Here is a 288358-nt window from a genome sequence, read left to right as displayed (position 1 = left end):
GATTTTAAATGTACAGTTTGATGAGCTTTGACAAAGGTATGCACTCATGTAATCACTATTCCAATCAAGATACCAACATTCTAGCCCTTTGTAAACTGATTCACAGTAAGATTTCTTTAAGTACTAACCTGTTAATTCATTTAAAATGCTTAAAAACATTAAATTTGTAATAATTTTGTTGACAGCTTTGGTTGTCTCTAGATGAAGATGTTAATGAACTTTTCCTAAGAAGATCTCACATCATTAATAGGCATATAATTATTTCTGTGGAGAGACTGAATGATTTTTTTTTTACTTATTAGAAATCTTTTAAAAATGAGATGTTCTATGTAGTTTTCAGTTATATATTTTATATTCTTAAATACTTTAAGTTGGCTTTGTTGATGTCTTCCTATCTTAAAATATAAAGTTCTGTATTTATAGTTCTGATAATATGGAGTACTTAGTGTAGGTGCTTAACAAGTGATGTTTACCTTCCCTTCCCTGTTGATACACTTTGGCTTATAAGTGTGTGATGCAAAGGATAGTACCTAGACAGCTTTCTGCAAATGAGGAATTCATTCCCATATTTATTTAGTTAACTTAAACATTGGGTACCTCCTGTGTGCCAGGTAATACGTATAGTGCAATGACTATAATTAATGAAGTGCCCCATACAGTACAGTAGGGGAGCGTATATTACCAATTTAAAAAAGAATATATAATTACAAATTGTGAATAGTGCTGTGAAGGATGGACACAGTGATAGAGAATGACCCTGGAGGGCTAAAAAAGAGGAGGACTTAGAATGAGCAAAGATCTGGGGTCTCTGGAGTGGTGACATCTAGGATGAGACTTGATGAGAAAGGGATGTCAAGCAAGAAGCATTGGGGATAGAATGAAGGAATTGTTTACATAAACAATATAAATAAGTTTTAACTGCTTTTTATTACTTGATGAGTGATAGTTTTGATGAATTGTTATAATTTGACTAACATTGTGTCTTGCTTTTTCCTCAGTGTTGTGATAGTTACTTTTTATTACTTTTAATAATATGAATTTAGATAGTATACATTATTAATACTATATTTCAGAAAAGTCAACCTAATATCCACTTAATAAGTTTGAACAAGTATAGCTGAGATATGATGCCCTATAACTTCTTAGTTAATAGAAGATAATATGGATATGGTTTTTTTTCCCTCTGGGGAAAAAAAATTCAATTTCTCAACACTATTTAGGCCCTCTTAAGAAAATAAATATTAGTCTTGGTTTGAATGACAACCTGGGTAGATTTAGGATTACTAGATAGTCACAAGTTGTACTAGGCATCGCTAGAGCACGTTAGTATTATTTAATGTAAATTTTAAAGTCTACTTTTTCTTGGGTTAACATAGAAAGTAAATTAGCACTCATAACGGGAGTCCATTATATTTCAGAATTGTCATGAGCTGGCAATGTACAAAAGTCTATTAAAATTTATACCTTACTTAAAAAAATTTTTTTTTGAGAGGGCAGAATTAGGTTTACTTTATTTATTTGTTTATTTTAATGGAGTACTGGGGATTGAACACAAGACCTTGTGCATACTAAGCACCCACTCTACCACTGAGCTACATTTCCCTCCCCGCCCCTCCTTACACCTTACTTTGAAGTAAGAAAATGCCTGAAATTCTAATATGAGAGCAGCAATCCCAGGGGTTCTTGGTATCCTATTAGGGTGTCCATGAGGTCAAAACTGTTTGCATAGTATCATCAAGACTTTTTTTTTTTTTAATCTTTTTCACTGTGTTGACATTTGCACTGACAGTGGTGCAAAAGGAACTTTGGGTAAAAAACTTCCAGTACTTCAGTATGTGTGAATCAGGCTAGTAGTAACACCAAGCTGTTGTATTCTTTCCCATCATATACTTGAGGTAAAAAGAAAAAAAAATACCGGTTTCACTTAAGAATGTCCATGGTGAAGTGAGGGGAAAAAATGTTGTTAAAACTCTCAACCTTTTTGTACACATTTTAAAAATATACTGTATGATGAAAGGGGAAGTACATATAAAACATTTTCATTGTGTTGTAAAATCTGATGGCTGTTTTGAAGAAAAGCACTTGTGCAGCCTTTTGAGTAGTGAACTGACTGAGGTACTTTTTTTTCATGTAATAACATGTTTTTAATAACTGAGAGACAAACTGACTTCATATTTGGCAGATATTTTCTCATAAATGAATGAGAATAATTTGTTGTTTAAAGAAGACAATTGACAGTATTTGTTGCTGGTGATAAAATTAGAGTTTTTAAGATAAAATTAGAATTTTGGAAGACTTGTATCACCTTGAACTTACAGCATCCCAGTACTTAGTCTTTAAATAAGTTAACTGATATTAACAAACATGATATTTTAAATCAGTACAAGGAAATGTGTCAGTCTTTGGAAGATATACACAGCTCCATGACTTAATTTTTTAAATGACCAGTGCATTGATGATAAATGAATGCATGCATAAAAGATTCAAAGAGCAAAAGAGCAATGAATTTTCCTGTAACAGTTGGCAATGCTCATTGATACTGTTTAAGATTTCACATGGCAACTAACCTTTGAAAAACTACCAGTTGTCAAGTTTTGGTGTAGTATCAGAGAAAATCCACGATTATCTGAAAAGGCTGTTAAAATACTCTCCTGTCTTCCAACTATGTGTATGTGTGAAGTTGAACTTTTCATCTACTCAACCAAAATAACAAATTATAAAAAATTCAGTACAGTAGCATATCTGAGAATACAGTTTTCTTCTATCAAGGCAGACATTACAGAAATTTGGCAAAATATAACATAATGCTACTCTTTTCAGTTATTGGGCTTTGAAATATAGTTATTTTTATTAGAAACTTAATTATAACAGGTAATGGTTTTATAATTGTTAGTTTTTTTGTACATTTTTTAATTGAAGTATAGTCAGTTTACAATGTGCCAGTTTCTGGTGTTCAGCATAATGCTTCAACCATACATGCACATACATACATTTATTTTCATATTCTTTTTCACCATAAATTACCACAACATATTGAATATAGTTCCCTGTTCTATACAGTATGAACTTGTTGTTTATTTTATATATATGTTAGTATAATTGTTAGTTTTAAATGAATTATTAAAATGAATATTTGAAAGTCTCAGCTTTAATTTTTAGTATGTTAAATATCAATAGAAATAATTGACGTAAAAAGAGCTCTTTTATACATGATGCTATACACAGAAAATCCTAAAGGCACCATCAGAAAACTACTAGAGCTCATCAATGAATTTAGTAAAGTTGCAGGATACAAAGTTAATATATAGAAATATGTTGCATTTCTATATGCTAGCACTGAACTGTCAGAAATAGAAATTAAGAAAACAATCCCATTTACCATCACATCAAAAAGAATAAAATATCTAAGAATAAACAAGCTAAAGCGGTAAAAGATCTATACTCAGAAAACTATGAGACACTGATGAAAGAAATTGAAGACACAAACAGATGGAAAGATACATTGTGTTCTTGGATTGGAAGAATTAGTATTGTTAAAACGACCATACTACCCAAGGCAGTCTACAGATTTAATACAATCCCTGTCAAAATACCAAGGGGATTTTTCACAGAACTAGAACAAATAATTTTAAAATTTGTATGCAAACACAAAAGACCCTGAATAGACCAAAAATCTTGAGAAAGAAGAACAGATCTGGAAGAATGATGCTCCTTGACTTCAGACTACACTACAAAGTTACAGTAATCAAAACGGGTACTGGCACAAAAATAGACTTATAGACCATTGGAACAAGATAGAGAGCCCAGAACTAAACCCATGCACTTATGGTTGATTAATCTATGACAAAGGAGGCAGAATATACAATGGAAAAAAGACAGTCTCTTCAATAAGTGTTGCTGGGAAAACTGGACAGCTACATGTAAAAGAATGAAATTAGAATATTCTCTAACACCATATACAAAAGTAAACTCAAAATGAATTAAAGACCTAAATGTAAGACTGGATATTATAAAACTCCCAGAGGAAAACATAGGCAGAACACTCTTGGACATAAATCGCAGCAGTATTTTTCAAACCAGCTCCTAGAATAATGGCAATAAAAGCAAAAATAAGCAAATAGGACCTAATTAAACTTAAAAGCTTTTGCACATCCAAGGATACCATAAACAAAATTAAAAGACAACCTACAGAATGGGAGAAAATATTTGCTAATGATATGAGCAATAAAGGGTTAATAACCAAAATATATAAACATCTCATACAGCTCAACATCAGAAAAACAAACAATCTGATTAAAAAATGGGCAGAAGACCTGAATAGACATTTTTCCAAAGAGGACATGCAGATGGCACATGAAAAGAAGCTCAACATCATTAATCATCAGGGAAATGCAAATCAAAACCACAGTGAAGTATCACCTCATACCTGACAGAAGGGCTATCATCAAAAAGAACATAAATAACAAATAATGGCTGAGATGTGGAGAAAAGGGAACCCTTGTACACTGTTGGTGAGAATGTAAATTGATCCAGCCACTGTGGAAAACACTATCGAGGTTTCTCAAAAAAACCAAAAATAGAACTCTGATATAACCTAGCAATTCCAGTCCTGTCTGGAAAAACCAAAACACTAATTGGAAGAGATACATGCACTCCAATGTTCATAGCATTTTTTGCAGTTGCCAAGTTATGAAAGCAGCCTAAGTGTCCATCAACAGATGAATGGATAAAAAAGAGGTGGCATACATACACAATGAAATACTACTCAGCCCATAAAGAAGAATAAAATCTTACTGTTTGCCACAACATGGATGTACCTCAAGGGTATTATGCTAAATGAAATAAGTCAGACAGAGAAAGACAAATACTGTATATCACTTATATGTGGAATCTAAAAAATACAATAAACTAGTGAATAAAGCAAAAAAGAAACAGACTCACAGATATAGAGAACAAACTAGTGGTTATCCGTGGGAAGAAAGAACAGGGAAGGGACAACATAGCGGTAGGGGATTAGGAAGTACAAACTATTATATATAAAATAAGTTACAAGGATATATTGCATAACATAGGAAGTGTAGCCAATATTTTATAATAACTGTAAATGGAACATAACCTTTAAAAATTGTGAATCACTACATTGTACACTTGTAACTTATAGTGTACATCAACTGTACTTCAGTAAAAAAATTTTTAAAGAGCTCTTTGGTACTCTAGATAATTTTTAGTTGTGTAAAAAGATTTTAGCAATCTGTGGTCTGTAGGAATTCACATATAGTTTAGGAGGAGAGCATTGCTTTATAATCCAAAATGTACATGTTTTAGCTTAAAGCAGTACTTTGAAGTGTTTTTTAAATGGCAATGTTAAAACAGGTTTTGTCATCATCAAATTTTGTATTATTTTAAGTCATATTATTTTGAAACTTTTCTAAACCTTCATTTTCATTTTATGTATTTGAAATAAAACAGAGGAAGCCAAGAATGAAATAAAGTATTATTTGCAAAGCTGTGTAATTTTTTTGGGCTTTTAGTTTTTTTCAGTTAACCGTGGCTGGTTGCTGTACAAGCTAAATAAGGTATAAGAATGCTGAAAAAGATGTTCTGTGACAATCTGTGGAATATTCCTGGCATCTTACAGACACAGAATTAATATTTTGTATGAGTTAAATGGATAAACTTTTATTTTAAAAAATTCTAATTGTATAGTCCATTGTCATTTTAGAATGTATGTGGAAATTAACTCACTGTAATGGGAGCATCATGTTATCATATGATGGTTGTAAAATTAGTAAGGCTTCTGATTTCTCTTTTTTTCTCTAAGCAGATAATCTCAGTGATACCTTGAAGAAGCTGAAGATAACAGCTGTTGACAGAACTGATGATAGCTTAGAAGGATGCTTGGATTGTCTACTTCAAGCCTTGGCTCAAAGTAGTAAGTTTTATTATGTTTATTCAAGTGCCAAACAAACAAATCAAATCAACAATCATTCAGAAATTGGTCTATAGTTTAGCACATAACTTGAATTCTTTTGAATCCTATCCCTGAATACTGAGGTTGTTTTACATGTTCCACCCTCCTACTCCACCTCCCCACCCCAAGGTACTGAAAGCCAAATTGATAGGCAGAAGAAAGGAGGAATTGAGTGCTGGTGATGACATTAATACCAGTCCCAGAGAGAGGCCATTCTTAACGGATAAGCGTGGAAGTTGTTCTTCTTAATACCTACTTTGTGCTTTTTAAAAAAAGACTGTTTATATGTGGGGAGAAGAAACGGAGCATAAAACACTTGAAATTATTTTTCTGAGATCTTTTAAATTATTTTACTTTAAAATAATATGTATGCTTAGATTTAATTGGAAAGAGCAATCAGCAGTCATCCAAAAATCCCTTAAGATTGAGGTAAGGCTTAATCTTTGGTGGTGTGGTAAATAATACTAGAGATAAAAATTATACAACTCTTTATTGACTAATACATTGTATTGTTGCATTTGGTCCATCATGTTTCTGTTCACTAATTTCTGTGTTAGCACTGTGAATAGATAGATACAGAATGGTTTTCATTTGTTCCCTTAATTCTGCTTGGTTGTGCCATGGTTGTGCTGCACTTGTTTTTAATTATGACATTATCTTATCTTGGGACTAATTATGTAGCTGACAGATGATTCAGGAGAAAGTATAAAATATCTTGTTAAAGTTCAGTTTCAAGCACTAAGGTATACACTTTTTTTTCTTTTTAAGTAAACTGATTAGAAAATTTTAAATAATTGATTGTTGTACTCTTCATCGAAAAGCACATGTTAAGGCTAGCTTTTAAAAATCTGTTTCAGTAGTTCTCTTAGCCTTTGAGATCATAACTGTCAAGCTGTTTAATCTTAGAGATAAGTAAAGTGGTTTAAAACAAGAAGTTCAGTAAGAACATCTGGATAAGGGTCCCAGTGGTAAAGAAAAAGAACAATAAAAGAGAATGTCTAAGGCTGTGCTATCCATTATAGTAGGTATGAGTGGCTATTTAAATTTAATAACTAAATTTAATATAATTAAAAACTAAGTTTCTTAGTGTAACTCTTCAGTAGCCATAGTTGACTGGAATTACTCTTAGAGAGTATGACATCTGAACCACCTTGTAAGACAACTACTAGCATAAATTAAAGGCCCCCAAGTAAGCAAAATTAACAGTCTATTTGTTACCCAAAAGGGAAATGGAAAAGATCCCAGTTCTTGTCTTACCTGAAAGGTAAGATTTACAGGCGGGAGTTGGAAAGTGTTGTGTAGCTAAAAGATTTATTTAGGAAAAGAGCACGCCTCCAGTAGTGGGAGGTGGGCTGATTCAAGGGGGAATCGCAGTATCCTTTGTCTCCCATTTCTCTTATACCCTCGCTTAGAGGTGGTCTTTTGACTGATTGAGGGCTCTTGTCCCTGGAATGCTCAGTCATGTTTGGCCCCTTTGTGCATGTCCTTACCCATGGTATACATAGAAGAACCCATTGAGGGGGCCCCTAAATCACAGTGTTAATTATAATACAATGAACATTGGGTCGTGTCCAGTTTTTCTTGATGGCACTCATTTAGGAGAAGTAAAGTCCCTTTATGCTGGAGGCAGACATAATGCCATCTTCTGGACATTCCTCCCTCTCCTCCACCTGTCTGCCCCGTGCCCCCACTTATCTAACTACCTAATATATTCATAATAAAAATTTTATTCCATTGTAAGAGCATGGGGACCATGTTTTGTTGCTGCAGAAGCACTAAACAGTGATCACCAACACAGCTTAAAAAATTTTTTTTCCTAACAGATTAGGCTGTTTTCCTGTGTTTCATTGCCTTGCATACCTTTATGTTTTAACTTTGGTTAATTGCTTGATGACAATTCCTGTTTCATACACATTGTGACATAATTGTTTATTTTCTGTAGAAAACCCTATGAAAGAACACCAGTTTACTTGTCTTTAAAGAAAAAAAAGTACTATGTAGTGCCATATTCCTAACTTTACAATGCTTGTTGATCTGTTGATAGATTTCCTAAGGAACTTTTGAAACTTATCAACTTTTTCAATAGCCATGTTAAATCTGGTGTTACTAAACATGAAAGATTGTTGCTGTTTTAGTAGAAATGAGAATTTATTTTACTTTATTCTTTTATAGTAATATCTAGATTTCACTTTTTACCCTAAGTTATCAAGTGCATCAAAGCAATATGTTTCCTTTGCAAGCTGAATTCATTATGTTGTTCACCTCCTTTACATATTTTTGTATTATGTGGCTCTTTTAGTTACTGTGAACATCATTCATGAGGGCTTATGACTGGTGCTAATCGTAAATTACCAAAGGTTCAATTTTTACTAAATAAAGGTAATACTTGAAGAATAGAGAGACTAGAACTAGACTAAACTAGAGAACATGGTCAACTGAAGACACTGACAGTTCTTGATGAACTGAGACTCCTGGATGGCCATAGAATAGTGGTTGCCACCTAAATCTGAATTCTTCCACACAATCTCTAAAAAGCCATACAAATCAACAGAGAGATCAAATAAAACCAAATAACCTATGCCTTCAGCATAACTAGGAGACAGACTAAGAATTTCAGATATTAGGGAGAGAAATAAATATTCCAAATCTAGCCTACTCAGCTTCAGAGCCCATTATAGAGAGAGTTCGGTGACAACTGCAGAGACTACATGCAAAAGACAAGAGAGGTTGAATCAGGAGCCTAGGGGCGATAGTATACAATTAAAATTGCCTTTAGAAAGAAAAAGTCTTATGTTGGTGGGAAAATACTAAAATCTGGTCTTAGATTTGACTAGAGCATTGGCTATTGGGAAATTGAAAGGAGGAGACTTTAAAGTACACAGGACCCTAGGCAACAGATGAGGACAGTGCCCCTTGTGGGGATGAAATTATTCTCCCTTGTAGACTTTGTGGTGAAGGGAAAGAAGGATGCAAGATGGGGAAACGCTAAGTGTTCTGTAGAAATAAGAAAATCATACTGTTAGAAGACACACTAACAACCCCCTTTGGTTTAAGTTTAGAAGAGGGAGTTTTTGAACTAAGAAACCTAGGTATTCATCCCAAATCTTTACCCTTACTGCATACAACTTTTATTCCTAGTTAAGGAAAAGAAAAATTATACCACTGAGTAGGAAATTGCAGGTGATATACACACATTGGGGCTACAAAGAACAAAGCAGAAAATACAAATCAAAACATTTTTGCTATTAAATTTTTTCTCCAAAACCAACCATGAAGTGGTTATTAGTAATAGAACACCATGACCTCTATTAAACATCTTAAGCCTTTGCAGATATGAAAAGAAAAAAAAGTCTGAGTAAGAAATTCAGAAACTTGGAAACAAAGTGAATAAATACCAGGAAGATGTGAAGAAAGAGTTGACTAGAAGATATTGAAGAAAAAGTATCATTTTAGGAATTAAGACTACATTATAAGATACCAAGGAAGAGTAGAGGTGACTGAAAATTTAATAAGGAGCATTGAAGTAAATGGGCCAAATGGAGATAAAATAAAGGATCAGAGAGAAAATGATTAATACAGAAGATGGGCAAAAGATCCAACATGCATGCAATTGGAGTCTTTAAAGAGAAAAATATAACATTGAAACAGAGCTAATATTTAAAACTATGAACTTTCCTGAAGTTAAAAAAAAGACCAGAATCTACACGTTGAAGGGGGTCATCATGTACTTGTGAAAATTGACCTTGAAGAAGTCTAGCAAAACTTTTAAACTTTACAATTAAGAATAAGTACAAAGGAGAAATCCTCAGGGCCTGAATGCCAAAAGATCAAGTTATTTAAAATGAAAAGAAAATCAGATTGGCATCAGACTCTTCAACAACAATATGCAAAGCAATTCAATATTAGAGCAGTGGTTTCAGAAAACTCAAGGAATAAGACTTTTATATTGAGCCAAGGTAGTAAGTATCAAGGCTGTAGAAAAGTACTGTTAAACATGGAAGAACACAAGAAGTACTATACTCATTAGACTTCTAGAGGAATCTTCTAAACTCGTGCTGTTCAATACAATATCAGTTCTGTGACATGGCTATTGAGCATCTGAAATGAGGCTAGTCTGAATTTAGGTATGCAATAGGTATAAAATACATATTATATTTCAAAGACTTAGTATCCCCCCAAAAGTAAAATAGCTCACTAACAGTTTTTAAATTATTGATTACATATTAAATCTCATTTTTAAAATTCTATAAAATATTTATAAATATTTTATTTCTATTGGAGCTTTATAGGCCATCATTTCTTGAATGGGTGATGGCTGACCAAAGTAGGTTTAAGAGTTGGGCCAGCCAGTATGATATGATGCAAATGCAGCTTAGAAACAAAATCAATGTCACTGTTAACATCAACAAAAGAAAGATATAACATGATACTGGGTGTTGTCTGTATACCTTCTGTGTACTTGCTGCCTACCTTCTGATATGCTTTTAACCACTATGTTTCATAAAGGGCCAAAAAAAGCTCTCATTATGTACAGTCTCCAGGAGATAAGCCTCCATTGGTATTTGTAGATTGTGATTGAAGCATTGGCAGAGGATCTTGGTTTTTTAACATCAGCTAATTAATAAATGGTACCATTTTTGCTTCTTAGGTTTGCTAAATTTGAAAAGCTTCTTATGTTCCTAAAAGTAAAATATGTGAGAGATATGTGATTAGAAATGATGCTATATATGTATGCCAGATAAATACTGAAAAAGATCTGCCATCCTCAGTGTAATACTAGTACTATCACTAAGTTACTGAGAGACAAGCGATGGGTTTGTGCTGCTGTGTCTTCCTAACATTCTTCCCAACAGGGTCCTGTGTGACTCTGTATCTGCAGCTAGCTGTGGGTCTTCTGTGGCCATACTTGATTGATGTTAACTGGCTTGTCCAATTAAACAGTAACTCAGTATGTCCTGAACGTGTTAAAGAATATGCAAGCAATGCAAAGAATTTGAGGACTTTAACTGGTATAATGAATTAATAAGAATTATATATAAGGAAAATGGCTTAAACTAAGAGATTGATTAAATTAACCTATTTTCAGTGCCTCTGTTGTGATTATAGATGTTTGAACCTGGTATTAAAGATATGGGCAGTGGCATAACTTCTTTTTAGCTCCTTTAGTACTTAATAGTCCATGATGGTTGTTTCTAGAAAGCTTCCTTACATAGACTAAATCCTTTCACTTTTAGCTCTTGTAATTCATATTTCCTGAGTACACACTTGGCATTGTAAAACAAAGGTTAAAGTTTCACCATTAGGTAGACTTTGGAATTTATAATTGAGACATTTTGAGGAATTTTTTAAATGAATGAATCGTTTTTCCTCTTGGAATCCTCTATATAAAATACATACATTCTTAAAAAAATCAAGACCACCAGGTACCTTTAAACTATAAATCCTCAATGCAATCAATTAATATTAAAAACAGTAAATATCCACCATTTTTATTATTTTAAAGTTTGTTTATAATACAATTATTTGTTGAGAGCTTTAATACTAGAGGAAGGTTTTCATAAGAATAGAAAATACAACATGGTTTTACAATCTCAGATTCAAGGTTATTTTGTATAATAGTGAGGTTCAGTGTAATTTATATCTTCCTTTGTGTATTCAGGGACAAATATTTACTTAGTGAAATTTAGCACCTAAAGAATAATTAATATTAATAATATTAATGATATATTTTAGAATGAATGGTTGTTAAATTGTCTGATAAACACTATAGATAATTTCTCTGTTTAATAATTTATAACCCCAAAGGTTCAAAACTACAGTCAGTAAAGTGTTAGTTTTGTTAACAGAAAATTGTTTTTCTTAAAATTACAAGGTCATATCATATCAGCCTTTGAATTATGTCTTTAGCTGTAAATTTAGGTGTTCATTTTTTTCTGTTTTTATTACTTAACCCTGAAAATGTGAACTTGATTGCTTATTATTTTTCTTACTTTATCTTAATAGTTTTACATAAATGTAAATGTAATTCTACATGTAGGATTTTTAAAAATTATTGAAAAAATTTTTTTAAATTGAGGTACTGGGAATTCAACCCAGGACCTTTTGCATGCTAAGCATGTGCTCTACCACTGAGCTATTACCCACCTCTCTACATGTAGTTTTACATAATGTAGTTTTATATAGATTCCTCTTAGACATTTTTAATGTCATGTGAATTTTGGTATCTTAAGACTTAATGAAATATGAATATAAATAATTTTATAATTAAAAATTTTTTTTAATACTTGGCATTTAAAACCATTTTAAAGGTTTCTAACATTTCACTTAGAGGGAAAAAAAGAAACACATAGAAAAGTAGGTAACTGAATTAAGTTCTCCTTTTGGAGGTTTTATTTAATATGAATCTTAACCCACATTAACTTATAGTTTATTATGTGAAACTGGAAGAGATGTGGAACTGGAAGAGAAACTGTGGGAATATGTTTTATCATTTTTCATTGTTAATCATTTATTATTTACTGCAATTTTCATTTTTTGAGTTATGGATGTATTTGAATATTAATAACCAACTGTAAAAGTTGTTGAAATAGTCATAACATTAAAGACAAAATTGAGACTAAAAGATTAACTCTTTGCTTCAAGTATTCAAAGTAAGGGAACTGGAAAAGTTCCCAAATTAAGAAACACTTTTTAGAAACACTAAGAAGGAGTTGAAGAAATTTATACTAGGTCAGAAATATATCTTCTTAACTGAATTTAAGATACTATGTTATTTTCTCTTTGCTACACAATGAGATCTTGATGAAGAATACTATGGCCAAAAGTATTATATGCTATATTTTTAACCATATGTAGTTCATGGTCATTTTACTCCATTGTAACAGATCACAAGATAAATCATAGCAATATTTTTTTTGGATCTGACTCCTAAGGTGGCAAAAGAAATAAAAGTAAAAATAAGTAAATGAGACCTAATTAAACTAAAAGCTTTTACACAGCAAAGGAAGCCATCAACAAAATGAAAAGACAACCTACAGAATGGGAAACAATAGTTGCATATGATATGACTGATAAGGGGTTAATAGCCAAAATATATAAACAACTCAATATCAAAAAGAAACAAAGACCCGATTGAAAAATGGGCAGAAGACCTGAATAGACATATTTCCAAAGAAGATATACAGATAGCCAACAGGCATATGAAAAAATGCTCAACATCAGTGATCATCAGAGAAATGCAAATCAAAACCACCATGAGATATCATCTCATACCTGTCAAAATGACTGTTACCAAAAAGTCTACAGATAGCAAATGTTGGCTATGATGTAGAGAAAAGGGAACCCTAGTACACTGTTGTGGGATTGTAAATTGGTGCAGCTACTTTAGAAAACAGTATGTAGGTTCCTCAAAAAACCTAGAAACAAAACTACCATATTATCCAGCAATTCCCCTGCTGGGTATATATCCAGAGAAAACACTGGTTCCAAAAAGATACATGCACCCCAATATTCATAGCAGCATTATTTACAATAGCCAAGATATGGAAGAAGTTATATAAGTGCATTTTACCAGATGAATAGATAAAGAAGTGGTGTACACACACACACACACACACACACACACACACACACAATGGAATACTGCTCAGCCCTAAAAAAGAATGAAATTCTGCCATTTGCAGCAACATGGATGGACATAGAGAGTATTATGCTTAGTTAAGTAAGTCAGAGAGAGAGACAAATAGTCTATGTTATCACTTATATGTGGAATCTAAAAAAATAAAATGAATGAATGTAACAAAACAGACTCACAGATATAGAAAACAAACTAGTGGTTACCTGTGGAGAGAGGTAAGGGGTGGTCAATGAAGAATATGAGATTAAGATATATAAACTATGGTGTATAAAATAAGCAACAAGGATATATTGTACAGCACAGGGAAATACAACCATTGTTTTGTAATAATTTTAAATGGAGTATAATGTATAAAAACATTGAATCACTATGTTGTACACCTGAAGCTAACATAATATTATAAATAAAAAATACTTCAAAAATAAAGAGACCAATAAACAAATAAATAAATAAAAGCAAATACAACCTCTCTCCTCAAAAAAAAAAAAACACTATTAACTGAGAAAATGTGACTATTTCATGTTTTTAGTAAGATAGAGTTTAGTTGTAATTTTCTAGATAATATTCATCTAATGGGCAATAAAATATAGAGAATCTTTATTGTCTTAATTTTTTTTTTTTACTAGAAGCTAGTAGTATTCAGTATTCAGTGCCTTCTATTGTCAGATACATTCACTTGGAAATTTGGGCTGTTTTACCACCAGTTTAAAAAAAAAAAAACACATTGTGTGACTTCTTGAGATTGAAGAAAGCTAGCACATGTAGGTAGAGTCAAAGTAAGTTTTTTTCCCGTAACTCTAATTATACAGGGCTGTTGGAGCGGAGCTGTAGTGGAGAATACTGTGTGAAATTTCATGAGTTATTGTGCTGACAGAATTCCCTCTTGCTCCAGGGCATGTAGGGGGAAAGAGATTAGATAGTAAATCTTTTGTTCTAGTCAGGCTTCCACTGATTGGATTAGGTTCACCCACATTATGGAGGGCAATCTGCTTTGCTCAGAGTGTATGGTTTTAAGTGTTAATCTTATCCAAAAACTCCCTTACAAAAACATCCAGAATAATGTTTGACCATATACCTGGGTACCATGGCACAGGTGAGTTGACTTATAAAAATAAACATCACAAGTGGACTATGTATTTTACTGTCATAACAAAATGAATTGTGTGGCTTAATAGTTATGTGTTGTTGTAACTGCTAGTGGGGAATGATGCCATTAATATTAGAGCTTTCCACATATGAATCTATAATTGATTTTACTGAGGTTGATTTTGTGACATACTTTTTCCTATTCATTGTGATAAACCCCAAAATGAGACTCCAGAAGGCCGAGTAGTGGCTTTTTAAAGAGACATCTGGATTTAAATTCTAGGTTTTAGCACACAGTGTTCTCTGAGGTGAGTTCATTCAGATGCTGGTAATTTTCTCTTCCCATATTTAAGTATTACACATCTTTTCTCTTCCTTGTACTAAAGGAGCAAACAGAATGTTTTCATTTGGCTCATAATAACATAGTTATGGATTGATCATCTCTTCTTTCTGATGTGTGCATGTGGGAGGGATAAGATAAAGGCAAGGTAATTTTCTAAAATGATTTCTGAAGGTTTAAAGAACATTTTTGCATGTGTTTGCTTTTGAAAAATGTAGTCTGAGACCTGATTAGCTTAATGCAAAGTGAAAAGTTTAGTCTCTGCATGAGCTAGTGATTGGTAGTTCTACCAAAAATTTTCCATTCTTGATGAGAGAATTCTTAAAATATAAGAGTCTCCTTATAAGCTCAGTCCTCTTTTTCTGTTAAAAGTAATTATAACTTCTATAACATCAATAAATGTAGCTCAGCTGTTTCATCTTTAGTGTTCTATAACAGTTTATATGTCCCTCTAGTTGAACTTATTTTAGTGTATATTACTTATTTGTGTATGCCTTTTTTATTCAGTTATAAACTCCTTAAGGACAGGGCAGTTCTATTAAATGAGCATTACTTGGGTACCACTGTGCATTAGTTGGTACTTTGCCCTGGAGGGATCAGATAGACAAGTAACAGGTAAGTTTTAATACAGTATAATACATTATATAATAGAGCTGATTACAAAGTGTTCAGAGAACTGGATTCAGTTTGTAGTTGTAAAAATCTTTTAAAGTGTCACAGAAGGACTGACATTTCTCCTGGGTTCTGATGGGTAAATAGGTGTTTCATAGTATATTCTCTTATTATTCTTCTTTTACCTGCCTTTTCTTCAAACCTTAGATAATACCAGCCTTTTCCAGTTCTCAATTCTGGTAGCCTTCAGCTGCTGGCCAAAAAAAAAAAAAATTCTCCTTTTCTACTTAGAACATGCTTTATTGGCCTTCAGAAATCAGCTAAATAATTACCTTGTTTATGGAAATTTCCGTAATCTTCACGGAGCTGTGTGTGTGCTTCCCATTAGACATGGTACGTAACCTCCATGGTGGTATCATCACACTGAATTGTGGTAATTTATTTACCGCTCTCTTTCTTACTAGACAGCTCTCTGAGGATATGATTTGTATCCTCTTTAGGCTTATATTCCCAATATAGTAGGGACTCAGTAAAAATACATTTTCCATGGATAATGTCATCTACTCCTAAGTGTTCAACTACCAAACAGGTTCTAACAACTTGGAAAAAACTACAGCATTGTGTGTGAAGAGTGGGGAAGAGGGGTGAATTTGATAAGCAGGATCAGGGAGTGCTGGATCTTGAAAATATGGTGTAGTTTACCCAGGTAATGTGAGGGCACAAGGATTATGGGAAGAACATCCCAAGCAGAGGAAGCAACATATACAATGTCACAGTGATGGGGAAAATCCTAGTTCAATCAGAAACTGAAGTTTGGTATAGCTGGCAAAAAGGGTACATGCAGGGAAGGGACAAGAGAGGATAACAGGAAAGGGAGTAAATTGTCAGGCTATGAAAGGAGTTTTATGCTATGTATCTTAGTCCATGTGAGCTGCTATAACAAAATATCCTAGACTGGATAGAATTTCTCACAGTTCTGGTAGCAGGAAAGTCGAAGACCAAGGCACTAGCAGATTCAGTATCTGGTGAGGGCCCACTTCTGGTTGTCTTTTCACTGGAACCTCACACTGTGAAAGAAGCAAGGCATCTCTCTGGGGTCTCTTTTTGTAAGGTCACAGTGGGATGGAGATGGATCTTTTATTGAAAATACTCCTTCACTGTGTTTTACTGTATTCTCATTCTCTTAGTTTGAAGTGAGGAAATCCGTATTTACTATAGGGACAATGTTATCAATAATTACTTTGAACTTATAGTTGAACAATTCTAGTTATTTTTTTAATTGAAGTATAGTTAATTTACAGTGTTGTGTTAGTTTCTGATATACAGCAAAGTGATTCAGTTTTTTATGATACATTTTTTTTTACATTCTTTTCCATTATAGTTTATTACAAGGTATTAAATGTAGTTTCCTGTGCTATCCATTAGGACCTTGTTGTTTATCTACTTTATATATAGTAGTTTTTAACTGTTAATCCCAGATTCCTAATTTATCTCCCCCCTTTGGTAACCATAAGTTTATTTTCTATGTCTATGAGTCTGTTTCTGTTTTGTAAATAAGTTCATTTATGTTACTTTTTTAGATTCCACATATAAGCGATATATTTGTCTTTGTCTGGCTTACTTCACTTAGTATGATAGTCTCTAGGTTCATCCGTGTTGCTGCAAATGGCATTATTCCATTCTTTTTTATGGCTGAGTAGTATTCCATTGTGTGTATATATGCCACAACTTCTTTATTGAATCATTTACCAGTGGACATCTAGGTTGCTTCCGTGTCTTAGCTATTGTAAATATTGCTGCTGTGTACATTGGGATGCATGTGTCTTTTTGAATTAGAGTTTCCTCCAGATATATGCCCAGGAAGGGGACTGCTGGATCATATGGTAGCTCTATTTTTAGTTTTTTAAGGAATCCCCATGCTGCTTTCCATAGTGGCTGCACCAATTTACATTTCCACCAACAGTGTAGGAGGGTTCCCTTTTCTCCACACCCTCTCCAGCATTTATTATTTGTGGACTTTTTAATGATGGTCGTTATGATCGGTTTGACATGATTCCTCATTGCAGTTTTGATTTGCATTTCTTTGATGATTAGTGATGTTGAGCATCTTTTCACATGCCTGTTGGCCATCTCTATGTCTTCTTTGGAAGAATGTCTATTTAGGTCTTCTGCCCATTTTTGGATTGGGTTGTTTGTTTTTTTGTTATTGAGTTCTGTGAGCTGTTTGTATATTTTGGAAATTAAGCCCTTGTTCATCACATTGTTTCCAAATGTTTTCCCCCATTCTGTAGGTTGTCTTTTCATTTTGTTTATGGTTTCCCTGTTGTGCAAAACCTTTTAAGTTTGATTAGGTTCCTTTTTTTTTTTTAATTTTACTTTTATGTCTATTGCCTTGGGAGATTGACCTAAGAAAACATTGCTATGTTTATGTCAGAGAATGTTTTGCCTATGTTCTCTTCTAGGAAGTTTATGGTGTCCTGTTTTATGTTTAAGTCTTTAATCCACTTTGAGTTTATTTTTGTGTATGGTGTGAGGGAGTGTTCTAACTGCATTGATTTACATGTGGCTGTCCAGCTTTCCCGCCTCTACTTGTCTTTTCTCCATTACATGTTCTGGCCTCCTTTGTCAAAGATTAATTGACCAAGGATCTGTGGGTATATTTCTAGGCTCTCTATTCTCTTCCATTTATCCATATATCTGTTTTGGTGCCAAAACCACACTGGTTTGATTACTGTAGTTCTGTAGTATTGTCTGAAGTCTGGGAGGGTTATGCCTCCAGCTTTGTTCTTTTTCCTCAGTATTGCTGTGGCAGTTCTGGGTCTTTTGTGACTCCATATAAATTTTAGGATTCTTTGTTCTAGTTCTGTGAAAAATATCCTGGGTAATTTGATAGGTATCACATTAAATCTGTAGATTGCTTTGGGTAGCATGGCTCTTTTAATAATACTAATTTTTCCAATCCAAGAGCATGGGATATCTTTCCTTTTCTTTAAATCATCTTCAGTTTCCTTTATCAATATTTTGTAATTCTCAGCATATAAATCTTTCACCTCCATGGTTAAAAATATTTTACTTTGTTTTTTGATGTGATTTTAAAAGGGGTTGTTTTTTAACTTTCCCTTTCTGATATTTCATTGTCAATGTAAAGAAATGTGATAGATATCTGTATGTGAATCTTTTTTCTGCTATCTTGCTGAATTTATCAATTCTAGTAGTTTTTGTGTGAAGTCTTTAGGGTTTTCTATATATAGTATCATTTCATCTGCGTATGATGACAATTTACCTCTACCCTTCTAATTTGGATACCTTTTATTTCTTTTCCTTGTTTGATTGCTGTGGCTAGGACTTTCAGTACTGTGTTGAATAAAAGTGGTGAGAATGGGCATCCTTGTCTTGTTCCAGATTTTAGTGGGAAGGCTTTCAACTTTACACCATTGAGTATTATGTTGGCTCTGGGTTTCTCATAGTTTTTACTATGTTGAGATATGTTTCCTGTATACCCACTTTGGTAAGAGTTTTTATCATGAATGGATGTTGAATTTTACCACATGCTCTTTTGCAGCTGTTGAGATGAGCATGGGTTTCTGTCCTTTCTCTTGTTGATGTGATGTATTACATTGATTTGCATATGTTGAACCATCCTTGTGGCCCTGGAATCACTCCAACTTGATTATGGTGTATGATCTTTTTAATGTGTTGTTGATTCGGCATGCTGATATTTTATTGAGAACTTTTGCATCTATATTCATCAGAGATATTGGCCTGTAATTTTCTTTTTTTGGTAGTGTCTTTGTTTCGTATCAGGGTGATGGTGGCTTCATAGAATGACTTTGGGATTTGAACAATTTTAGTTATATATGTTTTTACCACAGTGATTAACACAATCCGTCCCGGTATTTATTTTCTCAGTCAGTATCTTTTATTTTTTAACCACACAACTCTTAATTTTTAGCAACTACTTTATGTGACCTAGTTAGTCATAATTTTAAAGAAAATAGTCAAACTAGCAGCTCTCCCTGCTTATTCAAGTGATGATTTCCAAACAGAAGACTTCTCTGACTCCCACAGCTTACATTATCCCTGGAATTGAAATGACTGCAAAACTGTCAAAATCATTTATTGTAATTTTATAGAATGACTCTCACAACTTAATCCTTTAGTAAGACCTGTTTCTGACGGTGAGTCATTTTGTAAATGGGTCTTTGTTCTTCCCTCTTTCTTTTCATGACTGTATATATCCTTTTCTTCTGTGCATCTTTTCCTTGTATTTGCTTAAAATCCTTATTGGGGAAAAAGTGAAAGAAAAAGTATTTTATAACTCCCCTTCATGTACTTCCATTTTCTTTTAGAAACAATAATTTCTTATTATTAGGCCCTTTAATCTACTTATATGCAGCATATTCCTCTTTTGTGTTTTAAATCTATTTTAAACCTGTTTCACTTTCTCTATACTCAGTTCCCTTTCTCTCCTTCAAATAACTGAGTCATTTTATCTCTCTCAAAATACTATACATTCCTTTCTCACTTACTTGTCTTATTTTAGTTCTTACTTCTGCAAAATATGTTAAATATACTTATAACATAATAACCTGGCAAACCTGATCAAGGTATTGTTATCACAATATATTTCATAAATAACAGTTGTGGTAGGAAGAGCACTGGACTGGGAATCAGAAGAACAAGGTTCCTGTTGCTTTTCCAATATAATCTTATATGGCCTTATTTGTAGTATGAGGAAAACATAACCAGTCATGCCCACATCACATGGCTGTTCTAAAAATAAGTTTTTATGGTAGTCAGGTATCTTTAAAAGAGTGAGTGGCTTTCAGTCAGGTACCTTTAGATGAAGACACTATGCGTGGGAATTAGCTAAAGTGGTAGAGTGGGTGTGGCATTTCAGAGCAGGAACAAGTGCAGTAAGAAGGTATGAAATAAAATGATTAATTTGGATTACTACAAGTAATTTAGTGTGGCTAGAGAGGAGGCTGTCATTGGAGGAGTATCAGGGGATATGGTTGGGATATATCATCGATGTTGCTTGACCATTTAATTAAAAGTTATGGAGGATCATGTAAAGGTTTAAAGTAGGGGACTGACATAAAATTTCTATTTACAGAAGCTTATTCTGCCATCCAATGTGGTTGGCAGATGAGGGGTGGAAGCTGGAGTTAGACTCTTGAGAAGGCTGTTTTATCTAATAAAGTTCAGAACCGAGAACTGGAAGTAACATGAATGTAACAAGGAAAAGATAGATGTAAAAGATGCTAATCAGGTAGAGTCTATGGAACCTACATCCTGATTAATGTGAGTGGTAGAAAAGCATTTACTGACAGAGAAAAATTTATAATCCTTCTAGGGCTTCTGCCTTAGATGGGTTCCCTGCCATTCACTGCAATATAGACTAGAATGAAAGGAAAGGAAAGAGGCTGTGTTTGATTTGGGGAATGTTAAATTTGAGGCATTTATGGTGTATCCAACTGCACATACTTTGTTTTCAGTAGGGTAAAAGGAGGATTAGGGACGTGTCTCTGTGGTAGTAAATGAAGCCTTGGATTTGGATCAGATCTCCCAGGCACAGGACTAGGACTCTTATTATACTATTCTAAAAATCTACCCCTTGAGAAATAAATGGTTCCCCAGAGACAAGGATATACATAGCCCTCGAGTCATGTTCTTGGTCCTTACAGTCAATCCCAAATCTGAGTCTTATCTTCACAATCTGTTGTAAATATCCTTGGACGTATAATATAAAAATAGCAGTTCTTTATTGTTTTCATAACTCAGAGTAAACAATACTATCAATCTTATCCAAATACATTTTTAATTGAATAGAGTCACAGTAATAGCAATTATTGTTTTTGTTTTTCTAACTTGGAGTTTACTGTAAATTGGTAATCAAATGCTTTTCATTAATTTATCCTCATGAAGCCTATATGCTCGCATAAGTTGTAAATTCACCTTATTATAGTAGCATACCTGAAAAACCCCTCTTGTTTTACAGTGAAGCCTATTATTTTAATGTATTTACCCGGCAGCATTTTTGGGAACTTGAGTCTTTCTCAAGCTGTATCTTAAATTATATGTGTTCCTTCCCATTCTACCTACTTCCTCCTTTGTACTGAGTTATTGGCCTTGAGAAATTCTTTGAGTTGTGCATTGTAGCCCAGCTCTTTGATTTACTCTTCTTTCAAGTTTCTCTGACTGGATTGCCCAGTTCTTTCTTCTTTCTGTCACTGGCAGTTTTATAACGAAGCTGCCTCCTTGCCATCGGGAGGTCAGGTGGAGTGTGGGCCAAGGACTGCCGAGACAGAATGAGTGCCTGCAGAACTGCAAGGGCTACTATCCTGGGTGGTGCCCACAGTTATTATTTTAGAGTAGCAGTCGCCCTTTATATGGGTCCTTCCAAATTCAAAGACTGCTAGCTGCCTGTAATTTTGTAGGCATACTTGAACATTTTTATGCCTGCACCTAAGTGTGAAGGGGGAGAAAGAACTTGAATTGATTCCTGGGTGTAGTTAAACATTTAAAGGGCTGTAGTTGAAAGGTCAGTACTAGTCTGGCTAAAGATAAATGAGAAGTCTGCCTTTTTTTTTTAGAACTCCTGATCACAGTGAGTGATTTTTTTTTTTTTTTACAAGCAGTCATTCATTTAGACCTGCAAACACCAACCATTGACTACTACTAAATCTTAAAATCATTTCAAGATATCTGAGAACATATTTAGTTCACAGATAAGCATTTTGAGATGCAGTAGAATGTCAGTGTAGAAGGTATACATGAAATGAGGCTGAAACTTTGTAATTATTTATTGGATGGTGGTGTTTTAACGGTAAGCAGTGTTTGGTTCTTTGTTTTTATGCTAAATGAAAGAAAGTAATTCCCAGCTATTTAATTTAAATTCTAAACCTATATAGAAATCCGCTTGCTAGCAAGTACATAGAATTCCTTTTAGATTTTTCTAAATTGTAAACCAGATTTATGTGAAGAAGTAGATTATATTTTTTCCTTTTATTTTCTGACAATAGCATTAAAAAAAATAACTATTCCCAAATCTTGAGTCATTTATTACAACTATTCTCCTGATTACTTGGATTATAATCCGTGGAAACTCATCAGAGAGCAAGAGTTTTATATTGTTTTCTTTTTTTTCTTTGCCCCTGACATTCAGCTCTGATGTTAAGCCATTCTCTTAGTTATAGTTAAAATGAGACATGCATGGGTGATTTGCAGTTAACTGCTCGCCTCCACATACACAAATGCCTCAGCTTCACATCTAATCATGATTCATGCCTTATGCCAGATTCTTGCTGTCATCCCAGCACCAACAGATGGTGGGACAAGACCCCTGGGGTAGTCTGCCCCAGTGCTCTAAGGTTGTACATCTTTTGGCAGCAGTGGTCAGAAAAAAGATTTTAACATGGCAAATTGGGTTCAGTTCTTTTTGGCTTCTTGCTAAAAATAAATAAATAAATAATAATTAATGGAAATTTGGTGTCAGATTCTCAGGTGGTACCTTAAAAACGTATTTTTTTTTTAACCCGAGAAGCAAAATAAAAGCAAAAAGGCACATTATATTTTATAAATGGGCTTACTGAACGAAAGGACAGCTGCTGTGTTTATATACCACTAGGTATACTTTACGTTTATAATAATCTGGATTGCGAGAAACTGGTGAGTAACAGCATACAAAAAGACAAGTTTTGTTTATGCTTAAGTAAGTTTTCTGTTCTAAAAATTAACACCAGTGTTACCAGCCAGGTGACACACATTGATTTGTTAGTGTAGTAGAATCTGAATTTGCTGTTTATGCTCTTGTGATTAGTATGATTGGTGACCTTTAGACAAGTTTGCTTCATCTTTCTGGGCTTCTGTTTCTTCACCTAATAAATAAGGTTGTTTTGAAGTATCTCCAAAACAGCCATTTTATTATAGTACATAAAATGTAAGAAACTGAAATATTATTAGCTGTAGTAAAGTGTACTAGGCTTATGGTAGGAAAAGGAAATGCATGGATGTTGTTTCAACACTGAATAATCTTCATACTGGATCTTTTGTACTAATGTCATAGGTAAACACGCAGGCACACACATAACTACAGTAATTGCGAATCAATGTTTTTAAGATAGTAAATCCCTGACATTTTTACAACTTTCAGTTTTTACAGATTTACAGTTTTAGACATAATTTTCTATTGCTTCGGCCATTCAGTTTTCCACATAATTTTCTATTGCTTCAGATATTCAACAGTTCTGATGATGATGTTAAGAGGATTATGGTTCTTTAACCCAAAATCCTGGGTAGTCAAGGGTTGCACAGAACATTGTGTTTTAACTTTTTTTTTTTTTTAACAGAACCTATGATTAGTAATACATTTTACATTCAGTAAGCATACATGTAATTTGAACTGAAGTTTCACTCAGTGTTTTACCTTACTATGTGTGAAATTCTTTTCTGTTTCTTTGTTGTTACAAATATTGTTAATTCTATTTCTCTTTTTAAGAAATTGCTGGTCCTTGTTCCCCCGATTGACTTCAGAATTCTTAATGGATTGGAACCTGTAGTTTGAAAAACACTGAACTGAACAGTCAGCATTTACTATAAAGAAATAGATTTTTTTTTTTAGACTTTCTCAAATTATTCTATTAAAAATTGTTTTCTTACTCTCAATTGATCACAGCAGGTGCCATTTACTTAACAAGAAATCATTAGAGTTCTCTTACTGGTATATCTGCCAAACGATGTAGAGGATATAGAGGAACAACACATAGAAACAAATTTAAGTGGAATGTTTTAATGAGCCTTATAACTCTCTATTTTTAAACACATGTCATTCCCCTTTATTGTTCAGAGTCAAATAGTAATTTTAAGTTTTATTTCCTTGAGCTTTTCTTTATTTCCATTATCATTCCAGGTGTTCCTGTTCTCTTTTATTTTAATAGGTCATACCTTTTACGTGAGGTGGGTTGGTTTCATACCCAGGCTCTTTAGTTGTATTTTAACAAAGATGGTGAGGAAAGGGAAGAAGCAGGGGCCTCTTGAATTTCTTTATCACCATATAGATCTCTGAATACCATGGTCTTATTGCTGATTACTGTATCCCATTTTCATTAGTGGTGGTTTTGAGTAGGTTGTGTGAGAAACATAGTAGTCCTATGTAGTTGCATATTCTCCTGTATCACTCCATATAAAATGATATAAGGTGAATTTTTTGTTCATTTAATTGCTGTTATTTTTAATTGCTGTAGCATTATAGGAAATCATAGAATTTGTGTGTATATATATATAAATATATATAAATAAAATAATGTGCTGTTAGAGAATTCAGAAGTGAAGTAGAAAAAAGAGCATTCTTGATTTGAATAGATGGGGTTGGAAATAACATTGAAAAGTAAGTTTGTTATGCAAATGGTATATTCAGAAAGGGTTCCTTTATAATCTGTTCTAGATAGACAAATGATTGTATTAAAAGTGTTTTGTGTAAATGAAAACTGGATAAAAGCAGGTTATGGAACTGAAGTAATTTTATATAAATGTATACATTTTAATATGTAATGAACTAACTTTCACTATGGATGGTGAAAATTCTTTAAAAGTTTATTTTAGATGAAGTTAGTGTTAATGTTGAAGATTTTCACTGAAGATCTTTGTATGTATCTCTTTCAGATATGGAAACAAGTGAAAAAATCCAAGGAAGTGGAATACTTCAACTGTTCGCCAGTCTGTTGATTCCACAGTCTTCCTGCACAGCCAAAGTAGCTAACATCATAGCAGAAATAGCCAAAAATGGTGAGGTTTTCCTCAAGAACTTTTCTGCTGGGAACATCTTCAGTTTTACACCCTACTTGTCAGTATGTTTTATTAATTTATGTTTTAATTTTATAGATTAGAAATTTTTTATTTCTATTTCTCTTTTCTTTGACTTTTTTCATGTGATTGTTTAAAATGACTATAGTTACAGTCATACATTTTCCATTTGCTATTCCATTCCTTCCGAGTAGAGTTAAAGAACAGCACTGCTAGTCCCTGCTGTACCTCTATCATTTATTACTTTGATTATAGGATCTTGAGCTGCCACTGAGTCATTCATCTTCACTGTCACAGGAGAGCTTGTCTTTTTCAATGTATACGTTGGTTTGTGTTATACCCAGATAAACTCACTATTCTTTTTTTTTTTTTTTTTTTTAGTTTGGCCTATCCTTCTGATATTGGCACTTGACTGCAACAGTACAGTTGGAATATACTGTTCTCTGAACTCACCTTCCTGGGGAATATTTATTTATTAGGTTTCCATGTGAATATACTCTGGAAAAACAAGTGACAGCAAAGCTTAGATTATATAATATCTAATCCACCTGATTGTATGTGGCTTACATCCAGTGAGAGGAGATTTCTTTGGGAAAATTATATTGTAGCAGAAATATTTGTACATGATTTTAGTTCATTCAGTTCGAGAGAAACACTGACTTCTTAAAGCAGTTTTTAAGCTTAAGGGAAGGCCAGTACTATACCTCTATTTGTCAAAATTTGATATGATTTTTAGTCCTTTTATTTTAGTAAATTGCATATATGTTATGTTATATTATATTATATTATATTATATTATATTATATTATATTATATTATATTATTACACTTTAAAGAGAAGATACTTAAAAATTCTGGCTTCAGTTTTACACAGTTTTATACATTATGTAATCACTGTGGCAGTTGGCATTGTAAGTACCAATATCTGTTGTTTTTGGCCTAGTAAAACAACTTGTTCATACGTGTATTACCAAAAAGAACATTGGCGTGAAATTTTTTCATTTGTTTAGAGGTGCTCCAAATATCTTTCAGGTTCCATTGAGGTTCTATATTGGTAAATCATCTTTTGGTTGTTAGTGAAAACTGACCATCTGTTGTTTGTTTGTACATCTAAGCTATTGTAATTATAATCACTGTGCTGTTATTCAGATTCAGGCTGGTCATAAAAGTTCAGAGATTCCTAGTGGTCTGGGAGTATTTAGTGTACTTGAAGTAGATTTGACCTGCTCTGAATAGATAGAAATTCCCTTGGGACCACAAAGAACTGAAGCAGATCTAGTTTGAACAATGGAACCCCTCCAGGCATTGTTTGTTAACCTAGACCAACCACTATTTAAATCTTCTTAGGTGCAAAGCAGCTTGATTTTTTTAAATCAAGTAGCTTACTTTCAACCTCATTAGAACCACAGTATGGATTTCCAGAAATCAATTTTTATCTTAAAACCTATTTTCTTAAGAATGAACACACACACTATAACATAGATTCAGAAATTTTGAACAGATTCTTTTGAAGTAGATTGCTAGTCCTGTATGATCTTACTTAATATCAGTCCTTATAATACTTTGTCACAGTTTCATGATAATTCTGCTGTTTGAGATTGCTTCAAATAACATTCTAGTAGATGAGAGCTGTGTTCTAAAGACATAATTTGTAACCTTTATACATTTAATCAGAGGCTTGTTAAGGGCATATCACTAATCTCTACTCATTAAAATAAATGGGATATGTTTAAATGGTTATTTATTGCTTAATCACCACATTGGTTTTTTTTTTTATATGACTGGCTGAGAAAGTGGATTAGAGTCTCCTTTTTAAAATAAGTATCTTCAGAAATGTGACATGACCCAAGAGAATTAATTAGGCTTATATTTCTTCTTGTTAGAAATTTAACAATGGAAAAAGATTACGTGAACCAGAAAAAAAAAAAAAGAAATTAGAAGTTGATGTGTTCATCGTCATGCTGCTCTGCACCTTATATAACAGTAGAGGAACGATATTAGCATATACTTGTTAGATTTGGATTAACTGTAAAACATAATTATGTTTAAATTTGCACGTACAAAAAAAATTCTCTAAAAATGAACAGATCTGTGTGCTGATGCTCAAAATTCGAGAGAATTAGTAAGAAATTTCATGAACAAGATGAATGTGGGAGCATAGCTATGACCATAAATTGCAGTAATTTGCAAGATTTTGATACCTTTAAATAAAGTAGTCCCCTATATAACAGATTTAAAACTGAGTTGAGGCAAAGGAAAAAATAAGACAGGAAGTATCTAGAAATGTTTTGTCCTTTTCAGATTGTACTCTCAAGGTATCTCATAGTAGTAATAATAGTAATGATGAATTTCTAAGTAATAGCTAAATGCTATTATGTGTCTCCAGCATAGCAGGTGTTATATACATTATTTCAGATTCTCATAACAGCTTCATATGAGATAGGGTTATTTTATACACATGAGAAATTTGATTGCATATCCTGCCAATCTTACACAACTAGTTGGTGATAAGCTGGGATTAAATCACTTGTGTGATAATAGTTGGAATTTATACTTCATCTTGTTTTCTCTCCTTTCATTTCTCTTCAGTAAATGAGATTTTATGATAGCCTTGGAAAGTGTACCAATGGTCTGAGTGTATGGTTTGAAAGATTAGGCTGATAACTGAAGTTGAAAACGTGTAAAAGCAAACACAACTTTACATCTTATTCTTCTAGTCTTCCTCCTAATTGTTGTTGTTGTAGTCATTACTGTTATTCTTATTCTTCTATTACTCCAAAATACTGATTTCCTGTCTTGGACCAGCAGTATCAGAATTACTAGGAACTTGTTAGATGCAAATTCTTGGACCCTCTCACCCATACGTACTGGAAATGGAACTCTAGGAGCTGGGTTCAGCCATTTAGTTTAACAAGTCCTCCAGGTGATTCGGATGCCTATAAAGCTTGAGAACCAAACTCAGTCTAACGTAATATGGAATTAGTGGGCTGGATCAATATCATGCTTTTCCCTCCCTATCTGTACTTAATCATACTGCAAAAGTGTTTATCAGACTTTTCCACTTGAATGCTCTTAACAACAAAAGAAAGTATATACACAGGATGGACTAGTGAGGGCACCACCAAAAACATAAAATCTCCTGTTTTGTTGTATAAGTTTATTTTAACTTTACCCTCTGCTCCATAGCAAGTATATGTTTATTTCAGTATAAAACATGTGTATACCTAGAAAAATCACTGAGTAAAATTGATAGTCAAAAAAATGCACCATGTTGTCAGGTTGCTTAAATATACATTGCCACTTTAGTGTTGGAAATTAACCTCATTTTGTAAGAATCTATTACAGTTATCAGTATTATCGTTTTTCAAAGGCAATACAAAGTATGAATGAGAAATGTGAAGTCAACAACCCACATATAAAAGTCACTCATTCTTTTATATTCATGCCTCATAGTTTTTTCTTGTTCTTCTAAAGAAAAATGTAAAAAGCTAAGAATTAATTATAGAAAAGTATTAGAGAAAATTTGAAACTCAATGTATATTACTGTTTAGCCTAACAAACATTAAGGTAGAATCTAGCTCTGTGTTTTTATTTGGCTTACAGAGTTTAAAAAGTTTTAATAAAAGACTTATTTCCTTCAGGTAGTTAAAAATGGGGAAGTACATAAAATCAGTTTTTAAATATTTGAGAAGTAGATATATAAAAAGATTTTATGAATCTCAGTCTATATAAAAAGAAAACACTTTTTGTGGTTTTCATCATAGCTTACACTTTATGAAAATGCTAAATGAATGTATACTTCAAGTAAGTTTAGGAAAGTAAAAGTAAAAAATAAAAGAATTACTACTAGATTTAGAAAGAATAGAAATAATCAAATAAGAAGCATTTATTTATTGCTACAATCAAATTAAAAAACTTACTCTTACATATAAGTCAACTTTATATTACTAAGTCTGGGTTGCTATTGAGGTATTGAATGTTTTCACTGAAGTCCACACATTATCCAGAAAACAAATAGATTTTATCTCGTGCAGACATGCATATACACATACAGCTACTTTATGTTTCTGCCTTCTATTACCTAATGGCTTCCACTGACTTTGGTTTCTATTCACTTTCATTCTGTATGTATCTTTGTTTTAACCCCTCTCTGACTGTCCTTCCCTCCACCTCCCAAGAACTTTTCAGTTGTCTGTCTGAATTTAAAATTGCTGAGCAAGAACCTGATTTTTTTTTTTTTTTTTTTTTTAGTTCATTATCATGTTTAGCCTGAGCTTTCAAACTAGACCATCTGATAGACTGTTGGCCAGCCTGTATACAGGCTGGACTTGAGTCAGAGTCTAGCCGGCTGTAATCGGGTAATAGATTCATGTGGTGTGAACTAGAGGTATGTGTACTGGAAGCCCCTTTGAACGAGGATGACTGTTACAGTTGTTCTCCAGTATTATATTATATATTACTTTAAACATATCCTGATAAATTTTGGGTATATTTTTACATATATTCCTCTAAAGTGTGTAACTCCATGTCTTTAAAACTAGCTAAGGAGGATTGTACTCCTCAGTTAAAAAGCAAATTGGCTGAAAAGCAAAAGGTTTTAGAAGGGGTTTACTTTCCCCAGGGACTGGCAGTGTTGCTTTTACATTGACTGAAAGCTGAGGAATATGCTAGTTTTGTTTTACTTTTGTATTTTAAAAAAAACCACGACATAATTGGCATATAACATTGTGCATGTTTAAGATGTTCTTTATATGCTTTTGAATAAAAAAACATTCAAAACATTTTTATTTGATTCTACAGTTTTCCTATAATTACTTACCCTTTATCATTTCAAGAATACATGAAGCTATTGATTGTAGCATCAAAAGCTTGAAAGATAAATTGGTGTCATATAGACAATTAGAACATAAAAAGCGAAGAAAAATAGTAATTCATTAATGTCGCCATTGCCTGAAGAACAGCAAGAAGAAAACGAACATACAAAGCAATAAGATGTAATAGCAGATTCCATTTTTGGAAGAAGAGTGCAACAGACTATTCCTAAATTTCTTACTTTAGTAGTCATTTAAATGATCCCACTGTTGGAAACTAAGTTTAGGGACAGGTGGAAAGGGTAATGAATATGTCTTTGATTTCATTAATTTAAGTTGGTGACAGTTAATTTAAGATTTGAAATCTATAAAGATTCTCAAGTAACCATTCATTTAAGAGGTAGACAAGTAGATTAATGTGTCATCTCCTGTGGATGGTCATTGAACTCATGAAAGTATGTAACATAATTTGTTTTCCTAATAGGTGATGGGATACCTCATGCTACTGAGTTAAAAAATGAATAAATAAATAAACTTAAAGGTTAGCTTTAAAAGTAGGAAGTACTCTTAGTCTTGGAAGTTTGAATTATAGAGGATTTTCAGTAATATAGTGGTAAGTAAGAGAGATGATAGGAATGCAGTCTTTTATTTAGGTAGAGAGGAATACCTCTATGACTTATAGCTATACTGGGGAAAAGAAGTTGTTTCAGAGGTTAACAGCTCACATAACAACCCTGTAGGATATGCTCTAAAAATTTGAAAGTGAAGAAGAGAGAGGGAGGATTGCTTATGAGGCCACTTGTGAAACAGAATGAGAAGTGGAACCCTCCCCCATTAAAAGTGAGAATGAAAAGATAGTGATTTTTAAGTAAGATGGCTTCTAGGCTGAGAAATTAGATCTTTGTTAATAAGAGACCAGAACATCCTTACAGTAAGTCATGAACTCCAAAATGATAATTCTAATGTTGGCTATTGAAGAATTTTCATCAATTAGATACCTTCGTTATCCTTAGATTTTGTAGTAGTCTCTTATGAGACACTGTAAAAAAGTTTGTCTAAGCATGACTGTAATGGAATCATTGGGAATCAATAAACTGAGAGTGGTTTACTATAAAGCTAAGGAGAAAAAATGGGTTTGAAGTATAAGAAAGCGTAGCATTTGATTTGGTGCTTTAGACTCGTGAATGCGTGGTTGCAGCAGCTGATGTGAGTGATGCATAACATGAATTTTAATAAAGAGTAGGAATGAAGATAAGGAATAGATAGTTCCACTAGTCTTACCAATTGAAAAGGACATATTCTTAATCATTAACTAGAACCATTTAAAATGTTTTGTATTTTGGCTCTTTAGAGAACAGATAGTGAAAAAATGACACAAATTGATGGCCTCGTATGTAACTGCAGTACTTCAATGATCAGGCTCGTGGAAAGAACATTGCTGGTGTTTCTGTCATCAACTGTTGCTTTCCAGGCACATCCAGTTTTAAGAAGATAGTGATAAATTAGGTATAATGAAAGTTAATGAAAACTTCTTTTGGTTTATGGAGAGATGGTCAGCAAAGAAAAAAGTATGACCCCCACTTATTTTTGTGTACTTATTTTATGAAGTATTTAGTAGGGTTGTAATGGTTCTTTTGAACATAAATATACACCTCAGATAGTAACCATCTTAAACATTTAATACTAAGTTTATTTTATTTAAGGGAGGTTATTTGTGTAATTGCAAATCTGTAGATTTTTAATTCAATATGTCTCTTATTTTCAGAATTTATGCGAATTCCATGTGTGGATGCTGGATTGATTTCACCACTGGTGCAGCTGCTAAATAGCAAAGACCAGGAAGTGCTGCTTCAAACGGGCAGGGCTCTAGGAAACATATGTTACGATAGCCGTAAGTGTTGAAATGTCAAGATACACTTATAAACTTTTGTTTAAGAATTATGATTTTCATAATAATTCCACTTTTAGTGCTAGAACTGTCTTTTGTAGGCTAAGACACTAACACGGGCCAATTATGACTTAGCTCTGCTTATGCAGTAGAACCGAGGGAAATTTAGGCCATAGTGTTCTTAACTATGACTTAATTGGAAAGGCATTCCTTTTCCCTACTATCACAGATGATACTTTCAGAGGGAAGTAAGTCAATTTCTAAGGATTGGGACTTTTAATTTTAGGGAAAAATGTATCTTTTCAGTTAGGTTTTATCGAAGTACCATCTCTAACTGATAATGCTTAATAACACATTTTTTTAGTTTCTAAGTCTGTCCAGCTACATTTTTAATTACTTGCAATTTAGTAAAACCATTCATAAAAACCATTATGTTCTCAAGAGCTGGACTGGCCTATTGCATCTTGCATTGACTCCATTCCTATTTATCATAATGCCATTGTCATCCTCACCACTTTCTATAATACACCGTTTCTAGTAGGCAAAGAGAAAGCAAGAACTTGGGAATGGGTATAGACAGTGCAAAAATTTTACATTTTCTACTTTTGCTTCCCACATATATGTAAACAAGATACGGAAAAATCTTGAGTATATTCAACTTATTAGGCATATCCTGATTTTCCTTACTTTTCTATTTTCTGAGCTAAAACACCTTTTTAATATTCACCTTTAAAATCTCCTAGGAATTTAGTTCTGTTTATATAAGTAGGATAACTTTTGTTTATTTTCCCCATTGAGTTTATATATAAAAGGCATAGATAGCTCTTTTATAACATGCAATGCTTCAAAAAGTGATTTGTGCATTTAAGCCAGATAGAAAATAAGGTTATAAACACATTCATTTATTATGAAAGAAAGAAGTAGAAGAAAAGAAGATTAAAACTACAGCTTTTAATTATAACTTGTCTGTACCAGTAGGGGTAAGGCTGGCCTCATTTCTCCTTTCCCTACTTTTTCTGGAATATTTTATATTATGTCTGAGGGCATGAATGATTTTTAATATGAATTTTAATTGGAGAATTTCTGTCCCCAGTGCTGCTTAGAAATTTTCCTATCTGCGCCTTCATTCTAGTTCTTATCATCTTGGGTATTAGCTTTGTTTACAAAATACTAGTGCTTTATGTTTATAATTTTGTGTTTTCATATTTAGGATTTTTATTAAATACTATACTTTTTATTACATACTATAGTTATAATGTTAGCTTTCAAGAATGAATGTATATTTTATATAATTAATTTTAACAATGTATATTAAAAAGATCTGTGCAGAATGATAGTCAAAGATTGATGGCGTGTATTTGGAGAGCATTAATCATTATTGTTTTTATTCTTATCCTTCTGTGTTTATTACTAGAATTTAAGACTATAAGAAGTATTCTTTAATCTTTATTCAGTTTAGATATTCTTGAATTATGCATTGTTTGAACAGAGGAATTATTATCTATTTTGAGTACTTTTGTCCTAGAGTTTCACTTTATGTTGGCACAATGAAGAAATACCCATAGTGATCTATTATCTCATCATGCTCTGATTTTCATGGGCACAGAATAATTTTATTTCCTGTGTACTCTAAAGAACTTTGAAGTTAGGGTGATAAATGTCTAGTTAATAAGATTATAGTTTTGATGAAAATGAAGTCCATTATAGTGTTTATCATATCCATTTATTCTGTTCTTATAAGCTATACAGGATAAAGTCTGTGGATATGCTTTAGGCTATGAGATTAATTTTTTGTTGTTGTTTCGTTTATTTTTGAATATTTATAACCACTTCATTCTCATTTAATTCAGTGGAAATTATAGTGAAGTGGAGAACTAAGCATAGTGAATACAGACTATTTTTTATACTTTTAACCTTTTAGGAAGATAAAATTAGTAATCTTAAAAGTGAGTAAATGTAAGAGATGATTTATTACTGTAAATCATGTGGTGAAATGTGTTCATTGTGCCATGGTGTCTAATGCATATAATTTCCATAAGACTATATGCTTCCTTATCCTTTTATTTGAAGTTAAATCTCTTGTGAACGTCTCAGTGATTTCTCCAGAATAATTGTAGGAAAAAGTACAGCACCTTTATTTGAATGACGAGAATGATATCAAAATCTATAAATGTAATGCTATGTGGTTGATTTTCAAATTTACCTGAGACACGTTTCTCATTACATTTTCATGTCTCAAACTCTTGTTTTATAAATGTACTCCAAATGAATAATTTTTTATTGTTGGTTTATTCAGAATGATGTTAGGCTTACAATAGATAGTAAAGCCAATGTATGCAGAAAGTACCATAAAAAATTAAGTATTAGAGATAAAAATTTAAGAAATGTGTGCATATTTTATAGATTTTAATTTTGACACTTAGAAAGTAAGGCATTTGCTAGCGTTTTTCACTTAACATGGTTTGTTTGAAAGGAGAGCTCCAACTGTGCAAAGAATTACACTTACCACAAAATTCATGGACATCTTTTGAAAAAAGTAGGTCAGATTTCAGTTTTACCAGCTTTAACAGTGCCCATTTTAGGAACTCTTCCTAATGGAAGGAAACTGTCTTATATAATCCTAACATCAGGTAATAGACTGATGTAACTGCTAAATGGGACGGACAGAGTGAGGCTTTGTTGCTGATGAACTTTTTGAATCCCGGTCTCTCTTGCATATAGAGATGAAAGGATCACCTAGTGGGGACATTTTTCATTTAAAATGCCTGGTCTGCTTTCTGTTCTTCCAGAGAGCCTCCGAGGTGCTTATAGATTTCACTTTACAAGTATCCAACAAACTTCTGATAGAAGCAATATTTTAAAGCTCTTTTGCCCTTTAACTTTGTCAAAATAACTTTTTATAAGAAGTTTGACATCTTTTAGATTAAAGAAGAGAGAAAACTTATATTTCAATTTGAAAAGGAGTCAGCAGAGCTGTGATGGGATATGTTAGGGAAAGTGACTTTAAATAAAGAGAAATAGTATTAAATCTCAGAAATGCATACTCTGGCCTGTTTGATTGCTCATTTCTCTCAAAGATGATATGGGAAAAAAATGAGGGGTTTTTTTCCCCTCTTATGTGGCCATCTTTATGGTAGTCTCTTCTATGATTAGTTTGTTTATATAGCTGTGCACGTTTAAAATTGCTCTTATATATGTATGTATATGGTTCTATGGTATTGAAGACCTTCGTGTTAAATTCCCACCCTGTACTTAATGCTTTTTTGTAAGGATAAATTGGTGACTGAAGACCGATTCTCTGTTTGCAGATGTTACTGCTTGAGGTTAGGAAATAGTTGATATTGGAAATGCTGGTTTAAAGTTATTTAGTGTAAGCTAAAATAAAATGATTACATGAGAGTAAGTATTTGTGCATTTTTGCATTACCAGAGAAAGAAGAATATACGATTCAAATTAATACATATTAAAATTAAACAAATACGATTCTTTACAGAAATGAAATTAATGCTTATGATTATATAATTAATCCTATTATTAAAAAGATGCACACTTAATCTTACATGATATGCCATCCTACATGATATAAGGAAAATTGAATTCTTGCTCATTGAGTAATAAATAAATATTCAAAATGAGGTGGTAATCAGGCTTGCCAAAGCCATTGTTGGTGAGGTGAACTAAATGTAGTTTATTTCATTGACTTAAAGAAGGGTAAATGGAAAGGATGCCCAAATACATACATGGATCTATTTGTATGTTAGTGATTCTAACTATGCTACACTATTTTTATGTAAGGGATGAAGAATGAATTTATTATTCTGACTGCAAATGCTGAAAAATAATCAACAATAATTCTACAGTATTTCATAACATAAGTTTGTTAGACAAGTGTATATTAATAACACAGATATGCTTTGAAATTGCCTAAGTAACCAAATATATTGCAGCAGTTATATTCAACATGGAACTGTTTATGCCTGGCATTTAAAATAAGTGTTTATTTCAGTGATATAAATTAGGTTAAGTATCAGGTTGCATTATTAAAGGATTTGCTGGTCTATATACTACTTTTTTACTGTTTTTCAGTATTCAGTTTTAGAGTAGAATAGAATTATCAGCCAGTAAGTATAAAACAAGATTCTTCAGCTTTCATCAAGTAAGCTCTTATATTTTATTAATGGATTTATTGTCAAAGTACATCATGTATATAAGTATAAACAACTATATGCTACTGCTATTTTTACAGACAGTAACTATGGCTTTTATCATATGAAAATACTCCATTGTAAAGGTGTCCTAAATATATAGTAGTTGGAAATAGATGTTGTTTTGTAACACTATCATAAGCTCTGAAAAAAGTTCATGCCATTAAAGAGCTTTTAATATGGTGGAGAAAATTAAATGCACAAAAGAACACAACTTGTGGACAGTTACACTACCTATGTGGTTTCTGATCAGAATGAAAATAAATGGATGATAGGAGTAGTAATTCAAACCACTTTTTAGAAATTAAGCAAATAGTGCATATTTGCTTATAAAATAATTTATTTTTAAATTAATAAAATTATAAATAAATGAAATTTTAATATGCCCTCTAGAAGGCAAATATTGTGTTTAAACAAATTTTTTTTAATGGAGATAACTGGGAATTGATGCATGCTAAGCATGCTAAGCATGTGCTCTATTACTTAGCTATTACCTTCTCCAAATATTATAGATGAATAAGATTTCCAGTTCTACCATTTACAAAGTTGTCATTTAATCTTTCTCAGTTTTAGTTTCCTCATTGGTAAAGTGGACTGTTGTGTGGATTAAATAAGGTTTATATATAAATTTACAGTATAAATTATGAACATCTATGCAAAGGAAATACATAGCATTTATGTCTGATCATTTTTCTTAGTCAATTTGGGCTGCTATAACCAAATACTACAGACCGAGTGGCTTAAAAAAAAACAATTTGTTTCTCACCATTCTGGAGGCTGGAAAATCCAACCAAGATCAAGTCACCAGCAGATTCAGTATCTGGTGAGGACACTCCTGGTTTGCCCACGGCCACCTTCTCATTGTATCTTCACATGGCAGCGAGAGAAGAGACAAAGGAAGCAGGCTGTCCTGTCTCTTCATGAGGGTTCTACCTGCATGATCTCATTATCTCCTGATATCGTCATATCAGGAGTTAGAATATCAACATATGAATTTATGGGGGAACACAAACATTCAGTCCATAATATTATTGTTTCTAAAAAGTGTGCTGTGACATAATGTAACACATATACTAATGTACACAAAATATTCAAAATAAAGATCTAAAGGCCAGAAGCCTTAAAAGGAGAGGAAAAGAGAAACCTAGTAAGAAGTGAGGGTAATATACTTACTATAATGAGCACTAATTTAATTTGAGCTGCTCAGTTGCCAAGGTGGGAAGAAAAAAAAAAACTTGGTATGCTATCTAGTTTTTATTTAATGCTAAGGAGAAATTTTCTGTTTCTTCAATCAAACAAAAAACTGTTGAGACAAATGCTGGAAGAGATTTATCATCAGGTATCGTTAGCTCCCTAAGTAATTCTGCATACATTCTTAAAATACGCAAAAGATACTGACTGGCATTACAGACAGAGTCTTCAATAGTGGTTCTACTAAAATTGCTCAAATATTCTCCATATAATTGTTTCTTGTACCAAATCTTTAACAGAATCCAAGAAATAATACATAATACTTTAGCAAAGGGTGGTTCTATTTGGGTAGTATATCCCAAATGTGTAGGTTTTGGTAGTCAATCTTGATTGAAGCATACAACTTAGAAATTTCAAGAAATTTTGTCTTGAATATATTTCCTAGTTTATTTTAAACCAAAATACAATTCTACTTCGCATTCATTATACCTGCTCAATTTTATGTTGTATAATGTATCCAAGTTCTGTCTTCTGAGACTGAAAAATATACTTACCTTTGATTTTTAAGTCTCATTGATTTGATAAAATTCTGATGTATATGAAAATGAATATTTAAAAATACCATATATTGGTGGTGGTTGCATGAATCTCTACATGTGATAAAATTGCTTAGAACCATACATGCTCATACACATATGCATATAAAAACTGATGAAATCTGAAGAAGATCTGTAGATTGTCAGTTTCCTAGTTGGGATATTGTATCAGAGTTATGTAAATGTTACCATTGGAGCAAAATGGATGGGAGGGTACATGGGACCTGTCTGTACTATTTTTTCTTGCTACTTCCTGTGAGCCTCTAATGATTTCAAAATGAAAAGTTTAAAAAACTTTGTTTCCAAGAGGCATACATATTCTCTCTTCTTTGGGAAATGACCTTATTTCATTCAGCCCTACTTGAGGGAGTAGGGGAGAAAATTATATATACATATATATATATACACATATATATATATATCACACACAAATTTATATACATATACACATACATATAAAAATTTCAAGCATGAAAATTACTGTTTTACTGGGTTTGTGTAATCAAAGTAGAGGACAAAATTCCTTCTGATTTTTTCTCCCTCCAAATTTGACTTTCAGAAAAAAGAATCAACAAAAAATTGATAGCCCCAAAATAAAGTTTAGAGAGGAGCAGTTCATACTTTTGGGACCTTGATCAGAATAGGTAATCATCAGGTTCTGTTTCTATGCAACCTATAGGGATAGGTTATACATTAACGTTCCTAGTTCAAGGGAATTTCTGTGTTGGGCCACAAGCCTCTACTTCAGATGAGACTTCTGGTAAGTCAGGATCAGCCTATAAGTAGTTTATAATTTACCTTTGTTCTAGAAAAACCAATGCAAATAATGTGAGGGGAAAAATATTTTTACTGATAGTCACTTCTGTTTAGTTGTCCAAGTGTGTGTGCCTCCTGTGTTTAAAGACATTATAGTGCATTCAGGGTAATGAAGCATGTATATCAACAAGTAAAAATAGGACTCTATGTGTTAAATGCTGTAAGAAGATACACAGCAGGGTTCTAGAAGGGAGCTCATTTGTGTTTGAGCTCTTCCAATGGTATTAGTAGAGGAGGAAGCAGTTAATCTGCATAGGATTTGGACATGTGGAGAAGAGAGTTAAAAGATTTTTCAGGAGCACAGAAAAGCATCTTCAAAGGTATATAATATAATATAAAGAGAGATATGCCTGGGACCCAGATTGCAGAAGGCCTTGTACAATGGGGAGCCATTGAAGGTATTTGAGCAAAAGAGTTAAATATTCAAGTTGATACCATGGAAAAAGTTAATTTGAAAGAGATGTACATTATAAGATTGGCAGTCATGCTTAACAAGAAGTATGCATCTGAAACAGGGAACTTTTTCCAAGTACATTTTCTTGGCCACAGCCTAGAACCAGAAATCAGAATCTCTGAGGCTAGAATCTAACCTATCATCTATCTTCTGCAAAAACCCCAAAAAACTCTGATGCACATTTTTACTTTAAAAGCCATTGGACAGTGGACTTGATGCACATTCTTACTTAAAAGCCATTGGACAGTGGACTAAATGAAGAATAACCAGTTAGAAGCTTATTGTTTCTTCTGAAACTTGAAAAATAAAGAGAACAGGAAGGAAGAGGTGTGTGTGTGTGAGAGAGAGAGAGAGAAAAGAGAAAAAAGAGAAAAAGACAAGAAAGAGAAAAAAGAGAGAATTCAAGAAGGACTCAAGTAAAAGTAAGAAATCTTGGAGTCCAAAATTTGGGTCTGGATAACACTAACAGCAGAAATAGATCTCAACCAGATGGGTATGTTTGGAGATTTGTTGAAGTGCTGTTGTCATATTCAGGTGACAGAGCTTTGGGATTCATGCACTTGAAAGTGATAGTTGACCCGTAGGCATAGAAGGAATAGATAAAGGAAAGCATGAGGTAAACAGCCATATTTAGGATATATAACTGAAGGAGCTTGTGAAGAAGCACTGAAAGATTGGAGGAAAACAAGTTTCTTGTCATGGATTCCAAAGAGTTGGATAGTCAACAGTGTCAGGTACTGCCAAGAAAAAAAAGTACTAAATTTTGATGATTTTGACTAACAGACATTCAGGTTTTAAAAAACATCTTTAAGTTGAGTCTTGTGGAGAAAGAAATCAAATCTCAGGGGCGATGGTGAGTAATGAGGAAATGAAGGGAAAGTATCGACTTTCTAAAAGTTTAATGAGAAAAGAGACAGTAGTGGTTTGTGGAAAGGGCTGCATTTTGAGTGTAATTAGAGTAGTGTAAACAGTAACATATTTGTTGGGCTAGAACCCTATGGACAAGGACAGAGTAAATTTCCTAGAAGGGATAATTAATGGTGAAGGATCATAGATGAAAAAAGAAGAAATGAAATCTTGAACCCGAGTAAACAGGATTGGTGTTTGAATGAGAAAGAACACTTCTGCCTTAGAGAAAAATGGCAGAATATATGTTAAAGTATTAAAAAAAAAATTTAAGGTAGTACAGAGGGCATTCAAAAGAATGTTTCTTGCATGGCTTTCATCTTTGCAGTAAAGTAGAAGTCAGGCCCATTATTAATAAAATTCAGCAGCAAGGTGATGGTAGGAAACTTGTGGTGTGGGGGAAGAGTTCGGAACTTGCACGGTGGGGCATGTTATAAACAGTCATGAAGATATGGCTTTTTAAATAACAAAATGGTAATGAAGTTTTACTGTAGTTAGAGGTCTTGATTTGGCATTCATTTATTGGTGTGTGTTGTGCACTTAGAGTGTGTGCAGGCTAAGGAGTTATTTTGTACTTGAATGAGTTGACAGGAAAGAGCCACTGAAAATAACTTGAATTGGTATTTTCAGTTTCACAGAAGGATATAGTTTATATTGAAATGAAAAGAGAAGGGAGGCAGAGATATCAAGACGCCATTATAGTAGGCCAGGTATGCTGTGGCAAATAATGACTGCAGCAGGAAGAGTGAAATTAAATTTTAAAGTAAGATTGGATTGTTTATCGTCAGTTTGGTTGGTTCTTGCAAAGTACTTCACCAGATTTAAACAGTGTTAAATATTTAACTAATAACCCTTCAAATAGTTTATACTTTGAGGAACTATGATCTTTCCAGTTTTGTGTTTGATATTACATTCAGATCCCTTTTGTTTATTAAAATGATTTAAAAATCTAAGAATCTGTAAATTTTTACCTTAATAAAACTTGTGCAAAGAACACATTATATAGCTGCTTTTTTCCAATGCTTAGTTAGCTATTAAGTATCATGTTTTAAAAAAGCTAATGCTTTGTTAAAGAGATGGAATTACACTTTTCAGGTAGTTGTGATCAATTTTATAGGTAAGGAAAGTGGAGGCAACATGTGAGGGAGCCTTGCACATGGCAAAAGTATTAATGATTTTTCTTTAGTTCAATAAGAAGTCATATATATTTTTTCCCCTTACTTTTACTTACCTTTGTTACCCTAATTGATCTGTTAAAGATAAACTCAAAGTATAGACACTTTAAACATAAAATTTCTAGTCTGCTTAGTAAAACTTGGTTAATACATATTATCCTCTGCTATTCTTAATTGTGTTCTGTCTGGTTTTATTTTTCTATTTTTCTTTGTAAACAACCTGAAGTACTGAAAACTTTCTCTGCTTTTAATCAGAGTTATCAATGCTATAAGTTTGGGATATTTTCCTTGGCTGGGAAGGAATATAAAAGATGAATACTATTTATAGGTGAATAATCACATTCTTCTTGGTGAGTGGAACAGCACTTTTGAAAAATTGTGCTGTTACCAGTGTTCTAAATCGTAACTATATATATGTGTACACAATACATGTACATAATCTAGCATAGTTTATAAGTATGAAATAGTTTGATACAAAAGCATCTCATATTTAAAATAATTAGAATAAAATTTAATTTTGATCATGAGCAATTAGACTAATAAATTGGAGCAATAAATTATTTATGTTGTTAACTGAATAATGTTCAGAAGTCACTTAAGGTAATTTTATGATATAGTTGATGTTGATTAATAATTTGTTTATAGAAATACAGATATTCAATCTTTTGCTGATAATATAAAAATATAGGGAATAGTGTAGCTTCAGTGATTTCTTTAGCAAATGTATTGTGACTTATAGATGCTCTATTATTATATAAAGACTTTTCTGAAAAAATTAGAATTGTCAACAATTTTTACTGATGTGAGAAATTTATGGTCTATAAAATTTAATACTAACATCAGTAGGCACATCAAAGCTGTGTCCATTAAATGCTGCACTGTGACCTATTTTTAAGCTGCATCTGTGGATCTAGTGCTTTCCTCTCCTGATCCTGCTTTATAGATGTAAATATTTAAATATATTTGAAAATTGTCTGCTTTAAATAAAGGCAAAATTTAAACCTGAATGTAATACACAAAATTACAAGCTTTATACTTCTTTTTTGATATATGGGTCTTTAACAGTCATGGTGTTTATTTCATGACTCATCTTTATGATTTCACTGATGTAACATTTATAGCTTTTGCATTTATATCTGGTCTTTCATGCATTTTACATGCACCTGGATGGTGAATAAGTTGTTTTCTGAATTTCAGAAAAGACGTTGATGGGTTTAAATTTTTCATTTGAATGCTTAAAACATATTTGAATATGTCTGTGGTACATAATAGAAATTCTCTATTTTGACAAAATTAGATGGGGAAATATATGTACCAGAAGTTAATTTTCTTCCCTAGTATACTTCATAAATGTCTTTTGACTTTATCTTGAAAAACAATATAGGTGTGTCTATTAAGCAGCACCCTGCTCCAGGAAAGTAAAATAGCACCAGGCCAAATTAAAAGGCAATATATTTAAGAAGACTACAAAAAGTCCTTTATAATCATGCATATCAGAATAGCCAATATGTCTGACTTACAAAAATATGACACCACATCTAATGATTTAGATCATTGACTACCAACTTGTTATCGGTAACAAATAGGATTATAGTTTTTGCAGGCTACCAACTTTCTTGAATATGAAGACCCTCTTTTTAGCACCAGAAATAATTGTTCCCCCCACCTTTGAGGATACAGCTCACATACAGTAATGACTGTACTTCCAAAATTTGTTTATTAGGAAAATACATTTATACCATGTAGATTCAAAGGCTAGAATTTTTATACTGGAGGATAATCTTTGGTCATTTGCAAAACGCTTATTTTAAATCCAGTATTATGATGCCAAAGATTGCAAATCAAAAGAGACATGCCACCATAGTAGAATAATAAACTAGCAAAGATTTAACCTGTTTCCTCTTCTTTTTTAATCAGCCTTCCATACGACATGGAAAAAATTATCTCTACTCAGTGAGATTAGAAATAGAAACATGACCTTATGTCATTGAAGATACGTATTTATGTTCCTGCTTATAGAAAGTCTCAGTGCCTACACCTTGGGTCATATGATTTGAATGTTTTTATTCCAGTAGTGATTATGAGTAAATCCCAGGGACTTCTCACTCTGTGCCTTTGTATTCTTTCATGTATGCATATGCAACAGATATTTTAATCAACAAATATTGATTGAGGCCACTGTGTTCAGGGCATTGTGCCAGGTAATAGGGACTCCTAGATCTTATTTCTAAGATTCCTATCTTTGTGGGTCTTGTACAGGAGGGAATAGATAATAAACAAGTAAATACTACAAATAGGAGATATTTACAGATTATAATAACTGATATCAAGGAAATAAATATGATGATGTAATGGAGAGTATCTGAAGGTGAAGAAAGTTCTCTCTGAGGGTGTTATTTGAGCTGTGGTCTAAGAAATGGAATAAACTAGCTATTTAGAGAGAAGGGGAAGAATATTCCTTAGAGAAGTGTAGCAGTTGCAAAGCCCTGAGTGAGGAAAGAACTTGGTGTGTTCAAAGAACAGGAAGGAGACCAAGGTATACCTGAGATGCAGTGAACAGGGAGGGTGTTGTACAGTAAAGTGGAAGGAATAAATGAGACCTAGATCATAGAGAACCTTGTGGGCCATCCCAGATAATGACAAGCTATTAGAGGGGATCTGACATAGATTTTGAGAACATTACTCTTGGAGCTGCAAGAAAAGTGGTCTGAGAAGGATGCAAGAGTTAAGAATGGAACTTGGACACCAGTTGTAAGACTTGTCCAGGAAATAGATAACGACTTGGATTAGGTCTGTGATGGTGAGGATAAGGGGCATCAGAAGAACTGGGGAAATGTTTAGAGTTGTGGATGTATCAGGAATGAGGGGAAGGGAGAAGTCAAGATTGATTCTTAGATTTGGGGCTTGAGCAGCTGCACAGAGGATGAGGCAGTCTACGGATAAAGGAAAGAACAGAGGGTTATTTTGTTGTGTTTTTCTGAGTTTTGTGATTGCTGCTTAGTTTTATTTTATTTTATTTTGCTGGTGACAGTAGTAAATCTGAGTTTCTTAATAGAGATATGCAGTATAAAAATGGCAGGCGAGCAATTTCTGTATCTTCATATTCTTACACGCTTTGGGGATAAACATTCAACAATTTTAAATAATTTCTCATGTTAGCAAAATGTTCAGATGTTACTTGGATAGAATATGTAGATTCAAGGAACTATGAAAAATGAGAAAGCTTAAGAGAAATAAGCCACCTAGACTTTATAAAATTTTTAAATAGAATGGACTTTCAGAAGTCATCTAATCCACCCCTTCCAAATTTTACAGATAAGGAAACTGAGGCCTGAGAGTTCAAATGACTTTTCAGGATCAACAACTAAATTGGTGATAGTTTGAACTATAATTCATGTCTCTAATTCATTTTCTCTAAGTACTATAACTGAAGAAGTTATCACTTTGATAAATATGTCAGTACTTCATCCAGTACCTTTATGGTTCAATATTCATTGTTCAGCTCTTAGAATTGCAGATACAGGAATATATTGTAATAATCTTACTAAAAGCTAATCCTAAACCTATATTTTGTTTAATCTGTTATTAGTCACAAAAGTAAAATTTACCTCATTTGCAAGAAGGTGGAGCAGAACCAAGTGATTAAGGAAAAGCTTTTCACATTTTTCCAAATTTGAGAACTTCATGTAAAAAAGTATGTGTGTGTACATGCTTTATCATGCTTGAGCCTTTGTTCTTGTCACTTCCACTAAATGTAGAGTGTGTGAAATACTGACTTCTCTTTTTATTTATTGGGAAATAAAGAACATTTGGACTTGATCAGGATTTTTAGTAAAACTAAGGAAATACAGTTAAAAATCTGAGAGTTTTACTATTCTTGATAAATCAGCTAGAAAACCATAGGTAAACTCTTCAAGTTTTCAGACAAATATCTACTGCTTTATACTATTTTTTCTGCACACAAGGCATATAGATAATAAAAATTAAAATTATACTGTTCTTACTAATTTGCTTGAATAAATTCTTTTCTTACATATCTTAATAAATATTTTAAATTCAGTTTTATTCAACTGTTGCTGATTGATACACACTTTTAAATTTCTCTAATTTATTGCTATAGCAAAGTGAGCTTTTCTATTTAGTAGCTCTCTAACATAGAATTATTTCTCATACTGTGCTCCAAAATAAATAAATCTGAGTTTAAAGCAGCAAAACCATAATAACATGTCAAATTAGCAGCAAAAAAAGCTCCTGAGTAACCTGAAAAACCTTCCTAAAATAAGCAGTGATAAAAGAACACGTTCTTTTCTTTGGACAGCTTGTTATTTAAGTGAAAACCAGGTGATGGTTGTTTTTTTTCTCTCTCTTTCTTCCACATAATATATGGCTCAGTTAAGTATTTAATATATGTTATTTGTATCACCTAATCTTTATTAGACCAGATCAGTATTGTATAGTGCTTTATAATAAAAGGAAGAAATGAAGATATACCAAATTATTTTTCAGATTGATATATATTTCATGAAGCCAAAACTGAATGAAAATCAGGCAATTTTTTAAAAGTAATTTGATGTTAAAATTGACTGACTAACAACCAAGCCGCTAGGTGAAAATATTTAATGATTTCTGAGCATGGAATCAATTGTCTCATTCTTGCATGAAGGTCTACTACATATTGTAAAATTAATTAGGAGAGTTATACATTAAAAGCTAATGAGGCTAATGCTTTTCTATAGTGTATACATTGATTTTGGAGGAGAAGCCCTATGCTTACCTAGATCTGAGGCTAAGGTTTCACTTCAATTTAATATACATTTATTTAAGTACCTCTTATGCTCAGGAATACATACGTTGTCCTTTCTTTTGAGAATTTCTGATTTTTACAGTATTTGAGAACTTAAAAAAATATTTTATTGAAGTACAGTCAGTTACAATGTATCAATTTCTGGTATACAGGATAATGTCTCAATCATACATATACATACATATATTCATTTTCATATTCTTTTTCATTAAAGGTTATTATAAAATATTGAATATTAGTTCCGTGTACTATACATAAGAAATTTTTTAAAATCTGTTTTTATATATAGTGGCTAACATTTTTCAAACTCCCAGATTTATCCCTTCCCACCCTCTTTCCCCCGGTAACCATAAGATTGTTTACTATATTGGGATCTGTTTCTGTTTTGTAGATGAGATCATTAGTGTCCTCATTTTCCTTTTTCTTTTTTTTTTTTTTTTTTTTAGATTCCATATATGAGTGATATCATATGGTATTTTTCTTTGTCTTTCTGGCTTACTTCACTTAGAATGACCACTTAGAATGACAATCTCTAGGTCCATCGATGTTGCTGCAAATGGCATTGTTTGTTTCCTTTTTATGACTGAGTAGTACTCCATTGTATAAATATACCTCAACTTCTTTATCCAGTCATCTGTTGATGGACATTTAGATTGCTTCCATGTCTTGGCTATTGTATATGGTGCTGCTGTGAACATTGGGGTGCGTGTATCTTTTTGAATTAGAGTTCCCTCCAGATATATACCAAGCAGTGGGATTGCTGGATCACATGGTAATTTTTTTAGTCTATTTTTAGTTTTTTGAGGAATCTCCATACCATTTTCCATAATGGCTGCACCAAACTACATTCCCACCAGCAGTGTAGCTGGGTCCCCTTTTCTGCGCACTCTCTCCAGCATTTATTGTTTGTGGACTTTTTTATGTTGGCCATTCTGAGTGGTGTGAGGTGATACCTCATTGTAGTTTTGATTTGCATTTCTCTGAGAACTTCTTAAATATAACTTTTCAGTGGCACATCACATTCTTTTAACTGTAATATTGCTCAATAACCATATACTCATAAACATACATCTACTATAAGATCCAGCTATTCAATTTCCAGATATTTAACCAAAAACTTGTACATCAACATTCAGTGCAGCCATATTCACAGTAGGTCCAAACTAGAACCATCCCAAATGTCTTACCAATGTAGGTGAACAGATTTTTAAAAAATTGAGACACACAGTGGAATATTGTTCAGCAGTAAAGAATAAACCACTTGCATTCCTGAAACTGTGTATGAATCTCAAAAGCATTAGGCTGAGATAAAGAACCTAGACATAAAAGAATACATACTATATCCATACTATATGAATATATGTCTAATGCAAACTAATTTAAAGTGACAGAAAACAGTGGTTGTTTGGGCCAGGGTGGAGGGAAAGATGGCCTGCAAAGGGACATGAGGAATCTTTTGATTGTGATGAAATGCTTTGTATCTTGATGGTATTGGTAGTTTCTAGGGTGGACAGAGTTGTCAAAACTCATTGATTATATATTTTAAATCTATGTAGTTTATTTTACATAAATTTTTCCTCAATAGAGTTGGTAAGGAAGGGAATCCAGTCAGAATCTAAACAAAACAGTACATAGTTTTTTTGTTTTTAATACACATAATAAATGCCAGTAAGGACTTGAAAGACATTCTGGGAACAATGAGCATGAATCTTTTTCTAACCCTTCTGGGTAAAATTTATTTATTTGTGCTTTCATTGTACTCTGAAAACTTAATTGTTTTTACTGCTTAAATATTTTTATTCATGCTTTTCTCTCCTGAACTGTGAATTATTTATCTTTGTATTGTCCAAACCTACCTCAGTATGTGAAGCATCATAGATATCCCTGAAATAGTCAGAATCGATGCTATTTTGGCCCCAGGTCTTAAAATACTTTAGTTAAACTGAGTATGTAATTTATATCATTAATCAGTAGTTTAAGGAACTATTACTCCTATTAAATAAGATTTAATTTAGATTACAGATGAGCAAAAGAAAACTTTAATTTTACTGTATAAATCTACCTGTTATTATGGATTCATAATTTATAGATCTTAGGTGAATATGCTTATGTTTATCATGAACAATTTAATTTCTGTGAAGTTTTATTTAAACCTACTTTCTCATTTTTCCTCCATCTGTTTCTCTAGAGAGGTATATATTCTCTTCTCTGTGCTTCCATAACACCCTATAAAAAAAAAACTGTATTGAAGCTTTTATTTTGTTTACTGTTCTATCTTCCTCACTGAAATAGAAACTCTGTAAAAGTAAGGCCTTCTTGTACTCCTGTTTATATCCACTTTGCCTGACATAAAGGCTAAGTTAATATTAATAAGTGTCTGTTCTTTAATTGAATGTGTCATTTTTCCTTGGGTAAATTGAGTAATTTTTATTTCTCGCATTTATCTTCATTATTGGCTTTTTATACATTTAAAAAAATTTTTAGTGGTAACCCATATATATCTTTAACTTATCAGAGTTTACCATCAAATATTATATCACATATGGTTTAATAATCTTTATAACTGTGTACTTCCAATTCCACTGTCCCATCCTTTGTGCTATTATAGTCATATATTTCGTTTTTACATATGTTAGAAACCCTGCAATATATTGTTGTTATTTATACTTTAGACAGTCAGTTATTTTTAAAAACAGGAGAAAAACTTTTTATATTTACTTTGATTTTTATCATTTTTACTCTCCCTCATTTCTTTGGGTAGATTCAAATTTTTGTCTAGTATTGTACACTTTCTGCCTGAAAAAAATTTGTTTAACAGGCTTTTTTTTTTCTTTTAATACTTAAGAGGTGTTTTTACATTGTTTTCTAGCTTGCATAGTTTTAGATGAGAATTCTGCTGTATTTTAGTTTTGCTATTCCAAATATAAATTTTCCCCCACTCTGGCTGCCTGTAAAAGATTCTCTCTCTTTTTTTTTTTTTTTTTTTTTTAATTTTTCAGCAGCTTGGCTTTTTGGTCTGTTTTTGTTTTGTTTTCTTTGCTGGGGGGTAAAGGTGGCCCCTAAACTTTTTAGATTTGTAGCATGATGTCTTTCATTATTTTTGGAAAATTCTCAGCTGTTAACTCTTTAAATATCTCTTCTACGCTGTTCTCAATTGCTTCTCTTTCTGAGATTCCAATTACACCTATGTTAGATCATTTGCTATTTTCTCTCAGTTCTTAGGTTCTTTGGGGTTTCCCCCCTCTTTTTGTCTTTTTTTGTTTTAATTTTTATTGTTTCTATTGATCTACAAGTTCACTGAGTCTCTGGTTTTATTGAGTCTACTGTTCAGCCTTTTGAAATAATTCATCTTTGATATTATCTTTCATTTGTGGCATCTCCATTTAACTCTTATAGTTGCCATTTCTCTGCAAAATTCCACATCTGTTCATGGATTTTAAAGTCTCTGTTAATTCTAACATCTGGGTCACCTGTGAGTCTCATTCTAATGATTGATTTACCTCTTGACTGTGGTTTTTTGTTTTTGTTTTTTTTTTCCTCTTTCAAAAATGCATCTCTTAATTTTTTATCAAATGCTGGACATTGTGGAAAAAATGGTAGAGATTAACAATATTTAATCACTATAAATAAGCACACTTCCTTTTATTTCAGGCAGTTAGTAAGGGATGTACTTCCAGCCAATCTAGTCATAAGTTGAGCTGGGTTCATGTTTTGCTTTTGATAACTTTATTTCAGTGCTGTAGTTTTCAAAACTTTAATAGTGGGCTGTTCTTATTCTGTGCTTAGAGTAAGGGTGCTGGAGGACTCTTTATGGTGTTCCTGCTTTCTCTTCAGCCTTTAGCCATTCATGCATGCCTGTACCACAAGGAGATTCTCTCCATCTCTGGTTCCTTTCCCCAAAATAGAGTGCTATTGACAAGCACTATGCAGAACATCCATCACTATTGTTTTTTAGTCTATAAAGGAAAAGCCCATTTCTAAAAATTTTGGTGCTAAGTAGAAAAAAAATTCAGAGATAGATTAATTAGGAAAGAAGCTGTAATTTTCCTTTGGTTATACCCATATCATAGTTGCTACAGTGACTAGATAATTAAATAAATAAACAAATAATTAAAACCATATATTGATTAAATAATTAAATGTCTTATATTATTGATTAAGTAATTAATGTCCTATATTAATCATACTTGAGATATGTTATTATTAGTAAACTGAAAACTGTAAAAGTTCTGTGAGATGTATAAAATCTGAATATATATTTAAGGCTTACTTAATGTCAAATATTCTTTTTTTTTTTTTAGTAGGAATATATTTCACGTTGTTTATGTAGAGGAGTGTGTTAGTTTCCTAGTGCTCCTGTAACAAAGTACCACAAACCTAAAGCAACAGAATGTATTAAGACAACAGAGTGGCTTAAAACAATAGAAATTTATTATTTTACGGTTGTGGAGGCTGTATCCAAAATCAAGTATCAGTAGGACCATGCTCCCTTTAAACCTGTAAGCAAAGAGGCATCCCCCCCCTTTTTTTTCCCTGGCTCTTCCAAGCTCCTGGTGGCATCAGAAATTCCTTATAGCAGCAAATTCCAGTGTCTGCTGCCTTCATTCACATGGCTGTCTTCCCCTTTTGTGTTTTCATATCTTCACATGGCATTCTCTCTGCATCTCTCTTTTCTTTTTATAAGAATACCAGTTACATTGGACCCTACTCCATACTCATCTTAACTGATCTCTCTGCAGTGATCCTATTTCCAAATAAAGTCTAAAGTACTGGAAGTTAGAATTTGAACATATATTTTTGGGAGACACAGTTCAGTAAACAGGAATGATCATGTCTGTGCCTCAAAAGCATACTCCTATATCACTAGCATTATTTCAAACAGGTAAAGATACTAAACTAATGAGCCTAAAAGGCAGGCTAAGAATGTACTCACGAGTAAACCTCTGTGTCATACATTTGTGTTTTAAATTTATAGGAAGAATTTTGATATTTGATTCCTTTTCAATTCAGGCAAATTTAAAGATAGCCAGTAATGTTTCTAAAAATCACATTTTAATGAAAATGTTTACAAACTCCATCCTGTTTACTCCTCATTTGGAGCATTATTCTTGCAAAATTCTGGTAAACTAAGAAATTAAATCATTTCCTTAACTCAGCAATGGTATAGTTTGGGGATTTTCGATAATATTTTTCATTTAGCTTTCTAAGACATCTGAATTTCACATGTGACTGGCATTCAGTGAAAACTTAATGGGCTTTTTGAAGATTCAAATCTAGGATTCTATTCTCAGTTATAGCTTAGTATTGACTAAAAAGTCTCAGAATAGTTTTCGTGTCCCTGCATTTAAAATGAATCTAATTTATGTTGCCTATTGTTTTTAAATCCTTGCTTGGTATATGTTACACATTTTCAAATCTTATTATAATAAAGTATTTATTTTTAGAGGTTAAAAAGTGGCATAATAGTGGAGTTTGAAGGGGAAAAAATGATGAATGTGATTAAAATAAATTTTATTGTGGCATCTTTGTAATGCTATCACTTTTTTCCAAGCTAACACTAGTAAGGACTTAAGTTATAATTGTTTTGACTTTAAACATCTATTCTGAATCACCTTTCTGTTCACTAAGAAAAAGCACATCAAAAATTATTATTTCTAGACAGTATAATCTTTCAGAGCTCAGCTTTCCAGCTTAGCTTGTAAAAAGAATTTTTATTTGCCATCAGTCTTTGTAGTTTCTAGTAATATTTACTTGGGAAAAATAAAGATAGTACCTGAATTATATAGAAAGCTGAAGCAGCAGAATTTAACATATTAAAAAACCCTACACAGCATATAAGTACTCCTGTGTGCACAACATGGACAAAGTAGAAATTGAAGTCATGTCAAGCTAAAAAGAAGTTCAGCAGTATTGTGCTCCTGCTCCCCCCTCCCCCCTTTTCCAGATTGGAATTTGACATCAACAGAGGTTAAGAGGCTTTCTTATGGTCAAACTTTACAAAACTCCAAATTTAAAGACCTTATTATAGTTACTTCATAAGTCATTACCTCAATGATAATTAGTTTTTAAATATTATAAAGCTTCTACTTTACCTACTTGAAATTCTTAAGTTTAACATGTCAAATTTTAGGTAACAAAGAAATCTAATTCCTGCTCCAACCACCAGGACTAGTCCTAGTATTTCATTGTTAAATGTTTTTTCCATTTGGGTTTGCATCTTTGGTGTGTCTACAACTTTGTTTACTCAAAGAAGAAAGTCTTACCTTCTGTTGAAAATAAATCTTCTCATTTTCTTTTCTTTAGCCTTAATTAGCTATATTGAGTTTTAATTACAGTATGAGATACTGAAAGTGATTGGGGAAAAATGCATCTGATACTAGGTCTGACAGTGAAGAGGGTGAAAAAGTGAGGAAGATTGTATCTGATGTCATCTTTTTTCTCTGTAAAGTAGGAAGCATGGTTTCTGTTAAGAGTACAGAAATTGGAAAAGGGAGGGGCTTTAAAAGTTTTGACTATTTGGATGGGTCATGGTGGGTAGTGTGACAGGAATGTGTGAAAAGATGTGCAGCATAGTTTAAAGGCTTGTCTTTGCTTATAAGGCCTATAATTTTTACAAAGTTAAAGATTGTACAATTTGTTCATTCTTTGCTGTGGTTCTAATTATTGTTAGTTAAAGCACATTTTCTCAAAGATTTGGAAATTTCTCACTATCAAAATGGATCTCAGTGAACGGATGTGTGACTCTTCATGAGTTTTGATATGGATATGAAAATTGTGTTATTGTACTGTGCCTTTTTAATCTCTTAACCAGTTATATGTGTAATAGGTTTTGTCTAAAAACTTCTATTTAGCAGGCATTTTGGACAGCTGCTGTTTAATGTAGATTGGTCTTAGTATTTAAATTCATGGATACCCTAAAAAGATATTTGGGGAGTAAGATACCAAAGGACTTTTCAGAAATGAATCTTTAAAAAAGATTCTTGATTGACACCAAGACAGTGTTACTGTCTTTTTGAACAAAATGGCAAAGGTATTTCAATATACCTTTTTTGTATTTAATGAGGGAACATTGAATTAGAATTCAGATTTCCCAAGTTTTAGTTCTGAACGCTAGTATTTAATCATCATGATTTCTTTAAGCAAAGTCTGAGTTGAAACATGAGGAAAAAGAAATATGATTTAAAATTTATCTTCTTAATTTACTTATTATTTCTTAAGTACATTTACAGTGAAAGTCATTTGTATCTATCTGCTCAGTGCCGTAGCTTTAATTTTGGCTATTGGTAACCCTGGAAAACCTTTGTAGCTCTGTGCTGCATACCATCTTATTAATGCCAAACACTCTAGCACTTACTGTAATGTGTGTGTGCAGCCTGTGCAGAGCCAGCATCATTAATTAACAATTGCAGCGTGTTTGTGCAGGATGCTCTTACACAAAACACAGTGAAGCAGTGCACAAATCCATGACAGTGTAACATGTTAAAGATGAACTCTTTAAGTCACTAAAACTTCTTTGAAAACACAAAAGGTATTCGTTCAATAGTATCTCCACAACATGTAATTTTCTCATGTTTCTCAGTGTTAATTTTTAACAAAATTTAGATGAAAGCTTATTAGTGTGATCAGCTCCTGCAGTTTATTCCTCTTGTATAGATACAATTTTCTAAGGTGCTACCTCATAATCATCACCACAGAAACCACTCCTGATGTCACAAAGGATTATTACTTCTGGTGGGAAATAAGTAGTTTGAGCAGATGGATGCATAAGGAATGAAGATCTTATTATTACACAAACAATTAGAGGGTGAGAGGAAAATATATAAAGTATATATGTAGGCATAATTCTTTTAAAATAGGTTTCTAGAATTTGTGTTTGCTACTGAGAATTTCTGAGAAGAAATATGAAAAAGGTGATATTTAAACTGCAAAAGTAGAAGGTAGCATGAAAATTGTAGATTTTAGATTGTAAAAATAGATTAGTATTAAAAAAATTAATTTTAGATAAAATTTGCTATTGCAGATTGTGGGCAATAGCATCCATCATCAAGCTGCTTCCCCAAGTTTCCTCCTTAGTCATGTCAAAGATTTAAGCCTTCTAAATTCTCTTTTTTGTGGAAAGCTGGCAATGATAAAAAGATATTTAAAAAATAATGTGTTTGCTGATATAATTATATAATATTATTATATAATATCAGCATGAATATTAAAAAGTTCCAAATTGTGCCTATCCAGTCATATTATTACATAGGCTTGATAGTCATTTTCTACTAGCTATTTGGCTCTTTTTCCATTTTTTTTTTCAAATTCTAGTATCTATGTATGCATCCATTTATCTCTCTTTCTCTCTCCCCATCCTTAACTTCAACTGTTATTTTTTCCCTGTAAATGCTGTATACTCTTGATACTAAATTAACTGTCATTGAGAGTACAGAAAAATCAACTGTCAGCAAAGACCTGCTCCTGTATTTTCTGGAATAGGTTAAACCTCACTCATCAGATTTAAAAATCTAATATGCCAGTGGTAGTGAAGAGGTGAAGCCATAGGAACTCACACCTGCTGGAGGGAATGTACACTGGCTTTGGACACCTGTTTATCATTATCTAAAAAAGTGGAAGATGTACAGATTCTATGAACCAACAATATCATTTATGTGGTATAAATAATAGCCCAAACCTAAAAACAACCCAAGTAATAGCAAAAGGATAGACAAATAATTATGATGTGTTCATACAGGGAATATTAGACAGCATTTTAAACATCTCCTTTTTCATATTTCTTCTCAAATTCTCAGTAGCAAATACAAATTTTAGAAACCTATTTTAAAAGAATTATGCTTACCTATTTTAAAAAAATATATAAAATATACTTTATATATTTTCCTCTCACCCTCTAATTATTTGTATAATAATAAGACCTTCCTTATGCATCCATCTGCTCAAACTACTTATTTCCCACCAGAAGTAATAATCCTTTGTGACATCTGCTTCCTGCTTTTGGCTATTGAAGAGTAATATCTCATTAGATTTAAAGTTCTGCTCTTAGTGTGAAAAAAGATCATACTTGTACTGGAAACTACTTTTTGTGACAGGCCATCATTAAAGAATGTATGTAGCAGGGCTTAAAGTGTTGGTGGGGCTGCACTTTCTCCAGTGGTTGCATACCTCATAATTATGGAAAATAAAGGTATAAATTATATTTCTAGAGGGGACAACTCAGTATTCTTTACAAGTTAGAAGTTACTTATTATGAGAAGTGTTAAAAATGAGCCTACATTTAGAGGTATGAAAGTTTAGGATAAGGAAGCTTTTAGAAATTATTTTTAAGTAAACAGTGTTATTTTACTATCATAAACATAAAGCTATAAAGAGCTACCTTTACTGTGAAAAAACATTTCATATGGACTTGTGCATTAACAGATATTCTAATATGTATTTTAAATAATTTGTAAGATGTCTTTAAAAACTTACTGGTTTTAGTAGAGTAAAAGAACACAGCATCATTTATTTCTTTGCACCTTCAGATTATTTAAAATATTTTAATAAAATTCTCTTCAACTCAGGTATCTATTGCTATATGTGCTTTGCTTTTCTTCTCAGATTCGGTAATAATGTAATTTCCAATGTAGAGATTGAGTTTATGCTCAGCAGCCAACTCTTGGTAACACATAGCATTGTGGTAGACAGTCTAAACAGGGCAGGGCAGGAGGGGGGAACAGAAGAAAGAAAGGAAGCAAAGAAAGGGAAGAAAAATACTGTGGCTCTGAAACACAAATAGGAAATTTGCCTTTCAATTTTAGTTATGTTCTTATTTATTGCATTAATAAATTTGGTGAACATAGTTTTTGAATAAGTTTTTATTAAATTTATTGAATTATTTAATTTTTTGAATATTGAATAGCTGTGTGTTGACAGGAAACCAACTTAGCTTTCTAAGCATACACAATTTATATTTTAAAGGCCTGTATTTACTCAGCAGTTAGAATAAGAAACTATTTGAGCTTTACAATTTAGGGATGGGATATACTATAAATGTATAGTATTGAAGGTCTGAACATTCAGATTTGTAATACCAGTATTTAGTTTTATCTGACATCATCCGCATGCAAATTGCCAACAGTTTACATTTATGTTATAGGAAAAGAAAACCTTAGAAATTAGGTTTTTAAATGAGATCTGACCAGTGTACTTGCTGGCTCATTTGACTAGCTACCCTGGACTTAAGAATTTTCTGTCATCTCATTAGCTATTTAGCATAGGGTCCTCTTCTGCATCTATGTAACAGTATAAAAAAGCTAAGTGGACATGGTGCAAAACTTCAGTGAACAAAACTATTTTGTTTCATTTTAGTACGAATTTCCTTAAAATTTTTCAAAATTATGAAGCTCGTATTTACGAGGCCTTGCTACATAAGTGGTGTGTGTGTGTGGGTGTGTGTGTGTGTATCTAACACAAGAAATGATGTCTGTTGTTTCATTTGCTAATATGATTTGGCAACAATGATAAGGATAGGACCTTAGTTTCACTTCTTTTATTAGAAAAATGAAAATCTTTCATTACTAACTAACTACATGGCTGTAATTCCTTTGTCAGCCATTTCTTTTACTGACCCTTTTGTTAGGCTTCTGTAGCTGCACTGTCCAGTATGGCAGCCACTAGCCAGATTTGGCGGTTGAGCAGCTGAGTGTGGCTAGTCCAAACGGACATGTAACTTGGAATTCAAAGATTGATTAAAAAGAAGGGAATGTAGAATGTTTCATTAATAGTTTGTGTATTGATTGTGTGTTGGGATGATCATATTTTTGTTTTATTGGGCTGAGTAAAATATATTACTAAAGTTAATTTATTATCTTTTTAATGTTTTTAATGTGGCTACTAGTAAATTTAAATTACATATATGGCTCACATTTGTGGCTCTCATATTTCTTTTGGACAGCACTTGTACTTTTATGTAAGGAAGTCAGAGTTAGAAAGATATATTCTTTCTTTCATCTCTTTCCAGTCCTATATCTAAGGGTTAGAAAGTATTTTCAAGCTATTTATATGTTGCAACAGTTAAATGACTGTTCTATTTAACGTAGATGTGTATGTAACAGAAAGTATGTTTGACTATCATTTGACCACTGATTGTGATGTTGAAGTGTATTGATGTACTCTTGAATGGAAAGGATAAGGAGAGATAAAACACAAACTACTCAGAATTGAAAAAGAAGAACATTATGTACTATAGGAAATACCGTTAAAGAGACCCTGGTACTAATCTTTAGGACTTATACATTGTGACCAAGAGTTATACTGTCCTGCAGATGCTTGTCTTTGATAATAGTTGACTTTGAAACCATTGACAGAATGATATATTTACTTGCTTCAAACTGAGAAAATTCCGATAGAATATTATTTCCTATTTTTCTTCTCTTACACAGAGTTGTCATTTGTGAAAGAGAAGGCAAAAAATTTCATGTCATAGTCATAAACTTTAGGACACAGAGAAGTTCTTTAAGCTTCTATTTGATACCAATGAGAATAATCTTTTTTCTCCTAAAAAATGATTGTCTCTTTTCCCCATCCCACCCCCATTTCCATGTTTGTTTGTTTTGTTTTGTTTTTTCCAAAAAGACATTTAATGCCCTGCTTAGATTTATTTTCTACTTACTCACTAAATAAGAAATAACTCTGTTATGTTTTGTATTGAAATTGTAAGGTACATTTCTTTTTTCTTTTATTTTTAATTTAACTCTTTGTTTTACAGATGAGGGCAGAAGTGCAGTTGACCAAGCAGGTGGTGCACAGATTGTAATTGACCATTTAAGGTCACTGTGCAGTATAACAGATCCCGCCAATGAGAAGCTCTTGACTGTCTTTTGTGGCATGCTGATGAACTATAGCAATGAGAATGGTAAACAAAATTGAAAACTTGCTTTATCTCTGGGGGAAAAATTAAAAATCATCATTATAATAGTACAAAAAATTTAGAAAAATTATGAACAAAGCATTCATAAGTAGCACATAAAATTAGTAATTAGCCAACATTAAATTACAATGTTTCAAAAATACAGAATGGTCTAATTTAAATGGAACTAATTGTTGAAAGATTGTCCATGTTAATACCAAAAACAAGAAACAGCATAATGGTATGGTTTAAGATTTCTTGCTACGAATATTTTTAAAATAAACAGTGTTAAAATATCTTATGTTTATTACTTTCTATTAATACCAGGAGCAGCTTTAAAACATAAATACTGTCTATATTATTAAAATTATTTTATTTAGATACTAGATTTACTTGTAACAATAAAAAAATTTTAATGAAATCTGGCCTTAGAAAAGTAAAGTTCAAAGCAATTGCAGATACCTGATTTTAGAATTTTAATAAATACATGTAACAGAAGTTTCTTTTTTCTGTAAAACATTCTTAGAGCCCAGCAACAAATGACATGTCAATTTCAGATAGTCTATATGGTTGTTAATTAAATGAACATAAAAACAGTGATCTGAAGACTTCACTGTACTTTTAAATGTCACAAAAAATTCATCCATTTATCATCTTACATGAATTACTGAATGATTCAAACACTCAAATTCTGGTAGGTTCCTAGAATGTAACATTAATGAGGTCTTTCTGTGGTTTGTTTCATAATGGCATTTTAAGTTGTAATCTTTGACAGAGATAACTTTATTTGTATACTGAACATGTAATAGTATTGTTCCATGTATTCTAGAAACGCATGGCCCTTTAGGTATATTTTTATTTTTTCATGGGTCCAAAGAAATTATTCTCAATAGTTAAAAATAAGTAAATAAAAATTGGTGACAAATGGCTACTGGCATTTGGCCTTGGTGTTAGTTACTGTAACAGCAGATGGTAGGGACTTTAGCCCTGCCCCATTGAAAGGGGAGAGCTGCTACTCTCCTCTAGCCAGTTGTTTCTGTGTGGCAATTTGACCAAATACTGCCAGATCTTTAACTTTGGGGATAGGAGGAAGCTAGAAATCTAGCTTTTCATGTGACATCTGTTTTTTAAATGTTTGATTACATTTGCTTTTTTAGCACTGTAAAAGCTAGACAGAATGTGTACTCAGGTCACATCCTTTCCAAAAAATACCAGTTTTAAACCTCTGAATTAAAATTATCAGTTATAATAATAAAAAAAAGTATTCTTATTTATCAAATGGCTTACCTGTTAAACTTGAGCAAATAACAACTGGTAGTTTTTATAGGATCAGTTACCTCTATTTTTCTTGCCCTCTGGTGGAATCATTTTTGAAGAGAAGGTGTCCTAAATATAAATAGGAGGAACAGAAACACAATATCTGGGTAACCTACAAAATGAATAGCTAGTTCCTAAATAATTGAAACTTGAACATGATATATGGGTATTTGAATTGCATTCAGAAATCATTGGCCAGTTGTTCATGTCACTTCCTTTCCCTTCAACTACATTTTGGCTTGGACACCTGAGAAAGTGGGACAAGAGTTGAGTGGGAAGAAGGTTTAGAATGATAAATGAAAGAAACTAGTCATGCAGTTATTATAGCAGCTTTGGATATAAAAGAATTAGTCTCGTTATGCATCTATACCATTTCTTTATCCTTTGAGGAAGCTGTTGTTCAAAAATCTGTACGAAAACATATCAAATGGCAAAATGATCTTCAAAACCATTACTAATTCTAATCCAAAAGAGTTTGTGATTGACTCTCTATAATAGGATATCACACTGTGTAGGGAAGTGTTCTGAGAAGGTAATGTTAACAATGTGCAGAGTGCACAGTCTAAATGCATAATACATTTCTTTTGTAAGATTAGGTTTTTCCCCTGGTGTGCAAGTATTCACAAGAAATAACTTAGATACTTTAGAAAGCTATATTAACTTTTCTCAGAACATTACTGGAGCAGTGGTCATTTTGTTCCATTATTCTAAAAGCTGCAATTTAATACAGCTTTCAAAACTTTTTAGATAAAATAGAAGTGAAGTTATGTTTAGTATTTTAAGGAAGAAATGCCAAACTTGTAACTATCTTCTTTCCTTTGCTTCCGTTTATGTTTGTCTATCATGGGGATCATAGTTTGTGAAGTGGTTCTTTTTGTCAATGATGCTCTTTAACTTAGATTGTATCCTCTTTTGTTTTGCATAATTATTAAGTATCTTTGTTGTTGTGTCGGTTATTTACTTACTCTTTTCTTTAAAATAAGTGTTTACAGACTTTCCAACTTAATTTTAGATCTCCTTGGCTAACTTCAGATATTTGGTATTGATCCTATCCACCCAGATGAGTCACTGAAGACAAGAAAACAGCAGAGCTTTTGAAACTCAGGAGGCACTTTTTGTTAGCACTGATAAATGAAAATTCCTTTTCATGTGTATTTACTATTGAATTTCAATATACAGGTCTCTGCTAGTTTCTGAGTAGAGCAGTTGAGTGATAACTACCTCCCTGTTACTCTAGCCAAGAAATTAACTCTCCCCTTGGGCCCAATAGCTTAAGCCTCATTCATAGTTAAGGGATTACTTTATAGCTTCATAGATAAAAATTTTTTAAATATAAAGATAAGAAAGTACTGAAAATAGTCACCAAGACTCACCAACATGGTTTCTCTAGTAAGAACTTTTGCACATTGTTTATTAGTCCTAAAAGTGGATTCACACCAGACTGAGACTTTGGATACCTTGATTCCTGTCCATATAATGGACAACTCTGAGCATATCCAATTTTGAATCCATTAAATAAGAAATCTGGTTTCCTAAACAGAAGCAAGACAAGTATATAATGAAAACACTCAGTAAAGGCATATTTCTATCCTTTGATAAAACTATATATAACTCAAGGTTCATGAGTTTTGAAATTTTAAAACCAGCTCAGAATTTTTAAGCTATGAGCTGGGTATATTCTTTTGTTTCCCCATTGGTAAAGCAATTAAAACTTTTTATACTCAGACAAGTAAGAGTGGAATATTTGAATAGAAAAAGTTATAATTGCTTAACTAGAAAAGTTGTATCAATTATATTGCTAAATAAAATCATGTTTAAATAGAATAAGATAAAACTTTTTGTTTAGTAAAGGTCATTTCATATTTATCCTTTTGGGGAAAATCATACCTGTTTTTCCCATGGAAAAAGAGAACTCTTCAGTTCTGTGGCCCTCCAAAATAGTCCAAGTATTTGACAGTTGTGGTTAGAGAAAAGTGTGTTGACAGTTTGACATTCAGTTTGAGGAAATGTGAAGTTCCTATATTTTTTTTATGTAGTTACTACTTTAAAGTTTTAGTTATTCTGTAAACAAGGAACTCAAACATTACTGTAGATATTTTTATCTCATTAGTTTCTTGGGTATTCTTTTTCTTAGCTTTGGTTACCTAGTGCCAAAACATTGCAGTGAAGACTGAAAATTTTGTTCAGATATTCAACTGTTTTCAAATATAACACCATTTTAGCATATAATAGGAGTTTGGAAAATATTAATTGACTTTTCTGGATGCTTAGTATTGTCTAAAAATGTTTTATTAACAAAATCTATACTTGGAAGAAAAATATGTTCCTGGAATGCATTTTCTTCATTAAACAAGTTAGAAGCATTATAAACTCTTGCCCTCTGTATTAGTTTATATTTGCTGTTCACATACATGGCGGTAGGAGAAAGTGGTATTGAAAACACAATGATAGTAATAGTACCAAATCTGTGGTTAAAAATTTACCATAGGTAATCTACAGACTTGATAAATCTGTGTATGTATACTTGTAAGTTGATTGCAGTTTGAATAGAAACAAACCAGTAATCTAAAGTAAAGCACTGGAATAATTTAATACCTTGTTGAGGAATCTATTGATGGTCACCGTTTTTACTATATTATAAGTAACCATGATTAATCAGTATGTATCTCCTGGAAAACTCTGTAATTGAGAGTTTAATTCTTTCTTAATATACCTGTGCTAGAGGCAGAAAATACAGGGGAAAATCTATTACAATTCTAAAGAAAATTATTAATGAATGATGATAAGCATTAAAGCAGGCTAAAATTACTTGTTTTACATAAGCTATGCCATGAGAGGAAAAAGTGAAGGAAACAGAAATGCCATCAGGAAAGGAAAAATTCATTTCCTTCTAAAATGACTAATGTAATATACACAGTCTATGGCTGGTTTCTTCATGTGACCTATATAATATATACATATATTTGTATATGTATATATGATTTTTATAAATAGAGCTGATTCTTCTGTGATATTTTAATACCGCCTTGTTATTGAAAGACTAATTTCTCTTTTTTTGTGGTTCCTGAAATCTCTCTGGGATACTCTCATGATAATTCTTACTATGTGGCCTCATGGGCCTACGCTAACTAAACTATGGTTGAAGGAAGGCCATCCATGCTACTTAGGAAGTGCAACACACAGAGCATGTTATTGGAGCATAACAATTGAATTTAAGTATTAAGCCAAGTGCTTAAATTCAGTTGTTTAAAAAAAGCCTGTAAAATATTTTCTCTAATTTAAAGGTCACTTAGTATGCAATTCATTTTAGCTGCTACTTTCATTTCAACCATGGCAACAGTTTCACAATTCTCATAATACTGTTCATTTTCCCAGCTAACTCAGCCTGATAACTTGGCTTACTTGAATTTTCTTTATACTTAAAATAGGAATAGTAGAAATTAATAAGGAATAATCCTGATTAAAAACTAAAAAAGCACTTTGGCCTGAGCTACTTGTTTATGTGTTGGCATTACTTTATTATAGGTAAGGAAGAATACTTCCTAGATGTGGAATGTGTAGAAAATGATTTGGTTTGCATGAGTGAAGAACTGTTTCCAAAGTTTACTTACTCTGAGTATAAGCTAATTAATAATTCCATATATTTCCTAAATACTAAAAGCTTTTCCCCTAACTTTAAGGGGAGAAAACAAAACAAAATTAAAAATGTAAAATTTTATCTTTGCAATTTATTGTCTTTTTTCAGTGATAATATTAATTTTCCTATATAGTATTTTCATTGTATTTTCTGTTCACTTTTTCTGTTTATAAAAGCATAGAAGATGTACTTTTACGATTGTATCTTTTGAAGCCTGGTTTGTCAAATTAAAGTACTCTATAGTATGTCGAACAAAGTGTGTTGAAGATTTATTGTGCCACTGAAAAGCTTTTAGGCTTTAAAAAAAATAACATTGGAATTCTTTATTTATTAACTGTTGTTCTCTTTGTAAAAAATTTCTAAATTTTTACTGCTTGTCCAGCAGAGCTTTGTAATCAATCTGAAGCAGGTTGCATTCATGAAGTTCTGCTACAAATGTCATTTTAAACAAATTGTTTTACTGATGAACAGAGCAGTTAATTATTCTTGTGCCTCCTGCTAATTCTGCCTATTAAATTTGACCAATTATTGAGGTTAGCTTTTCATCATAATCCTTCTAAACAATTACTATAATAATGCTGTTATTTAATGGACAGGCTAAGAACTTGGTTTTTAGTAGAGGTTTACCAAATGCACATTTTGGTTTAATTCCATATGGTCCAGTATTGGCATTGATATTCAGCTTTGGCCATTATGGACTGAACTTCTGAATCCAAGAATCAGAAATTTTATCACACACAAAAAATGGAATTGTTCTTACAGTTTTTTGTCAATGATTTAAAGTTTGGCATTATAATACAAAAATAATACTTTTTGCAGCATTTTCAGCTTTTAGATTGCTTTCATAATAGTGCATTTAGCATTGTGATACTAAATAGATAACAAATTTTAACTGCAGGCAGTGGAGTAACAAAGTATGTTTGGGGTTCCTCATTCTCTAACATGTTTTTCTTTATTTGCTTTATGTCTGGATTGACGGTAACTATCATAGATGTTATTGAATATTATTTTTGAGATTTTCCTTATAGTGAAAATTTGAGGTGGCAGAGTTGGCTTTCTGATTTTAACTCATCCTCACAAGATGTAAAGAATTCTTAAATTGGACTTTTTGTTGAACCAGTCATGGCCTGAATGGAATGAAATAACTAAAAATCAACAACAGCTTCTAACATTTATTTTATTTTTTATTGTAAATTCTAAAGAGAATAGATAATCTAATCTCTATTATTCTGCCTTGATTTAATTTTTACATTTGTATAGCTTTCATCATTAGTTATTGCCACATTTTAATATTGCAATATAAATATTCATTTATATTTCAGCTGATATAATTTCAACATATGAAACACATCAGGAGACTTTGTACGTGGAATGCTTACCTATATTTGAAAATGAGTATTTATATAGTGACAGTAAAACTGAAAGACCAGACCTTGTTTTTATTATTGATGTTACTATAACAGTTGAAATATGATGGTATCAAACACCTGATTATTGCCTATGCACAAGTTTGTAGGTACCAGAAATGACATTGAAGTGAGCAGTCAGGTGTTGTTTGGCCTTTAAGAGCTAAGGCCAAAGCCATAGATAAATAATGGATTTTGGACAAATATCAATGTATCTTTAATTTAGGCCACTTAAAATACTCATTCAGAGAGAAATTCAGGGCAGAAAACTATGATGTGTAATCAACTTGTATAAAAATTAGTAACCCAGTTTTCTAACTTCCAGTAAAATTCTGTTAACAAACTGCCTATATTTTATTTACTGAAAAAAAATTTAATTAAATAATGTTTTAAGAATTGTTACTGGCTAGAAATCAGAAATCTTTGGGTTATGTAGATATTTCCTGTTAACACAGTCTGTGTGTTGCAAATAACTTCCATGTAATTATAAAGTATAAAAACTTGATCATAGAAATGTTCCCAGGTAACTAGTAATGCTTGTTTTTGGTTTTGTGGGGTTTTTTGGTTGTTGTTAAAGCCAGTAAATCCTTTTGCAAAGCAAAAAATTTTTATGTTTTTAAACACATGTTTGTAAGATAGACATGTTATCATGTAAATTAACCTGGTATTTAGCTTAATTTACTATACAAAAATACAGGCCTTAAATTTATACTTAGATGTATATGTAGATGTGGCCTTTCTCTCAGCAATGGCACATGACTGGGTTTATTTCTCCCAACAAGAGCTACTTAAGCAACAGCTGGCAGTAGTTCTCTTCTAAAAAAACACAAAAAACAAAAGGCCACAAAAAACCAATTTTAACCTGTAAGAGACCAGTTTCTTTCTGCGATGAAAGCCTAGAGTTTTCTTTAATCAGAGTTGATGTATCTGTGAAATCTTTGTAGCAGTATTTATTATAACAAGAGTTGATCTATAATAAATAATTTAACCTGGAGCGAGTCTAGGGAAAAAGTTATCTACTAGATTAGGACATAATCATTCTGGATGTCATTGGATTGAGAATAGTAAATGGATAAGCTTCTTATGAATAATAAGAGTTTTCTCTTGTGACTTGCTTTAGGGGGTTTTGGTTGTTGCTGTTTTTACATTATACTCACTCGTGTAATTTTGTCATTTAACTCTAGAACTTTTACAGAAGGGAAATTTTGCTCTGCAGAGACTCTCTTATTTTCAGAACCCAGAAAAGCTTTTGAACTCTCTTTTCCATTTTTTGTTAACTTTTAGAAAGAAAAAAAAAGTATTGTTTTTAGACCTCCAATATTTTCGATACTAATGAATCTTGATTCTCTTTATTTTCCTTTGAAATTGCTATTTGTCACTGAAATGTATAACCTGGGGTGTCAATTATAGGGGTAATCTGGGTGCAAAACATCTAATGCACATTTTGTGTAAAGAGGGCTTTCAAAGTAAATTCATTTTAAACAACTGTAAATATTTTTAGTTTCTTATGTTCAGCACTAGATTTAGAATAAAAATTCTTCACTTTCCTGATGAGTCAACAAAAAGGTACTAAGTAACTGAAAAGGAAGTCTTGTATCTGCAGTGTGAATGTATAGAGTTTTTAAACACAAACCATCCTCTTGGTTGCTGTATTTAAGTCAGTTTGCTATTCAACATTATAATAGAGTTGTAACTTGCTTCAACTTGCAAGTTCTACTTCACTGTTACATCCTTTCTAATTTTTAATTTTTATATAGTTTTTTGAAATATAGATGTTCTATTAGACAAGGGTAATTTTCTTCAGTCTTCATTATGCCCAGATGATCCTTATACAGTTTGTATTAAAACTTCTCATCAAGATTTATATCTGCTTGTTTTTATTGTTTCAACTGTACATAGTTTATTTGACTGTAGATGGGGTTTTTATGCAAGTCTGTTAGTAGAAATATTGTGCTCTTTATAGTATGAATAATATACACACCGTATATACATTACTGCTGTAGAGACTGTGTTGTGAATTGTTTTGACACAGTTTCATCATTAAGTCCTATTTACCAATAAGCTTAATAATCTTATAGCATTGTGTATGAGGGCCTTTTCTTAGGAATAAGATAAACATGTTATAATCTTAAGAAACCTATTCTTTTTAGTAGTTGATCAACATAACTTCAATTGAGTTACTGGAATTCTTGGCATATTTTTCTGGACCTGTGATCTATCTGTACCAATGTTTTAAACATTAAACTTGAAACTCAGGGGGAAAAAGGTTCTTCAACTTGAGATCTTCTCTCCAGATCTCCATTCTTTGGAGTTTCCATGAGTGGGACCTGAAGAACTTGGAACCATTGAAATTCAAATGTAGGTAGGTAAGTGTTCACACCAGCGCATGCGTTGATTGCCTTATATCTCTTTGTATATGCATCTGTATTGCACCCCCTCAGTGCCTTTCTTCCTCTTCCTCCCCATAGATCATGCAGGGCCTGTGTCATCTTGATATGTAATTTTGTAATTCTGTATTTTGGTCAGTATTTGTCTGTGATGTGCATCAGGAGCAGTTTTTCAAAGTCTTCAGATGTTTATGACATTGTGCTGTCTCAAGACTGTCTTTCTCACATAAGTGTTTGCTCTGTATGGGCCTGGGTTGCATTTTTTGTGGATTGTGTTTGTTGAGCTCTGATAAACATTCCCTTGGAGTTGCTGGTACTTGCTGAAGGATGCAAAAGTCTCAGTCTTGCATTATGTCACTTACTCTCTCAAATGTATCTAGAGAATGTGAACTCTTCCTGATTCTAAGAATTTCTTCCAGTTAGTCTTTGATTTTAAAGTCATGTTCCTGATAACATTCATAATAGCATGAGTGTCAGCTACTACCCTTTGAAGTCCATTCAGTTTTCTTTGGGCATTAAGAAAAAGTGATTAAACTTAATCATTTGCTTCCAGCAATAAGAATTAATGCTAATTTATTCCACACAAACAAGACCCCTACTTAACCCCTGAAAAAACTATTTGTTGATAACATACTAAGTTGTAACGAAATAAGCAACAGATTTAATCATGGAATATTCTCCTAAGCTTAAGTAGAATTTTTACTCAAATAAGCAAAATGAAATGTTTAGGTGCTTAAATTTGCTTGAAATATCTGAGAACCAAAATCTAGGATTCCTACCATGCTTTTTGATTTTAGTTTTTTCTGTTATCACATCTGCCAAGCATATCATTGATTTTCAGAATCTCTTTTCTATGTTTTGTTTTGTTTTTTTCCAATTCCTATAAAAGTTAGGTAATCCATTGGCAGTGGTTCTTAAACTTTTGCTCTTTTAGATGCTTAAAAATTACTGAAGATCTCAAAGAACATTTGTTTATATATATAGATTATATCTATCAGTATTTACTGTATTAGAAATTAAAATGGAGACAATTTTAAAAATTATTTAGTCTTGCATTTTAAAATAATAAAAACCCATAAATAACATATTTTTATGAAAAATAACTTCTCAAAGTTAAAAAAAATTGCTGAGGAGAATAGCATTTATTGTACTGTGGGTGTGTGATGGTGAGGAATATAAACAACTAATAAAGTTGGGTGCCACTGACTGGTTTAATGCTAAAGCTCCAGCAGTTTTACCCACTGATGTTTTTTGTACCATCAGTGCAAGTGTCAATACAAATCGAATCGTGGTATTTTTATGAAAGTAGTTTTGACCTAGTGATCCTCTGACTGCACTTTGGGAACCACGTTCTAGGATGCCTGTTTATCTTGAAATGAAAACTTGTATCAACCTGTTCAGGTTTTTTCCCTCTTCTGGGCCTTCATTATCAAAGGAGAATGACTTGCTTTGCAGTTGGTATGAGCAGATTTTAGAGTTATCAGAGTATAATTTTTGTTTTAGTTAGCCTCATAGAAATGGATATAAAAGAAAGCACCCATGTGGTCCAAAATGATTTCTGTCCATTGGATAACTATATATTTTTCTCTTTACTTGTGTGTGGTATGTGTGTTGTATGTGAGTATACAAATAATTTGGCTCCTGGGTAGCTTGATAACACATTTTCATGAAGCAATGTGATTTTCATGAATTAGGACAATTCACACCATATTCCATGGAGCTATGCTACTTTTTCTCCTGATCTACCACAATTTCAAATATTGCTGCTTCAATTTGTAAGCCAAAGATTTTATGAAACTCTGCAATATTTCTTAACTTTTTTGTCCCTCTTTTCCCTGGAACCAAAATTCATAATATTGTAAAAGTGGTCCAAGAAAGTAGTAGAGATGCCAAGTTAAGAGAACATGAAGAACGTCACCTTCTACGTGGCATTCTCCTGTTGAGTTATCTCCTTCAGAAAAGTTGTTATTCCTCTGATGTCCCTGGACTGTTGGGTTTTTATTGTTTGCACCAACAGTACTGAGGGGGTGTGTGATGCTTACATATATGCAGACATATAGTGGAGTTTGACTCACACTCAATGCATGCGCTAGTGCTCACGCTTACGTACCTGAAATTTAATGATTCAACAGCTCTGCAGCATTTGAAGAGGTAGTCAAAATGAATAAATTTAAAAAATGAAAGTTAAAAATACTACTAAAGAACAAGGATCTGCAGAGGTGATTCAATAATAAGGAACTCTACTGGTAAGTAATCAAAATAATTTTTCACTTGGAAAGCTTCTTGGTGCATGATCATTAAAAATACTATAACCATAATACAAATATTCTGCCAATATAACACATAGGTATAATACTATAACAGGTATAATGCTATAGGTCTAACGAGTAATTTGCCTCTAAGTATAGCAAATCATTCATTAATGACTGAAGGGTATAGTTTGAAAAAGATGTTTAACATCAAAAGCATAAAAACAAATCATTTAGTTGAATATATTATATTCTTTGATTTCTCTCACTTTTTAGGACAGACTTCATAATTCCATTGCAAAATTTGAAATTGTTTTAGACTATTTGAACTCTAAATGTAAACTTTACTTTTTCTCCAACCTGTTTTCTATTCTTGTTTTGGTAATAGACCCCTTTCTAGTATAGATGGGCCCCCACAACTGAACCAGATAATATCTGTAATTATCAGTTTTCAGGGCCAATAAGCCTCTGTTGTCTATCTTTTTATACTTCACTCTAAAAGCAGGAAAAATTAACAAGGACCACCAGGCAAGTAATCAGTTGGCATGTGAGACAGCTTAACCTTGCCTTTATGTTCTTTCTGATAATCATCCAGCCACCTCCTTATCTATAGGTTAAGAACTATGAAGAGTGGTAAAGAGATTAGTAGGCAGCTCTGTCAAGGGAAGCATGCCATGAGGAAAATGTGTTTTATAAGAAACAGATTTTTATCTTTAGATTCCCAATAAGTAACTTAAAAGAACTTGGAGAAAATTATTAGCTTGAAAACTGCATAAATTTTAAAAGAAAAGTTTTGAAAGCATTCCTACATCTTTGGATGACTCAGTTATTAATAGTGATAGTGTTTTGCATAGACATGTATTTCTGTCTTCTTAGCTTTTTCTGAGAGGCAATACTTTTGGTTTTAGTTTAGGTTTGCTTACCTTCAACTCTGCTATGGGTATTCAGTTATCGTTCATGAAGAGCCATTTTGGAGGCCAAAGCATACTGAGTAGTTTAAAACCAATTAGTTTCTTAGAATATGAAGGCAGGCGATGATAACAAAGCCATGTTGACCTCGTTTGCTTCACCTCTGAAGTCAAATTTTCCTTTCTTTACTAAGATGAGTGTCATTTTAAATAGAACTTTGCAAAGAAAAATATTGTAAATAACCCATTTTTTTCCTTGTTAAAGCTACTTTCTGTCCTAGCAGCCATCGAAGAACCCTCTGCTACAAGTAAACAGTAATTTGTGTGTATTGCGCACTTTTCCATTATGATGAGGCAGCTGGATTTTAGGGATTCTAAGATTCTTATCTTCTCTCTTGGTCTTTATTAAACTTGCTTTTTTTCCTTATGCTTTTCATATACTCTGTGATTTCCTGTAATGTAAATGTTACTTTGTCTAACCTCTAAACTTAAAAACCAGTGCTAACATTTAATTATTTATACATTTTAAAGCCTACTGTATATAGTTATAAGACCTTATTTAAAAAAAATGTTTTGACATATTATTTGAATTATTTTCATTTCTAAATTTTTTTCATCATTGAAAAGGTTTAAAATTCAACTCTTCTAAACTAATGTCTTAAAACATTTTCAAGATAATTATATGACTGGATTTAATCTTGCTTTATTGTAATTGAAATAGTATTGAGTTTGCAATAGGGAAAATAAGAGGTATTTTCTTCTTACTAACGTCCATTTAATACATAAACACTTTTGTTGTTGTTGTTTTTACAGATTCCCTTCAAGCTCAGCTTATCAACATGGGTGTTATTCCTACCTTAGTTAAATTACTGGGCATCCACTGCCAAAATGCAGCTCTTACAGAAATGTGTCTTGTTGCATTTGGCAATTTAGCAGAACTTGGTAAGTCCTTGTTGTGAATCAAACATATAATTAACTTACTACTGTGCGTATAATAAATTTTCCTTTAGATGTTAACAACCTGGAAATCCATTTAGATTATATTAGTTTATTTTTTTTTTAAGCATTGTAGATACTTGCTTCAATGTTTAAAAAAAATGTAGTATTGTTTACAGTTGGAGCTACTTTGCTTCCCTGATTATTTTATGTATTAACATTTAAGGTTTAAACTTGTGTACTATTTTATAGAATTGAATGTTTTAAATGATCTCCACTTTAGTATTCTTATATGAGGGTTAGGGCTGGTCTTAAAATCAAATATTGTATTTCTGGGGCAAAAATAAAGGACTTCATAATTTATTACATTCTGTATAAATTATTGGCTTCTCATTTGAAAAGAATCTAGCAGACTACAGTTCTTCCCCTTCGTTTTACAAAATCCCTAAAAATGATAGAAGAATTTTTCATAGGAATATATTTGTTAAGGATTTTTTTTTAATATGAGAAATTCTTGAAAATCAGAAGGCAGACAAAAACAGACCAGAGCTGGTAACGCAGCCCAGTCCTAACAGAGAAGGGGACTGATGACCCCAGCACCCCCATCTCTTTTTCCCTGTTTCTTTTTTCTCTATGTCATGTATATCGCTCTTTCTTCTTTTTCTCCTCCCTCCCCATGATTCTTGATAGAACATTACAACTCCTCGTCTGAATCCACCCTGCAACCATGTTCATAAATTGTTCATTATGAGGATAGTCAAATCAAATGATATTTCATCATTGCTAAAATAACTATAACAAACAAGTAAATCAATTCTATTAATTACCCCCATTTTATAAATAAATAAACAGAAGCACCAGGATTCTAACTTTCGTTTTCCCAACTGAAAGCTCTTGTCCTTACACACTCGTTAAAATCTTGATTTCAGTACCTAACTTGAAGTCAAAGCAGAAGTAAAGGGAATAGGGATTATTTATCAAAGTTAATTTTTAAAATTCATTTTTATTCAGTGGGTCATCTCCTGGTATTTGTGAATGTTTCTTATCGTCTCTCCTCTTCTGCTTTTCTTCTTTTTCATACTGTCATTATTTCTATCATTCAAGTAACACCAAGAGTAGAAGAACATTCAGTTACTGTTTCACAAGTTATTTTCCATTATTAAAATGGAATGTAGGAGTTTGTGCTTAGGATAGTTTGTAGAAATAAAACAAATCATGTTATACTCCCTGGTAATGTTATAACCTTTGTAACAGAAACAAACACCATTTAATATAAGTTTACTGTATTAAGGAATCAGGATTTGTTTGGGAGATTACATAGACCACCTCATTACAATTCAGCCCTGTCTCCATGGGCTATAATAAAAGCTGAATATGCACCTAGTTTAGTTTAGCCCAATTTGATACTCTTTTCCCAGCTGTTTCTGCCCTTATCCCATATGGAGGGGGGAAAAAGGATGAAAGAGAAATATTTCTTTATTGCTAAGATTTTTAGAGTATAAGTCATGAATCTGTTATGCTCATATAATAGCTAGGTTATACATCAACACTGAAATAGAATATGTATGCCCCAAAATACTTTTTCTCTTTTCAGTGTGGGCTTTATTGCCCATGAGTTAATAAATCACCTAGTATTATTTTATTGACACAGGTAAAGATCAGGATCATATCACATACTTCTTAGTATGGCATATCACTAAATGCTAGAGTTATTACTTTTTGTCAAAAATTTTTAATAAAATTTGTGTGGTTTTGCTCACTAAAGATACATAATAGCTTAAAGACAAAATATAAGATAATTTAACAAGTATAATCTGTTTCAGAATTGGGGCCAGAAAAGGAATGTGCAGCTCTACCTTTTATTGTTCTCTTTGAATCCTAGTAATATATGCATACATAATTTTTCTATATTCACAATTGTAGCATAAATACAATTTTAGTTAAACTTGGCATTCTTATTTAACATTATAGATTAAACAGATTGGGATTTTTACCCTTTTTGTTTGGCTTCAAAATCTTTTATAAATAAAATTGCCTGCTTAAAATACTAGTATTTTGGGGGTAGAGATGTTAGAATGAAAATGTACACTTAATTTCACTCCCTTCTGGAACCAACTAAAACTACAGTAAAGAGATTCTTTTTAAAGTACTAAGCCCTCAAAGAAAGGGAGAAATAAAAAACAAGTAGAGGGGGTAACACAAAAACATTTTAGAACCTGTGAAGAAAAACAAGCAGTAACTCACTTAGCAAAATTTTGAAATCTAAATCCAGAATTGGAAAGACAAGAATTAACCAGTTTGCTCTTTGGGATCTTCAAAATGTTTAGGATTTGTTGTCATCAGGATTTCTAACCCTCTTTCCCATCCCACATTATGGTAACTACCCCTTCCCATCTAAGCAGAAGACTGTATTTATTCTCTGGAGAGACTGAAAATACAGGGTTGGTAGACTAAGGACATCAGACTAAGATGAAGTAAGAGGTACCAGAGTACTATTCTGAAAATAGATAAAGTGAAAGTAAATATGCCAAATTACCCCATTTGTCCTCCAGAACATAAAGAAACTGGGGTTTCTCTACAAAAGAGGCATCTTCAGGGACTCCTGCAGTCAGCAAGACCACTCATACTTATAGCTCCTAATTAATTTTTAAACCTCAATTCTTAATCAATGGCAGACAACTAGAGAGGTGAAGACAGCCTCTGAAATGGAAGATGCTGAAATGAACAGGAAAAAGTAACTTGGAGGAAACAGAAACTATGCAGGGTGGGGGAAATAAACTAATATCCTCAGATAAATGAGAAAAATTCTGTAAGCATGAGACTAATAGTTTAGAAAACTAAAGTTTCCTATTAGTTTAGAAAACCAAAGAAGCTGGAACATTAAAAATACAATAGCTAAAATGAAAGACAGTAAAATGAGTGAAAGAAGTATTTACAGAAGTAAAGCAAAAAACAGATGGAAATAGAAGAGAAAATGTAGATAGAAGATCAAAGCAAGAGTTCTAGAAAGAGGTAAACAGGAGGAAATTGCCAAATAACTCAGATATCACAGAACTGAAGTATGCATTTCTCCAGATTGGAAGAGTCTGTCAAATGCTTAGTCTAGTGGATGAAGATAATTCCCCAGACCACTGCACATCGATACGAAACTTTTGTGTAATGCGGACAAAGAGTACCTTTTACAGACTTCCAGAGAGAGGGGAAAAAACTTGAATACAAAAGAGTGGGAATCAGTAGACATCAGATGTCTCAAAACAACACTGGTAGAAGATGGAGTATTGCCTTCAAAAATTTGAGGAAAGATTATTTCCAATATAGAATTCTATACCCAAACTATCAATCAAGTGTGAGGTTATAATAATGACACTGTCAAACATGAATGTCTCAGAAAACTGGTACCCTACATACCTTTCCTCTGGAAGCCACTGGAAGATAGATGTATTGCACCAAAACAAGGGATATAAATAAGACTATATAAATAAGATTATGTAGGAATCAGGAAGAGTGTCTAACATAGGAAGAAGATAGGATTCATCAAGATAATGATAAAAATTCCAGGCTGTTAATTGTGTCCCACAAACATTGAGAGCAACCAATCTAGATTGGATTTGGTCAGAATTCTTTGAGAAAAACTTGTAAGTAAATTGACAGGATATCTGATGTAGCAAAAGAAGTTGAGAAAAGAATTGGAGAAAATGAAATGGATTCTGGTTGTATTTTGGAGGTAGATTGGTAGACCTTGGTAATTGGATGTATTGTTGAGTGAGAAGAAGTGAGCAGTCATTCCCAGGTTTCTGCCTGCATGGCAGGTAGATAGATGGTACACATATTTACCAAATTAAGGAAGTCTGGAGGAAGAAGATTTCAGGGTAGTATCAAAAGTCCATTTTAGACATAGAGTTTGGATGCTAGGCAGATACTCCAATGGAAATGTTAAATGGCCAGTTAAATAAGTAGTGTGGAGTCCAGAAGAGGGTAGAGATGTGATTGTATAAGCACCAAAACATACGGGTGCTGTTTTGATGTTGTGGGAGAGAACTAGATTGTTTAGTGTGAGCATAGGGACCAAAAAGGTGAGAGAACAAAGGATCAAGTCTCAAGGAACAAGAATTTATAGAGGTCTGGGGGAAAAGAGGAGCAAGCAAAGGAGAGTACAGAGTGTAGAGGTGACCAAAACTAATTTGAGGTGGGTTTAGAAATGCATGTGAGTTGAGAAACTAGAGAGAGTGTGTGTAGACAATGCTGTCAAGAAACTTGTTTGTGAAAGTGAACAGATTAGATGGTAGTTGAATAAAAGTAGAGAGAAGGTGTTTATTTTTAATATTGCTTTTTTATGTGAGAAATATTAAAGCATATTTAAATGCTAATGATGAGGCCCTAGAGTGAAGAGGAGAGGTTGGAGATAGTAAAGAGGCAGGAGGGAATGAGACCCCAAATACACATGAGAAATTGGCCTTTGATAGAGCAAAACAGGAACAGAGCGAAAGCATACCACTTTGATGGCATAAAGATAAGTCACCAGTAATTCAGCCATGTAAAATGTAGTCTGTTATGAGTAATTTTTCTTCTTTGACTAAAAGCCTTGAAACTATGAATTTATAACAGTAATTTTATTGTTGCTATGGTTACCTATATGTCATGCTACTGAACATTTATTTTTATAGCCTCAAATATAATTGGGTCAGAACATTTTCTTTAAAGCCTTAGACATTTTTCCCCTTCAGGGGCATTTTTAAAAAACAGATTTGATTGTTCCTGTATTTGAAGAGTGTTTGTATTTATGAGTAATGGTACAAAATGACCAAGTATTGAAAGTAGTCGAAAACAAATTCTGGACTTAATTTTGTTTGCTTACTCTAAATTTTCCTCCAATTTTTTTGCAGAGTCAAGTAAAGAGCAGTTTGCCAGTACAAACATTGCTGAAGAGCTGGTAAAACTCTTCAAGAAACAAATAGAACATGATAAGAGGGAAATGGTTTTTGAAGTTCTTGCTCCGTTGGCAGAAAATGGTGAGAAAATAAATATACCTCTTGATTTTTGATAATGTAGGCGCCTTCCATTTTTTTCTAATATTATTTAATTGCCATCTCTTAATATCAAAATTCTTCTTTGTTTTATTAATGATGTGATAAGTTTTATTTTGTTTATCTCTAACTTCAGCTGCATTATTACTTCATAACTATATCTATGTTGGCCAAAGCTACTTCCCAAGTTTTTTGATTTTTAAATCCTGGCAAAGTTGGTTTTGCAGCTTACACATTCTCATGCCAATCTGGAAAAGGCAGCTGAGAGGCTAAACTCCACTTATGTATCCTCGCAGGGCAGAGGGGATAAAAGTTGGAGTACCAGACCTGCTAACCCTTGTGGACACTGGTAAATTACTCCTGTCTTTGGGCAAAAAAATCTTAGGGGATACATCCTAGGAATAAGAGAGACCAGCTTAAACAAACCATCCCATATAAATAATTTTTGAAATACAGTGTCTAGCACATAATCAAAGAGGACCAGACACGTGAGGAGACAAGACATTGTAAACAAGAATCAGCACAAAGAACAGGCAACATCAGCAAATCTCCAGATACTAGAATTATTAGACATTGATTTGAAACAGGTATGCTTATTATGTTCAAAGAATTTTAAGCAACCTTCAAAATTTTAGAAAGAAACTATAAAAAGTGACAAAGTAGATATGAAAAAGAAACAATTAGAAATTCCTGAATTGAAAAATACCACAAAAGTTAAGAACCTAATGGATGAGTTTAACAATGGGTAAAATATAGTTGAGTTTGAGAACCAGTGAGCTGGAAAATAGATTGGAAGGAAATCCAGAAAGAAATATAGAGAAAAAAAGAACCAGTATACATAAAAGAGCATCAGGGGTACAGAGCATAAAGTGAAAAGGCCTCATATACATTTTTTGGAGTCCCAGAAAACGGGGAGGTCGGAGGGCAGAAGCAATGATTGAAGAAATTTTGGCAGAGCATTACCAGAAATTATGAAAGCTATCAAAGGTTCAAGAAACCCAATGAATTTAAAATATGATGAAAAGAAATATACATTTAGATACATACTGAAATTACCAAAAAAAAAAAACAAAACAAAAAAACCAAAAAAAAACCAATGACAAAAATCTTAAAAGAGCCAGGAGAAAAATAGATTACCTTAAAAGAGGCAAAAGTTTGACAGCTGATTTCTCAACAGCAACAGTGGAAGCCAGATGGCCAACATTTTGTATGTGCTGAAAGAAAATAAATACCACCTAAAATTCTAAACCCAGTGAAAATACCCTTCAAGACTGAAAGCAAAATATATTTTCAGATTAAAAACTGAGAAAGTTCACCACTAATATACCCTCAGTAAAAGGAATTATAAAAGATGTTTGTTAGATAAAAGAAAAATGATACCCTCCCCTTGCCCCCCTTTAAAAAAAGGAAACAGATTCCAGAGGGAAGGTTATAGATGCAAGGGAGGAGAAAGAGCAAAAAACGAGTAAATATATAGGTAAATCTCATGGGCATTGAATGGATAAAATAATAAAAATAATTCGTGTTAAGTTTAAAGTATATAGGTATATAATTTAAAATATACCACAAAATGAGTATATAAATCTGGAGGGAAGTAAGAGTATGATCTGGAAGAAAGTACTATTAGGCTCTGATTAATAAGTGATTTTAATTTTTAAGGTGAACCAAAATAATTTTTAAAACCAATGTGTAACTACCAAAATAATAGAAGGATTTCTGGGAAGATTTTTTTTTACTGCTCCATCAATCCAAAATAATAGAATAATGGAGAGATAAGGGGACATGGAGTAAGAGGTACAAATAGGACAGAAAAAATGTACTAGATTTATGGTACAGTATTTCAATAAGTACAATAAATGTATATGGCCTAAATGCTTTAATTAAAAGACCAATTATCCACTGAATATTTAAAAACCAACTATACTTCAAACAAGCAACACTTCTTAAATACAAGGAGATTCAAAAGGTTGAGATTAAAAAGACTAAAAACATAATACTATTCAAACCTAAAAAAGGCTGAGGTAGTCATCTTAATGTCAGATAAAGTAGACTTTAATGTTAAAAGACTTGCTAGAGATAAAAAAAAAAAGGTGACTTTATTGTGATGAAAAGTTCAATTCACCTGGAAGGTATAAAAAATTATTCATTATCCTAAAATATATAAAGCAAAAATATTCAGAACTATGAGGAGAAACAGACAAATTCACAAAAATCATGGGTGATTTTAATACCTTTCAGTAATTTGTAGAACAAACATAAAAAAACAGGGATATAGAAAATGTGAGCAACGTGTAAGAAAATTGATTTAATGGACATTTTAGAACACTGCACCCAGCTTCAGAGCCCCTTCTTCTCAAGTAAATATGAAGCATTTAGAAGATGTATACTCATTGTGGGAAAAGTTTCAACAAATTTCACAGGATTGCAGTCTTAGAGTATGAATTACGTAGTAACTAAACTAAAATCCATGTATGTATGTATGTATGTATGTATTAAGAAATATGCTTCAGATGCCTCAGAGGTCAAAGAAGAATCATGGTGGAAATTAGAAGTTTTTTTTAAACAAATGAAAATACTATCTCAAACCTTATGTGATGCAGGTAAAGTCATTTAGAAGGTTTCTGTTTTGTTTTGTTTTGCTTTGCTTTAAATGAATATATTAGAAAAGGAAAAAAGCTAAAATCAATGAACTCTATTAATTGCTGGAATTGAAGGGGGAAAAACATAAATTAAACCCAAAGAAAGTAGAAGGAAGGAAATATAAAGAACTGAAATTAATAAAATAGAAAATACATAGTGCAGTATAAGCCTATATTTGCTAATGTTGAATCTGAAAAGATGTCATACAACTAGTAAATCCCTAGTAAGATTAATCAGGAAAAAAAGAGAAGGCACAAATAACCAAAATCAAGAAAGCAGAAGTGAGCTGGAAAGAGAAAGAAAAATGCCATATGACATCTTTTATATGAAGAATCTAAAAAATAATAACAATAAAATAATGACACAAATGAACTAATAATTATTTTGATTTCTTGAATATGTGTAAGCACATTGACTGTCCTTTATGATTGGATTACCACATTCTGTTGATTCTTATTTTGCATTCGGCTTTATTCCTTTGATAACTATGTAAGTTTAAAAAGCTAAATATCTGATCTCTCCTGAGAAATAATAACTAGTACATATATGAAAACTAAAAAAAGTGCTGTATACTGAATATATGTATTTACATGCAATATAATGTGTATGTGCAGTTGAACTGTAGTAATTCTACATAATAAAACTGGGGAAAAAAAAGGAAAAAAAATGAAAGCAGAGATCTCACTACAAATCTTACAGATGTTAGGAGAATATTATGAAAAATTGATGCCAATACATTTTAAAGCAAGAAATAGAAAAGCTGAGTAATCTTAAATTGTTTCAGGGAATAGGAAAAGCAAATATGCTCACCAATTTGTTGTATGAGGCTAATAAAATACCAACAAAGACAACACAAGAATAAAAATTAAAGGTCAGTCTCACCATGAACATAGATCCAAAATTCCCATAAACTTTTAGCAAACAAAATCCAATAATATATTTAAAAATTAACTATCATACCAAATTGGATTTATTTTGGAAAAGTAAAGCAGTTCCAAATGCAATGAATATAGTTTATCACATTAAGACTTAGTAAAAGGAATCATGTAATCTTGTCATATTCAGAAAAAACATTTATTAAGGTTAACCATCCATCATGATTTAAAAACTTTGCAAACCAGCACTGGAAGAAAATGAAAAGTATACATAACTAGAAGCCTGTAGAAAATGTCATACTCAGTAGTAATACAAAAAGCACTTCCTTATAAGATTTGGACATAAGAAGGGTCATCCCCATTTTCATTCCTTATTGTATTGTAGGAACTATCTGATGCAGTAAAGTAAAAAAGAAAGATAGACGAGATATAGGAAAGAAATAAATATAACTAACATTATTCATAGGTGATATGATTATGTTAAAAATCCAAAAGAATATAGGTAAGTTTTTTAAAATTAGAACTTGGTTGGGTTGCTAGCCAAAACAAATAAAAAATTTACAAACTCAAAGCATTGTATTTTTACATACAATCAAAAAAGTTAAAAAATACATTTTAAAAAATACTTGTTTACCATAGTATAAAAAATGGAATACTTAAGAATGGACTAATAAGACATGTATAAGATCTCTGGCAGAAAACTGTAGAAAATCATCAAGGGAAATTAAGGTCTAAATAAATTGAAAGCTGTATCACTTTCATAGATTGGAAATCTCAGTTTTGTAATGATGTTATATCTCACCATACTCATCTGTAGACTCATTGCCGTTCTCACCAAAAGACCAAGAATAGCGAAGATATTATGAAAGAGAACAAGATAGCAGAACTGGTTTTACGGCATAACAATAATAAAATTGTATTCTGATAGAAGTGTAGTATTTAAATGACACTGTGGTATTGGTTCAAAGATGGACAATAAGGCTAGTGGAACCGGATGGCCCAGAAACAAGTAGGTGTATTAATAAAGATGTTTATTTTATTAGAAAAAAAAGATGTCACTGCAAAACTGTAGGGAAAGAACAGTCTTTAATAAGCAGTGCGGGGAATGGAAAAAAATACTATTGGACACACATACAAAGTCCCACTTTATACTATATTAAAAATCTCATTTCAGATAGATTATTGACCTAAATGTGAAAGTTAAAACCAGAAAGATTATCTTAAAACATGAGATCATTATGGCCTTGGAGTACAGAAAGTTTTCTTAAGTCATAGAAAGCTCTAACAATAAAGGGAAAATGGATAATTTGGTTATTTTAAAAGTAAAAACGTCCGTTCCTCAAGGGATACCATTAAGAGTGAAAAGCATGACGGTAGGTGAGAAGATACAACACGTGACCATCAGAGGGCTCATGTGTACAATATAGTTTTTAAAAATCCCACAAATTATTAAGAAAAATGTAGAAAACCCAGTGGGAAAATGTGCAAATGATTTGAGAAGGCACTTCTCAAATGGCTAATAAGCACATACAAATATGCTTAGCTTATTAAAAATCAGGGAATGCAAAATAAGACCACAAAAAAATACCACTGTATATTCATCAGAAATTGATAATACCAATTGTTGATGAAGGCGTGGAACAGTGGAAACTCTTTAGCTGCCGGTGGGAGTATAAATTGGCACAGTTTGGAGGACAGTACTGAGCTGGAGACAGCCTGTTCCTGTGATCCAACAATTTCACTGTTAGGTGTGTACCCAGAAACAAGCACATGTGCACCAGGAGCCATTACAAGAACGCTCATAACAGCATTATTTATAATAACGAAAAATTGGAAACAACTCATACCCATTTACAGTAAGATAAATAAATCATAGTATATTCATATCATGGAAAAAATAATACAGTTATGAGAAGGGATGAAGACAGCCATAACCCAAGAGTGTAGATGAATCTTAGAAACGTATTAAAAGGAAAAAGTCAGCACTGAAAAATACATATTATAAGATTCCATTTGTGTAAAATTCAAGAAAAGCTAAAATTACACTGTAGTTTTTAGGGATGGTTGGTTGATGAAACAGTGAAAGTATGGATGTGATTACCATAAAAGTCAGGGTAGAGATTTGAAAGGGGTGAGGGAGGGATTTGTGATAGGAAAAATGAATGTATGAAGGGGCTTCCTTGTTGGCAATGAATTTCTTGATCTAAGTGGCAGTTACATGGTTATTTGCTTAATAATAATTGATTAAGTGTAATGTATACTTAATGTACTTGTCTGCTTTTGTGGGATTTTTTTCATCATTTAGAAAAGTTTTTAAAATACGTATACATACACAATCATATACACATATATCTATATATGCAAACAGTGGTGATAAAGATAGATGTCCTTTGGCAGAATGGTATAGATAAATGTGTGCTGGGCTGTCTGCCTTGCTAATCCTTTTTAATATGGCAATTTAAGCCTCCCACAAATATGTGTGATTATAGTCCAAGTGTGAGAGGAGAGATCTGTAAACTTTAATTTTGACACATTTAAATTTTCTAAATGCCTTGGATCTTATTCTTTAGGGAGAAATTTATTTTTCATCTCATTTGGCGATTTGGCCAAATGGGAAATTTTTATTGTGACCTTGAGTCAGTTTTATGCCAGAGAATGACCTGTAACCTTCCTTGCAGTATTTTATAATAACAGGGTTTTTATTTTTTTATTTCTGTTTTCACCTTCACCACCTTCACTTCTGTTTTATAACTGTGCAGTGGATTGAATGATACCTGTAAAACTTTGTTTCTGAACTATCCTTAGCATATCATCCTTGGTTTTCCTTATATGCAATGGAGAGTGATTCCAACATTTAAATTGGGATTTGTATAATTCAAGGTTTTTTGTATTTTTAAGGCTGTTTCATCATGGCTTTCAATTCTAGTCGCCACACATTTCTAGTTCTATCATTCTGTAACCAAGGAAACGCCCTACTTTCAGCATGGCAGAGTGCAAGTGTACCTTTTAAAAAAATATTCCAGGTTGAATATTCTGTGTATTCTGAAATAATATTCTAAAGAAGATCAGTAGTCCTGGTGATAGAAAAAAAAGCTGAATTTTTACACATTAAAATTGTCCAAAAGAAAAAGTCTCAGGAATGAGATAACAAGCCTAAATTGTCATTGCTGTAGATGTGTGCATATACAGCTTAGGGAAACCAAAGACTAAAATAAAATCCAGCTTAAAAATAAAATTTAAATTAGAAATACATTGGCTACACAGAAATTTTTTAAGGTCAGTTGATCAGCATTTATCTTAAGCAGTATCAAATACACCCAAAACATTTAAGTAGGCCAATTTAGATTAAAATACAAAAGTGAATGAGGTAGAATATTTGCTGTAATAGGGGAGACAGATACAGATGTGAATATAAAATCTGCAATGAAGTAAGTTCTATAATGAAAGAATATTTAAGATATTGAAGTGTAAACAATATTGATTTGATAGACGAGTAGAGTTTGCTATGAAGATAATGTTTTTAAATGTAATTGGGGTTTAAATTCTGTCTTTAAAATTCCTTAGTTATCCATCAGAAAACTTGGAAGTTATTTTTTCTTTCAACATTTATTATGGGAATTTTAAAACCTGTTCAGATGTAGAAAGAATAATAGTATAATGAACCACCATGTACCCATCACCAAAGAAAGCTGCAAATTAATGAAAAACTGAAGCCCTTTTTTAAGACATGACTTTTCAGTTTCAGAAAGTTACAGATTAATTAACTGCCCTTAAAAAAATAACATTCATGCAAATATGAATGTACATACTTGTGATATACTTTGAAATTTACTCAAAGCTCTTTTCAGCAACTTTGTATTCAACAAGTTTCTATAACTTTGTAAACTCTGTTAACTGGATATATTTTAACTTTATGTAACAGGTATGTGTGTTTTATTTTAAACAGTTTCAGATATTTTATATATTGTTTTTTAAACATAAGGGTACTATCTAGAAAAACATCAGAGTGATGTTACTCGCCTTCAGAGCTGAGAATCAGTTTGTTTAGGTGCTGCCAGACATTGTGAAAGGTGACATAATTTCAAATGGAAAAATGAAGTAAAGCTTTGTGTATTTAAGCTGCAGTGTCAGATATTTCCTTTTGAAACTCAAATCTTCAAAGGTGTGTTATCTAAATCATGCACTTTCTTGGTGTTTTATAATTCTTCACTATGAATCATTTGTTTATACTAAAACTCCTGTTTCATCTCAAATTCTGTTTATTTTATTCACCTTATTCTTTAGATGCTATTAAACTGCAGCTAGTTGAAGCAGGCCTGGTAGAATGTCTACTAGAGATTGTTCAGCAGAAAGTGGATAGTGACAAAGAAGAAGATATTGCTGAGCTCAAAACAGCTTCAGATCTAATGGTTTTATTACTTCTTGGAGGTGAGTTGTAATTTATGCTGACCAAAGAACATAGTTGTCAGATTTTTTTTTAATTTATTGTCTCTTTTATAAATACGGTATTAGGCATTTTCTCATTTTACTATGACATTTAATCCCGTTGATGTGATGATTTTGAAGTCTTAAACACATCAGGAAGAGAACTAGGGATAATGAACCTGGAAAAGAGTAAATCTTCCAATATTTAAAGAGTTGTCATATAGAAGAGGACTTTGGCACCAAAGGACTATAAGCTAGCTAGATGGCTACTTGGGGCTTAGACTAAACTCTTTTGTCCAGTCTCTTCTAAAAGTTTATTATAAAAAGAGTAATTACTTTTCCCTCTATGAATTATAGATTATACAGTATGTAATTTCCCAATTGGATCTTCAGTTAGGAATATGGATGTGTTACCCCTAATGATTTTCCTTATATCTGTTTCATTTACCTCCAGATGAATCCATGCAGAAATTATTTGAAGGAGGAAAAGGTAATGTGTTTCAAAAGGTACTGTCTTGGATTCCATCAAACAACCACCAGCTACAGCTTGCTGGAGCACTGGCAATTGCAAATTTTGCCAGAAATGGTAAGCATATCAGTTCAACCTTATTAAATCAGACATTCTATATTTTTAATTTTTGCTTTGCTGTAACCTGGAACAGTTCAGAAGTGTACATAGTATTTGTGTGTGCTGCTAGCTTGATTTTTCAGTAATCTGGAGTACTTTTAGTAACTTTCCACACAAATTACTTACTTAATGCAGTTCAACTAAGTTCTGATAGTTTAAAGGTCATGAACAGTGATCATGAATTCAGGCCTTCTGAGTGCTCTATCTTCAGAGATTAGTAAACTTGGGTCTCATTCTAACATACATCTGATCTGGGAGGATATGCTCTTTTGCTTGATGATTTTATTTTGGATTTAATAATCTGAGTAGTCTTTGTACCGTTACTGTGCCTCAATTTATACTTTTATGCCTACAAAATTTAAGTGTGGGTTATCCTCTGATTTAGGACCACATATTTACTTAAATAATATTTCAGAGTCACCAGGCCTCCGTGTATATTTCTTAAGTCTGACACTTCTGCTATTCATTCTAGAAACTTAACACTGTGTCTAGGAAATATGGGTTGTTTTTGGTTTTTATTTGATTTTATTTGAATATGAACTGCTGTTAAAGCATGTTATTCCATTATTCCTTCCTTCCTTTTGGGGACCATCATTAACCCCTCAATGATGAAATAAAGACTGGCAAAATATTGATAATTATTGAAGCTAAATGTAAGGTAAATAGTAGTTCATTATAATAATCTCTCGTTTTATAAATGTTTAAAAAATTCTGTCTTTAAAAAACAACTTAAATATCAGCCATGATAACAAAACGTAGAGTACTGTCACTGTAACGTTGGCAGAACGCTGGCACACTTCACTATAAATGGAAACCGTTGCAGGATGTGTTAAGCATGTGGTTTCTACTTACTTATCTTCTGATATATTATCAGGATCTCAGCTAGAGACGTTTTTGGCCAATTTTCAGATTTTTAAAAAAATGTTATCTGTATTAAGAATCTTATAATCAGACTTCTTACTCAGTAAACAAACAAAACAAATCTATAAATCTGACGGGAGAAAGAGATAGAATTCATTTTATTTCCCTAATGTAGTTAATGGGCAGGCATCCATTTAAAAAAATATATAGAGAGATTTGTAAAGAGGGAAAAAAGTATTTTTTGTTGTTGTTGTTCAGATGGAAATTGTATCCATATGGTAGACAATGGAATTGTAGAAAAACTTATGGATTTACTGGACAGACATGTAGAAGATGGAAACGTAACTGTACAGCATGCAGCACTAAGTGCCCTCAGGAACCTAGCCATTCCAGGTAAGAGTTAAGAATGGGAGGCAGCTATGTAAGAAAAAAATCTGTTGTTCTGGGAAGTTATTTACTTTATGTTTGTGGACCTGCCCTGAACAAGAAAAGAAGAATCAGATGGAGATCTTTTGTTAAATAATGGAGATCTTTTGTTAAATAAATTTTCTGAGACTATACAGGCATAATCTTTGTTCAGATCATTCAAATATTTTATTACCTTTTGTGAATGCCTAGATTTTCATCATATTGTATATTTAAGCTTTTTTAAGCATCTTCAGTTGAGGTAGGATAATGGTATCAGTTAACACAGTCCCCTAAAGAATGACTTTTAAAGATTTTTTTCCCCCCACCAGCAGACGTACACTGTTTTAAAATAGCCCCAATGTGTCCTTTTGGATTACAAGGCTTTTCAATCATATCATCATGGGGAATAACACAGGATATAGTTAAAACTATTCATTGTTCTACTTTCTAAAGATAAATTTCTGATTAGGTGAAATAGTGTATACTATATGAAAATGAAATCTATAGGAAATCAGTTTGGTTCATGTAGCAGATTAGTATTATTTATTAACATCTATAGTATCTGTTAACACAGTTGGGTCAAGGACAGAGGTAAAAAAAGTTTATTTAAGTTGAGGAATTGTGCTTTTTGTAAATAAGAAGGCAACATTGTCAGATTTCCTTACTTGTTTTATGATTAGATTTAAAAGCCAGTAAGTGTAATTTTGTATGTAGTGCTCCTGTAGACAAACAGGATACTTACCTCTGGTCCTCCCACCCCAATCCCATTCTTAAAATTTACAGAAAAGTAACAAGATTGGTTTTTAAATAGAAAAATACAACATTAGGCCTTGATGATAATAAGACATTCAGTAAATGTGTATTAAATTGAATGATTATATCAATATAATTATATATTATATCAATTGTATTAGAATGCTAATACCATTTTAACCACAGTCTTTCTCTCTCTCTCCAGTTGTAAATAAAGCAAAGATGTTATCAGCTGGAGTCACAGAGGCAGTTTTGAAATTCCTTAAATCTGAAATGCCGCCGGTTCAGTTCAAACTTCTAGGAACACTGAGAATGTTAATAGATGCACAAGGTAAATGAAATGCTTTCCCAAGGTGCATTTTCGGTATAATAGTTTTAATGTGCCTCTAGTTGAAAAAGGATTTGTTTTTAGCTTTCAGAATTATGTAATCATAAAGATAAGTAGCTGGGGTTCAGGTATAGCTCAGTGGTAGAGTGCATGCTTAATATGCATGAGGTCCTGGGTTCAGTCCCCGGTACCTCCATTTAATTAACTAATTAATTAAACCTAATTACCCCTCCCCCAATTTTTTAAACATTTTTTTATTGAGTTATAGTCATTTTAAAATGTGTCAAATTCCAGTGGAGAGCACAATTTTTCAGTTATACATGAACATACATATATTCATTGTCACATTTTTTTTTGTGCTGTGAGCTACTACAAGATCTTATATATATGTCCCTGTGCTATACAGTATAATCTTGTTTATCTATTCTGCATATGCCTGTCAGTATCTACAAGTTCTAAAATCCCAGTCTGTCCCTTCCCACCCCCTGCTCCCTTGGCAACCACAAGTTTGTATTCTATGTCTATGAGTCTGTTTCTGTTTTGTATTTATGTTCTTTTTTTTTTTTTCTTTTCTTTTTAGATTCCACATATGAGCGATCTCATATGGTATTTTTCTTTCTCTTTCTGGCTTACTTCACTTAGAATTACATTCTCCAGGGACATCCATGTTGCTGCAAATGGCGTTATGTTGTTATCTTTATGGCTGAATAGTATTCCATAGTATAAATATACCACATCTTCTTTATCCAGTTGTCTGTTGATGGACATTTAGGCTGTTTCCATGTTTTGGCTATTGTAAATAGTGCTGCTATGAACATTGGAGTGCAGGTGTCTTTTTGAAGTAGGGTTCCTTCTGGATATATGCCCAGGAGCGGGATTACTGGGTTATATGGTAAGTCTATTCCTAGTCTTTTGAGGAATCTCCATACTGTTTTCCACAGTGGCTGCACCAAACTGCATTCCCACCAGCTGTGTAGGAGGGTTCCCTTTTCTCCACAGCCTCTTCAGCATTTGTCATTTGTGGACTTTAGAGTGATGGCCATTTTGCCTGGTGTGAGGTGATACCTCATTATAGTTTTGATTTGCATTTCTCTGATAATTAGTGATAATGAGCATTTTTTTCATGTGCCTACTGATCATTTATATGTCTTCCTTGGAGAATTGCTTGTTTAGGTCTTCTGCCCATTTTTGGATTGGATTGTTTGTTTTTTTTCTTATGTTGTATGAGCTGCTTATATGTTCTGGAGATCAAGCCTTTATCGGTTTCATCATTTGCAAAAATTTTCTCCCATTCCATAGGTTGTCATTTTGTTTTACTTCTGGTTTCCTTTGCTGTGCAGAAGCTTGTAAGTTTAATTAGGTCCCACTTGTTTATTCTTGCTTTTGTTTCTATTGCTTGGGTAGACTGTCCTAGGAGAACATTTTTGAGATGTATGTCAGATAATGTTTTGCCTATATTTTCCCCTAGGAGGTTTATTGTATCTTGTCTTATGTTTAAGGCTTTGATCCATTTTGAGTTTATTTTTGTGTATGGTGTAAGGGAGTGTTCTAGCTTCATTGATTTACATGCTGCTGTCCAGTTTTCCCAACACCATTTACTAAAGAGACTGTCTTTATTCCATTGTATATTCTTGCCTCCTTTGTCGAATGTTTTTTTAAAAAAAGAAGGTAAGTAGCAAATAAAAGGCAATAGGGATTGGTTTTGGAACCCAGTTCATTAATTTCCATACTTGTTATAATTGACTTTAAATGGAAATTATATTGCATCTCTCTTTATCAGTATATATAATTTGGTTTTAGGTTGATTTATTAGCAGTTCTTGAGGGGCTTTTATGTTTTAGCATTTTTTCCATACCCATTTTCAGCCTGTCTTCAAAATTATCAAGTTTCATTCAATACAGTGATAGTCAAAATTGTGTAAAATTTGTTTTGCAAACAGGGAGATCATTTTTTCTGTTTACAGCAACAGTAATGAAAATCACTCCTTGGAAATTAGTTTTATTTATTTACTTCTTTCTGAATTCTAAACCTTTCTCTTTATTGATTCCTTAGTGTCCTTATAAAAACTCTTCATTATAGTTTGCCAGAGTACTAATGGACTGCCAGGCAGAACCAAACAAGTACAAAGTTGTTTGTTTTTGTATTTTGTATGAAAGTCCACAGCTTGATAGAAAAAGCCCAATAGTTCATCAGAAACAGAATATTTGCAGTTCTCGCTTTAATAAAATTGTTATGTTTTTTAGACATGTAATTTTCCACCAGTTATTTCAGTTGATCGCCTAGCAGTGATTCATTCCTTTGTGGTTTGCCTTCTTTTCTATAGCAGAAGCTGCTGAACAACTGGGAAAGAATGTTAAATTAGTGGAGCGTTTGGTGGAATGGTGTGAAGCCAAAGATCATGCTGGTGTGATGGGGGAGTCAAACAGACTGCTCTCTGCCCTCATACGACACAGTAAATCAAAAGTAAGTCCTAGAGGAAACCGTTCACCATCAAACATTGCAGTGGCCTTTTCGGAAACCCAGTATCATAGACCTGTATCATAAGCTTGCCTTTTTTATGTATTCATGTGTAAATACATTAATCCACAATTCTGAAAAAAATAATTGAAGATTGAACTTTTTAAAATTTAGTTCTACTCCATAATAGATAAGAGGAACGCTTTGGAATCAAAGCAGAGATGAGTTCAGATTATATCTCTGCAATTTACTTGGTCAAGTGTATTCACTTCTCAGTATCTTCACCTATAAAAATTGGGATGACACCCACATGAAAGTGCTGTGAGGATGATTCGATGAGATCACATAGACAGAGCGCTCAGCTGCCGCCGGACACAGTGAGCACTCAGTCAGTGGAGGGTGCTGTTGTTCTCCACCACTACCAGCATCTGTGTCAGGCATCTTCCGTGTGCCACGCTCTGACCCAGCAAGCCACGGATACTCAGAAATTAAATGATATCTGGATGGTAGATGATGCCCCAAACTCATAAAGTTGGATGAAATCCATTCTCTTGTCAGGGTTCAGCCTGGTATGTGTCTGGTATGTGGTAAATCACCTGTAAATTTTTGTTGAGGAAAGGAAGAAATGAATGAAAAAATGAACTGTTTTAAAGATCACAGTGGTGGGAACTCAGGCCAACAGTTCAGCAGCTGATTTAGTATCCAAGTTAGATACCTTTTATTTTTTATAATCTCATTTTTGAAGTGACCCTTTTGACCATTTCACTTGTTTACAACTGATTGTATGTGAGACGAACGACAGTTTAGAACTAAAAATCCACGAGCTATTTTCATTTATTTATGGAACAAATTAAAAGAAGATGGCAAGAGAAAAAGCTTAAAAATAAGGGTATTCCTTGACTTGTGTAAATCTCCTTCATACAAATAATTGACTTCACCATAATAGCTATTCCAGCTGACTGGCCACAGGAATGTTCCTCCCCATCAGAAGTTATCTCTTGGCGTCTTTCCGTGGAGCAAAGCAGCTGTTCATTAGGGCTTTCCTATTACTTATTTCACTCAGAGTAGCCTAAAGGTTTGTACTTTTTTACTGACAGCAGTATATTCTATTAACTGTATTACAATAGGAGTCGTGTTTTGGCATCTGATTTGGAACCCTAAGATAAATTTCTGTTACATGTGGTAGTTAGGCCAGTGAGTCCAATGAAGAGTTGATTAATTCATAAAATCAGTTCAGTATCAACTAACAATTATATAACCAAACCATTAGTGGACACAAAAATGTGTCCGTAGCTAGATGCATCCCAGCATCTTAAACAACCATGTCTTAGAACCAAAACTATTCAAATGCTATAATATTAAATTGAGATCTGAGGGTTTTGAGATTTTTTTGTGAGTTTCATTTATCACAGGTTTCCCTTTGCCTCATCTAATCTCTTATTTTCTCCCCGTCAAAAACTTTTAAGTACCCATTAAGCATCTATCAACTATGTAAGGTTTTTGAAAAAAACATGAGAAATACTAGATGGTACCTTTGTAGGGATGTGGGTGTTGGTATGAGTATGTGTAATAAAAAAATAATTGGAAATAATATAGGGTTTCAAATTTATAGTTGCATTATAACTTTTTTACAATTCAGTACCAAATAGACTGTTTTTTTCCTTTACATATCTTTACTACAATTGAGATTATACTGCTGCTAAGAGGCAATTGGAACTTTGATTCATAGGCTTCAATGAAAAGAATACAACGTATGTTCTTTGTGTGACCTCTGGATTAGAATTATTAAATTATTTTTAAATTTAACAAACATGAAAGGAATCAGCGATTCCTTTCAAGCAGCAGTTCTCAAAATATGTTTCATCAAATAATAACTCCAAGAAATGTTCGACAAAGAAAAAGGATTTTATGGTCAGGTTAGTTAGGGAAATAGCTCATTCCCTTAACTTGCCTTTGGAATTCTTCTTTTAATTTGTTCACTGATTCACAAACTGTTTCACTGTGGGTCTTTTTTGCAAGAGACACCTATTAACATTCCACTGGAAATACTTTGGAAAATGCTATGGAATAAGCTTTTAAAAAGTAATTAAACATTAGGTAAAATTTGTTGCATTCCTGTAGATTCTTAACCAACTGTTGTGAATCATGGCTCTCTCCTTGTGTTGTTCTTAAACTTTGAAGATTCTACTCCTTTTAAAGTCACCCTGATATCTGTCTTAGAGTACAGCACTCTAGAAGTTTGCACTGATTCACAGTTTCACCCTGGCTTAGGCATCTTGGCCATATAGAATGTATTCCTTGCTTATGCCAATAGGTAAACTCACATCTTGCCTTGAAAGCATGTCCTCAGCTAGGGCTCCTAAGCAGCTAGCTTGAGAAACATAGTTTGCCTCTACACCATGAATATAAAAATTCCCTCCTGTCAAAGCAGGGTACTTTTCCTTAACCTTTAAGAGTAAAACATTCTTCATCAGTTATCAAGCTAAAAATACTTAAACAAATGTATTTAGTCATTTGCTTATTCGTCCAACAAATATTTATTTAAACCCTGGACTGAGAGCTTTGATGATAGATTGTTGAGAAAGAAAGGTTTTGATAGGTGATTCGGGAGCTACATGAGCCTATAATCTTATAAATTATCTCAAATTCAAGCCTATCTCAAAACATTCCATTGTAACTGATGTTTTCAACAAAGTCTTTAGCTGGATTTATCTCAACAATTAAGAGCAAATTGACCATAAATGATAAATATGTGAGACTGTTAACATAGATAATTTGCCTTGGTTATATATGTACTGAAATTTAGCCTTCTATAGAAAAACTTCTTGAAAAATAGGATTATGAAATAAAATATATTTACTTATTATAAATGAAATGGTTTCAGAGAGGTTAAAATAATCTCTGGATTAATTTTGGAAGTGTATTGGTTAAAGTTATTTGTAATTCTCCAGATGAATCTTCTTGTTCTATGGAGTGGTGCTATTTTTTGTCTTGAAGTTAAAAGCATAACTTTAAAATACATTCATAGAGCCTCTTGAAATCACATTAAATGACTGCCTCTGCTTGGCACTATAATGAATTCAGTACATATACTTTTGCATAGACCACAAATGGTTAAAAATGAGGACCTGGTGGTCAGACTGTCTGGATTTGAATCTTGGCTTTTCACTATTTAATCACTGTCTGACTTGAGGCAAATTATGTAACAATCTGAACTTCAGTTTCCTCATCTATAAACTGGAGATACTATCTAGGGTGAAAATGAGCTGTTGTCTGTAAGCTACCCAGTACAGTGTCCTGGGTGTAGGTGTTGCTCCATAAAGGGTAGCTACCAATAGTAATAATCCTCTTTTGTCATATGTCACAAGTACAAGGCTGCATTTATTTTTTATCCTCCATTCTATCAGGCAGAGTGACACCATAAGCTACTCAGTAAGCATTTACTGAAGTAGGAGGAGCGGGGGCAGACATTTTAAAGGGAAATACTCAGGTATCTCTTTCAGAAAAGTGAGGTGGGAAAAAGCTATGCTTGGATTGAAGGGTAGTAGTGGTATTCACTTCTGATGTACAGATTTTCTTCATTTATTCCTTTCCCTTCTTTCTAGTACAGTGGACTTTTTAGGGTGAATCACAAACGGGAGGATGAAATGATAGTCCAGGAACCTTCCTAGGTGACTGCATATGTATCTTGTGAATCTTTTGTGGTCTTCTTGACTCAAAAATCTTTGTGATTTTTATAAAATTCTTTACTAATTTTAAGAATTATATATCAGTTTCAAATAAGCTGCCTCTGAGTACGCAGTATATAGCTGTCCCTTGGTATCTGAGAGGAACTGGTTCCTAGACACACCTTCAGGTACCAAAATCTGTGGATGCTCAAGTCCTTTATATGTGCACATCCTCCCATATACTTTGTCATCTCTAAATTACCTAATACAATGTAAATACGATGTAAATAGTTGTAAATACGATGTAAATATTTGTAAATACAATGTAAATACTAAATAGTTGCCAGCACACAACAAATTCAGGTTTTGCTTTTTGGAATTTTATGGGAGTTATCTTTTCCCCAAACATTTTTGGTACGTGGTTGGCTGAATCCATGGATTCAGAACCGCAGATACAGAACCCACAGATACGGAGGGTTGCCTGGATTGGGAGGCTTCCTTTTCACTAAGAAAGGCTTTGAAACATGGTTTCTCACTTTCTAGAAGAAGTGGGTGGGAAAAGACATTAGACGCTATAACACAGCCACCAAAAAACTCAGTACTTGGACTCTATTGATTTAGAATGTTTAATCACTAAACAAGTCTGGGCTCAAAACAAAGATACTGTCTATAAATAGTTTTCTTAAAAATTTACATAAGGTAGAAGGAGAAAAGAACTCCTTTTTCAAATATTTTAACAAATTAATTTGAAAAATATTTCTAATTACAGTTAGTTTTGTATCATTGAAGCTAACTGGGACAGGCTACTTAAAATATTCCAGTGGTTACTTCAGGTTACTAAAAATAGTGAAAAGTAATAAAGTTACTTTTAAAATATTCCATAATTGAGAGTTTCTACTAAATCATATTTAGCCCAAGAGTTTTAAGGCAACAACGAGTACTAGATGAAGTGAGATGAAGACAAAACTGAGTACTAGAAAAAAAGTGATCATTTAAAAAAAATCTAGCCTTTGTGCTTTTCATGTAGTAACATTGTAATTTTAACAAAACCCTATGAGATATACACTTACATTATCTCATTATTATAGGTGAATTCTTTGAGAGGCAGAGAGCTTCAGTAATTTGCTCAAAGTGGTGGTGCTGGGATTTTTTGAGTCTGGAGCCCAGTGCTCCCTTTGCAGTTGGAGAGGGCAGAACCGTAGGCACCATGAAAAATGAGGGAGACAGAATTTTAAGTTCTGCTCAAGTCCCTTTGTATGTAATCTAGTTTTGTCAGATCCAACAATGGTTTTTAAAAGCTACGTAAGTAAGTAAGTAAGTAAGTAAGTAAGTAAGTAAGTAAGTAAGTAGGTAAGTAAGTAAGTAAGTAAGTAAGTAAATAAATAAATAGCTTCACCTAGTGCATCTGGAGAACACCTACCTGGTGTTATATTACAAATGTGAAAAAGAAAAGAACTTTTTAAATTATTTCAAGACTTAGTTTCTTGTTGATCTTGTGGGTAAGTCAACATTTGGGGCAATGTCACTTTATTTCTTTGACTTTGGAAGCTTCTGGGACTCTGTTCCTTGATATGAACTGCGGTGGTCTTTTTCACCTAGGTAATTTAAAAGTTGTCACCTTTTGATGGATTTATTTAAAGCTAAAAGCTTTTTCCTTTTCTTCTGTGAAGAAAAAAATTATGGCTAAATGTAATGATTCATAGGGGACACTGTCAGAAAACCACTCAACAGTGAATTGACTGATTGTAATGCAGTTTCTTTATGTTTTAAAATTAAAGTTTATTATTCTGTGATATTTATTGTAGGATGTAATTAAAACCATTGTACAAAGTGGTGGCGTCAAGCATCTAGTTACCATGGCAACTAGTGAACATGTAATAATGCAGAATGAAGCCCTTGTTGCTTTGGCACTAATAGCAGCTTTAGAATTGGGTAAGTACCCCAGTGACAGACTTGTTTTTTCCTATTTTTATTTTGGATGAAAGGAAGCACAGGAGTGGAACAGAGGTCAGACAGAACCTTGACTGTACACATTTTGCCAGTGTGTCTGTACCCATATCTGAGTATATGGAAAATCATATTCTACAGAGCATCACCACAGCTGTCCCTTTTGGTGGTTCTTTAGGTAATATTTTTAGGGCAGTACTTTAAGGTTAGTTTGACTCCTTTTTTTTTTAAGGTTAGTTTGACACTCTTAAATGTTATCTCAAATTATAGGCACTTAGGAAATACAGAAAACATTTTCAGAAGGCCTCATGGAGAAATAAAAAAATACATAGAATACAAAATCAAGTTTAGAGTTTGCTGCCCTTCCAGACACCCAGACCTTCGCTGCCGTATCTACTACTCATTCTTTCTTTTGCTCATATCCTCCTCCCTGTCACTGTGGTTTCTGTTGCTTCATAGCATTGCCTTCATTCTAAATTCTCACCTTCTATGTCACTCTTCTGTATACTTTACATTCAGAATTCCCCCAAAGCAAAGTCTGAATGATTCAGTCCTTTTCTCTCTATCAGTAGCATCTCTGTTGGTCAGAATTCTTCAGGATAAGCTAGATTATAGGCATCTTAGCTTATGGGTAGGAACTTTGTCTCAGGAACCAACCTCTGATACAGTCAGCTGGGGACAATCAGAGTCCCATAGCCTGTGGAAAGGCCTCAGGCTGCCTTACACAGAAGAGGACTATAGACTTAGGCGTGTCCTATTCAGTTCAGAGCCATTTGGGTAAATACTGCTAACTGATCACCTCAATTCCCATTGGTGATTTATGTGCATAATCTTCGCACTGGGGCAAGTGGACCCACCAACTCTTATCCCCAGGAGCCAAAAGATAAACAAGGTATATTTTCCTCCACTGTCAGATTTACTCTGTCACTCTCAGATTTCAGGTATGAGAGATATGAATTTTTGTCCTCTTAAAGGGTTATAAATTTTTAAACAACTTACACTTTTAAAAAAATAAGTAGGATTTAAAATTTTCTTGAATTTTAAAGATAAAAGACTTCAAGAAAATGTATGTGACTTTGGTCACTGATTTAGGTTAGAGATGCTGCAGAGGTCAGTCCGAGTCCTGGCCTACTCGGTGATTTATCCCATGGTTTGGGGAGATTATGGATGTCGGTCCTGAAGTCCAGACACCTTTAAGTGGGGGGAGCTGTGATGAAGAGGTGAGAGTTGGTGAGAACATTGAATACCAAATTGGGTTCAGGGCTTGATTTTTTTAAATGGCTTAAAGTGATAGAGCAATTTCAGAACATCCTTGGCCTCCCATCCTAGGGGAAATCTGGTTTTATGCCCTTCATAACTAGTGTCTCCTAAACAGGCTTCCTGATAGCTGAGTATTTGCCTGGGTCTGGTCACCTTACCATGGAACTGACAATACATAATCACATTTGTTGTTGTTACCTCATGTTTCCTAGGCTCCTTGAGCCTAAGATTTAAAAATAAGGCCATACTACCTTTTTAATGTATAGTGCACTTTGAAAATCATACTTCTCCAACTTGCATCCTTACCAGCTGTTGGATATGATTAAGGAATTATAAATTTTGTGTATGATGAAAATATTAGAGCAGTATTTTGAGTCCTTATATATTTTTATTAATTGTAGATTCACATACAGTTATAAAAAATAATATAGAAAGATCCTTTATACACTCTGCCCAGCTTTTCCCAATGGTAATATTTTACAAAACATATGTGTAACATCTCAACCACTAATACAATTTACCTATCTTATTCAGACAGACTTGCCGAGTTATACTTGTACTCATTTGTGTTTAAAAGTTCATAGTTTTATCACCCGTGGAGGTATATCTGAATAGTTCTAATACCACAAGGATCCTCCACTTACAACCACACTCATCCACCTCCCCCTTCCTTGTTTCTAATCCCTGGAAACTACCAATCTATCCTTCATTTCTAAAATGTTTTCATTTCAAAAATATTATACAGTATTTGACCTTTTTGAATTGGCTTCTTTTCCTCAGAATAATTTCCTAAAGAGTTACTGATTTGTTTTATGTATCAATTGTTCACTCCTCCTTTCTGAATAGTATTTTGTGATATGTATGTACTGCAGTTTGTTTAACCTTCCACTTATTGAAGGACATCTGGGCTGATTCCACTTTGGGACTTAAAAATAAAGCTGCAGTGAACATTCATGTATAGGATTTTGTGTAAACATAAATTTTCATTTCTCTAAAGAATGCCTAGGAGTTACAAGATAACTTCTCGATGGTATGGTAACTGCATGTTTGATCTTTTAAGAAACTGACAAACTGTTTTACAGAACGGCTGTAGCATTTTTCATTCCCACCAGTGCTGTATAAGTGATCTCGTTTTCTCTGTATCTTCACCAATATTTAGTATTGTCACTATTTTTTAAAATTTTAGCCATTCTCATAGCTATGTAGTGATACCTCGTTTTAATTTCCATTTTTCTAATGGCTAATGATGTTGAACATTTTTTCATATACTTATTTGCCATCTGTATATATTCCTTGGTGAATGCCTATTTATGTCTTTTGCCCATTTTCCATTTTTTTTTAACTATTGAGTTTTGAGAATTCTAAAAGGCTTATAGTCTTATATTTTACATTTAAGTCTGTGATCCTTTTTGAGTTAATATCTATATAAGATGTGAGGTTTAGGTCAGGCATCGTTTTTTTGTGTTTTGTCTATGGTTATATAATTGCTCCAGCACCATTTGTTGAAAAGGCTGTCTTTCCTCCACTGATCTGATGTTGTACCTCTGTCTAAAGTCTGTAGAGCACATTTGTGTGGGTCTGTTTGTCGGGTCTTCTTTCAGTTCCTTTGACCTATGAGCCTACCTGTCTCTCCACCTGTTTGGCACCGTCTTGTTAACTGTAGCTGTCCAGTGAGCCTTCATACCTTGTAGAGGAATTCCTCCCACTTTATTCTTCTTTATCAAGATCTTTTTTTTTTTTTTTTTTTTACCTTTTCCAGGGCCAGTGGCTTTCCATATAAATTGTAGTACATGCCTGTTTTCTATAGAAAATCCTATTGGGATTTTGATGGGAATTGCAGAGACCTTATCTCAAAGATACATACTAAAATACACATGGGGGAAATTATGTGATTTGTAGGATTTGCTCCAAAATAATTTGGGATGGGTGAGAGTAGATGGATAAGACTAGAGACAGAGGAAACAAGATTGGCCATGATAATTTTTGAAGATGGTGACAAAGTGTATCATATCATCTTCTTCTTCTTTTGTATGTTTAACAGTTTTCGTAATAGAGGTTAATTGCCTCATATTTAAAGGAATATTTTAATATTGAATTTTAAGCCCAATCTCCTGAAATGTCTATTGAAATTTAGATCTATCTACCCTTTTAACAAGGCCTGAATTTAATACTCTTTATCTACGTCATTATTATTATCAGTCCCTTTTGGAAGGTTTCACATGGTCAGCTTCTAGAAAGGGAAGCAGTATTTAGCCAGATTGTATCAGGTTCATACACAGTGAATGTAACTGATACTTTAATTGTTTCATGTTCCAGGCACTGCTGAGAAGGATCTAGAAAGTGCCAAACTTGTACAGATTTTACACAGACTGCTAGCAGATGAGAGAAGTGCTCCTGAAATCAAATACAATTCCATGGTCCTGATCTGTGCTCTCATGGGGTCTGGTAAGTATTTCTTCTGTCATTTGATATTCATCAACGTACAGTTGACATTAAATATAAAATAATAATAATGGTTGCTTTGGGTTTAAAAGGCATTAGAAATTAGTTTATGGAAGATACAGGATTCCTTTTATCTTGCAAATATTCGCCAAGGATTTTGGTGGGGGGGAGGGGGTAATTAGGTTTATTTATTTTTAGTGGTGGTCCTGGGGATTGAGCCCAGGCCTCCTGTATGCTAGGCAGGTACTCTTCCACTGAGCTATTACCACCCCCCAAAAAAGATTCTTAATAATAGAAAGTATTATATAGCAAACAAAAATCAATGTTAAAAAAGTTTACCTTTAAGTTTCATTAACCCTAAAATATTATTTTATATAAAGAACAAGTTCTGATTTTGTATACCATGATATTAACTAAGGAATTTGTTCAAGAACTCATTGGCATATCTTGGTATATGTTCCGTGGACACTTGAAAAGAACATATATCCTGCTGTTATCAAGTGGTGAGTTCTATAAATGTCAATTAGATCCTTTTGTTTGATACTAATGTTTTCTGTATTCTTGCTGATTTTCTACTGGTTCTGTCAGTTTTTGAGAGAGGGGTGTTGAAGTCTCCAGCTACAATTGTTGATTTGTCTGTATCTCCCTTCAGTTCTGTCAGATTCTTGCTTCATGTTTTGCAGCTCTGTTGATAGGTACATACACCCTTTAGGGTCACTGTGCCCTCCTAGTGGATTGACCTTTCTATCATTATGTAATGTTCCTCCCTGTCTCTGGTACTTTGCTCTGAAGTCTACATTGTCTGATATTAATTTAGCTACTCCTACTTTCTTTTGAGTAAAATTCACATATCTTTTTCTTCCCTTTCAGTTTCAGTCTGCTGTATCATTCAATTTGAAGTGTAGGCAGCATATTGTTGGGTCATGTTTTTGACTCCACTCTGTCATCCCTCACCTTTTTTTTGCTTAACAGTTGTGTGATTTCGTCCACAAAGTTGGTTATCATTATTATTATTACCATTTGTTAGATGAGGAAGCCAAGGCTGTGAAGGAAATAAGCAGGGACAGTGCAGTGGTGCTGGGTGAGGAGTGATGAACATGAATGGTCCCGTTTGTTAGGGACAGGCATTTTCTTTTCTTTCTTTCTTTTTTTTTTTTTTTAACAATTTTTATTGATTTATAATCATTTTACAATGTTGTTTCAAATTCCAGTGTTCAGCACAATTTTTCAGTCATTCATCAACATATACACACTCAGTGTCACATTTTTTCTCGGTGAGTTATAACATTTTGTGTATATTTCCCTGTGATATACAGTGTAATCTTGTTTATCTATTCTACAATTTTGAAATCCCAGTCTATCCCTTCCCACCCTACACCCCCCCTGGTAACCACAAGTCTGTATTCTCTGTCTGTGAGTCTATTTCTGTCCTGTATTTACTCTTTGTTTTTGTTTGTTTGTTTGTTTTTGTTTTTGTTTTTTAGATTCCACATATGAGCGATCTCATATGGTATTTTTCTTTCTCTTTCTGGCTTACTTCACTTAGAATGACATTCTCCAGGAGCATCCATGTTGCTGCAAATGGCATTATGTTGTCGGTTTTTATGGCTGAGTAGTATTCCATTGTATAAATATACCACCTCTTCTTTATCCAGTCTTCTGTTGATGGACAGTTGGGCTGTCTCCATGTCTTGGCTATTGCAAATAGTGCTGCTATGAACATTGGGGTGCAGGTGTCATCCTGAAGTAGGATTCCTTCTGAATATATGCCCAGGAGCGGGATTCCTAGGTCATATGGTAAGTCTATTCCTAGTCTTTTGAGGAATCTCCATACTGTTTTCCACAGTGGCTGCACCAAACTGCATTCCCACCAGCAGTGTAGGAGGGTTCCCTTTTCTCCACAGCCTCTCCAGCATTTGTCATTTGTGGATTTTTGAATGATGGCCATTCTGACTGGTGTGAGGTGATACCTCATTGTAGTTTTGATGTGCATTTCTCTGATAATTAGTGATATTGAGCATTTTTTCATGTGCTTTTTGATCATTTGTATGTCTTCCTTGGAGAATTGCTTGTTTAGGTCTTCTGCCCATTTTGGATTGGGTTGTTTATTTTTTTTTCTTATTGAGTCGTATGAGCTGCTTATATATTCTGGAGATCAAGCCTTTGTTGGTTTCACTTGCAAAAATTTTCTCCCATTCCGTAGGTTTTCTTCTTGTTTTACTTCTGGTTTCCTTTGCTGTGCAGAAGCTTGTAAGTTTCATTAGGTCCCATTTGTTTATTCTTGCTTTTATTTCTTCTAGGAGAAAATTTTTGAAATGTATGTCAGATAATGTTTTGCCTATGTTTTCCTCTAGGAGGTTTATTGTATCTTGTCTTATGTTTAAGTCTTTAATCCATTTTGAGTTGATTTTTGTATATGGTGTAAGGGAGTGTTCTAGCTTCATTGTTTTACATGCTGCTGTCCAGTTTTCCCAACACCATTTGCTGAAGAGACTGTCTTTATTCCATTGTATATTCTTGCCTCCTTTGTTGAAGATGAGTTGACCAAAAGTTTGTGGGTTCATTTCTGGGCTCTCTATTCTGTTCCATTGGTCTATATGTCTGTTTTGGTACCAATACCATGCTGTCTTGATGACTGTAGCTCTATAGTATTGTCTGAAGTCTGGGAGAGTTATTCCTCCAGCCTTTCTTTCTCTTCAGTAATGCTTTGGCAATTCTAGGTCTTTGATGGTTCCATATAAATTTTATTATGATTTTTTCTAGTTCTGTGAAATATGTCCTGGGTAATTGGATAGGGATTGCATTAAATCTGTAGATTGCCTTGGGCAGTGTGACCATTTTAACAATATTGATTCTTCCAATCCAAGAGCATGGAATATCTTTCCATTTTTTAAAGTCTTCTTTAATTTCCTTCATCAATGGTTTATAGTTTTCTGTGTATAATTCTTTCACCTCCTTGGTTAGATTTATTCCCAGATATTTTATTACTTTGGGTGCTATTTTAAAGGGGATTGTTTCTTTACTTTCTTTTTCTGTTGATTTATCATTAGTGTAAAGAAATGCAACTGATTTTTGAACGTTAATTTTGTAACCTGCTACCTTGCTGAATTCTTCAATCAGCTCTAGTAGCTTTTGTGTGGACCTTTTAGGGTTTTCTATATATAGTAACATGTCATCAGCATATAATGACACTTTTACCTCTTCTTTTCCAATTTGGATCCCTTTTATTTCTTTCTCTTGCCTGACTGCTGTGGCTAGGACTTCCAGGACTATGTTGAATAGGAGTGGTGATAGTGGGCATCCTTGTCTTGTCCCAGATTTTAGTGGGAAGCTTTTGAGTTTTTCACTGTTGAGTACTATGCTGGCTGTAGGTCTGTCATATATAGCTTTTATTATGTTGAGATATGTTCCCTCTATACCCACTTTGGCGAGAGTTTTTATCATAAATGGGTGTTGAATTTTATCAAATTCTTTTTCTGCATCGATTGAGATGATCATGTGGTTTTTGTCCTTTCTCTTGTTGATGTGATGTATTACATTGATTGATTTGCATATGTGGAACCAGCCTTGTGTCCCTGGGATGAACCCCACTTGGTCATGATGTATAATCTTTTTTATGTGTTGTTGGATTCTATTTGCTAAAATTTTGGTGAGGATTTTGGCGTCTATGTTCATCAGTGATATTGGCCTATAATTCTCTTTTTTTGTAGTGTCTTTGCCTGGTTTTGGTATCAGGGTGATGGTGGCTTCATAGAATGAGTTTGGGAGTATTCCCTCCTTTTCAATCATCTGGAAGAGTTTGAGAAGGACTGGTATGAGTTCTTCTTTGTATGTTTGGTAGAATTCCCCGGTGAAGCCGTCCGGTCCTGGACTTTTATTTGTAGGGAGGTTTTTAATTGCTATTTCTATTTCCTTTCTAGTGATCGGATTGTTCAAGTGTTCAGATTCTTCTTGATTCAGTTTTGGTGGACAGTATGTTTCCAGAAACTTGTCCATCTCCTCTAGGTTATCCAGTTTGGTTCCATATAGTTTTTCATAATATTCTCGTATGATATTCTGTATTTCTATTTTGTTTGTTGTAATTTCTTCATTTTCCTGGGACAGGCATTTTCAAGGTGATGGTGACAACTACAGTTGTGGGCAGTAGAGGGCAGTTTCGGGAAAGCACTTCCGGAACTAAGTCTTGGTGGGTGGGGTTGGGTTCCTAAGTGGCTTGGTGCTTTCACCAAGGCCTGAGGTTCAGCTGTCAACTGTGAGCAGGTTCACATGCCTCATTTTGTGCATATAAATAAAGGTGGACCTGTCTCCTGGGGTGGGCTCACCGTATCCAAGTACAAAACCAGAATGGTAGTTTACTCATTTATAATGAGAAGTATGACTGCCCCTGATCTCAGAACACCCCCCATGCACATGTCTGGTGCACTGACTCCCGCAGGGCAGACAGGCATCGAGGGTTGCTTGATGAGCTTTGAACAGAACAAGGAGTTAAATGAATGGACTGTGTAGTGGCATCAGGTCATGGTGGCTTGATGCATCTGTTTTTGCAGCAGGGTCCACTTTGACAAAGGAATTGTAATCCTGGAAGCCCTTGGCTTGAGGCACCCGTCATCTTTTCAGATGTTGCTGTTGTGGCTCTGTCTACACTGCCCTAGGTAGTGTTTGTGCTCTATGCCGACCAGCGCCCCAGTAAGCTCTGCTTTGCTTGTATTCTTTGAGGAGATTTCTGATATTTTCCACAAATCCTGCTTGGGCAACCCATTGAATGATAAAATTCTCCTTCACAAAGAGTTTTTCCATTCTCAGATTGACCAATAAATGGTCAAGATACTCTTGTGTTAAATCTTTAGTTAGGGAAGATTTTTCTTGGGGTATTATGTGGATTTTTCCAGAGCCATTTTTTAAAATAATGCACAGTTAGAGAAAAATAGAAATACTAATTTACCAGTAAGTTTTTTGTTACTGTGATATGAAACTCAAATTGGAGTAATGGGAAACAAAAGGTTTGTGTGGTGTTTAATCAGTAAGCAAAAATAATTTACTATTTTGAGGTTTTTTTAAATGATCATTGTATAAAATCTTTATTCAATTTATTTAAACTAAAAGAAAAAATAGTTTATACATTTCTTCTACTCCCACCCCCTGCCTCTTGCAACCACCAGTCTATTTTCTGTATCTGTGAGCTTGGTTTTTGATTTTTAGATTCCACATATACAAGAGATCATATGGTATTTGTCTTGTTCTGTCTCACTTACTTCACTTAGCATACTGCCTTCGACGTCCAGCCATATTGTCGCAAGTGGCAAGATTTCATTCTTTTTTATGGCTGACTAATACTCCATTGTATAAATAAACGACAGTGTCTTTATCCATTCATGGACACTTAGGTTGCTTCCATATCTTGGCTTTTGTGAATATTGCTGCAGTGAACATAGGGGTGCAAAGGGTTTCAAATTAGTAATATTTCCTTTGTATACATTTAGAACCACATTAGATAATGTTACCATTTTTGTTTTCAACCATCAAACATAATCCAGAGAACTCTTGAGATAAGGAAAAAGTACTGTATTTATCTACATCTTTGCTGTATCTGTTCTTTCTTTCTGATGTTACAAGTTTCTTTTTTTTAAACATTCCCTTTCTGTTTAGAGAACTCCTTTAGCCATTGTTTTAGGTGAGATCTGCTTGTGACAAATTCTCATTTCCTTTATTATTCCTTCACTTATTCATTGTGTTTCAGGATATGTAGATTTGTTCTTCATTTCTGAAAAATATTCTGTGTTAGAACTCTAGGTTGACAGTTCTTTTCCTCAAAACTTGAAAAATGCTGTACCACTTTCTTCTGGCCTCCATGGCTTCTTGAGAGAAATCCACTGTCTCCCTATTTGTCGTTCCCCTGTAGGCAAGGTGTCATTTCTGCTTCAAGATTTTTTCCTGTCTTTAGTTTTCAGAAGTTTGACTATGATGTGTCTTGGCATGCATCTCTTTGGGATTATCCATTTAAGTTTTGCTCAGCTTCTTGAATATGTAGGCTCATGTCTTTTGCTAAATTTGGAAAGTTTTTAACCATATTTCTCCAGGTACTTTTTTAGTCCCACCCTATTTCTCTTCTCCTTGGAGACCTCTAATGACACAAATGTGAGATCTTTAGTTATATAGCACAGGTGACTGAGGCTTTTCATTTTTTTTTCCAGTTTATTATCTCTGTTCAGATTAATTTCTGTTGCTCTGTCTTTAAGTTCATTGATTGTTTCTTCTCCATTCTGTTGTTGAGCCTCTCGAGTTTTCTATTTCAGGTAAAATAGTTTTCAGTCTACTCTCTTCTTTACATTTTCTCTTTCCTTGCTGAAACTCAGTTTTTCTTACTTGTTTCAAGCATATTCGTAATTGTTCAAGCATTTTTTAATGTAAAATATACATATAATTTGTGATCTTAATGCACTGACCTATACACTTAAAAATGGTTAAGTCTCTTACTATCATTGTGCAACTCTCCTCACCATCCATTTCCAGACCTTTATCTTATTTCCAAACTGAAATTCTGTACTCTTTAAACAATAACTCCCTAATCACCTGTATCCCCAGCTTTTGGCATCTACCATTTTATTTTCTGTCTCTGTGAGTTTGACTACTCTTGGTACCCCATGTAAGTGGACTCATACAGTATTTGTCCTTTTGTGTGTGGCTTACTTCACTTAGCATCTGTCTTCATCCATGTTGCAGCATGTGTCAGAATTCCATTTCTTTTAAGGCTGAATGAAAAAATATTTTGTTTATCCATTCACCCATCAATGGACATTTGGGCTATTATCACCTTTTGGCTATAGTGGATAATGCCACTATGAACCTGGGTACACAAATACCTGTTCAAGTCCCTGCTTTCAGTTATTTTGCATATGTAAACAGAAGTGGATTTGCTGGATCATACAGTAGTTCTGTTTAATTTTTTGAGGAACCACTGTACTGTTTTCCACAGTGGCTGCACCATTTTACATTCCCACCAGAAGTGCACATGGGTTCTAGTCTCTACATCCTCACTAATATTATTTTCTGTTTTGATAATAGCTATCCCAGTGGGTGTCAGGTAGTATCATACTGTGTTTTGATTTGCATTTCCCTAATGATTAATGATGTTGGGGATCTTCCTGTGTGCTCATTGGCCATTTGTATATCTTGTCTTCTTTGGAGAAATGTTAAGTCCTTTGTTTTTTCAATCAGGTTGTTCTCTGAGTTGGAAAAGTTCTTTATATGTTCTGTATGTTAAATCCTTATTGGATATATATGTGATTTGCACATATTTGCTTCTGTTCCAAGAGTTGCCTTTTCACTCTGTTGATTGTGTCTGGATACACAGAAGTTTTAGTTCTGATGAAGTCCAGTTTATCTGTTTCTCCTTTTGTTACATATCCAAGAAATCACTACTGAACCTAATCTCATAAAGTTTTCTGCTAAGTTTTTTTTTTTTTTTAGAATCTTTTAGTTATGTTTAGGTCTTTGGTCTATTTTGAGTTAATTTTTGTTTGTGTTGTAAGATAAGGGTCCAACCTCATTTTTTTTCTTGCACCATTTGTTGAAAAGACTGTCCTTTTCTCATTGAATGGTCTTGACATCCTTGTTGAAATTATTTGATTATATATTTCTGTGCTTTCTATTCTGTCAGTCTGTCTTTATACCAGCACCACACTGTTTTGATTGATTACTGTAGCTTTGTAGTAAGTTTTGAAATTAGGAAGTGGGACCTCCAACTTTGTTCTTTTTCAAGATTGTTTTGGATATCCAAGAATGCCTTGAGATTCCATCTTAAGGATGGAATTTTAGGATGAATTTTTCTATTTCTGCTAAAAACAGTAGTTCTGGTTTTATTCCTCAGTCTTATCAAAATAAACACATCAGTTTAAAGGACGCTGATTACATTAAAGTTATTAGACTTAAGTCTTCCCATATATCACTTCTCAGAGTCTTAAAAGCAGCCCTGTATTTTACTGTAATTAAGGTTAAATAGAGCAAGAAAACCAAAACGAGGAAGATAGGAAATCTAAAAAAGGAGCCTGCTTTCACACAATGGAGTATAACCATTTTATTTGCCACAAAATTAATTAATCTGAAACAGATCTAAGATTTTCCTATAAGTATTGAACTTCATATCTGAACTGATGAAACTGATGGTAGGGTCAAGGGGTACATTGCTGAACCCTGAGATCATACACTGTGCTATGTTTAATTATAACTCACTACCTTAATCAACCTTATAGAACTTGATTGACATCTGATTTAGTTTTATATAACTGTGACAAGTAATGGGTCTCTGATTTTTTTTTTTTTATCCTAAGATATCTCTAAAGATGACATTTCTAGGCTATTGCTGCGTCTTCTTCCAGAATTGGTCCTAGTTTTATAACTCAGCATCATCTAAATAAGCATTTTGGATAGAGTATATAGTAAGATTAGAACAGCCTAGTAGAAGCATATTTGTTACCCGGTTTCTGTCTTCCAGAACCTCTGCACAAGGAAGTACAAGATCTGGCCTTTCTGGATGTTGTATCCAAACTTCGCAGTCATGAGAACAAAAGCGTTGCTCAGCAGGCCTCTCTCACAGAGCAGAGACTGGCTGTGGAAAGCTGAGAACGGCCCCTCCCTAATACATTTCTGATTCCCTTTCGTCCTCCATCCAGCTGCCTCTTCTGCTTCATCCTCTTCCATATCACTTGTGCATGCGTGTAATGTTCCAATACCAATTGAAGAACTGCTGGAGGTACCTGCCCAATAAGATTTCTAAACCCATTGTTAGCGTGCACATGAATTTGTCAAAACGAGTCTCCACTAATAACTGTTTTCTTGTATTCCTGTTGCTTGAGCTACATTGAGTAGAACGTGCATGTTGTAGTCCTATGATGATGTAAACTCGGTACTACATAATGACTTGCTCCTCATCCTGGGTAAACTACATAATAATGTACTGGTAAATTAGAAACAAGAATGCAGCAGAAGCTGACTAGCTTATTAAAGACGGCATTGACTAGTAAAAATAGCTCCATTTATTGGTGCTTGGAAAGCACAGTGACCAAAAAATCTGTATGGCTGCTCATTCATTAGTCTTACCTACTAATGTCAAACCATGGTACCTAGAGTTAAATAAAATCCAATGCTCTCACTCTTTACCCTATGGTTTCTCCTCCTTCCTATGTAGATGCTTGAAATTGCCAGTCATCAGTAGCCTGATGTTGAAAACATTGGTGGTTTTCAGCATGAAACTAAGGGGTTGAAGAATGTTGTTACACTAGTACATCTTTTTTTGTCTGTATTTTTGATTCTGCAGTATGTACAGTTTGACCTCAGAATTTCTTCCATCAATTAATCATCATTGTCCAACACTTGTCTTTAAAAGTCACTTGGCATTTGCTTTCAACTCAGAAAACTGAGTATAGCTCATTGGAGAATGGATTTTTTTCCCCCGGTTTTTCATCATTCAGCTTGAAAGTAAGATGTTTTCCCGGTCATTGCCTCTTTAAATCTTATATTAGAACTAGCAGGACTTACAAAAAAATATTAAGAAATGTTCATCTAAAGAAAGCAGGTTATAAAAGCCATAGTAGCCAGTCCAGTTCACTCTGCACATGGCCTCATACCAGTAGCTGTTAGTTCCCCACCTCCACTTCCCACAGAGAACTGCAGTCCGTCTTCAAGGCTCTCAGAAAAGGTGACAGTGCCAAGGCTCGAGATGAGAAGACCTCCCTGGCAAAATGTAGTATATACTCTTCACTGCCACTACCACCACCAAATGGGTTTTTAGAGCTTTAGGACACAATCTTTGTAAAGTAACCAAAACCCCCTGTGACATACCTGCCTCTTCCCGTGCCCAAGTCTGACCACTACTGGCCGAAAGGTAAGATGGGCTCCTTCCTCTCTGTGAGATGCTGCACATCTCAACGGACTGACCGAAGCTGGACTTTTGACTCTGAAACAGCTATAATTCAAGAAAGTTAACATCCCAGTGGAGGTAAAGAACCTTTTGGCTGTTCCCTTTGATGTCCAAGAACGGGACTAATACTGTGAGTGCTTAATGCTCCTCTGTCAGAATGGTCTTGTTTACTGTCCTCTCCTGGGCTGGATAGTGGGCTCTATTTTATTATAGGTTTTGAAAGATATCTGTAATGTTGCAATATAGGCTGTCCATATTCATAACTAAATAAATAGTATATTAAACTGTAATGGCATCATTTGGTTTGTTTGTATATTTTACTTATTTCCAGCTCCTGGCAGAGTGCTTGCTCACTGTTGGTGGTCAGCACCTGTTTGCTGAATGAATCCCTACTTCCATGGAACCTCCCGGCTGCCTGCCTGAATTATTTCTAGATAGACTGCTAGAGAAATTGAGATGTAAATATTTGTCTGACTTCAGGGAATTTTTTTTTTTTTGATAGTAGGAGCTGTCTGTAGTAATAGCCTATCCTTAATAGTGTATTAATGGTTTGAGGAGCACCCAGTTATCCTCAGTGCAGAACGCACAACCCCTCACTTCATTCCCTCTGAAACTGAGATGCCACGTGGGCAGAGCAGGCCCTGAATGTACCCCCACCAGAGGACTTCCTCGTCCTGTCAGACGTCTTCGTCTGTAAAGTGGCGTAACAGGAGTAGCTCAGTGATACTAGCTTTTATTAATATTATTACTAAGTCAATATAAAGTTGTAGTACTATGAGTTTTTCAATATAGAAACAAAATAATCCCCCCTTCTCATTTTCAATGCTGACGTCTTACTAGTATTTATAAAATACACCTTTTTAACGTACATACCTTTCAGGTATCTGTCTTTGTCTTTTTCTTAAATATAAATGCTGTGTGTTTCCCATAAAGGCTTATGGTAGCTGTACTTTAAATCCTCTGATAGAATTCACCTCCGATGGTCTATTTATCATTACACTTCTTGGCTAGACAGGCAGAATCCCTTTTATATTGGAGGTTTCCGGCTATTAGCTGTTGGTTCTTGTATGCCGTGAATGGTCCGCTACAGAAGGAAAAAGTGACACTATGCATGGAATTTATGCTCCTAAGTTTAACTAATATTCTTTCTTTCTCAGTTGACTTTTAAAAGTTCATTATTTCCTTATCCTTGCTTTGTTTCTTCCCAGGAAAACAAAACGTTTAAAACCTTTTACCAAATTGAATTTTTTAGCCATGGCCGCAGAGATTCTAATCTAACATTGCAAAAATGGAAAACATGCATCTGTCTGCTATTTATAACACTAGACAGGAACTGAATATGATGACAACTCATTTCTATACTGGAACCAATTATAAGCAGAACAAACTTCAGCCAGGTAGGGACTAATGCCTCTGGGTCTCCTGACATTTGTTTCCTCAGTCCCTGGCTTTTCTACTGCCTGATGTCATACTGTCCAGAGAGAAGTGTAGGCCCTCCCACTTCCTAAACAAACCAGAAGATCAGACTGATGTTATGAGCAGTGCCCTCTTCTCGTAAGTGACAAATGGTTTCTCTGACTCCCAGCATGATCAATGCAGCTTTCAAGGAGTAAAAATGGAGCAGGTAGGATGGCTCAGGCATGGGAACAGGGGCTCAGGCGAGAAGTGACTTGATGCAAATAACATCTCCAACCTAAAAAACTAACTTGGCTTTAACCTTTACCCCCAACCTCAGAGCACATTCTTAGAATTAGCCATTGCTCAGAGATCTGTGATTTTGCTGGTAGGCATAAATGCAATCTTGTATTAATCTGCTTAACCAAATAAAGTTAAAACCACATTGAGTGGTGTGTAGAACTTTGTAGTGTTTAGTTGGTATTGGTCACAGAGAATTTTCTGTTTCAGGATTAGGTTTTAGGAAAATTAACTAGCTAGATTTTTTTAATCTTCATCAAGAAAAGTTTAAAACCTAATCTCATACTTCAAAGCCTTTTAGTCTCAGGTTTGGGACTTTTTTATCTAAATAATTCAAAAGATCTCTATTAGATTTCTGTTATCTCAAAAATTTTAAAGCCTTAACTCAGATTTCCAGTATATAAACTTTAAATGCAACCATAGTTGTAAAAATATATCCAATACTCTTCAAAAAATTAAAAATAGAACTACAATATGATCCAGCAGTTCCTCTTCTGCATATTTATCCAAAGAAAACAAAAACACTAATTTGAAAAGATACATGCTCCCCTATGTTCACTGCAGCATTATTTATAATAGCCAAGATATGGAAGCAACCTAAGCGTCCATCGATAGATGAATGGATAAAGAAGATGTGGCATAGTATATACAGTTGTCTCTCTATATCTGCAGGGGATTGGTTCTAGGACCTGCTGCTGATACCAAAATCCGCAGATGCTCAAGTCCCATAGTTGGCCCTTTGTATCCGTGGTCTCATACCTGCACATTCCGCCAGCCAGGGACTATGTAATACTGTAGTGTTTAGGGAAAATAATCCATGTGTAAGTGGACCTGCACAGTTGAAACCCATGTTGTTCAAGGGTCAACTGTATATACAATGAAATAATACTCAACCATAAAAACAGTGAAATCTTACCATTTGCAGCAACATGGATGGACCTTGCGGGCATTATGCTACGTGAAGTCAGTCAGGCAGAAAGACGGATACCTTGTGATTTCACCTGTATGTGGAATCTGAAACACAAAACAAAGAAAACACATAGACTCACAGATACAGAGAACAAACTGGTGGTTGCCAGTGGGGACGGTGGGGTGTGGTTGGGTGAAACAGGTAAAGGGGCTAAGAGGTACAAACTTCCAGTCATAAGCTGTGGGAATATGATACACAGCATAGAGAATATAGTCCAAAATATTATAATAGCCTTTTTTGGTTACTAGACTTACGGTAATTATTTCATAATGTATTTAAATGTTGAATCACTATGTTGTACACCTGAAACTAACATAACACTGTACATCAACTATACTTCAATTTTTAAAATATCTAATTGTCAAGTATACTTGACAGATACTACTTACCATGCAGTAGTTAGTCATTTATTGACTCCCAGGCATCCTGAAGGAAAGAAACTCCGACTGTACTCTCATATTACTGTTAAAAATAAATTCCTATATGAATGCTCACTTTGAGTTTTATAACCATATCTACTTTATTGCCTCACCTTCTAGCCAAATGGTGTTTTTTGTTGGTTGGCTGGTTGATTGATTTTTAATGCACTGTCATACAAAGAATAGAGCCATGCCTGCTGGGAGGCTGGCTGTGTGCCCCTGCCCTCTGGGTGTCCATGCCTTCAGATGAAAAACCCCTTCTCCTTTTAAGACAGTTCACAGTGCTCTCCTGAGGTCATCATCACCCCCACCCCAGGGCTAGAGGTCAGCTGCCTGTGACCTTGACCGCTCTTCAGGGATGCTCTGCTCTGCTTCTGGGTGCTGGGTTCCTCCCCATGTCTAGCACAGGCACATCAGATGAATACCTGGGATCACTTAGAACTAACGAAAGAGGTAAAGGTTGAGTTGTACTCTTCAGATAACAAAGGCGTGTGGGTTGCAACCCAAGAAGACAAAGAGCTGCCCTAATCAGGGTGAACAACAGGAAGAAATATTAACCCGAGTAGCTTTGATTTCTGGTTCATCTCTGCAGGAACCCCAAATAGTCCCTAGTTTCAACTGGACCCTACCATCAGTAGACGATTCCTCCACCCCACCCTCCCTTCGTTTATGGTTCTAGAATGTACCCCACTCCTCACCATGCCTCTCCTGCAATGACTTCTTCTCTTGTGCAGGTAAGAGAAGTAGCGGAGTTACTAATGACTCCGATTCCACTCTTCTCACCCACACCCCTCACACCCTGGTGCCCAGAAGTTAGGGGAAGTGAGATGGCAGAGTGACCTTTGAGCTTCGTGATATCACAATCTACACAACGTCTGCTCTCCCCTCTCCTGCCCCCTGCCCTCTCGATCCCCTCTGAGGATCCTTACGAGACGCAGGGCTCTCCCCCGAGCCATGAGAAGCGGGAGCAAGATGTGCACCGACCCAAGAAAAGCAAGTGATGGAAAGGAGATATTACCTGTGCACGTGGATGCTTAGAGCCTGATGTGACAGTCCCTGCCTCCATCACATGCAGGCTTTGTCTGATGCATTCAGAATGATGTTCTGGCGTGCTCTCCACAGCACTTACCCTGCACAGTGCGTATTTTATGTAGTCAGAGCGTTATGCCACTGTTTTCCCCACTTACACAATAAGCATTTTTCCACATTACTAAGAACTATTTCCTCTTCTTCCAGAAGAGTCCTCATTTAATGCCCCGAGGTGTCTGTGGCCCGGCTAGCCCATTTCTTCCTCTGTATGCCAGAGATGGCGCACTGGGGCCCTCCTACGTCTTTGTCTGTTCTCCGGGGTATTTTGGGAAAAAAAGATGAAAAAGAGCAGCTCTAAACATTTAAAATTTGGAGGATGATTTTGCATAAAAATCTAGTTCTTTGACTTTTCTTTTAAAAAGAGGAGAGCGCCGGCACCAGCCACTCTGCCTGCCAGGAGAGCAGCATGTGGCTGTGACCCTGTGCCTTTGGACAGGACAGGAGTCGCCAGCCTGTTAGAGCCCCCACCTGCCCTGCTCCCCTCAGCTCCACTGTCCCTGGAAGCCCACGTGGCTTGACCCTTGGAGACCCTGTGTGCATTCTGTCTGCTTCCAGCCCAGGAGTGAGGGGAGGGCACTTTTAAAAAGGGGGCGAGAAGCAGCACTATGGGCAAGGCCATGTCAACCAGAGGTCCACATATTTGACCCAAGGGCATTTTTATGACATGTGCAAACTTGCATTTTTTTTTATCCCCCCAGAGAAGACTTGACATTCTGAGGGCCCGTGACAGCTGCAGTCTGACTATCAAATGTCAGGAAAGTGGAAACATAGACCCATGCCTGGATCCGCTCCATCTGTTAACAGGAGGAAGCTGGTGCTGACCCGCCTGTCCCCTCACATGGCTGGCAGCGCCCTCAAGTGACTGTAGGGATTTTAGCGAGTGCCTTCTTGGCTGGATGGGGAGCGCAGCCTTTCTCCTGAAGCCAAAAGTATCCTCACCATCCCCTCTCTCCCATGACTCAGGAGCTCGCGTGGAACAGGGACCCTGCGAACCCAAGCGATTACACTGCTCTTTGAGAAGAAGGGAATTCTAACACCTGCCAACCTCCCGGGATATCCGATCAACCACAATTTCTTGCAGCCAACACTTGAGAAATGAGTCTCCTCATGTGAAAAGGCTTATACAATTGGAAGTTTAAATCCGCTCTCAGCCAAGACCTCTGTGAAGAGGAACATCCTGCTCCTAAATGTCTCACTGACATCATGTCCCCTGTGTCCCCCGAGCGAGCCCCAGGGGCAGGCACGTCTCCACACCTCGGACCACCGGCGACCGCGCAGACCCAGAGCTACAGTGTGCCAACAGCATAGGAACAGTGGTCAAACCTTGTTTTCTCTAGACTAATCCAGGACCAAAAGGTGCCAGAGCGCCCCATAGTCAAAGAGGAAGACTGTCAATTAGAGACCCAAACAACAAAAATGCCTTCCGTCTTGGAGAAGATGAGGCAGAGCATGGAAAAGGAAGAGGAAGGAGAAATTTGACTCAATTCAGGACGCAAATGTCCACAAAATCAGCAGACACAGGAAGTTGGTCGGACGGAAAAATAAGAATAATACAAAGACAAAAAAAAAAAAAAACAAAAAAAAACCCACAAAGCAAACAAACCAAAGAAAAGGAACATTTCATCTCTGGGGCAGATACTGCGACTTTTTTACACAATATCCAGCTCCCCTTTCTGCTTTATTAACAGAACCCCAATTTTGTTCAGGGGGACAATGTACCAAGCTTAAAATATTCCAATTCTCCAGCTTCCCACGCGGGCATGACCACTCTCTAGAAGTCCTGGGAAGGGCACCCCTTTGTGAATCAGAAGGCAAAAACCTGCTAGAAGGCCTTTGACCCTTCACCTTTCCTTCCTTCCTTTCTCTGGCTCAAATGGTGATATAGGCCCCAGAATTATGGCAGCCCTCTTGTAACCATGAGGTACAACATGAGGACGGAAGCCTCCACATTCTGCTCCAGGACAGTGGGGCAGAAAGGTGAGGAGAGTCTGGATTCCAGGTAGCATCAGTGAACCAGAGGACCAGCCGCATGGTGAGGAGCCTCAGACAATGTAGGCGACATGCCTGCCTGTTTAAACCCCTAGAGCAAGGTTTTCTGTTATTTGGAACAGGATGAAATCTTGATTCATAAGGCTAGGTACTAAAGCATCAGGATGTCCCTAAGACAACTTGTTCTGCTTACAGAGGCCATGGCTACAGGATTCAGGAAAACGAAGCCTGGAGAATTGAAATGACCGGGGCTACCAGCTTTAACCCTAAAAGTTCAGAAAAACCCCCAACAGTCTGACTTGCTGACCTAGCAGACCTCCTCAACATACAAAGACTTACTGAGCAGTTCGTGTGGACACCAGGCACCACGTTGGACTGTGAATACAATGAAGAGATAGATTTGGTTCATCAGGGGAGAAGATGAGAAACACTAATCTATTACAGTAAAGCAAACAAGTCAGGGTGTTAACTGAGGTATAAACAGAGTTATTGGGGTTCTGGAGAGAGATGACCCTGCTCTGGGCATCCTGGGGCAGAAGGCACCTGGGCCAGCAGAGCAGCAGCAAGAGGTAAGGCAGGAAAAACAGAGCAGACCAGATGGGAAGCGGCCTTAGACATTTTAATTTGTTACAACATAGTAGAAAAACAAAGTTTAGACAGAAGATTGGCATGTTTGCTTTATGTTTCCGTCTGGAACCAGAACTATTGCTGGTAGAAGAGAGAGACTAAAAGCAAGGAGAGTCATAGGTAATTGTGATGAGTTCCCGGTGCTGAGAGATGGCTCCCCATGGGTGTCTGGTGTTTCTATACTTCTCTCAAGAACTTGTGTCTCCGACACTCTCTCCAGGGAGGCTGATGTAATAAACAGCCCTGTAAGATAGAGATGGTGTCTCCCTTTGGGGACAAGGGCAGATTTTTGTACTGCACAGGATGATGACCATCAGGCCTCCCTCAGGGCAAAGGCAGGTCACGATTGCTTACACACCCCCCAGTAAAGCTGGGGGGTCCCGAAGCTTGGCGCTCCTTGGGGCACAAACCTACTGTGCCTGCAGAAGCCCTCCTGAATCACTGTCCCCAAAGGGACTGGGGGCTCGAGGGACTGTCACATACACAAAACCCACAGCATCTGCGGGGGATGTGAGCGATGAAGTGCTTTGTCTCTGACCCAGGAGTCTCACGCCTCCTGCAGGCACTGGTGAGACCGAGGCAGGCTAACTTGTTAGCTTGCAAGAAGGGGATAGAAAGGGAAAGTCCTGGTGCTTCAATTCGGACTAGAGAGACAGAAGAGGTCTAGGATACCTGTGTGGGGTGGGATTGGAATCAAAGATGATTCTCGAATGTCTGCGTTGGGTGACGGGGCAGAAGCCAGTGGTGATGTGAGCCAAGGGGAGGAACAAAGGAGGAGAAGCAGGCTCCAGCGAAGGAACAATGAGCTGGGGCCGAGTTGCTGAGGGGCTCCTGAGGAGGAGACGTCGGGGGGCAAGTCCTCATTTGGCAGAGCCTTCACGACAGAGCCTGCTCCGCAAACAGCCCCCCAACCCCCAGTGCACTCTTCCGCACTTCCTGAACTCACATGTCACTGTGTCACATCAGAGTCCCCAAGAGACACCAACAACAGACTCCAAAAAAAAAAAAAAAGAAAAAGAAAAGAAAAAAGCGTGATTTATCCCAAACTTAGGGAATCAAATCTCTGGAGCTAGAGCCTGGGCACTGGAATTTTTTCAAGCTCCAGGGTGGCCATTTACAGCACCAGTGACGCAGGATGGTCCCTCAACTTCCCTCCTTTTTGAGGCCACTCAGTTCTGACCTAGGGACCCACTATCACTGGCCAAGTCAACCACTGCAGTCACAGCAAGCCGACCTCCTGAGCTGCTGACTCCAGATGTGGTCTCAGGTAGACATCTCCCAGAATGGTCAAGACCTTTCTGCCACCCTAACCTGCCTGGACTAGATTCTGACCATCCTCTGCCACACCCGGTCCCCCATCCGCCTGATGGGAAGCCCAGACAGCAGGAGCCTCTTGCTGAGAGTCTGGGCCCTGAGCATCTAGAAAAGGCAAAGGGAGTGGCTGTACTCCTGAGGAGCACACAGCTTTCCACGTGTCCCTGTGACCCTTAACAGACGTACACGGGTGCCCCATGACTTCCTCTTGTCTTGGAAGTGTCGGTCTCCCTTGCCTCTGCAGGACATGAAGGGTAGCCCTCTACTCCAGCACACACTCTTACTACTATTTGAACCTAAAAGTATGAGATTTGTGAGGGTCTCGGTTCAATCTGGCAGTCCACAAAACGTTTTCTCAGCTTAACCTGGATGCCACCCCTGGCAACGTAGCTATTTCAAAAAATGGTTGGTTCAGAAATCCTGCAAGTCTGGGAAAAACTCAGAACTCATGAACAAAATAATTTCTTCCAAGGCTTAACCTCATCCACATTTGCCGTCCCTGTTTGATGCTTCAACAGCCTTGGGAGGCGGGGAGCTGGAGGGGCCCTGGGAGGGTTAGGCACTTGCTGTGCTCAGGACACAGGCCTGAGCCCATCCAGGGGTGGCTGACAGATGCCAGGATCAGTTCCTCTGTGAAAAATCCATATTGCGGGAAAGTAGAAATATTTTTCAGAATCAAAGTCCAACCCTTAGGTGAGCAGATACTCTCTGCCCAGAAACAAAGGCATGCCCATCCTCTTTTGAGGATGCTCAAAGCAGCTGCCTGGTCTGCGTACCAGACACAGAGGGTCCCAATGCCATGGAAAAAAGATGCCACGCAAGTTAGTTCAAATTGATGAGTCCTTCCAGAGGGAACGCTGCGGGAGCGTGTAGAGGGGGCTAACGGGTTGCCCGAGAAAGCCGTTTTAGGTGAGGTCCTGAAGCGTGAATCGGGTTTGGAGAAGAGGAGCAGTTTGACCTTTTCTCCTTTGCAACATCGCCATGGTGTAGGTATGATCTCCAGCTTGTGAGGGAGGCACTGAGGCCGGCAGAGAGAAAGCCAGTGTCCGAGGCCACACCCACACCGTGACCACTGGCTGGGCTCGGAGTGGCGCTCGGGTCCAACCAGCACGCACACAGGCTTGACTCTCTCACTTTCCCGCACAGGGGTTTCCTTTATTAAAGCAAGCCGAAGAGCTTTCACTGAGTATCGATTGTACGATGTCCTTCTGACTTAGTGAGTGACCAGACTCCCAAGGTCTTCCTAGAGACTGAGTCATTAAGGTGTAAGTTCCAATGTCCAGTTTGACTCCAGTTCTTCCCACGACAGCCAGTTGAAGGAATCAACACCTCCTCCAGGCTTTGCTCTGCACTGCGGTGGAGAGTGAGCCCTGTCTTACTCTCTGTGCTTGTTTTAGTACCTCCCACTCTTCCCTCTCTGGCTCTAGAATTTAGTAGAATGTTTGATAGACATGAGGCTCAAAACACGTGTGCTGAGGATCCTTGTTACCAATTGTTCCAGGAAGCAGACTCATGAAAGCATCAGTAGAAATTAAATTAGAATGTGAAGCCAGAGTCTTGAGATGATCACTCCTAAAATAGCCTGAGTACCCCGGAGAGCCACGTTCTCATTCACGCTCTCACACACTCCGCGAGTGATGGGGGAGCACAGCTCTGCACCCCAAACCCTCCCTGGTAATTTAATTCCCCCATCACAACAGACTGTGGTTTGTGGGGTAACTGACATTCTATTTTGTTAGGTTAAAAAAAAAATCCAAATCTGGAGCAGATAAAACACATGAATTTCTCCTCTTCTGATTTGGGTGCAAATCTTGACTTGAACAATTTTCACTTTAAAATTTAAATGTCACTGGTAAGGTATTCACTTGGTGGCACAAATTAGATGTTTTTAATCCTCTGATCTAGTCGTTCCATGAGTAGCGTTCTATCTATGTGCAAAGTCTCAGAAATGTATAAGAAAGGTCACTGCAATGTTCTTTAATTGGGAAGAGCCTAAATTTCTAATAGTGATGGTTTGGTTGATTAAATTACAGCTTGTCTACACCAGAAGTTCTTAGACTTTTTGGTCTCAGGACTCCTTTACACTTTTAAAAATGGTCAAAGCCCCGAAAGAGATTTTGTGTATTTCTATGAGTATTTACTATATTAGAAATTTAAAGGGAGAAATGTTTATACACAGAAATACACAAACACATGTTCCATTAGAGTGATGACATCGCATCATCACGTAGTCTCTGAAAAACGCCACTGCACACTCAGAAAGAGTAACAAAAAAGAAATAGTGTCTTACCATGTTATGAAATAATTCTGAGCCTGTGGACTGAGAAAGTCTGGAGAAGCCCCAAAATTCCCTTGACCATATTTCGAGGACCCCTGATCTACACAATAAAATACCATGTGACTATAAAAATTCTTATTGTATAAAATACTCACTGACATCGAAAATGTGCTGTTTAAAAAAAAAAAGCAGGCTACAGAACAGTATAGACAATATTACTGACTTTAAAACAAGAAAGTAATGGAAACACACACACTAACATACCTCAAGACGGTGTATACCAGCATAGACCTCTAGATGGTGAAAATACAGATATTTCTTTTTCTGTTTTCCTGTGTTTTCTGCATTAAGCACGTCTTCTTTTGTAATCAGAATAAAATATATTTAACAAACATACACATATTGCTTATTCATAGTCACCCTGTATTCTCCTACCCAGACCTGAAAATTTCAGCTTAGTAGTTTTAGGAAAGGTATGACCCAGAAATGTCAATGAGGTATTCATTTCACACAGCTTTAAATCAGGCCTACTTGTTCACTGTCCTTGCCTCTCAAAGTGTGGTCTGCAGATGACATCAGTGTCACCTGGGAGCCTGCTGGAGCCTCAGACTCTCAGCCCCACTCAGGACCTGCTGAATCAGACCCAGATGATTGAAGATGAATTGTGACCCAGGTGAATTAAGACCTGGTGACTCATGTGCATTAAAGTTTGAGAAACCCTGGTTGGTGGCACATCAGAATTACCTGGGAGATTTCAGAACTGAAGCGGGGTAGGGCCGCACAGTGGTTTGCGTCTGTTTGCTGAATGCTCCCGGGCGGTTCTAATGGGCATCCAGAGCTGAGAACTACCAGTGGTGGACTAGTTAGACTGGGGAACTGCCCGCTACAAATGCAAGGACCTGGTCACCTCCAACCGCCACCTGCTTGAATACAGTGTCCCCCACTGCAACACGGTGATCTCCCTGCCAGCTCCCAGGTCACAGAAATTCCAGACAGTGGAATTGGATGCAGGAAACAGGTGGGTTCCAGAACAAGGATCAAATGTGACATTTCCTGTAGCCCTGCAGAGCTCTAAGGCCGTTTGATTTGCAGGTTTGTAAAGTTATGGTGACTTCTTGAGAGGGCACGGGGAAAGGAGGCGGGTTGCAACTGTTACTTTATTTGCCTTCCCACAAAACCTTTTAATAGACAATTCTGGCAAACTTCCTGGAATGATTTTTTTTAAACAATCCCCATCAGATGGCAGGGGTTTAATACCTGCAGACACCATCCAGCTTTACCCCCAGGTTATATTTTACATCAGTCGCCTCTTCATTCATACTCATCACCTCTATTACCAACCTCAGTCATCACGTAGGTTTCTGACAGCTGGCTTGGACCAGAGACTGGCCACAGCTCCAGGACTCTCCGTACCTGACAGTCTCATGGCCTATCCGCCCTTCTCCCCACTCCTCCAGTCTGGAAGTCCTGGGGCCTCCCATCTCCCCAGCGCCACTCACCTCCTCACTCCTGCCCCAAGTGTCTTCCTCCACTCTCCCTTGGGGCCCCAGGCCAGGCCTCTCTTCTTCCTCCTCGTTTTCTTCCTTGACCCCAAGTTCTTCCCATCTCGCTGGCAACGCCTTGCATGACAGCAGGTAAGCTCTTGGTGAAGTCTACATTTTCTCTCCTTCAGTTTACATTTCCTCAAAAATGTACGCAGAGTGCTTATAGCACAGTGCCTGGAACACAGTAAACTTTCAGTAATTGTGACCTGTGATTTCAAGGGATGGAAGATGCATTCACAGGAGCCAGCTTGCTGCCGGGGTTGGTGAACCATGGCCTGATTCAGTCACAAAGTAACAAGAAAGCACAATTGTAGAAATAGAGCTATTTTATTTATAAGACTTTAATCACTCTAACAAATTGCATTTAAGATAGTTTATGTCAAAGAAATACAGACTGCTGCACGACCATTTTTAATCATAACGTAATAAGGCATTCCTTATGTTTAAAATACCCACAAAATATATCAAAGCTGTTTTCAAAGAAAGTAAAGCAGATACAGAGAGCAAGTCTGTCCCATGTTCAGGTGCACATGTTCAAATACACACTAATCACTTGACCAGCTGAAATTAGCACGTGGTCCTACCCTTTCCAGCCTGAAAACCAGCAGTAGACGCACAACCTCCAATTGCATCCTTGGGCTACCGTAACAAAACGCCACAAAGGGGGTGGCCAAAACCACAGAAGTGTATGGCCTCACTATTCTGGGGCTAGAAGTCTAAAATCAAGGTGTTGGCAAGGTTGGTTCCTTCCAGAGGCTCCGGGGAGAATCGGTTCGGTGCCTCCCTCCTATCTTCCATGACGCGTGGGCAGTTGTCTCACAGATGCATCACCCGATCTCTGCCTTCACGTTCACACAGCATCCTCCCTGTGGGTGTGTCTGTGTCCAAATGTCCCCTTTTTATAAGAACACTGGTCTACTGGAGTAGGAACCTACCTAGTATGACCTCAGCTTAATTACGTCTGCAAAGACCCTTCTTCCACATAAGGTTGTATTCTGAGGTCCTGGAGGTTAGGACTTCACATGAATTTCTGGAAGACGCAGTTCAACCTATAATCAACTCCTGAAACACAAGTTACAGTCGGGAACGCTACCAGTCTTCACACTCTTTAAAATCAAGGTTGTGGATTCTCAGCTCAAAAGCAGACTCCACAGGGCGATCCACATGGGTGCTTTTAGAGGAAATACGAGAAATGTCTAATCATGTCAGGAGAGTTGCTTCTTTTGAAGAGGAACTGAGATGTAAATCAGGGCCTTGGGTCACACAAGCCTCCGGAGCTCCCCTGGAGCGTGGGGTGCCCTTGAAGGGAAAGAGCAAAAGCTCAGTGCACCTCCCACCTCGCTGGGCATTTTGACAGAGGCAGCGCCTTCTGCGGGGCGGCAGATTAGCGGTTTCAGACCGTCACCTCCCCTTCTATAAACCGTGTCTGAGCCCAGGCAGGAGGGCAGCGCCCAGCTTTAACCCGCACACACGCTGCAGTTCCCAGCAGCCAGATCGGACGGAGATGCCGACGGGAGCTTAAAGCTGCCTCCCTAGCTTTCCAAAACAAGCTGTCATTTTCAGGAGTGTCAAAGGGATAAAACACCTACCCACCCCAAGCAAGCAACATACAGCTGTACACCCTTAAGTTTCTCCAAAGTGCAAGGATCTCCGAACAGACAGTGATTTCACCCCTACACGATCGCCACTAGAGGGCAGGCCACTAAAACGTTCCTTTCAGACCAGTTGTTTCGCAAAAGCCGACACAGGATGACAAGCTCCCGCTTTGGATCTGGTTCCCTCCCACAAGAAATGCATCTACACATTCCATGATGAGCAACAGCATGGGAAGCACTACCCTGCTTGCACGCGACCATTTTCTTTTCGGAGTAAATTTACACAGCGGAAAGCCCAGGAACTAACCTGCTCTTCCTTGGTCTTGTCTTCTGATGGGAGTTCCTAGAAGTGGAGGAGTAAGGTGCACTGGTTGGCGCAAGTTTGGTTTGCATTAAAAGACACCAGGCTAGACTCACTCAAGCACGCACCCTCTCACTGGTGCCCAGCTCCCAGGAAAACTACTCAGCACGCGCACCCCGAGGAAAGCTGTATTTGATTCCTCAAATAAAAGAAGTCTTAGAAAGTATAATCGTATAAACTCTACTTTAATCACAAACTCTTCCAAAAAAGAAATGGCTTGGGTCCCCGTTTAGAGTTTGGCTTCCCTCCCCCTCGCCGACCCCGCCCAGATACATCTGCCTGTGGTGGTGTAGAGATTTTATCCTGTCACCATGACAAGGCCAGAGCTGGAGTATTTCCAGGCAAGCGCTGCATTCTCCTTCTCGTTCAAGGACCAGGCCTCCCACTCCTGAGAGGGCAGTGATTAGAAGCAGCCCCCGGGCCTCACTGCTGGGTGCTGGCCACCCACCCCCGCTGGCCGGTGTTTATGGAGAGGTTCTTCCCAGTTCTTCCTTGGAGGTCTCAGCAGGATTTCCCTAGAGAAGGAGGGCTCCGTGGAATAAATGACAAAGAGCGGGGGAGGGCCTGCCAGGTCACTGGCTCCTCATTGCTTGGCCCACCGGCTTCCCAGGGCGCCAGTCCAACCGCCGGAAACGGACACTGAGAGGAGCCCCATGGAAGTGCTGGGCGAGTGCGCGCGTACACACACACACAGCACATGGAGGAACATTCTGCATAATAAGAAAAAGCCACAGACACTTTTCAGAACCTCCTTCAGAGAAGGATGACCAGGAACTGAAAGGGAAGTCAAGGTTAATTCTCTGGGAGAAGAAAGAGGAGGAGGAACAAGGAAAGGCACTTCTTCAAGTGCTTCGTGCTGTGAAATTCTACTTTTGAATTCCTACATTCATTTTTAAAAATTGTTAGTTTTTTAAACCTTTTTTAAACCATGGAAGCAAAGGATGTTTGTGGGAACCGGTCAAACAATGGAGATAAACAGAAATTAAATAATCCCCCTCCAAAGTCTACCTTCCAAACATGGAAGAAACTTCCTGTAAGTTCGAGTTTTGCAGACAAAGCATCTTTTGACTTCTGAGCTGTGATTTTTCTCCTCTGTTGGCCCAGAGTTTGCTCTGAACAAGGAGGGTGATCCTCAATTACCTCCTGTGCATGGATAATCTCTACAGCACAGCTAAGAAAACTCTAGAAATAGAGATTGGTTATCTCCAGTTACCCCTGATAAATTTCCTTATCTTCGTTTTAAATATCCTGGGAAGTGAGGCAAACTGTTTCTCCAACAAGTATTGGGACACAGTATTCTCAGACCCTGACACTATGTGAACCTTAAACCTATGCTTTCATTTGATCTTTGAAAAATAGTCTTTAATAGCTTGAAAGACAGAAGCCTTCTGCAGTGATAATCCACAACGAAAGGACATTTACGTTGGTATTTTAATCTTAAAAACTCAGGAGAGGGGGTTTTAAGATTCCTGCTCTAAGGGACCACTAGAAATTATTTTCTCATAAAAAAAACCTGTGAATGCTATTAAGATTTACCTAGGACCATGGGTCCTAAATCTCACCGTGCATTAAATTTTCATGGGCGTTTCTTAAAAATACAGGATCTGGCTCTTCCACTCTAGAATTGCTAGGGGCAAGGCCTGATCTGTATTCTCCACGGTCCCCAGGTGACTATGACCAGCAGACAATGATTTCAGGGACAGAGATTTCCTACGTCCCCTGCTCTGCCCATCTCTCATCAGTCTGTGTCCAGCAGCACAAAGAGATCTTTCTCTCCCCAACCACAAAACATCCCTCCTCTCCTTCTCCCCTGTCAGAGAACTGGGCCAGAGCAGGGCCTCTCCAAGTTCCTCCCAGACAAGCAACAACAGCACCGCCTGCGAACCTGTCAGAAATCCCCCTTCTCAAGCTCCGCTCTAGACCTAGATCAGAAATGCCAGGGATGCGGCAAACCCAGTCCTGTGTGTTTTAACAAGCTTTCCAGGTGATTCCAGTGCATGCTGTGGTTTGAGTACCACTGAAATTAGAGAACTGTACAATTTCGAGAGAGAAGTAATGAAGCCAAGACATAACTCCATGTAGGGTAGAACCAAGTTTATTAATGACAGCCTTTATTACAACCACTCTCAAGTGTAAAAAATAAAGGGTGATTAATTAAAATTTAGAACTCACTTGGACTTGCTGTTTGGCCTTTCACTGGATGTGCCAAAGGGTGGGAATCTCGCCCGATTCTGCATCAACTGGTCAGGTGGAGTTCACTGGAGAATGAGGTAACAAACAGGACAAGAAGGCCAACTGGAGAGCTCAAGTCTCCTCCACACTGGAATGACAGTGCAGAATGACCACAGTGGTGGGGACAGAGGGGAAGTAAAATCTTACGGCCAGCAGATGGACTCAACATCTCTAAGCCTACAGACACGAAAACACAAACATGCAGAGTCATACACACGCCCTCCCTCTGGAGACTAGAATTGCAGAGAACTTTTGTCCTTTCTCTGAGCAGACCGACACATTCATCAGCCATGGCGATGCAACGCGGGGCTGAAATGGAAAACCTTGCTAAGTTTCCACAAACTACGCAGGCTGGCTGCCCAGTTATGTGCTGCAAATGTGTCATCACTCTCAAATATGCCTGTGGATTTCCCGGTGTTCCACGGACTAATATCTGCTCCCCCGGAGAGCGACATCCTGGTAGACACCTGTTAGTAGGAAAAATCTGGGGGCAAAACTCGTCCCTCCCATCTGGAGTGGGTGGCGGGGCGGGGGCAGTGCCTGGAGGTGCACTCTCCCACCTTGCGTCACAGAACACTTTGCCCCCCTCCTGCTCTCCCCTCTGAAGTATTTGTGCTTTGCCACCAGGCTGATGGTGAGTCTGCACTGAGGGAGCAGAAGGGCCTCTGGCCGTGCACTCCTTTTTGTTTTCTTTTTAATAAAAACAAACTAAAACCAGAAGAGGAAAAAAAAAAAAAAAAGCATCAGAAGCCCTGTGATTGTATCAACACCATTTCAGAACTTGGTTTAATTCCATTTAAAGGAAAGAGGGGGAGGCTGCAGAAGAGGCCACGATGATCAATCCCCAGACCCAGCCAACAGACCTCCCGGTGGAGTCCGTGCAAGCATCCGCGATGGCCCAGCTGGCCCCTTCCCAGGCTGGGAGGACACGCCACACCTCTCCAGACTGGGAACCTCAGAAATAAATGCTGACCAGGTAACGTTTATAAAGGTTTGTGGGAAAGATGACAGGACAAAGAGCTGGTGGATTCAGATTCGCGGGTCATGCAGAGAGATTATAGAAAAAAATTAATATTCGAGCCAAGTAAGAGAAGACTTAAAAATTCAAGAGAAACTGTACCATAGCTTTCACTTTTGGAAGACAAAAAAAAAAAAAAAGAGGAAGGAAGGAAGGAAGGAAAACATCCACAACAAAACAAAACCCCAGAGAATTCTAAAGAGTCCAACGACTAATTTGGTGGGCTGTGGTATTCAATACCTCTTCGTTAACCTCATTTTCTCCTTGGATTGCACTGATAAATAAAACTCAGGCCTACTTAGAAAAAAGATCTGTCCCACTAAAACTCGGCATCATGAAGTGTTCCAAAGCCCATGCCCAGTGCGCAAAGAACACACAACTTCTCTTACACGGAGACACTCCAGGAGAGACCAGATGTGCCCGCCCAAGTTAACTTGTTGAACGTGGTCACAAAAATCTGAACCCAAAGGCAAGCTGCTTTCTTCTCGGGGTGATCGTTGTAATAGTTTCTTGAAATGTACAGTGACGGGATGCCCAAACCCCACAGCCTTCTTAGGAAAGGCGCACCTCCTCCAGCCACGGAACAGAAGGCCGTGCTTTCAAGGCATGACGAACACCAGCAAGACTGCCTCCCCCGGCCCTCCAGTCACCGAAGCAGAGAACGAGACTTTTCCACAAATTCAGTACATCTGGGTCCCCCACCCTCCCTTTTTTCTCTTTTGGTCAGTATCCAAACATCCAGAAATTCACGGCCACAGTAGAGATTCACGGCGCAACGACTTTCATACTGGTTTTTGTCTTTTTAATTCTGTCAGTGAGCAGCATTTCCCAGTTTTACCCCCCAAAGAACGAGTTCTTGGCAGCTCCATCAGGTGGGATTGCAGGGTGCCTCTGTGATTAGGGTCCGTGCTGCATGGCTATCAGCTGGGCACACGGTGGGGCAGGAAGGCTGGGTCTGTCCAGTGTCTTGATGCAGCTGTGGTGGGCGCTCTACCAGCTGGCCCTGACAGCTTCAATGTCACTCACCAGATTCTGGGCCAGGCAGATCCCAAAAATCTGATAGGGGAAGGAAAAGAGAGTCAAACAGAGGTACTCTGGGCTCTTCCTTGGCTACCGAATCCTGTTTTTTAAAAAATCTTTGATTTTTTTTTTAATTGAAGTATAGTCAGTTTACAATGTTGTAACAATTTCTGGTGTACAGCACAGTGCTTCAGTCACATAGGCACATACATATATTCGTTTCCATATTCTTTTTCACCATAGGCTTACTACAAGATATTGAATATAGTTCCCTGTGCTATACAGTATAAACTTGTTGTGTATATATTTTAAATTTTTTTAAACTGATTTTTAAAATTGAGATACAATTCATAGCCTATAAAATTCATCCTTTTAAAGTGTACAATTTAGTGATCTTCAGTGTATTCACAAGGATGTGCAACTAGCACCACTAATTCCAGAATGTTTTCATCCCTCCGAAAAGAAACTCTGTACCCAAGAGCAGTCATCCTCAGTGCCCCGACCCCTACAGCCTTGGCAAGCACGAATCTACTCTCTTATCTCTATGGATCTGCCTAGTCTGGCCATTTCATATAAAAAGAGTCATGTAATACATGGCCTTTTGTGTCGGTCTGCTTTCACGGAGCAAAATGTTTTCAAGGTTCATCCAGGATGCAGCACGTAACAGCAGTTCAACTATTTTGATGGCTGAATGATATCCCATTATATGGATAAACCACATTTTGTTTATCCACTCATCACACGACGGACATCTGGATGGTTTCTACTTTGGGGCTACCGTGAACAGTGCTGCTATGAACATCTGGGTACAAGTTTTCAGGTGGACATATTTTCAGTACTCTGGGGGCACATTTCAGTACTCTAGGAGTAGAACTGCGGGCTCATATGGTAACTGTTTCATTTTCTCAGCACTGCTAAGTGTTTTCCAAAGAGGCTGCATCATTTTCATTCCCCTTTGCAACATATGAGGGTTCCAATCTCTCCACATCCTAACCAGCTCTTGTTATCATCTTTTTTATTGCGGGCATCCTAGTAGGTGTGAAGTGGTGTCTCACTGTGGTTTCCATTTGAATTTACCCAACAATGAATGACGTCATTACAAATAGCTAATGTGTATCTTCTTTGGCGAAATGTCTATTCAAATCCTTTGCCCACCTTTAAACAGAGTTTGTCTTTTTCTACTTGTTGAGTTGTTCTTCGTACATTCTATACACAAGATCCTTATCAGATGGAATGATTTGCAAATATTTTTTCCCATTTAGTGGCTTGTCTTTCTCACTTTTTTGACAGTGTCATTTTCAGCACAGACGTTTTTAATTTTGATGAAGCCCAATTGATCCATCCTTTCTTTGGTTACTTGTGCTTTTGCTATCATATCTAAGAAAACACTGCCTAATTCAATGTCACAATGATTTACACCTATACTTTCTTCTAAAACTTTTACAGCTTTACCGTTTACATTTAGGTCTTTGATTGACGTTGAGTTAATCTCTTTTATGTGGTGTGAATTAGGGGTCCAAATACAATCTTTCACACATAGATATCCAGTTGGTCCAGCACCATTTGTTGGGAAGACTACTCTTTCCCCATTGAATGGTCTTAGTTCCCTCGTCAAATAAATAGATCAACTGATCATAGATGTGGAGGTTTTTTCTGAACCTTCCATTCTATTCCACTAATCTTCACGTCCAACCTTACACCAGTACACACTATCTTGATTGCTGCAGCTCTGTAGTAAGTGTTGCTCCCGGAAGTGAGATTTCTCCAACTTTTTTTGCTTTTTCAATTTTGTGTGACTATTTGGGGTCCCTTGAATTTCCATATGAACTTTAGGATCAGTTTGTCCATTTTTGCCCAAAAAGGCAGTTGGAATTTTGACAGGGATTGCACTGAATCTGTAGATCAATTTGAAGTGTACTGCCACCTTAAAAACATTAAATCTTCCAATCCATGAATACGGATGGTCTTCTTTAATTTCTTTCAACCATTGTGCCCCATTTGCGACCCTCTAAGTTAAAAGCATCACATCTCCACAAGATGAAAAGCCCAGCTGTCGGGACTGCCTAGGAGGAAGAGTGGATGCTCCCTTCCCTCACTAGCACTTTGGCAAGATGGGCCAGAGAGAGGGGGGTGGGGCATAGCACGTCTGTGACGCTCCAAAAAGCTTTTGCCTTGCCACTGGGCAAGGCTCTACATCTGACCATTCCTGTCTGATCCAGCCAATCTCTCCAACTTGAAAAGGAAAGCAGGTTTCCTAAAGTATTTGAGGATAGTAGCATTGAAAATCAGAGCTTCAATAAAATCCAAACCAAATCCAGCTAAGGTCTGTTCCCCAACTCTCCAATGGGTCCTGAAAACTGTGACGTGAAGGTGAATGAGCAAAGCTCCTGCCCTGGTGAGGGCTCTCCTGGGATGTCATTTCCCTGTGACACCCACCACGGAGCCTGGACTTACCTGTAGCAACGCAATGCCTATGAAAATACCAGCCACGATGGTCAAGTTGTCCTGCAACCATTTCTCAAACTGGGGCACACAGCCTTTCGTATAGATCACAATCTGCTGATCGACTTCCTTCACAAGGGAAGAGGAGAGCACAGTGTCACCAAGCAAGTTCAAAAGCTCCTCCAATGCGCTAAGTGACAAGAGGAGATTCCACTTACTGGTTTTTGCCTGGCATCATAGCCACACTGAGTGTTGATGACATCTTCCTGGGGGAGAAAGGAAACAGAAAAGTGAAATCCAGTCCTGCTCGACAGGAAGCCCACCTAGGAATTAGCAGAAGATCCCTGTCAAATGTTGGTAATAGAATGTATATTTGGGCACACAGGTATCCCGGACACCTCATTAAATGCTTTTATATATAATCCCATGTAATTATTATGACGATTCTCAGAAAGTATTAAACAGTCCTTTTCCAAATGAGGAAAACTGAAACTCAGGAAACATCAGAAAGTCTAGCAATTCCATTATGCAGAAGGCTCCAGATTCAAAGCTGACACCTCAAGAAGCTTATGGATTGAGGGAACTGGAGACAAACAAAAACCATCGTTAAAGGGTTTTTGTTTTTTTATAATGACTGTCTTCATTTATGCTCTTTTGGGGGGGGGCTTCTACTTTTGAATCTATATACTTGTGTATTATTTAAATGGTTTTTCAACAAGAATGTATTACTTTAATAATTAAAGCAATACCCTGACCACATCACAGGTGGACAGATGCCCTGACATCTCACAGGCCTGATCAGAAACATGGGCTCCGCTGTTTTAGGTTTGTCTGTGTTTCCCCTCTGCAGGGTACAGGGTAGATTTTATTAGCTTAGCATTTATGGAATGAGGTATCTCTACCCAGAGGATCTGTACTTGAAAGGGGGGCATAATGCTTTCTGAGAATCTTCAGAATTCTTCCGATGGAACGTTCACTCAGGGCAGGGGCTGGAGACTGAGAGAGCCCAGCTTGTACTTGCTGCCTGGGCTCTGTGCCAGGCACTCTCTTGCCTTCAGTCCCCTCAGAGAAAAGGGAGAAATGAGCCAGTGGGAAAGGCTGGCTTTCCCGGGGAGGTCTCAGCAGGGCTGCGTGGTCCTCTGATTCTCAGTCTCCCTCAGACCAGGAGTAACATCCCCGGCTGACCCCTGAGGGGCGGCCTGCAGCAAGTTCGGCTTTTCCAACTGAGAGCATGGTCTACCCCTCCTTTTTTTTCACTTTTAAAAATTGACATGTAGTTAATTTACAATATTATATTAGTTTCAGGGGCCCAGCATTGTGATTCATTATTTTTACAGAGTAACTATGGCCGCTTGTAAAGGGCCCCGCACCCCCGCCCTTTCAGGGGAAACAGGCCACTGGACTCCGCAGCGCCCACTGGGCTCTACTCCTCCTCGGGAAGGGCTGGTCTGGGGAGGGCTGCTGGGGACTAACTGGCCAGAGAGAGGCTGGAGGGTGCCGAAGGGCCAAGTGCAAGGATGCCTTTTCTACCACATGGATTGTTCTAACACTCAATTCTGGCTTTTAAATTTACAGCAGGAGAGCTGCATTTTAAGCCATTCTGTATGCCAGGCACATGATTTGACTCAAAATACAATCAAACCTGGGGCAAAAATAGTGGCCTACGAACAGGCTTTATATATACATATATACACACGCATACACACACACATATATACACACATATGTATGTATATGTATGAAATAAAATACAAACTGCCATTCCTGTAGTCATCACGACCGAGTAGACACCTGCAGTCTTCCTACCAGGAGTCCAGCCCTAGCTGGTCTCACGCTCTTCTCCTGCTCCTAACACTCCCCGAGCATGAAGGCAGGAAGAAAAGCGTGACTAACCCCAGACACTGCAGAGCACGCTCATACGAGCCCGTCCTTCTCACAAAGAAGGAATAACAGGCAGTGCCGGCAGCTGCCTGGGTCCAAAGCTCAGCTCCATCACTCACAAGCAGTGGGAGCTGGGGAGAATTACTTAAACTCCACGGGCCTTGGTTTCACCTGAAAAGGGAAGACAGTGGCGGTACCTGCCAGTCGGAGTGCTCCCAACTTAAATGTGCCAACACACAAAAGGCTTAGAACAGGAAGCAGCGCCGGCACGGCTAAGTCAACGTTGGTGATTAGGACTCCTCCAGAAGGTCTGGGCGCTGACCCACACCCGCCCCTCCAGCAGGAGCTACCGTCAAGACTAAGAAGAGGTTTCCACAGCCCGCTCTGCTCTGGCCCACGCGCTCTGGGCGCGGGCGCGGGCGCGGGTGGGGACTTACGGCGGGGTCTTTAGTACAGCAGGAGAAGGGCACGCCGCATCGCTCTCGACTTGCATTGGAATCTGTGCAATTGAAGTAAATATTTAGGTTCCAATCATCAGCTCCAAAAGCCCCACAGCACTGCCACTAGAGCAAACAGGAGAGAGTTAGAACACCCCGGCGGCGAGGCGACCAGGCACCTACACTCACACCCGCCAGAACGACCCACACCCAGCTGCTGCCAGCTCTTGCCTTCTCTTCTGGCTCAGAATCTATCTGTAAACCAAACTGAACCTAAGGGGCCCCTGTAAAAGCCTCCAAGGTAAGGCTGGAGAATTGGAAGGATGTATCTGCATGAGACTTGAGCCACTGACGAGGCCCATGGTGTCCGGGGAGGGTGGGCAGACCGGGAGCCGTACAGCAGGGCTCAGTTTGAACAAGACCTGCTCGGCTCGAGTACACGTGGAATATTCTAGAAGGAGTAACAAGACACCAAACAGTGGTAGTGTCTGACAGAGGCAGGTTGGGACTATGGGCGGGACATCCAGAGGTTTACTTTTTAAATTTTGATCTCTACACCTTAATGATTTTTTTTTAAAAAAAATCCATTTTATTGAGGTCTGACTGACATACAATAAACTGTACATATTTAAAGTGTGCCATTTTATAAGTTTTGACATATTTATATGTGGTAAAACCATCACTGCAATCAAAAGATACTGAAGATACCCATCACCCCAAGTTTTAGAGCCTTACTTTTTGCATTATAAATCTGTTTCATTATGTTTCTACTCTGAATTTTTTAAAGCAAGAGCATGTATGTGTATTTTCAACTGAAAAAATTCAATCATCTAATTAAAACGTAATAAAACAAGCTGTTCAGTTCAGTGAGTCTTCAGCGAGGCCTGATTCAAAAGGGGTCCCATAATAAGCCCCTCTGACACCCCCCATGCTGGACCAGCTCGACTTCTGCGAGTTAATACACATCAAGCCTTGACCATTTTAAGAGTTTCAGGACCAATAGCTACTTCAAAATATTAAAAGTCCATGACAGAAAAGTGAAATCACATGAAATAACAGAATTTCCATAGGAAGCAGACAGCATCTCAAGAGAATGTGTATCTGCATGCTCTTCCAACTCGCTGGGTCCTCCTCGGGCTTGGGTTGTGCACCTCCAGTTTGCCTACAAAGCTCCATCAGACTTGCCACACCAACTAGTCAGCAATAATACTTGGCAAGAGGTGAGCCTGCATCCATTATGACCTAACAAAACAGTCAAGTCTGCTGAGGAGACGAAACAGGGCTTAATTTCACACCTGAGGGACAGCAGGCTCCAGGACTGTCACGCTGTCACCGAACAAAACCAACACAACTCAGCTCACTTCTGCATGCCTGGTGAGGGCAGAGGTGGGGGGAGCTCCCTCAGGGTGAATGTCGAGGCAGCCCTCTCCTCCCTTCACCAAAGGACCTCAGCTCACTCTGGAAGGCTGTCCAACCAAGAGACAGCCCCTGGTCCGCTGGGTTTCTGTCAGCCCTCCGGTGCTGCCATATACACGAATGTCACGGACGTCACTGTCCAGGTCTGCTCACCGTACCCAGCTTTTCAGTGCGTGCAATATAGGCCTGACCGCTTGTAGGACAGTAACACCTGAAGCCTAATACAACATCGCACAGCTCATCAGCGCGTCAACATCCCCATGAGTTAAACAGCAGCTTCTAGGGTTTCCATTTTACTCCTGCGGAAATAGCTCGAGGTCCTGTTAACCCGAGGTCACTTGGCTAAGCAGATTTTGGCACTAGTTCTGTGTCTTCTGACCCCTTGTTTATACCACTGTGCATTTTGAGCAGAACAGGGCAGCTGCTACTTCGTTTGTGTAGCAGAGGCCGTCACACAGCAATGTCCAGAAACCTCAATGGGAGTGGTGCTGCTCCACAGATTCTTCACTTGTGAGAAGCCACCAGGCTTAGAAGTGTCTCGCTTTTCAGTTTTAACTGCAGGTGCTGTTAAAAATACCTGGAGGGGCATAACTTTAGGAACTTTGTGGATAAACATTCTATTGATAAGTACAGTATTATGAGCTTTATGAAGTATACAGGATAACCAAAAAAGGGGCAAAGAATATAGGAAAGAATCCAAACTTAACACCAAATAAAATGGTAAACCTATGGCAAAACATCCTTCAATGTCAACAGGAATGGGCAGCTTTGATGATAACCTAAACGTTTGCTCAAGAGTTTTCTTCTTGGTTCCTCTTAGTAGAAACTGAGATAAGTGAAAATAACACATTTCCAATTAGGGTACAGATCGTGTTACGTCATAAAACAAGTCAGAAAATAATAAACACACAAGCAAACAAACAAAAAACCACGTGGAGAAGTGAGAGGTAGGTTCCAGCTGGCAGACACAGAAGCCAGGAGGAGTGTTCATTGGGGTCATCCTTCTGAGAAGGCTTTCAACTTGAAAATAAACCAAATTCAAACTTACATATTCCTGGGTGAAGTCTATGAGGTTTTGCAAATCAATGTCATCCCTGTACGCTCTGATGTTGTTGTTTATAAAGAAATACAGCTGGTCTTTGATCCAGTCTTTGAAAACAAATGCCAGAACCCCGGCAGTGAGCTCCAGGAAGAAAATAATTCCCAGGAACACAGAAAACTAAGACAAAAGAACACACACAAGAGAACAGTTATGAGGACTAGTTTGATCATACATAGATAGTTAAATGGTTCTTTCTAAAAAGGTTTGTAATCACACTGGGCTGTTACACATGTCCAAAGCAAATAACCATCAATTTCTTAAGAGTCACTGATACAATATCACACTCCAATAAATGATTTTTAAAAATCACTTCATAATCACTTTTTAGGGGCTCTGGTGTTTCACTTGGTAATTAACCAACAAAGCCCATAAGCAAACACGGGTAATAGGAATTTCTCATTAGACCCACATTAAGGCTTAATGAATTTCTCCTGATTAATGCACTTCTCAGATGCTTGAACAATGACCTGCCCCTACCTCCAATAAGCTTTTGTAATGCTGAAAGATAAACTATCCCAATATTTTAAGATCGCCTGTCATTTGTTACTGTGGCCTTGATTCTGTGTGCAATATATTCCTTTCCTGGATTCAGACACTGTTTTAATTCCCCTTTGCCCCTGCTATACAGGGTACAACAGCAGATGTGTTCATCTGAGATGAAGGGGTCAAAGAGGAGGGGGGTGGGGCGGGTAGCTGTGACATGAAAATAATTTCCCATCATGAAAACAAAATGAAACCACTGGGTTGAGGGCTTTTCTCGGGAATGTGAGCTGTGCCAGCCTTCCTTTGTGAAGCACCAGGCTCGGAAATATTTCAAACAACATCAACACACAGTCAGAGGAAGACTCCTGGCTGATGGAGACAACAAGCATTTAAAAGGAAGGAAGGACGGAAGCTAAAGGCCATGGGTTATGTATGGCTGCCATCAGTCTGGAGAAATGTCCCTTTCACCCACAAGAAGTGCCCCATCTTAGTCACATCGACATCCCACTCACACCCATGGTTCTTTCCACTTCCTCCCACCCCCACATTCTCACCCTTTTCAAACTTTTTTGCTCACACAGATTATGAGAAATGAGGCTGTGAAGGACCAGAGGGTAAAAAGTGCAAGCAAATTTCTGGCGACAAGGGCAGAAAAGATGACACTGGGCCCCCTGCTCAGCCGAGCTCCTACAGGCTGCTGCCCAGCGAGTGGCTGAAGAGGCAGTGGGGCTAGTACCGCCTGCTGTTTCCACATCCAGCCGGAGACATCAAGCAGCCAACCGAGAGACAAATACATAGGCCAGGGGTGCTAAGGAAAGTACAGTTACTTGTGAGAATTAAAAGACAAAAAACGTTTATTCATTCAGCAAATATTTACTGAATAGCTCACAACAGATCAGGCCCTGGCCTAGCTGGGCTTTGCAGAAGCGAGGATAAGTAAGACCACAGCTCTGCCTCCAAAGAGCTCAGTCTTTTGTGACTGAGGGATGGGGTAGGACATGAGGGTTGGGCGAGGCTGTTTCACACTAGATGTCAGTGTATCTGACAGTGTTTCTCCAGGGTGCCAAGTGCCACTCTGGGAGGATGGGCCTGAGGGGAGGGGTGGAAGGAAGAAATAAGTGCCTGGCAAAGTCTAGAACCCCAAGGCTTACATCCAAGTTCTAGACCCTCCAGCTCAGCCCCTCAGGTTCCAAAGAGCTCCTGGTTATCTGTCCATGATGAGTTCACTAGAAACAGAATCTAAAACAGTTCTTTTTTTCTTTTTTTAATGGAGGTACTGGGCATTGAATCCAGGACCTCATGCATGCTAAGCACTCTACCACTGAGCTATACACCACCTAAATAGTTCTCAATTATCATCAGTAGTACCAACAATTTCAAAGTTAGCTTTCCTCAATCCAGAAAAAAAGAGAAAAAATCCTATCACTTCACGCAATGCCTACCCCACAGCATGAAACAACTCCCCGCTTTATCAGGTGCCACTCCTAAGTGTCTCATACCATGAAGCCTGGCAGGTCACAATCAGAGGCAAAGCTCTCCTGGGAGCTCCACAGGGCAAGATCAGGTGAAGAATGAAGTAAGTGTGTGTGTGTGTGTGTGTGTGTGTGTGTGTGTGTCACACCTACATATAAAGAACAGAGAACCAACTGCTCCTTAAATGGCACGCAGGACCAAGCATCCCTTGGGTTTCCCATTAGCATGGGTCATATGAACTTCTGGGTTAAACAGCCTCCAGAACTTTGTCTGAGGCAGAGCCACCTCAATTCAAAAGCAGAGAGCCTGGGGGACAGTGAGTGGGCAGTGAGTCTGCTCTTCTTAGGGCACTTCAAGAAAAGATGCCAGGGGAGATGCGGCAGACATGCTGGGGAAGAGAATCACGTGCTGCCCGGCTGTGGGGACTAGTTCTGGGAGATGCTCTTGTTTCAAATGAAAATGTCCCCAGGTGATGATGAGTCAACAAGGGTTGAGAATCATCCTAGGAAAAGGTAATATTACACTAATCCTCTTCTTAGAAGTCCTACCATCTCACCACAGGAGGGCGGGGTTTTTTCAAATCATTTTTCTGTTCTTGGAGAGAGAGTGGATGCTGTCGTACAGAGGGCTGTGAGACAGACGCCCGCCAAGCTCCAGACAGACAGGCACACTCGGCTGACCACCGGCTACACCTACCACACGGATTTCTCACACATGCACACAAACACACACACGTGCACATGTGCGTAAGCACTTGCTTTTACTTTTCATTCTCGACCTAATCCTTATCTACCCCCTGGTACAACTCCTCTTCCAAAAATACTCATGCTAAAAGTGATCACACCAAAATATTCTGCGAGGGACCTAAAAACTACACTGGTCATACAAAGGAGGACTTTGCACTGGCAGAGAGCACAGGGGATGTGCAGGGACTGTTTCTCTATATTCGCCAAAACCTACTGCTTAATAGACTTGAGACAGACATGCCACAACCACTGTGCTTATGTCTGGTTTCTCTAAACCAACTACCTGAACAGCTTTCTACTGACTATGTGCTTAAAAGAAGGGGCACACATCACTCAAAAGAAGAAAGCTATATACATATATAGACCCACCTTAGTCCTAAAGGTATTTTAGGGATGGAATGCAAACGTGTGATATCCATGTACAGAACCTCCATGGACAGCTCAGGGTGGGGGTGGCACTTGTATTATTAAGGAGACGGGGGTGGGGGTGGAGGTGGGGTGGAACCTAAACAGCCCTCCTAAAGGAAGAGCATCACCCCGGCCGCATTCCTGCTGGTGCCTTTGGTACTGCTCACTCCTGCCTGTAGACAGGGTGCCCTCCTGACGTGAGCTGAGAGTTTGGCTCTCAACCTGAGAGCAGAGTGTGGTACTTACAAACTTGAGAAGGAAGGTGTTTTCCCGTAGAGCTCCAATGCACCCTGCAAATCCCAGAATGAACATCACTCCTCCCACCACAAGGAAGAGCCAAACCGGGTCAAAGCCGCCGAGATCGGTGATGGAAGAGATGTTGGACAGAACTCCCTGGGCGCGGAAAAGAACACACAACAGGGTGCCAGGAGGCAGGGTCAGTTTTCCAACAAGAAAAGATGATCACCCTTGTCTTTCCCTGCCCCGCCCTAAGAAAAACTTCAGAGGTAATCACATCGTATGTGTGATTAATACTCAAGAGACACTGCAAAATAAGTAAATAAATTAAAAATTTAAATAAAAATAAATAAAATTAAAATAAAGAAAGAAAAGAAAAGACAAGGGGAGGGGAGGGAAACTACCTTTTTTCCAAGGTCTAGATTGGTTCCTATTTTTGGTAAAACTATATAAAGCAAAGAAATGACCCCAAGAAACTGTCATCAGATCCTGTATGGAGCAGCCATGGATGTTACCTTTGCTTTCTGTGCCTCCAAACATAAGCGGTTTTGAGCAAAAAACAGATGTGTTAGAAAAACACCTCTCAACCCCCAACAGGGGTCATCCTTACATCCTCAGTGCAGGCAGATACCAGACCAGGGCCTGCTTTAAGCCCTTGGCATTTCTCAGGAAACAGAGGTAGAGCTGGAATCTTTAACGCCAATACAACAGCCAGTCCCAGCCACAGCCTCGAAAAGTTTTCCAGGGAAAAACTCACGTCAGGTCCTCCCTTGAGCTTCGCGGGACACCCTATCAGGCTCAGATCCCCAAAGCCCACGTGGGTGGTTTGGGCTGATGGCTGCCCCACACTGAGTTATTAGGGTATTTCCTTACCACCTTTTTTCTAAGAACTGGGATTTAAATGACTTACAGATCGAAGGTTACTTCCTGGCTTACAATCCTTTTATTCTCCTGCCAAAAGAACCCAGAGTAATTTCATTTATCCACAAATAATGCCACTTCTTTACTGAAATCTTTTCTCCCTTAAGTGCGATACCATATCAAATATCACCCAGAACCTACGTTAGAAATTATAAGGTTTTTTTTTCTCTAAAATGGAAAGTATATATTTACCATTCATTCTTACAGAGGCCAGCTACTGTTATTTTAAAGCTGTGGATGTATGTGAGTCTTAGATACCCAGCATCATCAATATTTTATTTTCTTATTAAGTTTGAGCTCTCAAAATACCCTCTGAGTACCATAGTATAGTTTGCTATAAGGTCTTAATATTAACAATTTTTTTCCAAAGCATTCTCAACAACCTGGAAGAATAAAAAGGACTTATCTGATTTTACACCTGAGAAAGAGAGGTTGGTGACTTCTGAAGGTCACACCGCTATTGATTTTTTGGAACCAGAAGAGAATGTCTACTTCAGTCATCTTCCTCTACCAAGTGGAAGCTAGGTGTTCGCTTCCCAGCACTTCCCAGTCGGCACTAACCGACACCCGAGTTTAGGAGTTTTATGCGTTAACCCATTTTAAGGCTGTAGGAACACTGAACAAGGCTATCTTGTTTGTAACATTTTTGCTTCTTTGGGAGGCAGATCACCTTAAGAACAATCATAGGATATTAACAACAGAACACATATGAGGAATAAAGGACTCTTGAAATGTGCAACTTAAACCCTATGAAAAAGGCCAGGGTTTAAATAAAGTCACAGATGAAGGGTTGAGAGATTATTAAACACTTAGGAATGCAGGGTGTACTCGCAAACGTCTAGGGTGAGAGTATACAGGCAACCACACCCTCCACGAGACTGCACAGACCAATGGTTTGACCCAACCTTGTGTTTCTTAGATTTCCAAGCTCTGAATTATGAATACTCTAGGGGGAAAAGAAAAACACAGAAATACTGTTACCAATTCTCCACCTATATAAAATGATGCTGTGGAAAGGAATATTGCCAGAGGAGTCAGACAAAATCTAAGCGACAGTGGTGAGGGTCCAGCATTGGGAGGAAATTAACCTCTCCCGTCAGAACGCCTTTGAACATTCGAGGTATTAATACTTAAAATCTCAATGTTTTGGACCCGCCCAGCCAGGAGAAGGGGTACATGATATTCTCAAACTTTAAAAAGTCAACCTAATTATGGGAGAAGTAGATTCAATTTACTTGGCCCCAAGAAGAGGCAGCAGAGGTCTAAGTGACAGAAGAGACATCAGCTCCATCCTCAGGAGGGCTTTCTAATACCAGCAGGGCTCAGAGGAGGCTCACAGAAGGAAACATGGGCTTCCCTCGTGGCAGCCGAGGCTGTGAGCCTCCATCAGCATTGCTCCAGGAGGGGTTCCCAAAGTGGATGGGAAACTGGGACTCAGTGACCTTTAGGTTTCTTCCAACTTCAAGACCATTCTATGATTTCATCCATTTTTAATGGGCTTTTTGTTTGTGATTCACACTGAAGTCCGCGCAAAGATCAGATTGTTTCCAAACACTCTTCTGTGATCCCTGGCTGTACACAAAGAGCTCCATGGACAACAGGGACAGTTATCTGGGGAATTCAGCAAAACAAGCAAACCAACAACACACCTGCGCCTGAAATACCGAGCACTCCCTCCCCAAAAGCAAAAAAAAAATCGCCTTTGATTGCCTGACCAGCCCAACTGTCAGTGGATTCCTGGATCACGGTCCTCTCTGGGCTTAATTTGGAGGGTGAGAATTTGGCTTCTCAGACAAACTCATTTTCATACTTTTAGTCTCCCCAGCCTGCAGGGGCAGTTTTAATTGAGAGGCCTTCAACGGTTTCCATGGAAACGACCATCATTTGGGGGCCGAGCTGGACTGCAGATTCTACTCATTTAATCCTACATTCAGCAAAAGATAGGGCTGGAGAGAGATACTGAGAGCCTGTAGTATTCTGCAGAGCATGGAAAAGACTACCAAGAACTTTATTTTTAATGGATTCCAAATCTACACAGGTAGTTATCCATTGGAAACTAATTAGAATCTTCAAACACAAAATGTGGACGTCAATGCCCAATGCCCGCTTTTGTTTCCTTTTGGGTTAGGGTTACTTACCCAGGCGGAGACCAAAAAAAAAAACCAAAACCTTACTCTTTGACCTGTGCAATGTTTCCAAATATTCACTGAAGAGCAGTCTTACTGTTTCTGACTACACAGAGAGAGAGAGAGAGAGAGAGAGAGAGAGAGAGAGAGAGAGAGAGAGAGAGAGAGAGATGCTGAACATAATTCTGGCAACAAAGAGTTTGGATTACAAAAATGATGGGGAGTTGACAGTTTGGCCTTCAGTTGTCTCAAAGATGGGGTCTTTGACTGGACTTCTTAATTTTGTTAAACTCAACTTGACAAATGAGTAAGAAGTGCCAGAACATGCCGGCTGGCGAAGAATTATAATTAAAGCCTGTAGCTGACAAGAAGCCGGAAGAAAAAAAAAAATCTAAGATTACAGTTAAGTCTGCCAAGTGCTTTAAAATAGACATTCAGATTCGTGGTAAATCCTCAGGAATGCGTAAGCACCCGGCTGCAGACACCTCGTCTTCTGGGAACCTGTGGGCACCACCCTCTCCTTCGGGGAACAGCACCTCCCTCTCCCTTCTTGTAAGGACTCCCTCTCCCCAAATCGGCTCCATCAGCCCCTCAGAGCTGCCAGCTCTCACCTGACCCCACTGCCCCGGGGAGAGTTGGGAAGCCCCAAATTCCCATCCTCAGACACTAGGACTTAGAACAGGGTCTGTCTCTAGTGGCTGAAGCTGTAAAAGGCCCCACTCAGGAGCCACGCGCAGTGAGTTTTTCACCTTGTGGAGAGAGTCAGTCTGCAGTGAGAGGGGGAGCCAGTGCTTAGGAAGAAACAAAGAATAAGGGGGGAAGAGAGAAAATCCTGCCAGTGTTAGAATCCCTGGCTTGAGCATGGGTGCTCTGAGCCACTCCAGGATCCTCAGACCTCAGGATTGCATGGACTGGCTCAGTCTGGATCTGCATTTACATCTGAGGAGTCTGGGTAACTATGCTTTAGTGCGGCATGTAGGCATCTCTCTCTCTCACACACACACACACTCACCCAAGACTAAAGCTCACAATCTCTGCTGGAAAAAAAGTGTTGGGGGTAGGGTGGGAAGCAGACGAGGGGCAGAGGGAAGTTTTATTTAATAAGTTACTCAACTGGTTGGTATCTGCAGGCAATAACTGAGTCCATGTGAATGACTCCCTTCAGGCTGACTCACTATCTGTTCAGCATCACCAGTGAAACAATCCGTTCAGAATGGAACTTTTAGGTGTTTTGTCTATATCGCTGATAATTCTTACATGATTTAAGGTCCGGTTTTCCACATTAACGTGAATGTTCATTTCCTTGGTTTAATGAACTTTTTAGGACTCAAACTGATTGGGAACAAAATGCAATTTGTCTTTTGGCCACTTTTCTCTGTACCCAGAACCTGCTGCTTCTGGGAGGTGCACACACAGAGCCTTGTCTATACCCTGGTAGTAAGCCCTTCTCCTCCCACCTGAATCCTGCAGCAGAGCCCTGGGAGTTAAAGACGGCAAGGGTGCTGGACTTGGTGTGTAAAGCCAGAAAATATCATCCTACGAAGCTGAATCTAGCTGGAATAAGAATAAATGAGTAAGACGTGGAGCCACTGTCCACAGGTCCTTATTCCCTTAGTCATTTGTTTCAGGTGACATAAAGGTGGAGTTCGGAACAGCAGCAGCAGGGACAGAAAGGGAAAGAGTCAGAATGAGAGCCAGAGCCAGAGACCAAGACAGCAGGTCACAAGAAGGATATATTCAAAAACTACAGACTCGAGAATATAGGAGGATTTCCTATACACATATTCTTTAGTAACAAAGATTATATTAAGAAAACCTCACATAAATGAACATAAGAATTCTTTCTGTTCATACTGAGTATTCCTATATGTTTAGTCTCGTGACCCTCAGTCATCTCCTCGAAGTCTGCAGCTGTTGCTGCAGCAGGCAGCAGAGGCAAAAACAAACTGACCGTAACAAAGTGCTGTAGAGAGACAAAATGAATAGCGGTCAATTTAAAAAGTTGAAACAAGTATTTTCTGAAAATTAGCCATTCCACATATCGGCTATTAGACAATTAGCTCTCGGCATATCAATCTGGAGGCTTTAAGAGATGATCCTCTAGTGAAAATAGATTCCCAAGATCCCCCAGGTACTAGACAGGATCTCTCAGAACTTAGCAAGGAGACCAATATGCATCTAAGAAGAAGTAAGACATATTAATGAAACACGTCTCAGGCAGTATCACGTAACAGAAGTTGAGAGCGCCAACAAACAAGACAGGTATCGATGTGCGTCTGTTACTGTACAAGGGAGACTCTGAAATCTCAGCCACTTAGGGAAGCCGGCTCTAGAGGTTGGCAGAGAGAGCATTCCAGTCAGCCTTCTCCTGCACAAACCATCCTGTTCTCAAGCCACCTGGCTCACCTGCCATTTCCCTGGAATCCAGAAAAAGGGTGGCCTGGACAAGCGCTAGATGTGGGCAGACAGACAGACAGGATCCTGCAATACAGACTAACTTGTCTTGAATCTCAGTTCCACTGCTTACTACCTGTGTGGTCTTGGTTAAGTTATCAAACCTGCCGAAGCCTCAATTTCCCTATCTGTGAAATGGTACCTTACACCCCAAGGCTGTTATGAAGATACAGGAAATAATCCAAGAAATGCAAACACTATGCTGTTTTGCACATAACAAGAATTCAGTCAAAGTTCATTATCATCGTCATTATCATCACTATTATGTTGGACCAAGAGAAAGACATCAGATGCTATCGAAGCACATTGGAGGGGTTTCTAACCCAGCACCATGGGAGAGGAATCCACTTTGCTCTGGCACTTGCCCTGCCGGACCCCCTTCTAAGGAAGCCATGGCCACACTGGATGATTGTGCCTAAAGGAGGTGGCAGTCACCAACTTGCCAATCCATCTTCTTTCTTGACAAATTGGAAATCACCTAAGAGGCACTCAGAGTAAAGGCAGGAGGGAAAGGCCGTGAGTAAGCAAAAGCCAGGAGCAGGCAGAAGCCGTGAGGGGGAGGAAGCTGAGAGCGCACAGAAGTGGTACAGCGGGGCAAGAGCAGCGAGCAGTCAGCAGCGTGCGGCCGTGCCCGCGGCCCCCTGAACCAGGCCAGGGACCTCACTGCTGCCAAGACACTGACTAGGCACTCCGGTCACTGAAGATTCACGACTCCTGAAAGACTTTCCAGGTACTACAGCGTGTCCTACTCGCTGTGAGGGCTCACCCTTCCATGGTGTGATGAACACGGTACATCTCAGTAAGGATGTGAGAAACCAGCCCACTGTCCCTCCAGCCTCTGTCTCCTCATTGGCACCTCGTTCATCTGACAATCTCTGGAATTGAAGCAGCTTCTCCCCATGGTTCTGCAATAAAGGACTATGTTCTGGGTGTAACTAGTTCTTCTTGAAAGAGGTCTCTCCACACGTGCAGACACCAAAAGGCAAACAGAGCTCCAGAAGGGTTTCAAACAGAGAAACCTCGGGGGTGTCTGTGGCTCTCTCCACCAGCGCAGAGCGGCCTGTGTGCCACCTGGCAAGCTTCAGCCTCTTCTCTCTCAATGCACACAGAAGAGAAAGGCAAAAATAGCATTAACAAGCCCCTGAGGTCTGGGACTCTTCTGCTTTGGCGTAGACACGCACATTCCTTCCAACGGCTGGACGAGAAACAGAGACAGGCATATGGAATGTGTACCCGAAGCCAGGCGAGATGGACCCCTTCGAGATTTATGAGCCTGGGTCCTGATTCACCCACCCTCCCTAAACTAGACCCTACTGGGTGGAACTGGCCAACAGTTTTCCTACAGTAAGAGGGAGAGAGGCATCTCCCTACTTGAGAAAGAAAGACAAGATAGAACATTTTAAAGAAAACAAATGACACGGGGAGGGAAGGGTGGTCCTGGAGAGCGGGTGATGTGGTTTAAAACTGTGTCCACTGGAAGACCAAGATGGGCCACAGGGAAATCTGCCCCTTAACAATTCATAAGAGATTCTCTAAGAATGGTACAGGTCAAAGCCACTCTGCAAACCCCAAAGATCCATCTGTCTAGGCAATTCTAATTGCTGCAGAATCCAGAGAGAGGACATGGAAAAACGGGAGCTCGCTGGGCCCTGAGCAGTTCAGGGAGCCGTGAGGGCGCAGGGGCCACATGACTCACGGCCTGGCGAAGAGATGCAATGTTAAAGGAAGACCAGCTGCTTTCGATGCACGGGGCTTCCCTTTTTTTTCTTGTCAAAAAGGTCATCGGTAGGGATAGAGGGGTGGATATAACTCAGTGGTAAAGTGAATGCCTAGCATGCACCAGGTCCTGGGTTCAATCCCCAGTACCCCCATTAGAAACAATTTTTTTTAAGTCATTGGTGAGATTCAAGGAACCCTTTCTTGCAGATAAAACATGGCCCTGACCTGCTTTTGTGGAGAGGCTGGAAGAGGAGGGCGGTCACTTTCAGGTCTCCATGAAGTCCTGCAACCAGGCAGCTGAGGGGGAGGCCTGCCGTGCCACAGCTCCTCGCGGGCACCGTCTCAGGCCAGGGAAGCGCCTCGCTGCCCGGTGGGAACGGCTGCCTCTCTGAACGAGGAAACACAGCCCCTTGCAAGCGTCACTTTTCAGAAGTCCGGCGTGTTCCTGGCCACTCCCATTTTCACTTGCATGTTCAAAAGATGAGAGGTAGACTCAGGAATGTTCCCAAGTGAGAAGTTTAAACTGAAATATGTAATAGAGACTCTGATCGTGGTGTCCCTATAAACTAAAGTGAAAAACATTGAAGTCTAGCCCTAGTGGCAGGTGATCACCATGTTCCGGGGCTTCAGAGATATACAGCTCATTCAGTTATTGAGCAAAGGGTCTCATGGGGATCACCTGAGAGATGCCAGGTGCTGTGTTAGTCACGGGTCACTAAGTGAACGTATGGAGACGCCCTTAGGTGCTGGTTCAGAGGGGAGTCAGGTAAGTAAGCAGGAGAGTGCTGGGCAGAGGTATCGGCATGTGTGTTATGGGGGTGCAGAGGGAAGGGGCAGAAGGTCCCGTCAGCAAGTGCGGAGACAGAGTGGCAGGACCTGGACCACTGAGGGGTCTATGTGCAAGTGTGACATGTGGGCAGAGGAGACTAAGTGGTTGGCAGGGCAGGGCCGGGATTGAATCTGAAGGCATTTCAAGCAGAAGGCAGCCCAGGTCATTTGTTCATTTAGAAAGCTCACTCCTCCTTGGGCAGCAGGTAGGTGCTAAGGAAACAGCCGTTGGCTCAGTAGGTGGTGATGTGGGCGGGCAGGGCTGAACAAAAGCCAGACAAAAACCACAGGAGAGCGACACAACTGAACACTGACCCTATGCCAGCACCGGGAGACCTGGATTATTTCCCCCCAAGTAAAACTTCCAGGTTGGACTGCTACCCAGGGCAAGACGCACACCCAGAGATGGAGTAACTTGCTAGGTGATCCTGGTGAGAACGTGGCAGAGCAGGGATCTGAGCCCAGCCACTTGACCCCAGAGCAGGCAGCAGTGGGCAAGAGGATTCTGACTTCCAACGCAACATCATGAACTTGTCCTAAAATGTTAAGTATGAAAAGTGATGTCAGAGCGATAGTCTTACCTCAGACCGCACTGATCACGATCTGAAAACCAAAGCGAGTAGGAGACAAGACCTCTCCCCACGGCCCCCACAGACAAAACTTCCCTCTCTTGCAGACCCCAGCGAAATCAGGGGGATAAAAAGTGGCTGAAGGGAGGACTCGGTGAGGGAGCAGATTCCTCTGGGGAAAGCAGTTGCTGCACTGTGTGACTCCACTCCCCGGGGAGTGAGCCGATTTCTTTTTATCCAAAACCCACTGTAGAGTTTCAGGAGGACCACTGAGGAAGCTCTGAGACATCGCGATTAGGGCCTGCGTCTGTCAGGAAGGAGGCTGTGGGCTTGAGGTCTGACCCCTGCCTTAGGGATCGAGGAGGGAGCCAGGGCAGACGAGGGCTGTTCTGGCGGGACTGGCCTCACCCCCAGATGAGCGTGCCCAGGAGAAAACATGAGGGCAGCACCAGACAGGCAGTTTGGGGTGAGAAGAAGAGACCTCAGAAGGCAGAGATCGGAGGAGCACTGGCTGAGGGAGACGGCAGGTCTGGGCACGGCTACCAGGCAGCCACCCAGAATGGTGATGCCCATCAAGTTGAAGGGACTCACAGGGAAGCTTCAGAAAGGCCAAGACATCACCCCTTTACCATCTGCCAGGCCTGGAGGGGAAAGCCTCACCCCCACCCCTCCCTGGCAGGAAGTGGGCAGAGGAAGCTCTGGGGGGCGGGGACATGGTGACAGGAGGAAGCATGGGGCGAAGGCCTCACCCCCTTCCTCCCTTCAGGGGCCCAAGGCTGACAGAGCTGGGCAAAGGGGAGTATTTTAACGCAAAGTGAGGTTTGGGGCTGCGATCATTGTCGAGCCCTGGCTAATAACTGGGCCTGGCCTTGTCCCTCAAAATGAAGGCAGGACTTTGGCACCTGAGGGTGAACAACAAAGGCACTGCATTTTTGACCCACCTGAATTTTCATTCCAGAGAAACTCCTCTGAAAAAAGTTTACAGGGACATTCAAAAAGAGAAAAAAAAGTTGTTGATTTTTTTGTCAACTTATTTCCCATGTCTGCTGAATATACTGATCACAGCACGTCAGACTGTACGCTTTCCAGTACTTCGATAAAATTTTTAGCTGCAACAGAGAGCATGAGGAGATGACATGGACAATTGAAAAAGAGAGATGCAAGCTTACTACATTTCAGTCAATAAAAGGAAACCTTCAAAAGTATCTTCAGCATCTCAGAAATGTCTTAAAGTAGCCTCTCAGCCGAGGCATATGTTTTCTGTTTGAGTTGTCTGGGTAAGCACTGCCACCTACCCTGGCCCCCTGGCTCCAGAAACTTGACCACCCCTGCTCCAAATGCCTGAATCACTGATTCTCCTTGCCTTATTTTTCCTTCCTGGGAAAATACGGAAAGTTTTTCCAAGGTGCGTCTACGCTATGATCATGACAGGAAGCCACTGGAGAGTTCTGAAGGGAGACTGATAACTACAGAGAGTGGCCGGAGGGAAAGCCTCCAGGGAGGAATCATCCTTGTCCCCAGGAAAGCCAGGGAGAAGAGCAACACGCGTTGGAGCTCTTCTCATTCCCACTGCGACTCCTGGGGTCAGGGCGGTGCCCCAGCCCTTCCCTTCTGGCTGCTCCCTATAGAGCCCGGCTGGGTGAGCGCGATGGGGAACCAGGGAGGGGGCTTGGGGATGGAGGCCCCATGGAGTCTTTTATGATGTATAAAGCTCTCCTGCGTGTTCCCATTCATTCAGTCACAAATACCAGGGCATCCACGGCACAGGAGGTGAAGTGCCAGAACTGAGCATCAAGGGGTGACGAAGACAGGCTCCTGCCCTCAAGGAGTTTTCGGTCAGACAAGCCAGGCCCACTTCACCCTCCGCCCAGGGGGGCCGGGGCTGGAGCTGTGTTAGAGGTGGCAGCAGGAGCAACGGGAACCAGGAACTCACACTGAGGACCAGGGAAGAGCTGTCCCCCCGCCCTCCACCAGCTCTGCCGCGGCACCCTCACTTGCGGTAGGTAGTGCCATATCACTCTGCCCCTTGCCCCGCCTAAGAACTGAGTAATAAGCATAAACCTTGGGCAAAACAGAAAAGGAAAGATACCCCTAATTTTTCCATGAATCAAGACAATCATATATAGAGTTCCACTTTTATCCCAAAAATAAGTGTTTTTTCCCCTGATATCCAGAATTAATGGATGTTAGAAATGTGCTGTTTCTAACACTGTACCGTTATCATATCAGACGTCAGAAACCACATGTAATTTTACTTCCTTTTAGACTGTAAGAACTGTTAATACAGTATGCTTACTTGACATCTGAGGTGACTAATGACTTCTATACTGAATGATACAGCCAGGGTTTTAAAAAATGCTTTCATCTTACCTTTGCTCATTCATTCTTTCATCCTCATTATTTCTTGATCATCTACTATATGCCAGTAAATGTTCTAAGTACCAGAGTGTAGCAGTTAAAAAAAAAAAAAGGTCCCTATTTATATTTGTTTTTAAAAGTCCGCGTTAGCAAAGAAGTAATAAGTCCTATGAAAACACAGAGGGGAAAAACACAGGAAAGGAGGAAGAAAGTGCTGAGAGTGGTGTGAGAGTGGCTTTAAACAGGCCAGGAAGGCCTACAAATAAAGGTGACGTTAGAGCAAAGACCAAGAAGTAAAGGAAAGCGCCACTGTGGACCTATGGGGGAGAGAATGCCAGGCAGAGGAAGAGCAGTGCAAAGGCCCTGGGGTCGGGGGTACATCTAGATGTTGGAGGAACACCAAGCTGCTTAATGGGGGCTAGAGTACATCGGGGGAGGGGACAGTGTTGGAAAAAGGTCTCAGAAGTAATGGGGCACCATATACAGCTTTGAGTGAGACAGTTCATTGGAGGGTTTGAGTAGAGAAGTGACAGGATCTCTCCCACATTTAAAAGAATCACTCTGGCTGCTATGGGGAGGTGGCCTGTGGTGGGAGTCAGGGCATAAGAGCAGAGGCAGGGAAACAAACGAGGCTTCGGCCACTAATGCAGGCAAGAAGTGGCAGCTTAGATCGGGGTATAGCAGTGGAGTGGTGAGAAAAAATCAGATTCTCAATGTAATTTCAAGGCAGAGCTGACAGTATTTGCTGATAGCACAGACATGCCATTTCCTGCAACTGGGAAGAACACGTCTGAGGGGAGAAATCAGGAGTGTTGTTCTGGATCGTTAAAAGCCCGAGGGGCATTTAAGCAGAGATGCTGGGTAGGCTTCTAGCTATGACAAGTTTGAGGGTCAAATGAGGTCGAGACCAAAGACCTAAATTTGGAAGTCATAAGTGATGGATGGTGACTAAAGCCCCAAGCCTGGATGAAAGCTCCTGGAGCATGAGTGAAGACAGAGGAGGTGTCTCAGGACCAAGCCTGGAGCACTCCAAAATTCAGAGGTCCAAGAGGCAAGCTGGACCCTGCAAAGGAGTGTGAGAAGACACTGCTTATGAGGTAGGAGACCAGGAGTGTGTGATATCTTGGAAGCCAAGTGAGGAATATGTCCCCTGAAGGGAGGAATGATAAACCATGCCTTAGTCCTTGCTTTACTGATAAAGGTTTCTGGGTACCTGGATGAGAAAATGCTGTGCTCCAGGACCCAGTATGGATTCAACAAGGGCCAGGGTCAAGTAAGTCTTCTGCTGGTTAACAGAGACAAAGACAAGATGCAGAAAGACAATCTGATGTAATGACAAGAAGATGGATTAGAAACTCTTTGAATGATGACACCCAAGGGCACATGTAAGTGAATGAGTGTCAACCCCAATGGAAATTTCTAGTGACATGTCATTGGGTTCTGTCCCTGGCCTGCTCAACATATCAGTGGCTTCTATCAGTAATAACTACACTTGACTTTAATCAGAACAATATAGGAGGTGTGTTAAAACAGAGCCTCCCAGAGGGGAGGGTATAGCTCAGTGGTAGAGTGCATGCCTAGCATGCATGAGGTCATGGGTTCAATCCCCAGTACCTCCATTTAAATAAATAAATAAACCTAATTACCTCCCCTCTCCAGTGGTGGTGGGTGGAGCCTCCCAGTGTCCACCCTAGACCTTCTGAATCAGAATTTCCCAGGTGGCACTGGGGCATCCACTTGGGACTCTCAGTGATCAACTGCACGATCTCAAGCTGCTGCATGGAGAGCAGACAGGAGCGAAGGCACATGATCCAGCCATACCCTCTACAGCCCCTAAAGCACTCTCTCCCTGATGCAGAGGACACCCTAGAGGGAGGTCAAAGGAGCAAGACTAAGATGGTGTAGGGACTCCACCCAGAGAGAAGCGGGTGTTTACTCTAGAAACTCAGAAGGAACTACACCCTGGATACCCCAAAGGGCTGATATGGAGGACTTACTGTGGGATCCAACAGGGTAGACCCACATTCAATGAATGAAAACTAGTAGGACAGGATTCTAATTTGGTGGGAGGAAGGTCTTTCTAACAGAGAAAACTGGAGAGAAGTGATGAGTACTTTGCTATGGGAATTGTTACTTACATACACTTCAAATTAGCATTGATTGCAATGTATTATTTTATGTATGTATGCATATATTTTATATATAGGCATGTCCTTCCTAGAACATAAATTCCCTGAGGAATTACATGTCCAGAGTTCGGCACAAGCCCTGCCCCATTCTGTACACCCAGTAAGTGTTCTTTGAATGAATGAGTTGATTATGGATGGACATTGCCAAGCCTGTTGTAGAGGTAATTCATGGTATGTAATTATTAATGTTCCTTCTAAAACAGCAGATTCTATGATTTCTGAAAAATTGCACACCATCCCCTGGAGACACACTCATCCTTTGCATCTTGACAATTTGAAATTTAGATAAAATGAATTATTTAATTATTATATCTAATATTCAACTGTAATATTAGTCCTAGGTTTAAAGCTCAGCCTGGTATTAAGTATGAGCGGTAATAATTTTTGCCTCCAATGTTTCTGTTGTCCACATAAAAATGTGCAAAGCCCCATCTATGAAAGAAATCTGATCTTCCAGCTGTGACCCAGTTTGGGGATTTACCCTCTAGGCCTCTTTTCAATTAAATGTCACCACATCTCCATTGGGGGGATTTACTGTTTCTTGGGCTGGTTTGGCCCTGCAGGTGCATACTGCCTGCCACACTTGATCGGCCGTGGTTCACCTCAGAACGTTATCCCATCAGAGGCCTGGTCTAGCTTAGAAGTTAACCCAAAGGACTTCAACAGAGCAGCCTCTGCAGTTACCAAGTCAATCAATGCACATCCCATGCTCCTTAAGAGAACCCAAAACAAAGCCAGTTCTCGGTTCATGGATCAGAGCCCAGAACTCTCCTAAACTCTGAGGCAGCTTTCAAAGCCACCATTCTGCTCGTGTCCCCACCTAGGAGTGGACATACTATGGTAAAGCATCCAGAGGACAAAACCCGGTCTCTAGAGAGCATTTACCTTATACCAGGCACTGTGTTAGGAGCCATCTCATTCCATCCTCACAGCAATCCTATGAGGTGACATTACTGTCCCTTGCATAAACGAGGAAAGGGTATCTCGGAGAAGTTAATGAGGTTGCCCAGTCACACTTTTACATGATGGTCAATGGAGGAGTCAGTATTTGAACTCCAGTTTGTTCAGCCCCAGAACTGTGCTTTTTTTCCTCACAACAACCAGAGCGATTTCAAACAAAAGCCAGATCAGGACACTCCCTTATCAAAGTGCCCTGGTGACTTCCTCCCATCCAATTCCTGCAGGACTCTGCCTACTCTGGGCTCTACCTGCCTCTCCCGCCACACCCCTACTTCTTCTTGCTCTGGCTCTCACCCTTCCAGGCCCACCAGCCAGTCTTCCTGTTCCTTGGAATCATGAAGTCCCCAACTCAGGGCCATCATACCTGCTATTCCCTCTGCCTGGAACGCTATTCCCTCAGGACTCTGCAGGCCACCCCCCCCCTTTACTTTATCCAAGTCTCTGCTCCAGTGCAACCTCCTCTGGGAGCCTCTTCCAACTACTCTATCTAAACGAGACCCCTGCCCCCTCGCTGTGTAACTAGCCTCACCCTACACCTTACGTTTCTCAGGAGCACTCACCCATACCTGCATGTGTACTCTTGGCTAGTTAACTGCTTACAGCCAGTGCACCTACACCCCAACTAGAACGTAAGCTCCACGGGGCAGGACCCTGCATCGTTCACTGCTGTATCCTCATCCCCATGCCAGGTCCCAGGCACGTGGCCAGTGCACACCAAACTGGGTTGCTGTGTGTCCTTTACCAGCTACCACCTCTGCTTGGTCCCAGCTCACAGAGCTCTGCTACACAGAAGCTGGGTAACCTTGGCCGCGTAACTTCAAGTCTGCAGAGAAACTACCCTGTACTGATGGTGGCCCTGATGAAAGAGGGAACTGCTGTTCATCCCTCCCTAAAGACCACGTCATCCCCTTGCTCTGCTATTTCTATGACACTGCCATTTTTATCAAAGAAGAGACATCTGGGGTAACTGATGAAACAAAAGGATAATTATATTCCACAAAGAGAAAAAAATCCTTCAAAACAACAAATTGTCTATTTATTGCTAGAACAGACAATTAGTTCATATAATGCCTTCCAGCGTCGTTTCAAAGCAGATAGAAATGGACTCTGATTAAAGGAGAGTTATAAAAAGCTGTATTATCTGGCATCGAACCAAAGAGAAGGCTTCTAAAAGTGGAATTTCTGAGATTCCACCAATACAAATCTCCAAGCTTACAAAGGGATTGAGGCAGAAGCCCATCATAATCCAAAAGAAGACCAGTCTTCAACATAAAAGTTTCTAGAGATAAAATTATCTGTGTTTGGGGAACTTAATTTGTCTCCCTTCCTGTACAATCACTGCCCTGCCTCATAAGGTTGCTGGAAGGTGGTCCATTTTCCATAAAACATTTCACATTCTGTGGAAGTATTTTGTAAACACACAGAGGGTGGTTCAGTTTCAAAACTCTGGATTTACTTTGCATTTTCTTTGATGCAGTCTATCTAAACATTGTTTTACTAAATGTGGAAATTCCTTCCTGCATCTGAGGGTCTTTTGTTTGCTGGACTTTCTTAGCTTCTCTCTCCCTTCCTATTACCTAACACACTTCAAAGGAACTCCTGACTTCAGGCCTTGGTCAAACTCAGAGGGTGAAATACCAAAGCGATAAGAGAATGTTCTTCTGGGAAAATCTAAGCTAACCTCTTAGTTTTCAAGTTTTAACCAATCTAGCCGCTCGCTCACTCTCACAGGTGGGAGATAATAAAGCTTTACAATGTAGCCAAATACCAGAATAGATAAAATGCTGCCAAACGGTTTCACTTCCAAAGAAGGGGAAAAAAAAAAAAGGAGTCAGGATTTATTTTGAATTCCAGTGCTTGGCCTCAGAGGGAGAAGCTGCAGAGAGAAAGTTTAAAGGAATGGCTGGCAAGACATGCGGAGGAGGGGTGGACACGGGGCAGGGGTGTCATGAGTGTGTTACTTACAGGATAAACTACCCAGAACGCACTGTCTTCACTGCAGCCTAGAATATGCTTCTCCACGTTTCCAGATTTTCCCTTATACTGTAATCGATCACAAACTGAATATGCCTTAACATTTTCAATCAGCAGACACGTGTTTCCATTCTTAGCATTAGTGACAAGTTTATGTGACATTCAAACATGAATTACCTCTAGCTTCCTTCACATGCTAACGTGTTAGCCTTGCACATAATGCTCACACGAAAATACCATCTTTACAGCTTGTGTAATCTTCCAAAGGTTTTTTTTTTAGTAAAAGAGGAAAAAAAAAGGTTACAGGTGGTTTAGTGTTATTTATAATGATTACTGAAATTCTTGTGTCAGCATGAGGAAACATTCCAAAGCAACACATCTCTCTAGCTAACTGAGAAAATTCCAGTACTCATTCTCTAGTATGCACGTGTTTTGTTACTTCTGTAATTATTTTGGAGCAGTGACCAATTTAAGTCTCTGAACTACATTATCTTCCAAGAATAGTTTTTTGTTAAAGGGTCATGTTTCCGTTTACTTGTGGTTGTCAAAGAAGAAGAGGAAGACAGCATACACTGTGCAGTTTCTAACAACCAAAACGTGAGCATTTAATGATGTTTAACTTACTTTTTCATTCCACGCCCACAGTCCAATTCCAAGAAATGCGATTCCCAAAAACTGAAAGAAAGGGAGAAAGTGGGGTAAGTAGGAGGGTAAATGCCATGATTTTACTAACACAAATAAAGTTTTCAATCAATTCTTTTGTTACTTTACCGGGCTGAGGAATAGTTTTCTCTGAAATCAGACTGTCTGTAACAGGGAAAGAAATACCATCATCTCCTTGATTAAAGTTATTATTGTCATTAAGAAGGGTTAGGGACACTTGCTTAGAAGTCATTCAGATGACGGAGAAGAATTAGATAGAATCTTGAGTAAAATGAAAGTCATCAGTGAAGTTTAATGTTGCCTTTTTGGGAAGGAGAGGAAACAGGGAGTCCCCTATCCAACAAATTCAAGCATGGCATTCACTAAAAATGGGTAAGTGCGGGCGTGAATTTAGAAGAGCTGGTGATTTTCTCTTCAAAGTCACGCCATCAGGAACGGGTTGGGTCTGGGAGAGCATGCAAACGCCCCTGATGTCCCTCAGCAAGCTCTTCATCACTCTTCAAAAGAGACTATGGCAGGGGGGAAGGTATAGCTCAGTGGTAGAGTGTGTGCTTAGCATACATGAGGTCCTGGGTTCAATCCCCAGTACCTCTGTTAAAAAAAAAAAATTACCTCCTCCACCAATAAAACAAACAAAAGGGACCAGGAATCTTATCAAGTCCAAGGTGACCCCAAGAAAATGCCTGGATTCTTCTGTTTTTCAGAAACTTAAATTACTTATATTGTAGTTGAGAGGGCTTCCATGACTCAGCCCAGTCTCAACTCAGTACCCTAACTTCATGCACAACACGGAGCACACAGATAACACACTTTTATGAGAGACTGAAATGAAGACTCAGCCGTCCACCAGCTGCGCTGAGTATTCGGGCGGAGGAGGGGAGAAGACAGTAACAGGGTGGGGGGGGGGTCCATTTTAATTAGTTCTCACTGTATTCCAGCTGCTTTAAGATACACATTTTTCTACCACGATTTAACATCTCTGAAATTGGGATGTGTCTTAAAATCGATGGTATCTCATAGTTTAATTGCTTTTTTTCCCCTTGATTGTACATAAAATAATAGTGAGTCTTAATAGTGAGATTATCACAGGTTTGGTGACACATTGCACACGGTTGTCCACCCACGAAGAGTTCAGTGGTCAGGACGGGGTGTGACTGGCCACGAAGAAAGACACATCATTGTCTTCATCTTTATCATCAACAGCAACTCTCAACCTTCTCTCCAGACACTGAAAAGAGGGTCACAGGTTGAGGAGAAGCTTCAGTCCGATGGCAGCAGCACACGCTGTTTATTTCACTAACATCTTGATCAAGTTAAGTGTCAGGGAAGCTGTCCGCAGGAGGGGGGTGGGTGGAGAAAACAAGAGTGAGGGTGGTTACTCTTTCCAGTTTCAGGGAAATCTGAGAACCGTCCACCTGGCAAGGTCTCCGCCATTCTCAGTGGGGAGTTACTGACACTTTGCAGGCAGCGGCTAATAAATCTGAAAAGGGGCTGGGAAACAGCAGGAGCAGAGGGAAAGGCAGGGTCTGAAAACACACAACTGCTCTGAAAAAGTGGTGGTGTCTTTAAAAGCAGAACTTCCCAAATCCCCTGGCAATTATCTGACACTGCTGTGAGACAGCCCTCAATACACTGAACCCCTACACAAAGAAGCTTCAGTGTGCCCTTGATTTAGCAAAAACGGAGGACCCTCCCTCTTCTTCCTAACCTGGCTCACAGAGGTTTGAAAAATGTTTCAAAAAATTTGTTTTCAATATCCCAACAAAAAACCAGTATGGTCCACCTCTCTGCCGTCCTAGCCAGAATGCCACTTCACTTTACAGTTCCAATCCATAACCAGAAATGGATCAGTCCCTCAAATGACTCAAAGGTCCTTGGGACTCTGTAGTACAAAAATGAAGCAAGTCGGCGTGTCACTCTCATATTCATAGGTTCCAGCCACAACCGGGTAACAAGGGACAAGAACGCACACAGGAGCCCATCAGACCCAGAAATCATGGAGCCCTTGACTTCATCCACATTGACAATCAAACTCAGCACAGTGAAATGAATGACTTTCTGATGCTAAAGCTCTTTGCAGACAAATGTTCGGTCATGTCCCCGATGCGGTGTTTAATCAGCGTCACCACAAGCAGTGGGTGGGATGTTGTGGCAGAGGACATCCTGATCAGCTGTCCTTCTTGATGCTGAAGAGGGTGGACGTGGTACTGCTGAGGGCCCCGGCCTCACCGCTGACATTTATTTCTCTTTATTACTTGCCAAGCACTATGCTTAGTGCTTTCTATGCAGTGTCTCTCTTAAGCATCACAACAATTTTATTTTAAGATAGGCACTATTATTAGCCCCACTGTAAGAAAGCAAAATGAGGCTAGGAGAGTTTAATTTGTTTAGAGGCACACAGCTTCTGAGTGGAGAAGCAGAGATCTGAGCCAAGAGGAGTCTAACAGCAATCAACGTACATGTTCTTATCAGTCCAGATAAGTCCCCATTTTCCCGCATAGGACAGAAAGTTGAGGCATTCAGGCTAGAATTATGTGGGATCTGATGAGGACATCATATATTCCCTCCCCAGGAAGCAAAGGGAAGTTGAGGAGGTAAAAAGAGATGAAAACCTTGCCCTCACATTAAGAACTGGTTCTAGGACAGACATGCCCTGTGTTGGTGTCAGCGATGGAGTAAAGTAGAAAACACAGAAATTCAGGGTGGGTCAACTTTCTCCTCTTGGTATAAAGTTCTCCTCTCTCTTCCTGGCACTTTGAATCACATAAACAGATTGGAAACCAAGTTTTCGACAAAGAAAAAAAAAAATCAGGACTTAAAAGAAGACGCACAATTTCCTTTATAATCCTTCTCCAATATTTCCTGCCTTAATTGTGACTTTCCAAACATGGTTTAAGAATTTGGAGAAAGGACACTGAATCTGGTCAATAGCTAAGCAAATGGTGCCAGGCGGGGCCTCAGCCCGCACATACCTTCGGTGCTCCATCACCAGCAAATGTCCTCCCAATTTCTCTCAGCCCATATGTTTTGTTTTAAAATCAAGTTGTTCCAGCTCCAAATAATTAAACAGAGACGAGCCAAAAAATGAGACAGGCAGGCAGTACTAAAAGCACACCGAGTTTCCCCTTTTCCACCTCCCGAAGAAAAGGCGACCATAAACCTTCAAACTGACCTCATTCTGACACCCAGAGGCAACCTTACGGGGAACGATTGAGAACATTAAAGTCAGCTCTTTGTTCCTTTAAAACAGAAACAAAACCAGATCTGAGGCATCTTCCCATGTGGCAATATATGCAAACACGTAGTCAAATGTTTGTCCACCCAGCTTTTGATGTTTCAAATGAATATTAATTCTGCCAAAATTTGTCAAATGCTAAGTGTGAACTCAGTACTGTGCTAAGTACTGGGTTTTACATGAATGAGCTAAAACAGCACTTCCTAATACTGTAGCCCCCAGCTAGCAGGAATTTGAAACATGGTTAGTTCAAACTGAGATGTGCTAGTAGGTGTAAAATATACACTGGATTTTAAAGACAATATGAATTTTTAAAATGTAATACTTTTCCATGTGTACCTGTAAGATTTTTCTGTCATGTCTCAAAAACAAACGCTTGCAAGGAGGGTGTAGCTCAGTGGCAGAGCGCATGCTTAACATGCACGAGGTCCTGGTTTCAATGTCCAGTACCTCCATTACAGAAAAACAGTATAATAATAATAAAAAAAAACCCTAATCACCCCCCCCCCAAAATAAGAAATCTTTTTTAAAAAGTAAAGACTCTATGAGAGAAAAAAAATGTAAAAGATCTCATTAACAGTTGATTTATTTTTGATTCTGATGTTGAAATGATAATACTTTGAACATATTTGGTTAAATATATTAAAATTAACTTCACTTATTTCACATTACTTTTTTAATTGAAGTACAGTTGATTTGTAGTACTATACTAGTTTCAGGTGTACAACATAGTGATTCAATATTTTTATGGATTATACTCCATTTAAAGCAATAAAATAATGGCTATATTTCCCTGTGCTGTTTACATATCCTTGAAGCTTATTTATTTTATGTGTAATTTTTAAAATACAGCTGCTGGAACATTTAAATTATACACACGGTTCACCCTATATGACTAACGGACAACGCTGGTCTAAAGTACCCCACAATAATCCCATGTAGTAACAGTATTATCCCCATTCTATACATAAGGAAATTGAGACTCCAAAACATGAATTCAGCCTCCTGAGATTACACAGGTGCCTGAGCCGGGTTGCCCAGGAGACCTGACCCCTCATCCCAAGCTCAAAACTATCACAGTGCTTTGCCAATGTGCCTACAATGTTTGTCCAGCCACGTAAGAAATAGAGAATTATCCTGAAATTCATGTCCTAAGACTCAAAATTGCTCCTTTAACTTCTAGGTGTTCAAGGCAAAGGTGTGTTTTCCTGCTTGGGAGTGAGAGTGGCACTAGGTGGAAGCTGGGACAGCGGCACGTTGACGGAAGCCTGGCGGGACCAGATTCTGCGGAGCTGACCCTGAGCAAACGCTGGAGAGGAAGATGGCCCTGGGACGTGACCAGGGCTAGGAGGGGCACAAGTAGGGAATCTCTTCCCCCATCTGTTGTTTTCATCCCCGCTGAGCCTCCAACATCTTAGAAATGGACCAGCGCTCCACCGTAACAGTGCAAAAATGGATATTTCAAGGTGTTCATCCATCTATCTACAACCTTCAACAAATATTCTTGAGTTCCTACTTTGTGCTAGGCACTGCTTTTCTCTGGTGATAAATGGAGGGAAGAAAACAGGAACAGTTCCTGCCCCCAGTGAGCTTGCAGTTCAGTAAGAAAGATTTCAATCAAAGTGTAACAGACAGTGACAGACAAACAGACAAAGTGTAACAGACACAGCCCTTGACAGTGCTCTAAAGAAGAAAATACAGCCAATACAAACCATAAGAGGGAAGTGGGACCCAGAGAGTGGTCCACAAGGGCTTCTCGAAGTAAGGGATGTAGGAACTGGGGTCTGCAAGATGAGAAGATGTTAACAGGCAAAGGAAGGAAGGAAGAGTGTTTCAGGCAGAGGGACAAGAATGTGCAAAGGCCCTTCAGTGAGAGAAGCACAGCAAGTAAAAGGGTCTAAACAGTGACTGGTATGGCTGGTGCACAGAGAACTGGTAAGAGGGGAAGGGATGGCAGGTTTTCAAGTAGAGATACAAACAGGGCCAACCCATGCAGGGCCTCGTGAAACACTTTTAAGGAATTCAGTCATCTCCCTACAAGTGACAGGCAGCCATGTAAGGGCCCCCTGTGGTAGAGGGCTGGGGTGGGGTGAGGAGGTGGGTCTTTATCAGATTTGGGCTTTGGAAAGAGGATCTGAGTTGCAGAAAAGGTGAGAGAGAGCTGAGTGTGTGTGCACAGCAGCTAGAAGGAGGCATCTGTGGTCCTGCAGACAAGACCTGACTGTGTCCTGGACTGAATGTGCTGGAGAAGTGGGTGGAACTGAGAGTATTCAGAAGTAACACTGACATTTTCAGCGATGCCTGAATATGGAGAAGGTGTGGGGGGGGGATAAGGGTAATGCCTGTGTTTCTGGCATCTTCTTCATGGAGACCATGGCTCTTCAAAATCCATCTTTCGTCCTCTCTGACAGAAATAACTCTCGGGTGTCAGTTTCATAACTAGCTTGAGATCTAGCAACATTTCTGAAGGACAGCTTTCTTTCGTGGGCATTTGGGCTGCTGTCTGAATTCTCTCTGAAGCAAATTTCAGTTTGTATACTTTAAAAAAAATAAATTATGTAAAATCTATACACACGTCCACCACCACCTATTACTTTTATTCATAGAAGGAAGTAGTAATGTCTACATGGACATTAAAGTCCACAGGCAACTCTCAAATGGACATTTTCAATCCGTTTTGCTTAAAAAGTAACAATTACGTCAACGGCATCTGCCAGCATCCTGTGAATAGACTCAAAATAACAAGGCAGCAAGGTAAACACAACAGAGGAAAATAAAAACCAGGTCAATCCTTCCCACCTGAACTGGAGCCTCAAAAATATTATCCTAAGTAACAATGGAAAGAACTGTTACTCCTTCATCATTCTGATAAAGTTGTTTTTAAAATGTTAAGTTCTGCCTGAATAAACAGGAGAGATTCATTTAAAATGTTTGGCACAGAAAAGAGGAAAGAGAAAGAATGCCACGAGGAAAGACGTATTTTCCTGAAGCTGCAACACGTGTACGTGTTATTAGATGCTTTCAGACACTTGTGACCACCACTCCAGGCCTGGCAGGGGTGGGTGAGGTGGAGCAGGCCACACAAGTGGGCTAAATACTTATGTTAACAAAACCCATGTTGTTTTTATAAAGCAGGGGTGATTTCAGGAACAAAATGCCTGTGGGCACAATTCTTGCCACGTCAGAGGAGTAAACATGGGCTGGTGGAAAATTCAATACACAGAAAGGCAATCTCAATTCTGCCACCGGGTCCCCACGTCCCAGTTTGTACACTCAAACCGCCTGGAATCCTCATGATAAGATGGCACGGCAGATAAAGTCCGAACTTGTAAACCGGACATTCCCCATCTGAGCCAGGGTCAACTTCTCACTTCGCTTGGCCCGAATGGCCTCCTCCACGCGGCCTGAACACGTGCAGCCTGCGGAAGCCCGGCTCCGGCACGTCGTGGTTCGGTGACCTCGGGAAAGGCTCTTCATTTATTCAACACGTATTTACTGAGCATCTACTAAGAGCCAGGCAGCCCTCCAGGGGCTCTGGATAAACCAAGAGGCAAAACAGACAAACATGCCTGCCCTTAGGGCTGACATTCTAGTCCGGCGTGTGGAGGGAAAGACAATAAAAAGAAACAAGTGAGTTAGGTAATATACAATTTTAGAAGACGAGAAGCACTGCGGGAAAAGAGAACAGCACAAGGGGGCTGAAATGTGGCCCAGGGCGGAGGGAGGGCTTGTGACACTAAAATAGAGGGACCAAGTAAGTCTCCATTAAGAGTTAGATAAGCAAAATGATGAAGGAGATGGAGCTGACTGGCAGGTGTCGGGGAACTGTGTTCCAGGCTAAGGAGCAGCCTGGTGAAGGCCCTAAGGCGCGGGTGTGCAGGTCCGTTGGAAGAACAGCCACCTGAGGACAGAGCCCACAGGGCAGAGAGTAACATGAGTCACGCTGGTTGGGCTTAGAAGGCCGTGGTGACAGCTGGTTTCTCCCAGAGAGAGAAAGAACCACTGGAGGGTTTCCTGACTTCCGAGAGCCCCCTGGTCCTCATCTGTCAGATGGAGGTAATAGGGCACCCAAGGAAACGCACAAAACAACTGAAGGGGTCAATGTGACAATGTGAGGACCGGCTGAGGTTCTCAAATCAAATCACATGCCTGGAATAGCGGTACTTCCTACATATTCGCTCCCTCCCCTCCCCGTCCTCAGCTGCCTCCTCCCCTCCCAGACCCACCATGTGTCAGTGTGAACCCTGCTTCCAGGCCTGCCTTCTCCTGGGATGAGAGCGCACCCTCACTCACAGTGACCAGAGGGCCCTCTCGTCTCACCTTCTGCACCACTCACTGCATGGACCCTTAGTTGACATTTACACGCACAGGACTGTCAGGGAGTGACGTGCCCTGGGTCGGACTCCAGGAGTGGTGGGGGCTGTGTGAACCGCAGGGACAGCAGGTGCCTGTTTAAGGGGCAGCAGCACCTGCCCTCCAATTAATCATGTCCCTTCCCCTGATGCAGGCGGGAGGCTCCTTCCAGGAACAGTGGATACAAGCATCCCCGTGCACTGACAAGAAACCAGCCCTGATCAAAATGCTGAGATCATGTTTACCTTCAGGTCTTTTCCGTTTCTAATCTTAGCAATCTGGTTCGTGAACGCCAGGTGTTTACTGGCCCAATAATCCTGAAATCCCACATTACAGTAAATTTCTCCCCATCAGGGCTTCTTGATGTATCTCCCCTCTCCCTAACCTTATTATAACTCCTTGCTTTTATATTATATCCTCTGTGATGTGTTTTGGTTTCGTTACATCCATTAAAAAAAAAACACAATCTTTTTGGAAGAATGTGGGATATATCACCCCCCCTTTTTGGGAAAACTGGCCCCACGAAGGGTGGGCCCCTGCAGCCACATTCGCAAAGGAGAGCCCACTCCCTCTCAACCCTCTGTAGACTGAGGAGGAGACTAAGGCAGGACCACGACTCAGGAAGAGCTATTTACTAAATATGAGGCTTTCTTGCCCAGAAATGGGGTTCTGGACATGGTGGTGTTGGTCAGCTTCAGTCTCCCTTATGCTAGAACAGTCTGGGTGCTATGGGGAGGGCACGCTGATGCCGATGGCCTAGAAGAGACCAAGGCGGACTTCTGTTTCCGACAACCCTCTGCTCCTTATCCCCAGGACCCCTGGTCCCATTTCCCGATCCTGCGTTCCATGCACCGCCCCTGGGTCCTTATTGGATGTCTCCCCTCCTCCCCTCCCATTTTACCTCAAGCTACCTTGGGGGCTTTCTGTCACTTGCAACCAAGAGGGTCCTAAGACAGAAACAAGAGAGCAGATTAATTTCCTTTGTGCTTAGTCCTGTGACAAGTTTATGGTAAACAATCAAACATGCGAACAGGAGCGAGCACAGTGGGGCTCTAGAGACTAATAACGATCTGATGGAGAGGCAGTTCCTTTCCAAGTAGGTGAGGAGAGACTCTCGTTGTTCTGAACAACCAGGTGAGCGGTTGTGAGTTGGTGTGAGAAGTTACACATAATTCAGCCCACTTCTACCTCACAGAGATGGCTGCCCCCCTACTTGCTTGTTGAATTTTGGAAGCAGAATGATACAGCTAGAACCCAAGAAATGGTTTCTGAAGCAGCAGCGGCCCCTAGGCATTGTGGACCCGTGTTCTCTCCTCCTGGTCCCCCGAGGATGGAGGGGCTCCAGGCCTCTGAGCTTGCTCTGCACCGGGAGAAGGCCAGAGCACCTCTTGAAGAAATGTCTGTGATGAGGGGACAGTCTTGTTCGGAAATTCCTTTGCTAGAGGTTGGAGCTTATTAACATTTTGGCAAGAACTAGCAATCTGAGGTGGGAAGGGAGAGAAAAGGGGAGGGCAATGTAGGCAATAAAACCTGTATGCCTCTCGGAAATTACTCAGGCAATGCAGGCACACAGAAAGGAACGTGGGGGATTACACAGTTCGGGATGGAAACGTGGAGGCTGCAAGTTGACGGCCCACGGATCTTTGTCTCAGGAAAAGCCAGGCTTATGCTGCCCAGGCTATTCCATCTGTGATTCTCTGATGAGATAAACCAAGGCCAAGAACAGACCAGAGAGATGTTCTGAAGGCTGAGGAGGACAGAGGGATAATTCAAGTATTTCAAACCAGAGCCATGAGAAGTAAGTTATCTGTAGACAAACATCAGCCTTTGTGGGAATTAAGCTCCTGCTGTCTGCATGAAACAGCCAAACAGTGCAGCTCCAGCTAATGGCAGCTTTGAAAGTTTAATGCCCTCAGATGTATACTGTTTTTGAGTTGAAACGTCTTCAGGTTTTACAGAAACAACCTAGGCAAGATTTAAAGGTTAATGCAAATAAAAATTAAAATAGGATTACTCTTTTTTAAAGCACAAGTAGGATTATATATTTCAAGTCATTTAATAAGTACATACCTTCAATATATACTGGGCCCTATGGGGTGCCAGGGACAGAAAGGTGAAAAATATAACAGATGATCTTTTTTCTTAAAGAGCTAACAGTTGCGGGGCAGTGGGTGGGAAGAGATAAGCAAAACCAAGGCTCAGGCAGAGAGAAAGGGGTGGCGTCTTTGCAGAGACATGTTGCCATAGAAACTCAGAGGGGAGGCTCAGGGATGCGGAGGGAGGGGCGGTCAGAGGAAGCTTCCTAGGAAGTGACACTTGAACCGTGTTTTAAAGGGAAGGAGAGGGGAAGACCACCTCCTGTGGAGGAAACAGCTTGTACCAAAGGATCAAAGCCTGAAACAACACGTCCATCAGGAATCTGCAAGCGGGTCACCCAGGGACTTGGGTAGAAATGCAAATTCTCAGCGGCCGTACCTGCCTCCTCAGAAACTCTGGGGGTGGGGCCCAGCAAGCCTCGTCTTGACAAGCGCCCCAGCTAATGGTGATGCACAGTCCAGTCTGAGAACCTCGAGGCTAGAGGTGGCTAAGCAGGGGCCTTATCAGGGCAGGCAGCAGTGTGTGTCCTGGGGACCAAGGCACCACCCAGGCTACTCGAAGCTAACCAAGGATTTTTAGCAAAACAGTGAGTGACAGGATCAGACTGCATTTTAGAAAAATCATTCCAGGACAGCACAGGGAATGAGTTGAAGAGAGGCAAGACTGCAGGCCATGAGACAAGCTGGGAGGCTACTGCAGTGATCCTGGTGACAGTGACCCCGGCCCAGAAAGGCAGAGGCAATGGCAGGAGGATGAGGACAGAAGAGAAGGTTGCGGGGGACTCGGGACTGGGCGGCAGGAAGCACAGGGCATTAGGGTAGGACCATGGATTTCTGAACCAGAATGCCTGGATCTGAACCCTAAATATGTGACCAAGGGCAAGTCCCTTACTCTCTATTCCTCAGTTTCCAAATCTATAAAATGGGGATATTCATGTCCATGAAAACTAGCTCCCTGGGAGCAGGACTCTTGTCTGCTGAGTTCATCCTGTGTCCCCCAACCTTAGAACATGTGTTTTGCAGTCGATCTTAAGTAAGTGTCTGTTGAATAAACAAGTGGATTCGTTGCGGGCGATGAGGAAGAGAGAGGAATTGAAGAAAATTCCTAGGCTTTTAGCTGAAGCAACTTGATAGGCTGTGGTGGCCTTCTGTAAGTTAGGAATACAGGTCGAGGAGAATATTTCAGGAGAAAGATCAATTTTAAAGTTCAGTTTTAGACATGTTACCACTTGGATGAATGTTGGACATACAAATAGAAGTGCTGGAAAGGGGAGGGATATAAATTAGGAGTTTGGGATTAACAGATACACACTACTCTATATAAAATAGATAAACAAGGTCCTACTGTATTACACAGGGAACTAAATTCACTATCTTGTAATAACTTATAACGGAAAAGAATACTGTCTGTGCCTGTGTATCCGTTTTGTTTTTTTAAATTTTGTTGTCTTTTTTAAAAAATTTATTTGCTTGGCCAGTAAAATCTACTTTCTTTTCTAAGAATTACAGTGACATTTACATATTTTCTGGGGGAAAAAGCGACTCTGTTACTAAATAAACATTGCTGCCATTATAGTCAATGTATAATTTACATGAGTCAATGTATAATTCTTTCATTTAAAAATGTTCTCATTTAAATGTAAATATTAAAAACACTTCAAAGAAATAACTGCATATTTCAGGTGAATTTCGGTAAACATGGTGCCTCAGTTAGAAATAAATGTTACAGAATCCCAGGGGAATGTAACTTCAATTTTTCCAGCATTACACAGAATGAGCGGAATGGTGGTGCCTCCCCCTCTGCCCCCATCACCCACTCTCACACACCCTCCTCCCACCACATGCAGGCAAAGGCACTACAGAAAACTATATTCAGAGTACACTGACCTCTTGTTAGAATTCAGAATGTTTAAAATGAAATCTTACTGATAATATTCATAACAAAGGCATTCAAGAAATCATCTTTGAGAACCACAAGTTCATGTTAAAACAGAACTGAATTTTCTCCCCTTGGGTCTTTGAAATGTTAAGTAAGTTCTAAGAGAAATAAGCCACATCCTACAAATGCCATGAAGGCTTCTTAACAGCTATTACAGGACTTAGAATTCTGATCCAATTAAATAAGCACCAAAAAGAATGACACTAGGTACCTTCACTTCAAGCTCTTTTTTCACATGTCCACACTCATGTTTAAAATCCCCTCAGGAGTGATGGAATTGTTCGGCATCTGGACTGTGGTGGTGGTTTCATGGGTGTGCACATCCATCAAAATTCATCAAACTGCACATCTGAAATACGTGTAATTTACTGTGCAGAAATTACACCACAAAAAAGTTGTTTAAAAAATAAAATAAAATCCCCTTAATATTTTCCCTGGATTGACATCATCTTTCTGACGTTTTATATTCAACCGCAACCTAAAACATCTTGCAAGATGAATGCAGGATACAGGCAACACACCCCGGAGACCCGAACCCACTGATTATCCGTCGAAGGCGGCCGGCAGTGAGTCCTCTGCTGGGGATGACAAATAAAACTCCGCATAAAATGTCCCATACACTGAGGCGTCTTTGATCCATCTCACTGGCTCAATGACTCACAAAGGATGGGGAGGGAGAAGGTCTGAAAACAAAAGGGCAGACTGCCGGCACCATTTAGTTATTTATTCTGTATGTTCAGCTCAGTTTTTCCTCTTTCCAACTTTTCATGACACTATAAAAAGAAATGGAATGGATTCTTTTCAACCAAGACCATCAGCCCTGCATACTAAGGAGGAGAGTATTGGCTTAACACAGTACCCGTATGAACCACTGACTATCAACCTGCTCTCTCTAGTTAGGTATTTTTAACAGGGGGATTGGGTTTTGACAAATCACTCTTTTGTACTGTTCTTTTATGTAAGAGTTTATTCCACAGCTCTTGCAAATTAATTTACAGAGAGGACAAGCTGTAGCCAAACCATTTGGTGCTTCAGGATGGAAGGCCGGGTTCTCAACAGGCACTGCCTTGGAAACTATCCATGTATGTGCACTCTGGAATGTTCCTTTTCTATCAGAGCTGTTTGGAAGTGTCTCAAGATGAACAGCAGCGTGAATGATGTGTGAATACACCGCACCTATTTCCTCTGGTTCAAAGATGCCCACAACTTTTTGTTCTCCAAACAAAAGCTGCATGACATTAAAATAATTTGAAGACATAACAACGTGCTAGAGATCAACATGCTTCTAAAGTGATTTATTAATTCAGAAGAATGTAAAAGAGGAATATGGAAATAGGAATATTTTTAAAGACTAAGACCGTTCGTATTTTCCTCAAGTGAAAAGGGGTCATATAAAGGAACTCAATGAGTCATGAATAGTAACACAATTAAATGAGCACGGCCTTTGGTGACAAACTATGGTTCAAATCACAGCACTTACTAGATACAAGTTGACAGTCTCAACTTTCTCACCTGTAAATGGAGGCAGTAATAACATCCTTATAGGACTGATGTGAGAGTTTGAGTTAAGGTCTGTGTTTTGTGTGTGGTAGAAACTCAATAAACAGGTTATCATTGCAATTAACAACGTCATGGAAAAAGCCGCTTTCTTAAGCATCAGAGAGGCTCACTTTTCAGATAACAAAAGGTATTCATCATGTCATCTGTGCATTAGTCAATTAATCTAGCAGATTTTTTTTTTTTTACTGGAACCGAAATACTATATACTGTGGGAAAAAAAGATTACAAAACTGATTTTAAATCTTTCTCTTTTTTTCCCCTCCTTTTCAAGAAACTTCTTTTCATTCTCAATGTAAGTTTTCATTTAAAGCTGTTTAACCGGAGAGGGTCGCCATGGGAAAGTAAACCACTGACAGTATGCAGTAGGTTCACACTAATTTACAGAGGTAGCATGATGCTTATGAAAAATAAGCTGGCTAGAAGCCCACGGTTTGCCCTTGAGCCTCAGCCAGCAGGGAAGTTTGATGCAGTGTAATTAGTGAATGAAGAGACCCTGGGTGATTCATTAGTGCTCCATGTCAATCGCATCAGACAGGCTTTCAGCCAGAAATGTACAAGAAGCTGCCTGATTTTAACTTCCTCATCTCAAAACTGACTTCTGTGTGAACGTGACTTTGTTGAGCACTTTAAATATTGAAGGAAGATTTTTCTCCAAATCTCTTTTAAGACAAATCCTGCTTCCTTTGACATACATTTAAATGGTAAATGGCAGACTGGATAGGGAACAATCAAAATAAGGAAGCTTGTGTGCAAACTCTCTGAGCACCGAATTGAACTAAACTCACTTCCCAAGTCCCTGATAAGTGTCTGATGCTCAAAAGAGAAAAATGTGCCTATGGATGAACAGATTTACTATACAAACCCAAGTATCCATCAGCCTTTCAAAAAAGAAAGTCATTATAAAAACTGCATCAGTAACTTCTACTAGATTTTATTATTCAGTGATCAGTGGGTTATTTATCTTTTCACTGTTTGTATTACTAGGTGTTAAGTAATTTGCTTTTAACTCATAATCCTCTAGGTATTTCTGCTATGCATTTTATCCGTGGATTTCACTATGTCTAGATCCATTGGTTTATACTGCTGCACAGACAGTTCTCTGCTGTTATTATTTCAGTCAAGCGTCTTAAATTCAATTTAAAGGAGAATGAAATAACTTTCCTAAATTAAATCAGTCCCTTTAAATGAGGTCAACCTTTGGGTAGATGATTTGTGTAAACATAAAATGGGTCCTACATTCCTCTAAATTTCATCAGTAGTCAGGATCTCAGAACTGGGCTCCAAACATGAGACAGGGTGTATAGTAAAGACATAAATATTCTATTCTGGCTTATATCATATTTTTCATTGTAGATGAAAGGCTCTACATGAGTAATGCTGTGTATAAATACCCTCACACAGAGGATCTACAGAACGGTGTACACACCCATGGAACACATCTAAAAACATCTTCCATTATAAAATGCAGGTCTCATAGGCTAAAATCATTATCTGTTCCATGCTTCAAGAGCTGATGTTTAAAGGTACCAGGCTGTGCTTAATCAGAGAGGAAGCTGTTACTGATCTCTGCTCATACTCAGCTGGAGCTGAAAGGAACCTCAGATCTATCAAAGTCATGTCGGAAAACAGGAAATTGAGGATCTCCACGTAGAAGCTGGAATCCCAATGCCCACCCAGTACTATCCTTTCTCAGACACACAGGAGTCCAAGGCAGCCCAGCCGACCAAGACCTCTGATCTGGGCAGTGGTCACAGCAAGAAGCTCCCGCTCCCAAGAGTCCACACACAAACCTAATTTCACAGCTTTCAAATGTCAGCACAAAGGCAGCAAAGCACCCAAGGCACCATACAATTTCTTAACAAACACCTCGGAGTCTGGGTCCCAGAGTGATGGGTAGGACACCCTGCTACACGCACAGGTTGATAAAATGACCACAGGGACCAAGCCCTGATGGCACGTGCCATCTAGTCACAAAGATGATAGGGATCAATTATTGATATACAAGCCAATTTGCAGCAGAAGCCATCAATGAGACTGAAGGAAAATGGCAAGTTCAGAGAAGGCCACCAGGTGCCAAGATGAGGGAGGGTTTCATGAGGGGGCACGGGTCTCAAGGGAGGGTGAGAATCTCAAGAAACAGATGGAGAGATTTCTGGATCCATGGGTTTTCAACCAGCAAGTTTAGTGGGTCAGACCAGCATTTTCTACACAGGACAGACTGTATCTCGTGTGGCGAGATGACGTGCTGCTTCAAGAAGCTTTTGTTTCATGTGTAAAATGTATTTCTTATTGAGGGTCTTGGTCAAAAAGTTTGAAAGTTTTATGGAAAATGAAGCGTGAAACTGGCTGGCTGGCCAGAAAACAGCAACTTGGTTATGAGGTCACTCTAAGCCAGACTATGGAGGGTCTAGAACATGGCATCAAAGAATCTGGATTTTATGTTGTAAAGACAGAGAAGTCATTATAGGTTTTTAGCCTGTCACTTTTTTTATTTTTAAGTTTTATTGACACCTACTGTGATTAGTATCTCACACACACGATCTCACCTGATGGTGACAACCATCCTTTGAAGTGGGTATTATCATCTCCATTTTAGAGGAGGAAAGTGAGAATCAGACAGATTATATAACCAGTCCATAAAATGAAGCCAGGTCTTTTCACTTCAAAGCTCTTAATGTTTAAAAAGAAACGAACCAAAATTATGAACTGATCAGAGCTAGGCTTTAGGCATATTAATCTTGCACCTTCAAACAGCTAAACTGAATAGACTTTAGACAACTACATTATGAGAGGGTTTTTTTTGATGACTCAGTTTCAGAATTTAAGACCCATTTAAATACAATCTCAGGAGAAAATCACACCAAAATCCACAGTTAAAACTGCTCTTTCTTAATGACCCTAAAGAGATCTGAGTGCAGGTTCTTACTTCTCAACACTCCATTAGTAGCCCTTTTATTTCATTCCACAGCAACGAAGTTAATGACTGTTATCACTTGAAAAATTCTTTGAAGAAAATACAAAAATAGGTGCAAATGCATAAGTCTGCCTAAAGCAGAAAAACGCTAACTAATATAAAAGCAGCAACCCACTGCTTCCCTCAGACTCACTCACTCGGGCCCTCTGTTCTCACACTCAGATGCGCTGTCTGATCCCACCTACCTCGGGGACAACTGTGATGACGAATGGTGTGATCTGTGGAGAGGACAGATCTCCCAGGGAAAGGCAGGCTGGAGAAAAGCCCGGATATTACCACCGGGAGGGCTGGTGCTGAGAACTTGCCAAGAGTCGACTTCCTAATATAAAAATGTGAAAAAGAAATAACAGTAGGTAGAGTAACGGTGTGTCTAATTTAATGGGGGAAAAAGTTAAGACTTTGTAAGTGGTGATATCTGCTAAATAGAATTCGGTAGGAGTACTGAGCGGTCAAAGAAAGAAAATGCGCTTCTCCCTTTCTGCGAAAAAAGCACAGCAATAAAGAATCGAAGAAGCTGTCCACAAAGCCCAAACAACCCGGCTGCCCACGGCTTGGAGAAACCAGGATGGTAAGTGTTTCTCTGCCCAGTGTGTGAGCTGGACAGAGAATGTGTACTGAGTAGCCAGCAAATCAGAAAAATCAGTGGAGCACAGGCTTCTGCTCTGCACACTCTCATCTAGTCGCTGCTTCTTGACTGACATATGGACCTTCTTCAAAAGAAAAAAACTGACTCTTAGTGTTGACTTAATTTACTTTTACTAAAATACTCCTGAAACAGAAACAGAAAACTGGTATAAAATCCCCAATACATTTATAAATCAACTCCAAACACTATCAAACCAACAAAAATTCAAACTAGTCACAGTAACTAAATCTAATGGATGACGTTTTTTGCTGCCACTAAAACACTGCTGTAGCCTCTACTTGGTTCGATCTTTAATCCGTTTTGCAATTTTGACTTTCATAAATGTTTATGTAGAGAACACTTGTGTATGTAAGTATGTTGAATAAAACAGCCAAAAACCCAGAGGCCAAATTGGGATGATCAGGCCTCATACTTAACCCAAAGTCAGCCAACTATAATAAGATGTCATGATAACTACAGAGCTCTCTGCTTCACTTCAGAGGTAGCACTGCAGTATTACCAAAATCTGCATTTTTCCAGCTTTACTGAGGTATAATTGTACCCTTCAAATAGAATTTAAAGCCATTTCCACTTTCCCAGCTGCACTCTCTCCAGCCGTGCTCAGGGTACATGAGTGGGAGCAAGGCGACGGGTGGGGATGGACTTAGGAAGAAGGAAATGGGGGTTAATCTGAGGAAGAGATACTTAGAAGCAACAAAGATTCTGTCTTTCCATTTGCAGATTAAACTAGAGGGGTTATTAGAGTCACACGGGATTACACAGCTGTTATATTCTTTACTAGAATTACTGACCCCTTATGATGCGCCAGCGACAATCTTAGTGCTTTTAATACATTATCTAATTTAATCCTGCCACAACCCCATTAGGCAGGTGCCCCATTTAACAGATGAGGAGGCTAAGGTGTGAAGGAGGTTATGTAACTGATTTTAGATCTTTCACTGCGAGATCCTGTGCTCCCCACCAAGCCCTCGCCACCCTCCCAATGTGCTAATGCCCGAACCAACACTCAGGTCTGTCTCTCCAATGCTGTCTCTCCCTGCCAGAAGTGGGTAAGAACCCCATCCGCAGCCAGATCCCTCTGTGTTCTGTCACCTGGCTCTAGTTCCATTTCCTCCGTGGCACTGTGATTTAAGTGCAGCACTGCTCCCCAGGAAGAGATGTCGGGGGTTGACCTCCTGTGCTCTGGGCCAGGCTAGCTGGATTCCAGCTGACTGCAGGACAAAAGGGGCCTGGGGGCTGCGTGGCCACCTGTAAGGGGCTCAGTGTGATGCCCAGCATGGATTTTTTCTAGAGCATGAGCAGCAATAGGGGAAAGCACACTCTCCAGAAGGCTTGGGCCTCTCACACTCGTAGGCCAACCACATTCAGATCCAACCGAGAACACAGACTGTTCCAAGGCCACAGAGCTCAAGGCCTGAAAGGGACGATGTGTCAAAGGCTCCAGAGGCAACTGTTCACTATGAAATTGCTCCATTTTCAAAACAATGACTCTGCACACTTCCCCTCTCAGGGTCCAGCCAAAGAGCAAGAGTTGCTACTTCATGGCCATCCTGCCTACTATCGCATTCTTGGCCACCAACAGGTCTGGCCTGGGATAGAGAAACCCAGGGGTTGCCTCTGGCTGAGGGAGACAGGATGGGGAGGTCACACCAGTTTGCTATGTTAGCTCCTTTGTCTGCTAGAGGGTCCCCAGATGGGCAGGGAGGGGGCCAAGGACCACTGGTCTGGGCTTTCCCCTCACATCTAAGATCCACATCTGTATGATTACTGCAACCTGCAGCTCCAAGCAGCAGACACACAGCCATAAACTAGTCAGTCTCCCCCGCTGCTGGCTTTGTACACACACACTACTGTTCAGTGGAACATTAGCATCTTTGGAATGCATGACATAGGAATTCCTTCTAAATTAATATTTTTACACTTTGTATCAGTTTATGTTGAAATATTTATCAAAATGTCCTGTGACTGCCTATACAGGAATTATTCAAATTTATTCCATTATGCTGTTTGTTTTGTGCCAATTTTTACTGATAAATTTCCTTTGACTATAAAAGAATTCATTCGAATTTATTTGATATTACAGTTTGCTTTTGCATTACCATTATTCACCAAAATACTATACAGGTGTGTGCTTTTTTAAAGTTCTGCATATGTGATTTAAAATGTCACATATCTATCAATGTATTACCTACTAAGTACCCATCAGTTTCCTATATTATCTGTATGACTTAATAGTTGGTGGAGGGCTATACAATATTATTGTTTATCCAGATGTTATGATTTCCTGTTAGACTTCAGTATAATTTTTGCATAAACAAAATTCCCCCACAAAACATTTTTTAATTAAAAAAATTTTTATACAGAAGTATAATTGATTTGCATGCTGTATTAGTTTCAGGTGTACAGCAAAGTGATTTAGTAATACACCCACATATAAATATTCTCCTTCAGATTTTTTTCCATTATAGGTTATTACAAGATACTAAATATAGTTCCATGTGCTGTACAGTAGGTCCTTGTTGTTTATCTATTTTATATACAGTAGTCTGTATCTGTTAATCCCAAACTCCTAATTTATCCCTCCTCCTACCCTTCCCCTTTGGTAATCAAAAATTTGTTTTCTATGTCTGTGAGTCTATTTGTTTTGTAAATAAGTTCCTTCATATCATTTTTTAGATTCCACGTAAGTAATATCAGATGATATTATTCTTTCTCTGTCTGATTTACTACACTTACTATGATAATCTCTACATCCAACCAAGTTGCTGCAAATGGCATTATTTCATTCTTTTTTATGGCTGAGTAATATTCCTGTGTGTGTGTGTGCGTGTGTGTGTGTGTGTGAGTGAGAGAGAGAGAGAGAGAGAGAGAGAGAGAGAGAGAGAACGAACTTCTTTATCCAGTCATCGATTGATGGGCATTTAGGTTGCTTCCATGTCTTGGCTATTGTAAATAGTGCTGCTGTGAACACTGGGGTGCATGTATCCCCACAAAACACTTTTAAGTCACTTTCAATACATTTATGTTTGAAGTACTTACACCTTTTTTCCCAAATAACTGTTTGTAGTATTTGTAAAAATTAGAGTATCTCTTACACATCTCTGTTTTTTTATACTGCATCCAAAACAGCAGAGGGAAGAGGTCCAGGAGCCAAAAGCCTCTCCCAGACTTCTCTGCCTGGACAGAATCCTAACTCCTTATCCTATCTCAGAGGCAGTGGGATCTGAGGTTCCCCAAAACACAAACAGCCTTGGGATCAAGGCACATCCAGATCCTTCTATTCACATGACTGCCATCAGTCCACTCCTCCCCAAACCACACGGGTCTCAATATGGCAGATGGGGTAAAATTGGCAACGTCTAGGATGGGAGAGCAATAAAAAGTTTACAGGTCATTCATCTCTCAACATCATGTTCCCTTCCGATTTCTTTTTCCTGACGACCTTTTGTATTTTGTAATACTCTTGGGGGGAACAAAGAACAGTGAGTAAAAACTTATGTAATTTATGCAAACAAAATTGTAATTGACAAACCGTGGTAGGCAGCCTCACAACGGCCTCTAATGGTCCCCACCTCCTGGTATTCACAGCCTCATGTAGTCCAGTCCCTCCTACAACACAATACCTGGGTTGCTTACAAAACCAACAGAATTCAATGGAAGTGGTGGGCTGTCATGCCTAAGATGAGCTTATAAAAGATCCTGGCTTGTATCTTGGTCACTTGCTGCTACGAGTTCTCTCTCTCAGATCAACACGGTGCTAAGGGAAGCCATGCTGTGAGCAGCCCTATAGAGAGGACAGAACTGAAGCCTCCTGCCAACCCACACATGAGTGAATCTGAAGGCAGACCCTCCAGCACCAGTCAAGTCTCCAGACGACTACAGCCTCAACTCACAGCTTGACTGCAACTTCATGAGAGAACTAAGCCATCAAGCCAGCTACGCCATTCTCAGATTCCTGACTCTCCAATCACATGAAATAATAAAAGTACCCACTTCAAGTGGGTAAGTTTGGGGGTAATTTGTTCTACAGCAATAAGTAACTAATATACATAGGTTTTCATAGTCTTCCTTGAGCTTTCTTCTGTTATTAAAGTTTCCATGACAAACATCATTTACTTTTGCAAACAGAGTCTAAAGTAATGTCTTAAAAACCTTCATCCTGTAAAAGGCTATGTGTGAGCATGACTTCCCAGGCAAAGATGGAGTTGGCTGTCTAATGTGGTAAATTCCCTCTGTCTCATGTCTTTTGATTCCTGGGCTGAAAACCATCCAGAGCACAGGCTTGATGGAGATGCTGCATAGCAGATGTGAGCATGGATAACGGTGATTCAAAATAGACTGCTTCGATCCTAAGATTCTACTGACACCTAAACATTCCCAACCGGTCTTGTTTTCCCTCCTCAAAAAAATCTATCCAAGATGCAATTTCACTCAGAAAATATAATCAAAACCACTACAGAAAACAGTATTGAATTTCCTCAAAAAACTAAAAATAGAACTACCATACAATCCAGTAGTTCCACTTTTGGGTATTTTTCTGAAGGAAACAAAAACACTAATTCAAAATGATATATGCACCCCTACATTCACTGCAGCATTATTTACATTAGCCAAGATATGGAAGCAACCTAAGTGCCCATCAATACATGAAGTTAAAGAAGATGTGATGTCTGTATGTATGGGGTGGGTGTGTGTATACATAACACATACATATATAAATATATAAAATGGAATATTACTCGGCCATAAAAAATGAAATCTTGCCATTATGACAACATGGATAGATCTTAAGGGTATTATGCTAAGTGAAACGAAGACAAAACACTATATAATTTCACTTATATGTGGAATCTAAAAACAAAACTAATGAACAAACGTAACAAAACAGAAACAGTCATAGATATAGAGAACAAACAGGTGGTTGCCAGAGGGGAAGGGTATGGGAGATGAGCAAAATAGGTAAGGGAGATTAAGAAGTACAAATTTCCAGTTATAGACTAAATCACAGGGATGAAATGTACAGCATGGGGAATAAGTCAATAATACTGTAATAACTGTACGGTGACAGATGATAACTAGACTTACTGTGGTGATCATTTTGTAATGTACAGAAATAACAAATCACTATGATATGCACTAGGAACTAACACAGTGTTTGTAAATCAATTTTACTTCAACTTTTAAAAGTTTGATAACAGAAAAAAAACTTTTAAAAATATTTCACACTGTATTCATATATCAAATCATCACTTTATATACCTTAAGTATATACAATTGTTATTTGTCAATTACACCCCAATTAAATATATACATATAGATTATTACCCAAGATACTATGATCTATTATTACTTTCATTGTTGACTGAGGGCTGCAGAGGATATAGATTTAAATCAAAGAGATATTTAGGATTAGCTTTTCAAAGAACTTCTTGCCAAGAAAACTTGTCACACAACCACGTGGGATGAACAATTACCCTGCCCCTGGGTGGCATCACGAGGTGGCACAATGACAATGGGCCTCAGCTTCAGCAAGTAGAGGTTCATAACCAGCTTCCATTTCCTTCTGGCTGTGTGACTTTGGATAATCACTATACCTCTCTGAAGCTCTGCTTCCTCACCCATAAAGTAGTGATAGCACCACCTGCCTTGGAGGTGTGCAGCTGGCCGCATTCCTTCCTTTTCTAGACAGAATGGAGAAAACCACATTCCTAGACCCTTTCTAGCCATAAGACTCTCTGGTACAGGCTTACACTGGCTTGAGATAGATAGCTGTGGATTCATATCCACCAACCTTCCTTCTCTCTTGGCAGACTCTGAGACTCACTTCCTGAATGATCCTCTCAGGAAGACATGCATCCCTTTCTCCTGGAAAGAAACGTGAAGTAAGGCAGGAAGCTAAATCTCACAAAGAACACACCACGAACGAGTTGGGTCCTTGTAAAGCAAATCATCTCACCCCTCTGGGCCTTGGTAATCTTGTCAGGATGTGTGGGGGATGGGATAAATGATTATAAAGGTCATTTCTACCTCTAAAAGCCTAGATTCTAATTTAGGGTGCTACGGAGAAAGTTTCAGAAGGCTTTACGTGTTATGACGGGGTTTTTGTTTAAGGGATAGATATTGCCACAGTTTTGCTCTCACTCTCCTCGCTCTTAATTTACCTCCATGTAAAATATTCTCATTCCCTTCGCAAAACAAAATGACTAAGGCAGGCTGGAGGCTGACAGCTAGCAGGCTACTCTTAGGCAAGTCTCCCAACCTCTCTGTGCATCATTTTCCTCATCTGTGAGAAAGAAATAAGCGTGCCGTACCTGATAGGGGTCCTGTGATGATTAAGTGAGTCAATGTATGTAAAGAGCTTAGAACACACAGCAACTCCCACATACGTGTCCGTCACTGGTGCTCCTAGTGCCAGCACACCTGCTCGCATCTGCTGCCACCAAGGGAGCTGCGCACTCATGCCAGGTGAGCTGCGGTTCCTTTCTAGGCCAATCATATTTGCTTTGCATTTATACTTGCTAAGCACCATGTAAAAGCAATTAACTATGAATGTCAAAAAGGAGACATTTCTCTAAAAACTAAGTTAAATGCCTTGTAAAAGCTCAGTGAAAGCAAACCATGAAAAAAGTCTGCTGGTGAATCAGGTGTGGGAGAGACAAGTATAAAAGACTAGGAAAATTCTGGAAGGATCCTGAACGTAGATTATTTTGCAAGTATTGCTAAATTCTAGATCTGCCTTAAAGAAATACAAATGGTGATAAATTATGGCTGAGTTTATAGAAGAAAAATACTTCTGTTAGAGGATCCTTCCTGAAGGTCTTGGGCCGACATCAGAACATTTTTGGTCCTCAAAATTTTACAGCAAGTGACAAACCACTGGGAGAAAAATATCGGGGTCTCCATGTGCACATCACTTGCTGGGAAACATCAAAATGCTAATCAACATGTTGCTCAGAAATTATGTTTTCATTTAAAATAAAACGTCTAAAGTATGGGTCATTTATCATGTATCCTCATCATCTTAATTGAGCCTTCAGGTTATCCAGTCGCCAGTCCTACTCAGTTTCACAACAGGGCTGCAACTCTGCATATGCTCGTGTTTTCACACAACTGGACATGCTCAATGGAGTTACAAAGCTCCCACTAGATAATATAAGCAAATCACATCTGTTCCTTGCCTGGTGTTTAATATACTTACATTTTATAAACACACATATATATAAATTTACACATAAAAACTTTGAGACTTAAAAAGTTTTTAAATGTCTTTAGGGAGTTTCCTAATTTTGTCCCTAAAATAATACATACTTTCGGAATAACTGAATTTGTACCTTTGTGTATACATTCATAGCATTTGGTCTGTGTCTCCTATATAGTTATAGAATATTAAAGCACAATATTGGGCTTTAAAGATAAAGGAGAGCAAGTAATTGGCAAAGGACTTGAATACACATTTCTCCAAAGACATACAAATAGCCACTAAGCACATGGAAGGATGCTCAGCATCACTAATCATTAGGGAAATGTAAATCAAACTGCAATGAGATACCATCTCACACCCTATAGGATGGCTACCAGCCAACCCCCCCCCCCAAAAAAAAAAAACAATGTTGGCAAGGATGTAGGGAAACTGGAACCCTTGTACACTATTGGTGGGAATGTAAAATGGTACACCTGCTGTGGAAAATAGGATGAAGGTTCCTACAAAAATTAAAAACTAGAAGTACCATATGACCTAGCAATTCCATTTCTGGGTATATACCCAAAAAGACTGAACGCAGGGTCTCAAAGAGATATTTCTACACTCATATTCATTGCAACATTATTCACAAGAGCTAAAACATAGAAGCAACCGAGTGTCTATCAGTGGATGAACAGATATGCAAAATGTGTATATACATATGATGGAGTACTATGCAGCCTTAAAAAGGATGGCAATTCTGCAATATACTACAATATGGATGAACCTTAAGAACATTAGGCTAAGTGAAGCAAGCCAGTCACAAAAAGACAAATACTGCATGATTTGATTTATATGAGGTACCTAGAACTGTCAAAATCACAAAGACAGAAAGTACAATGGTGGTTTCCAAGGGCCAGGGGAGGGGAAAATGTAGAATTATTGTTTAATAGGTACAGAGTTTCAATTCCACAAGATGCAAAGAGTGAAGGGGATAGATGGTGGTGATGATTACCTAATTGTAAGTATATTCCATACCACCAAACTGTACACTTACAAAATGGTTAAGATGGTAAATTTTATGTGTATTTTAACACAATAAAGAATAGAATGGTGCTTTCCTTATTTCTAATTTAATTAGAGGGCTAAATGCATCTTGCACATGGCAGATGAAAGGCTCTGGGGTGTGTGTTCAACTTCGCTGGCTCCAGACCCACAATACTGTAAAACAACCTGGCTGACACAAATCACCATCTGGAGCCTCCACTGAAGCTACAGTGCCCATTGTCACCAGCCCCATCTGTGTCTGTGTGCATGGCTGTGTGTGTGTTGTGTGTGCATGCGTGCACGTACAGGGAAAGTCAGGGGCTGTCCAACAACTCAGAGATCCAACCTGATGGAGTCCAGCAAATAGGAGATCCTCATTCATGGCCAAAGGATGAAAAGGGCACTGCACAACACAGTCTGACCCTCAGACTGGCCAGACCACAAAATGAATGGCAGTGACCAGGGAGGAGGTGGGGTGTCACATCTCTGCATTTTTTTTGTTGGTAATGAAAGCAACAAGTGTTCAAAGCTTGAGAAAGCAGATCAGAGATGGAGGCACAAAATAAGACACAAGGAAATTATAACTTCTAAGTGGCAACAAAAAAATGGGATGGAGGAAAAAGAACTTTTTTAGCGGTGATCAGAAAATTTCTGAAGAGATGGCACGTCTTCAAACACAGCTGTGCCATACAGTGGAACTGAAATGTAGTCTGGAATGAGAAGTACCTAAGTGATAACACGGATCTCAGTTGTATTCTTCCAAGGCAGTCTCATGCACAAAGTCCTATGTTCCAACACGGAACGGTGGAGGTGCACGGTGGACATCTGTGGTGATTGCCCCACGCAGCAGCCCTGCCCAGTCCTTCCCGTGTGGTTTGAGTGGGACGGGGAGGTATAGACCCAGGGTAGGTAATACTGCCTCCTTTGACTCAGTGACTAAGACCACAGAGGTCAGGAGGGGTGACTGAGTTTATCTGAGTCAATGCCCATCAGATGTAGAACTAAGTTGAAACTACTAAAAAAAAAAAAAGAGGCTTCCTCTTTCTGCTCACATCCTATAGGGTGTGAGATGGTATCTCATACAAAACTACAGAAGCTGGTGGCTGTTTCTGCTTGGGGCAAGCTTGCCTGAAAATGAAGCCAACAGGGAAAGGAAGGGCAAGAAAGGGAGAGACATTTCTGATATCGTCAGAGCAGCTGGATACAGCCAGTGCCAAAAGCAATGCCCCTAGACTTTTCCATTATATGAATCAATAATTTCCTGTTTTTGCTTAAACCAGTTTGATTAAGGTTTCGGTTTCGTGTCATTGAAATTAGTCCTGACCAATTCAAGGTGTAAATGGCTGTAATATATTGCTTCCATTTAACTATACTGCTTACAATCCATGCTGTGGAACACAGGATTTATCCCTACACGTAAGCCTCATAGCCTTAGTGGGCTCAGCCCAGATTATTCCAAAAGGCAGAAGGAAAATGCAATCCAACTGGGGACACATGTGATTATTATGATACAATATTGACAACATTAATAGCAAACAGTTGTTGTAACATCACTAGGTGCTTATGCCAAATGCTTTATATAACTCAACCTTCACAATATTTTAAAGAAGTAGTCTCGTTATTTCTATTTTAAATATGGGGAAACCAACTCAGAGAGGTTTAAGAAACTTGCCCAGAACCAGAGACAAATGGTGGTGTCCCAGAGCAAGAATGAACCGAACTAGGTGGGAGGGTATAGCTCAAGTGGTGGAGCACATGCTTAGCATGCACGAGGTCCTAGGTTCAATCCTCAGTATCTCCTCTAAAAATAAATAAATAAACCCAATTACCTCCCCCCTCAACAAAAAATTAAAATAAAAATTTTTTAAAAAGAATGAACCAAACTAGAATATTCTAACTCTAACTAGAACATTCACTCTTCACCACTATGCTCTACTGCCTCCAGAAGATCCCATGTGCCACAGACAACACACAGCTCAGTTCTGCCACGCCACACAAAGGCTCAGCCGCTCTGCGGTGCCCTGAGCCACCCTCACCACAGCGACAAATGTCAACACGTCATGGAGTAGCCCTTGGAGAGGTGGCTTTCCAACTGCAGGGAGCAAACTGTAAGTGGGCTATGAAACCAACTGAATGAATGGGAACAAGCAGTATGTCCTTTGACCAAATAGAAAATAAAATATCAGAACACAGTGGATAAGAGTAAATATTGCTTTGCAAAACCTTTTTTGTTATGCCTACGTACCCATTGATATATGTATATACTGGGTCATGACGTAAAACATATCTTACTACAGATTACTGTCAAAAGATTTTTAAGCCGTTAATAAATAAAAGGCTCTGTGCATGCTGGCTGTAAAACCACCTACACTGGGACCCACAGGGTCAGGACTGGGGAGGAAGGCAGACATTAAAACGAGATGGCCTCAAGAGTTGAAGAAATTTGGGGGGTGGGTACAGCTCAGTGGTAGAGTGGGTGCCTAGCATGCGTGAGGTCCTGGGTTCAATCCCTAGTACCTCCAAAAAAAAAAAAAAAAGTTGAAGAAAATTAAAACTGACCTACACTGCAATACATCTTCATGAAGCAATCCTTTAAATGAGCCCACTGGACTCCCCGGGAGAACTTTTGTTCCTTCACTAAATATTAGAGACCATGAATCCCTTCACAAAACCCTCAATCTCTGATGATGTTTATGTAGCTGAAAAGAGTGATGGTGGTGGTATTAAAACAGAACGCCCTGTGTGTAAACTAGCGAGGCTCACAGCCTGGGCAGCACCACAGACGTGAGGCTGAAGCTTAAAGTCACTGGGACAACTTGCATTTGCAGGGGAAAGAAACAGACAAGCACAGCAGCAGCCCTGACTGGGTTAGAGAAACATCAGGCTCCATCTTCCTCCCTCGTTCCTTGCGTGGTTCCCGGGGTAAAGCAACGCAGATGCCAAGGGGCTTCACATCCCACATGAAACTCCCCCGGAAGCTGACTGGCTCCCCTCCTCATCCTAGGGGGAGGAAACTTCTTAAACTTTTATTAAACTGTTGTCATAAATCGCTTATGAGAGCAAAGTAACATCTTTTATCACTTTCCCTTTACTTCCTAATGGCAAGAGGGGGGCCTGTGCCTGCTTCAGAGCCTTGAGCCAAAAATCAGCTGGCTGCACATTTCCAGTCATTAACCATTGAACTGGCAGCACTGAGGAAGCTCATTTTATTACAGGCTCATCCATAATATATTTTATTTGAACCCTGTACAGACTGAATTGGTTAGCATGACTTAATTCATCCTAGAGCTTAAATTCCCTCGTGTGTCTCCAAAGTTGCATTATTAATTTCTCCCCCATACAGTAAGCTGTTTAACCTCGTCAAGTGAGGAAATACTGGTTCGTATAAGGTATTTAGATCCTGTGGTTCTGAACCTTTTGTAGGTTATGGGTCCTCCTTTGAGTATCTAATAAAACCTACAGGCCCTCTCTCAAGAAAACTACACAGGTATACAGATTTTGCTAGGATTTTAGGGAGCTCATAGACATCCAGAAAGCCCTCCATGGTCTCTTAGAAAGAATATAACCCTAGGTTAATATTCTCAGTCCTAATCTCTATCACCTTTTATAGTATTAAACATATTTGTAGCAAAAAAATCTTCCCACATACTTATACTAAAAAAAAAAAAAAAAAAAAAAACCTGTGCACTTATAGAGTTACGTGATTTCTCTCAAACACATCCCAAAAGATACAATGAACAAAACAGTGGTGTCAATATCTCCTACTTAACTCTAGTATACTTCAGAAATCAATATTCAGTTATTTAGGACCATGCTTAGTGCTGAAAGAGAAATTTTTAAAAAAGAGAAGTTTCAGTCCTCCATCTTAACAAAACCAATACATGAAGCAATGGTAGAAAAAGAAGTCCACACACAGTTACATGCTAACTCATGTGGCAACAGCTAAAGGTTTAATGGGAATTAGACTTTACTTTTCATTGATCGTCACAGCAGACACGCAGGAGCTTTTCTGCTTTAGAGTCTGTTTCCTTTCTTCTGGTTACATCATCTTGATGTTTGTTGGGGGAATGCGCTGTGCCCTAGGGTGACATGGGAGGGATGTGACCCAACCCTGGTAATCACAGCACTCCACCTACCTTGCCACAATGATTGGTTTGAAAATAGCAAGTGCTCAAAGTGAGTCCAATGAGACTCAGTACTGGAACTTCTGCTCAAGTCTTTGGCAAGAGAAACCCTCATTTGCTAGGATTATTAAATGCAGGAAAGATGCCAGCAGTTGCTGGTAGCCATCTTGAAACCATATGGGGATACCCTGACCAAGAATGACATCAACCCAAGAGAAAGCAGAGCCAAGAAATGGACAGATCCCTTATGACGTAGTTTGATCATTGGATACAGCTGTAGCTGAAGCTCTTTCAAGTGTATGAGTTAATAAGCTCCAACCTCATGGAGTCCATCCATCACCACAGTAATTTCAGGTTCTACACTTCTCCACCCGCTTTCCTATCACTAGTTCACACCACCAGGAATTTGCTAAGTTGTCCTGTAACATAACAGATTTAAAATGATCAACGACCCATTTATTGTTACTTTACTTGATGCCACTACAATACTAGTCAACAAAACAATGGTCTTTATTTAATTACAGGCATGAATTCTCAACATTTTACTTAATACGGATTTATTTGAAAGACTTTTTTCTGAGCTAACATCTTAAAATGTAACAGTAAGAAAAAACATTGCTAGATAACACTAGAAATATGAAAGTATCTGATTTGTTGTCTAAAAGTAATAGAGTAAATTACGTAAAAGCTGAAACAACATGATAGCATTTTAGGGCCAACCTAAATCTCCAAGAGGGAAAAAAAAAAAATTAAAGTCCAAGGCTAAAACACTAAAATGGATCTTAAAGGAAGTGAAAACAAGACATTAAGTCCTCGACAGTTTTAAAACTGTTATCCCCAGGTGGTGGCATTACAGAAAAGTAGAACAAAATGAATCTTGTGTCTTTCCCAAATTATCTACCCAGATCATACTGTCTTGATAAGGGGAAAAAAATTGAGCTTTAAAAAAATTAAAGACCAGCTAATGATATAGACTGAAAATAATAACATACTTCTCCTTCAAAATGTTGTAAGAATGGATACACTTCATAAAAAAATTTTTTCATATCCTTTTACGGGAAAAAAAAAAAAAACTTTAAATGATGAAATTGGCATTTCTTGTATTTTCAGGTACGTATCCAGAAAGCTTCTGGGGATCACCAGATCGGGGGTCAAAACAACTCACTGCCAGTTTGGGCAAGACTACACCAAAACAAATTTCAGACTTTGGCTGGTTCTTCTCCAAAAGTCTCCCAAAGAAAATGTCAAAAGCATTTGTGGTGATATGTTAAAAATGCTAACGAGGTCTTGCAATCAACAAGTTTTACTCAAAGTGTAACTTCAATTCCATTTTCTACTTGATCCCTTCAAAAGTAAAATTTTCTTTGCGTTATAAAAATTAACATCTTGTCCCAACTTCCCCAAAAGGATATAAAGTATCTGGTTGTGTAACTGCCTTTTAATTTTTTAGCTGCATTTTTCAAAATTTGAAACTCATCTTGATTTGAAACATGAGCCTACTGATTCCGAAAGCCCTGCTATGATTTAGTCAAGTTCAGTGTCTCACACTTTGTGTGCCTGCAGCATGAACCATTATAGAGAAAGTTTATTAAAAGTTCTCATTTCACATTACAAATCCATAATCTAACATACTAATTATATTCATTAAAATGAATGGTGATGGAACATCCATAAACGTCATTATACACAATCATCATTAAAATTCACTGTGGAATCATCGCTTCAAAATCTCATCTCGAACACACAAAACTATTTGAAATTACTATATTATCTTTATTTCTAGCTTAAACTTGGTTAAATGCCCCCTCAGGCTTTTTATTTAAGTATAATGAGGCAACAAGCCCTAAAATATTCCATCACCACCGATATAAACTCTGTTAACATGCATGAATTCCAAATGAAAACAAAAGTTTCAGCTTGGACCTTTAAGTCAGATCCACAAATATGAGAAAGAATCCTCTGAAAGATCAAGTCTTGCTTTCTAAAGAAAAGACTTTGGGAGAACGCATGTGTATCTGAGTTACCAAATAATTCCATGCCCATGTTCACAGTGAGGGTTGCAGGGAACATGTGGATTATGGGCATTATTATGAAACCCCATAGAAAAATACCCTGTGTTCTGCTAGAAGCATTTAGGCATTGGATGGTTATAATAGAAACAGCCTGTGAAAACCAGAAGTTTCCTCAATCCAAGCCCCTGACACCTGACTGGACCACACACACATGAGAAAGTAACAAGAAGGGTGAGTTATAGCCACACACAACGCTTCCCAGTGGAACTGGAGATGGTCAGTTTTCTCATCTGAGTGCTGGTCACACAATTATGTTCAATTTGTGGAAACCCACCATGAGAAGCACTTTTCTGTACGCACATCATACTTCATAACCCACGAGGGTCTCCATGTCTTCTTCAATGTCCCTTCTCACCATTCGCTCCAGCAATACAGGTCTACTTTCTACTCCTTGACCACACCACGCAATTTCCCACCTCAGCCCTGGATTAGTAAACCTGTGCCTTCTTCTTTTATAGAGAGTGGTTATTCCATCATGCAGGGGCTCATTTGGATGACATCTCCTCAGACAAGTCTTTTCTGCCCACCCTTGCTAGTCTTGACTACGTCACCTATTTATTTCCCCTGTCATCTCACTTACCACGTCCTGCAATTATCTTTTAATTGCATTTGTAGTCGTTTTTCAGCCGTTCCCCCTACTAGAATGTATGCTTCATGAGAATGGAGACCAAATACATCTTTTCCACTTGTGTTCCCCCAGCGTAAGGCCTTGAACATCAGTGTTCAAAAGCAAGTTGCCTGAACGAATAAATGGTACCTCGCATCAAAAAATGTCCCAGTTATTATGCTAAAAGGTAGATGAAAAAAAAAAACAAGTAGTTAAAATTAAGAATTAGTTTGAAATGAAGCAGAATAAAAACCATGTTCTCAGACTGCTTCCACATACCGTGCTTTACTCACCACCACCAGCACTGGAATCACAATGCTGAAGACAAAACAACACACTAACAGCTACTCAGAAGTTTAACCTACCCTTTAAAAAGATCTACCACATTATTAGGATGTTATTAGAAAAAAAGACAATCCTGTTAATTCATTTTTTTCTTCCTGTAAAAAGACTGGAAAATCACTTCAGGCACTTGCGTGCACACGCACACACACACAGTGCTGCCGGGAAGGGCTCTCCAGCACTGGACTGGTATCTCCAGCTACAACCCAACCCACTGGGGACTCCATAATCCTTATACACACCCTTGGCCTGAGATACAGACACTGCATGCCAAATTTGTGGGTGGGAAAGCCAATTCTATCCTTCCTGCAGAAGGATATATGGACAATCATTACACAGCTTCAGGATGACCCATGCCTTCCTGTCTCAGGAAGCTCCCAGAGGCTCTCTAATCGCCTCCGGTTCCTCAGTGCTGCCGGCTTCAAACTTTGAGATGATGAAGCACCTGGCAGTCATGCTGCCCATTGAGGAAAAACATGAAATACTTCGTTTCTTCTTATGAATCAGGAACACTTTTTCTGGCAGAAGAGGCAGAATATGAATGCAATGTAAAACCACAGCCTAAAACCGTGTGTGCTCAACAAAATAACAGAGTTATTGAACTCATTGGCTGGTTGAGTTTTTTCGTTAATAATCTTTTGCAACTTACACTCATGTCTGCTAATATTCAGTAGGTATGTGGTAGCTGATGCCAAAGGCTTAAGAAAAGTTGGCAAGAGAAAAACTTGCAACTGAAAAAATTATTTCTATTAACCCTTTTTTTTTTCTTCTGTGGATAGGGATAGGTGATTAGCTATGTTTAGCAATAAAATTGCTGAGTTGGAAGAACATCTATGAATCACTGCCTTAAGGGAAGTCTTCTAAAGTCCAGTTACTATCACCCTTTGCTAAAAATAAGTAAATATATGTATATATTCATCTTTATATTTATAAAATATTAAACATCTTTTCTTTAATCTTTAATATTGATATAAAGATAATAAAATAAACATAAGAAAAATATATATACACTCTACACTGGGAAGAAACTTCTAATTCTCACCAAGTTTATTCTTATCAAAAGGTAACTGAAATGGCTATTCTAAAATAACTTTGTTAAAAATTATACCAATATTTTGAAAGAACTAATAAGCAAAACAATCCCTACAACCACACTGTATTATGATGTGCACAAATGTTAAATATGAAGTAATCTGAAAGCTGATTACACAGAAAATCTTTAATTACATACTTTTACTGGGGGTGGCTAAAGTCAAAGCAACTAATAGACATGAAAGGATGTGTTTGATGGTAATGTCTTCAAAATACATAAAGACATCATAGTAAGTTTAGTCATAATAGCACTTTTCTAAATAGGGTACACGCTTGACAGTGACATAAGGCACAAACAGGTCTGAGGTCTTCAAAAATGACACCAATGCAACTGAAGCAGAAGAAAAATGCACAAACAGGATTAAATTTTGACACAGAAAAAAGAGAGGGCAGCATCTGGAAGTTCTGGCAGGCTAGTAAGAACAAACACTGGCAGGCACACAAATTCGACAGTCTCTGATCAAAGCTGGGTGGCTTCAATTTGGGAAGCCGACTTTTCTCTTAGAATAACGTGTTTATCAGAAAAAGTCAGCAGGTAACTATAATGAATACAGCAGTAACCGTCCTATCCAAGTAGTTTTTAAAGTCACACACTTAGAAATGTATTTAAGAATTTCAAATCATATATGTAGATACTCTGTCCACAAGGGGAGGGGAGCCGTAACTCCCTGTTCCTCTAGTATGGGCTTTATATAGTGACTTCCTTCCAGTGAGTATAGCAGGGGAGGGGGTTAGGAGTAACGGCAGAGAAACATGGCAGACCCTCCATCAGCCAAGTGCCAAGGCCAACGTCAGCAATGGTAAGTCATGCTGATAATAGTAGTATTATGTAGTGGTGTGACAACAGCACTTTACCTCTGTGGTCTTCCCCAAAAAACCATGACCTCAGTTGAATCATGAGAAAAACATCAGACAAACCCTCATGGAGAGGCACACTACATAATACCTCAGTGGTTTTGAGAAGATCCTCAAGACTGTCAAGGTCATCAAAAACAAAGGTCTAAGAAACTGTCGCAGACGAGAGGAGCCTAACAAATCACGATGATTAAGTGAAAATGTGGGGTCTTGGATGAGATCTTGGAATAGAAAAGGACATTAGGTAAAAACTAGGGGAATCTGAATAAAGTATGGACTTTAGTGTCTACACATATTTATGTATAGATACCAGCTCATTAACTGTAATCAATATACCACAATGAGACATAAGATGTTAATAACGGGAAACTGGGTAAGGGGTAGAAGGGGGCTCTGTACTATCTTTGCAGTCTTTTTGTAAATCTGAAACTCTTCTAAAAAATGAACTTTATTTTAAAAGCTGAGTTTCATGTTTCAGTTCCCTTATGAACACAAACAAGGTAGAAATATGCTGCTAAGAGTTCTAAACCCTTTTAAAATTTGTTTTCATTGTTGTTTAGAAGGTGATTGTTCTACGCTGAATGAAAACAAGAGAGATTCTAACAAAAGGAAGTCTAAGAAGAGCTTGTTCTTATCGACTCCCCGCTCAGGTAGCAGTGGCATCTCCCGACTTCCTGTACAAAGCTGTTGCAGGGCTGCCAGTTCCACAGAATGCTGGTGGAGAAGAGTCAGGGGTGTGGGTGTCTGGTGGGCAAATTCCATGCCACAATCTCTTGGCAAGCTTAGTAAAGTCAAGGTCAAACAGGTTCCTGTGTGGGTGAACATCTTAGGGTCTCTAATTCAAATGGCCACAGTGAAGAGGATGATACTTTGCATCATTTTCCAAACATCTTCAACCAGAAGACTTATGGGCTGGGAGGGGCATCCCCAGGGACTAGGTGTCATGGTGCAACTTGGGGAAACATACCTCTCAACATGGTGTTAACATGGTGCTAACACAGCTCTTAACACAGCTCCTGTAAAAGCCTTCTCTGGCAAGGGCAAGCCCCCTTCCCCAAGGCAACCAAGACCCATGGGATTCTTAGTTTCCTGACACTGCCCAGCCCACAGTGTTCACTGCTAGGGATTATTTTTAGTTATTGAAGCACATGGATTTCTATCTTACTTTTTCACTTTTCTGTCTAAGCTTACAATTAAAAAGTTGGGGTGGGGGGTATAACATGTGCCTTCATCTGGGAGGAAGAGAATCTTACGAAGAGTCTATCTTCTCACTGCTTTGCACCCGGCAGATAGGATTACTGACTTGAATTTGGAAGGAAGAGCTATTGTACTCCAGGGCAGTTTTCTTTGGAAACTGTGGATCAGTCACTGCAGATAGAACAGAATCTTTCTCAACCAAGAATCAGGACCTATAGTTCCCTTCTAAGCTGATCCTCGGAAGACTTAATAAGAACAACTGAAGAGGTGTGAACAGGGGCACATGGTGAAAACTTAACATTCTTCTACTTAAATTTATGTATCCTTCTTTACTTGATTTCTTCACTAAACAGAAAGATTTTATTTTTAAAAAATCAAATAAGTTTAGAGATGTGAGGTTTGCATGGCACTCCAAAACATGAGATTTAATTTAAAAATGTTGAAAGGAATCATCTTCCTTCCTTCCTAGCAGTTCTAAGCACAATTACAATGCAGTAGTTATACTGTAAGATGTCTACCATTGAACTTGGCTGAAGGGTTTTATTTATCCAAACTTTTCAGCTGGCTGAATCCCTGAATAGGACACAGGAACCTGCCTTAGAATCCTTTTTGGAGTTGGGGCTATTTTATTGCTCAAATACCAGTTTTAAAACCTAGCAGTTGGGGGGGGGTGGCTAATAAAAATAAAAGGTATGTTTTTCTCAGAGAACGGAGCATAATAAACTTAAAAGAAAAAAGTTTTCTCTCAAATTTCATGCTCGTAGAACACTATAATATTTAAAAAGCCACTGAAACATTAAAAGCATTTCCAATTTTACTGGAGTGTGAAGACTAGAAAACTAAAAAAGCTCAAAGGGGAAAAAAAGGCTTGAAAAAGTAATTTTTAATGAAACTAGCAATTAAAATCCATGCCTCGGGATCTCAATCTCCTGACAAAGTCAGTCCAGACTGAGTGTAGAACTGAGATTATTAAGCAGAAAGTTTTGGAAGTTGCAGAGAAGTGAGCGTTTACGCACCACTGCCAGCTAACACGCACAGTCCCCGCGGGGGATTTTAAAGTGGGGCGACCTCAGAGATCTGCTCTGCCCACTCACTTTTTGAGGTTCTTGATTAACACACGTAGAATATTCCAAAGTGCCTTTAAAGTTTTTTTCCCTCTATCATCTGAACACTCCAGGAGGCAGGTTTGAGTTCTGATGTGTAGTTTCCGCTTTTTCTAGCTTCTACTTTAGCCGTCCCCGTTTCTGACCGCGCTCTCCGAGCCACGCGGGCAAGCGCATCTGACTGGAACAGGCCAGGGTCTAACTGAGGATCGCGAGATTTTCCGGACTGTCATTTAAAAAAAACAAATGGAAAACTTTCGTTCCTTTTCTTTAGCAGCAGGACAAAAGTTCCAGCCTACCCTGTGCTAGGGGTCTCGGTTTGTTGTCCTGTTCAAACCTACTGGTATGGGGTAGGTCCTCTAAATGTCCCCACTTTAATGACACAGAATCAGCCACGAGAAGTAACTCCCTCTAGGAGTGGCAGACCGGAATTCTAACCCACGCCTCTTGGCCCCAAACCTGTATTCTTTCTGGCTTACATGTTCCCTTCCCCAAATATAATGCAGCAGCACTCACATGGATATAGCCCTTCTAGAATTCAAGCAGCATCAGTAAAGACGGTAATACCATGTCCCTCCGATGTTCTCTACAGCAAAAGGGCGTCACTGTTTAGATAAAATGCCCAACGGGCTACAATCTTCCTTCCCAGTCTCTCAAATTTGGGAACCATCGAGAATAACTTTAAACCTTAATGAAGGGGGATAGAATTTGTCTATTCTTATTTATTCCTGCTGTTATCCAGAAAGGAAGAATTTACCAATTTGAATTAAAACAGGATAATATAGGAATTGATGAGTAGTTCACAAGAGAGTTTAAAGCTTTACATATGCTAAATTATCATATACAAACTATTTTCTTGAACACTGTTTTAAAGCAGTTTTTTTTTAACTTTTTTTTTTTTTTACTATCATTAGATACTGATTTTGCTTGAACTACTTTAATAACCATTAACTGGAAATACTTCAGAATACGATAAGCAGGTTCCAAAGCTTTTCTGCATTTGCAGAAATTTAACCACTTACAAGCCACAGCTGTATTCCTTAACCCTTGTATCTAACGAACATGAACATTCAGGCACTCTTTAAATGAAGGCTAAATTTTCACAATTGGTCGGAAGTAAAATTTTGAGTCAACCAACTGCTACAGCTTGCAGAAAACCAACAAGCAGTTTCACTTATTTTTTCCTCAAAGTAAAAATGAATTGACTGTACTGAGCTGTTTTTGTATTTCCTTCTCCTGAGATGTCACTCCCCTGAAGAATTTCCACCATTATACAACCATCCTAAGACAGGCATTCCCTTAAAAATTACTTTTAATCTTTTTATAACCCAAAACATTTGAGGTGGAAAAAAGCAGAAACATCTTTCTGTCTGTCTCCAAGTAGATTCTAAATTCTAATCAGATTTAGTCGAAATGCCACTTAATGACTATGTGTTCCAATCCAGATAACAAGACATGCTGCTAACTTACCATTTGGTGACAAATGCCTCTTTATTCAAGTGCCCCCCCTCCCCACTGGTGGTATTATTAGCAATGAAGAGAGTGACTTAGAAGCAGCCTTTTTCAAAGGCTGGAGCAGAGTGGATTTTTATCCAAGCTTTTCTCATGATCTACAAAGTATTTCACTTAGATTATTACTATTTCCTAAAACTAAATAAGATATTTACTACAGGGAGTTTTTTTTCCAGGTATGCTGCTAATGAATTTTTTCACTACACAAACATATTTAAACACTCTTGAATGCTAAGCACATGAGAAAGTCAAAAGAGATACTGAATAAACTACATGGTATAGGAGGGCAGGGGTTTAAATCCCTTGTTCAGCATGTGTCTCCAGGGCCTGCCTAGCACAAGGCACTGTCACCAAATATTTGCTGAAATGTGAATGACAAATCCTTGTCTTCAAGGAGTTCATAATCTTTGAAGGGCCAGGGACTATTCTGGGCTCTGCAGATACAGCAAGTGAGCCAAACTAAACCTAGTACCCTCAAGGGACATATATTTTAGAGAAGGTGAGCCAAAGGTGAGATGGGCGAGACAAATTAAAACTATATATTATATAATATACATACGCATGTATATGTATAACTGAATCGCTTATATATATACATATATCTGCATGTATATGTACACCTGAAACTTACATTGTAAATCAACACTTCAAATAAAAATTTTAAAACTATTATAAATATGATAAATTCTATATAATAATAAAACTATATTTGACATATATATGTAATCTAGTGTGAGTGACAGGGTCTCTAAAGAGAAAAAAATAAAAGCAGTTTAAAGGGCTGGGAAGCTTTTCAAGATTGGGTGGCCCTACACTTGGAAGACCTTTCAGATGAGATTTAAATGTGGTGAGGGAGCCCATCTTGCAAATGTTCTAGACAGAGAGGACTAATCAGTATGCTGGCAACTCATGATAACACAACTTGCAACCAGCATGATGGGATATGTGGCTGGGTTTGCCAGCTGTCTATCAAAACCCCATCCCTTCTTCCCGGGCACCCAGGGACACCACAGGTCTCCGCTGCCCTTGCCGTTCAGGTAGCCTCGTGACTTGTCTTTGCAAATGGAAAGTGAGAAGCAGTACGTGTCACTTCTGAGGCAAAGCTTTCAGAAGCCAGCGTGTCTACCCCATGCTCCTTTTTCCCTTTCACAAAGTGAGCCCAGTGAGGTCAGCAGAGCCACAGGGGCGGGGCTGGGCCCCCGGATCGCTGCATGAGGACAGCCATCCTCTGAACAAGGCATGAACAAAACGCTGTCTCCTATTAGACTGTGGGTTTATTGAGGACTGGGATCAGGCCTTTTTCATCCTCACAGCCCTAAGCCAGGGCACAACTCCTAGTGAGTGGCAAGTTCCTAGCATTAATGCTACTGAAATACTGAAAAAAGCAATAAGTTCTGTTCAAAGGAAACTGAGGAAAGGAATGAGCAAGGGTTCACCATACGGATATGGAGTGAGTGACTTACAAGGGATGGGTGGAGTGTAGGGGTAGAGATTCTCAGCAGAATAAAGGGCATGAGCAAAGAGAAGAAGAAAATATAGGATATATTTGAGGGACGTGACCCAAAAAAGTGGCCATACTTGAGCACCTTTCCTTCAGCAAACAAGTGTTAAGCAACTACCCTGTGCCAGGCACTACCAAAGGTGCTAAAGGCACAAAGCCTGGTAAGGCTGGGCCCTTCTTGAGGAAATCTTGAAGTACAGGATGCAAAGGAGACTTGAGAAGGAGTGCTAACTCTACTGGGGATCGTGATGCTAGAGCTGATCCTGATCCTAAAGTTCCAGAAGATTCTCGGGGTGTCAGGGTGGTGCTCCAAAGGGAGGGGAGGAACAAACGCTTAGGCAGCCTGGTGAATTCATGGAACTGCAAATAGCTCAGCCCTCTGGAAAGTAAGACCCAAGAAGGCAAAGATTTTGTTTTCTTCATGTTGGGTCTCCAGTGCCTGGAACCCAGCCTGCAGGAAGGGCAGATCGGAAATGTCAGATTTGGGGAAAGAGGGTAAGTTTAGAAGTCATTGTGGAGAGGAGGCAGGAACTGGACAGAGAAGGAATCAGAGAGCTCTGCCAGGGACAAGATCAGATTTGCATTTCGTAAGAGCATTCTGGCTGAAATCTGCGTGAAGGGGTGTGTCACCACAGGAGATCCTTAGGGGATGACTGCGATGGCCCAGGCCCCAGGTGGGAGGAGACAAAAACTGAAATAAGGTAAGAGGGGAAGTGGGGGTAGAATGAAAATCACAGATCCAGGAACACTATGGGGAGGACTTAGGATTATTTTGTATATAGGAAAAAAGAGTTTTTAAGACGACTCCTAAATTTAAGGAAAAGCAGGCTGGGAAAAAATGACAGTAATCCAGTTTTGCAGACGTTACGTTTGGGATAGTTGAAGGTAGTCACAAGAGGAAATGTCCAAAAGGCATCTGGACACATCGGCGTGATGTTCCAGGAAAAGGTCTTGTCTGGCTCAGAACTGGAAGAAACCAGCAGCATCCAAGTAACAGCTAATGTTATGGGAATGAATGAAATTGCCCAAACACGGCCAACACATACTGCTGCAGAAGTTGTGCACTGCACAACTCCCAAGGTGCCAGGTGCCCTGGGTCATTGCCATTTTGTACAGATATCATGGCACTTTTCTGGTAGATAACTGTAATGAATTATCTGGAGAGAAGGGCATCTCTTTCTAATTCACCAAAATTAGTGTGTGGATAAGCAACAAGTTTGCCCAAAGAGCTATTCCTGAACAAGCAGAGGTGAGAGGAAAGAAAGAGGAGAAAAAGGGAGAAGGCAGGTCAGGGTGAAAAGGGGCAAAGCCAATCCATTCTGTTTAGGCTCCATTTCAAAACTGATCTATAAAATCTTCTCTGTCCTCTACATTGAAGATTGCAAAAGCTGTATTAACCCCTAAAGCTCTCATGGTCTGAGCAGGTTCTGTTACTACAGGGAACAGCAGGAGTTCATGGCAAACAATCCTCAGCCTGCTTGCTCGTGAGATCTCAGTCTGGGTCTTCCTTCGGCTCACAGGTTCCAGGGCTCCATTTTCTTTGTAAACTGGTGATGATGGTGATGACGATGAAGAAAACACCCCTATGCATACACACTCGCCTACACACAGTGAACAATCTTCCTCTGGCCTAGAATGAAATTAACTTTAGGGCATTTCCAAAAGGCTTTTCCCAAACTAGGAATAAACGTTAAGTAACTGGAAGCCTGGAATGGCATACAACGCCGCTGAGTTTCTACAGAGAGATGCACTGAGTCAAATCAGTGGTTCTGAAATGGGATGATTCTGCTCCTTCCCCAAGGGACATTTAACTACATCGAGACATTTCTGGTTGTCCCAACAGGAGTCTGGGGGTGGGGGGAATTCTACTGGCACCTGGTAGGTTGAGACCAGGGATGCTGCTCAACATCCTACAATGCACAGGACAGCCCCCATCCCAAAGAATCCGCTGAGCCCAAATGTCGGTGGTGTCAAGGTGGAGAAAACTGTTAAACTATAAGCTTCTTGAAGCCTGGGACCAATACGTACTTCTGATGCCCCAAAACGTTTGATAAGACAAAATTAAATGGAAGACAGTTCCCACACCATACTGAAGGACTGGGCAACAATTTCACTTACGTTTTTCTCCTGCCGTCGCTGCCTTCCTTTTAGGCTTCCACTTCCGATTACCAAAAAAGCCAGTAAGAAGGGTTGGAAACTTAAATGATGTATACAGCTTAAGTGCTTTTTGATGAAGCAAACGCTATAATTTCTGTCAAATTCTCATAGAATATACCAAGTTTCTGCCCCAAACAAAATCTTTAAAAAGAATAAACAAACCTTTCTATGTAAAATTCCATTATTATTTTCCAAGTCACAGAAATGTGAAAAAATAATGGTCTACTATGAAATACAAACACTTCTTGATCACTGTTCTACATATTGAGTAATGCAATTCTGAAAGTTAAATTTAGATTAATGAAAAAACCACACAGAATGAAATACAAGTGGAAGCTAAATATAGGTGATCTAAGTTAATGTCACTCCTGAGTCCTCTTATCCCATTACTAACTACTGCTTCCCATGCCTAACTTCAATAGCCAGTCATTTGTTTTCCTAAATTTAAATGAAAGTAAATACTGTTCACACGTTTTATAAGGAGGCATCTGATTTAACTTTCACCAATGTGCTTAGTAGATCCTGCCACTAAAATTGACTATGTTCCTAATTTTTAAGGTTCTATTTTAATTTCCACTGTAACTGAGAAAGAACAAAAGCTTTTTCTTTTTAAAGAATCCTAGATAATCATGCTCCTGCCTTTACTGGAAGAGCAGACAGGATATCGCTACCCCAAACCAGCACCCTCCGGTAATTGAGGCCTTTGTCCCGCCAATGTTAAGACAATAGCTCCCTTAAGCATCAGATGTCCTGGGAGTGTTACAACCACTGAACGGCTTTTCATGGAACATAAATCACTTTCCCACTACCTGCCACTTACAGACCTGCTTCTCATGAACCTTGGACCCTGCACAATACGGCTTGTCGTGTCCTTTGTGACAGCCAGGAACAAGGGAACTGTTTTCATGAGTAGATAAAGGGCATTTTCCCTTTTGATGTTTAAGGGTTTTTTTTCTCCTTGTGCCCTGAATTTTTTTTATTAAAAATCACAGGAACATCCCATTCCGCCATACCAATTAAAGTTTTAAATAACTTAATACTTGTATGTTTCATATAACTGTTGAGCATTTTAATAGGATTTCAGAAACTTATCTGATCGTTTCCTAATATATCTCCATGTGGATCAGATCTCCTGCTCTTATGATTTTGCATGAGAACTTTTGAGCAACTTTTCATCCCATTTCAGGGGTGTTAAAGAATTGAGAAGGATACGGATACATAGTAGACCCCACATTTACAGTTGAGAAAATTTTCCCCACATGGATTTCCTCAGTTCCCTTAATCCTCTTGAAGCAGAATTGTTGAAAAGAGTAATGACTCAAGATGTGGTTGCTGACGTGACATCAGTCACATACATCTAATTCCATGGCTCTGCATTAAACTCAGCCTGCTGTAAGGTAGGAAAGTTACGTACTCAAGGAAATGAAGTTTCCCGCTTTTCTGCAGCCCTTATCACAAGCGGCTGAGGCCCCCAGGGGTTGTTTGCAAGTCACAGAAGTAACATCTCTCCTGAGTAAATCACAGCTGCCAACAGTCAGCCTGGGTGCCTGTGGTCTCTCCTTTTCCCCTGGCCCAGAGCACTAGCCTCACCTGCATGCCCGACTCACATGTAAGCAGAGGCCGCAGCAGCGAAGCGGTCCAATCACAAAAAAACAACACTTCTCTCTGAGCCAGGTTATGCCAAAGGCTCTCCAGGCATGAAATCATGAAGCAATTTAATATGAGCTCAGATAAAAAGCCAAGTGAGCAATTTAGAAGCTGAAAGGAAATACAAGGGAAAGTTCTTTGGCTTTAGTGAGGACAGAAGGAAAAATGCAGACAGCATCTTGGACACATTTGGATGGGAAATAAGAAGGAAGGTGGGGCACCAGCTGTCTGCCAGGTCCGTTTGGGGGAAATGGTGGAAACCGGTTTTCCTTACTCTGGCTCCTGAGATTACAAGTGCTTATGAACCTTAACTTGTCATTCTAAACTCTCTCTAGGGTCAGAAGCAAGTGACATTTAACGTAACTGAAGAAGGAAAAGTTATGTGTGCTGATTGGGCTGAAAAACAAAGTGAAGCCCCGGTGTTTTTCTGAAGGTGGCTGGAAATCAGTCTTTGACTTGGCAGGTAAAACCCTTGTCGCGGGCGGTGAGGGGAGTATTAGCCTCAATAAGTCTCCCAGGGAAAAAAACATCTATTAATGAAAAGACCTTAGCATCAGAAAAAGATGGCAGCAGAGATGTGTGCTGACAACCTTGAGAATAATGCCAATGGCTGGAGCCAAAACATGTGATTCCAATGTCAGGCCGGAGCCCAGCTGGAGCAGCCATGGGAAAGAAAGATTCCATACAGAGGAGAAGCTGGGGGCCAGCGCTGAGTGAAGTGGGTGACAAATTGGTGCTAAGGCACCACAAGCGGCAGGCTTGTTTTCTCCGGCCCAAGGATGTAAGCTGTAAGAGCCTTTTACCCTGGAAGCCTGGATGCTGGGGAGGCCGGCAGGCAGCATATACACAGCTGAGCTTCATGGAGGCTGCGGGAGGCCGTCCTAGCCAGCACAGCAGGGAAAACACGATGCCAACAGAGATGCTGGCCTCTGAAGCGGGTGGGTGCGTGGCCCGGGGCAGGGGCAGATCCAACGCAGCGGATCCCCCCTCAACCCCAGGGGGGAGGGGGGGCGACAGACGTGCCTTGGCCGGGAGAGAGGAATCAAACACTGAAGTCGATTGTCGCAGAAACAGCTGTGCTGCAGCTATGCGGCCAAGTACGGGGACGCCAGCACGACGTCCTCAAGAGGGTGCAGGCTCCTGAGCAGAGCAGAAACAAAGCCGCCCCCAGGGCCTTGCTGGCCGATTCGTGCAAAAGGGCACTCGATAAATGACTGTATAATTGGCTCAAGTCTCCTCTACCCCCCAGACGAAAACCCATCAACCAGAACCTGCCAAGGTTCTCAAAACCTGTTAGGCCTGTGAGGATGCAGTTGGAGGAAATAATCTCTCTGCCCTCAAAGGGCTATCGCCATCTGGGCCAGGTGGTTTTTTTCCCCAAACTGTGGCTAGCCTTCCATAGTGGGTAGTCGAAGTCAATTAAATGGATCAAAATCAGCACTGGTTTTCACACACACACATACAAGAATAAGAGAAAACTCTTGTGAAACTTTTGATTCAAGTCTGTGTATTCACCACCACCAAGTCACGAAGTTAAAATATACTTCTTATTGTGGATCAGAGTAAAAGTACGTTTGAAAGCAGCTGATTTACTGAGGAAGCCAGGAACATTTAGCCATTTACAAAGGACTTTCACATATACTGTTTTAAGGAATCATCCAGAAACCCCATGAGGGAACTGTCCATTTTTTCAGTGACTCAGAGAGGTTAACCAGCTTGTTCAAAGCAGCACAGCAGAGCCTGGATGTAATCCCAGATGGGTCTGACTCCAGTACATCCTCATGCACCATAGGAGTTCAGGGATAATGATGAGCAAAGAGGGCCGGAGAGGAAAGAGGAGTGAGAGAAGGTACAACCTGAAGGAGACCTGGACAGGTGAGTGGGTCTTCGCCAGGCTGGAGGGGCAGAGATGCAAGAAATAGGAGGGGCTACTTTGGAGGTGAGTGAAGAGTCCAGCCTCATGTGACAGAGGGCACTGGAAGTTCAGAGTGGATTAAAGGAGTTGGACAGATCAGGCAGCCCCTATCAGTCCTGAGACTTTGAGCTTTACTTACCTCATCTGTAAGATGGGGATAATAATAGTACCTACTAAGTGAAACTATGTGTATGAAGTGCTTGTGCTCAACATATGATAACTTAAAAGAAGAAGTCACCCTACCCATGCAGAATCCTACACCGATAAATAAACGATCATACATCACTTTATCTGGCCCTGACAACAATCCTATGAAAGAGACAAAGACAAATTTTGGGGGCTCAAAAAACTCCAGCAGACACGAATGACTTGTGCTGAGGCTTCTGCTCTAGGCCACTTATTCAACAGGGAGGAAAGCAGGTATCAGGACTGGCTAGTGCAGCCGAGGTGGGCGGGAGCTTGAAGGCTAGGCAGAGAAATTCAGACTTCCTCCAACAAGAGTCAGGGAGCTAATGAGGTCTTAGAGGAAAAGAGAGATGAGGTAGGGGTGGTAGGTAACAGTAAGGCTCTGAAATTATGGAAATAATACTGCTTTCAGAGCTAAACTTTAAAAGTCCAGATCTGCAAAGACATCCTAGAGAAACCACTCTAAAGCCCCAAATTGAAAGTACTGAATCTAGGTGCAAGAATGTCCATCAGACCAGGCCTGGTCGGACCTGAAAGTGGAGATCTGAAGAGAGCCACAGTGGCCTTGCCGCTCCGAGTGGAGATTTAAAGACAGCCACAGTGGCCTTGCTGCTCCGAGCAACAGACAGGGGGAGAGCGCCACGGGCAACATCCTTAGTCCTTGGAGGGTTCAGGACCTTGGGGCAAGTCAGTGCCCCTGCGGAGATGAGCCAACTCCCTCTGGGTACTCCCACTGGCAAGCCTCCGGACCGTGAAGTGGACGCCTCCGACTTACCCTGATGCCATCTGAAACTTAACTTCTTTGTTTTTATTCCATGCTGGCCAACTAAGCATCTGATTATGATTTGGCTTTCCATGCAGGTCTGGCCACAGGAAGAAAGTATGTCCCCGCTGTTCCCACACTGGAATTCCAGGCCATGAAATGGAAGTAGAAACAGTTCTCTTCTCATTTTAAATCAGTAAGCTAGCAATTCGCTTTTATATATCCATTTCCTGAACTGAGTCAACAGGATGGAGAGATGAACTCTTGTTATGCTCCTCAAATCCGTTTCTGAGCCCATAGAGTGGAGGGTCACCAAGGGAATGAGGACGCCTATTGGAACAGGCTGCTCTGCAAAGCTCCCTGGGAAAGCCCACACTGACTGTCTCCACGGGGTCTCATGGAGGGATGTCGGAGGCAGCCAGTCTGCCTGCTGCAGGGCCAGCAAGGGAGACTCGTGTCAGCAAAGCTAGCTTGCAAGCCACAGGTGTTAGGTGACGAAAAGTGTAAACTAGAGTAGAGGCAATAGGAACAGAGGGGGTACAAAAAAAGAAAATACAAGAGAAAATCAAGGGGACAAAGAAATGCAAAGATGACTAAGATTTTCAATTTTAAGGACTCAGAGTAGGGCCTCTACCTCTAAAACACAGAGAGAAGGTTTACTGAACTGGATTTGGCTTGGGACAGTCCTTGGAGATGACAGTATAGTAGCTATGCCCAGTCCAATGACCAGTTGGGACCATAAAGGTATTATGTTGCTGGTCACTCTTTTCATTCCACAAAGGTTTATCAAGTATCTACAACATGCCAGATATTACGCCACCAGTCACCAGGGAGCCCTGCCTTCAAAGAGCCTACAGTCTAGTGACGTTGACAGGTTAATTTACTATTTTAGTAAATATAGGTGCTATGATGGGGGTATGCACAGGGTACAATGGGAATGTCTAAAATGAACACCATGGGGGAGAAAAACTAAACTTTTTCAGCCAAAAGAGATGAATGATTTTCTAAAAAGAAGAATCAATGTTGTTTTTTCACCTTCTTGAATTTTTGAATCCACTGAAACGTTGATTGTAAATCAGACATCAAGTCATATCTAATTTTACCTTCTTTCATCCTGTAAGTGGTGAAAAAGAAATAGCAAGAAGATTGAAAAATATGACTTTAGCTGAGAGACTGCAGCAACATTTGTAGAAAACTCCCAATAATGAAATAAAGGTAGAAGCCAGGTCTATGACAACCCACGAAAAGGCAAACATTCAATACTCAGGCCAAAACCAAACCTGTGAGGCACTGCCTATGTAATGACCACACTCTCATCTAGTATAAAATTCCAAAACTGAAATTCATATTAACAATTTAATTTTCCACTCACTGAGAATTTAAGAGATCACAAAATCACAGAGTTGATAAGAAAAGCAAAATTAGAAAGCAAGACAATTCCAAGATATTGTTATCTTGCAACCCAACGGAATTTTCCAAAAAAGTAATGATGTCCAGTATAAAGCAAAGAAAATATTCTAGGGTCACCAAAAATTGGAAAATTTGGAAAGTCATAGGATCTTCCTCAGTCACCATGTCAGTGTTGACAGAGGTACACAGGAAAATACATAACTAAGAGCACTGAAAGACAGACATTATAAAATGCAGAGACATATCAAAAAGCAGAAAGAAAGATGGTCTTAGTTAGAGCTCATACCTCCTGCTCACATTTTTTACCCCACCCCTCACCCCAACAATCCACCCAGTCTTAGTATAATATACTAGCTGTGTTTGCAGAAGAGTGAGACTGGAAGATTAGGAAACAAGTATTTCCATTACACATTCTATAGAATACACCTTCAAAACAGCTTTGTCCCTGGTGGTCTACTCTATTGAGATGCGTTTTTTGGTTGTCCCAATGGCCAACACTGAGGAATATCCTAGGAAGCTGCCCTAAAAATTCCTCATGGTGTTTACTGTAGGGATTTTGCTAAAGCTGTTTTACACTATCACACAGTATCCATTCTACCAGGCCCCATGACTTCTCTAAGCAGTATTGTGTATTTTGTAACATGAGGCTGACGTGTTTCCCTTTTTGCACTGGTTAACAGGAAGCTCAGGGAAACATTTGCAGCACACTTTCAGCAAGTTGAATTGCTCACCAGTGTAAAAAGATTACTTTTATCCCTGATTTTCCCTTCACACATTCTCCTAATTTACTTAAAAACAATAAACAAAAAAGTGTAATAGTTAACAGCAAATATTTATTGAGTGCTTATTATTAGACATTCTAATATCATACCCTGTCCACACATCCCTTATGACTCCTTAAACCATGTAAGGTATTTATAACATATATCACATATTGTATATTTATATTTTATATATTTAAATGTATTAAATTTTATTTTTGGAAAAGTTAGGGTATGACGGGATGGGCAAATGGATGAGCAAACTGATACAGAGGTGAAGAACTAGATCAGTATCTCATATTTCTGTGGTGGCTTTTCAACCAAATCATGGGGAAAGGGCACTAACAATAGAAAATGGCTAGAGATACCCCAGGTAGGACGTGGTACATCCTGGGTGCAGACCAGAGACTCACATTTAAAAAAAATTTTAATTGAAGTATAGTTGATTTACAATGTTGTTAGTTTCAGGTGTATAGTAAAGTGATTCTTCAGTTATACACTTCTATAAATATATTTTTCAGATTCTTTCCCATTACAGGTTATCACAAGATATTGAATATAGTTCCCTGTGCTATAGGTCCTTGTTGTTTATGTGTTTTATACAGTAATGTGTATACGTTAACCCCATACTCCTAATTTCTCCCTCCCCCGACCTTTCCCTTTGGTAACCATGGTTTGTTTTCTATGTGAGTCTATTTCTGGTTTATAAATAAGTTCATTTGTATCTTTTTTCCCCCCAGAGACTCCCACATTAATAGCAGTTTTAACTATAATCTGTGATAAAAAATAAAGCAAAACAAAAGCAACCACTCTTCTATAGTAGAAAGGCTAAGTAAGGTCCCCTGTAGCATCTTATTTGTACCCCTAATTTGCCTTATTTATAGAGCATAGACAAATCCTGACTGCAAATTTCAGCCCTCTGCAGGGTGAGAAGAAAAAAGCATGACTGTGAAAAGCCACAACACAGCATCTGCACCAGGGAAGCTCACGCAGAGGGAGGGGGGTTTGAGGCAGCCCTGACATGAAGCCGACCTGCCCCTCGAGTCCTCACCTTTGCCCATGGCCATGCTTCTTCATCCTGCCTGCCTATCCTTTCTTCCTCTCTACTCTTTCCACCCCACCTCCCTTAAGTCCACAGCCTACCTCCCACAGAACTGAGCGACACTGGCTCGTGCGCAATGAGTGCCCGGGCAATGCCTAGCAGCAGGTACCCTGATGAGGACCATAGCCAGATTCCTCTACAGGACAGACCCCATGTCATCCAGGTTCCTGCTGCTCACTCAGTGCCCACCTGTCCCTTTTGCTCATTCTGACAAGTTTCAGCAGGCTGGATCACCTGACTTCTGAACCAGAGGCTTATTACAGAGTAGCAAATTAGAAGGAAGAAATGGGGCTGGCTGTGAGCTATACGGACAGTCAAGGAGACATCACATCCTGAAGGGTGGAGCAAAGAATGAAGCGGATCCAGAAGCCTGCAGCCACTCACAGAAGGAAGGACACACAGGGGATGCAGAGGTGCCTGAGAGGGGTCCCAGGGCTGCCGGGGGACACGGAGTTACTACAGGAAGCTGACGCTCCAGGGAGCACCGAGCATCATCACAGATAAGAAGGCTTCCCACGTAGCGGACCGGCTATTTTTCAAATGTATATTAGTAGAGTTAATAAAGCTCTTAACTAAAAGCACTGCTACTCTTACAGCATTTCTATTGTACAGTTTTTCAATCAGATAAGTAAAAAATATATGTACCTTCTATAATGATGGATACATGTCATTATATGTAGTCCAAACCCACAGAATGTACAGCACCAAGAGTGAACCCCAAGGTTAACCATGGACTTTGGGTGATATGTCATCCTTGGTGAAAAATGTACTGCTCTGGTGAGTCACGCTGACAATGGAGGTGGTTATCAAAAGGTGTGTGAGGAGCAACGGACATGTGGGAAATCTCTGCCCCATCTTCTCAATTTTATCAACTGAAAACTGCCCATAAAAAAATCAAGTATTTTAAAACAACATTAAACAAAAAATAAAAACAAAGTAATCTGTCATGATGTGTGAGGTTTGAGAAATTTGACACTGAAGAAAAGAGTCCTTAGGTGTGAAAAGATGGGCATATTCAAAGATGAGCCTTGGAGTCAGGCTAATCTGGATTCAAATCATGGCTGCTTCTCTCAGTTGAGCATCTGTAAAATGGGCATGAAACCATCTACCTCAAAGGGTTTTGTGAAAGAAAGAGCCCAGGGCAGTGACTATGTTCCTTGGGGAATTCGTTTACTCATGCGGTCAATAAACAAGTGCCAGTAAGTCTCACTGGGCATTGTGAACAACATGGAAAACCTCTAAAATGTCCACTGTCAAAGATGAGACAGTCCAATGGGGGAGAAAGACCAGAAAAGGCATTAGAAATACAGTGAGCTGAATGCCAAGAACCCTAAGCACAGGAGTGGTGCATGAGCGGTACATCTGACCAGGGCACAGGCAAGAGAGAACAGGGCCCCCAGTGCAGCACAGTGAAGATTAAAGGAGTTCTCATCCGTCAGTTAATTGTATCAGCAAATATTTAAAAGCTCTTGTGCCTGCACTATTCCAGGCGCAGAGGTCACAGCAGAGAGCCGTCTAAGACCCCTGCCCTTGTGAGGCTTTCCTGTGGGAAAAGAAATGTGGAATAAACAAATGTTTAAGTTAAAAAAATAATAATAATCTGTCAGATGGTTGCAAAGTGTAGTGTAGTGAAGTCAGGGAGAGGGAGAGCCCAGAAGAGGGCGCAACCTTGGCACGGGGATGGGCCCAAGGGAACTGGGGAGCCGAGCAGGGCCGGCTCCGGGGGCGGGAGAAGCAAGCAGGAAGGCTCCTAGGTGGAAGCCCTGCCCGCGGGCTCATCTCAGACCTTATTTCGCTCCTTCAAAGAGGGTTTCATTCAAAGTGACGAAAAGTCAAATGTTGATGTTTAACAGGGCCAAACCCTCTGCTCTGCAGAAAGCGAGCGGTCCGAAATAGTGCAGTGGTAGCATAAGCAAGAGTTTTATTGTAACTGCCTCTTTTGACTGCTTTTCTTCCTTTTTCTCTTTAGCCACTAAAATGAACATGGAGATGAAAAGAAGTTGTTCATATACTTCCCTCACGGAGCGCCTCTTCCCCATTCACCTGGAACGTGTTTACCTGGTGTGACAATAAACAGTCCAGACTGTCTAACTCCTGAGAAAGAGCCATGCCACAATCACAGTGATTTGTTTAAAGAATCTTGCCCACTGCATAATTAGCCCATAGGTCACCATCTGTCTCTAAGTCCTCATAAAACTAACCATATGTTGTTTTCATCAACGGCTGAACTACAGTAACATACACTCCTCCCCCCCAAAAATGCTACAAACCCATTTTTCCTCTGGTGCAGGGGCTGTTGGAGGGAGGGCAGACACCTACTTCTCCTTAACCACATTTTTTTAATTAAAAATTGTTATTTTGTTCTGTTTACGCTTGTCTCTGGCTACCAACCCAAACAATCCTAACAATTTCTAGACATTTCTGTAAAGGCTCTTCCAAGAGACCCTGGGTGAGCACGCTCAGAGCCCCAGAATTTTAGTTCTCTCGGATGGTCTAACCTGACGACGTGAAGGCAAGCACACTCAAGCACACTGTCTTACACGCGGTTCTGCCTATCTCGTCTATGGCATTTCAGTACTCGAGGTCATCAAACAGCAACTTTACAATCAGAGTAACTCCACTCTCAAGTAGGTAACAACTGCAAATGATTTTAAATCACCATTTGGAACTATACAAAAACTGTCATCCAATGCTATTTTTTTTTTGATTTATGAGAGAATTCTCAAATTGTTGAGCACTGTTCTCTTCACATCACCCACCAATGACTAAACAATCTTAATAAGAAGCAGCCGTACAAAATGTTCTGGATTTAGTTTGGTTTCATTTATTTTTTTAAGCAAAATATGAATAAAATTTATCCCCCAAATGTGCCTATGATTTAAAATTACATGACAGAGAACACTAACGCATTTCGGTAACTGAAAAACATCAGAATCTCATGGTAGAAATGGGTCATTAACACCACGGGTGAGACCCAGAGAAACCAGTTCTTCATCAACCAACTTCCCTTAAGGCATTAGAAAATTCATCTGACCCATGGTCCCCAGAGTCAAGCAGAAATTACATTCACAAAGCTGGCCACAATTTCATCATTTAAAAGAAGGCTAGAAGTCAGGCTAATGGTTCCATTTGGCCTGGGGAAGTATTTGCTGAACAGAACTGAATAGTGCAAAGAAAGGAAATTTTAACTTTGTAGATCTCTTGACTCATTAATCCTTAAATTGACCCCTGTCACCAAAACAATCAACCTCTCAAACCTTTACAGGTTTTAGCACATCGTGTTTCACTGCCTTCCTGAAGTTGAGTTGCAGTTCTTTTATTTTGTCTAAACTTACCAACTGCTAATGACACGTAGGGTTCCTCCTGAGAGATGAGAGATTTTGTTAAAGGCTCTTCTCCTGTCTGCGTCAAGGTTATTTACCTTCCTCGCATGCGTGTAGCCTAAGACTAATTCTTAGGAGATTGTTAACAGTTACCCTCCTCAGAGATCTTGAACATTCTCCCAGAGACCTCTAGGACTAGGTCTTTTAATGAATCCGATTCCCAGTCCATCGGGGCCCCGTTAATGGTTAGCAGAGCTGCAGTGGTTCACCAAGTGCCTACCAACATTTCTCCCCTGCTGCCCACCACGATGTCCCAGCGAGTCGCAAGTAAAAGGTCAGAGAGACAGAGGGGGCTTCCAGTCCTGGCCTGGCCTCACACCTTGCTTTCAGCCCTGGTTTCATCTTTTTCTAAAACAAGAACACCACCTCCCAGCCAGGGTAGCTATAAATACAATGTGAAAGCAGGAAGGGTGCTTAGCAAGGGGCCTGAGCCCCACAACAGACACACAATAAATGATAATATTACTGAAGACGTTAGAGATTGTTCAGCCCAAAGAAGGCTCCTCTTTGTAATCGAGTGAAAATGGTCTTTGCCCACTTTCCAATACATTAAAATCCATCTAAATTTTAAAAGGGGGGAGGCTACCATTAAGATTAAAAGCACAGAACATGATGCAGGAGCTGAGAGCACAGGAGACACTGGAACACAGAGTGCCGAATGGAGATGGACAAGTCGGGGCTCGCTAAAGCCACAGAAGCTCTCAGCCCACAACTCCCCTCTGCAGGGAATATCTAGTGGTACAGAGGAAAATTCACTAGGTACCGGCAGATGAAAAAGTAAAGCACAAACTAAACGTGAAAAAGGTGTGGATACACAGACACAAATTTTTGGAAAACACAAAAAATATGGAAATTGTTAAAAATATATAAAAATCAGCAGGGACAAGCATTATGCACACACACTGTTTCATATTCATATACAGGTTTTCTAAGTTTGGGGGAATGACTGGAACACACAGTGTACCTGTAATGGGATGGGGCAGGGGGAAGGGGATGAGTTTGTTTTTAAAGAAGAAAGAGCCCATACTCCCCCTTTCCCAATGAGACACAGAAATGCTCATCTTTCAGACTGAAACTCTCCAACACACAAATGTCTGTGAGCCCCTAGGGAACACTGTTCCCCAGCTCCTTCTGTTTAATTTCTTCTCTTCCTACTTAAGACAAGGATCTGTGATTACTTACTGAGCGATTTTGCCAGTCAGAGCCATTGAGGTTTATCTGAGTTTCTTCAGATAGAAAGGGAGGGTCAGGGATAATATTCCAACTCTTCCACATGTCCTAACTAATGAAAAAAATTTCCTGAGAGTTAAAAAAAATTTTTTTTTCCTAAATGATCAGCACCTTAACACAATATTCTGTGAACTTTTTCTCTTTCATTCGAAACAACACCCTGAACATTTTATCCAGATGAATGGGAACAATGCATCCGCATTCATCTGCCTTGAAAGAAAAAAAAGGAGAAAGGTTATTTTATTTCTGAAGGCCTAGTATATTTCTTCATAACAGAGATTCACATTATTTACAAAAGAACCTTTTTTAAAAAACCAAACAGTATTAATTTTTTTCTTTTCATCTAAGTTCATGTGCACATATCTTCTTTCCCAATGATATTAAAACTTCAAAATGTTCAATTAACTCAAAATCAACCTGTAATGCTACAAAAGTTATGTAAAGTTGTATTGCCAAGTTAATATCCACAAAATTTGTCTTTTTTTAGAAAAGGAAAATAACAGTTGTACATCAATCAAATTAGATTTTCTGAAGGCACTGATTATCTTTGATTTTCATGACACTTTGATCCAAAAAGTGTCATGACTGATGATTTTTTTCTAGCATAAACTTAGCTATTCCTTTTTAATAAGTCTTCTATCCAGGTATTCAATCATTTTATATTCTGTTTGTACCAAAACCTAACACTCAATTTAAAAAAAATTCATCTGTCTTTTTCATGTTTCTGGTAACACAGAAGAGAAAATCAGTGTCAACCCCGCTTATCAACCACAATGCTCACTCACTATAGTTAAGTGTTTCCAAGTACCTGGATCGCCTCATCCAAAAGGTACCCATGTACTGAATGTAAAATGTTTACTGCCCTTAAATTTTCCAAGAGACTTGCCAACCAGAATCCTTAATCTTCTCCCCCCTGAAACCGCAAGTCCCCTCATCATGTGGTTTCTCCCAGCTCCAAGGTCTCTGCGGTATAAACTACACATCTATCCCTAGCAGCATTGCTCCAAAACTGACCTCCAACGCCCTGCGTGATCGCCACCTACCTTTACGCAAGTGATGTGATTTGCCAAAAATCTCAACCTGTGTTATGGCCTCTGGGTCTGTTTATTTGGGATCTGTGATATACCCACTCAAAATGCCCTTTATCACATCTGACAAGAGTATGAGGATGACAGACAGTGGAAATGAGAAAGCACTCAGGAGAACGGGAACACCCACGAGAGAGGAGCTGTGTCACCTGGCCTTTAGGAACCTGTTTCAACTCAAATCCAGTCCTACTAACTATTCACTGCTGTGTCAACCTGGAGTGACTGCCACTTCAGGAATCTGTTCCCACAGCTGGAAATGGAGCTACTACTCATGGTGCTAATTCTTAGTGTTTATGATGATTTAGAAAAAGATCATCAAAGGAGGTAACTAGGTGAAGCCCTCAGTACAACGCCTGGCCCATGGTCAACAATAAACACTAGCTTTTTCAGAGGCCCGTTTACCACCTCGGGAACTAAGAATGCCCTGAGATTCAAGATCACACACTGTAGCTTTTGTGGATGTATTGCATCAGATCACAAGATTCAACACACATCCTGGGTTTTGGCACTTATTAGTTCTGGAGAGTTCATTAGAAAATGATATTTATTTTAGGAAAAGAAATGCAAACAGCTATGCAGAGTTAATCAATTATGCAAAGGTGTGTGGTCAGGAGGCAGCCCCTAGTCTCACTGAGCCTCCCCTCGAGACATGAACTTGGAACATGAGCTGAGAATCCCACCCCCTTCATCCCTGCGGAGCAACCCCACCTGCAAAGGAAGTTTATCCACAGTCCCCCCAAATGCTTACACTTGAGGAGAAAATAATCCTGAAATTATATTCAGTTTCTCTCCTCAAAAATGAATTCCCCTCTTAGCTCTTTCCCAAATAATAACCCCTAGACTTTTCCCCTTCTTTCTACTGGTATTTATTAGCATTTATTATAAGCCAAACCCTGTGCCGGGCTTTGGGGATAGGATACAAACAAAAGAGCCACAGTCCCTTCCCTTGTTTGAAAGCTGAGAAGAATTTCCCCTTTATTTAGAAAATCCGTACCCAATGGATTTGAGTTTTTAAAAATTCACTTCAGAGTAATGTGAAGTTACGTGGACAAGACAGGACTGCTGAGGCACAGGATGAGACAAGCACTGACAAAAGGGTCCTGCAGGCACACTGCATCCACAGGAGCAAACAGAACTACACCTCCACCCGCACCCGGACACTCATCCCAAGTCCTCCCTTTGAGCAAGGGAGCCCTTCCCTCTGTCATGGACCCATCAGACTACGGAAGAAACAGCAAATTGTTTCTGTACCAGTTTCTCAGGTGGATAGTGGCACCTCCTTCCTTCCAGATCTGGTGTAAGATCTCACCTCCTCCAATCATCTCAGGAATCCTTTCCTCTAACCCGAATATAGCACATCCTTAAGGCTCACCTCCCCCGACACACCCACCAGCTGAAAGCTACTAGAGGATGAGGATGGTCTGTTTTCCATCTGTGTGTGCCCCACATCATACCACACTGTCCTCGGTGTATCCCTGATACAGTTATGAATGTCCAGAAAACAAGGAGATGTGCTGGGCCGGGGAGGGGGGCGGCTTTTCTCCCCCATAAAGCTGCCGAAGCAGAACAGCTGCTTCCCTAGGTCCCTAGAAAGGGCACTATCAACTGTCACATAACATCGCAGTGGTACGGCATTCTCCAGGGGGCCAAAGCTGGTTCTGGTCCCTCCACACTCCTGGCTTCATCTTGGCATTCTCCAGCATCTTCATGCAAGTTCCTCTTCCTGTGTCACACCCACCATAAACTCAATCGGAGGAAGAAGATAAATTCTCAAACCTCCGCAAACCTACCCCAGTGCAGCATTTCACACCTGAACCAGAAGCGAGTGAAACCTCTGGACCCTGAACCAACAGTAGCCCGAGGAGGAGTTAGTACCAACCCCTGAAACTGCGCAAAAAAGGGTTCGTGGTTCTGTCTGAAAAAAAGACAGAGAGGGAGAGAGGCATTGAGAGAGAAGGTTGAGTAAATGAATGCTTAACCAAAGGCCAGAGCTCCATTTTCTGTTAAATTTGATTATTTTTTAACTACTTCTTTGAAATAACATTGTTATTAGTTTTCCCACTAAAATTGTAAGATAACAAGGAGGACAAGAAAATTGCGTTACAAGAATGTATTTCAACATTAAGGCTTTCACACACAGCTATCACTCCCCATTACCAATCCTGCTTTTCAAGAGTTCTTCTAATCCTAGCTATTTTATGCAGCATCAGGACAACATTCAGGCTTATCTACAGAAAGCAAAAGTTCCCATGGTTATGTTTATTCAAGTCAGACCTTCATAAACAATGTGAAAGACAGACATAAAAGGAAAATAAAAAGGAAAATAATTTGGATGTGACCATTATGTGAAATTTTATGTGAGAATTTATGTAAAATTGTTCATACTTTTGTATTTAGAGGCCAGGTAAACATTTTTTTTTAAAAAGAAAAACCTATAAATCCTAAAGGATGTTTAAATCATCCTTTAAAAGAATTTGTATGTCTATGTGATGCCTGGCTAGGATATCTGCTTTGTGACATTTTAACAGTACGCAACAGCATTTTTTCTATTCGTGATTCCCTCCAGGTTTTTCTCAAGGAGGGAAAAAAAAAAATTACCTCTTTGCCCAGAGAAAATAGAAACACTGGTTGAAACAAATTTCCATTACCCTTTGTAAGAAAAATAAGCTCTTGCCCACCACAGTTGCAAACATACACGTTGGGATGTAGGCTTTACACACAGAGGTCTCTGAGAAATATTACAGGTAGTGACCACCCACTAGGACCGGGCTCACGCAGATGGGGGCTGAGGATGCTGGCTCTGTAGACAAGTCCATCTGACCCAGAAAACGGCCCATGGAAACACCACCTGGCCCAGACTGCTCAGGTCCAGTGAGGCCGAGCTGTTTCGCTGACCTCCCTGACGCTGATGGCAACGGTGGAAAGATTTTGAGGGTAAAATCACCCTGGGCTCAGACTTTCCAGGGCAGGCCAGAAGCCCCATCTGTACCTGCTCCAGCCTTCCTGCGCAGAGCAGCGGCGGACAGCACGACCACCAACCTGGACAAGGCCGCCCAGAGCAAAGTCGAGGAGACAAAGAGAGCAGACCCATGAACACCAAGACGACGGCCAAAAAGGCCAAGATGAACAACACTGGACGACAAACAATGAAAAGCAAACTAAAAATCATGTCCAACTCATCTATGAACAAATGATTTGATTTCAAAGCCAAACCACAGAATTTTTACTAATTTAATATGGAAGCCTATTTTTCAATTCAAAAAGGAGAAAACTGCCTGCCACTTGAGAGAATTTACAATGTCAGCCAAGTATATGGAAAGAACTTCCTCCCTGCTGCCTGGGGCAGAAGCCGAGAAGAAGGACAAAGCTCACCTAATCTGGTTCCTAAAGTTTTTTCCCAACTGCAATTATTTCTGTGGAAAACAAGGAATTCCAGCTCTATCTCCACTTTCTCCCCTCTACTGCCTCCTTCTCTTCTCAGATCCCTTTCATTTGGGTCAAAGTTAATGACTTCAATCTGGAAGCACAGGCTGACCATCAAACACTCCAGAGCCAATAAAAGGGGCAAGAAAAATGAACCAGAACAATCTGTTGGCCCTGAGAGGCCCACCACGCTCTGATATAAAACCAAGTACTTGTTCGGGGGAACTCCTCCTGGTTTTCTAAGATTTGTGTAGATGAAATAATGACCAAAAAGATATTTTCATAACAAAAATAACAAAACCATGTAAATTGCGGAGATGAGAAAGCCTTTGATAACACGGCAAAGGCCGGAGGCTCGGCTGGAACAGCATTCTTGCTGATGCATCTCGGAACTCCGTCATTTCCGACACGTTTTACCCGTATTCCCGACACGTTTTACCCGTATTCCCCAGCTGGTGATCCCTAGTAGATGTGAACATGTATAATTAGAGTCAGGAAAGCTAAAAATCACCCTCTGGAATTTCTATGCCTCAGCACTTTCTAAACTCCCGTCTTCTAGACAACTCGGTTCTTTTCTCCTTGTTCTTTTATCTCCATCTTACTGCTAATCCCTCTGTAGGGTATTAATTACTCAGTCCCAATTACATTACTCCACAAACAAGGACAACACAATAAAGTCCAAAATGGATTAACTTTTGTATTTATTGAATTAACTTCATAGACTGTAACTGCATCATTAGTGCATATTTTGCTGCACATTAAAAAGAAAAATATAATTCTTTCCCTTTGCCTTCAGCTCCACTGACTTTCTGAATCTTTTTTAAAACACTGAAAATATTTCAAAGTAACCTGTGCAGCCAGTAAACTTGCCTATAAATGTGATTTCTGCCTAAGAGACCTGCCACATGAAACCAAATTATACTATTTTTCACAAAACTGACTAGAAGCTGAGGTCCCTCAGGGGCCCAATAGGGAAAAACTCAACTGCTGACCAGGATGACTCAGATGCCTTGAGTGATTACCACTAAAATCTGGTTCAAATTGTGATGCTATCTAGGATCAAATTCACGCAAACCTGCAAGGAAAATAAATGCACCCTACACATGCACTAACAAAGAAAATAAGATGGAAAAGTATGAAGAGACTTGCTTGCAACTCTGACAGGAAATGCAGGAAGGCAACCACCATATGCTGACCTGCCACACACAGATCTGAACAGAAGCCTCACTGACAAGAATCTCGCCATGATCAACACTAAATCACAACTTAAAATCACAAGTCTTAATGGCAAAACAATTTTTCCAGGAGTTCCTCAAGCTCCTTGTAAAATGAAGTCCAAAATATCTTTCCATTGGCTTGTTTTCCACATCAATAAAGTTTAAATATGAATTCACACTACGTTTATCGGTGCCTCCCCAGCACTAATCCCACTATATTGTAATCATGCATCCCCTGCAAACTCTCTGAAGGCAGGGATTATGTTGGCTTTACTGTATCAAAGCACAGTCCCTAGAATGAAGAGAAGTGTGCATGGTAGCCAAAGAGGCCAAATTACTGCCGTTAATTATGAAGTCCCTACGTGAGACGAAAGCAAAACACACTTCTTGGTACCGTACAAAAAGAGGGGCAGACCTACTAACACCTAGAACACGGAATATTGTATTTATCCAGAACTCACGGGCTCCTCCTCCCACCATGCCCCCCGCAACCCTAACCCAAATTCAGCTCAAATGAAATAACGTAATTAAGGCAAAGTGAGTTGGAAGTCAAAGCTATGGATGTGATTCCTTTAACTTCTACTTCCTTTTACCAGTTTGGTCCTTGATTCTCACTTTTACTCTTGACACTCAATACAATTTTCCTTCAGATTGTTTCCCCTTTAGGGACCACAGAGATCCCATTTTAATGAGTAAAAGGAGGAAAAAAGTTAGCCGCATGGTCCTGACAAGGCAAGGTGGGCTTGGACAGCAGAGAGCCCCAGATTTAAGGTCTGCTCCACCACGCTGCCATAGGGCCTGTCCATGTTGGTGTCCTTACAGCATCAGTGTCCTCATCAGCGATATGGGAATAGGCAACCAGACCACCATCACGGGGTTGTTGAGAGAAATAAGTGAGAGGATACATATAAAGTGCCTATAGGGGCCCAGGTCTTGGCAGGTGTTATAGTAAAGTGCATGGAATATCACTATTATGCACTGCTTCCCCACGCCCTTTCCCACCCACTGCACAGTCACAGGTCTTTGTGGTATTTACACACAGGCAGACTCAGGGACGCTACCGTTCCTGGCCACAGCTCCCTCCCCGCCCCCACCTTCCCCTCTCAAACAACCTCCTGAGCCAAAGGCTGTGGAACCCCGTATACCCTCTGGCACCCGAACTTGTTTTGAGGAAAATGAGAAGTGAGACCTTCTAAAGACCTTCTGAATTATTTTTCGTATAATAAGGATGTTTGAACTACTACCATCTTACAAAAAGTTAATCAATCCTTCACATTAAATGTAAGCAGTCAAAATGCTCATCTCTTTTTTTAAAGTTTTCCAGTTACTGAACAGGCGTATGTCTAAGGTATTTCTGAAGCCAGAGATGATGTATAACACTCAGACCTGCCTCCCAAGCATCTGCACGGTATGTGGTCCTTAATACAAGCTCAGTAACTGCTGAATGCACAAATAAGCAGCGGGTAAGAAAACATTTATCAACAAGGAACAGACACAGCAGAAAGTACACACGGTTTTCCCTTTTACCTGCAGACTTTCCAGTTCAAAGTCAGTGACCAATGTCCAGAATCCTGTGTCCTAGCGAAAAAAACGATTTCCTAGCTTAAAGTCTCTTTTTAAAGATGCTGTGATTGCCTCAGGCTAACTTGTCCATATCCCAAGTTTTCAAGAAAAAAGCCTAAAGGACATCTTGTCTCCTCGTACTAGGGGTCCATGGTGGCTGTGAAGCAAGACATACAGGACTTCAGAAAGTTGGAGGTACCAAGAGAACCAATGTGCCCTGAATGACAAGGCACACTTCGGACAACTTATCCTCAGAGCACCCACGGATCCAGAATGGATCTAATTCCTTCTATTAACAGCAAATACCAAGAAGAGGAGAGTTAGAATTTGAGGACGTCATGCCTCCCCAGTCCAGTTTCCCAAGTTGACTGGTGGCTGGTGGCTGGCTTCACTCAAGAGAAGAGCATTCCTCTTACACTTCCTTCACATGCCTTTACCTCTAACAGGTCAGGACTGATGCTGAAAGAGCCCTACACTTGGAGTCAAGAAATCTGATTTTCCGTCCAGACTCGGCCCACAAGAGAGGCATGCTTTGGGCGGTCTCCTCACCTGGCTGGTAAGACTGTAGAAGATAGTGAGAGTTCACTGCTGCACCATGACATGCAGCCTCCGGATTCAGCTTGGACAACAAGCAAGTTTTGCTCTCTGGCTGCTAACTGAACCTTATTTTCAAATCTTGCTTCCCAGTCTCCTGAACAAGTTGGCCTGAGAAACTAAGAGGCCACAAAACAATCTGGAAGAACGGTGCTTTAAACAAAGCAGTGAGAGGCGAGATTCCCTAGTGGTAGGACTGGAATGCAGTGTCAATTGGTAGCTGTCTTCCCATGTGCTGGTGCTGCCAAAGGCATCAGGGAAGTTCTTTAAAAGCAGTCTCAAGGCATCGGAGGCCAGACTCAGATTTTCCTTTGAAATCTAGATAAAACCGCTTGCAGTTAATTTAAAAGTAGTATCCTGGAACTATTCCAAGAATAAAATCTCTCTCACTTTTTCTCCTTCCTCTCTTCTCTACGAACCACTGGAGACGTTTTTGGAAAAATCCAACCTTTCCCCATTAACTGCCTTCTCAGCGTGAAGAAGCCATGCTGAAGATTTGCAGCAGGCCTTAAGCAATTTCTGAGCCAGGGCATCGTTTCCAAGGTAACAAGTAAAAGAAAAAAGCAGAGATAGGTCTAGCACATTTAATATGCAGATGAACTAGGTCACTCAGTAGCATTTCACTAATAGGCAAGGCAAAAGATTAAAGCCTTCTATTCTTTCGCCTCCATTTATACTAGGAGGGATTTATCAGAGGCTTTTACAACAGACATAATGATTCTCCTTTGGCAACGTGGATTCCAAAACACAAAACTCCAAAGAGAGTTTGTTACAGTTAATCAGGCGAAAAGGAGCTTCTGTTGAGAAAAGTCTAAATGGAAAAAGGAATGGGGGGTCCTGGAGCACTGGACCTAATTCTAGACACTTGTCCCTGCAGTTCCCTTACAGATAACCAACAATGGCACAACACATGCACCCTGGCCAACTCTCCCCACGATCAGCGGTCAGAAGCCCCACCCTCATCTTCCCACCAAGCCAGTGGTGTGCACAAGAAACTGGCAGTTCCCCAGCTGGAGGGGTGACATTGGCTTCCAAACGGGGAAGGGAAGCCAAGGAGGTGGTGCTGTGTCCAGCGCCTGGACAAAGGCAGGGGACTGAACCCATTGGCAGTTGGGAGGCAGAAGGGATCAAAAGCCAAGGGGAAGGGGCTGAGGAAGGGTAGCTTCTACTCCGACAGACATCCTCCGATGGCCAGCATGCAGCACTGCCCACCGCACATGCCAGCAGCTGCTTCCCAGCCTTCCTTCAAGAAGGATGAAAGAAGCCAAAGGAGGGGTGGGGGCTGGGGGAGTGGGTCAGCTCTGAATACTGCAGTAACAGAAACAAATAGATGCTCTGGAGGGACACGGGTAGAGAAGAAACACTCGTGTGTACCAGTGGTCCAGTTAGAGAGCCCGGCTTGGCACAGGCAGGGCCAGGCTCCCGCAGCTACAGAAGCCTGACGCTCTGGGACACCAGGCTCTCTACTGTTCTGAGTTGCTAACAAAGACCCATTGTGCTTTCCCAGGCAGCCCTGCTGCCAATTTGTCTCACACCTTCCAAAGAGGCCTAATTATTAGTCTCTTCCTCGGCTGTCTGCCTTTTTCTCAGCTCCTTGAAGAGTAAACATATTTCGCTACTCTGAAGGCAGTGGGCAGGGATGGGGGAGACATGAGCAAGGCAGGAAGAGGGACTCCTTCCGTGCAGACCTCAGAGAGGCCAGGCACTCACGCCATCTCCTTAAAGACCAGGGCACTTGGACCCCGGTCCACAAGGCCCAGCCATTTCCATGTTTTCTAATAATAATCAGCCCCTTTGGCATTTATTTCCCTGAAGGTGCTCCCTACACTTCCCACCTGGTCCTTTTACCTTGAGTTCTTAAATGAAACCCATGGCCAGCCTTCCGTCCTCCAGCCGAGCACAGGCCTATACTGTCTACTCTGCAAACTGGATATTCTGTGTCCCACTTTTAGGAGTCCTTTCATTTTCCTGTTTTGTAAAAGTGGCCATGTCTCAGAGTTGAAAAGGAATTAACTTCATCATGTCCTGAAGGATGAAAAAATAAAACAGAGCGCCATTAGGCTTCTAAGACGTCACTGAGGCTTTTAATTGAGCCAGTGGTGCCAACGGCACACCGACAGGTGATCGGTGACAGAGCACAGGGAACCACAAAATCTGTCTCCACCATATGTTTCACTAAGTAAAGAAAGGGAAGTGCTGGGTATTGACTTCAATTTTTTTTTCTTAACTCTGTTCCTGAGTCTGTTGCTTCTGAAAAAAGAAATTTTTAAATTACCATTGCCCATTTTTAAAGAACCTCTTTTCTCTTTTTTTTTTTAACATTTTTATTGATTTATAATCATTTTACAATGTTGTGTCAAATTCCAGTGTTCAGCACAATTTTTCAGTTATTCATGGACATATACACACTCATTGTCACATTTTTTTCTCTGTGAGTTATCATAACATTTTGTGTATATTTCTCTGTGCTATACAGTGTAGTCTATTCTACAATTTTGAACCTCTTTTCTCTTTACAGGGGTCTTTCAACTTATTTTCACTCTTTGTAAAAACCTTCCAGTTTTCCCATTATTCCCAAAGCTTGAAAATACAGGACAAAGCTAAGAGGATTAAACAATGGAAAAAGAAAGCCAAAGAAAGTCCAGTCATGATATTCATAGAGATGAGTCTGTCCTGGGGAATACTGAGCTGTCCTAAAAGAGCCTCACCAAAGGGACATTGAAGCTTTCCAATTACTTGTATGCTCTCAGAAGACTTCAAATGCTGTTGCTCCAACGTGAGCCCTGAAACCAAGTCATGGAATTTACCTACAATAACATCTCACATCAAAGCACAAGAGTGCTTTGTGATGTGTCTTCATTTATAATGTATCATTATAAATATCACATTTTTTTTTTTGATAAAAACCCTAGGTTTGCTGGAAAGTAAACTACTACTATCACACTCTACAGATGAGAAAAGCGAGGCCCAGAACAGGTGAGAGGCCTGGAAAATGATATACAGCTACAAGGTGGGAGTCTGTGACTAGGCTCCACACCCTTGGCCCCTAATCCAGTGCTGGTTCTGCAACACTCCTGCACAATGCTCCCTACGTGAGCCGAAATTCCCCCTGGACCAGTCCATGTTGGAAACAAGACATACCTTACTTTTAATACCAGACATCTGTAGGCCACCACAGCGTAATTTCCGGCATAGTAAACGCTGGTTGGCAAATTGGGGTGGGCATATTTTTGCAATATATTATATCTTAAGGGTCAACTAATTTCCTGGAACTAAAACCAATCCTGGCCTGGAAGCACCACTGAAGCACCCCCTACCCAACCCAAGAGGGTGTTTAACAGGCAGATCAACAGCCCGACTTAGAGAAGAGGCCGAAATACTCCCAGGGCTTTCGCTTGAGGCCTCTGATGATGGCACTAACAGACAAAGGAAGAGAGGCAATTATCAAAGAATTTAATTCCCCATAAACACCAATTTGGAGTAATTGATGAGAGGGTGAGGGGCGCCTTTCTTTCCTCCTTAGCAGATTTCTTTATATTAGCTGGATAATTGCTTCCGTTCTTCAATTGCCTAGACCCACAACTGGGGACTGGCTCACTATCCACATGCAGACTACCAGAATTAGACTCAAAACAGAAACACCGATGATATATTTAATAATTAAGCTTTTTACAAATGCTTTACCCTGGCACAAAAATTTTTCTTGCCTTGTGTGAAGTGTTTCCTCTGACTCAAGTGTAAAATGTTGGAGCAAAATGCACCGAATCTCTATCTGGCGTCACAGTGTCCACAGAAACATATCAAGAAAATGTTGTTGCAAAGATGGGGATTTTTTCCTCTTCTTTTTTTTTCTTTCTCTTTTAAGAATCTGCTGAGTTATGATTTCAATAGCACATCAAGCTCCATTCACACATCACACCTCCTCTCTCCCTCGCTGCAATCACAAGGTAATGAGCCTCGCCAATCAGATTTACTCTCAGCCTCCCAGCCTGCTGTCTGCAATTCCAGGCACGTGGCTGCATACTGAAGGCAAGGCGCCCAACACAGGCCAGGAAATGAAGGGGCCCCACCTCCATTTCAGAAGGTATAAGGAATTAACAAACATTTAGCACGTGGCCTCAAACTCTCCTCGCCTCACTCTCACGGTTCAAGCACTGTATAAAATGAGTATGGTGCTACCGGACATACAGTCATATGCACGTAATACAGACCAGAACCAGGAAGCTACCCAACAAAGAAAGGAAATGCACTCAGGTTTACCAAGTGCCTATTATGTGCCAGGCACAATGCCAAGCACTGCCCCTCCTTTTATCTCATTTTCCAGAAAACTCTGTCAAGTGGATACCCCTAGTTTACAGATGAGGAAACTGGCTTAAAACATAAATTATCTTACCGAAGGTCACACTGCTGGCCAGCGCTGGGTCAAACTCCAAGTCTAGTGTAATTTCTACTTATTACCTAAACCAAGGGAAGTGGTTTAACCTAGTGACCAGTATTAAGAAAAGCCTACAGCTGATCTTTAAGAAGCTTAGAACTGTCTGTGATCTGATCTGTTTCTCTGAGGACAGGATGACTCTAGGCCATAAGCAGTCTGCCAATACAGTGGGGCTTGGTCTTGGATTCCAAGCAGAACTCACCCCCTAGAAAATCCAACAACCCATCCTCAACCACTTCAATTCATGTTTTGCAAGCCAAACATACAATATACTGATTTCTTCGGACAATTCCCTTTAATTTGGGTTTCATCAAATTTAGGTTTACCTTGACAAGATAATAGCTCTGAAATTTTGAGATCTTGAACCATGAGTTCTTCAAATAACCAGCCATCAATGCAGGAAACAAAGAAGGCTAGAAGGAACATACATTTTGGGTAGTTCAGTAAACCTCAAATATCTGTGTGTGCATCACACAGGAAATCAACTTCCCTCGTTTTTTGTCTTCAGTGATAGCCTAATAGAAACCAGCCTCTTTGCCCTGCCAGGTTTCTCCTGTATTTTGTGTTTTCCCTTTATTTCAGGTAGATGAGAGATAGTCTGTTTTTCTAAGTTCAAAAGCAGGAACAACAGGAACTGAAGTTATTTAACATAGAAGCATCAGGACAGAAGGAAAATGTGCCAGAAAATAATTCTGTCCTGTTGTTATTTATGCTTTTCAAACAATAAAGTACAAAGTTTGCCAAAAATCTACAGGAAAATCCTGTTTAAACATACACTTCAAAAAATCTCTAAAAGCTTTCTGAAAATAGCACATAATCCAGAAGGCTGTTTAGAAGGAATCAAAATGGACCAATAATATAAAAGTGCAGATATTCCCAATTTCATACAGATAATCTAAAAAGTCATTTTTAATTGGTCTTTTAAACTTAGAAAGTAGTACCTGTCTACAGAAACAAGGTAATAATTAGTAGTAATATTTTTAAAGAAAAACTACAAATGTCTACTTTTTAACAGATACATCTAAAAAAGCAACTCTGAGGTATAATTTATTTAAAATACACTCGTTTAGAATGCGCAGTTAAGTGTGTTTTGACAATTATATTCACCATGTAATCATTCCACCTCAAGATATAGAACAACCCCAGCACCGAAAAAAAATTCTTTCATTGGCATAATCCCCCCATGCCAAGCCCCAGACAACCACTCATCTGCTTTCTAAAAATACAGTCTAGTTTTGCTAGCCCCAGAACTTCATATAAATGGATTCATGCAGTATGTATTCCTTTGTGTCTCATTACTTTGGGCGTAGAGTTTCTGAGACTCAGGCGTGCCGTTGTGTATACCCATAGCTCAGTCCTTTTTGCTGTTGTTGAGCAGGATTCTGTTGTATGGATATACCACCGTTTGTTTCACTGGATGATGACACTTGGATTCTTTCTGGTTTGGGGCTCTTATGAATAATGCTGCTGTGAACATTCACAAGTAAGTCTTTTTGTGGACACATGTTTTAATTATCTTAGGGAACTAAGTCATTTTCCAATGTGCCTGTGCCATTTTACATTGCGATTAATGCTAAAGTTTAAAAGCTGACCCACAAATGTCTTTTCAGTCTGCTGTGGGCCTGATATTATCACTACTGGGATGGTTTAAAAAAAAAAAAAGCCTGTGCCATCTTTCTATTGGCAAAACTAGAAACACTTTGCCCATTTCAAAATTTTTTGACAAAGCCCCACTTATGCACCTCTCCTTCACTCCCCTAGTCTCCACAGATGCCTCGGTGCTCACAGCCCTCACACTAACCTTATTCCAAATCCCTGAGGAAGCGACAGAACTAGCCTGTCTCTCTTCCAAAGTGTTCCATTTCCTAAAGCTACGATTCTTTCCCTCCCCTTCCTCTCCTACAAATCAAAACTTCTGCCTCTGTTTTACTGTTCAAGTTTAGGAATCAGGAAGGCAATCGGATTAAAAGCACCTTCGGATGAAGGACTGGTAACCCTTAAATGAAGATGTTCAAATAAAGGTTAAAGAAATGACTGTCTCTATAATTCACAATAGTGCTCTTATGCCACACGAGTCCCTAACGTGTATGACATACAGCCGTGCAATCAAGTAGAGTGAAATAATGAAAGGTGGGTGTCTAAGGTAAGGCAGGAGAAGATTTACTTTCTCATTTTAGGATAGAAAGTTCACTGTGTTTGTAAGCTAGACCTGCCTTGTGACAGTCTCTGTCTACCAAAGTTATTTCCATTTTTCACAGTTTCTTTCCTTCTTCTATACCTCTGAATTCACAAATTCTCCAAAAAGTCTCAGGTTCTTTGTACATCAGAACCCATAGTAATGGCCAGCATGGCGGTGGCAATAGGATATCTATCATTTGTAAGCTGGATGTTGCCATCTATGCTAGAATCAGATCTTCAACAATCATTTTGCCTACTAGCTCCTTTCGACTTCACCCTGCCAGGCACTTTGCTGGTACTATGGCCTTCTCAACCCTAGCAACAAATACACACACACCTTGCTGAAGAATCCCCCAGCCACATCATTAACATCACATGTTTTCATGATGTTCCTCAAGGCCTATTACAAAAGATCGGATTTCAGAAACTCAAGCCTAAAAGCAATTTTATTATCAAAACAAGTCTGCTGTCGGTAGACAGCAAGCCTAAAACCATGATGAGCTAGCCACCTTGCACTAGGGCAGGGAAGAAAAAGAGAACCGGTGCCTTGATACATCACTGCCACTGGATTTTGTCTTCTACTATCTCAACTCTCATGAGTAAAGTTACCCAGAGAACTTAGATATCAGCCAGGAAATGGATAAACCACTTGTGGCTTATGCAACTGTCTTAAGAGTTCTAGTGGAACACACACTTTCAATGGGGATCGAACTCTTTCAGTGAAATCATGTAAAGTTACCGTACCGCACAAGAGTCCAGTGTAACTCAGTGGGTGGACCCCGCGGCAGGTCACAGACACAGCTCTCCCTCGTAGTGGAATGACAACCAGTGCCACCCTGACTCCTCAGCATCTCTTATCTCCCTCCCCTGCTACTTACTCTGGAGCTTGAAACCAGCTCCAGCCATTAGAGAATAGAAAAGCCACAAAGCCCCGCTAATCACTTCTGAGTTGTGCAGACTCTAAGGCAGCTCAATCTTAATAGGCACTTGAGAAACAATTACTTTCTTGAATTTCGGGAACAGTTTGGTCCTTTTGAACTACCACTCAGTTCGCCTGCCATTTCCTTGTCCCTGATTGATGCTTACTTAGCCTTGGGAACTGTATGAAAATAGGGTGAGCCAGGATGAAGAGAGAGAGGGGATATCAGCACTTTCCATCACCCAGCACTGCAGTGAGCTCCGGGTGCTCTGCGAGTAGGTGGTGCTGCCACACGACGCAAGCTCACTACTGTCACTCCAGAAGACGAGGCCAAAGCTCGGGTTCATATAATAACTCTCCCCATCACCAGTCACACGAACTTCAAATGTGCGCTCTGCTTAACACGAAACAAAAAAAGTTACTTTAGTCAATTCCTAGGCTTGCTCAAGATTTCTTTCCACAAAAATGAATGTTTTGTAATGCTAAGCAGATTCTTACCCTGAAAATCATTCCAACATCTCATCAACACAACAGTCAATGCTTCTTGGACACCATGTCACTCTGGAACTGAAGAGCTGAGATGGATCAGCAATGAATCGACTTATAAGACAGCTAACATGACATGAGCCAGAGCAACAGGAAGAAGGCATGGAAGGACTGTGAAGTCACCGCCCTACCATAATCCAGGCAGTGGGATTCGTACTCGAATAGCATATGTCATCTGAGGTTCCAAATGTCGTCTGAGGTCCCAATTTTCAAGACAGGTGAACAAACTGGGACAAGCCCAGGAGGCTTACATTGAGGGAAAGATGTGCTTCCAAACGTGTAAAAAAGTTTTACAACTATCCTCAAAACCCAGAGAGAAGGGAAATGGGAAAGAGTATCTCTTGAGCACATATTATGTTCCTAGTACTCTTTAGAGGACTCTTCATTTCATCTCTAATACCACCTTAAAAAGCAGGTTTCATGCCTTTTGCACAAACCGTGGAAACTAAGGCTCAAATATATGAAGCAGTTTGCCCAGAGATACCTAACTAGCCTCCTCAACCCTCTCTCCCACTTAGACGTACCCTTACGTATTCAACTGCTACCAGACTCGGCAAACTCAGCAGATCCAAAACTGAATTCATGCTCCATTTGCTCCACATTTTACATATTATGTAATCTGTTAAATATTTTAAATAACTATTCCCACAAAAGAAGACAGTTCTTGATTTAACAATTAAGAGCAGGTTATTACTTATGCTTCTTCATGCTCCTTCCTTCTGGGGTTTTCTTTTTTGGTAATTTTTTGTTGTTGTTAAATCAAAGAACTGTTTCACAAAGTCTGGTGGTCTACTGACATCATCATAAACCCTGAGGCTTGAGAGAGTCAAACAAACATTTTAAGTAACCCTGAAGCAGTAACTGGATTATCAGCATCTCAGGGAAAAATATGTCAATAATCGAGCAACGGCTTGGCTAAAGTTTAGTACTGGAGGCGTGAGTTAATTCACCAAAAAGGATGTGGCATCATCACCCTTCCAGAGCTGGTACCGGGACCAGTCTGTGGACAGAGCCCCCAGAATACAACCGCTGCAGGTGAGAAGAGCGGAAAGGTCCCTCTGCCCACCTGCGTCTTCCCACGGGAGCCGCTCTCACTGGGCTCTCCTGTGTGACTCTCCTGAGCCTTTAGCCCAAAGAATGCCCAGAAGACAACAGGTATACAATGTTTAAGCAAAATATTCTACAGGAGACTGTAGTTCATTTATAAGGCTAACTTTAAATGCCTTGTGTTTATACAGCCTTTAAATGGCTCAGCCCGTAACTGCTAATCTCCCTCAATACAGCTGAGCCTTGGGCAAGGTTGGGGTTAGTTGAGCCGACCCTCTGTGGAGTCAAAAAAGCCCGTGTCAGCTCTCTATATCCACGGTTCCCCTTATCCGCGGATTCAATCACCCGCGGATGGTGTAGTACCACAGTACTGCACTCCATCCCTGTGAGTAACCATAGGAAGAACCAATTTTCAATGACTTCTAAACAGTCTACCAATAGAGATGCGCATGTGTGAATTTAAAATTCACCCATTTTTTAAACAAGGTCCTACAGTATAGCACAGGGAACTATATGCAATAGCTTGTCATAGCCTATAACGAAAAAGACTATGAAAAGGAATATATATGTACGTTTAACTGAATCACTACACTGCACACCAGAAATTAATACAACATTGTATAATGATTATACTTCAATTAAAAAACTGCAAAATAAAATAAAATAAAATAAAATTCACCCATTTTAAGTTAGTGTGTGTGTGTGTGTGTGTGTGTGTGTGTGTGTGTGTGTAACTACATCTTAGCTGCCTACCCAGGGCTGCTCAGGAAAATCATGCCCCACTGTGAAATGCACACCTTCCAGCTCCTCTGTTGTGCAGCCTTCACGGAGGTGCCCTCCTAAGCAGCAGCTCAACTGTACCTCTGCCCCTGGAATGCAGAGTGTGCCCTGGTGACCCGATGTGGGGCTTGCAGTGAAACACTGTGGGTTGTCTCTGTCGGCGGCATTTTTATGCCTATGGTACATCTCTCCCAGAGGGCAATTAAACATGTCTCTTTGTACAGCCCTCTCAGCTGCTCTGGGCAATCAGGACCATCTAAAATTATGCACATCACAAGAGCCTACATTTTACATCAGAACACCCTAAATATACTCTCCAAATCAAGTGAAAATCTACTGAACCATTTTCATGTGATGCAGCAACAGACCAAAACAAGTTTGATTTTATTTCTGCAGATTACCTGCACCCTTGAAACAGTCTTTGCTACACAAAGCAACTGGTCACGTACAATTCTAGCTTCCCCCCCAATTCTGAAAGGTTCATGCTCGGATGTGTACTTTTCAAAAGAAAATAGGACAAACACAAAACACTCAGATGACAAAACCTTCCAAAGCAATATGAGGTTCTCCCCATGAACTACTCCAGGAAGATAAGGAAATCTGTCTGCATCACACACTATTTCTGGATAAAATCCTAATGGAGACAGAATTCTTAAACGCTATCTAAGTATTTAAATATTTTCTTCTCCCTACCTCATTCTCTACCCTCTCCCCAGAGCAAACACTACTACCAAGAAAATATATTTTGAAGTATTTATGTATTTGGAAACTTTGTTTTTAATTTTCCAGAACAACATAAAAGCTATTATTAGTTATGGCTTAAGTGAGAAAGTTTATACAACTGCTGAACACATACAGAAAGAAATGAGGAATTCAATAAAAGCCGTCTCTATTCCTGAATTTTTATAACTTTTTTGAGGAGGAAAAAGAGCAGAAAACCTTGCAGTTCGGTAAAGAAATATAATTTGATTCTAAAGAGGCTTTACTGTGATTTACATTCCAAACTAAAGGGGCATTTATGCACAGTCATGAAGTGAATGTGCTCCACAAGCAGGTGAAAGAAACAGTTCTTCGTAAGGGACAAGGGCCAGACTGAGCAGTAAAGGGCCTTCCTGCAGCGCAGCTTCCTGATGTTCCAGGGTTCTCAATTCCCACAGCAGAAAATCATCACTGCTGCGGGTGGGTCCTGAGGAAAGCACACTACGGCCTTCCTCATTATCCAAGCCCCGGGCAGTCCCAGGATATAATCTTGCGTCGTTAGCTATTACAACTGCTGGCAGGTAAGACAACTAAGTTTTCAGAAAGAGGGGAGAGAAAACTCAAAGACCCACACACACTGGGACCCCACTAGCTAGTATCCCACGCAAAGACTTCCCCTATAAAACAACTGGTGACGTAGAAGGAAAAGCATCTCCATGTGTTTGGCAGAAGCGCAGAGGATGGCCCCTACATGGAGACAAGCGATGAAATCTTAGACGTTAGCCACAGACAGTATGTCACCTACTGAAATAATTTGCTTTCTTTCATTAAGAAAGAATTCTAATACCCACTATGTTTCTGTTTTTACTTTAGTTTGCAGGAAGCTCAGATTTAAATGTAATGCTCATTTACAGTAACTTCACCAACCTATGTTATTTGATATAATTACTTCCCCCTTCTTCTAAGTGGTTTTTATCATTTATTTGTATTTTATTAGTCCTATTGTCTATATTTACATTTTGTTATAAACTTCCTTACTTTTTGCCCATAATTAGAGTACAGTTTAAAAAAATTTTTTTGTAATGCCTGACATAAAGTTTATATACGCTGTAGCTATCAATAAAATGGCATTTTTTGAGAAATCATCAGAAAAAGTCTAACTTTGGAAACCTCATCCATTATGGAATAGCAAGCTAGATATAAGCTACCAGAGTGTGAATGAACGAAAAAACAAACAAAAACCCCTGTTTGAATTCAAAGGATTCTCTCGTCCATTATACAGACATCCCCTTCCCCCATCACAGACAAACACACCTGTGATAGGAATCCTTTGCTTCCTTTTACAGTCAGTGGAACCCCTTTACGATTCTGATTTTTAAAAGCCACGGGACTTCTCCCCCAGAAAAACACGCACAGTCAAACAAACACGCACAATGTTTAACACATAATTTATAAGGTGTTCACAAACCCCTTGCCCCATCTGGGTTCCTTCTTGCCAGAGGAATGGCAGGGAAGGTGGTCAGTTTCTACTTCAGGAAGCCACATGGAGTCCTTCCTGCACCCAATACGCCCAGCAATGCAGCTGGCCTCATAAAATGAGTTTGGAATTTGGGGGAAGAATTTAGGAAGGAATGGTGTTAATTCTTCTTTAAATGCTTGATAAAATTCAACAATTATTTGAATTTTTAAGGCCTTTTTCCACTAAATCCAAAACCTACTCAAAGACCAATGTTTCTTCTTTTCCACACTACTGACTTAAAATCTTTTCTGCTGCTCCCCCAGATAAAATTGCAGTTACCAATAAATGACACGAATCTCTTTTTATTGACCAAGGTATCTCATAAATCTAGACTTACATCACTCCCTTGTGTAGGACTTAAATTTAGAGGGTTTTATATAGCATATTAAGGTAGACTAGGAAATCACAATGGGAGGAAGGGAGGAAAATCACCACCAACAGGAAGGGAGGAAGGGAGGGAGGGAGGAAGGAAGGGAGGAAAATCACCACCAACAGGAAGGGAGGGAGGGAGGGAGGGAGGGAGGAAGGAAGGAAAATCATCACCAACAGGAAGGAAGGGAGGGAGGGAGGAAAATCATTACCAACAGTAAATAGTCTAAGTAGACCGGTATTTTCAATCCCAGTCGTAACATTAAATTCAACTGAAAAGAACTTAAAAAAGAAAAGAAATACTGTTGCCAGCCTCATTCATAACTAATTAACTCAGAATTGCTGGAGTGGGAGCTGGACACTGGATATTTTAAAGCTACCACGTTACTCCACTGTGGGGCTAGAGCAGAAAAATACCCAACCCAGCCCTTTTGCTGGGGCAAGTGGCGGGCAGGAGAGAGTCAGGGCCAAAGCAGAGGTGGTGACTGGAATGTGGAAGGAAAAATTAGATGTGTCTCTGCGTGTCCCTTTTTGCTGGTCCTCTCAGTAACAATCACCAAGTAGACACAAAGTCAGGTCTTTGAAGGGAATCTGTTCTCCGAGCGATAGTAGGGACAGACAGCAACCCAGCTGGCACAGGGGACAAGAACATGTCCCCCAACCCAGGTTCCATCCCTCTCGGGGTCTGGGTGCAGATGTCCCTTTGACTCACGGGTGTGTTAAAGGACATCACTCCCAGCAGCTGTTCACCATCGCTACCATCACCTCTCAGTTCAGAGGGTTCCTAATGCCCCAAACCCCTTTCCCTGAAGGGTCAAGGCACAACTGATCCCCTACCTTAGTGAGGCAAGAGGGCCCCTGCCCGCACAAACGCAGGCCTGGGACAGAGCAGGGGAGACAGAGATGAGCCCGAGGGAAAGTGAGCGTGACAACCAGCCCCCGCTGAAGGGTTCTGAGCAGAAGGACAGCACAAGGGAAGCCAGAGGCTGGCTAACCGATGCCTGTGGCTCTGTGAGCACCCTGCCTTCGTGGAGCCAGCAGGAGGGCCCTCAGTCCACACCAGCAGGCTAAGAGACTGTGCAGCCAGTAGCCCAGCCTGCACAGCAGACGCCCTGAGCCGGCACGGCCCCCTCTTGCTCCAGCTCCACTCAGGTACTACCAGTCACAGATACCTTTCTTGTAAAACTTGACAGGTAAGCCAACTTCCGACTTTGTCTAGGGTTCGAAATTAGCGGCAAAAGCAGGACCTCTCTGGTGGGTCATGAGCAGGGCTGGCCCAGGCGGTCCTACAGGTACCGTCAATTCCTGGACTGCTCGGGCCAAGAGTCAGTGCTCAACACGTATTTGTTGAGTGAATGAACTGGACCCCAAGAAGCACATTAAACCCTATGTACAAAAAGGAGTCTGATCAAGCTACAGTAGAACCATCATAAAATGTTCTGTTGCCTTCATTATCTGTATCTATCAGTAACCACTCACCTAGTGTCCCTCACTCACCCTAATGCTGCATCAAGAAGGGGTGAAGACTTGAATAGACTTTTTTCCAAAGACAACTAACAGGCACACTAAAAGATGCTCGACATGGTTAATTATTAGAGAAATGCAAATCAAAACCACAACCAGGTATCATCTCACACCTGTCAGAATAGCCATCATCAAAAAGTCTACAAATAGTAAATGCTGGATAGAGTGTGGAGAAAAGGGAACCTCCTATAAATTGTTGGTGGGAATGTAAATTAGTGCAGCCACTATGGCAAACAGTATGGAGTTTCCTTAAAAAACTAAAAACATCATCTAGCAATTCTACTCCTGGGTATATATCCAGAAAAAAACAAAAACATATACATATATAAACACACATATACACAAAATGGAATATTACTCATTCATAAAAAAGATTGAAATGCTGCCATTTGCAGTAACATGGATGGCTCTAGAGGGTATTATGCTAAATGAAAGAAGTCAGACAAAGACAGTACATGGTATCATTTATATTTGGAATCTAAAAAAGACAATGAATGTATATGCAAAACAGACTCACAGACATAGAAAACAAACTTTTGGTTATCACAGGGAAGAGGAAAAAGAGGAAGGACAAATTAGGACTATGGGATTAAGAAACACAAACTACTATATATAAAATAGATAAGCAACACAGATATACTCTATAGCACAGGGAGTTATACCCATTATCTTGTAATAACCTATAATGAATATAATCTGCAAAAATAGTGACTCACTGTGCTGTACACCTGAAACTAACACAGTATTATAAGTCAACTATACATCAATGTGGGAGATAGTCTCCCAGCATCCTCCTCTTGCTCCTTTTAGCAATAAGTTCCCCTATTGTTTGTTGGGGTTGGGGGGGTAATTAGGCTTATTTATTATTATTATTATATTTATATATAACAGAGGTACTGGGGATGGAATCCATGACCTCATGCATGCTAAGCATGCGCTCTACCACTGAGCTATATACCCTTCCCCCAGTCTCCCTATTGGTAACCAGGCATGTGGCCCTGTCTCACACAGACTACATTTCCCAGGCTCTCTTGAAGCTAGGTAAGCTCCTGTGACTCTAAGTGGTATGATATGACTTAAAGTGAGAAGTCAACTCTCGGTCACTTTCTTAAGGACAAAGCCACTCGCACCATTGGCTGAGACACGGTGGCGCATGTAGCCACCTGGGCCAGGGGTGGAAGAAGGCAGAGCCACCCTTCCAGCCCTCCCCACTCATCTCTGGACTAGGATCTGAGGACCACTGTACTCGAAGGGACCCTTGTCACAACAGGAGATCAATCCACACCATGAGCAATTCCACACGGAAGCAGAGAACCCACCCTTCAGCCCTGACTCCAACCCCTAATTTGTTTGGGGCAAAGCCACTTAATCTCCCAGCTTCTAGGATTTCCTCCTGTATAAATTGGGGATAAAAGTACCTGTTCAATGTTATTTAAGAAGATTAAGAAAAATCAAGCAAATCATTCAAGTGCATATGCTTTGGAAAGTTGTGTGAGGCAGCCTCTGTGAACAAATCTGATGTAACCACAACCAGGGCACTGCACGCTGGTGGAAAGCACTGCCCAGAAGGAAACTAAGTTTGAGTTATACCAGACTACTACTATTTTGGACAAGCTAACAGGGGAGTTTCGTGTGATGATGAAAATATTTTAAGACATACTGAATGCTTACAAATATGATTTGTAGGCAATGACTGCACAACTACGTCCATCAAAACCAGTGACACACCAGGAGAGAAAGCAAGGCAGCCCTGTGTGGTGTAACGAGGACCAAAGGAGGTTCTAAGCACACCCCACCAGGTCTGCGCAGGGCGCTCCCGAGCAGGAGGGCAGGACCCAGAGCTCCCCTAAGGTTTCTCTCAGGCAGGGCCCCAACGGCCATTATGGCACCTCTGGGGCATTTTGGAAATAGGCTCAGTTGGCTAAGTTGCTTTCATAAGAAATAAAAAAAGGGTACCTCCTTCCTCCAGGCTGACCCACCTCCGTGGCCTTGGACGTTGAGAGTGGGCAACCTTTCAGTGCATTTGACCCTCGCCCAGGGCCCTTTTGCTGAAAAACACTCTACAACGGTATATGGGCAGTGTCCCAAATTTAAAGTGCATATGGCATTACTATCAATAAAGTAGATCACATTTCTGGGGATCTCAGTTCCGGAGAGAACCCACTACCTGTCACTAAATCCATCAGCATTCCTTCATTGGAAACTGAGGTATATTCCATTTCAAAGAAAAGCTAAGGCAACCCTCCTTCCCATCTCCCATGTGCTGGAAAAAAGGAAGAGGGAAAAATAAAAAAGGAAAGCTGCAAGCATTACAAAAAGACAGGTTGGAGGTGAAGGCTGACAGCCCAGTATTCCAAGCAGATGACAATGAACACTGAATGAAAAGGTGAGAAGACAGTGGCCAGGCATCAAAGGATTTGCAAGAACAATGATGTGTCCTTCAATTAAGTTCTTTTGCTTAAACTAATCTTTCGGTTCTTGTAATGTTCTCAAGTGAAATCCACTTACAACTCCCAAAACAAAGCCAATGGATACCTAGAATTTTGCTTAGCGGCCCTCCACAGCAACACCGCTCTAACTGGCAAGGACCCCTCTGCCTTTAAGGGGACGTTCGGGCAAGTCATCTTGTAACCACAAGGCCAAGGGAATGGAGAGGAGACACAGCTTGACCACTGCCTGTCTCTCCCTCCCAGCTCTCCCTCCACAAGGCCCCCCTCTCAGCTCCTCCACCTCCTGAGCCTGCTCCACCAGGCAGTGCCTCCCTCACAGGAATAATCCTCTCCGTCCCACAGGACAGCTGCCAGAGGGCGTCCTCAGAGAGGCCTTCCCTCCCACCTGAACTGTGTCTTTCCGTCATTCTTCCACTGCCCCCTGTGTTTTGTTTCTCTCTCCACAGCACTTACTGCAATTTATAAATTTGCTTCCTGTAGTATTTATGTCCTTACTCCCCGCTCCCTTAAAGACGTAAACACCAAGAAGTCAAGAATCATTTTGGTTTTGTTCCTGACTTTATAACCAGCTCAGTAACAGCCACCAAGCTCAGCATTCATTTACTGAAGGAACAGAGGCTGGAAGAGACATGAGAATCAAAAGGACAATGACAGGCCAAGCACTACAGGTTTCATTCAAACAGCTCTCTGCTGAGCCCAGGATCCAGATTTTCCTTTAAGTTCCACAGGTGATTGAGACGCACGGTGCCCTATGGAGAGGAGTACTAACCTGGCATTTTCCTGCCAAAATAATGCACTGAAATATCAAGTCGATCGCTCTATACGAAAGAAGCCTGAAGAAAATTTTACAGTAATGCAACAATTTCTGATAAGCACCATCTGTCCAGAAAGCAGCAGGCTTACAAATGCTGCCTACGCTCCACTCTCTTCTACTATTTCCAGATATGTTGACAGTCCAACAAGTGACTGTAATAAAACCTATCCAGGATGTTACAGTTTCAACAAGCACACAGAAAAGCTATTTTGTGAAGGCACAAGAATCCACATATACTGGCTAGTTAAGCAGTTACAACCATTTTGCCCATAAATAATTCTGTGCTCTCTAATCATCCAAATGCACCTTTGCAAAACACCAAGGTCCAAAATCCCTTCCCTCATAATGCAACAAAGTCCCAGACTGCTTTTACCTCAACGTCTGTTAACATGCCGATCCTTCCCCATAAAGCTTTCTAGTCCCTATTGTAAATAAAAAAGCTTTGGTGTAACAACAACAACAATGGTGACTGATGCAATCCAGCCCTGACTAAGGTATTGGTGATGGTTACAGCAGAAATCATTACAGGCTGATAAAGAGAAAGGGGGAGTTGGGGTGGAGGCAGGCTTATGAATTTAAAATGCATGGTCACTATTACTACTAAATACCAGATTTTCATTTCAGAGTTCCCCCCATCGATGACTCAAGCTGCATTTTCACACCGCTTTCTAATTTTATCCCTTCCTAAGTGCAACCAGTTATCACTTCCAGCCTTCATCTCCCCAGCTAAATGGCCCCTTGCATCTCTTTATTCTTTTCTTATTTCTCGAACTGTTTTTCTCATACAGCCATTCACTCTGAAATTTTACAGAAACAACTGCCAGCCACCAAAACAATTACTTCATTTTTAAGGAAGTATTTTAGCAGTGGCTTGATATCTCAGAGCACAAATGAGTTTTACAGTCCTCTGTTTTCCAAAGAAATTTGGTGACATTCATCTGTAACTTCCAAGGGTAGAAGCAGAGGAAGGAGCTAAGCCGCCTAAAACTTTTGGAATCTCACGCTTGAAATCAGGGTTCTGCTTACTCTTCCATCGGGTAAGTCGGACTCTCAGGTTCCCCAACTTCAACTCTGTCGCGAGCCTGTCACACCCACTGCGCTTTCTGAAGGAAAAGGTCCCAGGCTGGTCCACATACCCAGGAGGCAAAGTCTTCGGTATCACATGGTGGCCCCACCCCACTCCCAGCTGATTGGACCAGGAGTGAGCACATGACCCAGGACAGCCAATGCGAAGACGGTTCAGCACGGTTTTAGACTCAAGAGGACTGAGCCACTCTGAACTGTTAACACTCCCCGTTAGGTTAAAAATAAAGAAATGACAAGCCCTTTTAATGCCTACATTGAATGCGTTAACGTTTCTAACACTCAAACACTTACGACTAATTATGCTCTTCATAAGACAGTTACAAGATTTATAAAACATATTAATTCACAGGGCACTACAAGCAGAATGTCTATTAATGAGAAACAAATTTAAATTTGGATGATGAATGCCATCTTCTTTCAATCCTGCCACTTTGTCTCTGTTACTGAAGGTTTAAACACATGTGGAGATAGCACTAAAGGAATAAATGTGAGGCCCTTCATGAATGTGTGGCCTGAGCTAAATGACCTTGCAGCCAACAACCTCCACCATCCTCCCTGACCCAACACACACACACTGATGCCCTGCAGCAATGGAGGACAACGTATTTAAGTAAAAGTGCTACTTACACAGAGATGCTGGTAATTAGCTACACCCACAGTAAGTCATCCTAGCAGGTTTCAAGGAGGAAGTGGTAGTCAGTCACAAACTCCCACTGACAACATCCCCAGTGCTGCCCTGGGTCTAAAACAACCTGTCAACCTGGTACGCGTGAGGCCTGGGACACCGTTTGTATCCGTAAGACAGTCCTGAGGTTCTGTCTCCCTTGCCACATGTAACCTGCATGATAACCCCCATGCCTTGGGAACAGGAGAGCCTAAGGCCACAACTTTCCTGCAAATCCTTGAGAGGCTGCCCCTGTGCAAAATTTACACAAGCCGGAGAACCTCAGGGGGCCAGCAGAACACAGTGCTTTTCCACCTCACTTAACACATCATCCCCAGCTTTATGGTTTTCTTGCCCTTTCTTTCTAATCGATTTGTTCTCAATCCCTCAGCTTCAATCTTTTCACTAAGAAAGTCCAGCGTTTAATTCTTGTTATTTCCGAATTCTTAGATGCAGAAATTTCCCAACAGTGCTTTTAGGGAAAAGAAAAACACTACATTAAACATACACATCAATTCTTAGACTCACCAGGATTTCAGACAGGTTTTTAAAAACTGTCTTAGAATGAAGAAAATAAGGTAAGTGTGTCTATTTCAATTAGGGAGAAGTGGTGGGATTAAAGCAGAAATGGCCAAAATGGGCTGGTAGCAGAGTTCTAGGAAACGTCACACAGGGCGTGTGATGGCTGCAGCCAGGTGAGTAGTAGAACAATGAGAAGCAAAAGGAAGCAAGACACAGACACTAGAACTCACTTTAGGTGATGCACACGCAGTCTCTAGAGAATGCTTCCAATTTCCCAGAGCTGTGCAGACGAATTCCATCCAAACACCAGGCAGACTTGGAAGGCTTTTCTGGCTGTACTTTCCCCTACCCCCACTCTCACCCCCACAATGGTTCTTAGTTCCACATTAACCCAACCCACCTAGCTCTTGCTTCTCTTGCATTCCATAGAATCTGCATCACCCCTCAGAACTGTACCTCTGCTTCCCTCTTACAAATTAAAACCCCAGAGAAAAAGGAATTGTGGGAGGAAGAGGTAAGAAGTGACCTCTCACAAAGAACACTTGCAGAGCCTGAGCCCAGCTGCAGAGAAGCAGCTCATGTTTACACAGACCATACTGAAGAGGAAATCCAAGGCTCCTGGAATTTTCTCCATCTTGAAATTACTCTTTGGAGTATGGGTGATTTGACATTTCAGAACTGAATGGGTCAGGGGAGAATTCATGTGAAGCATCTTTACCTCAGGTCACTCCGACAAGCACCGATAAAGAAATCAGCTGGATGGGATGCCCAAGAGGCAGTGGAGATGTCAAGATGAAGAGAGTACAGTACATGTGCTCACTTCGCTCCTCATGGGGTCCAGCTGCACAGTCTCAGACAGACACGTGGTAAATCTTTCCAGGCCCCATTCTTCTCACAACATGACAGGGTTGACCAGATGGCCACTACTGCCATTGCAACAATATGCTTCTATAATTCTACACCATGCTTTCCATACTTTACCTCCCCAATGACAGTTATGACCAGCATTGTCCCAACCACATATGGGAAGCAATTATTTCCAGGCTGCAGAAAGAGAAAATCTGGGTCCCTCTCTTTCTGTAAGATAATGATGCAGATTCTAATTTCCAAACTCTTGAATACTAGATATGGAGAAGCACCACCTGAATCCATAAGGAAGAATTTAAGAGGAAAAGTACTTTTGTACTTTGTACAAAAGTAAATTTGTGGAGCCCTCTACTCAAAAAAGCAAATACCAAAATAAATGGATACATTGAAATGATCTAATCAGAGCTGGGCATTAAAGATCTCATATGTATGATTTCATCTAGTCTTTCATCCAGGCCTCTCCATTTTATAGATAAACAAAGTTAGGCACAAAGAGATTAAGTAATTTGCCCAAGGATACCCAGCTAGTGAGAGGAAGGCCAAACACTAGAACCCAGCCAAGAATAATTTACTCATTCCAAAAAGGTATCAGAGGATGCTAGCAGTCTGGGATAAGCTCCTAGTCTCTACAGGCAAATGTCAAAGAGGACAGCCAAGCCCTCCCACAAAGCATTGCTTACTGTTCCACACAAGCTGGAACACGGGGCTGATCAGTGCTAATCAGTGCATCTATCTTCGGTTCACACATTCTCATCCAAAGGTGGCGTGAGTCCCATAAGGCACAGTAGCTGACACTCTTTCTAAAACAGACCAATAGCTCAAAAGTGGTTACGACCTTCTCAGATTCCAGGCTGGGTTTCCCACCTCCTTGCTGTTACTGTACCACAATTACCTCACCAAACCTCAGGACGCCGGTGCTGCCGTGCCAGCCCACCAGCTGAGCAGCAGCAACTGGCCCAAAGACACGGCCCGCGGACCTCACTTCCTGCTCTGGCAGTCAGGACTACATCTGCGCCTGTTCAGGGTCTAGCCCATCGTTCTCCAAGCTCAGAGCTGGACAAGCCCCAGATATCCAAGAAACCATCTGTTACAAAACCCTCCCTCCTCCCACTTCACTTCGTAACACACCGCGGCATCTGCCACCATCCCTGGTTACACAAGTGGGAGTTAGCGAGAGCCTTCGGAACCAAGTCTGTGGTGCTCTCCGGGGTGACCTTGGAGAGGATGCCACCCATGAGGACCTCGTCCAGAAACACAGGAGCCAGTAGTTTGAGATCCGACATCCTGAAACAAACACCTCCATGTATTCTGTCTCAGGGCATTAATGACAGTAGATGCTAGGATAATACATTCAATTTCCTCAACTCTTAGGATCTTGGACCATTTATCTCTTTCAATGCACATTTTACTTATTCTTTAATAGACACTTTTTGAAGCACAAGTTGCAAGTATTAAATACAAAGTAGGAACAACCACACTAATAATATACTAATATCCCAGACCTAAAACAGCATAAAATTACTTTTCAATTAAGAGCAAAACCAGAATGAAACTGAGCATTCTCTGAAAGCCACTCCATTATTATATTTAAATTCCAAGTAAACCCCAAGCAGCTACATTTGTATAATAATAGTCATAAGAACTAACACTGATTGAGCATTCACCATGTGCCAGACTGCATGAGATTCTTCAATGTATGATCTCACTGAATTCTTCTAACAACTCTATCTCCTCGTTTTTTTAAGTGAAAGAGGCATCTGGAGGATAACTAACTTGCCTAAGGTCAACAAAAAGCAGCCAAGTCAAGGTTCAAACCTAGGTCCACATGACCCCAAAGCCGTTTTTAACATGACTTCACTCTGGCTTGGGATCTTTGGTGTAGAAGCAAACACTAAAACTGCGTTTTTCATTGAACCACATCCCTCTGCATTTTAAGAGGTCCTGTGTAAATGACTGCCCTGAAAATTTTACAGGCAAGGGAGGGAAACTGGCACTCACCTACCGAGTCTGCAGCACAGATGCAAGCAGCTGTGGGGGAACAAGTGAACCGTGTGCCCGGCAAAGTTGTAAGTGCATCTGTCTCAGACTTGAAATTTCTAAAAGAAATGAGAAGCCAAAGAGATGGAAGGGAGAATCTACTTCTAAATTCTGCAGAGAATGTTAAATGAACATAGTAGGCCCCGTACAGCTCTGACAGTCAGTCTGTTAGAAATGAAAAAATAAACTGTTTCCTTCACTACATTCCCTTCTTCACCTAGCGAGCACAGAAACCCATGGACACACACACAAACCCTATTAGTATTAGCCTATTTACACCTTAAATTTTTCATTCTGTTTATTTTCTTTTGGGGGATTCACTCGGCAAACATTTGGCTTTGCTTATACTTCTGTTGTTGTTTTATTGCGGGCGTCAATATGACTTTCTCTTGGGTAGCGGGTCTCAGACATCACATGTAATATCGAGAGGCACAAGGCAGCCACAGACTTACTGCTGAACAACTAAGATCATAAGGATGGAACGATAAAGCTACAGGCCATTGGGCGTACTTACTGGTGATCGTGCTCGGTTCAGCGGCACGTGCTTGTGATGTTTACGACAGAGGCCAATGTCTTGCCTTGCTCTCTACCTTGTCTAATTCTTCACAGTCAACTTTCATTTCATAGTCTTATCAAGCACCACTTATGTGCCATCCGCTGTGCTGGATACTGGAAATATCATGGTGAGCAAAGTATACTGCCTGGTTGAAAAGGCAGAAATTAATCAAGTAAGGACACAAAGGAGTGAGTGATTTACAAAGGAGCACTGAGAAGGAACAGAGATTGGCAAGTACTGTGGCAGTCTTTAAACATGGCTCCAAATTCTGATACTTCTCCCATTAGGAAGTGAGGTCTAGGTCCCCTCCTTGTGAACCTGGGTAGGCTATGATAGCTTTGATAGTTAGCGTAGGGTGGAAATGATGCTATGTCACTTCCAAAAGCTAAGTCACAAAAGCCATGTTGCCTTCTGCTTCTTTTTATTTGCTGGAATACTCCATCTCGGTGCCGTGCACTGGCGTGCTAAGAAGTCTGGCCATCCCCAGGACACCCTGGCTGTGGGGAAGTCTAAGCCACACGAGGGAACTCTGAGTAGGAGCTCTGGTCAACAGTCCCAGCTGAGCCTCGCCTTTGAGCCACCCCTATCCAGGCCCCAGACACATGAGTGGAGATGCTCCCAGATGATTCCAGCCCCCAGCTGTTCAAATCTTCCCAGCTGAGGCTCCAGACATCACAGAGGAGAGACAAGCCATCTTCAGCGTGTCTGAGTTCCTGACCGATGGAATCCCAGAGCATAACAGGATGGTTGTTTAACACCAGGAAGTTGTGGAGTGCTCCGCTACCCAGGGAAACAACCCAATCAGAGGTGGTGTATATATAAAGCAGCCTGCCGTACGCTGGCCAGACAAGTGCTCTACGTGAGAGTAAGGCTGGGGCTGAGAGCCAAGGGGTGAAAAGGCTTGCAACAAAAGGAAGGGGAGGGGATGGTCAAAAAGGCATAAGAGTAGGTTGTAGGCACAGGCCCTGCGGTCAGAGGGAGCATGGCTGGTGCCGGAAGAGGCCGGCTGGGCAGAGCACAGGGAGAGAAGAGCACAAGGCTGACCAGGTAACGGGGGCCAGACCACATTCAGGGCTCTGGTCTCTTATGTGACAGCAGTCAGAAGTTCCTGGACGGTTGTTTGTTTTTTGGATTTTTTTCCTAATTGAGGCAAAATTCACATAAAAGTCACTTTTATGATTGAATTATGTCTCCCCAAAATTCATATGACGTCAAAACCAGTCCCTCACAGTGTGACCTTATTTGGAAATAGAGTCATGGGGGATGGGATGTAGTTAGTTAAGATGAGGCAACTAGGTTAAGTCCTAATCCAACAGGATTGTGTCTTTATAAGCAGGGAAAATTTGGACACAGACAAGCACACAGGGATACAGCATATGAAGACGAAGGCAGAGATTGGGGTGATGGGTCTACAAGCCAAGGAATGCAGAGGATGGCCAGCAAATCCCAGGAGCCAGGGGAGAGGCCTGGGGCAGAAACCAACCCTGCCAAAACCCTGATCTCAGACTTGTGGACTCCAGAGCTTTGCGACAACAAATTCCTGCTTTTAACATCACCCAGGTTGTGGTACTTTGTTACAGCAGCCCCAGGGAACTAAGATTGTCACCATTTTAAAACACTTTAAAGTATGTAATTCACTGATTTTTAGTATCTTCAAAATACAGTGTCAGGGGAGGGTACAGCTCAATGGTAGAGCGCATGCTTACCACACACAAGGTCCTGGGTTCAATCCCCAGTACCTCTGTTAAATAAAAAGATAATAATGATAGTAAGTTAAATAAATAAATAAATATTACCTCCCCCCTAAAAATTTAAACTTTTAATAATAAAATTTAAAATGTGTTAAATATATATATATAGTGTAATGATCACTACTATCTAATTCTAGAACACTTTCATACCTGGAAAGGAAATCCTGTTCCCTTCTCTCCCCAGCCTTGGCAACCACTAATCTCCTTTCTATCGCTGTGGATTAGTCTACTCTGGACACTTCATATAAATGGAATCACACAGTATGTGGCCTTGTGTGTCTTGCATCCTTCCCTTTGCATGACGTTTTCAAGGTCCCTCCATGTTGTACATGTATCAGTACTTCATTCCTCTAGACAGCCAAATCATGTTCCATCGAGTGTGCTTTATTCATCCATTCATCAGCTGATGGATATTTGAATTGTTTCCATTTTTTTTTTTGGCTGTTATGTATAAAGGTACTATTGAACACTCCTGGACACCCTTTATATGAACACCTGTTTTCAGTTCTCTAGGGCCTCTACCTAGGCGTAGAGCTGCTGAGTCACATGGCAACTCTATCTTTAACTTTTTGAGGAAACACCAATGTGTCTTCCACAGTGGCTGCACCATTTTCATTCCTACCAGCAATGTCTGAGGGCTCCCTGGCAAGTTATAAGCCAATGAGGGCAAACATCAGAATTGCGCTCTGAAAAAGAAAAACAAGAGGAATTAGCTTGTGTGAAAGTATCTGAGTTGGTTTAGGGCTGATGGGTCCTAAAACATTCAAGTAGCGGGGAGAGTATAGCTCAGTGGCATAGTGCGTGCTCAGCATGCATGAATTTTAAATGAATAAGCCTAATTAACTCCACCCCCTCCAAAAAAAAAATCAAAAAATAAAATTCAAGTGGGAATAGCAGGATAGCAGGTAGGAGAGGTTTGGAAAGGAGGTCAGCCGGCTCTAGAGTTAAAATCTGAGGCTCAGCAGCCTGGAGCATGTCCGAGATTCCTCAAGAGGAAGCACCGAATGGAGAAAAAGAAAAGCGTGGTCTGATCTTTTAGGCGATCCAAATGAAAGGTGGGATTGAGGAAAATGGAGTCTGAAGAAAGGAACAAGATAAACAGGATGTCACAAAATTATAAAATTGGTCGATTAAGAAAGAGGAAGGAGACAAAAGATTAAAAAAAGCCAAACAACAGGAAAAAAACAAAGAAAACAGAAAAAAACTGTAATAAGAAACAAAAGATGGGAAAAGGGTCTAAATTCTGATACTTTAACGAAGAATCAGATATGCACCATTTTACTCTTCCTCCATTTTTCCCTTTATTTCTTTTCTTTTTTTTTTTTTTTTTGGAAGGGAGAGAGGAACTCATTTTAGTTCCCTCACTCTTAATGTTGTGAGAGGTTAAACTACTTGATCTTTTATCAGAACTGGTGAATAAACGTTTTTCAGTCTGGACATCAAACCTATTTAGCTTAAAACAGAGCTCCCGTAAGGGAGCCACGTGAAAAGAGTCTGGTTATGTACTTAACAAGTTCCTATTGTTTCATCAAAGCGTCTGAGAGCCAGGGAAGACGGTCACATGCCACTTCAAAGTAAGAAATCCACAGTGATTAAAGCAGGAGGAAAACCGTTCCCTTGCACACCCTCCTGGCCAACAAGTAGGTATTTAATTACAGAGGCAAATCAAAAGATGAGACTCCTAAGAATAAACCTGTAATGACATCTTCTGTCCCATTTCAAAATTATAGTTTAGATTATTTTGTTCCTCAAAAGCCATATCCAGAGATTTACATATTAATCAAGGGTGCAGCTAAAACTACATTACAAGGAATTGAATTTTAACTTTGCAACTGTGTGAACAAAGGACTTTTGGGGTTAAATAAACATTGCCTTTAGAAACACTGCACAGGAACCAATCTCCACTCAGGCTGTGGTCCTTTTTAGATACAGACCTGTGTCCTTGGTTAGTCTACTCCTTTAGTGACTCGCAACACTAATAAAAATCAGGAAATGTAAAATTGCACTACACCGACTTATTTTATTTGAATAAAATATGCAACCCTGTATTCACTCCATATTCATACCCTTTGCAACAGATAATATTATCAACTGATAGAAGGGGGGTCCTCCCAGAGTAAATTTGGAAATTAGCTGTTTGAGGCAAGTCCATGCCAGGCAAAAACCCAATTGACATTTGGACCTAAAAGATATTTTCTTTTGCTTTACATGGAAACTATGAAATTGGTTCCAGTTACATTAGAAAACTGAATCACACTGGGAAAAGTAATAAAAATCATTGCAAGCATTAGCCACACTCAGTCACACAGGCTGGTATTTGTGCCTGGTACTTGACATATGTTATTCCAAAGGTATTATTATCCCTGTTTTACGGACAAAGGTCCAGAAGTGCCGAAGCTCCCAATCTTGCCTCTGATGACACAGAATTGAAATGTACTTTATTTTTTTTTTTAAACCACACTACTACAATTGCCTCCACCAGACTAAGCCTTCAGAGACCTGATGTGGGAATTTTTAGAATGTTATTGCTAAGTACAGTTGCAACTGCTGCATAATGATGAGAAAAGAAAGTCAGAAATGAAAGATGGTGATCTCCCAGCGGAAAATATACTTAATACTCAGTTAATAAGTAACATGTTATTACTAAGAGTTCTACAAGAAGTTATTTGATTTAGTTTTGTTAGTGGTGTTGGGGAGGTATGAGAATTTTAGATATGGGGAGTCATTTTCATGTTGTTTCAGACACGGGAAGTAATAAAACAGCCAAGGTGTTCCAAAACACTGTTTCCCCACAGTTCATAAGAAAAAGTCCTCCCAGTGCCCCTGGTTCAGAGACCCAGTTTGATGATGACACTTAGATTACAAGAGCAGTAACCACTGCTCATCAGTACTTCACACAGTAGAGCCACAACCATTAATGTATCCATTAATTCTCAACACACGTCCCTGAAGCAAGTATGAGCATCCCCCTTTTACAGAGGGAAAAACCCCAATGTTACAGAAGTGATGGCAACCGACTTCCAGGAGAGTGTTAGTCATAAATACAAAGGATAAACACTACACTAAGACTTTAAATTCCTCATATATATCAGAGATATGGATGAGCTTAATTTTAGACACAATAACTACGTTCATACCAAAATAATCATTGAAAATCTGTAGTATTCCAGAAGGGAAAATATGATTTGAAAGCACTGAAATGTACTAATAATGATAACAATAATCGCAGGGGGTGGAGGAGAAATACTAATAACTGTTGAACGCGTGCAACATGCCAGACCTGTTCTAAGCACCTGCTGGGCATTAACTGCCGCCCCTCACAATGAGCTTGTGAGGCAGGTGCTACTACTCTCCTGAGAGGAAACGGCAGCATGGGAGTAAATCCAGAGTCACCTTGAGAGTTCAGAGCAGGATTTGGAGCTAGTCCAGCTCCAAAGTCCACGCCCTTGGCCACAACATTATACAGTTAAACAAGGCACAACTTGTTTTCACGTTCAACCCAGGATTACCTACGCAAGACTGAATTTACTTCACCAAGGAGAGGAAACAAAAATCCCTAATGCTTTGCACTGAACCGTGTTCCACTGCTCCCTCTGTCACGGGTCCCTTGGACCTCTGGTACAATAAAATGCCAAGCCATATCTGGCCCATTCCGGCTCTAAAACACTCATTTGTACTTCAAATACTCATTCACATCTTTAATGGCTTCATCCAACCTACTACTCCCCGAATCCAATTTTCTCTTGAATACATTTAATAGCTTCTTTGTGAATGAATCCTATTAGCACCATTTATTCATTCCTTCTGAAACCACATGTTAGGAGGCAGGAAAATAGCATGTTAGAGTGTTATGTTTATTTCATAAAATACACATCTTCTCTTTAAAAAATAATAGTCTTGTCTAGTTAGATCTTTACATACTACATAAGTCATAAGAAGAAATTTATACTACCACATATAATTTTTTGAGTAATATGTTTATAAGAAATAAATCAATAAGAGTGGAAATAGACTTACCATATGATCCAGAAATCCCACTTTTGGCCATATGTCCAGAGAAAACTCTAATTTGAAAAGATACATGCACCCCAATGTTCATAGCAGCAATATTTATAATAGGCAACACATGGAAACAACCTAAATGCCCATCAACAGATGACTGAATGAAGATGTGGTATATATACACAGGAATACTACTCAGCCATAAAAAAGAACGCAATAGGGAGAGGCTATAGCTCAAGTGGTAGAGCACATGCTTAGCATACACAAGGTCCTGGGTTCAACCCCCAGTACTTCCTCTAAAAATAAATAAGTAAACCTAATTATCCCCCCTCAACCAAAAAATTTTTAAAAAGAATGAAATAATGCCATTTGCAGCAATATAGCAAATGGATGGACCTAGAGATTATCATACTAGGTGAAGTCAGTCAGAGAAAGACAAATACCATATGGTATCATTTATATGTGAAATCTAAAACAAATGATACAAATTATATTTACAAACCAAACAGACTAATGGACACAGAAAAACTATGATTACCAAAGGGGAAAGGATAAATTAGGATTTGGGGATTAACAGACACATACTACTATATATAAAATAAACAACAAGGACCTACTATGTAGCCAGGGAACTATATTCAATTTCTTGTAATAACTTATAATGGAAAAGAATCTGAAAAAAAAATATATGTATGCATAACTGAATTGCTTTGCTGTACACCTGAAACTAACACTGTAAATCAATGACACTTCAATAAAAAATTTTAAAAATTAGAGTGGAAACACTTCATATCGATAAATATCTCTAAATGATTTTTCATAAACCAATTATTCACTCATTCCAAAATCACTTGTTACTCTATCAATCTGTGGTTCAAGGACCATCCACATGAGCATCGCCCAGAGGTGGCTGTGAACACAGGTGAGGCCTAATGAATTTCATTTCTGAGGGCAGAATTTTGCATCGCTCACAAACTGTGCACATGTTTCCCAAAGTCTGAGTACCACCATCCCAGCTGTTCAAAGAGCTTATCTCAGCCCCTTAATTGGTCTCCCTGGTTCTGCCCTTCTATCCCCACACACACGCTAGTCTCTATACAACAGAGGGTTCCTTTTCAAAGTGTAAGTCAGATCATGCCCACTTCTCTGCTCAAAACTCTCCAAAGGCTTCTCATGTCCCTTCATGGCCACAGCTCTGAATGATCTCCCACTTTGTCCTTTCCTGCCACGTCCCCCTCCCCGTGGTGCCAATCACTGTGCTGCCTCCTCCCACACCTGGCCCGCCAGAGGCACAGCCTTTGTGGCCATAGGCTCCCCTGCCCGGACTGCTCTCCTGCAGGTATCTCATGGCCTGCACCTCATTTCCCTGGGAGTCATGCTCCAGCATTACCTGGCCACCCTATCAAGAGCCACTCCCCTTCCCCCACCACACACAGATACACATTTTCCTGATTTTATCCTCTTTAGGACTTACCAGTATCTGAAATAGTTACCAGTTTACTTACGTATCTTGTTAGTTGTCTGTTACCCTCACTAAAACATAAGCTTCAGAAAAAGCAGGGGTTTTTTTTCAGTCTCTTTTGTTCTTAAATGTATACCACTTGGCACACAGACATCAAAAAGTACTCATTGGATGAATGAATGACTGACTATCATAAATGCTCAAATAAAGGCACCAGTGGAGTGTTGTAGGACTCTAGAGGACAGACTACCCATTCCTCATGGGAAGAGCCCACCTCCCCTCACAGAAGCGAACACAAATTGGGTTTTGAAGGAAGAACAGAAAACAGTCTCTTAGAAAAGGAAGGATATTTTACATGGCAACTAGCCTGCAATCTTCAAAAATGTCAATGTCACGAAAGACACAGAAAGAATGAGGAAATCTTTCAGACTGAGGGAGACCAGGAAGACGTGACAGCTGGGTGTGGTGTGTGGTTCTGAACTGGATCCTTTTGCTCTAAAGGGCATTACTGGGGAAACTGGAGAAACCTGGAGGCCATAGATAAAGAAAGGTATAGAGCAGTTCTTCTGTAGTATTCTTGCAACTTTCCTGTAAGTTTGAAATTATTTCCAAAGAAGAAAAAGGGGGCAAGGGGTGTCAGAAAACAGAAAAGGAATCAGAATTATATGAGTAAATGTAATGCATTAAATAATCTGTGAATTAAATGCCCAATGAATAAAATAGGAGGAAAAAGGACTATCTCTTTCAAACGTTTCTATTCCCCTTGCTCCCCAATTCCTCCAAGAAAAACTTTGGGCCTATGTCATCTTGGCTTAGAGTCAGGCCAAATATGGTCATTTTTCTTTAAGTATAACACAAACCCCCTGGATCACAGTGGAAACACAGCACGCAGCAGGACATTTGTCTGCATAAACTCTGTAGTAAATGACATCTCTCTTCTCCCTACAGAGTAAAGCTTGAGCCCCGTGAATTGCTGTAACTCAAAACATACTTTTTACATAAAAATAATGATGGGGTTGAAGATAGAAAAAGTAAATCTTTGGACTGGATTGCTGTTGTGAGCCAAAGAGAATGATTAAATATAAAATAAGGCGGGTGGAGGAGAAACAGCTTGGGGTATAGAGAAACAGACTGACATAGTTTTTTTTTTTTTTTTGAAACTGGAAGTTACAGGCAACATGCCTAGAATTTAGATACCAGTATTAAGGACCAAACTCTCTTCCAAGCATCTGCAGCTCCGCTGACAGGTCCAATATCATTACAACAAACACCACAGCCATAAGAATCTCAGAGTAACCCAAAGCGTGCCTAGCTAATGACCCCGTAACTCAAGCAGCGTACAATTGCTCACAGCGTTCCCCATTTTAAACACATTAGAACAACATACAAAAGAAATACACCGACGGTACAAAGGACTCATCAGAAGTCCCCTGGTCTTCCATGGTGAGGTGTAAGGCCATTTTTAAAATATAGGCAAGAAACAAAATTAGCTTAACATACAACTTCTCAGGGACACAGCTCCGTACTGTACAACCAAAACGTCAACAGGCAAGTGAAAGCAGGAGTTTAATGCCACAGCGAGGGTCTAGAGAGAGAGAGAGCACCTTCCAAGTTCCCTCCGCTCCTCTGTATGTGGGGTCCACCATGCTCTCTGGTATTGGCTTGTTTTCATTTAGATTTTCTTCCACAGTGGTGAAATTGAGAAATGGCTTATTTTAAAAATGTGAAGTTCCAGCTGCTCCTGGAACACAGTTAGATCTGGCAACGCAGGCTCATATCCTCTGGCCGAGCATCAGCTGGAGGAAAGCAGCTCTCCCTGCGCTGGGCGAAAGCATGGCTGACCCTTTACCACACTCCTCTCCGACCCTCAATGGCTCGTCATCTGCCTGGTCCCTCTAAGCAGAGGGATCTGCAACCCCAGCTTGGAAAAAATCCAAAACAAGACGAGAGACAACAAAATACCCAACTTGCGAGGAGGATACCAAAACTGAGCTGTACCTTTTTTTTTAATTTAAGTATAGTCAGTTTACAATGTTGTGTCAATTTCTGGTGTACAGCATTCGGTTTTTTAATCATACATACATACACATATATTCCTTCTTTTTCATTATAGGTTACTACAAGATATTGAATACCTTTAATATTGCTATCCAGAAGAAACTCGTTATTTATTTTATATACGGTAGTTAGTATCTGCAAATCCTGAACTCCCAATTTATCCCTTCTCACCTGTATCTTACACATTCTGCTCTAATCAGACTTCAAAGAGAAAGCCCACGTTAATAACATTATGTATAATAAATTACATTCACATTCTTCCAAAGGCATTCTCACAAGCATCACTGGCACAGGCAAAGTTTATCATTTTTAACTGAAAACACTTTGCTGGGGAAAACAGGAATGCTTTGAAAGTATCTTTGCTTATCAAAATGAGCAGCTGTTTGTTTCAGAAGCCCTCTACATCAGTTCAAAACTAATCATCATAGTTGTGTATATTTCACCACGAATTAGAAAATATGAGAAAAAAATAACCATCATAAACACACATGTACTGTAATAGAAACAATTTAATAAGCATAATTGCCTTCAATTGTCAAAATAATGAATATTTTAACTTTTTTCTGAATACTTCCCAATTTCCTAGTTGCATACCGGATTATACGTAATCAGAACATTTTCAATCCCAGAGGGACTACCTGTGGACACACAACCATGTCCATGGACAAGGCACACACTTTCTGTGCCTCAGTGTCCTCATCAGAACAAGGTGAAGAACAGCACGGACACCTCATGGGGTCACTGGGAAGATTAAATGAGTTAACACACAAGCAGGATTTAGAACAGCAAAAGAAACAATCACTATTGCCCAGCCTTGTATTACTTGATACACTGACCTAAATTACTGATAAGTTATGTTCTGTCAGAACCATCTTCATCTCTGCCTTGGTTTGCAGAGTCAAACACTGTCTTACAGTTTTCTACTCAGAGCACATTCCATTATTATCAATTTAACTGGCTGTCAAATCTCAAAGTCATTAATAAAAGTAGTGATTTCTCAAATGGTTTATGGTCAACCTCTCTACGAAGTACTTAATAGAAAAGAATTAGCTCTAAACCAGTATCCAAGTGATAGATTTATCAAAACAATCATCAAGTTTGAAGAATAAAATTCCCAGTGCATTAAAAACGCAGCATTCAAAAAAAAAAAAAAAAACCATCAATGCAGGAAAAGGTAAGCACCATCCCCTAAAGGCAGAGCCTGTAAGTGAACGAATGAATGAAAGAATAAATCAATACACAACTGGTGACATGCTGCAGATCACAAACTTCTGCTTTCCCTAAAAACAAACAAAAAAACAAAAAAAGACACTGCTTGTACTTAAGAGTCAATGCCGAACTATCTTTTCATACTTACAGAGCAAGGTGATAATGACATAGGAAAATACTCAACCAGCGTTCCCTCGGTGCTTTCCGTATGCACTGATGCATTTGGGCTTAATGTTGATGGGGTGGTCCCTGCCCTCAGTGAGTCTAAAATCTAGGTGGGAAACAAAACTAACAGAGACAAACCAAGTGGTAGCCCCTGAGTATCCAATCCACTCTAGGAGTTCACAGAGAGGGGCACCCAAGGGCACGCTGCAAGTACCCTCAAAGTGAACGGGATCCAGACAAGGGAAGAAGATGCCAGCGTAACAGCGCCACAGCTGTCTCCATCCACCAGGCTGCATACAGCAAGTGTGTAACACGCATTACCCAGGCTGCACCCCGGCAAGCTGGGCAAAGGGGGCGGAGGTTTTGTTGTTGGAAAAAAAAAATACAGCAAGTGTTGTTCTGCTCAGTAAATCCCTAATACCCCTAAAAACACACAGCAACTCTGCCTCCTGGGAAGCGCTCCCTGACCACTCCTTACACACCGCTTCCCCTGATGTATTTCTTTACATGTCTTCCATCCACTGGACTGAGAGCTCCCCAAGTCCAAGAACAATCTGAAACCATCTTGCACTGTGGTCCCAGGCCTGCACACTCAGTAAACATCCCTGGAGAGAGTGACAGGGAGGGTCCCTCAGCCAGGGGAAGGGATCTTATCCAGACAGTGAGGCACTGAGGTGGAGCCCACGGATCCCAGTGCCAAGCTCGCCCGCTCATGGCGCTGCTGAGCAGAAGGGAGAGCCCCTGTCCTCAAGGAACTTAGAGTCCGCTTAGGTTACAAAGAGCTGTGAGAAAGCCTCTTAAGTGCTCTATCCAGAGTCAGTTATTCCCAGGAATGTGAAGACTTACTCCTCCCTTTAAAATGAGGGGTAGTGGTTTTTAAAGACCCTGCAGGGCGGAGGGCTTCAGGACAATGTACAAAGAGCGAACGAGGAAGAGCTCCCTGGGTCATACCAAGGGAGGGAATTAACTCGCTCATAAATCTCAAACGTTCCACGCCCTCTTCTGCTCACTGGCTGAGAAGCCGCCATCTGGAAGGCTTAGCACGTGAAAGGCATTATCAACGGTTCTGCTGGAGTATTCCTGGTAGGCAGAGAACACAAGATGCCAGAACTCTCACACACACACACACACACACACACACACACACACACACACACACACACACACACACACAAATCATAATTCTGATTACCTCATTTCACCTTCTTTTTCAGCCAATCCAAATCCAGCCTGTTGTAGCTATTTAACTATTAGAGGAACCTTGCAAATGCTTTGCTGAATCATCGGATAGGCAAAATCTTCACGAGGCCTCACATCCACATTCTGATGCTCAGGCCTGAGCTGACTGGACAGGTAAACACAGACCTCAGCACACAACCGTGAAACTGACAGATGGCGGGAAAGTAAGGCAGGCTGTGTTTAATTTCACCGAGCCTATCTTGGACTCTGGTTACATCCCAGGAGGCTGGGGCCTGAGCCCGCATTCCCCATCCCTGGCTCTGACTGGCCGTGCCTGCGTCTATGAAAGGATCACACCTGCACACGGGCAAAGACAGTGCTCTTATCTGTGGTTCTGTTGTCTGTTTCGTTCTCAGCTCCTCTGCCTGCCTGGGCCTCTGTGCCGGGCCAGCGTGAAGGAATCCACCTCTTCAGGACTCAGCCCGGCTACTGCCCAGAAGCCTGGTCTGAGAGGGGCTCCTAGCTGTTGTTGTTTTTGAGACCTCAGGCTATGGAATCTGATGAAAAATTATCTTCAGGCTAGAGTCACAGAAAGCCCTCTTCCCCCAAAGGGACCCTGCAATTTGAAAGCGTCTTGCAAAGTATGTTCTTGCTCTCGTCTTCAGAGCTTTCCCTGAGGCAGACGCGCAGCAGCTCCAAGTCAGAGGGAAGGAAACTGAGTCTCTGGGGGCCTGGGCCATTACAGACCTTGCAAACCAGGGCCTCCCTCATGCTGCCTTTTAGATTTTTTTTTTTTAATGCAACACGATCATTTGGCACTGTCCGCATCACCTCTGAGTCCACAGGTGGGCAGGGAAATGGGAGCATATATTATCCCTGTGCCTCCTACCAGTTCCCCCCAAAACACACTGCCTCCAGTGATGGGTTTGCCCTGGACTGAGAGGCAAGGACCATGCTTGCTGGCCCAACAAAATGCAACAGCATCCTCAACCCCTTCCCATCGACAATCTGCAAGCCTTGGACTGAAGGAAGCACCGACCTGATGCTTTACCCTCCACTTCATTAACAGTCGTGATGCATCCACTATCATATTCTAAAGTCCCAGGTGCACTGGCAACATTCTCCCCTCTTCAAAATGTTAACATGCACGTCTGTATGTGCTGCCAGAGTTTTAACAACATAAATTATCTTCAGCTAGAATCGAAATTTATCAACAGCTCCCTCCCACCCCCACCCTACGCGGGAGCCTCCTGCTCTGAGAGCCAGGCAGTGGAACCCTCGACCAGAGTGATTTAACATCCCTGGGCTTTAAGTACAATCACTGTGTATGCTGTCATCCAAGATGAATAATTTTCAAAGTGAAAGGGGACACTATTCATCATTACATTGAGACTACACGCGTAAGCTAAAACTGTTGCAGAAGACCAAGACCCATTAAGCACTTGAACGATGCAACCCTGGGTGCTGAGGTTATCATCAAAGTGGCATTAAAGGGTAGCCCCAACCCTCTTGAAATTGACTAGTGCAAGATACAATCAAATAATCACCCAAATAAGTAATGATGATCTAACCTAATTATGATGGGTGCTCAAAAGTCCTAGTGTTATAACAGAATATTCCAAGGCTTAACCTGATTTGGGGGGAATCCCACATGCTCTGAGCAGAGCACATGTCAAGGATGTGAAGTAGGGAGGAATTCCAGAAAGAAAAGTAAGACCAGAGCTGGAGTGGGAGAGGAGGAAGAAAGGAAGGAGGGGATATGGCTGAAAGGTGGGCACTGGAGGAGGAAGAGGATAGGGAGGATTTTAGGCAAGACCAAAGGCAGTGGGAAGCCGGGGAGATCACTCAAAGCATGAGAGTCATGATCAGACCCAGGACAGGACCACTCTGGCCCAGGGTCAAGAGTAGACCACAGGGAGGAAAAAGACAGCAGGAGGCCCATGCAGTCAGGAGGATGAGGGCTCGGACTAGGGCAATGACTGCACAGGTGGACTAACAAGAGCAGATGTGAAAGAAATGGAGATGCAACGTCCAATGACCCCACTGATGGGGAGGAAGCTTGCCAAGCTTCTGGCTCAGCCAGAAAAAAAGGGCCTGAACGTAAGACAGCAAAGCCAGTTCCTTACATTGCCCAGTTCCTAAACTGCCTAAGCTTGCCTTGCCATCTTGTTCACGCAGCCTCAAAAACCCCACGCAACATAATGTTAAAATGAAACACTGAAAGCTACCCTGCCAGTTTTCCCTCTCCCACAAATCAATGAATTTTTCAACAATCTAAACAAGACAGATTCACCTAAACAACTCAATATTCTCAGGGTCTGTCATGACCTCTTCAGTTATGTCACCCAATAATCCAATTGAAAATGAAGTTAAGAGTTCTGAGGGATACAGGAAGTCTGCCTTCCATCTTCAGAGATGGTATTCAAATTGAAAATCCGTTCTAGAAGTGAAAATCTGTAAAAAACTATATCTAGTCCCAAACTAGCTACTATATATAAAATAGATAAACAACACGTTTGTACTGTGTAGCACAGGGAACTATATTCAACATCTTGTAGTAACCTATAATGAAAAAGAATATGAAAAGGAATATATATATGTATGACTGAAACATTATGCTGTACACCAGAAACTGACATATTGTAAACTGACTACTTCAATTTAAAAAATAAATTGAATTTTAAAAATATCTGGTCCCCATTTATTGCATCACTTCAATGAACAGAACTAAAGAGGATTGATGGTCACCCTTTGAGAGAATCTGATAAATAAATGGAAAGGAATCATTATGATTACAGTGGCTACAGCACCCTGTACCCCTACCCCTAAAGATTAGGCTTGCGTGAATATATCACAAGCAGAAAACAGAACAGTGTCCAGCCTCTCCTGCATGCCAAGAATCCCCACGCACATAAGTAAAAATGATCAATCACAGCAAAAATTACAACTGATATCATACCCTCTAGTTTGCAAAGCTCTATTTTCAGTGACCTTGAAAGCACAAGCAGGCGAATGTGCACTTGACTATCAAGATTTGTCACAAGGGCCCTACATGAGCCAACAAAGGAAAACTGTCTTGGACCAAAGTCTGGATTACAGTATATAAAGTTTCCCTACCTGAGAGTGCCATGATCCAGATTTCAAATATTCAAGTATCATCAACTGACACACACATATATGACTTTTTTTTGCCTTATTAAGTGTACTCTTTAAAATAAAATAATTCATTAAATAGTTTAATTTGTATGCTATTATAAAATGTTTGTTACAAAAGTCCATAAATAGGGGGAAAAAATCTGTAGACATTTTGTCCCAAGTTGAATTTTTAAAAGTAGATAGCCACCCCTCTCTTATCTTACCAGACATACCCCCACCTCACTCAAAAAGGCCCTAGAACACAAAGGAGGGGTCTGTGGTTCTGGAAGGAGAGAGATTCTCCTGGATACGCAAAACTGCATCAGAGGTGAGTCTTTATGGTGAAGAGCTGAAGGGAGGTGGAGAGAATTAAGGGAATAAAAGGATTATAAACCCATCAGGAGGGGGTGGGAGAAGAGACAAAAGATAGCCAATCTTTGGAAAGCCCTCTAGGTTTGAGCTCAGACGGGTCACAGAAATCAGGACCACACACTGCTGAGGACTCGCTCCACAGCCAGCCTCTCCAAGCTTTCTGGGAAGAGGTGAGAAAAGGCAGGAGTACAAGCAGAGAGAAAGCCAAGCAAAATAGGCATTTTCCATCCCCCTCAATCTCCACTGTCAGCCCGCCGCTCCCGCACCAGCACATCTTTCCATATCCAAGAAGGGGGAACAAGTTAGTTCACGTTGGGCTAATGGCTTACAGTTAACTAAGCACTCTCACATTTTCTGAGTCATTCACGCATTCAGAACAATTTCTGGAATGCCTTCTAGGACCCAGGCCCTGTCAAGACCTGGAATGAAACCCCATTCAGGTCCTGGCCCACAAGGACCTCAAAGGCCAGTGGAAATGGGCCTTCTAATTGAATCCGCATCCAAGATGACCACTGTGGCAAGCGCCCCAGGGAGGCGCAATCCACCAACATAATTCCTACACGAGGCAGAGATTTACTGCCTGATGTCTTTATCTGTCCACCAATGGAAATGGTTCCAAGGGTGGACCGAGCTAGACAGAACCTGATCCATGTGATCTGACAGCTGCTAACACTTACAATAGCCAGCCTGTATTTTAACCATTTCAACCCACCTTTGACTTACCATTTAAAAAAGTGTGCTGTGAATCAAAGACCATGAGGTGAAAAACAGGGTGTTAAAAAGGGGAGGGGGGAGAGACAGGCTGGCACTCTGTTGCTAGAACATTCCACAGCCCCCTCTATAGAGGCCAACCAACCAGCCAGAAGCAAAATCTGTAAGCTCCTTCTTTTCAGTATTGTAGTATATTTTGGTGTATTTTTGATGCTTTTAAAAATATGTCTGTAAAAGAGCTATAAAGGAATATATGCTGAAGCTCAGAACAGCTAAATGGGGTAGAGCTAAATGGCGGGGTGGGGTTGCGGGGTAGAGGAAATTCAGCAAAGAGTTCCCAGAGGTTGTAATTCTAGAACCAGCAGCCAACCAGGCCCTGAGAGAAGTGCTTTGCACTCACGGCCTCTGTGCTTTACAACTTTGTATGGCAGATACCATACCTTCGGGAGAAGGTAGACAGAAATGGCAGACACAGCACTGAAAGCAGGGGTAAATGCAAAATTAAAGTCAGGAAAGATAAATAAATTCACAATTTGGGGCTCGTTCCCAAACTCCCATTCCCACAGGGTGACGGGGAGAGAACCCAGTGACACCTCTTACACAGCCGACTGCATCACAGCAGAGGATCCTGAATTTAGAGATCCTGGATATTATATAACAGACATCACATATGCCTATTCCTGTGGCCGGGAACAGAATGCGGATGAGAAGTGAGAACAGGCAAGGTCTCTACCGTGGAGTTCGGCTTTAATCCTGTCCCAGTTAAAAGCCATTTAAGTATTTAAAGCAGGCAGTATGGCACAATCAGATTTACCACTAGCAAATCCTCCCCGCAGAGAATAGAGTGTTGGGGAAGGAGTGGGGGTACAACAACACTGCAAGGGAAAAATGGCAATGCCTGAACCAAGGCAGGGTCAGGAGGTGGAGAGGAGGAGGTGAGAGCACACTGATTAAGACTGAACAGGTGTTATTGCTGACAGCACTGTGCAAGGTCCGCGATTTTAACCTACCTGCAAGCTAACCACGGTTTCACAGCTGCTGGCAGGACCCGCACAATTCCTGGGTCGGAGACGAAGGATGGTTTATTACTCACAGCAAGACAGCAGCCACAGTATCAGCATCTGCACCGGTTCCCTGAGCAACAGTTCCCCCTGGACAATGCAAAGACGGCTCACCCAGTGGACTTCATCACAAGAGAGGACCCTTGAACTCGGGGAGCCCAAGTATTTTTCTCATGTGCATCTAGCTTCCAAGACTTCTCACTCTACAAACAGCCTTGAAAAGACGGTCCAGAACAAAGGCAGTTAGTACCTCAGCTTGCAAGCAGCACAGAAACATGAGACTGATGGAGAACTGTTTCCCAACATATTCACTTTATGCATGAGGAAACTAAAGCTCAAAGAGCTTAAGATGAGTTGGGCTAAAACAGTTAGAAGGTAAGGGAAGTGAGATTCAAACCCAGACCTTATGACGCTAAGCCTTACTGCCCTCCACTATTCAAAATCTTCTTACATAGAACACAAGGACTTCCGTAGAGCAAGAGGGGATAGGGGTGGGAAATAGGTCCTCCAGGCTTTCCTGGAGGTTACCAGCTCACTTGGGAAGGGAAGAGGGACATACTAGGGGCTGGTGACTCTGCCTAGCTCTAAAGATAAAGGTTCTCCTTTAGTTATATGTTTTAAAACTCCAATGGTGGAACAGAAGCCTGTTGTAGAAGGCAACATAGGGGTATCTCTATGTGGTGGGGGAGAGGTCTACTCCCATGTCTTTTGTAATATCCACCCTGCAAAATTTAAAGTTTTGTGTTAGAATGCATTCAGAATGGTGAAGAAGGTTTATATATTAATACACAGTCTTTACTTCCTGAAATCACTTGCAGAGGTATGCAATAAAATAACTTTCCATATAAAAAATGACCTCTACCCATCTGTGCCTTTAAACTAGCTAACATGTCACATATGATTAAAAGAAAGTAAACTGTATTAAGAAACTAAAAAGAATGTGGTTGGCAGCCTCTTCATTTTGATTACGTACTGGATTCAAGAATCAACTAGTAACGGCAGAAAATTACTACTAACCAAAGAGGGCCTTTCTTTTCAGCACGAGCGAGCAAGCTTATTCATTTATTAACATACGTGAACAAATGGCTTGCTTGACCCCAAGGAGACACAGAGGTTCAGCACCTGCAGGCCTTTCAGTTTCCCTGTGCTCAGTGGGAGCCAGCACGACAGCAGACTCTGGCCTCAGGTTTCTTAGCTCAGGCCACTAAGCAGTCCTTGTCGGACTGGGGGACCCTCCCCCCTGTCAGGGCGCTCTCAGTTCCCCCTGAGAAGCCCCACCCTCACCATCACGTTCCTCTTCAAGGGGTGAAAGGCACAGGTGGTGCCTACTCACGCTGACAGAAAAGTCTGAACCATTCAATTTAAAAGGATCACCCACTTAACACACCACTTGTTTAAATCTTTGGATGACTGCCCAACGCCCACAAGATGCCACCCTACACAACTCCGGGGACCAAGCCGCACGCCTGTCCCAGGGAGCTGTGAGGTCCACAACCTGTGTCACTATGGGTGGCAGCACCCTCAGGGGTAGGGGGTCACTCCCACAGATGCTTCCCCATCAAAGTCCACTTCCCGATCCTTGAATTTTTTTCTTTTAAACATAACCTGTGAATCCCCAGATTCTTGCAGTCATCACAGATCTCAATTGATGGCTGCAGGAAGTTAATAATTTTCACATATCATTAAATGAATGAAAAACAGTATTTATTTATTTCATGCTGAAAACAACAGGAGTGGGGTTTCTACATCTTATCTTGTGTATTTGAGCCTTGAGAGCCCTCTCTCCGTCTAGAATCTTAATGTCTGGCCTGATTACCATGTAGACATATTATTCCTCTGATGAGGAAAGAAGCAAGTATCTATTGCAGATAACTGGTAAATACATTTTTACAGCTATATTTTTAAAAACACACTCACAAAACAATGTTCTGAACAAATGTTCTTACTTAGCTTTCATCAGCTGCACAACTGTCAATTATAAACGCTTCTCTAAATTGCCTATAGCAGCTTAGAGGTGATCTCAGTGTCATTCTCCAGTAGGCTGGTTAACTGATTGTTTGAAAACAATTCATTCCACAAGTATCAAAAAGCAAGCAAAGTCTCTTCCCTAGTCCAGTGCAGAAGAGCCAGGCGGCTTCTAAGACGAACTGTCCCTGCTCCTTCTTAGCTCTGGTCCACTGCTGCCTTGGCCTGGACTTGCCCATCTCTCTCCCTTCAGGGCCAGATGTCTGCCCATCTCTGCACCCAGCCCTGTCTGTGCCCTCCGGGGCTGCCGAGGCTCCCAATGTTCTGTGCTCTCCTCCACTGCCACCAATAATCATGGACCCTGTTGCTCGACACTCAAAATCAGCCCCTCATGTGTCAGCTCTATGTCTTACCTCACTCAGGGCGCAACAGTGCCTGCTAAGACGCGTTGGTCTCTCTCGGTTCCCTGGTGTCACACTGGCCAGTGGCACTGTGATGAAGTGCCTGAGAAGCCCCCATCAGGTCGCGGAAATCTGAGTTCCGAGGAGCCACCCACCCTCGCCTTCCTAACTACACTCTTTGTAGGTGAGGCCCAGGTGATTATGCTCTAAACAGGACACATCTGAACACATTTAACTGGCTACGCACTCAACGGGTACACAGCACACCTGTGTCTGCTCCGAATTTGCTTTTACCCTCCTTCCAAGGTAACGCATTCACCTCAGTACTGTTTCATGGAAGCTGGCCGAAGACTCGAGACTCCTGGCATTATCCGCAGCATGGGTGTTAGCCCTCCTCTAACCAAAGTCCACAGAGGTGGCTCTGAGGGGCCCCGGAGGGAGGTGCACGTGCTGCTTTACGTCGGGGTCACAGCTGTGCAGCCTGTGCCTCGGGAACCTGCTGCTTCATAGTAAGAAGCTAGATTGCTCTTTGTCCCAGGGAGAGATGTTACCTCACCCTTCAGGGTTGCTGCCACAAACACAACCCTAAGGGACAGTCCAGGTGAATAGCATTTTTGGCACAGCCGGCAAGACGTGGAGAAGCACAAGAGACCCACAGAGAACTGTCTCCAAACAAACTGTGTACATTCCTCAGTTTAGACGGTGGCCCTGATGGGGTTCATGGTCTCAACAACCCCTCCACATGAGCCCCCTCCACGCTTCATGCCATGAGTTACAAAAGCAGCAGCACTATGCCGCTCCCTGGAAAGGTACTTTGAAACACCCCATAATGTAGCTGTTCAGCGGCACGGTCTGGGATGCCCCCAAGCATCCCTCCGTCAATTCAGTGGCCTAACACCACCTCTGCTGCTTCTCCTCCACTTCTGGAGACTTACCTATATTTAGAAACGCACAAGTAATCAAAAAATAAACATATACACACATACCTATACACATCTATCCGTATAAAATCTACATGTATCTATAGTGGACAGGATAGAGGCTGGTCTCAATCTGGGCAAAACTTTAGTTCCAGGGATCTTCACCTGTACAGCTGAAGGAAGAGAAACCACTTTGCCATAGCTCAGAAAATGAAAAGCAACAAGTCCACCTGATAAACGCTCACACTCTGAAAGGCACTAACTTTGGGGAGGGACATTGCTTTCTTTTACTATAACATCACTGATTCAGACTTCTGTTTCATTCCCATACAGTGAAGAACAATTTAAAATGCCAGATTCCTTAAAATTCAACAGCCCATAACACTAACAAAAACTTGTGAGACTCTAAATATAAATTCAATTAGAAAATTTGTAATTACAATCAATTATATAATAAACCACATTTCATAAACACACCTCCTTGTGCATAACAAATTTTTGCAGAAGGGCCCAGATGGATGCTAATCTTGTTCCTAAGCTGAGAAAATTACTTTAGTTTCAACTAACTTAATTCAATTAATAATTACTGGATACTTGTTAATTATTAGGCATATTTCTTTATGTTATTTTATTGGAACTATAATGTTCTGCATATACTACCATTAAAAAAACAAACAGGTAGGTATGTGGCCTCAAAATGACCCTATAGGCAATACATGAGAAATGCTGGCATTTGTGATAAAGCCACAGAGGGCTGATCAGGTCGTGGCAGGAATGGACATGGAGAACAGCTGCAGCTGTGAGAGGAGAAAGCAGGGTCCAGGAGACTGGGGAACGGAGCAGCTGCCCCAGCGAGAAAACTAAACTCTCAGATCCAGCTGTCAAAGGAAAGCATGGAGATACAAACTCCTCCAGTAGGTGAAGGACAAAAAGAAGCAAAGTTTGGCGTGAGTGAAAAGTGCTATTATACAGAGTGCAATTCCCTAGTAAGGAAAAGTTGACATTCCTGGATTCTGACATCACCTCTCCCAGGTAATAATGAATCAAAAGCCTGCACCTGTCCTGAGTAGGTATCCCTTCCACACCCGACTCCAATATCAGCATTCACGGGGCACTCACCACCCCCAACCCCCTCGTCAAGCTTTGCGCATGCTTCATCTCACTGAATCATTACAATTATCCTTATGGGTGGGCAATACCGTTACCACTTTCTGCCCAAAAGAAACAGTTCAGAGTGATGACATAACTCTTCACAGTCACACAGCTTGAAAGTACCAAAGCCAGTATTTGAACCCAATAAGTCTCACTTTTAATGACTATCTTAAATACTGCAATATTCTCTGCCTAGCTTGGATGGGGGAGGGGGGCTGGGGAGGGAGGAGAGAAAAAGAATAAATGTACCTTTTAAAAAATATGTATCACCTCGTACTATTTGGAGCACATCAGTGCAAAACAAATAACAAAATCCATGGGTATCTGCGTTGAGTAATAAAAAAACAAAAACAAACAACAAAAAACCCCAAAAAAACCCCAAATAGGTCACAAGCGAAATCATAGGTTAAGTTCATCACACGGAATCACCAAACACCTAATAGCTTAAATGAAACATGAACAATATTAGAAATGACAAAGAACTTCAAATAATACCTATGCCATCGAGCTTAATCTGTTCAATACAAAACCTTACGTGCAATTTAACTGGAGGCCTTTGCTTCTCTGGTAACTTAAAAGCCACATATGGAATCGATATGAAGCAGGAGTTTTTGAGTCTGCTCATTCCAAAGCGCAAGAGTAATGCGTAACAAATAATCTGAATACTCACTTAACATAAAGTCAGGCTGATGTTAATCAAAATGACTGAGCCAAAACTGTTTAGTAGAACCAAACGGAGTCAAAGCACTGGGTCTTGGAAACCTGGGCAATTCAGCAAGTACACAGCCTACAGACAGCAGAGACCAAATGCCGGCTTCAGCCTGGATCAACGTTTAAGCGGTAAACAGATAGATACCTTCTCCACCGCGCTCAGCACCACGTCAAATCCTCAAAGCCTCTAGTGGTCGGCTCCGCACGCCCGGCCCGCCCCGCACGCTCTTCCCGCTCCGCACGCTCCGCCCGAGCACCGAGCGCAGAACCTCCCGCCCACGGAGACGCTCCGCGCTAAGAGCACCGGCTGTCCCAACTTTACCAATTGGGGGTTTTGCAGAGAAGTTTCCATGGGGGAGGGGGGAGGATTTCACTATGAAGAGGGGAAAAAGGGGGAGAAAAGGTGGTAAAAACTAGAGGCCTAAAAGATTTTTAAGGTCGCAACATGGAAGTCGAGATTTTATCAAGACGGCAAAAGACCAATTAGAGGATAGTTCCAATACCTGAGCACTAAAAAGACAAAAGACTCTCCAAAGAACACTCAAATGTGTGCGCGGCCATTCCTGTTCCAAATAATTCCAACCTTCTGTGCTTTCATCAGCAGGTTAACCTTCTCAAAGAGTGAGCAACAGATTTTGTTACCTCAAAAGCAAAAGCAAAAAAAAACAAAAAAACAAAAAAACAAAAAAAACCTGTGTTCTCAACTCTGGAATTAACTTCACAGGAAAAAAGGGGGTGGGGCGGGATTCAACAGAAAGGACGCTTAAAATTTTAAAACTGCATTTTAAAAGGTTCTTAGCAACAATTAATGACTTGTTGGGGCCTCCAGCTAAGATACAGTAATTTTGTAGTTCAAAGAGTTTATTTTCTAGTTTTCATCTAAAAACCAAAAACAAACCAACCAACCAAAAACAAACAAGCAAACGGAAAACAAGAATGGCGTTTTTTCCTGTTTAGATACAATATTTAATTTAAATCCTACTTTTTTGTCAACTGGAAAGACATCCGGGGGAAAGCCTGAATGATCTGTATCGCTGGCTCAAATGCTCACCTCCACAACTGAAAGGCTATGTACTGATTATATTTTTTTTTAATTTTTTAAATTTATTTATGTATTTATTTTGGTGGGGGGCTGTAATTAGGTTTATTTATTTATTTTTAGAGGCGGTACTGGGGATGGAACCCAGGACCTCGTGTATGGTGATCATGCTGTCTACCACTTGAGTTATACCCTCCTCCCTGATTATATATACTTTAAAAATCCAAGGATATATATCAGTTTTAAATGGAATATATGTATTTTACAAAATATAAAAGCTATTCCAATCCTCTTTTTAGTGACACCAATTCTTTCATTTCTAAAATATTGATTCTATATCTTTTAAAAAATGAATAAAACATTATTTTCAAAATTTACACAATTATTTCAGACCCTGACTAGACAGCAACTTTAAAACTCTTAAAGCAGACAGTAGGAATATTAGGTATTAAATCTTGCAGACCAGGGAAAAGAGTTAAAGTGCCACATATAATAATATCATCTAGCCACTCCATTCAACTTATTCTTTCAAAAACCAACAAAGCTAAAAAGAACTGGTACCAAAATACACTACTTTAAGATTCCAGTGATGACGTTTAAAAAAAAAACAAACCTAAGTAGTATTTCTCACATGAGTTGTCATGTGGGCAGTTTCTGCACATCCTTGAATTCACAGGGTACCAACAATGAAACAGGTATTCAGAAAGTTGCCAGCTACATTTTTCTGCCCAAGTAAAGGTCATGTTAAAAAACATTTAAAGCTAAGAGCCTAGGTTTTGGGGTTTTGTTTTTCAGTTACTTAAAGCTTTAACACCTTCTTTTAAAAGTGTAGGGTTTTTCAAATGCCCAACACAGATTTATTGATTTGGGGGGAGTTGTGTGAAATTGATGTTTATTTACAAGGTATTTGTTCTGTATGTTGAAACACTTATTCTAAATGTTATCCTGAGGGGGGTAGATACTGGTAAAGTCAGAAGAAATGCTTAAAAGCTAGTGATGGAAAAGCATACTTCCTTTGCGAAGTTTAAGTAACCGGGGTTTGCTAAATCCAAATCATTGTAACTACCACTGAAACTCTAAAGTGGGCTGTTTGTTTTGGGGTGTTTGCTGCTCTCAGCATTTGACTAAGTCTCTACTTTTAATGTAATTGAACCAAGAGAAATTACTGGGATTGTGTTGAATTTCTTTTCCTTAAAAAAAAGGTATATTAAAGTTGCTGCATTGTTTTTACAATAGAAAAGTGTAAAGAAAGTACCCTATTCTAAAAAATGCACCAAATAAATGGATTCATTCCAAATTGAACATAATAGTAACTTGAAGGAAGAGACAGAGGAGAAGAAACCCACTGAGATAGAATTCCTAAGTATTTAAGGTTGACTTTCTGTTCACCTGAAATCCAACTTCCCAAAGCAGTTTCCTTTTACACCTACAGTGTAACTACTCACTTGGCGCTAGGGTTAGCAACTTTTCAGAAATGGGGGTACCCCTCTTTCTTCCCAATAGGAAATAGAACCTGGAATAGGGAAAAATTTTAACACATCCTCCCAAACATTTTACCTCAAGAGATTCATCCATCTGGCTAATAGATTTCAGCTTATAAATGCAGGTCTTCCTGCAAATTACTTAAAAGCAGTGTTCCCCAAAGTGAGACTCCCTGGTGACCTGGGGTGCCAGAGGAGACAATTTTAGAATACAGCATTAAGTCATCTTGAATAAGAAAGTCATATCCTTTTCAACTCTCTCTTAATCCTCTGGTCTAATCAAGAAGAAAGTCTCCATCTGATGCCAGGATGTTGAACACTTTGTACACTTGTTAACCTCCACTGTAACAAAGGAAATGAGCTCCTCCAACCCAGGGCTACCTAGAAGTTAACAAGCCATAAGATTGTTGCATGCATTTGAATAGTGATATTTTTTAAGTTTCATTTTTAAATAAACGTGTTGAAGGTTCAAAAACAGAATCGATTTGGGGGGAGGGTAGAGCTCAGTAGTAAAGCTCATGCTTAGCAGGCACAAAGTCCTGGGTTCAATCCCCAGTACCTCCAATAAATAAACAAACAAACAAACCTGACTACCTTCCCCCAGTCCATCAAAAACAAAAACAAAAACGGAGTAGATTTAAAAGAAAAGAGTAAGTTTGAAATGGTCTAGATCCTTGCAACTCAAAATGAGTTCAGTGGACCAGTAGCACCAGCCTCACCTGGGAGCGTGTTAATATAACAGATCTTCAGCCCCTCTTACATCTACTGCATCAGAATCTGCATTTTAAATAAGATCCCCACGTGAGTTAAAATTTGAGAAACTATAGGGTGGTACAAAAGTTTGTCCAAAACCATGCAGGCAGTTTGCAAATGACTGAGTTTTGGGATTCGCTGCTTTGGATCATCAGGTGACCATCCTCCAGGCACTCACTGAAATCAGCTAGTGGAGGTCAGAAGGACAGGGAGGAAACTCCAGTGCTTTCCTGCTGGGAGTCACAAACATCAGTGGATTGTGAGGTCAGTGAGTGAATCTAAACCAGTGGTGTTGGGGGTGTTGTGGGTAAGGTAAAATGGCTTTAAATATGCTCTTATAATACCCTGTCATGTGACACAGATCATCTTTTTTTACTAATGAATATTATAGTAAAAATTCTACTTAACCCTCCCCTTCATCCCTCCACTTCCCTCTTCGAAGGCCAGGGCTTTCTGCACACCTTCAGCATGGGAATGAGTGCCCAGGCTCCTCACACGTACTAAATTAGCATCCCCTGGCCTTTTCTCCCAGAGCTAAGCCCAGTCAGAGAGATAATTATGCTTGGAAATAAAAACACCTGGGTCTACTGCATCAGGTGGCAGTCCTGGAAGCAAAAGAGCACAGCTCTTGGTGCACGCCAGTGATGCTTCAAAGGAGAAGCCAGGCAGACCAAGATGGGTGGCCAATGATCCAGTAGTTCAGGCCAAAATTTTACGTCTTCGTCAACTGGACAGACATCCAAGGGGAAAGCCTGAATGATCTGTATAGCTGACTCAGTGTTCACCTTCACAGCTGAAAGAACATGTCAGAAATACAGCGTAAAACAATGACCAAAATATGCAGGGCTTGTGATACCTTAAAAGCTAAAAATGTAGCATTACAGCCATCTAGATATTTCCAGAATATCTAGATTTAACAGATTTTAATAAAGTGTTCCTTTTCTTTAAGGATCTTTTTGGGGGGTGGGGAGGTAATTAGGTTTATTTATTTATTTTTAATGGAGGTACTGGGGATTGAACCCAGGTCCTAGTGCATGCCAAGCATGTGCTCTACCACTGAGCTCTACCCTCCCCACTACAGTGTTTCTACTTCTCCCAGGTGTTAGGCCTAACACCAGAGTTCAACATCAGAAACTCAACTTCCCAGTACAAAACACTAATGTGAGACAGTCTGGTTTTACAAAGAAAATGAAGAGTGACTCTAAGGGGTAAAGAAGAATAGGAAAATTAACAACAAACAATAGACTTGAATTCATGGTCTGGTATATGTGATAAGAATTACATGCCATTCATTACAATGAAAAGAACATTGTGAACATTTGTTAGATCTTTTTTCCCTTTAGTTATTTTGAGAATGTACTTATGTAGGCAGAACATTACAGAGAACAAAAACTATATATTACAATGGGAGATTATTTTAATGGTTCTAAAAGAAGTCAAGAAAAACCCAAATGAAATTACAGGTGTGGAGGAAAATAGAGGAATAATTGCTAATACCTGTTGATTATTCCAAGCAGTTTATATATGTGAACTCCTCCAATCCTCTTGACTCTGAGATAGATGTTAGGTCTTAATACTACTGTGAAGAGCATCAATACTACTACAGAGAGTGCTGTTTTGCAGATGAGGAGACTTAACCTCAAGGTGAGTAAGTAGCCTGTCTAAGGACACAAGCCTGGGAATGGCACTGGGTAAAAATCCAGACATACTCCAACTCCAACCAAGCCCCTTAACACCAGGCTCTTCCACCTGCCTTCCACCAGAGCACTAGAGTGCCCAACTGAGGATGCACCTTTCATCACCCTCTAATGCCGGACCCTGTAAAGAACCTTCCAAAAGCTCAATGACTGGAATCTTCGAAGGTTAAGGGACTGCACTATATTGATACGACTATACCTTAAAACAGGAAAACTAAGTTTTGGCATTAAATGCTTCAAGAGTGATTAGAACTACTTACTCACTTGGCAGAATTAAGTTTTAAGGCTGCTTCGGGGGAAATATTAACAGTTGAGGGAAATTTTTGTTGGAAGCAAAACGTTATACTTCGAGAAATGCTTAAGTCAAGTATTCCTCTTTTAGTAGGACTACTTAATTAAGTACCAACCATTAAAATAGCTGGCCTGAATATTTATTAGAGCACCAGCTGTTCCCTCCAGATTTTTAGAAATTCAAGACTTGGTGCCAAGTATAATTTAGAAGAAAAAAAAAATTCAACAAGTAAAAAGAGCCCTATGTCTTGCAATACTTATCCAAATAGTAAACAGTAGCTGGAAGAGGTGTGGAACATCACTGTGCCTTTTCAATGAGAAGAGCCAAAATGTTTTGCCCACCATGTCCAAATACTATTTTGTTATTGAGGTTGGTGATTATATTATTTAAAAATTATACCTTACATTTCATGATTAACATTCGTTTATGTACATACAGATAATATCACAGTGCTAACCACAGGGTTGGTATGCCATTCTGGGTGTGTTTGTTTAGAAATGCTGATAACTATGCCCCAGTAAAATACCTCTGAGAAATAATTGAGGGTTTTTTTTTTTGTTTGTTTTTGTTTTTTTTTTTTTTTGGTGGGGGGCAGTAATTAGGTTTATTTATTTATTTAACTGGAGATACTGGGAATTGAACCTAGGACCTTATGCATGCTAGGCATGCAATCTACCACCAAGCTATAGCCTCCCCCTCATAAGAGATTTTTATTCCAAATTGTATTTCTTTCAAAAGATTACCAATTTAGGAGCTCAGCCATAATCAAATACCTATTTTTTTTCCTAAAGGGGGCAGGGGAAAGGAAGAAGTCCAGGGGTAGGGGGCAGAATTCATTATGCCCACTCTGAATATTCAACATTGAAACTCTTCCTGCTAAAGAAAAGTGACAAATATCAGGTTTGGGTCTCCGATGTTCACTTTACTGTCAGCCCTTTGTGACAGTGCTGTAAACTTGGATACAAGAGAAGAAATGTCCCCGCCTCAACCTGACAGCAGAGGGAAGTCAATGAAACAGCCACAGAGACTCAGAAAGCAACTCCCCTCCTCCCCTCCTCCTTTCCTCCCCTCCTCCTTTCCTCCCCTCCTCCCCACCTCCCCACCTCCAGGGGAGGACACTTGGGGCTGAGGGCACGGGAGGAAGTCTCCAGAAACAGAGCCTGAAAGGAAGAGCACCTTGGACAGGGAGGCTGGTTTTTGGAGGGGAGGGCAGTGCGCTGTCCTGTCCGGCGTCTATGGTTAGATCCAGTCCACTGCACTGAAGGGTGCAGGACAGCAAGGGCAAAAGAACAAAATGCCTATTTCTTCATTGTTCCTGTCGAATAAATAACTAGCTTCCATCCCTATATGATGCTAATTTTTAGCATCCTAATTGCAGCACAAGAGAGTCTCTTTAGCAGAGATTTTCTCATTTTGTTTTCGGGGCTTTCAGGTTTAAAAATAAACTGGCATCTTTGGATTAATAAAAAATTCCATGAGGGATAAAATAGGCCACACTATTTTTTTTTTCCTCGTAAGCAAAGAACACCAGCTTCATGTGCTGATGAGATCAGTCACCCTTTGGTCATAGCCCTATGCCGCCCTCTCCCAGCTCCCCCAGTGTACCCTCCAGAGAGTAATGGGAAGAGATGCCACATCTTGCCAAGAAAAACAAGCTAGAGCTCCTCAACCTCAGCTGGGCATCAAAATCACCTGCAGGGATTAGAAAAAAAAAACCAAAAACAAACAAAAACACCCCACTAATACCAGGGTCCCATCCTAGGCCTCCTGGTGGGAAGACTGAAATTTCCTAACAACTGACTGATTACACTGCTGTGTCCATAAAGAGGTGAAATATCAACTAATCCGTCAGAAGTCACCCCTTATCAGGGAGAGGGACCTCCTATGCTTGAAGAAAAGCCCACAGAAGAAAAACCCAGATGAGAAATATTTTTTTCTACACATGCCTTGACCTTCAAGATTTAAAATTATCTGAAGGCTAGAATGGTGGTTCTCAATCATTTGTTTAAGCAGTAGACCCCTTTTTTCAAGCAGAACTCTTCGTGGTATCCCAAAACATCAAACTTAATGGCTGAGCTTCTGCAGGGGAAAGAGAGGGCAGAGAACCTCTCACTCAGCCCCGGGCACACCTCAGGGAAGCCCCGGGCTGCTGGAAGCGCAGTTTGAAAGCCACTGGGCCAGAATAAGACATTTCAATGGGATAAATACATAGCACTAAATCTAAATTCAAGTAATGCACTGGAGGGTTAGGGCTTCTGATTAGCGCTTAGCGCAGGGAAACGGGTTTAACAGAAGTTCACCTGAAAAAGAGATGAAGGTTTCATTTCACTGGAAATTCAACTTGAGCCAACAATGTTCTCTGGCTGCCAGGACAAGCATGTGTGGTTCAGCCTGGGTTAAGAACTACTACTTGTACTGAGACATTTTTCCTTTTAGAAAGTACCTTCACATGCGTGATCCTGTTTAATGTTAGGTATCAACTCTGCAAGCTATTGGAATTACATTCAACACATTTTAGATAAGCAACTGAAGAACGAATGTCAGAATAACTAACTCCAGGACAAACCCAGGCTTCTGCCTCCAGGTCCAGCATGGCCCAGAGACTTAAGGGGGAGCTCGAAAATAACCGCGCACCACTCTCTGGAAGGTTGGAACAGTGTGTGAAAATGTGTTCCCTTCTGTTTGCTACATTAAGGGAGGTGTGTCCAAATGGGACCACAGGCCGAGTACCATGACCAGGACAAAGAACAATCTGGAAATAGTGTATGAAGATCAAATGGAAAAACTAAGAGCCTTTAAAGATGGAAAACAGAAGGTTTGGGAATGGCAATAACAGCCATTTTTTTAATAACACAGGGCTAGGCAGAAGGAAGACAAGTCGTATGGTATCATACAGGACTAACCTAGGCCCTTCCACTCTTCCTTCCCGAAAAATTCAGTCCTCAAGTTACGAGTGGGGGCACAGGAAGGTAGACCTTCATGCAGGGAAAGACATGGGGAGGGATGTGGAAGCCCAGAGCAGCGTAACAGAGCCTGATCAGTGTCCACAGTGGGATGTGGGGCTGGAGCACCAGCAGGTAAGGAGGGCAACCATGTGAGGGGCAGGGGGAGCAGTGGAAGACTGGCTACATAAGGGGAGATTTAATTAAATAAGTACATTGTTAAGGATAATGGGAGCCAGAATTCTCATTGTCAAAGAAGGTAGTTATAAATATGGAAAAGGAAAAACCTAAAATAAACCCTGTGGCATCAGACAGGGATCTGAGGTACCACTGTAAATGCATAGTTTTCAAAATATATAGCTACGTATAAAAATGCAGATGTACACATGTGCATATGTGTATGCGCACACACATATTCCATAGTTCTGACCACTGAGAGGCCCCAGGGGTGGTGATAGACTCAGAGCAATAAGCACACTTTGTGACTGGATCTTGGCTTCTAGATACCATCCTCCACTCAAAGGAACCAGGACTTCTTGGGGAAATACATGATACAAAAGATGACAGCAGTAAATTTCAAGATGAGCTTGGAACATCTTATTCTGCCAGAAAGCAAAGCAGTGCTCGAAGAATGATGGGAGTTAAAGGGCACAAGAGGCAGCATGAAAAGATGGACTGCCAAACCTGGGACCAACTGGAATGCCAAAGGAAGTAATAAGAATAACAGTTTAATTAAAACACACTAGGAAAAAAAAAGATCGTAAGTTCTTAGTGATGTAATTAACAGATCGAAAATCTGATGAGGGATGAGCTATTCACATAGTTTCACAGTAACATGACACAAAATATGTATACATTACAAAAGGGAAAAGAGTCACTTTAAGGTGGATAAACTTGGCAGACAACACTTTAATCAAGTAACCATCATTAGTAATGGAACAAATACAAACAGAAATCACTGCCACCTGACGGATGCACTGAGCAGAACACAGCAACATTTCTGTAATTCTCCTGCCAAAGAAGCACAGCCAGAATCTAAAGATGAGAAAATGGCAGACAAACCCAAATTGAGGGACATTCTACAAAATAACTAGTTTAAAATCTTCAAAACTGTCAAGAACCTGACATTGAACGACTAAAAGAGAAAAAGACCCAACTAAATACAATGTGTCTTCTGGACTGAATTCCTTTGCTTTATGAGACCTGATTGGAACACCTAGGAAACCTGAATGATGGTAGTAATGTATCAGTGATAATCGCCTGGCTTTGACAGCTGTACTGTGGTGTTCTAGGAGAATATCCTAATTTACAGGAAATATACACTGAAGTATTGGTGTGATAGCCATCATGCTAGCATCTTTTTCTCAAATGATTCCGGAAAAAAACAAATTGTACCACTTGCAATTTTTCTGCAGGTCTGACATTGTTTCAAAATAAAAATTAAAAATCAACAACAGTAAATTAGGAAGATAGAATCTGGGGGAAAAGGTTACATCTAGTGTGAGGGATTGATGAAACTCTCAAGTGATTAAAGTGGTCCCAAAACAGATCCATCCTTAGAAAGGTTGGCAGGATGTTACAGAGAAAGTGCCTCACTGATTAGAAAGTGAGAGAAGACGACACCTCTGTACTTTCCAATGATTTCATTATTCATTCATTCAACAAATATTTATTAAAAACCTACTGTGTTTCAGACAATCTGCTAGACCATGAGCTTACGAAAATGAGTAAGAGTCTCTGCAGTTGAAGCCCTTATATTCCAGTGAAGGATGATGATTCAGAAGTCTTGTTACAATTTTAAGACAGTCATCAGTATTACATATAGAGAAAAGCATGTGACTCAAGAACACTGTCTTTAATACTCCATTTTTCACTTATGAACTTTTAGTGACTACACAATAGTTTATTATTCTATCATATTCTTTAACAACATTTTCATCCTAGCTTTTTGCGCTTGTGGGTGGTGTTAACTGAGGCATATGCAAAATCTTTATCACTTTTCAATTATGAACAGATGTAAATGACTTGCTTGATGTTTTATTTTAGAATAACAAGCATCTTCTAAAATAAGTTTCAAAGGAGAAGCTAGGGCTATAGTTATGCAAGAGACTTAACATTCTAGAAGTGAACCCTGATATGTTCTTCAACACGTTGAAAGTCATTCCACGTTCCTGCTCTCCAATTTCGTCGTCTGTCGCGAAGATGTCATAATAGGCTTGTAAACTGCTTTGAGATGCTTTGAAGAAAGACATCATAATTACAAAGTTCTGTTAAAATACAGGTTGCTTATACCCTTGGCCTGGGACTAACTATTACCGTGGACGTATTAATTCAGAGTGATCCATCTAAATGAGCTCACCTTGGCAATTTTATGGTGGGTGGAACCTTACTTGGTTTTCCAACTTTTCGCCTTGGCTTCGTTTGAATCTTCCGGGCATATCATCAAGTGAGAATGCTTCAGTGCCTTCTCACTGACCCAAGAATGAACAACCAGACCAAGTAAGTCAGTACTCAATTCCTTTCCCCACTGAGGTCTCTACACCCTTCTTACATTTTTCCCATTTGACACTTTCATAACCATATTTAGCTTTCTTCCTACCATCTCCCTGTAATTCAAAAGGCAATTTAGACTCCCATATGGTTGCCATCGAAGCTAACAGATGTCTAGCAAATTAAAACAAAAATTATGACTTATAAACTGCTGATGTATCATCATCCCAGAACATCTTACAATTTATAGTGAATCATAAGATAAGGCTTCCCACTTGATGCCTCCCGCAAGGTTCCCTAAATCTCTCTCCTCTGAATTTAAGCCCTGTGGAAACAAATTAGATGCAACATTCTGCCATCAAACTTGGATAAACCTCCACTTAAAGACACAATGTAATATTTGAAAGCATATCAAAGAGAAATTTGGCCTCAAGTATCAAAGGCTTTCTAAACTCTGTACAGCAAAGAAAAGAGAACAATGACTTGATCTCCCAAGTCATTCAAGCCTTCCACTGGTCCATTGGGCTTTTTTCAAATAAGATTAAATCTGCTGAATCCATTCACCTCAACTTCTTGGCACATCTTAAGAGGAGCATCATTACCTGGTAGTAAGGATGCCGGAGTACCAGGCTAATAAGGTATTCTAGAAATTCTATAGCCAGGATGAAATTAGTATGAAATCTGGAGACAATGACACAAACCATATTCACCATTTGTTAAATACTGAGACACTGTGCTGAGTCGTACCTTATTGCATCCTTGAATCTACAACTCTATTGAATGATGTTATCTTTCCTTTATAAACAAAATTAAGGATCAGTGCAGCAGACTGTATTTTCCAGAGATGGTCACAACCCACAACCTTGACACTTGTCCAACAAAAGAAGGAATTGCTTTCTTTGCCCCTCCGAAATTGAGCAGGTTCCACATATGCTTTAAACAGTGGAAGAGATAAAAGTGACACTGGGCCAGTTCCGGGAGTAGCCTTAACTGGCTGGAAGTTTCTCCTTCCAGTCTCAGAGACAGGGAGAAGCCATGTCTAGGTGCCCCAGCCAACAACCCTGGCTGAGCTCTCAGCAAGCATCACCTGCCAGTCATGTGAGTACGCCATCTTGGGTATCCCACCCCTGTGAGCCTTCAGGTAACTCCAGCCCAGTCCCAGCCCACTGCAACTGCATGGGAGATTCCAAGTGCAAATCACCCAGATGAGCCTGGTCAAATCACAGAACTATCAGATACAATACAATTTTATTTTAAACCACTAAGTTTTGGGGTTGTTTGTTATGTAGCAATAGATAACCAGAATACTGAGAGATCAATTTACTTCCCTAAGAACAGTGAAGTATTAGAGCCAGAATATAAAAAGTTCCAGAACAAAACATCTATTAATGGTGAGTAATGAGATGTGGGGGTTCAGTACCCAAAAGAAGCAATTTTAAAATAAAACTGCCTTTCTCTTCCCTCCCCCACCCCAGAGCAGCCTCAGGGTTTTCTGAGAAATGTCCCAATATGGTGACACTCTCAATGAAATCAATTCCCTTCTGGCTTGAGTTCTTCCAATATAGAATAGGGAAAATAAGATTTTCCCCATTCCCCCTGATAACTAATGAGAAAGGAATCTGTACAAGATGTTGACTTTGTTACTTAGAATATCATTACAACCATTATAAAAAGTATTCAGATTTTGCACATGAAACTGTAATAATAAAAATATATTTAATGACTCACAGGACTACATTTGAGATTCAGAGTGGGGAGAGGAAAGAATGTATATTATGCCAATAAGTGAATAAGCCAAGAAGAAATTAGGGAAAGATTTTTCTTTTTAATGAAAGGATCTTTGAGAGAAAAAAAAAAGTGGCCTTCAGACAAGTCTCAGTAAGAGAAAAAGTCTATAATTTAATAAGTGTCCCAATATATACTTCTTTCATGATATATTAGTGCCCATTTCTTCTATTTTTCTTCCCTGCATATTAGAGCTCAGTAGACTCATTCTTTTTCAGAACCAGAAAGAACCTTACAACATGTCTAACTCTTCATTTTAACAGCTGAGAAATTGAGGCCTAGGGCAGTTAACTGACTAGCAAGAAGTCAAACTACTCATTAGTAAGAGAGCCAAGCTCTTAGTGCTGGTGCTACTACGTTCTCAATTTTTATTTTCCCAGAACCTTACCTCAAAATGTCTTCAATGTTTTTAAATTTCTAGCCTAGAATTTCACAATGTGAAAATGGAAAATTAGGAAACCATGCTCTCTGTGATCAATCTCTTGTTCATAATCTTGTAAGAGTAGCCCTGAGTCTGCCGTTTCTGGCAGTCGCAGACAGGATGGTGACTCTGTACAGAGCAAAGGCGTGCAACTGTACAGAAGCAGCCTAGCAGTTACTGACCCCAGTCATTCAGTCACTAACATCTTAGTCTGAATAACTGTGATCAAATAGCATGGCCACCTGCCTGCTGACTGTCACTCTAGAGACCAGGGTACTGACAAACTGAGAGATTCAAATATCGGGTAATTTTGAAACAGACAGCAGATTAGGGAAGGTGTAAAGGGTTATGGGAGTGGAAGGCTTCAGGCACAGAAAGGAGGAACAAGGTGTGTAAAAAGCAAAGTAAGAGAGGGGCCCCAATAACAAAGGCATCTATGAAATAATTCCACCTGGGGCAGCTGGTTTCGTTCCAGAGACTAAATCTCCTTTCAGGCATCCCATAAAACTCCCCTCCAGAGATGAAGACCTTCAAAATCAGACTCTCTTCTGGAACTCTCTATGCAAGCATGCTGCAATTCTTTGAAGCTCTCCACAATTCTAGAGGTTTTGCTACAACCTAGTCCACAGAAAATACTAAATGTGCCTCTGTACACTACAAAATTACACCAAACTGTCAGGGAAACAGGCCCAAATCCCTTTATTTCTTTTCCACCTCTTGCTATGAAACTGCAGAGAAAGCCCCTGGGTGCCTTTGTTGCCTGGTAGCTGAAATGTGCAACTTTTGGAAGTGTTCAAGTAGAATCAAGAGGCTTGGACTCACTACCCTCACAAGATCTGGCCCCAATTCCGTAGTCCCTGACTCTCAAAGTCATGAAAGTTTCAAGTTCAAATAAAATCAAAATGCCTCACTCAGAAATGTGACGACCCACCACTTTTAAACATTCCCAAGAGGGACTGAAAAAAAGAAAGCAAAGAAATAATTTCTTCTTCCTATATTTGTAGCAGTGTCTGACTGCAGGGAGGGGGTGACTGCTAACAGGAATCATGTCTCATCCCTGACAAAAAATTGCCTGTGAAGGACTGAATCTGGTATTTATTCACGTGTCCCCCCTCATTATCTTTATCAGTCCTTGAGGCCGGATGACATATTGATACAGAAAGTGATCTCCAACCCCTTCCACTTCCTTTCGCAAAACATGCGTGAGTAATGCAGGATGCTCCTACAGAAAACAGAAAATGAAAACAAAATAGCCTGGTAAATGCGTGGTAGGAAAAAAAGAATATAGAGAGCTATATTGACAACTGTTCTAATAGATGTATGTTTACAGCAAAGGCCTAAATTAAAGGAGAATCAAAATAAATACCCCCTGTGTTCAGACTGCTGTGGATTATTATTGATCCCACCATTGGGTTTTTGTTTATCTCATACTGAACCTATACTGAACAGCAACTTGGAGAACCCTCCAAACCCCAGACAGCCACCATCTTTACTTTCCATGGGAGGAGAACGGGGAGAAGAGTGCACAGTAAGGAAGAGGATGGGATGGGATGGGATGAGATGGAGAAGAAAAATAACAAGGTCCTTGAACCAACATTTTCCCCTTGTCCTGTGAACTCTTTGTCTGGTTGCTGAACATGTTTGTGAGATCAAGGAAAAGAAACAAACAAAAGAGTAGGCGTCCCAGCCTAATTACAATAGGTGCCCAGCACAATGTAGTGCCAGCAGAGCATGGTTTGAATCTTTCGTTCAAGCATCTGCTCTCTTGATAGCCCCCTAAAGCATGTCTCATACACCTTCTCCTTTGCGTTTCTCCAAGGTTTCCCCCAAACGGCCCCGCTCCATGTCACTCCTCAGAAAAGGAGGACGTGAGGCACGAACACATTGAAACATATGTTGATGGTGACTTATTAACCTGACAGTAATATAAAAGAGAAAAATAAATCCCTCAACCCCACAAGCCCACTGCTCAGTCCATTATGCAAAAGGAGCGCCTTCCATATGAAGAGGAAGAGCGTGCAGTAAACGTTATTTACGTACACATTACAGAACCATATACCACGGCATCTGCATCCTACACAAAGCCTGAGATGGTGCAAGAAGATACACGCTGAGCATGGCACAGACCAGCCGCGGCAACACGGAGCCAAGCCCTTGTCCAATCAGATCCTTGTTAGAAGGTGGACCTCAGGGTCGGCTCTACCCGATTAGCCTTCCCTATTATGACACCACGCTCTGACCAACATCCATATCCCACCGGGAGCAAATCTCATTCGAGTGGTTGCTCATTTCTCAAACGGCCGAGCCCTTTCTTTCATCTGCATCCCTGCTATTCGTCCCTTAAAAAGCCAACCCAAGGCCTGGGTGCCCCCTTTCCGGCTCGATTTTTCTTTTTACCTCTTCTCATTCCTAGAAAGGATTAAATGTTTATCTCTCCAACGCGCAGGCTGGAAAAGCGGAAGGCAAATGCCTTTCAGTGCTCCGGCAAGCTCCCAAAGGTCTGCGAAAAGTAAAGGCAGCGAGCAACGTGGGGGAAATCGTCGCGAATCGACCGGCCACAATAGTTGAAATCCCAGAAGTGCTCCAACTTACCCAAAATATGACATTGAAGCCAAATATGAAATACTTGATGCAACAACTGACTTCAGGACCCTTGTAATGCTTCCCGGACATCCTCTGGGTTCATGAAGACACTTGCCCCGGCAGCCCGAGTTTGGAGCCCCGGAGCACGGTTGCTCGGAGCAGCCCGGCGGGAAGCTGGGGCTCAGGGACGCTGCTTGGGGCCGCGGCGCGGCGGCCGGGGCTGAGCAGCGCAGGGACCGACCGGCGCAGAGCGGCTCCCGCACCTCCAGCCCCTCGCGCGCCGAGGCCGCCGGAGCCGGGGTGGCCGCGATCCGGCGGGGAAGCGCGCGTTGCAAGACCCGAGCTTCGCTGAAGCTGGCCTCGAGCACAAGGCGAGCTCCTAAGTCCCTCTGCCAGGCGATCTGTCCGTCGGTCCGTCTCCGGGCTTCGGGCAAATGCGGCCGCGGCAGATGCTGGTGGAGACGCTACTCGCTCCCTCCCACCCCTCGCTCCGCCCGCCGATCGCTCCGCCCGCTCAGCCGGCAGCTCCTCCGCCCGCGCCGCCTGCAGCTCCGCCCGCCGCCCGCCGCCTGCCGCCCAAGCCTCAGCGAGGTGCGCGCGCGCACGGGCTCGGGCGCTCCCGGGCGGCCGCTGTGCACCACGTAGCCGCGCCGCCCCTCCTTCCAGCGCTCTGCGCTCCTCCTGCACCCTTTCTCCCCGCCCCTTCTCCGGCCAGCTCTGAGCGCCGCCGACCCCCCGGGCACTGCAGCGGGGTAGGTGGGGAGGAAGGCAGGCAGAAGGGAGAAGGAAGGGTACCAGAGGAGAGCGCCCATTGGGAGCAGCCTGGAGGAGTGACCGGGATTGATAAGCAGTGGGTCTCCCTCTGCCACTCGCAGCAGCAGGCGGCTTCTGGAGGGACGCGGGGGAGAGGGTGGCTTCGGGGCGAGAGGGTTGGGTGAGTAGCAATCCTGAGTGAGAGTCCCACAGCCGACAAGCCTCCATCTGGGTGTAGTCACACTCGCGCCCCCTCCACCACCCGGTTACGTTGCAAGAGAACACGCCGGGCCACCGAACCGGAGAGGAAATGGGTCGTAGACTTTGCTGGGAGCAAAGGGGAAGGATAAGGTGTTAGGGAAGGGGGAGAAAAGAGAGACGGGAAACGGAGGGGGGTTGGGGGGGGAGAGCGAATCTGGAGGGTTGCACAAGAAAGCCCCCGGAATCCCAGTGCTGTGGCTCCATCCCAACCTCCCTATCTGCGAGAGGAAGAGGCTTATCCTAGAAATGGGGACGAGGAAGGAGAGATGGCCCAAAGGAGTCCTGACCGGGGACACGATCCTCGCCCTAGGTCTGTTTCCAACAACACAAACCCAGCTGCAAATGAGTCCCCCACCCCCCGCCCCGAAATGGAATAGTGCCCGAAGGAACTTGACCGGTCCTAACTCTAAGGAGGAATCCAGAAGGAGTTGAAGGACTATCTTCTGGGGAATCTGAATTGGGTTTATAGCTCATGACCGATTAAGCTTTTGACCTCTGAGAAAGATAGAACGTGGCTGGAAATTGGGTTGTAACCCTACCCGAGAAGATCTGCCCATGAGTTGCGTGTCTGCCCACCTCCTGGAGGGTTTCATGGGTTCTGGCAAGCCAGTACCAGTATTTCATGGAAAAAGAATGAAGAACCGCTCAGAACTCTGTAAACATCTGTGGGAATTTTTTTTAAGGCTTCAGAAAGCTAGAAAGAGATGAGATCAGGAAAAATTTCCAGCCCCACCTCGTGTAACCTGGTACTGGGGACAGAAATCTGCATGTTTCCTAAGGTCCCCAGGTGATACTTAAGTATACTTAAGTTTGAGAACCTTTGGCATAGGATTTCCCTAGTTAACTAAAAGTAAGAACTTTTCTCAAAAACTAGCTAGCTAGTTGATAACCTTATGGAGCAGCAAGAAGTTACTTTTTCTTGCAATAAACCACACGTCGATAGGCTTGTCCTTGCAAGGGATTGGGGCCATTCTGAGGTCACAGATAGGAGCCAGGGTACCCACAAAGGTGGAAGGAGATCTGACCCATTCAATACCCCAGAACTATGACACTGGCTAACAGTAACTTTAGCCATTTGGATAAACTAACCCTCTCTCCCTCAAGTGTCCTCCACTTACCCAAAACACTCAGCATACTACCACCAATCTGGTAGACTTCAAAGGTAAAGTCTGCTTTCAGCAGCAGGTTCCCTACTAACAGGAAGGCACTGGCAAGGTTTACCTAAGTCTATTTGTGCTATATTGTAATTCTTTCCATATATAAATAGAACAGTTGCTGCAGATTCCCAGATAAGTCAGAGGAAAGGTCTATCTTAAGCTGATGTGACACAATTTAGAAAAGGACTAGAAATTAGATCCAGCTGATGACTGAGTTGATCCCTAAGCAGGATTTATCTTCAAAATAAAACTCAACAGAGAAGGGGAAGTTCAGATAACTCACTGGTAATTTGGAGGGCAGGGGGTAGCTAGTTGAATTCTCATTTCATATGTCAAAAGTAAGTTCTACAGATGCACAGACATAGAAAACAAACTTATGGTTACCGGAGGGTAAGGGAGCTGAGAAGGGATAAATTGGGAGTTCGAGATTTACAGATACTGACTACTATATATAAAATAAACAAGTTTATACTGTATAGCACAGGGAACCATATTCAATGTCTTGTAGTGACCTATAATGAAAAAGAATATGAAAACAAACATATGTATGTATATGTATGACTGAACTATTATGCTGTACACCAGAAATTGACACAACATTGCAAACTGACTATACATCAATAAAAATAAATAAAAAGTAAGTTCTAGGAGGATTTATGAGTTAAATATACTTTTTAAAGCAAACCAGAAAATAGAATACTATTTGTTAAACTCTGGCTAGAAGCATTCCATGTAATGGTGAGCACTCTGGACTCTGGCTAGAAGTATTTCTCAACTTAGAAGCAACAGAAGAAAATAATCAATGGATATGTCTGGGTAATATCTTAAAACTTCTGTGTCAAACATTGTTTTAAACAGCAACCTAAATCAAAACAAACAACAACAACAAAAATAGTGATGGCAAATTTGAAAGAAGTATGAATAGCTGTATTATAAGTAGGGCTCATACAGGTAAGGTAAAATACAGAATCTCAATGATTGAGTATAAACAGAAAACAAATAAATCACATACAAAGAAACCAAATAGTAGTAAATATATGGTGAAAAGTAACCTTAAAGTAATTAAAGAAATAGATGTTAAAACAAATCGCTGATAAAGATACAGAGACAATAAGCATGCTTTGCTCATACATTGCTTATGGCACTGTAAAATGATACTGGCCATTTGGAAAGCATTTTGGCTGTATGTTACAGGTCAGAGTGCTCCCCTACATTTTGACTCAGCAGTCCCACTTCTGGGAATTTAGCCAAAGAAATACTTCAAAATAGGGAAAAAGTTATATCCTGCACGTTGTATGTCACAGCATTATTTATATTGAAGACTTGGCCACAGCTACAAGAGGCTAGAGTAGGGGCTATCCCCAACTTCCTGTAGCCACCTGGACCACCATGTGGCTTCACATTTCTCTGCTTTGCCCAGAGCATTCCTGGTCTCTGCCTGAAGCACCCTCCCTGCCTGTGTCTGTGAGCTGAGCTCTCTTACTTATCCTCAACATTTTTGATCCGCATTTAAAGGCTCTGTCTTTTGTTCCCCCAACACCTCTTACATTCTCTGCATTGGCGCTTGGAGACGACCTGTAATTACTTGTTTACCTGCTGGTCTCCTCCACTCCACTGCGACTCCTTCAAGGGTGTGGTCTATCGCCTTTTGATCTTAGAATCACGAGCGCCCTGCACATGTTTCAGGTGCTTGAGAAATATTTATCTAAAATATGGATGAATCACTGAGTCAGACCTTTGATAGACATTAAGGATGCTGATCATAAAGAGGATGTGGCAATGTGTGAATACATTATAATGTTAATTTTTAAAGGTACTATATGTGGAACTATCTCAAAGTAATATGAAAATTAGATGAAAAAAGCAAGGTACAAAACAGTATACATAGTAGGCTACCATTTTGTAAAAAATAGTTGTAATAATAAAGTGTGTTGGCATATTTCCTTGTTAATGGGTAGGCTACGTATGGAAGAAAACAAAAGAATGTAGTAATAGTTTAGGGGATTGGGGAGTACAGACCGCAGGGCTAAAGATATAATGGGAGGGAGACCCGCTTTATTTTTCGATGAGATTACTGCTTTTTTTTTTTTTAGTATACTCTTCTGTTTTCAAAATTTGTACCGTGTATGTGTACAAATTTTGTACATGTATATAATATGCCTGTTTTGAAAAACAAGTCAACCTACAAAACTGTAGGCGATTATACGAAAAAAAGTTAGGAGTTAATTCTTGCCAAATAATAACAGTTGTTAGATGGTGGGACTGTGGGGGATTTCGTTTTCATGTTTCTGCTTTCCATTTTTTTAACATGGTTATATTGCTTTTACAATTACATGGATACAACTATCAATAAAGACATAAACCAATAACTAAGGAATCATTCTATTTATTTCAGCACAACTTTTCATGACTCAATCAATTCTGACCTATTTTAAGGAGGGGGAAAAAAAAAAAAAAGAGTAATTTTCTCCCTGGAGATGTTATAGCCATCTCCTTTATATTTCTGAGGTTGAAAAAATGGTTAATAAGTTTAATTACTGAAAAGTTAATCAGCCTTTCAAATGGCAGTGAGAGCAGGTAAAGCATGTTCTTCTAATAGTTGCCTAGCTAGACAGCAAGATATGACAACAGCATGTTAACCTAAGACACCAAATTTAATGAGCTTGTCAGTCTCTGTGTTTCCCACCCACCTTTCCACCTCCCTCCTCCCTTTCTTTCTCTGTCTCTCTGCAACTCTCATCCTCTATTTTCCTTTTCCTGCTCTGTGGCCAGCCCTGGTGTTTGCCTACCCACCCCCAATGCCTCCTTCCTCTCAGATCCCGGGTGGTGTTCCAGCATCACCACTCTTTTCACACCCACATGCTTTGGGAAGACCCAACTCCAGTGAATGAGCCTTGACCTTCTGAGCCAAACCCAGCCTCTTGCCAATGTCTGGTCCAGAAATGGGCATGAGACAACTTTGGCTAATGAGGAGAATCTGCTGGTAGTTTCCTCAAGTCAAAGAGATGTCCTCTTTTCGGCATTGGACTTAATTGTGTTTGGATGTGACACCTGGATCCTCTACAGCATGACCATAAAGACCACTCCAAAGATGGCAGAGTGAGGAAATGAAAAGAACCGAGCCATCATCACCTGGCTGATTTGTTACCTCAGGGCTTCCTGTCCCAGGAGAGAATGCGTTGGTGGAGGCACCCTGAGGGAGGTTTTCTGTTTCCTGCAGCTCAAAGTGTTCTGTTTTAAACACTCTCCTTCTGGTGTTCTCCCCCGACCCTTTGATTTTCTCTTCTTGAGTCACCAGCAGGGTTTCCATGCTTCTCTCAGCACCACTCTTTTTCTCCTTTCCCTCCCCCACCTCTTCCCCAACTGTTCCTGTCTCTCTTCAACTACACAGGGGAAACCTTTAGCACAGTCTGACCAGTTCACACCCACTCCTTTCTCTCGCTTTCTCAACCACAAAGTGCTTCCCCACCTCCAGCCACGTCTGTACATCATGGCTGACAGGTCAGAGTTGATCCAGGCGGGGCCAGCTGGAGAGTCTGTCTCTCTCCAGTTGAGATTCCTTAGAAAAGGGATCCCTGCACATGGCTGAAATGGAGGTGATATTTTCAAGAGGTGTGAGGGGGGGAGTGCTGTGTTCCCAGGAGGAAGCCAAGACTCTCTCTGCAGAAAGAGGAAGGAAGCACAAACACAGAGAGAGACTAGGTCAGAGTCTCTGACAGCGTGGGCTGTACATTTTGTGCTCTGAAAAGCTTTCAGCCCTGCTAAAGGCTTTCTACTTCTGGATTTCTTCAAGAGGACCCTATCCTTGAGGTTTATGAGGTTTTTAGATAGAATTCTTCCATGGCATCCCATTTTGGCTCAAGCTACTTTGCCACAGGCATCTCATATTTGAAATCAAAGAACCTTGATTAAAACAGCAGGTCCTCCCACCTCAAATCCATTACCTAATGAAGTAGACTTAAAACATTTTTTAATTGGCCATAATGTAAATTTTTGTTATATTAGTGAATTAAATATTGTGCCTACTGTTCTTTGGTTGAAAAGGGAGTAGATTAAACTATTAGATTTCTCTAAAATACAATGGATGCCCACAATCAGTACCACGCCTATGCCCTTCTGGCCCCACACCCACACATACCCATTAAAGAAGCTAGTTTGGAGGCCCCAGGAAGAACAGAAAAAGAAAGCATGTCTCACTCATAAATATGATTAAACAAGCATATGTGGAACACAGTTGTTTTACTTTTTAAAATCAATTATAATTGCTTGTGTAATAAAATGAATTCTTTTACAAAATATGACAGAGCAGGCATTGATTTTTTTTTTTTATTCCACCTTCTTTTGGAAATATCACCTCAGTTTCCTCTTGCTTTGGAAATAGTGAGGCCTCTGACTCAAGGTGCCAGGCCCAACTCTCACCTCACTAGGGCAAGTGCATGACACACGTTCGGTCAATTGGAAACCCCCTTTCATGATACTGCGCAGGGGGAGGGGAAAAAAACCCCAAAACTGCCAAGTTCACTGACTGCAGCCCCCGGACAAGTCTGAGGCCACCCTTAACACCTTCGGGATCCTCCTGGGTCTTCTGCCCTTCCTCTGGTCCCATAAGCTAGCTTCCTTCCTCCTAGCGAATCTGCCTTCTGATTAAATCACTCAGTGCCTGTTTTATGGCTTAGACCATAAAATTCCTAGTCAATACTATGTGAACTTTTGAAGCTGCACTTTTCAGAGACAAATGTTAACTTTTTTTTTTCTGATTTCCAAAATAGGATGTTCTCATTCTGCAATCTTTAGAAAATACTGGAGACATTATTAAAGAATCACCCATGACAACATTTCCAAAGAAAACTACTATCAGTATTGAATATTTTCTTCAATAATATTTTTGTATGATTGATCTCATTCTGCAGAGAAAAAAACTTAAACCCATCATATTTTCTGTTTGCCAGTGCCCAAAACTGGCATAGAGAATTCCTCCATCAGAGCAGAAGCAAGTCCACTCAATTTCCCGGCTGTGGATACCAGTCAAGATTCTAACCTCATCGCCCCATATCGCTAACCCTTAAGTGATTTGCTTTTCCACCTCGTATCAGTCTTTGTTTCCTTTTTTGATAAGGCAAACATGCATGCATGCTCCCCTACATTCCTAACTCACTCCTCTTCCAAACAATCTCAAAATGCCATTCCATCCCACCAACTCCACCCTTCCTTCCCTCTATCACCAAATCAAATTATTTTGCAGTTAAGCATTTCAACGCCTTATAAAATCTGCCCCCATTTAACACTAGGCATGCTAATCATATTCAGTAATTTCCTCTCTCACTGCTTGGTTTCTCTTACCTTCTAAAAACTTTGCTTCTGTGATGTATCTCTTTCCAATGGAACTATAATTGGTGGAACGTTGAACCTAATGTCCAGAAACAGGGAATAGACATTAGCAGATTCATCAGATATCCATTTAGGTTTTATTATGAAGAATCAATTGATTCAACAACAAATATTTATTGAGCACATCTCCCACTGAACACATCTGCAGTCATGGTTTCTGCTCTAAAATTGAAATGAGCTAAGCGCTACAATTCCAGCAAAGCACAGTGTGATACAGAATCACGAAAAAACCCTCTTCCAGTTCTTTTTTTTTTTTTTTTAACTTTTCTGTAATAGTAACATTAAGGTGCAACTCTACTAGGAACAAAAACTAGTTCCATTTACAAAGATCGACCGTCTTTTTTTTTTCTTTTTACATTTTTTAATTGAGTTATAGTCATTTTACAATGTTGTGTCAAATTCCAGTGTAGAGCACAATTTTTCAGTTATTCATGAACATACTTATATTCATTGTCACATTTTAAGACTGACCATCTTATACGTGAATCATTTGTTTGAATCAGTTCAAGACTCTGAAAGAATAACCTTTAAGATTTATACTTAACCACAGAGGTATAGCCATTGTGGAAAACAGTTTGGCTGTTCCTCAAAAAGTTAAACAGAATTAACAGATGTTTGAGCAGTTCTACTCCTGGGTATATAACCCACAAGAATTGAAAGCAGGGACCCAAAGAGATACTTGTATACCAATGCTCATAACAGCACAATAGCCAAAAGTTAGAAACAATCGAAGTTCCATCAACAGATGAATGGATAAACAAAATATGGCTTACATTCAATAGTTTATGATTCAGGTTGAAAAAGGAATATTTTGATACATGCTACAACATGGCTGAATCTTGAAAACATGCTGAGTGAAATAAGACACAGACACATAAGAACACATATTGTGTGAAGCTACTTAAGACAAGTACCTAGAATAAGCAAATTCACAGAGACAGAAAGTAGAATGGAGATTACCAGGGACTGAGGGAGAAGGGGATGAAGAGTTATTGTTTAATAGGTGCAGAGCTTCTGTTTGAGATGATGAAAAAGTCCCAGAAATGGATGGTGGTGATGGTTGCACAACATGGCCAATACTTAATGCCACTGAACTGTGCACTTAGAATTGGTTAAAATGCTACATTTTATGGTCTCTATATTTTAGCACATTAAACAGTCTACATTTACAACAAATAACAAGCTGAAGAATAGTTCAAAACACAGAAATAAGTTGCTTGCACAAGTCTAAATATGATCAAAATTAAATGTCCAATATATATGCACTCCAAGGTTACGAGTTGTGTATGTTCTCACTTGAAGAAATCTAACAGAAGTGAAAAAAATGAAAGTAGAGATGATTGCATATAAAAGGCTCCCTTTTACAGAGGGATTTATCCAAGTATTCCTTTAACCAAGGAGCTTCCCCAGTAAAACTTAATTGTTCACTAATTGATCAGGGACAACCCAACAAAGGCTGTTGAGAGTGCATACGTGCTCTGGAAAGAGATGTCAGGAAGCTGGGGTCCCTCTTTAGCACACAGTCTTACCCAGGAGACCAGCCGCCTGTGTTTTTCTCCTCCCAGAGGAGCTCTGGCCCCTCTCAAGCCTCCTGGGAGCATCCCATATACCTGACGTGATGGGGATGTGGTGGTGAGAGCCTTAGCTACCTTCTCAGCTGAAGGCCTGAGTTTTTCATTTTAGTCAGTCAGCTACCTTTTCTATGAGACTGCGAACTCCTTGAGGGCAGGAATCAGATTTTCTCTGTAGTGTGTTACCTTTCAAATATTCCACAAGTGCTGACTGCATAATATTATTTACTGAATAAATGAATGAATTCATTAATAACTTTAGCATAAAATGGCAATGAAAGGTCAAACAGAAATAGTTACAAAGCAGCTCTGAAATTCTAATATGCAAGAAATCCAATTGCGTCACAAAAGTTCAGGTGACACATACAATTAAAGAGAAACAATCCTCAAAGCATCAAGTGAGCAAAATCTGTGTCCACGCTTATCCTATCTTTTCCTACAAAGGGACCTGTTTTCTATTGTGTTTGTAACTCTGCCTTGTACCCAAATGCACCACATTCACTGGGTTCACAATAAATGCTGTTGACAGAATGAATGACAAGGCAAAAAATAGCTCACAGTACTTTTCATTTTTTACAAGTGTGGAAAGCATATTAAACCATCTGCTGATTAAAAATATGCATGTTTTGACTTGCATATGAATCAAATTAACATATATAAATGCAGCATCTCCACATCGCTAGATTCACAGCCACAGCCAATAAATTTCCATGTTTCTTCAAATTCATCGATCCCAGAGTGACATGATTGAGCTATTAGGCATAAAATACACAGTAATGGTTTATAACTAAAAACTCATTTTTGCTTTATTTCAAGTCAATGATCATTTATCCTCTAAACATAAAAAAAAAAGGCATAAGATAATTGGGATTCTAAAATTATATGTTCAGATTTGCTCTATAAATACCTAATGTCACCATGGGAAACTAAAGTTTGAGGTACAGAACAGGAACTATTACCCCTCAGTATGATGAATTAGGAATAACCAAAGTACCATAGGTTAAGCCCTAGCACCTTGCTGCCTTATATAACCTGAGAAATGGGAAAGGTCTCAAGTTGCAGCTTCTGGAACCTCAGCTTCCACTTGCCCCTCTGCTCCCACTGGTCCATCACCACCGCCTTCTCTCCAAGACTGTCTGGAGCAGGGAAGATTCTCTGTGAAGCAGAGGAACAACTCTGTATACTGTTGCTCTCATGGACCAGGCAACCCTCCTGGAGGGAAGAACACATCCAACTGCACACCTAGGTCAGTCGAAACACCAGGTCTGGGCCAAGACTATTAAGAGGGGGTCAACTGCTGTTACAAAGAGTGGGTTTGTCCCTTCCTCTTGACTCCTCGGCCCCACAAGACTCACCACCATCTAGAGTATCTCTCTAGGACCAAGGATGTAGCCTAGGAGGACTCTCCTGTACCCAGGCTCTCCGTTGGCACCCTGCTATTGATATATCTCTGGCAGCACAGAAATGCCCAGCACTTTGGTCATTGGGCCCTCCCAGGACTGCTGTCACTGAGCCATTGAGAACCATAGACGTTTTCCAGAGCACTGTTTTCTAGCCTTGTCTGGTGGTAAGAATCATCTAGGGCTATTGACATAAACATAAATTCCCAGGTCCTTTCCCTAGACGTTCATTTTCAGTAAGTCTATTTGGGGTCCAGGAATCAGAATTTTTAACAAGTGCTATGCTGGGGAATTTGGGGAAATACTGAGTTCAGCACATTTTCAAACTGTTCCAGAGAGTCTCATGGTAGGAGGGAGGTGCCCTGTGTAGATTGGATTCAAGCCTTGTCATCTATGGGGAAAATGAAGGTGAGTGTGCTTTGTACACTGGGTATTTCTGTAAACCCAAGGTATATCATCATTATCATAATTCTATACCTTTCGCCCCAGCTACCAGGACAATATGCATAGCTGGGGTGAGCTTCTCCTCAAGGCACAGGGCTAAGTGACCAGCCCCAGTCTCTGAGGATGAGGAGTGGCCAAAGGCAGAGGAGAAAGGGAGGAGGAGGAGGAGCAATGGCTGGAGCCTGGAAATTAACACGTGTATTTCAATCCACAGCTGCTCTGGCTGCTGACATGCAGTAAAGGAAGAAGGAGGGAGAGTCAGGGAGAAATGCAAACAGCATGAATTTTCCAGACATTAAAGACTGAATGTGTTAGCTGAATTATTCATTTATCAAACTGCCAATTTTTTTTAGTACTACTATGTGAATAAATGTGAGTTGGGCTCTCAGGAGCAACTTGGTGCTAAGATAAGCACCTATATGATGGGTCGCCATGCAAAGTTGGGTGCCTGTGAGGTTTCGTCATTCCATGAGGTTGCCACAGCTGGGGAAAAGTCTCTATGCTGGCAGTTTTGCTGCTGACTTATCATAAATTAAAGATGGATCTGTAGTTAGAGCACTGTCTCCCCCA

The 288358-nt window shown here is 39.6% G+C and overlaps 2 protein-coding genes, 1 long non-coding RNA gene and 1 other non-coding gene across 11 annotated transcripts in view; 3 read left to right on the top strand and 1 right to left on the bottom strand.

The window, feature by feature from the left end:
* Positions 1–108944, top strand: part of RAP1GDS1 (Rap1 GTPase-GDP dissociation stimulator 1) — a 129560-nt gene extending 20616 nt beyond the window's left edge. The window contains exons 2-15 of one of the 6 annotated variants that reach the window (XM_010953558.3): positions 5825–5932; positions 25309–25431; positions 32026–32151; positions 58042–58188; positions 70900–71028; positions 75906–76031; positions 83846–83989; positions 84441–84572; positions 85734–85868; positions 86842–86967; positions 89288–89427; positions 94895–95021; positions 98613–98741; positions 107230–108944. In XM_010953558.3, coding sequence (XP_010951860.1) covers positions 5825–5932; positions 25309–25431; positions 32026–32151; positions 58042–58188; positions 70900–71028; positions 75906–76031; positions 83846–83989; positions 84441–84572; positions 85734–85868; positions 86842–86967; positions 89288–89427; positions 94895–95021; positions 98613–98741; positions 107230–107357 — 1820 coding nt within the window. In that variant the 3' untranslated portion in view covers positions 107358–108944. Of the gene's footprint in view, positions 1–5821; positions 5933–25308; positions 25494–32025; positions 32152–58041; positions 58189–70899; positions 71029–75905; positions 76032–83845; positions 83990–84440; positions 84573–85733; positions 85869–86841; positions 86968–89287; positions 89428–94894; positions 95022–98612; positions 98742–107229 lie in introns of those variants that run through there. The other 5 variants (XM_045515713.2, XM_045515712.2, XM_045515714.2 and 2 more) reach the window with 5 other exon arrangements.
* On the top strand, positions 87084–87160 carry TRNAI-AAU (transfer RNA isoleucine (anticodon AAU)). Its single transcript has one exon. It is a non-coding gene; the product is annotated as a tRNA-Ile (tRNA).
* A 15664-nt stretch (positions 108945–124608) lies between the features above and the next one.
* TSPAN5 (tetraspanin 5) lies at positions 124609–277308 on the bottom strand. 2 transcript variants are annotated; one of them, XM_010953560.3, is made up of 8 exons: positions 276824–277305; positions 154153–154203; positions 137440–137586; positions 134030–134200; positions 131566–131691; positions 129466–129513; positions 129260–129376; positions 124609–126841 (listed from the first exon to the last, which is right to left on the bottom strand). In XM_010953560.3, the coding sequence occupies exons 1-8, from the start codon at positions 276902–276904 to the stop codon at positions 126776–126778; spliced, it is 807 nt and encodes a 268-aa protein (XP_010951862.1). In that variant the 5' UTR covers positions 276905–277305; the 3' UTR covers positions 124609–126775. The 2 variants fall into 2 exon arrangements, with proteins under 2 accessions (XP_010951862.1, XP_074199677.1); XM_074343576.1 differs by lacking the exon at positions 137440–137586 and having other exon boundaries at positions 276824–277308.
* Positions 197530–206639, top strand: LOC123616475 (uncharacterized). Of its 2 annotated transcripts, none has more exons than XR_006724471.2 (3): positions 197530–197665; positions 197766–197893; positions 205537–206639. It is a non-coding gene; the product is annotated as an uncharacterized LOC123616475 (long non-coding RNA). The 2 variants fall into 2 exon arrangements; XR_012510594.1 differs by lacking the exon at positions 205537–206639 and adding an exon at positions 200393–201280.
* Positions 277309–288358: the final 11050 nt, after the last annotated feature.

This window comes from Camelus bactrianus, chromosome 2, assembly GCF_048773025.1.
Source record: "Camelus bactrianus isolate YW-2024 breed Bactrian camel chromosome 2, ASM4877302v1, whole genome shotgun sequence".
Lineage (NCBI taxonomy): Eukaryota > Metazoa > Chordata > Mammalia > Artiodactyla > Camelidae > Camelus > Camelus bactrianus.
The sequence above is the reverse complement of the archived record's forward strand: the minus strand, read 5'-3'. Positions and strand labels throughout refer to the sequence as shown.

What these genes read in the sequence shown, in the direction of transcription:
- TSPAN5 (XM_010953560.3), bottom strand. Translation starts at nt 276,904, where the DNA reads ATGTCCGGGAAGCATTACAAGGGTCCTGAAGTCAGTTGTTGCATCAAG. An exon ending in TGTGGGCGTGGAATGAAAAA is followed by an intron (nt 137,587 to 154,152) that starts GTAAGTTAAACA and finishes TTCCGCGCCCAG; the next exon opens with GGAGTTCTGTCCAACATCTC. An exon ending in GCTGTACTAAAGACCCCGCC is followed by an intron (nt 129,514 to 131,565) that starts GTAAGTCCCCAC and finishes TTTCTCCCCCAG; the next exon opens with GAAGATGTCATCAACACTCA.